Below are 288,358 nucleotides of genomic sequence, written 5' to 3'. Positions count from 1 at the left end.
AAAGTGCCTCCTTGCATTATTTTATGTTTTCTCTTTATCCTCATGCTAGTGGATAGGAACACCTTCCCCCCCCCCACCAGAAGACCCTGTTTCTGGAAGACAGTTGCAATATGTGGGTTGCAACTTTGTTTCTTTGAATCCTAAACACAAGCATATCAGCCTCAGTCAATGATTAAGACTTTATAAATGAAAAAAATTCAAAAAAATGAGTGTTGACAACTATCATGTTAAAGGTTTACTATAAACAATTAACTAAGAGTTATCAGTGTCTTTATTTTAAATACAAGAAGGGCTGAGGTGTGAGAAAAGTGAAGCTGAGCCAGAGTAAAAACAGTGAATGTTGTTGCATGCCTGAACTCTATCCCATATGGCCTTCCTGCAAAGTAGGTAAATGAATGGGCTGAGGTGGTGAGCAGAAAGTTAGAGACAGGGGAAAATGCTGTGTAAATAAGTTTCAGAATTCTGTGGTATGATGTGAGTGACTCTTGCTGGGTGGTGGTGGCGTACGCCTTTAATTCCAACACTCAGGAGGCAGAGGCAGGTAGATGTCTGTGAGTTGAGGCCAGCCTGTTTTACAGAACAAGTTCCAAGACAGCCAGGGCTACAGAGAGGGGCAGAGGGAGACGGAGATAGACAGGGAGAGGAAAATGGGGAGAGGGAGAGGGAGGGAGAGGGAGAGGGAGGGAGGGAGAGAGGGAGGGAGCGGGGGGGGGAGGAGTGAGTCTCATGTGGTACAATGGCTAACCTTAGATGCCCACTTAAACACCGCAGAAAAGATTGCCAATTGTAGAATGGCCTCAATCAGATTGGCTCATAGCGTGTCTGTTGGGCAGTCTTTTAAATTATTAATTGGTGTTATGAGGGCCAAGTCCGCCATGGTTGGTATCATACCTAGGTTGGTAGGCCTGGGTTGTTTAAGAAAAGGAGGTAAACATAAACTCAGGGTCAAGCTATAGTAAGCTGCACTCCTTGAGGTCCATGTCCTCACATCCCTCAGCGTTGCGGGGCAGCACATCCCTCTGCAATGGACTGTGACATGCAAGATGAGATAAGACTTTTGCTCCCCTCATTGCTTTGGGTCTTGGTGTTTTTTGCAGCAACAGGAAGCAAACTAGAACCTGTGGGCTTCGTGGTGAATCAGAAGTGAAACAGTACCTTTTCAAATCACTTATTCCACACAGAAGCTGAGCTCGTAGGATACCAAAGATTTATAATCTGGGCAATAGCACGGGGTCATCATCCTTGGCATACTCTTGGTGACTTAGAAGCAAGAATCAATCATAGTAAGTGCCACCGACTAAGGAATTTTCTGCATGGCAGGTACTGAGCTAAAAGCTTAACATATAGTATCTGTTTGAATCTTTATCACTTCTTAACATATTCATATTTCCCTGGTGTTAGAATAAGGACAGCCGGTGCCTGTACAGTGAAGTGTAATGTGGGGCCATTGGAACCAAATACTAGGCGTTTTGTTTGTTCTGTTTTCTGTGCTGGGGCAGATTTTCCGCAGTTCCGGCAGGAGATCAGAAGGACGGAGTGAATCAAATCAGTGTTTCCCCAAGGGCATTCATTCTTCAGGACGCTCAGTATAGATCGGTCTCTCACATGCTGAAAATAAGAGCCAATAACCCACCTTCGTCTGATAGTTATGGGAGCACTTACAGATCTTCACAAGTAAAAAAAAAGAATAAAGAACATTACTGCTGTTGACGTGGTCATTGCAATCATATACACATTTTTATTGATTCTTGTCTCTAGGTAAGCAGGTAATGAGCTTCCTGAATTATATTCGGGAAAACCCCCATCCACAGAGCTCAAGGAAAGCACCTGGGTTAGTTCCTTCTCCTTGCTTTGGTAAATAAATCATGAAGAAGAATGGATGTGTAATCACTCTACGGTAGAGGATCGAGTTCCTTTGATGTAAATCCAGGAGTGAAATAGCTTGGGTTCAATTCAGATGCTATCAGCAGATAAGTGGGTAATGAAAATGTGTTAGAGATGCAAAATTGAATATTATTCATCTCTAAAGAAAAGCAAAATCATGACACTCGCAGGGAAATTGGTGGACCTGAAAAACATAAAGTAAGGTCACCCAAACGCAGAAAAACCTCTCTCTCTCTCTCTCTCTCTCTCTCTCTCTCTCTCTCTCTCTCTCTCTGTCTCTCTCTCTCTCTCTCTCTCTCTCTCTCTCTCTCTCTCTCTCTCCCCTCTCCCTCCCTCTCCCCCTCCCTCCCTCCCTCTCTGTCTCTCTCTCTCCCTCCCTCCCCTCCCTCCCTCCCCCTCCCTCCCTCCCTCCCTCTCTCTCTCCCACTTCCTCTCCCTCCCTCCCTCCTTCCCTCTCTCTCTCCCTCTCCCTCCCCCCTCTCTGTCCCTCCCTCTCCCTTCCCCCCATTCTCTCTCATATGTTGATTCTAACCTATAACACAACATTTGTGCATGGGGTATATAGTTTCACATGTAGTAAGGAGACCAAGAAAGGTAATAATAGGCATGCGGAAGGATGGAACACAGGAAAACGGACACACAGGCTGTCCCAGGGTAAAAGGCTAATCGTTCCCCTAGTCTCAAGTCTGTCACTGTTTTGTTTATTTTTTCCTTTGTGTGATAGATAAGTGCATAAAATGTAACTGATTATAAAAATGTAAAATCCCCAGCAAAGCTCCACTGCTTAAGACTTGCTGTTCGAATTGTGTAAATGTTCACTGAGATATATAGATATGTAGGCTTTGGGACTGGGCAAACTTGAGAGACCCCATTAATCTAGCTCTGTGCTGTTTTTACTTTCATGAGTTCAGTACAATCAGAGATAGATAGATAGATAGATAGATAGATAGATAGATAGATATTAGATAAATAGATGATAGGAAGGTAGATATATGTGTGTGGTTTGAGTGTGTGAGTGTGTGTGAATATGTAACTGTGTGAAACTGAGTATGAGTGTGCATGCATGTGTGCGTGTGTGTGTGTGTGTGAGTGTGTGTGTGTGTGTGTGTGTGTGTGTGTGTGTGTGTGTGTGTGTGAATATAAGCAGACATACTTCTCCCAAATGGTATACTTACAAAGACAAAGGACCTCAGACCTGACCACTGTTCACAGTCCTTTCTGAGGCACATGGACAGGTCAACCACAGTCACTGTGCACTCTCAGGGGATTGGTCTCTGAGCTCTTCATAGATGCTAAAGGCCACATGTTCAAGTCTCATGCAGACACCACAGCAGTATTTCCACAGACCTTGTGAGTATTTTTTGAAGTACCTGTAATTCCTAGTAACATGTGAATGTTGGGCAAATAGTCTTTCCACTAAGTTATTTAGGAAGTAGGTCTGAGGAAACCTGCTGAGACACGTTCAGATGCAAGATTTTGCTTACAAATATTTTCAATCTCCAGATATGGAACCTGCAGCCATGAAAGGGCAGCTGTGTGATGAATCGAACTGTTCATGTTGAAGAATAAACAAGCAAAATACACTCTGTGACTATAGATAGTTCGTAAGCTTTTGTAATAACAAACACATATGTATCTATGTGCATCTCTATCTCTCAGTGCTGCAGCAAAATCTAATTAAAGAGCAAGAGCAATGCTTAATCAATATCCCCTCTTATTTTACAGAAATCTGCTGTTATATTTTTATTCTGACTGATTTGTGTATAAAGTGTTTCTCACGCAAAGTAGATGTAGACACTCCTCCAGAGGGTTCCCTGAGACCAGTGTGACTGCAATAATCTCTTTTTTAAAAAGAGTAAGCTGTGAAGGTGGATGTGAAGTGGTAACGATTACAGAAGGTCAGTATTTCTCTCTGACAGTCTAATCAATCTTACAAATCACCAAAGAAGCACTTTGCTATTTTCCAGGGCAATTTTGCCACCAGACTTAGCCTAAGATATGCAATATATATATCTTCTCGGCTTTCTCTACAGTTTAGCTGATTTTTCTATTCATTTTGTTTGTTTGTTTTGAAAAATGGACAAAAGTATGTTTTCAACTGCGGAATAAAATCAAGCAATAACCTTTAAAGAGTCTTTGTCTAAGTGCTTATTACAGAAGCAAGGAGACTACCCCTTCCTAGTCAGTCAGGGGCCTTGGTAGAGACTCCCAGTGGCCCATGCTTCCAGAATGACTATGGCAAGAAGTGTAGAAGCTGTTCACAGGCTCCTTAAGGAAGAGCAAGGCATTTCAATTCTTATTTTGGCAAAATCTGGTCATGTCCTACAAGGAGGCTTGGTGTGTAAGCCTCTTCTGTAGCTGGCCAGGAATGTGTGGAGTCCTGAAAGCCTGGCCCCATGGAGTCACCAGCATGCCTTTCCTTGGTGCATTTTGTAAAAATGTTTATATTAGCAAATATTACTTATACAGAATATCCCATCATGACATTTTCATACATTTACATAGTATTTACATAGTATGTTATCATATTTAACTCTTTCTTAGTTACCCTTTTCCTGATTCCTGCTAATCTGCTTCTTCTTTGCAACTTGACCCTTTCATTCTGTGACTGTCTCTGCCTGACTGGGTCTCTATCTGCGTGTTTGTCTCTCTCTTTCTCTTAATTCTCTCACTGAGTCTCTATCTATCTCTGTCTGTTTCTCTCTGTCTCTGTCTCTCTCTTCTCCTTTCCTTTCCTTTCCTCTCCTCTCCTCTCCTCTCCTCTCCTCTCCTCTCCTCGTCTCTTTTCCTCTCTTCTCTTCTCTTCTCTTCTCTTCTCTCTCTCTCTCTCTCTCTCTTTCTCTCTGACACATTACAGTTGCTTACAGGAGAATGGGCACTTACTGTGGCTATACCTCTGAGCAACATGTCTTTCCCTCCTCTATCAACTGTTATCTGTGTATGAATTGTTAGGTCAGAGACGCTTCTTTAGAAATGGGTCAGTTGTAACTTTAGACTCATAATTGGTCAAAGTACAGAGACTAAGTGATTACTGAAGGCCTGGTTGTAATGTGACATCAGTGATGCTCCCTTCTACGGCTCAAGAACCATCACAGAAGGTGTGTAAAAAATGTAAGGGCAGAAGGTGGACCTAGTGTGGAGCACTAGGTTGTGGTCTGGACATAGCTGTTGCACACTTAAATTACAGTAGCTGTAAATTTCTGTGCAAAATCTACCCAAGATTGGAGCCACCAATATGATATAGGAGAAGCTAGAATTTGTGGGGCTACTTGACCCCAGCAAAATAAGTTAAAGAGCTATGGCATCACATGCATACACAAAATTGTGTTTTAAAATTTCAAATTATGTTATTTATTTATCTATTGTATATATTGGAGAAAGAGAAGCCTGTGTCACAGCGCACATGTGGAAGTCAGAGGACAACTTGGAGAAGTCAGTTCTCTTCCACCATATAGGTCCTAGGGACCAAATTCAAGGAGTCAGTCTAGTCAGCAAGCTTTACCCACTGGGCTACCTCTCTAATCCATTTCTCAAGCCCACCCCTTAAAACTCTTCACTGAAAATATCTATGATTCATATCATTTATTTATTTAAGAGATGTCATTAAAATGTGACTAAAAGTGAAAGAGACTGAATCTCATTTTCTGAGGAGTCAAATGTTACAAGACATGGGAGCCAGGTCCAGTGGTTATTGTGGTACTCCCAGCATCTGTTCTGGTGGCGCCTACTCTCTCTCTCTCTCTCTCTCTCTTCTTATTTCTAATTGCTCCTAGGCATCTGTGGAAGTCAACATCATTTAAGGATCTTATATTATATCTATGGTTCAACAGACTATGGCTGAAAACAAGAGGGTTTCTGTATGCATCGATATTAATTGCTTCTTCATTTCCACTTTGTAGATGGCACATCTCAACTGGACTCTCTAGAGCTAGGCATGGCATCACATTCTTAGAATATTGACTCCATAGAGGCCAAGACAAGAAGATCCCACATTCAAAGTTGAAGGCAGCACTAGAGAGTGCATTCACGATCTGTCTACAAGAACTTGAATGCAGATTTGTGGGTAGTTGTGCAGATAATCAATGAATGCACTTGTGTTTGTTCAAAGACAGAATTATGGTGTTGCCTCTATCCTCCAACCTATTTTCTGAACAAATAAAATAACCAAGAAATCATTCAAGTACGTAACACATTGAGTTCCCCATTTACTACAGGCAAAAGATCTATTTCAAAAATTTGGAGCAAAGCAAATGCTCCAAAGGCTACGTTGTGTGGATGATTTTCCTTTCTAGGCAACAAGGCATCTCTCAGATTAAGAAGATGAAAGTCTTCAGCATTTGGGGCTGGCTTTTCCAACCAAGCCTGGTAGAAATGATACAGTTACCAATCTGCCTGCCTTCACCCCTGCAATCCACATGTAGGATGTGTGGGAAGAAGACTCTAGACATCCTGACTCTGTATTTCTCAAAAGGCAGAGGCTCAGAAGAAAACAAGTGAGTGTCCCCTCCCCCAACTCCCACCCCCAGCTCTGGTCACCTCTGGCCCTTCCTGCTGCTCCTGCTTCTTCTCAGCTGCACTGAAGGTGCCTGAGCTGCCCTACTGTGCACCTCCTTCTCCTGCTGTATCCTGGCCCCTCAAACCAAAGAAGGTAAACTGTGGAATAACAATTTAAAACAAAAGAAACAAACAGCAACAAAGCAGACTGTTAGAAAGGCATTGGATAAGAACCTAGAACAGTGGCCCCACTGTCCCCATTTCAGTGATTCATAAAATGGACTGAGGCGACCTTTCCAGCATCTCCCAGTGACCTTGGCACAAGCTGGGCTCTTCATCTCTTCAACACATGTTAAACAGTGGTAGAGAGGGGTTGGGATAATAGGAGAAAGAAAACTGACGGTATAACACCTTTAATGCTGACAGCTTCCCCTGCCTCTTACTTGGGTGTCCACAGTTGATCTTTACCTCTAATTCATTACCAATCAATTTTGTCGTACAAACTCCACTCTCATTTCCAGAAGTCGTCTGCTCATTGCAGCATGTTACAAGATTCAGATTCACAAGACAAACAAATAAATAAAATAACTAAGAAACGAATTTGCTAATATACTTAACACTTCCTTGGAGGTGGAAAAAAAATAGATATCCTCCAAGGCCACTTATGTTATTGTTTTATGATTTTTTAAGGAAAGCTTTTATTTTTTAGATAATTGCAGATTCAAGTACAATTGTAAAACATAATACATTTATGATTCGTTTGCAGCAGGAGGAACTCCCCTAGTGCACTCCCTAGTGAAACTGGTAAAAATGGATTTGAAAACAGCTACTTAAGAGCTCTGGAAATGGTCCTAAGGGTGAGCAACAAATAAAGAAATTTTTAAAAAACCTATAAAATGTATTTGAGAAAAGCAAAAGACTGCAGTATTTGAACTAAAAGCACCTTGGTGAAGCAAGGTCCCATATGAAAAGCTCAGAGCCAAACATAGGCCCTGTGTCCACCCAGCTCTGTCTGATATACTTAGAGGTTCCCTGCCCCAGAGAAAGAGGCCTGCCCACCTCACTCTACCACCTATTGTCCAGGTAGCAGGTAGAGAGCTTGGACTCTCTTTCTCCATCTAGCACTATTAGTGAAGTGCATGCTGGGAATGTGGGTAGCTGGAGAATGGTTGCCCAGCTTGGGATGGGATGGTTCCATGCCAGGAAGACAACTGAGTTACTCCAGATGCCTGTCTTCCCACGAAGTGTAGAGATGTCACTCAGAATGAAGCTTGTCATCTTCCCCACTCCCAGCCTCAGAACTATGTTCAGAGATGTTTCTTTTAGAACGAAACAGGCCAAAATACCAGACAGCTTCTAATCTTTCCCCAAAGGAAGTTACTTGATTTGCAAACAGTCTGTAGCCTTACCCAGGCGTGCTTGCCAGCACAGTAGAGGATACAGAGAGAGACTCAAGGGCTTAAAGCAAAGCACATCGACAGAACAGATGGACTGTTCTGTAGGAACTGTGAAGATACAAGGGTAGCCTTATATGTTCTGCATCCTTCAGAGAGGATAGAAGAACACACTGACTCTCTCAAGCTCTGTAAATGGAACCTAAGTTTTCCCAGGAGACTGCGTCTTCAGGACCTTCTACCCTGACTATTAAGGGACAGCATATGAACTTGAGTGGAAAATATTTAGACCACAGCAGAAAACGAATCAAAATAGAATATTTTCATCTAGCCTTACCATTTGAACTATTCAATCTCAACAAGATAATTTAAACATTTTGAACTGCAAAAATGAATACCAATAAATGGTATTTGAAAGGTAGATCAATCAGCAATATTTGGTACTGCTCGTTTTATTAGATTCAGGTTTGTTTCTCACACTCTTTGAACAATTGTTTAAGTAACTTCATTATAATTGTTTTGAAATTGTTCTTACCCTTCTAAATTATTTACATACAAGCTTAAAACAAATTAATTTTACTTAATTAGGTGTAAGAAATGATAAGACACTATTACAGTTGTGCCTTGGAGTTCAGAAGACACACACAGAGATGATGATTGAGCTTTCTATGTCTCAGAACAAAAACTGGACCAGAAACCAATTACTAAGAAAAAGAGTGGCACTGCTGAGTGTAGGAATAGGCCAGAGACCTGGAGCATGAGATGTTATCATGGCCATGGTGTGGCTAATCTTGATTGTTAACGACACATGGGAAGAGAGAATATATACAGAGCAATTGCCTCCATCAGACTGGTTTGTGGACATGTCTGTGGGGAATTGTCTTGATTGATTATTGGTGCAAGAGGACACAGTGTGGGACTCTGCTTGATAAGGTTGAAGTCTGACTTCTCTGCACAGCCGTTTTGCACAAAGTTTATGAAGGTAGACTCTCACTCCACCTGATCTGGTAACTCCAGATCTTGTAAGGAATGTCACATAACCCTCAAGGAAGATTACAGACTCTACACTTTTCCTGATAAGGAATTTCTTCAACAAGCACAGGGAATTCCTGAAAGTACCCCATCCTATGCAGAGCAGATAGTAGCCTCCAGCAAAAGACCTTTAATCGAACCTAGAAGTCATCCCTTCACACATAGGATAATTAAGTACTGTGTTTTCCTTCTTATGATGGGATCTTGGGTTACCGCATGTAAATGACATACTGTACCACTGCATGAAGATTAAGTATCCTGGCTCCCTTGGCCCTATCGAATCAGACACATTCTCCTTCAAAACACCTTCCCACTGCCCAAGGTTTGCTTATATATATATTTTTTTAAAGGCTGGCTTGCTTGGGTGCTTGCTCTCTTGCTGGCCGTTCATCCACCACGACAGTCCGAGACTCCGTTTATCCCCCTTTTGATTATAAAGGGTAGGGTAATGTAAGTCCTTTTCTTTCCAGAATGTTTTTTTACCATGGCGTTTGTAACAGCAGCAGGACCCACATTAGGACAGCATCCCCCTGCCCCCAGGCAGCATGATGAACTTCACAGATCTTGTGTAGCAACCTCTTCCTCAGTCTTAGCAGATGGTGGCCTTTCCTGTGCATGCTACTTTCTCCGCTGCTACTGTCCTCCTTCCCTGCTAGGTTCTCTTACAGCAACATTGCTTCTGCAAGGGAGAAATCAAGACCCCCTAGACCCGAGAGGCCCATTGCTATTACTATACAGAAATACCTGGGATCATGGTTTACAAAGAGAAGGGGGTTATTTTGGCTTATAGTCTTGGACATTCTGGTCTGAGGTTTGTCCTATCACTTCAGAAATCTAACGAGCATGCAGACGCCAGTGGCAGTAGCACACGGGAGAAACGCTCCCTTCATGGTCAGAAAGAAAAAATATATAAAAGGGACTTGCCAGGATCCCACAAACCTTTTTGAGTATGCCTTTAGCTACCTAAGGACCTTCTGCGGAGCCTCTTCTACCGATGGTCCATGGCTTTTCCCAGCGGCAACACACTGAGCACCTAATCCTTAGCTCACAGGGCTTTCTTTCAACTGCATCACCCCAGTGTAAGCTGTATCCCAATACGCTGTGAGTACCTCATTATGTCGTGTTAAGTTAATTTTTAACATTTTTATCATTAGATCATTACAGGAATGGAGAACGTCTTAAAGGATGGATCAGAATAATGATTTAAGAAACCTGAATATACTGCCCTCTAACTGTAACCATGATGCAGAAAAGCCCCAAAGAAAAGTTATCATTTGAGCCAAGATATTTCAGAATGTCTGTTTTTCTTGTATAATTAAAAAGGTACAGAAGGAAAATGTAAAGCACAGAGCATTTTGGAAGATCTTGTTTTCAGAGTGATGCCGTAGAATTCAGGAAATCCATTTTGAGATATTTGAAGTTGTTGGTATTGAATTGTGAAAAGCAGTGGGAAGGCCATTTTTATAAACACTGGGAAGAAACTGAGGATTTCCAGAAGAAAAGGTACTGGCCTAGTACTATCTGACAAAGCTCTTACAGCTATCAGCTTTCCCATAAAGGCACTAACAGTGATGCAATAAACTAAAAATATTAATAACATTTAAAGTACAGGAAAAGACATTAAGACTGATTATAATATCCAGCCCACAAACCTTTAATATTACTAAAAATAAGAATCTGGAAAAGCATTCACTCTTGTTATGAAAGATCTTCCATACAAAGATCCTCAATGCAAATTGAGGATGTGGGAAATCAGCTGAAGAGTACCTTCTCTTTTCTTTTTTCATATTTATCTCATTACGTGTGTGTGTGTGTGTGTGTGTGTGTGTGTGTGTGTGTGTGTGTGTGTGTGTATGTTTGAAGATTGAGTCATAAGATATAATTACAGCCGTCCTGGGACTCACACATATCCTAGGTTGGCCTTAAATTTTGACTACCCTCCTGCCACAGTCTTCCACGTGTTGGCATTCCAAGCACAAGCCACCATGAGCTGGCAACACCTATTTATAAAACCATGTTTGGGGTAGAGGATAGGAGAGGCCTGCATGATGACTTGAAGACACTTCCACAAATAAATAGTAGCAATGTACTTAAAGAGATAGAAAGCTACTCAAATAAGGACTATAGTAAGTAAGCTATATAAACAACAGATGAACAGAGCACAGAGATGATAAGCAAAACAACAAAACACTCTACCAATGGGAATCCAGAATGAGAAAATGATTGACCCTGAGCCTGCCTTTGTTTCTAAAATTCCCATGGCTATAAAAGCTATCTTACAAATTCATTGTGGAAGTTTGGCAAAATATAAATAGGTGTGAAGAAATTACCTCAGCAGCAAAAGTTCACAAATGCTCATATTTTGAAAAAAAAAAATATATATATGGGATCCAAGATGGCAGCACTGAACATACAGAGTATCTGCTCTGCAGGACGGAAACTAGGAACCCAGATGGGAACTACAGACTGCAAGACCTGGAGAGCCCTAGATGAGAGGGATCCACACAGTTCAGAGTACATGTGGGTCTGGCCTTGGGCCATCCAACTGGCCCATGGAGGATGGGTGCCCAGTCCCCAGAGTCTGGATCTGTACCTGCCTGCAAGCTGCAGTCATGCTCTCTATATTACAGACTCGGTATCTGGCACTGAACTGTTGGCTATGAAGCACCGCAGACTGGAGCTGCTGGCCTGGGGAGAACTCAGGAATATGGGTGGATCTGATCTCAGACTTCCCCACCAATCAACAGAAAGCTGCAGGGGCTGATGACCATGTGGGCACAGTATCCAAAGCCCCGCTCAGCCTACTTTGCCATACCTAGCAGCCACAACCCGGCAGGGGCTCCCACCCTCTCCAGTGGGACTGAACCAGCCTAAGCAGATCAGGCAGAAATCTACTAGCTGCCCCAACCCAGGGAACTGTTTTCTCACTCTCTGGAGGGACTGAACCATACTGAAGGGATCGGGCAGAAGCCTAGCCAACTACCACAAGCCAGAGGGCATTATCTGCTCTCTCAGGTGAGTCTGAACATAGGCCCCACACCCTGGAAAGATCAGGTAGGAATCTAGCCAAGCACCACAAGCCAGGGGGGTTCTAGCACACTAGGGAGGACTGAGCCTAGGCCCCCAAATCCTCAGTGCCTGAGGGCAGGGTTCTCAGTGCCCAGCCAAAGGAAGGATAACTGGGTGTACCTATACTATCTTGAACTAATCCTTGGGCTGCAGAGCACCAGCACAGGCCTCTGCTGACCCAGTGGGGAGCTTAGGGTATAGACCAAAGTCCCCTGGAACTGAAACCAGGTCATTTGCCTGATCCAGGGAAGGGTTTCCTGATCCCAAACAGGTGAGGGATCTCTACCTATAGATACTCACCAACAAACTGAACCCAATGAACAGTGAAGGATACCAGAAACTACCTCCCAACATCAGAGAGAGCAAGATGACTAAAGGCCAATGTAAAGAACACAAACGACAAAAACCAAAACAATATGGCATCTCCAGAACCCAGCTGTCCCAAAGAATTCAATCCTGGGAACTCTAACACAACTGAAGCACAAGAAAATGACCTCAAATCCTTAATAATGAAGATGATACTGGAGGAAGCAAAATCTGTAAACAAATACAGGAAGCTGCAGCCAAACAGATTGAGGACATTAGAGAAGCTTATAGACAGGAAATGAAGAAATCACTGGAAGAAATTCAGGAAAATACAAATAATCAGATGAAGGATATCAATAAACAGTTCAAGATCTGAAGACAAAAATTGAAACAATGATAAAAGCACAGACGGATGAAAGCCAGGAAAGAGAGAACTTAGAAAAGAAAGCAGGAAATGCAGAGGTAAGCTTCTCTGACAGAATTCAAGGGCTGGCAGAAAGAATCTCAGGGGTAGAAGATACAATAGAAGACCTTGATACAACCACCAAAGAAAATGTTAAATATGAAAAATTCCTGACACAAATAATCCAAGAAATCAAGGACACCATGGAAAGACAAAACCTAAGGATGATAGGAATTGAGGAAAGAGAAGACACCCAGATCCAAGGCCCAGGAAATATTTTCAACAAAATCATCAAAGAAAATTTTCTCAATTTAAAGAAGGAAATGCATATAAACATACAAGAGGACTACAGAACACCAAATCAAATAGACTAGAAAAGGCAATACTCCCGCCACATAATAATCAAAACACAAAATGTACAGAAAGAAGAAAAAATATTAAAAGAGACAAGGGGGAAAAGCCAAGTAACATATAATGGCAAACCTATCAGAATTACATCTGACTTCTCAACAGGGACCATAAAAGCCAGAAAAGCATATGCAGAGGACCTGCAAACCCTAAGAGGCCACAGATGCCAGTCCAGACTACTATACCCAGAAAAACTTTCAATAAACATTGATAGAGAAAACAAGATATTCCATGACAAAAACAAATTCAAACAGATCTATCTAGAAATCCAGCCTTACAGAAGTTACTAGAAGGAAAACTCCAACCCAAAGTGACAAACTACAACCAAAATAGCACAGGAAATAGATAACTTTACTGTTGCAAAACAACCACACATGCATACTCTATTACAACCAACATAAAATTCAAGGGATTTAACAGTTTCTGGTCATTAATATCTCTGAACATCAAAGGTCTCAATTCTTCAATAAAAAGACATAGACTAATCAAATGGATGCATAAACAAGACCCATAATTCTTCTGCATTCAAGAAACACATCACAGCCACAATGACAGATATTATCTCAGGGTAAAAGGCTGGAAAAAGTTATTTCAAGCAAATGGACAGAAGAAACAACTTGGTGTAGCCACTTTAATATATAATAAAATAGATTTTCAGCCAAAATTATTCAATAGAGATGAGGAAGGACACTTTATACTCATCAAAAGTAACTTCAACCAAGATGACATCACAATTCTGAACATCTATGCTCCAAATACAAAGGCACCTACATTTGTCAAAGAAATATCAAAAAAGCTTAAACAACACATTAATACCCACATATTAATAGTGGGAGACTTCAACACTCCACTTTCACCAAAGGATAGGTCAATAAACATAAATTAAGCCAAGAAATAATGATACTGATGGACATCATGAATCAAGTGGATCCAACAGATATCTACAGAATTTTTCACCCAAACACAAAAGATTATACCTTCTTCTCAGCACCTCATGGAACCTTCTCCAAAACTGATCATAGAGTAGGTCACAAGGCAAGCGTCAACACATACAAGAAGATTGAAATAATACCTTGTATCCTATCAGATCATCATGGACTAAAGCTAGACTTCAACAACAACAGAAATAACAAAAAGCCTACATGCACATGAAAACTAAACAGCTTTCTACTTAATGACAATTGGGTCATGGAAAAAAGTAAGGGTTTTCTAAAATTCAATGAAAATTAAGGTACAAAATACCCACTGAAAGCAGTGCTAAGAGGAAAATTCATACCACTAAGTGCCTTCATAAAGAAGTTGGAAGCATCATATAAAGGGAACTTAATGACATATCTGGAAGCCCTAGGAAAAAAAGAAGCAGAAACATCCAAGAGGAATAGACTGCTGGAAATAATCCAACTCAGGGCAGAAATCAATAAATTAGAAACAAAGAGAAAAATTCAAAGAATCAACAAAACCAGAAATGAGAAGGAAGACATAACAACAGACACTGAAGAATCACTAGGTCCTACTTCAAAGGCTTATATGCCACAAAATTTGAAAATGTAGAGGAAATGGACAATTTCTTTGATCAATTCCACTTGCCAAAGTTGAATCAAGATCAGATAAACAATAGTTCAAATTGTTCTATTTAACAGTTCTACTTCTCCTATAGAAATAGAGGTAGTCATTAAAAGTCTCCAAAACAAAATAAGCCCTGGGCTAGATGGTTTCAGCTCAGACCTTCAGAGATGAGATAATACCGACATTCTTCAAGCTACTCCACAAAATAGAAATTGATGGAACATTACAAAACTCATTCTTTGAGGCCACAGTCACTTTGATACCTAAATCTCACAAAGACCAAACAAAGAAAGAGAATTTAAAACCAATTTGTCTTATGAACATTGATGCAAAAATATTCAGTGAAATACTCGCAAACTGAATCCAAGAACACATCAAAGATATCATTCACCATGACCAAGTAGGCTTCATTTCAGGCATGCAGGGATGGTTCAATATATGGAAATATATCAGTGTAATCCACCATATAAACAAACTGAAAGAAAAAAACCACATGATCATCACCTAAGATGCTGAAAAAGCATTTGACTAAATCCAACACCCATTCATGTTTAAAGTTCTGGAGAGATCAGGGATACAAGGCACATACCTAAACATAATAAAGGCTATATACAGCAAGCCAATAGCCAACATCAAATTAAATGGAGAGAAACTCAAGGAAATTCCACTAAAGTCAGGGACTAGACAAGTCTGCCCACTTTCTCCATATCTCTTCAATATAGTTCTTGAAGTTCTAGCTAGAGCAATAAGAAAACAAACGGAGATCAAGGGGATCCAAATGGGAAAGGAGGAAGTCAAATTATCCCTATTCACAGATGATATGATAGTGTACATAAGTGACCCCCCAAAATTCCACCAGAGAACTCCTACAAATGATATACACCTTAAGCAAAACAGCTGGATACAAAATTAACTCAAAAACATCAGTAGCCTTCCTGTATACAAATGGCAATGGTGCTGAGAAAGAAATTACGGAAACTACACCCTTCACAATAGCCACAAGTAATATAAAGTATCTAGGAGTAACTCTAACCAAGCAAGTGAAAGACTTGTTTGAAAAAAACTTCAAATCTCTGAAGAAAGAGATTGAAGATGACATGAGAAGATGGAAAAATCTCCCTTGTTCATGGATCAGAATTAACATAGTAAAAATGGCCATCTTACCAAAAGTAATTTACAGATTCAGTGCAATTCCTATCAAAATACCTACACAAAAGACATTGAAAGATGAATTCTCAACTTCATATGGAAAAACAAAAAACTCAGATTAGCTAAAAACAATCCTATACAATAAAAGATCCTCCAGAGGAATGTCCATGCCTGATCTCAAACTGTACTATAGGCCATCAGTAATTAAAACAGCATGGTACTGGCAGAGCAATAGGCTGGTTGATCAATGGAATTGAACTGAAGACCAGAAATAAATCCACGCAAATATGGACACTTCATTTTTGACACAGAAGCCAAATCTATTCAATGGAAAAAGGATAGCATCTTTAACAAATTGTGCTGGTCTAACTCAATGTCTACATGTAGAAAAATGCAAATAGATTCATATTTATCATCATGAAAAAAATCTCAAGTCCAAGTGGATTAAAGACATGAATATAAAACCAGAGACACTAAGTTTGTTAGAAGAAAAAGTGGGGAAGAAACACATTAGCACAGGAGACAACTTCCTGAATAGAACACCAACAGCCCAGATTCTAAGGCCAACAATTAATAAATGGGACCTCATGAGGCTGAGAAGCTTCTGTAAGGCAGAAGACCCTGTCAACAGAACAAAGCAACAGCCTATAGACTGGGAAAAATCTTCACCAACCCTACATCTGAAAAAGAACTAATATCCAAAATATATAAAGAGCTCAAGAAATTAAACACCACCAAACCAAATAACACAATTAAGAAATGGGGTTCAGAATTAAACAGAGAATTCTCAACAGAGGAATATCGAATGGCTGAGAAACACTTAAAGAAATGCTCAATGTCCTTAGTCATCAGAGAAATGCAAATCAAAAGGACTCTGAGCCATTCCATCAGAATGGCTACAATCAAAAGCTCAAGTGACAGCACATCCTGGCAAGGATGTGGAGAAAGGGTGGGAGAGGAAACGTGTACAACCATCTTTGAAATCGCATTCCTTTATGGCTGGTGGGTGTGCAAATGTGTACAACCATTTTGGAAATCAATCTGGCGCTTTCTCAGAAAACTTGGAATAGGGAATACCGTAAGACCTAGCTATTCCACTCTTTGGCATATACCCAAAAGATGCTCCACCATACAACAAGGCCATTTGCTCAACCATGTTCATAGCAGTCTTCTTTTTAATAGCTAGAATCTGGAAACAACCTAGATGTCCCTCAGTCAAAAAATGGATAAAGAAACTGTGGTATGTTTACACTATGGAATACTACTCAGCTATTAAAAACAAGGAAATTTTAAAATTTGCAGGCAAATGGATGGAACTAGAAATGATCATCCTAAGTGAGGTAACCCAGACCCAGAAAGATACATATGGTATATACCCAGTTATTACTGGACATTAGTCCAACAGGGATGTCTCCTGTAAGTCTTCACTTAGCAGGAGATTGGGATAGATGCTGGGACTTCCTATTGGGACTCCATGTGAGAGGGATATGGCAGAATGGGGAAATAGAAGGATCCAGAGGGTTTTAGAAACCTACAAGAAGACCATGGAAGCTGTCAGATCTGGACCTAAGGGCTCTGCTCAAACTACTGTACCAACCAAGGACAATGCATGCAGTAAACCTAAAGCCCATATTCAGATATAGCCAATGGACAGCACATTCTCCACAGTTGTGTGGAGAGTGAGAACTGATTCTGACATGAACTCTTGTGTCCCCTATTTGACCACTTCCCCTTGGTAGGGAGATCTGGTGGCACTCAGAGGAAGGGTAAGCAGTATAAGACCCGATAGGTTGTGACCGTACGGTAGAGGAGGAGGTCCCCCTCTGTCACAGACCTTGGGGAGGGGGGAATAGGGTGAAAGAGGGATGGGAGGGGGAATGGGAAGATACTAGTGAGGGGATAACAATTGAGATGTAATCTGAATAAATTAATTAAATAAAATAAAGAGAAAAAATATATACACACCATTAGTTTCTTTCTGCTACTGTAAAAATATCCAACCATAAATTTAGTAGCTTTAGCTATTATGCTTTCACTCTAATGTTCTTGAAGTTAGATCTTAAATTAGTTTCATTCAGCCAAAGTCAAAGTCTCAACAAGGTATGATCCATCTGGGTGCTGAAGATGAACCCCCTCCCTGGCTTGTGTGTCTCAGCTTGTCCTCAGCCGGCCCCACCTCACAGCATAGGATGCCAGTTTCCGCTCCTACCAAACCCAATTCCTTCTGCTCTGACTCTGACCCTCTGAGTATTCTTCTTAGAAGGAGTCTTGTGATTACTGTGAGCCGCCCATCTGGATAACCCAGGATCATCCCTCATCTCCAAATCCCTCATCTGATCTCAGCTAGAAAGGCCCTGAAGTTATATGAGGTAAGATGCATAGGTCCTATGGATCCAGGCTGGTCATCCCTGGAGGACAGTGTTCAGCTGAAGGCACCTCTGTTGAAGTTCTATGCTCCCTGTGACAGCCTCTCAGGAATTATGGCTGTGAGAAGGCCTCCCTAACAATGTAACTCTAAGAATCTTTAATGTCCAAGGAATGAGGACATACCGATGTGGCAGGTATTCTGAAACACACAGGCCAACAATGGTGGTAAGAGCATCCGTTCTTGAAAGCATGCTCCCTTTCTGTCATTTCTCATGCCTCCCCCTCCTTGTTTGGTGGAATTTACTTGAAAGTTCTCTGTGAATTCGCCATAATTGATCCGGGGGAGTATAATTTGGTTTCCCATTTGCTTAAACATTTACAAAGCAGGTTTGATTGGGAATCATTTTCCAAATAGTAGTTTGTTCATAATGTCATCATACTCAAATAATTGGATTTATTCTGACATGTACAGTTTTAAAATCAATTCCTCCAAGAAAAAATATTAGAAAAAAATAGGAGCCGATTCTTACAGATTGTATTAGTTTGCATAACCAGTGCAAATGCCTTCACCTGTTCTATTTCCTTCTTTGCTTTTCTTTATATACAAATGAAACCAGTTTTTGCTGGTTGATTTTTTACAAATCCTCATAAATTCAATGCCAGGAACAGCACTTAAGATATGCTTCACCTCTGTCTGTTTATGGCAATGGTCCTCTAACCTGTTGGTTGTGATCACTTTGGGGATTGACTGGCCCTTTCACAGGGATCGCCTATGACCATCAGAAAACAGATGTTTACATTATGATTCAGAAAAGGAGCAAAATTACAGTTATGAAGTAGCAATGAAACTAATTTTATGGTTGCCGGGGGCGGGGGTCACCACAGGACAAGGAACTCTAGTAAAGGGTCTCAGCATTAGGAAGATGAGAATCACTGGTCTACGGTCTGGTCATCAAACAGAATGGTTGACATCGGGGTTGCTAGAATGTGGACTTAGAACCTCCCCCAAAAGCCTGTTAAGGTAAGGCCTTGATCCACAGCCTTCGATTATGTTGGAAGATGGCAGAACCATTAGCAGGTGGGCTCCCTGTAGAGGAAGTCAGATCATTGAAGATGTGTTTTTGAAAAGGACATTGGGATAAAGATCTCTTCTCCTCTCTCTCTCTCTCTCTCTTTGCTTAATGGCTGCCATGAGGTGCGTAGGATCCCTCTGCCGTATGTGCCTACCATAAAATATTGCACCACTGCAGACAACAAAGCAGCAGCAGGACCAAGTCACAAGTCAAAGTAAACTTCTTTCTTTCTTAAATTGATTTCCTTGGGTGTTTTGCCACAGCAACACTGACTAACAAAGAAAGTAAATCAAATGAAGGCAGAGGTCACATCTTCCTTGTTCAACAGTGTGACTTCAGTGCTGGAATTGTACCTAGTACTAAGGCAACAACTTTGTAACTCTTGGTAGAAATAATTCATAGCCACCTGCACAGGTAAGATCAGGAGTGATTCCAGGGATCTTCCATAGGACATTGTAAAGCATTGTTAATTTCTTTCCCATGCATAATCCTGAAGAAAAGCACTTGATGGTTTGTGTTGTATTGCCTTCCTTCTGGTTAACATACTATGTCAACCTCCAAGAAATGAAGACACCAACTTGTCCAGGGAAGGACTCAGCGGGCTCTTTAGGCCTCCATCTTCACTCTGTTACCTTCTAGGGTGAGTGTGGTGAGGACTGCTGAAGGGCTAGGCCTATGTGGCCTCCACTGATGCTGTGCAGCAGTCAGTGTTGGGGGAGGGGGGCCTCCTGACTCTACCTGGGAGGGCTCCATGTTCAGACCCCTAATTCCCCTGTGGTGAGAGAAGGAATGCAGAATGCCACGTCACAGGTACAGGACACGTCACTGCACAGCCTGGGCTGACACGGTGGCAGAGAGCAACAGGGTTTTTTTTTCCAGTGGTAAAACTCTGAAGTAGAGAATTACTGCCTAAGGCTTTGTGTGTCGCTGGGATGACTTTTGCTGGACCTGTATTTGGAAATAGCAGGCATTTTATGATGTGCCTTTTATCCTTCTGTGTTTGTTTGTCTTCATCTCTAAAGCTAGAATATATCACAGAAAGCCCTGAAGGATAGATAGCTATACGTTGTTCCTCACATCCTAGAGTCTCCAAAATCAGTTTCTGTGTATTTGTTTATATATAATATCTGTGCTCTTTTACTTCACTTTTGGTGGGAAAAATAGAGATAATTCCCAGAATAAGGGTTTCCTGATAAGCTTTTAGAAACAAACGTGGCATCTTTAGATTTCTGAACAATCCAGGACACTAGAAATGAGCCATCAGCAGAGAGAAGGAAGAAAGATCTCAAGGGACGAGGGAGAGGAGAACACAGGTGATCAGAAGGGAAAGGGGGAATAGCGGAGGAGGGGCGGGGCAGGAGAGGTATAGATGGAGAGAATATGAGGGTATGGTAGAGGAGGGGTAGGTAGAGGGATAGTGACAGTAAGGCCTGAAAAGCTGTGCGGCGGGCGGACCATGCCACCAGGGGAACTGGCATGGAATTGATGAGGTAGAGCGTGTTCAAACCCGGAAATCGGAAACTTGAGATTGGCAGGAGAAAGAACCGCTCCCTCCCTGTTCTGAGCCTGCAAGCCCTGGCCACCCCAAACTCTCCAGGCACTCACATTGCCAGCGCCTGGATGCAAATAGAGCATCACCAGCGTGCCAGCCACAACCAAAAGAAGGCATTCACCTCCAAACCCCTCGCTGCTCCCTAAGCCTCCTGTAGTACTTGTTCACCATGAAACAAACGGACAGAAGCTGCTTGACTATCAAACTGGCATGAGCTGCTTCACTAGAGACTGTCTAAAAGTTGCTGTTTCGTAACACTTGAAGGGTGGGTTTGAAGAGGGCCTTCTCTCTCCGGTCATTCACTGCTGCATCCTCAGACCTGCCCACCCGGTGGACTTGCTGGTGTGACCGAGCTGCCACCATTTGGTGAGATGCTTGTGCTGCCTGCCCCACTCTTCACACTGGCTCCTTCTCGTCCCTCTTGGCAAAGGGCTATAATCTCCAGAAAGGGCTGGAACACTTCTCAGAGAGGACCTTTCCCCTCCCCACGGGAGGGGAGCTGGACCCGGAATCTACAGACCCCACTCATTCTAGATTTGGCTTCATTCTTCCAGGCTCCTTACCTGCAACTCCCCATGCCCCGATACTCCAACGACAGAGCAGGACATGGAAACACACACACACACACACACACACACACACACACACACACACACATATGAAATCCACTACACACACACACAACCACATGAAATCCACTACACACACACACACACACACACACACACACACACACACATTCATAGAATAGAGTTCAGTTGGAATTACCCTACACAGGAAATAATGCTTCTCCAAGAAGTTAGTTTTTCAAATGAAAAACTCCAGTGCTGCGTGTGAGGTACCTTCCCTCAGGTGTTGGTCAGGGATGTCCCAGAGATGCCCAGAAGAATACAGACTATTGCCATTGATCTTGGTTGTCCACAAAAACTTTTAAGATGCTACTGCTGAAGACACCACACACTTTGGTCACAGGACATAAAGAAATAAAGTCGGTACTTACCATGATTTTCCTACTGCCTAGCTTCTGCAGTACTAGTGCTACGCAGGCTGATGATGAGAAAATTCAACAGCTGTGAATCTGTGAGCTACCATAATGACCAGTGAGGCAAGATATACCCATGGAGGCAATAGTGGTACAAATGTTATGGACATTACCAACCACTTTCTGATTGGATTTAAGACCCACAGAAAGAAACATATGCCTATAAATTGGCCAAGAACTCATGGCTAGGGATCCCACAGGCCCCACGAGTTAACTTACTGCTATTAGCTTGCTAAATGTGTACAGTATCAAACTCTTCTCTAGATTCCTGTCTTACTGTCCATAAATTTGTGTAGTCCTCAGACTTAAAAAAAAATTTTTAGAAATAAAACACTTAAGCTTTCCATATTGATACATTTTTGAAGGATGTTGTAAAAATAAAAGCACCATTATATTTTTATTTCTTTATGCATTTATAATCAACAGTGGGAGAATTTCTTTTAGCATCTTGACCACAATGCTTAAAAGTCAAGAGCATTGATAAAGTTTGCCATTTTATTAGGCAGAGAATTGGTCTACACACTAATATTTATCCCACAGAACTAAGCAAAGTGAAGATTTTTATGTAAACTACTTAAATATAATTTTCCTGGAATCAATTGGTCAAACAATTTGAATCCATATCATCTCCATGCATAGCTCTTATTTGAACAGTAATAAAAAAAATAGTAATTCTTTGTGATAATTATTCCCACTCAGATCAACCAACTTATAAGTTGATTTTAAGGACCCTGTAGGGGTAATGCTGGGTGATTCCGCCTAGTGCTGAACCTTTACTCTTCAAGTTTCTTGCATTTCCTTCACAACTTTTCTACTACTCTTTCAGAGATATGACTTGCAACACAAGTTTGCTATTGTCTGAAAAAAATCACCATGGGTCCTTATGCTTTATGAGACACCTCAGACCAAGTAGGAAGTATTAATCACTAAAACTCAGTTTAAAGTTGACAGCCTTCTGATGTGTTCTACCAATATGCAGCAAAACTAAAATGTCAGTTGCAACAAACTTGAGGCTCTCATTTCTTTATGTTCCTGTCTGTGTTGCAAAATTTAATTCTCCTCTCAGTGCATGACTTACTGCCTCCGGACAATGATCTACACCAAATATGTAACATTAATGAGTTCTCAAAGTTTTCAATGAAAATATTTTCTGGTTTCTCTGACACATTAAAGGATTAGTATCTACCCCAATATTTTAGGTTTAAAAAAAAAGTCTAACTGTATGACTAAATATATAGGGGTTGTGCTGGATAGTGTTATATCAACTTGGTACACGCTAGAGTTAGCTGAAAGGAGGAAGCTCAACTGAGAAAACAGCTCCCTGAGACCCAGCTGTAGGGCATTGTCTAAATTAGTGGTTAATGGGAGAGGCTCCAGGCCATTACGGGTGGTGTTATCCCTGGGCTGGTGGTCCTGGGTTCTATAGGAAAGCAGGCTGAGCAAGCCATGGGAAGCAAGCTAGTAAGCAGCATCGCTTTATGTCCTCTGCATCAGCTTCTACCCCATATTCCTGCCCTGCTGGAGTTCTTGCCTGATGTCTTTCAGTGATGGACTTTGGTGTGGTAGCATAAGCCAAGTAACTATTTCCTTCCCAATTTTCCTTTCAGTCATGATGTCTCATCAAAGCAATAGTAACTCGAAGACAGGAGTGAGAAACACAATAATTATTAATATTTTCTTCATCTGCTCCTATACTTTATTCATTCATAAATAATCGTTAATTCTGCAGAGAGTCCAAGGTAACAACTGAAGATTCATTGTACAGATGCAGGAATCAAACCATTGGAAGATAAGTCAACTGGTAGGAATCAGTCAGGTAGTTAAACAAAGTGACCTGATTCAAACACCAGCACAGCTTGATTTGAGTCCTAGGACTCAGCTGCCTGGCCAATTTACTATGATAAATTATATCTGGTGTCTGCTTTGTGTGGTTATGTTTTTATTTGCTAGAAATTAATATGGTTATTTGAGACAATAATCACTTTTCATTAATTATTCTCTCTCTCTCTCTCTCTCTCTCTCTCTCTCTCTCTCTCTCTCTCTCTCTCTCTGTCTCTCTCTCTCTCTCTCTCTCTCTGTGTGTGTGTGTGTGTGTGTGTGAATAAACATGACAGGGAGTGGGTGTGGTGATCAGAGGACAAGTTTTTAGGAGTTGGCTCTCACTTTCCACATTATTTTGAGGCAGGATCTATCTTGTCACTTCTGATACTGTGTCAGATTCGTTTGGGCTAGCTGGCCTGTAAGACTTCCAAGGATTCTTTCATCTGCTCTCTGGGTCCCATCTCACCAGAGGAGTGCTGAGATTACAGATGAGAGCCACATCAGACTTTGACATGGGTTCAGGTATCCAGGCTTGCACACAAATGCCTCTGCCTGATGGGCCATCCACTGAGTCTAATGATCACTTCTTAATAATAAAACAGCCATTTAGTGTGACAATTCGTCACAGTGGTCTAATCACAATTCTCATTTCCCTATGAGGAAGATTGTACACAGGGCCAGTTTGGCATCTTCAGTGAGCTCACTGGGGAGGTGACAGAGCTGGGACTTGGGCCAGGCTAATGACTGACACCAGCTGTAACCGCAGCTCTATTCCTAAAGCAGATGTTGTTTTACAGCTTCTTAGATGTTTCATGTTCTCCTAAAAACAAGAGGAATGATGTTTTTCCTTTAAGTGAAAATAGAGTATTTTTCTCACATAATATATCCTGATTGTGGTTTCCTCTCCTGCAACCCCCCCCCAGTAACTCTGCCCTCCCTCCAATTGGTATCCACCCCCATTCTGTCTCTCATTAGAAAACAAACAGGCTTCTAAGGGATAATAAGAAAATTAGATAAGATAAAACAAAAACTGACACATTGAAACAAAACAAAACAAACCAACGGAAGGAAAAGAGCCCAAGAAAAGGCACAAGAGTCATATACCTGCAAAGACCCACTAGTTTACACACTCAGGAGTCCCATAAAAAGCCCTAAAGTGGAAGCCATAAATGTATGTGCAAAGGACCTGTAGGGGAAAAAAAGAGAGAGCTGAAAATAATAAATAAATAAAATAAAAATAAGATAGATAGTTTAATTATTAATTTTTAAAAAAGCCGTGACATGGCATCCAAAGAAGCCAATGTCTTAGTTTTCTGTTGGCCGTCTACTGCTGGGCATGCAGCCTGCACTTAAGCATAGTTAAGCATCCTGGGAACTTGTGAACCACTCCAACCGGGGCAGCAGGTGGGCTAACTGTTAGAAATTGTGCACTTTCCCAGCCTGCCCTCAGAGAGTCAGCTCCAGAAGCTATGTCTTTACTAGTTGCCAACCCTTTCAAAGGTACCTACCATCACAGATCGCTCTTTTCCTCTTTCTCTCTATCTCTTAGTCTTTCTGTCTCCATCCCTCTCTGACCTCCCCATTCCAATACAGCCTTTAGCTCCCCCCTCCCAACAAATCTCCTATGTGAAATCTGTTGCAGGACGTTTTCTTTGCTGTGGCATTCCTTGCCTCTGATGTGCTGAGGTACTCTGCCACTAAATCCTAACACTAACCTCAGATCTTCACCTCTCCTTCAGCTCCTCCAAAAGCAGTCCCCCAGTCTTATCCCCAGCTCTGTAGCAGGCCACCTGCCCCGTACACTATTCAACTCATGGGACATTGTAACCCTCCACCTTCCATAGTCAGCATAAGCCCACATTTCATGTGTTTTTATGAATTTTAGAATTATTTTTTCTAATATGCTAATTTTTGAAGATTTATTTTTATTGTTTCCAACTGTGTGTTGTTGTGTGCATTTGTTGTGGGGATGGACATATGAGGACAGGAATCCATGGACACCAGAACCATCAGATTTTCCAGGAGCTGAAGTGATGGGTGGTTCTGCCCAATATGGGCACAGGAATCAGAACTTGGTTCCTGTGCAAGACTAGGACCTGCTCTTTACCGTTGCGCCATCTCTCCTGCCTCCCTAATATGGTACTTTTTTAAAGGACATGACAAATAGTAAATTATTCCAAAAAGTATGGCAGAAGAGCAATAGAAAACTCTTTATCAGATGAGCACAGATACACTCACAACACACACACACACACACACACACACACACACACACACACACACCGCCTCAAAAGTGTTAGTATAATAACACTGTCATTGTTTTTTTTTTTACCACATTAATGTGCTTTCATTACCTTTCCTTGCTAGAAAAGGTGAGGTTTTTCCTTGTCTTTTTGACATTATTTTGACAGTGATGGATATGGTGAAGATGCTAGAGGCAGATTTGAACTAGGCTCTCAGCATCACAACTTCTGACATAGTCAATCTGATGTCACAATGCCTCCCGCAGCCACTGTGGATTGTTGAGAAAACTAGGAGAAAAGCTGCATCTAGGTTCTCCCCTGCCACATAGGAAGTGCTGCCTAAGCATTTTCTGTGTTTATTTTTGTCTTTGTCACAAGCTCTTTCCTGTCTAAAGTCATTTCTGCATTACCCATTTCAAGACTTTCCTTTTTGTCTTATCTAGACTATTATTTAAAAAAAAAAACTCTTCGTACTTCCTTAGGATTACTTACATAGTACCTGCTTTGGTAACTTGTTAAGTTCTTAAGACAGGTGCAGTTAAAAAAAAAAGCTTGTAATGGAATGTCTAACAAAGGCATACAGACAGGTAGACAGGTAATTATCTCATTATGCTCTTGATAATGCATGCATACAGCTTTTGCCCTGGATATTCTTAATTGATAGTGAAAACAGATGAATTTCTAGATATGTAAAGGTTAAATCCTTTTGCAATGTGTTTCTGTATATGTGCATGTGTATGTGTGCATGTTCAAATGTGGGTGATCGTATGTGTGTGTGTGTGTGTGTGTGTGTGTGTGTGTGTATTAATGACGCTAGAAGTTAAAGACAGGTTGTCTGAGTTAGGTTACCACTGCTGTAATAAAAGACTGTGACCAAAGCAACTGAAAGAGAGAAGGGTTTATTTAACTTCCGCCTTCTCTGCCTGACCCCAGTCTATCCTGAAGGGCAGTCAGGGAGGAACCTGGAAGCGGGAACTGAAACAGAGGCCATGGAGGAAGGCTGCTTACTGGCTCACTCCCCACGGCTTGCTCAGCCTGCCCAAGAGTGTGGCCAGCACCCACAGAGGTGCTTGCCTACAGGATAGTCTTATGGACAAATTTTCTCAATTCACTTCCCTCTTTAGATGACCTAGCTATATCTGTCAAGTTGACGAAAAGCCAACCAGTACACAGATGTCACCCTCAACTGGGGCAAGGTCTAACCTCAAAGCTCAGCAGCTCGGCCAGTCTAGCTGGTCAATTTGCTCCACTAACACTCCTGCCTCATTTCCCCAAGCACTGTGGTTATAGGCAAGGTGTTCTACCCACGGGGCATTGACATTTGGGCTGGGCATCCAGACTTGGATGCCCAAGTGCTTTATCTCCTGAGCCCTTGGACCCAATCCCTGAGGGCTTTAATCTCTTTCATTGTCAGACTCTGTGCTGCCTCAGTTCCCCTCCTGCATTGGTGCTAGTAATGAGTGTGCAATGGGTTTATACCAACTGCACTTGGTTTTGTAGAAGCACGGCTTTCGGGTCACGTCTCTAGCTTTCCGCCTAGGCAAGAACTCCTACTTCCCTGTGGTACATCATGGGAGCCGAACGAGGTTTAATTATTTAACCACCTGGTGCCCACACAACACTGGACACTACTGACACATGGAACATTCAGTTGTGCAACTCATATTTTGTCCTGATGAACTCCTTCTGTCTTAGTAACAGCACACTGGGCTATCTATAAAACCTTAAGATTGAATAAACTCATAAAGTTCTGTTTTGTCTTCCTAGTGGGTGGCTGTGTGCCCTGCTTTCCTTTTCCTTTATATATCCTCACAGGGATATGGCTAAGCCTAGATGTCTTTCTTTTTATTAGATCACTCAAAATAATAAGATTACGAATTACTTTAAAATTGGATGTAATGGCTAGGGAGTAGCTTGGCCAGTCAAGTGCTTTCTGTGCAAGCCGGAGGAACCAAGTTTGGATCCCCAGGACTCACATCAAAGTTGGGCCACATGCTTCTGCACATCCAGGCCTGGGAGGGCAGAGGCCAGTAGATGTAAGGTGTGTTGGTCTAGCCAAGACGGCAATTTCCACTTCCACTGAAAACCCTTGTCCCCAAACAAAAGATGGGGAATGATACACACCTGGCTTCCACATGTACACAACTCCATACATACATACACTTGTGCACACGTGCACACACAACACCCACATAAATTGCATTCAGATCTATAGGGATGGAAAAGCCCCCCTCTCCCTTTAAAGAACAAATGTTTTATTGACACTTTTTTCTATGATAAATAGAAGTAGGGCAGAGAAGGCACTTGTGCCTCCATTTACATACCTTCATCACAGTCCCAAATTTATAATTCTATGCATATTGAATTAAATTAATAAGTAATTGATTATTAAAAATAAATAAAAATAAAAAAATAAAAAGCCAAAAAAAATTTTAATTCAATAAAGAATTTTCTTAGAAATACAAATAAAAAATAGTTTTAACTTATTCTTTGGTACTTCCTGTGAAGTTAAATTTTGCAACAAGGGTAAAGTAAAGCATGTTTGTGTTGCTGTTGCTGGAGCTAGCTTTTTTTTCCCCCAGTAGAGAAACCGCAGACGACAGCTATAACAGAGGTTGTGTTACCACCAGGGAAATGAAAGGCTGCACTGCAGAGCAGCACCTGCAGTGTTCCCGGAGCGTCACGGCATGATCCTGGCATGCAGGAGGAAGAAAGAAATCATAGAGCATCAATGCTGTCAGGCGAATACTCTGTGCTCAATAAAGAGGAAGAAGCAGGTGATGAGTGGCCAACTGAGCTTATCAGTGCTTCAGAGGGGATTGGATAACACGGAGAGTCCAGGACAGGACCACCTAGGCCCTGCGTGCTCTTCAGCAGCTTCCCATGATGGACGTGTTCACAGGCTCATTGTCTGATATCAGCAAGGGGGCGCCAATGAGAGTTTCACCTGAGAACGTGAAGCTGTAGGGTTGAACGGTGACAAGAAGAGAGGTAAAGCAAGACTTGGGAGGCATCTGCTTTGATAGATGGAACCTGCCATCCGCCCTAGGATGAAAATCTTGAGGGGCGAGCCTTCTGAAAATGCCGGGCCGTCCTGAAGCAAAGTCGACCAAAGCAGAAATTAACAAAGGACGAGAATCCCTTAGTTTCTGCTATTAATTTAGAATGGGTACTAATAACTTACCTTTCTCCGTTTTTCTGCTTTAAATATTCAATTTGTTTATCATATGATCATTCTCCAACCTGTGCCAGTCTTTGCTAGCCCAGTAGAAGTGCGTACACTAACTTCTTTAAAAAGTGTCACTGTGGTTTTATTGTTTAATAAACCTGCAGGGAAATTCACAGATTGTGCTGAACACAATACCATGTGCTTGGTTACTCTGTATATAATTGTGTTTTTAATTGAAGGTTAATTACCTTTTATAATTGGAAGAAGGTGACTTAAATGTGGCCTGTTCAGAATGAAATACTGTGGAAGGCCTCTGTAATGTTGTTCTGAGTGCTGTCAAGGAAGGGAAGTGTTAATTTAGCCTGGTAAAATGGAGGCTAGAGATTTTAAAGGGCCCCAGTGGGCTATGCATCTATAGTTCTGAAGCTTGTGGTGATCCCAAGACATTGACGCTGCCTGTGTGTCACTGCAGGCCATTTAGAGCCCACAGATGGGACTCATTGAAATTATCTAACAAAAGAATTTTCTTCTAATTCCTATTTACTTTGTCTGGAACTGTATTCTTTACAAATCACTATTCTCTCTCTCTCTCTCTCTCTCTCTCTCTCTCTCTCTCTCTCTCTCTCTCTCTTTCTTCTTCTTCTTCTTCTTCTTCTTCTTCTTCTTTTTTCTTTTTTCTTTTTCTTGACACAAGAGCAGGTTGTTGCTATTGAGCCTGTAAAGAGTATTCAGCTGTTTATTTATTTCAGCTCCCACTCCACACTTACAAAAACACACAGGGAGATTATCTGAGAGCCTACAGAATGGAGAATGTGTTCCGTTGAACTGAACAGGTAGATGAAGCCTATGCCTGTTACATGTTCAGAAAAACGGTTTGCAAGCAGGAGATAATTGAAACCTTGGTTTCTCTGATCTTTTCTTTTTATTCATCTCATAGAATGTCGCAACTGTTTGGAATGAGAAAATAATTATTCTTTAAAGCAGATAAAGGAAAAACAAGCCTGAATAAACTCATATGGCAGACAGTGTGCAGGTCCAGGAGAAACACGCAGTTAAGTAAAGGAGACCTGTTGTCAGGCTCAAGACCCAAAGTGAACATGGGTTTGGGTTGCTCAGGCATGAAACTCTGACTTGTCCACTCAGGTGCCTGTGGGTGCTCACCAGTTCTGTACTTTTATTAAGACTGCCCTTTTGGACTTATTAGTTGTAGGTTTGGAGAGAAATCACCTTAAGAATTCTGTGGCAAGGAGGATTGGTTTGTGACTCTTTCCTTTCACCTGCAAATTCTCTCAGTGGATATCTTCAAGAACAAGGGTCCTCAAGTCTGACTGCACATCTAGTCATAGCAACCAACCTAACTGGCAGTCAAGTCTTGACAGATTTACTTTCCCCTTCTTTCTCTGTCTCCTCTTCCTCCTCCAGCTCCTACTCTTCCTCCCCCTCTTCTGTTCCTCTTCCTCCTCCTCCCCTCCTCCTCTTCTTCTTCCTTCTCCTCCCCTTTTCTCTCTTACCCCTTCTTTTCCTATCCTTTCCGATTTCTTTCTTTTAAGTTGACGTTCATCATGTGAATTAAAGCACACTATGGATTGAGATACCGTCTTTTGTATGGAGGTCTTTCAGAGGGATGAACAGCAGCTTGTTGACGTTAATACATTGTCACTGAGTCTTTCTGGTCCCACGCTGTTCCCTGAACTCTCTGAGTCTCTATGTCTGAATCAGTTACATGCAAAGCAGAAAGGAACATCTACCTTGTGTGAGGTGCGACTAGGTAATACATACGTATGCTGTGGAAACCTCAGTAGGACCTACTGGGCCCTTCTAGCTAGACATGTCCTGAGGTGGATAAACAATACAACTTTGGGGAGAGAAATTACTTCTGGAAATGTGACTCATATTCCTAATCTACAAGTATCTTTTTGTCATGACATAAATTTGTCTAATAGTCTAGAACTGAAAAGCAAACTTGTATCATCTGATTTCCTGGATATTCAGGAAGACAGTAGTAATTCTTCCATATATAAAAGTTAATTATACTGTGATTACTTATTCACAGATTGCGAAGCCTTCATTCAATTAGATGTTAGGAGTTCTAAATTTTGTTATGAACAAATAATGTACTCTTGTGATATACAAATATACATTTTACTTTCCTCATCAAGGTTAATGACACATATTTTTCCTTCCTAGAGTTATATTTAATTATGTCTATGTATTGTTTGTTTATGTATTCACTCGCTGCATATACTATACACTAAGGGGAAAACAGAACATACTACCCTCTTATGACAGTTAGTGTTAACTGTGAACTTGACAGACTTTAGAACTGCCAGGAAGATGGGCCTCTGGGCTTGCTAGTGGAGTATTTGGGGGCGGTTGAAGCTCCTGCTTGAGGTTTAATTAAGACACAGAGGCATCTATATAATTTAAGGCTGCTGGCCTTCTGCTGGGGTGGTCTCTCAGCTAGCTTCTAACTTGACATCTCCGCCATTGCATCCCTCCGTGTGATTCTCACTGCCTGCACTCCACCTACAGTCCGGCCTCCTTTCTCTGTCCTTCCACTTCTGTCCTCTGCTCTATCTGCCTGCATACTCACCTGCCCAGACAGTCCACCAGTACTTCCTGCCCCAGCTTAGTCTGCCAACTCTTTTTTTATTGAGAAGCCACATTGCAGTCTGAACTGATCAGCAGCAGGACAAAGACTGGTCCATTTCCTTAGCTTGTCCTCTGGCATTGAGGACTGCATGACTTTTGCCATAGCAGCTTGCTTTGCAACGTGATAACCTCGGAGAATCATCTTTTGGGCAGGCGAGGAAGGACAAGCACTTATATATCCTGCTAGCTTGGACGCTGGCTCCAGTTAACAATTGATAACACAAGAACACACTTTTTTATAGGCAGAAAAGAATATATTTTTGGGTCATTCCAACATTAGGGCCTTTTTGTGGTTATAATAATTGATGTGGGAAGACGTGTCTTTTTAAAATTATTTATTTATTTATTACTATGTATATGTGTACACCTGCATGCCGGAAGAGGCCATCATATCACATTATAGGTGGTTGACAGCCACCATGTGGTTGCTGGGAATTGAACTCAGGACCTCTGAAAGAGCAGACAGTGCTCTTAACCTCTGAGCCATCTCTCCAGCCCCCGGGAAGACCTGTCTTAATTGTGAATGAGAAGCAGCATCTCCTTTGAAGGTGCTCCTAGATTGCTTCAAGTGGAGATAGTAAGAGCTGAGCAACGTCATGTGTTCATCTTTTGCCTTTTCCTGACTATGGATGCAATATGAGCAGCTTCCTGAAGCTCCGGTTTCCTTGACTTCCCCACCATGATGGACTGTGTGTCCACCAACTGTGAGCCAAACAAGCCCTTACCTCTGAAGCTGCTTTTGCCATTCAGTTTTATCACAACAGAAACAGAACAAAAACTAAGATACCTCTGCAGACAGAGAACTTAACAAAGTTGATTTAAGTAGTTATAGCAACAGGAAAGCCTTCCACAGTAATAGGAATAAAAATATATTGTGGAATAATTAACAGAAAGTGTTAATCCTGAGGTTCACTAGAGAAAAGCCAACTCCATCATTTTGAGCCAAATTTAAAGCAAGCATTATTAAATATTAATAATTGGCTAAGAGATGGACTTTGGTCAGGACCACTCCCTGAAATTTCACAGGTGATAATAGCCTTGAGCCACAAGTTGAAGGAGTTTAATAAAGGACAAACATTTAGGCCACTTTAGTTTCCCATAAAGGTTTTGTTGTTTTCCAATAACTACCAATCCCATAATTCCAGGAAGTTATCTGGTCTTTGGACAAGTGGGAATTACAGGTTAATATTGGGCAGTATATCTACCACCCTGCCAAATCTTTGACCCTATGATGGGCATTTGTTTATTTTTAGATCTAATAATCCTTAGATTTACTATTTAAAAGGAGCCTGGAAATGGACACGCATCAGTCATTTATTTTATCTCAAGTTTCCTTTTGTTATGTGTTTTGGGAGTATAGCCAGATTATAATCATGAGTGGTTCGTATAGAAATAATGATCTCTTAAAAAGCCATATGCCTTTTTGCTCTGCATAAAGCAGGTCAAGTGTCCTACCATATTGTAGAATTATATGAGTTAATGAATCTACCAGTTGACAAATCTGGTATGTCAATTGCCTTATAGGTGGCCATTTTTCCCTTATGCCAAGGAGTTTCCTTTTGACTTAGCATTTCAGCCTCTTAGGTGGGGCAAAGGAGACAAACTTTCCTCCATAACTACTTCCAGCTGGTGTAGGGTGGCGTTGTCACAGTCCAGGAAGGCTGAATGGCTAGTCAAAGGCTGGGCTATGGGGCATTTATCAGAAGCGTCTGATTAGCTGATCCAGCTGAAAAGACAGGGCGCACCAGCTGGACTGGCTATATCAGCTTTCAGCAGGTCCCGAACTCAGCATCTGCAGCTTTCAGTCTGCAGGTGATCCCTGGAGGGAGTTTGACAGCCAAGTGAAAATCTGCTGAGACGAATATAGACTAGGGACAGAAGTTACAACTTTCTAGTAACTGGGGGTGGGGGGTGGGGGTGGGAGGAGTCCCAAGACCAATGGAAAAACTTCATTCTCAGAAACAGACAGGTGTGGAAAGTTAGACTATACTTATCTGGAATCCGCTCAACTTGTGGCAGGTGGAGCCAAGCACTTTTTTGAGTCCCTAAAGCTTTTACAAATGTTTAATTTATAAAATGGGTGTATCAGCATACACACATACATAATCATTGTATTAAAATCCATATTGTAGAAAAGGCAGTTAACAGGCATCTGCAAGACAGCAGGAGTCATGCCTTTGAGTCTGAGCAAGAACTACAGCTGTAGGTTAAAAAGTATGAACATTTTCCCCTCTATCCAAAGAGCCAGGTACATAGGTTGGACAGAGAAGTTGTAGCCCAATGAAAAAGCATCTTTAAGTCTATATTTAGAAGACCACCAAAGAAAACTCAAAATCTTGAGTTTGTGATCAAGGGGCAAGCTATCAGTACTTAGCAAACTCTGAACCTTTGAATTCTCATAGCATAGATGAGGAAAGAAATATGAAACACTTTTAGACCCCACAGTTCGTTTAAGGTTTTATATCTTTACACCTTTACATATCTGAGAACACTTGTTTTACTTAATCATTCCCAGAGACATGAATAGTTGTTGTTGAGAGTAGTCATTGTAAAACATGTTCCTCTAGTGTAGAGTTATAGCTAAAACCTGTTTATCCTTCCATATGAAGCCTGTGAGTAAGACAAACCCGTTTCCCTTTTTAAAAATAAGAGACTTCATATCTTTAACTAACTAATGAACTGATTAATGAGCTAACGTGGCAGTTGATTACTTTGGGGTAAGGAGCTGGTTGACTGTGGTTTCATAGCTGAGAAAGCCACAGTTAGTTTGACCTTCACTGTGATCAGAGGCCTGAGAAGAATAAATCATAATCTACATGTCCTATGTGTCAATTAAAGTGACAGAGACCAGTTTATAGTTCATTACCTAGACAGTCTTCCCAGGCTTCTGTGATCTCCATGGCACTGGGAGCAGAGGCATCAGCTTTTGACTATCAGGCCCAGAGGTGAGAGGTTTTTCTGTGAAGGAAGAACATGGAAGAAACTGACCTTACTCTGTCTAGGCAAAGTGGGGGAATCAATTCTCCAGTATCCTTCTTGTCCAGTATCCTTCTTGGGCCTTAGCAGCAGGTGAGGCACTGATGCAGTCTACCCAGTGGTTAGCGTTGCCACAGTTCAGGCGGTCATTTGTTGCTGTGTTCATTACCTTCTTGGAGACCTTAGGGGTCACTGCTAGGATCTGGGAATCTCTGTCTGTCATAGTTAAGTTTAAACACCTTAAGTGCCATATTCAGCAGACCTCTGACAGGTTTGAGGGCTCCTATCTACCAAGCAAATATGAGTTAAACAATCCTCATCTGTTTTTAGTTATTTCTTTATGCTATACCTTTGAAAACATATACAGGAGGCTACATAAAGGCTTATTTCTGTAATTAATACATTAGTATTTAATATGACTAAATATAGTTCTGAACATATTAAAGAATTTCATCATTTATAAGGTGACTGACTATTAACTTGTATTTTCAAATTATCTTTAACAGTTCATAATACTTTTGGAGCTTTCATAAGATTAGGACTTTATGTTCCATCCCTGTTCGGTTTTAGGCTTAAAATAATGATTTTAAGTTGAAATTCTTTTAGTACAAAATTTTTAATTCATCATTATAGAACATAACAGGTTCCTGTGTGACTCAGTTTACAAAAATAGCTGTAGCTTAAAACCCTTAACTGAGTTTTTGTAATACCAAAATGAGGTATTTTTAAAGAGTGAAGACATAGAACATAACCATAATTATGAGAAAGCAAAACCAAGCTCCAACAGTGTAAACAGTTTAATGTCTCTAAAATCAATATCAAGTGGGCTTCTTGTATGTTATAAAGAATGGCTGTCAGCAAGGAATATTCTTATATATGAATGCATAGGCGTGCAGCATTAATATGTCATTGAAAAAGCATTGTTTTAAATCCTTTTATAAACCCGATTTTTAATACAGGACAGTAATTACATAAACCAAGTACTTGATCTTAGTCAAAATGGTGGTGAAGCACTCTGACTTCTTGTCTTCTCTAACCCAACAAATAGGCCTGCCAGCCATGTAGCTGCCCTTAGTTAAGATGGTAGTGAAGCCATACTACATCTTCAGCCCATAGTCAAGATGGCGACTAGCCACATGTTCATATCCCAGAATGGAATCATGCCATATGGTTTTAACATTATCGAAGTACAGACTTTGAATTATAAATCCTGAGTTATGAGTTTGAAGTTAACCTTTTGAATCAGATATTACAGTTTTAATCATATCCAAGAACTTATAAGCCAATAATTCTTTAGTGTTTGGAACCTGAACATAGACTGTAAAAGCATATCTGGGGAGCCGGAGAGATGGCTTAAAGGTTAAGGGCACTGACTGCTCTTCCAGAGGATCTGGGTTCAATTCCCAGCACCCACATGGCAGCTCACAGCTTTCTATAACTTCAAGATCTAACAGCTTTACACACACATACATGCAGGCAAAACATCAACGCACAGTACGCCTGGGTCTGAAAAAGGGGAAGCCATAACCCAATTTCAGAGCTAGCATTAAAGGAGAATAGCATAAAAACAACTTTAATATTAATCCGCACACAAATGGTATTCAAATCTCTATTACATTAGATCCAGTTGGGCAGAAAGCCTAGGCAGCTCACATATTCAAGACCAGTCAGAAACAAGCACACAGTGGCCACACACATTCATACACATAAGACAGACAGCAAAGCAAATTGGCATAGAAGTCACAGATTGATCCGTACATTGGAGTTACATTTGCAGCTGCGCAGAATTGCAGTTGGGGGCCAGCATAGGTCAGTGTTAGACTTGGGCAGGTGGTGGGGCAGCATGGGCAGCACAAGGCTGAAGGAGCTAAGGGTGCACAGTGCAATACAGCCTCCAGTCAAAACAGACACCAGACATAAGACGAGATAGGAAACCAAAAGGGAATGACATTTATTAATTCGTTCTTCTACAACCCATCAGGCAGAGTCATTCTGACTCTTGCTCAGCTCCCCAAATCCATGCTAGGCCTATCCAAAGCCTCCACGTTGGCTCGCAAAATCATTCAATACGCTGAATGGTCCCTAGGCTTGGGAATTCTGTTCCTTGCAAGGTGCCAGACTGTTCAGAGCATGAAATGGGTCCACAGGACTACGAACTCAATTATCCAGAAATACAAACAACCAGAAATAACCAGTGGGCTGTGAGATGCCTCCTTGTTCCCCAGATGAAGGATATGGGGGTTTTGCATCTAGCTCTCTTTGTCCCCAGATAGGGTACTCTATAACCAGATCTAGAAACCAACAGGAAAGTAGCTTTAAAATGCTGCTCCCCTCCAAGTGTGGCTGTTCACCTCAGGAGTCCACAGAGTAGAGAGCACTTCCTGGAGACCTCAGGTTAGTTGGGTCAGTCTTCACAAGATGTGTGTCCTCTTGAGTAGCCTACCTCTTGCATATCCTGGTGTGAAAAACAAACTTAGGGTGGGGTTATATCCCTGGGGCCTCCACATGTTAATCCTAAAATTCACCAGAGAAAAAGCAACTCCACCATTTTGGACCAAATTTGAAGCAGGCTTTATTAAGAATTACTGACTAAGAGATGAACTTTGATCTGGGCCATTCCCTGGAATTTCCCAGCTGAGAACGGCCTTTTGCGAGGAGTTGAAGAGGTTTATAAAGACAAGCCTATGGGACACTCTACTTTCCCAGAAGGCTTTGTTATCTTCTAAGAACTAGAATCCCCAGCATTTCCAGAAGTTACTTGGTTCCTAGGCAGGTGGGGCTTACAGGTTAATTTTGGGCATTACAAAAGATGGTCTTAAAATCAAGTAATAGACATGCCTTTTGATGAGTTTTCAGTTTTAGCTCCCAACTCATTTCAACATATTACTGTGATTCTGAGGGTCCTTTATTGCCTGGATAAACCTTCCCTCAGCAAAGTATTAAAATAATATAATAAAGGGGACTCACAATTAAGAAATTAAAATATTCATTTTCTTTTTCTTTCTTTCTTTTTTATATTTTTCTTTTTGCTAACCTGTACATTAGGCCATTCCTGTATTGCAGGTTGGGGTGGAACGTGGAATTACCTTTAAATCAACCTGTTCTGTCCTTTCCAGAAATTGTGAAGCTGCTGGGAGGACAGTGCGCAGGGAAGGGATGGCTTTCACCCTGTGAGAAGTGTGAGAGGTAATGTAACAATCTTGACTGCTGCTTTGCCCTATAACCACCCCCGACATCCCCGACCCCGCCGCCCCAAACAGGTGCCCTGCTAGGACATTGAAGACAGGATTTCTCAACTCAGAAGTGAATGACCAGCCAAGGGCTTTGATGGCAAGGTGCTGGTGCCACACATTGTCCTTGCTTTGCACCCTTCGCCCCTGCCTCCTGCCTCAGAATCAGAGAGCCTGGCTGCAGGCTCTTGCTTTAAAACTTTCCCATCCTCAAAAGACGGGGCTCCTACCTCTGCCACATGGGTCTAACTTTCCTCACAGAGCCCCTCCATGCTTCTTCTTTGTGATGACGGACATAAACTCCCGTTAGAGCCTCCACCACATTGTTGCCCCAGTACTCCACGTCAGCGGCCTCTTGAACCCCCCTGCTCTTCGGTTTTCCTCTTCACTCTTCAGCTTTCCTCATCTGTAAACAAATCTATTTCTCCATTCCACTCATGGTTTGTCATTTTCTCTTTACTCTTGGTGTGTGTGGTGTCAAGTCCAAAGGAAATTCCAACTCCCCAAACTCCAAAATTCAGTGCATATGTGCAGAAATGACAGTCTTGGCTCAGCTGAAGCTAAACTGAAGATGGATTGCTAGAAGCCTGGTGCCAGCATTTCCCAGGAACTCGCTAAATGGGTTTCTGCCTGCCAGAAAGGACTATGTTTTCTGGCATACGTCTCTGGTTGTATATCAGAGTCATGCTTGCTTTTTCAGGCCCTGTTCCCCTGAACTTCAGATCTACACTACCTCTCCCAACCCCCCCCCCCCCGACCTTTCTCATTTCCCTCCCCCATCCCTCACTATGCTAGCTCCTGGCTATTGCAGAGCCCAGGTTCCTTTCCTCCAGTTATCTGTTCATTTTCTATACAATGGCAAAGTTGCACAGCCTGCTCCTGCCCCCCCCCCCCCCCCCGCCTCCCGCCCATACAAGTCTTTCTTCTCTCACAGATAGCTTTTGCCATTTCCAATCTGATTCTTTTCTCTCTGCTCTGGACATATTCTCTGTCTCTGTCTCTCTGTCTCTCTGTGTGTGTATGTATCTGTCTGTCTCTGTCTGTCTCTGTCTGTCTCTGTCTGTCTCTGTCTCTCTCTCTCTCTCTCTCTCTCTCTCTCTCTCTCTCTCTCTCTCTCTCTGTGTGTGTGTGTGTGTGTGTGTGTGTGTGTGTGTGTGTGTGCCCTCACTTTCATGTGGGTAGGTGCCTAAATCATTTCTTCTAGACAGCAAACCCAGACCTTCAACCCTTGGCCTTGGCAAATGTAACTCAGCAGCAGACTATAGAAACCCATTTGCAATTACCCAACGTAGACGTTTTCTTACTTACCAAAATTCTGTCTAGCTTTGAGTGGTTCCCCCTTTTCCTGGTTGACAAGGAACACCTGAAAACCATGAGGCGGTGTGGAATACTCCGTCTGAGAACTCATCTGGAATGATTCCTTTCAGGGTCTCCTTAGCAGACTTTCTTAATCACAACCCCACCCCCACCTCCACCCCCCTCCTACCCCCTCCACTCCCCCATCCCCTGGCCTTATGCCTATTGATATTGCAACCTCAGATTAGCATGCGTGGTGGGCAGAAAGGGAAGTGCTACACACAAGAAGGGCAGTTGAATTTGGAATACGTGGGAAGGATTGTAAGCTTTGTTACAGGTGAAAGCAGTTTTGGCGGGCTTTGCCCTTGGACACACCAGGGATACTCCCTGAGATTAACCTGAGATAGACTGGGTGGAGCCATCCTGGGTCTGGAATTCAGGAAGTGGACCTGGGGACTCTACCTGGACTATTGTGTTTCTAACCGATCCTCAGTGGGAGACTGCCCTTTGCCCTTTGCGTGTGAGAGGCAGGCAAGCGGAGAGAGAGGAGCAGCAGATACAGACGGGGCTTGAGCGCACAGCACGTGGGTCGGGAAACGGATCAGCGAACAGGCCAGAAACACCTAGGGACTCGTCCCGTGGAACGTACCAGAAGGTCCACTCTTGTTTCCCTCTAACCTTTTTTCCCTTTTGTGTAAGTTAGTTGGGTTGTAGGAATAAGAGGTGTGCCATGGGAAGAAACTGTTAGGACCCTGTTCTGAGTCCGTTGTTCACCCCCCCCCCCCGCCACACACACACACACACACACACACACACACACACACACACACACACACACACACACACATTTGTCTTTTCAAGAGAGTTAAATAACAAAGCAAAACAATGCCCTGTTCTCAAAGGGTTGGAGCACATAAATAGGCTACCTAAGCCAGGGCAGAGGCTGCGCAGAGAAAACATGTGGCCACCTGCATGCTGCTTTATTGCAGTTATTAAACCATTAGCAGTGACATCAATATGACAGATAAAATTTTATTCCTAAATATCTGAGCTGCCGTGCAGTCTAGGCTTGTAAAATAGACTGATAGTTGAATTATTGTATACATCTACAGAGATACAGGACAAACACAGTCACTTTAGATACTGAAGCTAATAGAAACCTTTACAAAAAAAATTAATAAAATTGCAAACAATACATTAAAAAAATAACGAGAAGATTCATATTCTATGTTAAATGTCAACGATTTGGGAGGATCAGGATACAAAGAAGAATGGATAAAAAAAAAAACCCATGCTACCACGAGAACGTTAAATGTGGGTCTCCTGTGCTCATTTGGTAAAGGAGGCCAGATGACTGGATATGTAATCAGGACTAAAGTTATTCTGTAGACTTTGCAGGAGATAAGAGCCTTAGAATAATAGCAAAAGCCTATTAAGGAAAACCCTCCTGGTCTCTCTGGCCTGAGTAGAGACTTAATTCTCCAGGGTGGCAGGTCTGTCACTGTCAGGAAGGAGGGACTTCCCGTTAAGGTGGGCTCACCTTAAGATACAGTTTTTAAAAAGTAGGTGGAATAAATTATTCCTTTAATGAGGTACTGTAAAATTTTCTTTCCCAGAATTCCTGCCCCAAGGTACAAGAAGGGAGTCAGGAGGTTTGTAGTGTCTATATCTTTCTGCTGTTGTTTTCTTCTTTTCTGTTTCTTTTGGATGCTGTCGACAATCCAACTAAATTTTTTTTTTTTCTGATACTTTGTGCTTCCTTATGTAATGCTCAAAATTAATCTGGGAGCCCCACCTCCCCTGAGGACCAGGTAACTTCCTGAATGCTGGGAGCTGTAGTTCTTGGCAAATAACAAAGCCTCATGGGAAAGTATGGCTATGCCATTCTAGCTGGGAAATTCCAGGGAATGGAGCTGATCTAAATCCATGCCTAGGTCAGCGTTTAATATTTAATAAAGATTGCTTAAACCATGCCCCAAAATTGGTGGAACTGGTTTTCCTCCAGCGAATCTCAGGATTAACACTCTTTCTCTAAATACTCTAAAGCCTCCCTCATGCCTTGTCGGGAATTCAAACTGCTTTTTCTTCTCTCTCCCAATCTCCTCTTCTAGGCAGTGGTGGAGATTTATAGCTTGCCTGCCCTGGGGTGGTTTACTTTTAAAAGTGATAAAGTTGTCCTTGAGCTTCCTTTGAGTGTACCCTTAATAAATGAGAGTAAGAACATGAAAGGGGGACCCTGACTCCGCGGGCGTTATGCTGGGATTCTCCCAAATTCTGGTAACAAAAGGGGGTGGTGGTGGCACTGAGCCTTTGCATTTATTTGATAGGCTCCCACCCTCCCACTGAGTTATATACGTTCTCATTATGCTGCCCAGGCTGGCCTCGAGATCTTGCCGTAGCCCAGGCGGGTCTGGAACTTGCGATTTTCTTGTCTCAGCCTCTCCACAATATTCTTCCAGAGAGCAGAAGCCATCATGAGATCTGTCCTCCCCAGGACAGCTTCCTGCACTGAACCACCAAGCTATCGTGACTGTCAGGTCACATTTCAGCAAGCAAGGGAAACAGTAGACTGTGGGATAACAAAAATGTTATCTTGTAAGTAAAGACAGTATTGTTGAATAATTTGCCAGTGGCACTTTTTAATTACACAAAGTCAACTTTTGTCCCAGATCCATTCTAAAAGCTGATTGATGGAATGATTGATGGGATGCAGGAGGCGGGAGGCTGAGCAGGGAGGTAGAGGCATCTCAAAAGGAGCCTGAGGAGTGCATCACTCTCCTTTTGTTTTTCTTATTCTAATTTAAAATAAATTCTTGTTACAAAACCCTGAAAATCTGCCTTCCCTCTAGAGTGGTTCAGAATATCACAACGTTTCTGCCTATTTTGTGATCTGGTATTTCCCCCCAGTCATCCAGCAACTGAGGTTGTCACGTACGCCATGTGAGTTCCAATTCAGAATCTGTTCTCACTCTCCTTGCCTTTTGGAAGGTTGGCATCAGGGCCAACAAATCTTAAGACATGATTCTGGGTGAGCTGCTTCTTTTCAGTTTATCCTCTGTAAAATATAGAGGAGGAATTAAACCAATTCAGGCTTTTCCTACCTGATAAATTATTTTGAGTCAGTGATCTCCGCTCCCCCATCCCCCACTGCTTTGTCTGGACACAAATCCCCTTTCTGTACAGTTTCATCTACAGCCCAATGAGCCTTGCTGTGACACAACCCCAACCGCCATTGCCTCTCAGTAATAAGCCAAACATAGAAACAGAGTGCTTACTCCCAACAGCCTCTTTATAAGCAATGTCCATTTTAAAATGAAATAATACAATCCTAGAATAAAAATAACTAAATCGTTTTTTTTTTAAATAGAGATTTGTTTTCATTTTATGTTCGTGAGTGTTTGCCTACATGCACGTTTGTGCGCCGTGTGTGAAGTGGACTTTGATGTGCTTGTTCTGGTAGCTTAGTTTCTATCTATGAATTGCTCAGAACTGAGAAAGGAAGGTTCAGGTCCAGCAAGAAGAGGCCCTGAGAATGAGAAGAAGGGGATTCTGAGACTTGGTAGAAATGGAAGTGACAAACCTGTATGAAGTCATTAGCAAGCAGAGAGCTCACTGGCCGTCACGGCCTGGGTTCTGACCATGTCATGTTTACATCGGTTAGCTTCAGCCCTGGCTGCTGAGGGATGCTGGTTTTTTTTTTTTTCCACAGCACATGCTCTCTCTCTCTCTCTCTCTCTCTCTCTCTCTCTCTCTCTCTCTCTGTCTCTGTCTCTGTCTCTCTTTCTCTGTCTCTCTGTCTCTTACAAACACACACACACACACACTGACACACACACAGACACACACACCTTCCTTCCTCCCCTCTCTCTTTTTTTACACTGTACTCTGTAGTTTAGAAGGTTCCTTGAAGCAGGTTTAAACTGGATTCCTTTTATCTCTCAGGTTTAGATCCTTGAACTGTTATGCCCACCACTATCCTTACTCAGAATTCATTTTTTTTTTTTTAAGTTTACAAATCTTACTGCTGGGAAATAGACCTATTTAATCAAAGCGGACCTGGCCCCCAGAATCTCCCAGCATCCCTCAGTCTCTACCTGTTACAGGGCATGGCTGGCATACCCCTCCCTCTGCCCTGAACTTTCTGGTCCAAGTGGCAGGGGCTTCCTCTCCTCCTAAGGCTCTCACTATATAACCCAGACATTTTGCTTCCCTTCTCTCTCTGCACTTCCTCTCTCCTCCTTCTCCGAGTGTGTGTGTCGCTTTCTCTCTTTGCTCACCCATCTTTTCTATCTCCCTCTACATGGTGGCTTCCCTGGACCCATTTCTTTGTGACCAGTGAACCCACCTGAGAGCCGCCCCCCAATAAATGTGCCTTTATGTACTTTAATTTGGCTTGAATTGGCTCATTTCATCAACGAAGAATGCCTATTATTTACTACTATAGATCCTCGAATACAAATCATACGCTTTCCTCTTCCTCTGCAAATAAGAGTTAAGTTATAACCGGATGGGATGTAAGGTGCCTCATCTAAAGTGTGTATTTTATTACACCAGACATTGTATTAAAAGGGTTTTAAAGCAACAACACATGGTACGAAATGTCAAAATAAAACTTGACATGGAAAGGAAGTTCACATGTTTAAGTAAAATGTAATTTTACTTCAACATAAGATAGAGTGATAAGAAAAAAGGTATGAAATATTTCTCCATAGGCCATAAGACCATATCATTTACATATAAACAATTGTGTGATTGTATCATGGTATAGCTTTAAAATGGAGAAATCTGAAAGTTTCTAAGCAAGCGTGCTTAGAACACAGGGTTACCCGAGTTGGTCCATGTTAAGCGTGTAGGAATGATGTGTTGCTACCAAACGGGATTTCACAATTTACCTGCAGACATGAGCACACAGTAGAAAAGATGCTTTCCTTTGAAATTCAGAATATTCCAGCAACAAACATTGTCAGAAGTGCCCCAGGCAGAATCTGTGGATAGACTGAATTCTTCTTGAGAAGGGCTCAACTTCTCCTTCTGAGAAGGCAAACTGTTTAACTTGACTCTTGGATCTTGGCTGGCAGCAGGATGTAACCAGAAGTGGCTGAGGCTACCTTGTTAACAGTGAGCCTGAATTTCACTCAAGGCCCCTTGTCAACCAGCCTTCCACCTGACTGTAATAACTTTTACAAAGAGCAGAAAATGCATGGATTCAGCAAAAAGTGAAAAGAGATATTTAAGTTTTTGAGGAGTTTTGGGGATTCCACTCATTCACAGGGCTTGGGGTGAGCGGATTCTAGGATTTTACAAAGCAAGCCTCCCCATCTTCTGCTCTTTCCTCTTCCCTCATTGCTCCCTCCTCCTTTCCCCCTCTTCCTCTTCCTCTGCCTCAGCATTTTCTTCTACCCATGACCAATAACTTGTTACTGATGTGTTTTCTTCCAAATAAATATGAAGACTGGTACAATAAAAACAACTACACTGTCTCTGGGAAAAAGAAAAAAGCTATTTTGATTCATCCAGCACAGCCACAAAGAATCAAATAAATCTTTTATCTCATTTAAAATTCTATTCTTAAATTATAACTTTTCAAAGATATTGTTATTATGAAGAAAATCCCAATTGTTTGATTTTACCAATAAAGACTCAGGAGCCAGATATTGGGGTGAAAGCCTACTAGCTCAGAGAGGCAGGGAAAGCACCCAGCTCACCTTCCTACTCAGCCGAAGTCCAGAAGGAAAAAGCCAAAAGCCCCTTCGCCTTGTCCACACTGTCTTAAATACCCACTCAACTCAAAGTCCCTCCTTTCTGTTTAATCCCTTTCAGATGGTTTCCTGCTTTGCTTCTTGACTTAGAATTAACTTTATTTAATGCTGTGTATAGAAAGTTATTGGATTAAAGGTGTGTGTTAGGGCTGAGCCACACCAAACAAGAAACAAATCTGGGGGTTCACAATTGGATCAAATATCCTGCAACAAGGTATGCTAGTTTAAAAAATTCACACCCAAACTTTGTGTATATGTACACACACACACACACACGCACACGCACACACACACACACACACACACACACACACACACACACACGAAGACAAGGCCAATGGCTCACATGTGCAAGGCAGGAGAAAACATTCATAAATCTGTTCTCTCCTTCACCGTTTAATCCTGGAATTGAACCCAAGTTGTCAAATTTGAGCAGCAAGCACTTTTACCCACAGATCCACCTTGCCTGCCAAATCGTCATGTTTCATATTCTAGTTGATCAAAGCAGTTTTTCCTGATTTAATATGACGAGAAGTTGGATTTTACATCGTATGTATGGTTGCCATGTTTTTTATTATGGCATTTTGCCCTGAGATATCCTTTTTTTTTTTTAAATTGTGAGTTTTAGACTAAGAATTATACTTGCTACACCATTCTTTTACAACTTGAAGACTTGATATTCCAGGAGTAGTTAAAGACTCTCAATCTGCTGTTATTAAAGGTATTCAAAAAGGAATTTTTTAAAAATGCAGAAGAGGAGCATTTAGGATAGGGTTCTTGATAAAAATCGCAAGGTGCCCAGCTATCCTCATTTGCTGATGACCAAAGAATGTCCTGTGCCCATGCTCGCAGAAGTCTGAAGAAGTCCTTGATCCCCTGGAGCTGGAGCCATAGGCAATTATGAGCCGCCTGGCATCGGGGCTGGGAATAGAACTCAGGTCCTCGGCAAGCGCAGTGGATACTCTTAGGTGTGGCTTGCGTTACCGTCTCGCCAGCAAGAATGACGCTGCACACACACACAGGATCCTTCTGCAGTAAAGCTTTAATGCATGTTGAGAGGGAGAGCATAAGCTTACAGCAAGTAAAATGGAGACAGAGAGACCAAACAGCAGAAACCCATCCCTTATATAGGAAACTGTCCTCCGCCTAGGATGTGTCAGTCCCTGATTGGCTGTTGCTCATCGGGCGAGATGACGCCACGGGAGAGGCAGAGCACAACAAGTGGAAAATCCCTTCGCACATGCGCAGATTAGTTGTTTATTAGCATGGGACACAGGATGTCAGCGCCATCTTGTAATGGCGAATGTGAGCACGGCCTCTCACACTTAGGCAGTGAAGGCTCTCTGCAGGCTAAGGGATACAAAGTTTTGGGCTTTAAAATCAGGAAATGGTTAGGGAAACCCAGATGAGTTCATTACAGATGGGCGCCATCAAGCAGCACTTTGATCAATTCAAAAGAGAAAATGAAGTTTCATTGAGGTGAAAATGCCAAGAGGTGTGTGACACATTCAGGGTGCTGAGAAGACGCCCTCTTTTGAAGGATGCTTAATTGTCAAGGAGAAATTCTGTAGCTTTTGAATCAGAAGTAATAAATGGATTCCATTATGGGGAACATATTTTCCCCACACATTCAGACACATGTGATACGGGGGATAGGGGGGCACTTCAGTGACACTGTTAACAGTTAACTCTGATTTTTTTTTTTTACTTTAAATCATAGAAAAATATGTACACACTCCTTTTTGTAAATAGCTTGTTTCCTTCAGTGAAAGATCAACTCTGCTCATGGGCAAACAGTAGCATTTGGCTGTACAAATTACGGCTAGTGTCTTGTCCCTTTCTCAGATTGTTCCAGGCAAGTTTATATAACCATTTGCAAAAATGAACCCTCCAAGCCATTGAATAGTTAAAGCTCAGAGTCACCTTTATAAAAAAAAAAGGGGGGGGGTAAATTCAAATTTTGAACTTTCTATTCTAAATTCTATGGCACAAGCCTATGGACATTGCAGAGTATCAAAGACCTTAAAAGAAGGTGAAAAATCCTCGCAGGCCCAAGACCTCATGAAAGATAAGAGCCAGGTTTCTTTATTCTCAGGACAAGTGTGTGTGCAACTGTTGAAGCCTCAATCAACGTCAGTTTCTAGTGAATTAAGAACGGGGAGTTTCTCCTCCATCCCTTCCAGGACTTCCTCTGGTTTCACGCTGCTGGTTGCACAGTGGGAGTCACTCTCTCAGCACAGTTGAAAGAATACAGCACAGGGCTGAATTGCTTGGACAGCTTGGAGCTCTTTGAATTTGCTCAAATTCATAGGGAAAAATGGAAGCCCTCACTCTACTGTCCTGCACAGACATTTTGAAAAGACTCAATCAAAATCAATCTTAAAAATTTAAATAGCCTACATATTCGAATAACATTTTAAGGATATATCTTCACTCTCTGAAAAACCAGAAACTAAATACATACTGATATGAAAGCTTAAAAAGTCACGTGCTGTATATACATACTCAGGCTGGCTGGAACTATAGGATTGTACGCTCACCAGTTTGTATCTATTTGTACAATTTCTATACCAACCATATTAAAGAGGTATTCTATTTTAAAGTCAGAAATGAATGCACTGGGGCAGAAAGCTCATGAATTGTGTCCAAATGCATATATCCCAGTCAGTTGCAAGGATGTAATTCCAATCCAATCGACCTATAGTATGGCTGTCTCTACCACTGTGCTCTGCTGCCTATTCATTCACTTATAAGTCGTTTGAGGTGAGCTAGAGAGATGGCTCAGTGGATAAAAGCACATACAGCTCTTTTAGGGGACCCCAAGATTGATTTTTAAGCACCCACTTCAGGTAGCTCACACCACCAACTCCAGGGCTATTCTATTTTGAGGGCCTGTTCTGGAAATCACACTTATTTGCATTTACCCATAAACAATACACATAATTAAAAATAAATATTAAAAAGCCATTTGACCAGGTTATGAAACAAAACAGTAACCACTCATCATTATTTGGGAGTTTGTTACATCTTACTTACCTATCATTTTTATTTCTTGAAATATAAGGGTTTTTGTCTGGTTTGGTGGTTTTGTTGTTGTTGTTGCTGTTGTTTTTGTTTTTGTTTTGTTTTTGGTTAAACCCTGTTTAACACAAAGTACCATACCCATTGTCAGTAGTTTCTTTCCTTAGAAACTTGTAGTCTGAGTGATTGGGGAATTCAGAGGCTTTAGAACAATGTCAGGCTGCTGTTTAATTATGTTTTTAACCCTCAGGCTTGTGATGCCCCTGACCTGGGCCAGAGAAGCTTCTTTCGGCAATGGTTAAAGCACAGGCTCATAATTGGTCAAAGTGCTGAGAATAAGTGTCTTTTGGATGTTCAGCCCCAAACATCTATATAACCCATCATTATAACCCATCATCATCACCACCACCACCACCACTTCCACCATCACTTCCACTATCACCCACCACATCACCTACCACCATCACTTCCACTATCACCCACCACATCACCTACCACCACCACCACCACTGTCACCCACCACCACCACCACCACCACTTCCACCATCACCCACCACCATCACCCACCACCACCACGACCACCACCACCACCACTACCTCCACCATCACCCACCACCATCACCTACCGCCGCCACCACCACCACCACCACCACCACCACCACCACCACTGTCACCCACCACCATCACCCACCACCACCACCACCACTGTCACCCACCACCACCACCACCACAACTTCCACCATCACCCACCACCATCACCCACCACCACCACCACCACCACCACCACCACCACCACCACTGTCACCCACCACCATCACCCACCACCACCACCACCACTGTCACCCACCACCACCACCACCACAACTTCCACCATCACCCACCACCATCACCCACCACCACCACCACCACCACCACCACCACCACCACCACTGTCACCCACCACCATCACCCACCACCACCACCACCACCACCATCACCACTGCCGCCGCCCAACTTCAGGGAGCATCAGTTAAGGGGCAGCACAAAGAATGCCAGAGCCAGATGAGGTCGAGGAGAGCTGTGGGATGCTGTCTTCTGGACCTGACATAGCCATTGCATACATGAGCTCACCATGGTTGTGGTTATCTGCACAAGCCCTGTGCATCGGATGCATTAACATTCTGTAAGGAAGGGAGCTGCGCAGATAGTCCTAGAAACCTCTGAGGAGTTATTGGCCACCAGTGGTTGCTGGGGCAGAGGGAATAATTTTCTTTAATCGTGTAGCCACTGCTATGTTGCCAGTGTTCCAATAAATACCCTCCACCTATGCTCATGTAAGCAACACTCATGAAACTTGATAGGTCACAAAAGAAAACCACAGAAATTAAGGTAGAATTGAGCAGGAGTGGGCAGGTAATAAAAGAGGGTAATGGAGGGAGAAAAGAATCTGTATGTATTACATATTTCATGCCATCCAGGTTGGTTTCTGTCAACTTGGCACAAGCTAGAGTTGTCTGGCAACAGGAACCTCGATGGAGAAAACGTCTCTGTCAGATTTGCATGTAGACAAGTTTGTGGGGCATTTTGTTTGTTTGTTGTTGTTGTTTGTTTTGTTTTTTGTTTTATTAATGGTTAATCTGGGAGGACCCAACTCATTGTGTATTTGTAAAACTCCTGAGCAAGTGGCTCTGGGCTGTATAAGGAGGTAGGCTGAGGAAGCTGTGGGGAAAACTATAGTAAGCAGCATCCCTCCATGGCCTCTGCTTCAGATCCTGTCTCCCAGTTCCTGCCTTGAGTTCCTGCTCTGACTCAGGGACTGATAGTGACTAGAATGAGTAAGCCATGGTGTTTATTACAGTCACAGAAAACAAGCGCCCCCCCTCTCTCATACACACACACACACACACACACACACACACACACACACACACACACACACAGCCATTAAAGTATAAGTCAATTTTTAAATGAAAAAAATGTGAGCTGAGTACCAGAATTCATTTTTTTTCTCTCTGCTTCCTGACTGTGGACACACTGTGGCCATCCTCTCTCTCTCTCTCTCTCTCTCTCTCTCTCTCTCTCTCTCTCTCTCTCTCTCTCTCTCTCTCCTTCCTGACTGTGAACACAATGGGACCATCTACCTCTCATCAGAAAACTACTCCTGCCACCATATTCTCGTCCATGATTAACTGTACTCTTAAATCATGAACCAAAATTAACCTTTCACCCCTGAAAACAATTAACTTATCATTTTATTTCAAAAGTTTAAATTAATTGATTGGGATATAAACTTGGTTGTTATGCAAGAAGCCCTGGTTTTTATTCCCAATTCTCCTTCAATAAAGACATGAATACAGAATTAAACTGTTGGCATAAGTTGGTAAGGAGAATAATTTTCTTTAAACATTGATAGTTTTTTCTTTAAACAACTCAATTATGGTCTCATAATTAATTCAGGTTAAAAGTCCCAACCTAAAATATCATGTCTTAATAGCATATCTACAGTTTCTCTTCAATTTCTACAAATCTACATCAGAGAGAGGCTTCTTTAATATTATGATTTAATTAATTAACATCGGCAGGTTTCACCATTGCCCTATCAGAGAATGCAAGATGGTTTGTACAACAAAGCTACTCCACACCAGTGCATCCGTGTAGGGGCTGTGGGAGTGAGTGCTCCTGCCATCAGACAAGTCCTTGTTAAAGCCAGAGTGGTCCATCTCCACTACCATATACCCGACATCCTCAGAAATACCTCCCTTGGGTCCTTTCAACGTTGAATACATACTTCCATTCTCAGTCTAGGCAGATACTGCAATCTCTAGACCATAAGCAAGCAGGGGTTTGTGGAGAGGATAGGTAATAAGGGCGAACAGTAAGTCGGCATGTAGCTCCAGGTGGAGGGCGGAGCAGAACTGGCAAGGTGTTGGCACTGGAGATAGAATTCTTTACTATAACACAAGAGATGAATCAGGAGGCAGGCTGGGATAGGATGGCGAACAGTTATTCCCTTTGAGGATCTGCAGAGCTCATTCAAATAAATAAATATAGCAAAGCATTAATACATTAATGAATTAAGAGCTATCACTATGGAGCGGAGAAATAGCACCAAACTTCACTAAGTATTTCAAGTGAGTATAAATTCACAAACAGAGAACAAAGAATAAAATATTAAAATATAAGTCTGTTTTTAGTAATCAATGTGCTAAGTAGAAATGCATGTCCCCAAATGAGAAATCTATGAAAATAAATAAATAATAAATAAATAAAACAAAACAACAGGGAATATATTAAGTACATGTTCCTTAAGTTCCCCCCCCCCCAAACAAGCTTCCTGTAGGGTAGTCCTGCATGTTGAACCATGGCTCCTGAATAGGAATGCACCTGAAAAGTATAGTCAGACGTGCACACATACATACATCGTCCGGGCCTGGAGGGATGACACCGTGGGCATGAGCACTGGCTGCTCTTTCAGAGGATTCAAGTTTTGTTCCCAGAACCCATGGAGTGGCTCACAACTTTCTGTAATCCCAGTTCCAGGGGATTCAGTGCCCTCTGTGACTTTCTCAGGTACCAAGCACTCATGTGCTATAACATAGGCAAACATGAATGCTAACTTAAAGAAATAAATTGCCGGGGTCTTTTTGGACAACATTTTTTTAATAGAGAAAAAAATATCAAGACAATTCACTTTTCCATGACTTTAAAAAAAGTTTCTAAATACTTCATAGAATTGTATAATAATTTCTAAAAGTCGTGTTTATATATATGGTATATCATATATACTTATCATATATGTGTATATGATATACCATATACATTACAAATTTCCTTCCACAAATGATTTTTCAAGTGTATACACAAATACACACACACACACACACACACACACACACATATTCAGAGAAGTTGACTACACATGCACGGTAATGTCATTCTTCATGGATGCCTTGCTATCAGAGAAAATCAAGACAGTGGTCCTTGGCAGAAGTACATTTTTCCAAAATCCTGTGTCTGTGACTATGCCTCCTTCTTCCCCCTTTTGAAAGGAAGAACTGCACACACTGTAGCTCCTAAGGGAAAGCACAATCTTCAGAGGTTAAAGACTCTCACCTTGAACCATGACCCAATTTCATGATCCATTTTAACCGTGACAAGGTGCTACACGTGCCTGCCTTCGCATTGTCACTCTTGGGTCTGCTTTCTGTTGCCAATCTCAAAACAAGAGTGTTTTCTTCTTTTCTTGAATGGGGCACCAAAACTAAACTCCAAATAAACAAATCCATGCAAGTGAAAATTCCCTTGGCCTCCCTGACCTGCACTTTAAGGGCTTACAGGTTTCTCAGATGATGTCGCTCTATTTGTAACAGAACAATATCATCAGATTACTAATAATACTCACTTCACTATACTGTTTTAAATAGACTTTAGAGGGTTTTTTTTTTTTTGGTTATTGTTGTTTTTTTGTTTTTTGTTTTTGTTTTTGTATAATTGCCGATCATTTCGTGTATCATGAGCTCAGCTATCACAGTCAATAATCACACATGCTGAGGCTGAGGAGGTTTTGTGGTGGACAGCTCTTCCTTCTAGTGGACCACAGCCTGCTAAGAGCAAGTACCTATGTGCCTTTTGTAATCCTCAGTGCTTTTTTCCTCTTTTCCTTTTTTTTTTTCTTTTATTTTTATTGCAGACTCATAGCCACCTTTCTTCTGGGAAAATAACAAATTAAGGAAGACCATTAAAATACCTGCCTTTGACATTATGATAAAAATGATTTCTTCTGTAAAGAAGAGGCCTGAGAGAGGGTGTGTGCGTGATCTAAATTGTCCTTTATTGACTTTTTTTTTCAAGCATCTTTAAAGGTGTCATAAGGACCCACACACATGGCAGTCTGTACTCTAGCTCAAGCATTTCCTCAATCACTGTCAGCTCTGCTTTTGGTTCTTACCCATTTATTGATCATTAGGAAAACAGGATTACAAAAAATGTGTACAAAGTTTCACTTGCAGCACATAAAACAGATGTCTCTCTGTGTGTGTGTTTCCCTTTCCTTGTTCAGTCGAAAGAAAGTTCAGATGTCCTGACAAGTTCATTACCATGTCTACAGGTAGACATGTTTTGCATATTTTCCTCAGTGTTTAATGCTAAGAAAAGAAAACTGCCTTTGAAAACGTTGACAGGTGTTTGTGGGGAATGGTAAGAGAGATTCAGGGAAGGGAGGGAATCCTGTTCTGGGCAGGCTTGTTTAAGTGCGTTGTAAAGGCTTGAGTGTTTTGTGGGATGGACTGTGGGGTTGTGCTCCTTCAAAATCAGAGCAGGGGTCACGCTGACCCATGGAAAGAACTCTTAGCTAGCGAGAAGGGAATGACAATTAAAACAGCATTTTGAAAAGAAAAACAAAGAAAAACACCTGGTCCTTCACTCCAATGAGTAAGCCAACAAATCCTTCTTACTCTGTAATTACCCTTTCAAAACCAAAAACAAACAAAACAAAAAAAAACCCCCAAACCCCCCCAAAAAACACAAAACAAAAAAACAAAAACAAAAAACAAACAAACAAACCCCCCCCAAACCAAACCAAAACAACAACAAACCCGCAAAAACAAAAACTTAAATAAACAAATAATCCCTCGACTCATTTGAACTTTAGAAACGTGAAACAGGAGTAAATTAATTACTGCTGCTGGATGCCACAGGCAAGGGGGAAGGATGCTCACCACCTGTGTGCTTTGAAAAGGAAAGAACCTGGAGAGAAGACGGGTTGCAGGAGGCTGAGGCTGTTCAGGAGATGCACTGCCAAGTTTTTCCAGGTCTTGAGATCATGACCGGACTAAGGCTCCGGAGTGTGGCAAGCTACATGTAACTTTCCACCTCTGTACTGTGATCTTATTTTTGTGTATGAATAATACACAGGCTGACCAAGAGATAAGCTGTTGTCTTGAAATTTCAAGATAAGAGTTAAATGTGTTGAGTCTAGTGACAAGCACACGCACCTGCAGCCATTAGGACCTCCAGCTCACAGGTTGGCCCGTGATTTCGGATTAAATATATGGGAAACTTGGTTTCCTGCACTAGTTTTCAGAGGGAGCCAGGTAGGGTGAATGTGACGCTATAGTTTATCATTTATTTATCGCCAGTCTGGGTTGTTGACAATAGAGGCAAGCACATCCCCGAACTAGCAAGGGAAGTGTGACACCTTGAGGACAGGAGAGGGGGTGCCAGGTGTCCAGGGCAGCTACAAGAGTTGAGGGAGCTCGGTGGGGGGGGGGGGGCGGCGGCGCAGATAGACAATTTGTCCCATCAATTGACCAGCTGCATGGGTGTTTGCTTAACGGTAGGAGCAGGGATTTCCAGTGTTGAGTCCGGTTGCCAAGTGAAGTTCGGCATCCTTGCTGGGCCCCACCAAAGCGGATCTCTGTCTGCCAAGCCTCCAAAACCTCGGGGTTGGCCCTGACCACCGACTTAACAGGGGGCCTGCCAGCATGGGCATGTGGCGAGCCACCCGGCTCACTGGCTGACCTGGAGAGATGCTCCCTGGGTGGCATGCTGAGGCGCTTGTGGGTCCTTTCTACCGGTTCTTGGGGGAGGTGCGTGGGATGCGCATCTCCGGCTTTCGGGCCGACCCAGGGTGGGTGGGGGCGGTCCTCCAGGCTTCTCAGTGGCCACCTTTGGAACGCAACTTTTCCAGGGGGAGTGCCGCGAGGAGAGCATCGGAGCCGGGTGGGTGAGGCTGTCGTCCTGGGCACCCCGCCCCCTCTCGGGCCGCCCCTCCCCCGCGCCCCTGCTCCGGCTCAACAGCATCCTCACTCCGCCCAGTTCCGTGCCAGCTGCGTGGGCTCCGGCTTCGTGCGGGTTTTTTTCCCCGTGGAAGGCACCAAAACTCGGTAGCGACTACGGAAACCCCATCGGAACTGACCAGCTGCGCTAGCACCAGGCACAGCACTGGTGCCGCGCGCCTGCCAACCCAAGCGGTCACTTCAGCCACCAGATTGCAACTTTGCAGGTAAGAGAGGGTGCAGTCTGCGCGCTCCAGATGCTGGCCTCGCATTTTGAATACTGGTTAAGTTTCCTAAGCCGCCTAGGAAGCAGGCTTCCCCGCGGGAGGCGGGCGTCCCTGGGGTGGGGTGGGGGGGGCAGGTACGTGTCATCAGGGTGCAGCAGCTTTTTAAGGTTCTTTTTAAAGCTTGCCTTTTAAGGTTCGGGGAAAGGCTTTTGCGAAGCTTTCTGTTGAGTGACCCGGGCAGAGGGGGAGTTTGGGGGTCCTCCCAGGCTCTCTCTGAATCTCACTGTGAGTCAGGGGTGAGGGCAAGGAGCGAACCCCCTTGTGCGATTTACATGGTAAACAAAGGACCAGCCTTTACGCCCCGCGGTGCTGGGGAGCTTGGTGCTTGTGTTCAGCCTCCCATGTGTTCGGAGAGCGTAGAAAAGGCAAGGTCTTTGGGCACATATGGTGAGCCATAGGACTTTCCAACGGGCACCAAGGATGCGGGCACGAGGGGAGGGCAGCGATCGCTGTTCTGTGGGTCCATTCCCCTCTGCGTCATTTTCCTTCTGACAGAGCAGCCAAAGCACTTTTACGCCTATAGTTAACTGGACCAGGTTTGGTGGTTCCTAGTTCTCCTGGCAACCAAGATTCCAACTGAGCCAGGGACCCTGCTTGTTACTTGAGTAGATTGCTTGGACCCATGGAACAACTTGTTGTTTCCAGCTGCGAACTGAGCAGCAGCCTTTTGTGACTCCAGAAAGAGAGAGGACTTGGTAGAACTGGACAGAGGGACCAGAGACCTTGTCATTACGTTGAGTGTTCACTAGCCACTGTGGTGTGTCCCTGTTGTGGGAGATTTCTCAAGGGAGCCCTACCCGTTAAATTCTGGGGCTATAAAATGCTATCAAGTTAACTTACGGAGTACGTGAACAAGCCAAAAGAGTGGGAAGAGGGAAGAAAAGCCTTAGCTGCGCCTTTAAAATGAAATTTAGAACAGACTTGTAAAGCTGAGATAAAATAAACCACCGGAGCTCACAGAATTGCTGAATTTTCTGTCGTAGTTATCACAACGCAAAGCGCTTAAAAATTCTTTTAAGAGGTATAAAAGATTTAGCAGAGGATTTTTTTTTAAAAAGACTCAGACACTGGGAGTAGGAGTTGGCGGTTTTGTTAACCATGTTACGATTTGCTATTTAAAGTTCTATTTGTAACGCCTACTTCTGTTCATCTGCACAGTAAACCAGGAAACATCAAGTATTTGAGAGAAACAAAGTAGTAAGATACAGGGATAATTCTGTCCGAAATTTAGAATTAGGATCAAATTTGGGCTTGACATGGTTAAAGTAAATGAAGATCTTTAGAATCTCCATCGATGCTGGTGCTGGTTGTTTACAGACAGGGCCAGGGCCAGAGGGGGGAGGTAAATGGATACCAAAGGATATGTGGGTATCTTGGATTAATAAAGGTTAGGATAGGTGGCAGGAGAATGAACCGGCATGATTTCCCGTTAAGACAGTAGTGCAGCTTTGCCCTGCCTGAACTTTGATCGGAATCTTTACGCCAGCTGGCCAGAGGAGGGATGGTAGATTAATGCCAAGACAGGCAGAGAGACAGAAAACGGACAGCTTGCTGGAGAGGGATGCACTAGAGTTACCTCCTAGTCCTTTGAGATTTTCAAGTGCGAACTTAGGAAAGTTTATCAGTTAAATCTGGAAGGTACATGTACGTTCCATCAAAGAAGCATCAATTATCTGAGCTGGACAGAAAACGAGCCTCTCTTTAGTTAACCCTGCCAAGCATGGAGCCTTTCTGAGAATCTCCCATCTTAAGAAATGATGTACATCTCAGTTTTCCTCTTTACAGCCGTTCTCAAAGATAGGAGTGAGGCTAGATTGACAACTGTCAATGTTCAATACTCCTATGTTGTTTATTCTTGGGTTATATTTATTTCTAAGAGGCCGAGATAAAAAATGTATAAAGTGGCTATTTCAATGATCAAAACAGTCACAGGCCAAAGAGCTTAAAAAAAAAAAAAAAAAAAAAAAGAACCTGAGTCGGTTCGTACTTTAAAGAGACTTGGAACCACGAAGTGTCTGTTTCTTCCTTCTGTTTAGTGGATCTTTGAAGGTCTTTCTTGTTTAGAGTATACACTTCAAACCTTGAAGAGCTATATCCATCCAAAGAGCTAAAAACCTGCCTGGTCCAGCACCCACAACCAGAGGACCAAAACACATAAGCTTTCAGTAGCAGCTCACCATTCCTAAGCTGTTGTGTCATTTCAGGGTATGAGGGATGCACAAGGCAGAAGGCTGGTTTTCAGTGCTCAGTGGGTGCATCTACTGATATGTGCACGAAGCACATGGCATTAAAAACCTGACTTGCAGTGACCAGACTTAAACATCGATGTTTCTGAACTGATTATGACAGACAGAATCTCATATACACATCATATTTTAATAGTCACTGTTTTTTATGATAAAAATGATAAACATTTTTCGTCATCCAGGCACATGCTATCATCTTACTATATTTTCAGCTTGAGCCGATGAAGAGCTACAGTCCCTGTAAGAGTCTCTGCTTGTTATCTCTATGAATTAAAATAAAACCCCAAACTATGTTCATGGACATACTCTACTTGTATTCCCACTTCTATTTAAATTCCCATTTAATCTCCAGACTGATTTTTGGCAATTCAATAAATTAACATTGTATTTATTAGTTGCAGATTAAAATGAGGTCCCTACATAATGGATACACTGTGGCAAAGATAAAGATAGGCATGCATCCGTTCAATAACAAACTTACAGAGAACAGAGAAATCAGAGATTTTTATAAATGAAGATGAGCACATGAGAATGACAGAGGAGCCACTAGGACCACAAACCAGAGCTGAATGCTTTTTTTTAAAAAAATGTCATTGTTGGCTTTTTTTTTTTAAACAGGCTGAGTGAACGGAGAGTGGCAGGCTGTTACTTTTCTTCTAAAATCATCAGTACCAGACAGTTATGAGATCAGATTCGAGCCTATATCTTGACTTCCTAAATTGTGTTGTCTTGGCTAATTAGAAACTGGCCTCACAGACTTATTTAAGACCCATCGAATACCACAAGCTTTTATTAAAACGACTCTTCCTGATGTTGGAGTTGAGACAACCCAAAGTGAAAACTGTGGTTGCGCTCTATCCATTCTTGCCCCCACTGACGCTCGTGTGGACCCCACTGGACTTGGTCATTTATTCCAGTCTTGTTACAGTGTTGGCTCGCTCTAGGGTTGGTTAGCTTTAGTCTCCCCAAGTTTTCTGCTTCTCACCCTTCTCTTTGCACAGCTTCAGCATTTCAAGAGAGTTGAGAATACTTTTTTTTTTTTTTAAACCACAGACAGGCGCAACATGGCTATGTTTTTCAAATGAGCACGCATTTAGACTTGATTGTGGAGAACTTTCATGCGACAGCCACGACAACAACAAAGTGACCCAGGGGACAGAGAAGTCAGTGTAGGAAGAGAGAATGTCATCTGGAAAGCTAAAAGGTGAAGACGCTTTTACTGAAGATAGATCAATGTGAAGTTATCTCGTTCTACGAATTATTGGGCAAATGCAGTGAAGTATTTAAACTCTTTCAATAGCCCTGTGATGTTTCTGAAAGCTCAGCTTAAGAAAGGCAGGAAGGATGACAGTCCGACTATTTGACCTATTACTGTAGCCACGTTACACAGTATTCCTTCCAATGTTAGCTTGTGCACAACACTGCAATATCACACAGCGATGACTTCCTGAAATAGAATATGGGCACAGTTTTAGGCCCCAAGCTAGAATAAATTTAAAATTACTTTAGATACTATTATAAAAGTAGGCCTTTATCTGGCACAAAGCATTCTCTTTGAGAAGTAGTAACTGCAGTAAAATTAATGATAGGCCTTAATTAAATACTGCCTTTAGCCTGCTCATACCTTTTCAAAGAATTTGAAGAAGTCACCCTAATTAATTCTTTGGACAGGGAGAGTTGCAGAGGACAGGAGAGATGAAGAAGGGAGGGGCCCATATTTCTGGGCGCCTGTGCCAGCGCTCACTATCTTCCCTTCTGCTTTGAATTTGAAGTGTGGTCACTTTTGAGCAAGTTGGAAAAGAAGAACTGCCCAAGCATCACAGTTTGACTCTATGGTGACTCAGTGATGTGGAAGGAAAAAAATCCTATGCATACCTGTGATCTAAGCACTCAGGAGGCTGAAGCAGAAGGATTTTGAGTTCAGTAACAGCCTGGGCTATAGAATGATAGCTTGTTATAAACAAAACAAAACAAACAAACAAAAAAAAACCAACAAGCAAGCAAAGACCAAAACACCAGCCAACTGAACAAAAACCAAAGGAAGTAAGCAAATATCCCTGAAAAATAAAATTCTATTTTCACTTATTTCCTAAATACTAATTGTATTTTTCCAACTATTTATTTCTTTAGTATTTTGTAATGCTATAACATGGGAGTAGAACCCACATTCCTTTCACCAGGATACAACTGGAGACGACATCTTGAAGCGGAAGAGGAACTGAGCTGCTCAGCTCATGCAGGCTGCTGCCCTTTCTGTTTTCCCTGTGCTGGAGATTGAACCCAGGGCTTTGCATATGGTGCACGCACACTCCAGTGAAACCACAGGCCTCACTCGGGTTCTTGTTCTTCAATATAAGTATAAAACACATGGGATAAGTTCAAGATTACACATTTTTCATTAAATAAAAAGAGCACTTCCTCCTCCTCCTCTTCCTCCTGCTCCCCCTCCTTCTCCTCCTCCTCTTCCTCCTCTTCCTCTTCCTTCTTTTTTCTCTGTCCTGGACTCTTGTAGACCAGCCTGGCCTCGAACTCACAGTGATCCTTCTGCCTCTGCCTCTCCGAGGGCTGGGATTACAGTTGTGCAGCACTGCACCTGGCATAGAAAAGAGCTTCTTAGATGAGTTTTCACCCAAACCTCACTGTGTCTTAACTACTGGTAATATGCCTTCATGGAGAAACCAGTCAAGTTAAGACATGCTAGATTTATATTCCATTTACCACTGTTATATAGAGTGTTAAGACACCTGGCTTTGTCTCCATTTTTTTTTTCTGAAATTTTAACTAATTACTTTATGCCTTTTGGTATTTAATATCCTAGAAGATGCTTAAGAGTTGGTAGGATACATCTGGCAGTACATCTGGCATGGCATTTGTAAAAGGATATGTGCATTTGAAATGGAAAGATTATATACAAAATCTGTTGTCACACACAGAACGATAAATATGCCTTTGAATGCACATAATATTAAAATGAAATTTAACCCTAAAATGCCACCCATCCCCGTACATATTTACTGTCTGTCAGTAAATGAATAATTCAATAGGCAGATGAATGACATGTGGGTTTGTGAATTTTCTGGCAGAGTTCCCTATGTCTAGAATAACTTTTCTGTTCTGTTCCCCGTCAGACTTTTCTCACATCACTAACTAAAGGTTTGTTAGTGCCCAGAGCCCACATTACTGACTTTTGAAATTCTGTCCCCATGTCTCAACTATAAACATAGGCAAAGGCCTTGCTAGGTCTGCCTTTCAGGCATGTAAAGGCCTGCTTTGGAACAAGACAATAAACACCTTTAAGAAATGAAGATGTTTAGAAGTATGTGAGTTTGCAACAGAATTAATTTTTTTTTTGAGACAGGGTTTCTCTGTGTAGCCTTGGCTGTCCTGGACTCGCTTTGTAGACCAGGCTGGCCTCGAACTCACAGCGATCCGCCTACCTCTGTCTCCCATGTGCTGGGATTAAAGGCATGTACCACCACGCCTGGCTAGAATTAAATTTCTATAGATTTTTTTTTTTGCCTTTATAACTGAGTAGGGTTCATTTTTCATGTTTTCATAATGTCATACTTGTGACAGATGACTTTTAGCATAGTTATTTAATGAAGCCAACTTATAATAATATTCCCCTTACATACATGTGTGATGGATGCCACACAGTTCTTACACCGAAAAATACTTTTCCAGTGGCCATTCAACAGATAGAGCTTTAAGTCACCTAATTGCTGTGGGGCCCCTCCATCACAGGATTCCTGTAACTGATTGTGGGTGTGCTTTGATTTACATGTTGCTATGCCAGAATTCCTAAACTTTTCCTCTCCACCGAGCTATGAGGGGAGAAATTAGAAATGAAAGAGCCCAGGCACAGACGTTTCCCAGGAATGCATGCTGAACCAAAAGAAGCCATAGCCTCTGTCTGTGATTATATTTAGCAAATTAAGTTGAAAGTTCATGTCCTAAATTTGCTAGAACATGATGCTCCATTGTAGGAGGTATGGATGTTGTTTTTATTTTTGGTCTTTTTTTTTTTCTTTGAACTTTGGAAGTTACAAAACAAAGTTTATTGTCTTTAGAATCAGTGGATTGGGCTGCTCAATATTCATTCTTTTGAATAAGTTAAATAAATCAATATTTTCTCTGTTGCTCTGCTCAACAGGTTAAGAGTATTAAATGTATTTGTAATACTTAATCTGAATATTAAATTTTAATATTTGAATTAAATATTAAAATGTGTACTCTCAGTACATTTGTCTTTAGTAACTGGCCACATAACAGTATGAATCCTCAAAGTTAAATGGCAAGATGAGCACAGTGGCTTAGTGTGTGTTAGTCATGGGGTGAGGAACTCATTGAGTTTTAGGTATTGCCATTCTTCCTTGCTCCCTGTTAGGCAAAAGCATCGTTCATGCTGAAAAGAAGGGAAGATGGTGCCCTGAAGAGCACACTGAAAGCCACACATAGGGTGCTCTTCTGCAGCCATGGTAGTTGGCAAGTACACCTGATCATGTGGAATTTCACCTATATACAGGAACGTGTGTATATATATATATATATATACACACACACACACATCATATATTTATGTATTTGGGCATGTACACACACACACACATGTACGTGCGTGTGCGCACGCGCGCGCACACACACACACACACACACACAGACATTAAATAAAAAGTATGCTATCGAGACTGGCTCAGCAGGTAAGGGCACTGGCCACCAAGCCTGATGTCCTGAATTGTCTCCCTAGGACCCACATGGTATAAGGAGAGAGCTGAGTCCAGCAGTTGTCCTCTGGTGTCTGCATATGAGTTGTAGTAGTGTGTGTGCTAACAAACACATAAGCACACGCAATAAATAAATTTAACTAAAAAAAAAAGCCTATAGTGAACGAGTTTCTTTAAGGTGATTTTAAAAAGTATTATTTTTCTTGACCAGACTGCTCACCTGAAAGGAAGGCTCCAATGGCCTCTGAAATTAAGGAGAAGGAACATATATCATTAGACCTCTTTGTACACGCCCTGTAGAAATGAAAAAGCTGGCAGAGAGGAAGGGCTTGTTTGGCTCTCTGGCTCATTTTAACCTCACAGCTTAATGTTTTGATTTGCAGTGTGCAGGCGCTCGGAGAGCTGAGCTGCGTTTTCATTTAGCACTCCAGCACGTTCCCGGAACGGAGAGAACCAGCAAATGATTTTGCCCTTCTACGAATAAAGGATGCTTTAATGAAAAAGTATTTCATTATAATGGTTCTTATAATAAATATCTTTCCATCATGAGAAACATCAGTAGCTTCCACCTGAAAAGCAAGAGCTGCCTTGCGCTCCGTCTACTTTGCAGTGAACCACCAAGCCAGAGTTAAACACTAACTGGGAAGTGCTCTCCTTTGGGGCTTTGCACTTCCGTAGTTGAGAATTTTTACGATTATGTCAAAAGCTGCTCCTTTTAAGCTTAATAGTCATAATTGTTCACAAAATACCGAAGACCTGATTCAAGTCACAGTAGCTCAGTCTCTGATGAAGAAAAAAAAATATCTGCAAAGAAAACATATAACTCACTGAGAAAAACCTAAACAAACCAAGTGCTTGAGATGAGCCATTGTTGGGTACTATATATATATAATATAAAATATAACATAATATTATACATCTATTTGTTTATAATATGGAACCAGAGCAGGATTTATTTTAGCTTTTTTATACAGATCTAGAGGCAAGCTAAGATCCTCCCACTTATGGATATGATAGGATTGATTACGAGTCAAGTGTTGAAAGTGATTACTGAGTTCTCCTATTCCTTAAGCAGGTTGCATTCTTTTCCTTTTATAAGTGCTCTTGGGATTTGTGTGATTTAGCTGGATAAATTTAGTCATAGTGAAATAAGCATGCACTGAGCCAGAGACGGTGGCTGTCCTAAGGATGGCGTGTGCGATGGCTCATCTACAACGTTGCTAAGGTTTGTTGCATATTCTCTGTGTGCCCTCTGCTTGTTGATGGGCTTTTTGGTTTTTTAGTTGGTCCTGGGATTCAGATGCTTAGAGAAAAGCAGACAGGGTTGTCAAGCATAGCTGCGTGTTCCCTAGTACCTCACCCATGCCAAGCCTTTCTGTATGTAGTGATGGGATGGAGTTTTTACATGTATGAACTCTTGGAAAATTGTTGACAGATCATCCTGATAGATTATTGATGTTGAAATATTACTCATATTGATGTTATTGATTATAGGACATAATTTATTTTTACAAGTTTAAGAATTTAATTCCTACTTATACAATAAATGCATTCAACTTATTTCCTTGACACTTTTAACAACACTTTCAGTGTGAGGCAGTTATTTGAAATATAAATGCCAGATTAATCAGTACAGAATAAATATCGGCTTAGTGAGCCATTTTCTCTTTACCATCACCCTAGAATAGATAAAATAAATTGGAAGGATAGTATGCTTGTCTTTTGAGAATATATTTTCTGTGTTGAGCATCCCCACGTGTTTTGTATGGTGGAAGAAGCTTGAACTGGATAGATTTGTTCTGACATTTGAAAAACAGTTACTGGAGCTGACGAGATGGCTTGGTGCTCAAAAGTACTGCTGCTCTTGCAGTAGACCTGGGTTCAGATCCCAGCACCCACCTTGGCAGCTGAAAACTGTCTGTAGCTCCAGATCCAGGGGCCCTGCTGCCCTCTTCTGACCTCCATAGGCCCCTGAATGCATGTGATTCACAGACACACACTGAGGCATGCACATACACATAAAATAAATAAATGAGTGGTTAAAAAGGAAAGCAATCATTAATATCTGTTGTTTCCTTTTCTGCTTCATTTTTGGTTGCTGTGATCCCTTCACACACTCTCTCCAGACACTCCCATTCCCTCTGCGTTGCCTGCCCTTCTAAGGGGTTAAGAGGTCTCTTCTGTGTCTGTTAGTATATGCTGGCAATGAACTTTCTGGTTTTGATGATTGACTTTTAAGACATTTTCTCTCGTGTTTAAAATTCTTCTGATTGGGAGAGTGTCCTGGTCTAGAAACTCATTTCCTTTTCACACATTTACGGAATTCAATTCATACTTAATTCAGTTATTTCTGTTGACAAGTCAGATGTGATTTTGAATTGTTCATTTTTAGTTGTTTTTATCTTTAGTTTAGTTGTTTTAAATGTTTTCTGTAAGTATTTTATTTTGGTTTGTTTGTTTGTTTGTTTGTTTGTAGGTTTGTTTTTTGAGACAGGTTCTCACTCTACAGCTCTGGATTGTTTAACAACTCCCTGTGTAGACATGGCTGGCCTCAAACTCACAAAGAGCTGCCTGCCTCCACCTCTCAAGTGCTAGGATTAAAAGCTTGGCCACCATACCCAGCTCAGTTTTATTTCGTTTCTAAAATAGATTTTATGCACATGTACGACTGTGCACTGCATGTGTGTAGTGCCCTTGGAGGCCAGAAGGGGGCATTAGATGCCCCTGGAACTGGAAATACAAATGGCTGTGAGCAATGCATCCTGTAGGTGCTGAGACTAAACCCAGGTCCTTGCAAAAACACTAGTGTTTTTAATTGCTGAGCATTATCTCCAGTCCCCACTATTTTACTTCTCTCAGCTATAAAATAATACACCTTGTATTCCTCTTGCTTAGCTCATAGAACACTTAATAAAGTGATTTGATACATGTCTATGGGTTTTGAAAAATCAGGGCTATTGTATCTTCATACACAATTTTGTATCATTATTTCTTTCTCCATAAAAGTGACAAAATATACATGTCTAGATTATTTTTTACTCTATGACATGCTTTTAATATCCTTTAATTCTTCTTTTAATGCATTTTCTACTGGTTTCTGCTCTTTGTGTCTTTATCTGGACATTTTTATAGTCCTGTTTTTCCAAATGGCGTGTCCTCCATACTCTGCTCTGACTTCTGTTATACTACACTCTTGGATCTCGCATTTTATTACTGGTACTCATATTTTCTTCAGTCTTCATAAGTTTCTCCTTATGACCATTCTTGAGTCTTACTTGTATTTAAAAATGAGAAGGGATAACTCCAATAAGAAAGTTATGCGTTAGTATATTTTCATAGAATGTTTCTATCTTTTTTTGTTTTAAGATAAATTGGATATGGTAGGAGGCTGGAGAGAGGGTCCAGCTGCTCTGGTACAAAGGGGCCTCTACCCCCACCATATGACCACAGCTTATCAGGGCTCATCTGGATAGCCTGCTTCTCCTTCTTCTGTGTGCCTGCTGGGTCTGCCCACCAAGGTGAAGTCATCAAATAAAGGACAATTCACATCAGAAGCAGTCTTCACTCCCCTCACAATTGTGGAGAATGAGCTGTCCATTGGCTAGATCTGAACAGGGGCTATAGGTTTACTGCATGCATTGTCCTTGGTTGGTGCAATAGTTTGTGCAGGTACCACTGGGTCCAGATCAGCCTTGTGGGGGTCTCCTGAACCTTCTGGGTCCTTCTATCCCCCTACTCTTCCATATAATTCTCAGTGCTCTGCCCAGAGTCCAGCAAGGAGTCCCAGCATCTGTCCTGATCCCCTGCTGGGTGGAGTCTCTCAGAGGTCATCTGTGTTGGGCTAATATTCACTTATGAGTGAGTATATGCCATGCATGCCTTTCTGGGTCTGGGTTACTTTAGTCAGGATCATCTTTTCTAGTTCCATCCATTTGCTTGAAATTTTCAAGATTTCCTTGTTTTTAACAGCTGAGTAGTATTCCATTGTATAAATGTGCCACAGTTTCTTTATCCATTCTTCACTTGAGGGACATGTAGGTTGTTTCCAAATTCTGGTTGTTATGAATAAAGCTGCTATGAACATAATTGAGCAAATGTCCTTGTTGTATGGTGGAGCATCTTTTGATATATGCCCAGGAGTGATATGGCTGGGTCTTGTGGTAGAACTATTCCCAGTTTTCTAAGAAAGTGGCAGATTGATTTCCAAAGTGATTGTATAAGTTTACACTCCCACCAGCAATGGAAGAATATTCTCCTTTCTCCATATCCTTGCCAGCATGTGCTGTCACTTGAATTTTTGATCTTTGCCATTCTGGTAGGTGTAAGATGGAATCTCAGAGTCATTTTGATTTGCATTTCCCTGATGACTAAGGACCTTAAACATTTCTTTTAGTGTTTTTCAGCCATTTGATGTTCTTCTGTTGAGAATTCTCTGTTTAGCTCCATACTCCATTTTTTAATTGGATAATTGGTTTGGTGTTCTTTATATACTTTGAATCTTAGCCATTTCTTGGATTAGGGTTGGTGAAAACCTTTTCCCAGTCTGTAGACTGTCATTTTATATCAACTTGATACAAACAATAGTCATTGTGAAAGACAGAACCCCAATTGAGGGACTCCACTAGCCTAGCTTGTAGGTAAGCCTTTGGTGCATTTTCTTATTGATGATAGATGTGAGAGTCCTAGCTCAGTGTTGGGATACCACCCCTGGCCTGGTTGTCTTTGGTGTTACAGGAAACTGGATTGAACAAGCCATAGGAGGAAGCCAGAAAGCAGCATTCCTCTGCTTCAGTTCCTGCCGTGAGTTCTTGTCCTAATTTCCCGGGATGATGGACTGTGAGCTGTAAGATGAAACAAACCCTTTCTTCTACAAGTTGCTTTTGGCCATGGTGTTTCATCTAAGTAGTAGAAACCATACCGAAGACAATGGGTATCAGAAAAATTACAAAGCTTTGTCACCTTCCTCTGGAAAGGTTTATCTTCTATAACAGACCTTCTGTGAGAGAGAGTCATTGTAAGCCATGAATTTGGGCAAACTGGAAGCTCATGTTTGGATTTGTGGCCCTGTGCTTTCTAGAACACAGGTTGCCTGGGCATTTTGGTATAGTTTCATGAAGTCGGCTCCTCCATGCAGGTTTGTGTGACAAGCTTCCTCTTACTGTAGCAGATACCCAGGGTAATAAATGCAGAAATAAAAGTTAGCTTTGGTCATGATTTTCGTGCTTCCAACCCATTACTGATTATCCTGGTTTTTGGTCCTGTGTCAGAGCATCAGGGCAGAATCAGCTGGGAGTGACAGCTGCTTAGCTTACATCTCAGAAGAGAAACAAAGGGACAGAGGAAGAGACAGAGACTCCTTCGTGGCCCCAGTGATGTAAAGGCTCCTCAATAGGATTATCTCTTAAAGATTTCACTCCAAACAAATAATACCCTGGGGTGAGAGCCAAGCTTTTAACACATGGACCCTTGGAGGAGACTAGAATGATAAATTTGGCCTCCTCCTCTCATGGTGTAATCACTCAGACTGCTCTCCTGAAGTTTTGTAGTTTTCTCTCTTCTTTCCTTCACTTCATTTTAAATAAGCATCTTAAGCAAAACCCACCAAGTACAGCCCTCACTCCTGGTTATGGAGTGTCTCACCAAGACTTGACGGACTTTGGTAGGTTTCCTCCGTCTAGGATGTTGGACCTTCAAGCCCCAAGGGAGTCAGAAACTCACCTTGTTTTTAGTCATGTGGCTTTTCCTAATGTTTTCAGAAGAAATGAGCCCACCAGCACAGCCTAGTCAGAAGTGTGGTGTTTTTATTTGATACTTATTTCAAAACATTAAGTTAGAATGTCTATGAGAAAAACTATATCCATATGATGAAATAATTCATAATTCAACCCACAGAGATAACTACAGCAATGACATAGATAATTTTTGGATCATTAACCTGCTAGTTTTTGTCATTGCCACCAAAATTAATGCCCTGTGTAAGTGACATTGAGAACTTAAAACCATTTGTGCCTAGGTGGCATTAAATAAGTTCCATGTGCAGTCATATTAATCTAGCACAAATAACTTCTAAGTCATAGCTCTTCTATGGAAAGCAGGCACACCATTAACTGCACAAAAAAGTAGAGGCAATATAAAAAAAAAAGTAGTAATTTGATCTCTTTGTCATTGAGCTGTGGTTTACAGGCCTATTGTATTATGAGCAAGCTTCTTTTGAAATAAATACAAAAAGGGGGTGCTAGGAATCACTTCTTGTGGTGCACTGGTTAAGGCTTGATGCAATGGATTTCCTGAAAGAGTTCATACAGATAGACAAAAACACTGTATTGAATGCAGATGAAAGGTTCTTTATAAACCTGTCTATAGTCACCCACCCTGTTTCTATCAACAATATCATTATTAAAACATTCAATTAATATATGTACTATATATATATATATATATATATATATATATATATATATATATATATATATATATTCAATGTGACCTGAATGAATCAGACCCTATTTATACTGTGTGCAGTGTGGATTGTTGTTGATATGTTTGTTGACTGGTTTTAAGTATAAACTAAGAGATGTAATATTGTCTTCCTTAACCACAGCAGACCACAACTGCATTTTACACTGCAGGGCCTCAGCTCAGTGCTGATGCAGTTAGAGTCAGGTTGGGAGTTTCGGTGTTCTAGAACTGGGCATACTAAGGGACGCTCCCACTCCCCAGCATTGCTTCTTCCAATTTAGCGTATGTCAAATTCAGTGAAACACCTCTAGATGGTCTGCCTAGAAGACCATGTGGAGTTAGATCTTAGACTCATTGCTTGTTGCTCATGCCCATAACGTTCTTATCATCAGCTCACAACTGATTGATTGACATGGTCCTTAACCTTTTGAAGCCATGTGTGCCACCACACAAAGGAGCTCACTGCATGGTCAGCAGCCTAAACTCAGATAGCCCAAGACAGATACAGGCTTCCTTTCCAGAGGGACATCCTGGCTCTCAGCACTGAGATTTTCCAAGCTGTGTGCATTTATTGATCTGGACCTTCAGGCCATTTTCAGTGACTGGTTCCTGAGAGAGAGTGTGGACTGGGGATGAAAATATAAAGAAGATGGAAGGGTTGGGATCAGGAAGTCTTGTGCAAGCTGATGGCTCATGCAAGCAAGTATATTAAAAGCTATAGCATCAGCCAGGTGAGGTGGCGCACACCTGTAATCCCAGCACTTGGGGAGGTAGAGGCAGATGGATCTCTGTGAATTCAAGGCCAGCGTGGTCTACAAAGTGAGTTCAGGACAGCCAAAGCAACACAGAGAAACCCTGTCTCAAAACACAAAACACCTGGTGACACTCAGAGGACGAGGAAGCAGGCTACCAGGAAGAGACTTGATAGGCTGTGATCTTATCGTGGGGGACAGGGTCCCCTTCTGTCACAGACATAGGGGAGGGGAATGGGATGAAAGAAGGAGGGAGGGGTGAATGGGAAGATACAAGTGAGGGGATAACAATTGAGATGTAATCTGAATAAATTACTTAAATAAAAACGAAAAACCCCAAAACAAATAAGCAAACAAAAAAGCTACAGCATCTTATAATGTGGTTTGCAGGGGGTAATAGGATGGAGTCAACAGAACACTGTACTGTGGTGGGATGTAGTCACAACTGAGCAAATCAAACAATTCCAAAGAAACGCAGGGTATCTCAAGTGCCTTGCAGATCAAGCATACAGTGGGGCTGATGACTCTAGTCTCTTCAGTGCTTGGGGGGGGGGGGGCGGGGTCAGGTTTATATGAGCTGAAACTAACTCCTTCGAAGCCCTGACCTCAACCTCAGACTGGACCTTGCCAAGTCTGGCCCTGGCCAAGGACACGAAACTAGCATTCTCCTTGTCCTTTTCGTCAGTTCCTTTGAGTTGAGCCTTGGACCAGCCTGGTCCCCAACATATTATTGTTCAGTAGCAGTGTGGGAAAACTGTAGCTTCCATCTCAGTTGTGATAGCAACATAGGCTGGATGGAAGCCACGTTAATCCAAAAGCTCACTTTACCCCATCAGCATCCTGGATCTCCGCGGCTACACACACAGATTCCAGGGAATTTACAAGTTTCCTCTAGGTTCTGGCAATGCTCTGTGGTGACGTCTCAGCCAGCTTCCTGGTATATCCCGAGGAACATAAGCAAATTTTCCCAGAGGTAGTGGGGCGCCTTCTAGGAGCTAGGAAGCCAGCTTTTACCAGGCACCAACTTAGCAGACACCTTTATCTCAGCCTTCATTACAAGCAAGTAAGAAACAGGACCAAAGCCGGGCGTGGTGACGCATGCCTTTAATCCCAGCACTCGGGAGGCAGAGGCAGGCAGATCACTGTGAGTTCGAGGCCAGCCTGGTCTACAAAGCGAGTCCAGGACAGCTCAAGGCTACACAGAGAAACCCTGTCTCAAAAAACAAAAAAAAAAAAAACAAAAAAAAAAAAAAACAAAAACAAAAAAAAAAAAAAGAAAAGAAACAGGACCAAAAAAATTCTGTTGCTTACAAACCATCCACTTCGTGTGGGACCAATATTCAAATCTTTCTTTCCTTTCATTTTCCGATGCTTTAAACTTGATTCACAATAAGGTTTGCTTCCTGATTTAAATATTTTGCCTGGGTACCACACATAAAATTGAGAAATCACTCAGCAGGGTTTTCATGCTTATAGTTGTTTTTTTTTTCAGCTAATGATTATTGTATGAAGAAAATCATACAATATGTATCCTTTTGAGGCTCCTTTCTGTCCCTCAACACAGTGCCTGTGAGATTCCTCTCAGGGCGTTGTGGGTATCGACAGTTTGTGTCTATTTTACAATCAGTATGGATCAACCACTCACCCTTTGGGGAACATTGGCTTACCTCCAGGTTTTGGTTATGTTTTGTTTTGTTTTGTTTTCCTGTCACCAATAAAGTTGGTGTAGCCATCTGTGTGTGAGATATCTTCGTTTCTCTGGGCTACCTGCCCAGTGCGTAAATGTTGACTCGTCATGTTTATGTCTTTAATGAAGTGCTGTTTCTCAGAGTGTCTCCCCTCACAGTGTCCCTCTCCACAGTACCTCCCCTCTTCAGAGGTTCACCGGCCATGTCTGAAGGATCTAGGGTTTGCACCTCTTACCAGCAACCTTGGGTATTTAGTTTTTTGTTTTTTTGTTTTTTTTAATTTCAAACACTCTATTAGTGATCCTCCAGTGTGGTATTAATTTGCATTTCACCTGTGGTTAACTATGTTGAACACCTTTCTGTATTCCCTGTTGCCATATGGATTCCTTTTCAAGTTCCGTCCATCCTTTTGTCCTTGTCCATTTTCTAACTTTTTCATGTATGTGTATATGTGTACACACACACACACATACACACACACACACACACACACATATATATAATTTCCTGTACTAGATATTTACTGGATACTGGCAGGCAAATATTTTCAATTACATAGATTGCCATTTTTCATATTAATCCTAGGAAAATGTTTTAGTGTTGATGAAATCCAGCTTACCAGTTTTTCCACCTGTATCATCTTTTTTTCCTGCCCCTCCTGCCCCTTTCAGTGCTTGAGATTGAACCTAAAGCCTTCAGTTCACTAGGGGAGGCAAGCACTTTACCACTGAGACATATTTACTTTTGATGGCATACAGGTTTGTCATAAAATAATATATACACACTTCATTTTGCAATATATATCTGTTATATATGCACACACATATTGCACTATTGAGTACTATATGTTTACTATATATGTTTACAATCATTCTCTCTCTCTCTCTCTCTCTCTCTCTCTCTCTCACACACACACACACACACACACACACACACACACACACACACCCCAGGTACCTGAAAGTAATGATGAAGAAACAGCATTTAATAATTGATGGATTTCTTCTAGAAGCAGCCTGCATTTTATTCAATTTTTTATCATCCTGGAGTTTCTACTGACAAGACCATGGACAGAGTTGCAGAAGAAAACACAAACATCAAAACACGGGAAGGTGCATTTTATCTTCTGGTTGCAGAAATTCTGTGTAGGTAAAGTGTGTGTCTTAAAAGTCATCATTTAGACCTAACCAATAAAAATACCATATTTCAGACTCAAATGTAACTGGTTTGTACTAAATTTTCTGAGAGAATGGGAGATTGTGATTGGTAGAATTTGATTGTTTAGCAACACCTGAGAGCTGTGGTGGTGCCATTGACGCCTCACTGGCAGCTCTTCACCGCTAATTTGATTGAACTTAAGAGCCACCTGGTTTCCGTAGTTCGGGTATGTGTGTGAGGAAGTTCTCAGATGCTGTGAACTGAGGGAGGAAGACAGACCCAGTCTAACTGTACCATTCCTTGGGTGGGAATTCCAGATCACATTAGGAGGAAAGAGTGGAATGGTTGCCAGATCTCTGCTTCTTGATTCACTGAAATGTGAGGGGTTGCAGCTGCCATGCATTCCGCCATGTCCCCACCTTCCTGTGGCCTCTTCTGGCCTCTGCAGGTACCCCGTGCATGTGGTGTACAGCCATGCATGCAGACAGAACACCCACCCACATCAACTAAAGTTAAATATTAAATTTTTAAAAAGCCTGTCAGGGAGGGGGCCAGAGGTTAGGGGAAGAGTATTCAGAATGCATTATACACACATATGAAATTGTCATAGATAAACTGAAACCCTCCAAAAAAAGCTCTATCAAAAGGAAACAAAAACATTTATTTAAAAATATTTCTAGCCTTTCTCTCCCTTTCAGAGGCTTTAATTAAACTTGTATTTGAGTGATTGGATGTGTCCCCTAGCTCACTATTGGGTTTTTATTCTAAAATTAATTTTCTCTATGCTGATTTGTGCCATTTCTTTTAAAAATACTTATTTTCAGTGTGTGTGTGTATGTGTGTGTGTGTGTGTGTGTTGTGCATGTGTGTGGTATGTACATGTGTGTGGGTTGTATGTGTATGGTGTATGTGTCTCTGTGTGTGGTGTGTGCATGTGTGTGTGTATGTGTCTGTGTGTGGTGTGTGATGTGTGTGTGTGATGTGGTGTGTGTGTGTGTGTTATGCATGTGTGTGGTGTGTACATGTGTGTGGGTTGTATGTGTATGGTGTATGTGTCTGTGTGTGTGGTGTGTGCGTGTGTGTGTGTGTCTGTGTGTGGTGTGTGATGTGTGTGTGTGTGATGTGATGTGTGTGTGTGTGTGTGTGTGTGTGTGCTGGTGCCCATGGAGGCCAGAGGCATTGGGCCTCCTGGAGGTGGAGCTGCAGACAGTTATGGTTATGGGTGATGGGTGTGGACTTTAGTCCCCTGGGAGACAGTGTGCCCTAACTGCTGACTGTTCTCTCCCTCTCCCTGATCTGCATAAATTCTGTTACTCTGCATATAGATAATTTCTTTAAGCATCCACCTGCCATGAGTCCCATCCTCATGTATGCATTTTCTACCTCTAGGATGCCTGTTTCATCCTTCTGAGCCCTTCTATGATTCTGCTTAACTGCCCGGCCATCCCCACTGTCTGGGATAGAGCTATAACAATTTTGATACCCTTTTCTTATTTCTAAGTTTAATTAGACGATAACCATCACAATTGGTTGGATGCTGCACATTTTTATGTCCTCGTAAGTAACCTTGAATTTTGTTCTGCAGATTGGTTAAATTACAAAGGACAGACTAGATCTCACTGGAGCTTGATCACATGACATAGGCAAGGACCAACTGCATGCCTCTACCACACCAGAACCTTCTTTGTAGTTTACCTTTAGCCCAGCAAATTACTCTGGTTTTCCACTCTTGCAAGAAGGACCCATCCCTGGCCCTCTGTGAGTGCTCAATACTATTCCTTCAAATCCTTTCAGGAGATTCTACTCCTCGCCTGTGGTCATTCCTCACAGTTTATGTTGATGGTCTCTGCTCTGGTGAGAACCCTCTCCCCACTCTGTGTCTCTGTCTGCCATCAGGTGCAGCAGCCTGTGGCCTCTAGCCTATTTCTGGTTCTCTTTCTGCAAATGCTCTTTCTCATTCTCACTCTTAACTGACTAAAGGGGCCTGCCAACCTTGTGAAGAGATGGTTCTTCATTTTTGTTACTATAGACTTTTATAGGATCGCATTTTAGCTATGAATGGGGCAAGATATAATCTAGGTAGTGTGTGTTGTGTCTCGGCTACCCCACATAGTCACTTTTCCTGCAGTGCTGTGTCAGCGTTGTGGGGGTGTGCAGGAAATTAGTATGCTAGTATTTTTATAGCATATACATCAGTTACTTTTAAAAAGAAATCTCAAGAACTGTATCATGAATAAATCTTTTTGTTATTTCTCTGTATTCAGATACAATATCTAAAAGATCTGTTGTAAAATTATTGGAGTGGAAAGACAAGTAAATACATAACAATTAGAAAAAAAAGTAACACAAGGCAAGAGACTTAATCCTCTTTTAGCTGAGCTAAACAGTCTTACCACGTTTCGATTATTGTAACTTTGGTGTTTACGTAGGTTAAGAAGAGCTTACTCTGATTCTTCAGGGGCTGACTACCCATCCGATGTTGGCCCCTCTCTCTACACTGCTAACACGATTCTGTCAGCTCTTCGTCTCCAGTTACAGGAAGGTCAGTAGTCACATTTTTTTTTTCAGTAGTCAAATATTAAAATCCACACCAAGTCTTACTATCGTAGGTGTTTAAGTTTCCCCCAAACCTATTTTCTGGTAACAGAAAATTATATAAATGGCAAAATGTTAGTCAGCTCATTAAAAATGTCCACATGATATCCTGAGCCTCACATCACAAGAACGGCACTTGCAGGGAGAGTTGTCTGTGAGGGACTGAGAAGGAGGCCAGAGTGAGGTGCTGCTTACGGGGGCCTCTGATGTCTACAGGTGAAGAGAGGCAGGACTGGAAAAGGTCCGACAGAAACAATTAGCTGCGCCTTGGAGTGGATTGCAGTGTATCACATTAGGGTCCCTTGACTCAGAACGTAACTGGACGTGAAACTGTGGTGGGAACAGGCCACTGTGTGGATGGTTCTAACACAGCTAAGGCAGTGACTGCAAGGAGCTGACAGCTCGAGGCTGTCTCTGAGAAGCCACACTCTGAGAACTAAAGCAGTCAGTCTTTCATTGGTGTGCATCAGAGGCCCACCAAAATGTCTTCTCCAAACCCTTAGTGCCACTTATCCCAAGCTTAGCACTAGAATCGCCTTGTTCATGCATTGTATACCTTGGGCATTGGCTGCTGCAGGAGGCACCACACTCCCCACTTCTAATGAGTCTCACAGCATCTACCTGTGCGTCCGGAGACACACCTGCTAATGCTTTCCTTTTCAGTTTCACTGAAAGAATTTTTAAAGGGCCATGGTCTATTGTCATATCGGTGAATCATTTAAATCACACTCTGTGACTGTAATTTGGAGGCGAAGCTTTGAATATGTGGATTATTATATCCCTGGGAGCTGTCTTCCTTGTTTTCTTTCATTCTGAATAGAGAGATCCATCAGAGGAGAACAAAGTAGAGAGATGTGAGAAAACTATGACCTTACCACCTGACAGGGCTTAGGGGTCGGTGACCCAGATGTCAAAAGTGTCTTTTGAAAAGTATAAAAAAATTGAAATCAAGAGCTTTGAAAACTTAAATTAATTGACACCCTCTTAATATAATGCTTGAGATTTTAAAACTTTTCACTAATCACCTTGGACTGGGCACTTTTTTCTCCCATAAAACAATTTTCCACTTCTTTCAGAAAGAGAATTTACACAAATAAAAGCGATGAGGGCTCATGGCCCATGTGGGATGGAAGGAGAAAGGCTGACATCTGCTCATTTCCCCCTTGACATGGCAGAGCACTGAGGATCTACTGAGCTAGCCCAAGGAGCTGAGCCCCTTTGTGGGTTAGAACCACAGCCCTTTCCAGAGGGGAATGTTGATGACAGAGGGAAAACAAGTCTTCAGGAGGATTTGTAGGGTTCATGGTAGCAGATATTTTTGCTAGACAGGGTACTAAGTTTATGATTATGACTCAGGTATGATAGAAGTCTAATTATCTTGCTCATTGTTATTATTTCATTGAAGCTGAAAAATGAGTGTGACAGTGTGTTTGAGTGTGTGTGTGTATGTGTGCGTGTGTGTGTGTGTGTGTGTGTGTGTGTGTGTGTATGTGTGTGTGTGTGTATACCTCTACACATGTGTGTAAGCCAGAACAGGGCATTGCAGATCTTATCTATTACTCACCACCTTATTCCTTTGAAGCAAGTTCAGTCCCTGAACTTGGAGTTCGATTTGTTCAGCTAGGTTGTCTGCCATCAAACCCAGCCATCCTCCTGTCTCCACCATGCCTGTCTCCACCACACTCTCCGTCGTGCTGGAGTGCAGGCACAGGGGACCAGGTGGATGCTGGGGTACAACCTCAGGTCCTCATTCTTGTGAACCAAGTGTTCTCGACCAGCAAATATGTCTCTAGTCCCAGACATGATACTTTTGAGCATCTCTAGTTTAAGATGCTATTTGTTTTATTTTTTTAAATCTGGACTGTTTGAATAGAAATGAGTATTATTTACCCTGTAGATGCATCTCTAATTCTGAGCATAGCTGGTGGCCTGGAAGGATCTTGAAGCCCAAGTAGAGTTACTGTACCTGGTTAGCTTGAGTGTGGGGAAAGACAAGATGGTGTTTAGGTCATGAAGTTTTCATCAGCTACGGGAGGTACAGTGTAACCCTTGGCAGGTGGTTCTGTGTGCTAGAATTCTGGGAAGGCACTGGAGAATGAGCCAATGAGCAGCATTCCTTCATGGTCTCTGCTTCAGTTCCTGCCTGAAGGTTCCTGTCTGGAGTGACTTCCTCAGCTTTGCTTGCTTGATGATGAGCTATGGTGTGTCAGGCACATTAACCCTTTCCCTCCCAAGCTTGCCTTTGGTCAATGTTTTTATTACAGCAACAGAGAAACAAAGTAGGACAGTGCCTTGGAAGTCATTTTCTGTGTTGTTCTTGAAGCATGCTGCTATGTTTTTTGTGGATCTTACTGCTTTGTATTCTTCGGACCATTCTCTGAGATGTTCACCTCAGCCCCTTCTAAGAATGGGGTGTTAAGTCATCACACCCAGTGCCTCAGAGCCTAAGATGCTAAGAGAGAAGGGGTAGAGCTCCTGCAGCAGGGTAGGGAGAGGTGAGCCCGGATCTTTTTATACTTGGTACTTATAAAGCATTCTTTCTCCCCATTCCTCAGATTGCTTTGAGGAAAACAGTAGTTGTGAGTATCCTTTGACCACTTCTTTGAAGACAGCTCACCTCAAACTAACTCCTTTGTACACCACACACAAGGACTGCCTTCACACATTAGCAGCACTCACTAGATGCCTTACTAGAACCAAGGGGAGGAACATTTGAGACATGTTGGTTGTAGAATGGTTAAATGTCCCCAAAGCACTCGTGAGGAAAGCTTGGTCCCAGCCTGTGGCACTGCGTGAATGAGACAGAACTTTTACAAGGTTGGGCCTCATGGGCAGCAATTTGAGGTCATTTGAAGTGTGCCTTTGGGGTGCATAGTTGCACCTTAAACATCGGTTCCCTTCTCTTTACCTCTCTTGCCTGGCTGCCCTAGGTGAGATGGCTTCTCTGCCATGCGCATTCATGGCACTGAACCTCCCTAGACATCCCAGAGCATCTGGGCCCATGTACTGTGGACCAAAACCTATGAAATCAAAAGTCATAGCATTTCATACCTATAAGTTATTTGTCCTGGGAACTTTGCCACAGTGTCGAAAACTAACCCAGAGAAATTAGTTTCCTGCACTTTACCCACAGAGTTAATAATTCTGGTGTTTTCAGTTCCCTAGCATGTATGCTTGCTGTTGTATATCTTTGAGTTTTTCTCTCTACCCTTCCCCCTACCATTTTGAGGTAAGATCTCACTGAATATCCCTGTCCACCTTAGAACTTGCTGCATAGGTCAGGCTGGCCTTGAACTTGCAGACACCCACCTGCTTCTACCTCCTGACTTGGCTTGGGTGAAAGCCAGGACCTCCCTCCTCCAGTGGATTTGACTTTCTCTAGTAATGCTGATGACCTGAAGTCAGAAAGGACCTCTGGGCAACAGTGCCAAACAACAGAGCATCCTTCTTTTCTTTTACCCAAGATGCAGGATTATCTTGTTTTCTGTTGGAAGCTGCTTTGTGGCTTCCACTGACTTCGAAGTGATCAGATTGGAATCACCCTGTGTGAAGTACTGCCAATGCTAGCAGCAGGGCCATTCAAACCACAGTTGCAGTGGAGAGCAGGGGTGAAGTGTGCAGGGTGTGGAGCCTCACGACCTGGGTTCCAATCCCGTTCCATCTTTAGCATTTGTACGGCTTCGGGGGAAACACTTGGATCTAACAGTGTGTGTCTCTGCATCTGTGCGGTACTAAAACCCTTCTGACACACAGTGAGTAACACCAGATGAGCTATGTAAAGCACTGGCAGAGTGCCCAGCGCATACTAAGATCTATCGACGGTTTGCAGCCACTGTTGTGGGTCCCTCAAGAACTGATCCTGTTAGGGAGCTAGAAAGATAGCTTAGTGCTTCAGAGCACTGGTTGCTCTTCCACAGGACCTGAGTTCAGTTTCCAGAACCACATGGTAGCGCACAAGCATCTGAGACTATAAGGGAATCTGATGTCACTGCCTGCGTGTGATGATCAGACATACAGTTGCAGGCAAAACATTCATATGCATAAAAAAGGAAGAAGAAAAAGAACTAACCCTTTTCCTAAATGTGTTAAGTGTGTCTAAAACATCCTAGTCATCACAAATGCCATTGCCGGGGTTGACCTTTCTATACAGTTGGGATACTTTTGGCTTTTAGTTTTCATCCCTGAGAGTGACACTCAGCTAGGAGATGAAGTCCTTAGGTGTTTCTGCCAGGGCTTCTGTTAGCCCTGGAGCCTTCATTTGACCTGGTTGCTGTGGCTGAGTAGTGGTCCTGTTGAAGTCTCAACCTTTTCCTATATGACAGTCCAGTGAGCCCTTCCCTCATGCTGTATATAGCAGTGGGGTTCACTGGGGTCCTCTCAGATTTTTGTTACCGCCTCTTACCCTCACCATGAGGCAGGGGTTTCCTCAAAGCAGTTGACATGTCCGCTTAATCTCTTAATACGGTGTGTCAGAAATCTTTTAAGGCCAGATACCTGCTGCCTACTCAGTGTCAATTCACTGACTGGATATATGAAGACTTGTTAACTTCTAAGAGAAGGTTGACTGTCATTTATATTATACTATATTATATTAATATTTTACCTTTCGCTATTTGGTAACCACTCACCCTTATGGGGAAAAGTGGATTTTCTCTCCTTCATGCTCCTGTGGTGGGTGGCTCCCTCCCAAAGGCCCTTATCAAGTAAGGGTGACAAAATAGAATTTCTGAGAACGCCTGGATTCTCTTTTTGACAATCTCTTCATCAAATTGTGTTTATCCCCTTTAGTAGCTCATGCAGACCACTTGGAATGGTCACTTCCTCCTTTAGAAATATTTAATACAAACTGTAAAATACCAGTCTCAGGCCGCTGTGGTGAGTGGGGTGATGTCTCATTTATTCGTTTCGATAATAGTTTGGTGGTTTAACTCTTGATTTTTCCTCCTGAGTCCCCAAGAAGCAGCAGGAAATAGTTTAGGTGAGAGGGCCGCTGCTGAACAGCTGGAGTTGGCAGGCAAGATTGTGCAGTAGTGTAGGTCTTGGCATTTCCTCGTGTCTTAATTTAATGCCTGAAATAATGTGTGTCTACTTAGAGAAAAAATGGGGGGCTTTGGGTTTAAGGCAATTAGTTTGATTTGGCTAAAGTGCGAATGGGGATTTAACAGAAAATAAAGTATGTCACTTGAGTGGATAATCCTATCTGCTAAGTACTCGGAGCCCTGCGTCTCTTGGATTTAAAAGCGAATGTCATCCCACAAGCAGATAAGAAATGTTGTCCTAGGTGTATTCTGATTAGTTTAGTGTCAAGTTACTAAAGAAGTGAACTTGCGGTCCGTGTCTGAGAATCATATGACAACCATGAGAAACGATGATGTAGAGCTAAGGACCAGAGCATCACTCATCCACTAAAGCCGACGTCCACTTCTGTACTTGCCCAGTACCCTGTGAAAGCCGCCCCACCAAGTGTGTGTATAAGTCTTTCAAGTTTTAGGAAATACCAAAGTCCTTGTGCATAGTAAAACTTTATAAGAAAATTTCTACTACCGGGAATGAGACTTGGCTGATAGAGTGCAGGAAGCCGCGGGTTTCAATCTCTAGCGTGACAGAGACGAGGTATGGTGGCGTATACCTGTAATCCTAGCACTTGCTGGCAGAAGCAGGAGGATTAGAAGTTCAAGCACATCCTGTACTACATAGTGAGTTTGAGACCAGCCTGGGCTGCATGGCATGCTGTCTAAAATATGTGTGTGTTTAGAACATTCTGGTTTTAAAAGTGCTTTTGTCCTTCTCCAGCACCTGTAGGATCCACTCCCCCATCTCATCTTCCTCCAAGGTCCATAGCCTCCCTTTTAACGTATTTATTTTCAACCAACTGAGTCCAGTTAGTGTTGCCCATGTGCTCAGGGTTGTAGCACCAGTGTTTAGGAGTTGGAGACCCATCGGTAAGCATACTAGTGAACAAAAGGGACTCCTTTCCCAACCAGCATCAACTGCCAATAGCTCCTCAGCCAGGAGTGAGGCTTTGGGAGTTTACCCCCTCTGTGCTGAAGCTCTTAACTGGCTTGATATTCTGAGGGTTTGTGCAGGTAACTGCTGCCATGAATTCATGTGTGGCAGGCCATGTCTGGTGGACAGCATATGATAGCAGGCCTCCCTAGTCTCTGAACCAGATTCCTTCTGTCCCCTTCTTCCTCAGTGTTCCCTGATATAGGTTGAAGGGACATTTATTTGGCTATCCTATCCACAGCCTCAGTTGCTTTTCCCCAGCAACTGAGCAGTAAGAGGCTTCCCTTACCAAGCTCGGGAGCATAATGAATGTACGGTACAAACGTATTTAGAAGGCAGTTTGACAACATGACCATTTAGAAAGATGTCGCCACTTCTGCTGTAGCTCCCATGCCTTCCTTAGCCATGGGTTTTGACCATGTTTAAAGCGCCAGGCAGGACTAGGCTCTGGATATTACCTGCTCCTTCCTGTGGAACAGGCCTCAAATCCAACCAAGAGATAGATTGGTTACCACTGTAAACGATCACTCAACAATTATACTAGTAGAAACATCTTGCCTTGGCAGGTTGGTACTGTAGCATGGAGGGGTCCAAGGCAGGAGAATCCTATTGATGTCTTTTAACAACCTAGATAGAACCTTTTTAACCCTAGGAAAGCTAGCCAGCGTGGAGAGCATAGGGTGCTCCACAGGAGTGCTGAGCCTGGCTACATATAATAGTTCTATTCTGGTTTTTAAAGAAAACTCCAGACTGGTTTCCAACAACAGTGTGTAAGCATTTCTCTTTCCTGACATCCATGACAGCATTTGTTGCCAATTATATTCCCTTTGATGGCCTTTCTCACTAGGATGGGGTGGAAGCTTTTAACACAGTTTTAATCTGCATCTCCCAGATTGCTGAGGATGTTGCCTCTGTTTACCAACATTTTGTATTTCTTCTTTCGGGAATTTTCTTTTCCATTTTACACATCAGATTTCTCCCTCCCTCCCTCCCTCCCTTCGTCCCTCTCTCCCCCTTCTCTTCTCTGTGTGTTTAGCTTTTTGAAATCTTTGTATATTCTAGACATAATCTCTTGTCAGATGCATAGCTGGCAAGGAACTCCTGCACACTGTGGACTGCATCTCCACTGCACTGAACGTATTGGTGGTGCCCTTTTCTGTATAGAAGCTTTTAGTTGCATCAGGTCTCATCTGTGCATTGATGGTCGTATTTCCTGAGCACCAACGTCTCATCCAGTAAGCCCTTCCCTGTGCCTAGAAGTTGAAATGTACTCTATAATTTTTTTCCTCTAGAAGTGTCAGAGTATCAGGCCTTATGTTGAAGTCCCTGATCCATTTGGAGTTGAATTTTGTGTAAGGTGGAAGATGAGGATCTGTTTTCATTTTTTGTGGCATGAAACCCAGGTTTCCCAGCACTGTTCGTTGAAGACACTTATCTTTTCTCCTGTGTATATTTTTGGCGTTTTTGTTAAAGATCAGGTAGTTGCAATTAAATGGAATGTATCTGGGTCCTCTACTCTGTTTAATTAATCTGCATGTCTGTTTTTGTGCCAGTACCATGCTGTTTTTTTTTATTACTATAGCTCTGTGGTAGGATTGTAATCTAGGTAAAGTGATACTTTTTACAGTGTTCTTTTTCATCAAGATTGATTTGACTGCCCTTGAACTTTTGTGTTTCATCTTAATATTTGGAATTTTTTCAATGTCTGTGAATAAAGGTTCTGGTATTTCGATTGGGATTGCATTGAATCTTTTTTCTGTTTCACGTTGTTGAGTCTTCTGATCCATGAGCATGCAAGTTCTATCTGTGGTGTCTTCCTCAGTTTATTTCTTCCACATTGTATGTGGCTATAATAAATGGAATTATTCCTCTGATTTCTTTTTAGTTTATCATTGGCACATAAGAAGACTGTTGTTTGTGTATATTAATTTTGAACCCAGATTTTGCTTAAAGTATTTTTGGCTCTAAAAGTTTTTGGTGGAGTCTTTAATGTCTATTATATGTAGAATCACATCACTGACAAATAATTTGACTTCTCTTCCTATTTATACTTCTTTTATTTCCATTTCCTGTTCCTGCTTTGGCCGAGACTTCAAGCACTATGTTGACTGGATAGGGTGGACACCCTTGACTTACACCCAATTTTACTAGGAACACTTCAAGACTTTCTCCATTTAGCATGATGTGGGTTGGCTTGTCACACGTAGCAATGCAACATGGCTTTACTGTGTTGGGTTATGTTTCTCAACCCCTTGCCTCTCCATGGATTTTGCCAAAGAATATTTTTTACTTATAATGCTGTTATCATAATTTATGTCTTTGAGTCAGTTTGTGGCATGGATAATATTTACTGGTTTATTTCTCTTGAGCCATTCTCAAATCTCTAGAATGAAGACAGTTTGGCTATGATGATTGGTCTTTTTGATATGGTCTTGAATTTGGTTTGTTTGCATTTTGCTTTTGCGTCTTTATTCATCAGGAAGGTCACGATGCAATGTCTTCTTTCTGTATGTCTTTATCTGGTTTGAGTGTCAGAATAACAATTGGCTTCATAAAAATACCTGGAAGCCTCTTTAATTTTTAGAATAATTTAAATAGCATTAGTGTGAGTTCTTTGAAAGTTTGATATAACTCTGCAGTGAATTCTTCTGGTTCTGGGCTTTGTAGGGTTGGGAGATGTTTTAGTATAACTTCAATCTCATTGCTGGTTCTAGATTTGTTTAAATTATTAACTTATCTTGGTTTAATTTTGGAATATTTTGGGTACCCAGAAATTCATTTCTTTAAGGTTTCCCAGGTTAGCTAAACAGAAGTTAAAAAAAAATGTATTCTTAAGATATTCTGAATTTCATTGTTTTCTGTGGTCATTTCTACCTTCCCACTTCTAGTTTTATTAATTTGAGCTTCCTTTCTTTCTTTCTTTTTTTTTTTTTTTTGATTAATTTGGGTAAACATTTGTTGATCATGTTAATATTTTCAAAGAACCAAGTCTTCAGTTCATAGATGGATTCTTTGAAATGCTCATTTTTGTCTCACTGATTCCGATTACATCTTCCAGTCTCTCATGTTTTTTTGATGTTGTTGCTTTAAACTTTCCTGTTAGAACTGCCTTCATTGTGCCACATTGATTTGGCTATATTGTGTTTTGATTTTCACTCAATTCTAGAGATACTTAATTTTCTCCTTGATTTCTTGTTTGATCCAGTTATCCTTAAACAGGGTGTGTTTTAGTCTACAGGAGTTTTTGTACTTTCTGTGCTTTCTATTGCTGTTAATAAATGGAAAATGTTTATTTCTACTTCAATTTTAATAGACTTTTACTAATTATTTTCAATACTGTTTTTGTTTTTATTTAATTGGTTCACCTTTCATCTGATTGTAACCCCCTCCCTGGTCACCTCCCAGTCCCACCCTCCCTCCCTCCCTCTCCCCATCCCCTAGTCCTCAGAAAAGGGGAGCCCTCCTCCCCTAACACCCGACCTCAGCCTATCAAGTCTCATATGAACTGCCTGCGTCTTCTTCTTCTGTGGGCTGGCAAGGCAGCCCTTCCAGGGGGAGGTGATCAACGAGTGGGCACCAGAGTCCATGTCAGAAGTAGTCCCTACTCCCCGTATTATGGGATCCACAAGGAGACTGTGCTTCCTATCTACTGCATCTGAGCAGAGGGTCTGTGTCCTCACCATGCAATGGTCTTGGTTGGTGCATCAGTCTCTGCAGCACACTCTGCCCCCTGCCCCCCGGCATCCACCTTCTCCTCAGCCTGGATTTGTTGGCTCCATTGGTCTTCTTGTGGAGCTCTTGTCCCCTCCAGGTCCTTCCATCTCTCTAACTCTTTCATAAGACTCCCTGTGCACCACCCCAAAGTTTGGCTGTGAGTCTCAGCATCTGCTTGGATCCCCTGCTGGGTGGAGTCTTTCAGAGGACCTCTATGGTAGGCTCCTGTCTTTTCAACTGCTTTTGGTGTCTTTCTGTTGGCCTTTCTGCATGAGAATTAAGCATCCTCCCTAGGGTCCTCCTTGTTACTTAGCTTCTTTAGGTCTGTGGATTGTAGGGTGGCTATCTTATATTATGTGGCTAATATCCACTTATGAGTGCGTATATGCCATGCGTGTCTTTCTGGGTCTGGGTTGCCTCACTGAGGATGATCGTTTCTAGTTCCATCCATTTGCCCACAAATTCAAGATCTTCATGTTTTTAATAGCTGAGCAGTATTCCATTGTGTAAATAGTAATTTTAACAGTTTTGCTACATATCATAGTCCGAATTGACAACTGTGGAGTTTAAGAGTTTGGTAAACATCATTCAAGCCCTTCTAATTTTTCCTTAATGTTTTATGCTTCCTTCATTGCTTTAGATGTTTCAGTAGGCCGTTATTCGGATAGGCTGTCCTTTTAAGTGAGCTGTCCTTTCTCTTTGCTTCTTTTGCTGCATCTCCCTGTTTTGTAGCAAAGAATTCTTGGCTATACAATTGCAATGTACATTCGCCTGTGTGTAGCTTTTAATACCATGAAAAACAAGTCAAGTGCAAGAGTGCTGCTAAATATGAAACATAGATGAGTTTTGTTCAACAAAGCAGAATTCTGCGGCTAAAAACTATTTGTTTTACTGAAACATATTGAATTCCATTATAATATTTAACTATGAAAACCAATCACTTCTTACACACAGGTGAGTAATATTCTTAATTATTTATTAGCCACAGCCTTCTTAATACAGGGTTTTCTGTTGTCATGGATGGCTTTAAAATTTGGTTCACAATTACCATTTATCATGGTAGAATTTTTCCTGTGACAATAAATATACAACACACATTATTTTAATAGCTTAATGTTTTTAATGTTTATTTTTATGTTTAATTGTGTGCATGGGTGTGTGTCTTCATGTGGTGTATGTGCACAAGTGCAGGTGCCCTTGGAAAATGGCATCGGTTCTCTTGAGACTGACAGTTATGAGCCGTCCGATGAGGGTGCTCAGGATTTAACGTGGGGCCTCTGCAAGAGCGATGCACATGCATTCTTAACAACTGGGCACCTCTCCAGATCTTATTCGATGACATTTCATTAAATCCGTGTTCAATACATGGTTTGGCTAGCTGGTGATTTAGTACTTTCGAGTCTCTGGTTTTTTCCAAACAGTGAATACCATTCCCATTTATTTTAGTGCATCCACTGCCTGCCTTGTAAAATGTAACTCCCAAGTAGATTCGTGAAAGAAAAGTATTCTCGGTAAACAACTTAAACCTTTCAAAAGACCAATACACATATTTCTAATTCCTTTTCAGTGTCAAGCCCCACTAGTGGATTGTGGAGAAGTGTGCCCTCTTCATTGTCCGTGGCACTGGCTGCTTTTCCTTCATAATCTGAGCACACTTCATGTGCACTCTATTTTATCTTATTGATAAACATCTCGGATTTTGGAGATTAGCGAAGCTGAAAGACATTTCAAGCGCTATTTTCTATTTGAGTTACCTTTTCTCTGAGGGAGTCATTAATTTTGCTGCTTGAATCTTGGTGATCTTTTCCCCAGTGAGTAAGCGTGTCTGTCAAATTCACTTTAAATAATTCCTTATTTCAAAACTTCTAACTTTATGTGTTATAGTGTAATATAGCACTAAGAACTTTTTAATGGGCTGTATGCCTATCATGAGTGTCTTACGCTTATTTTCCTCCTGCTTTCCTGTAGAATGCCCTTCCGTAGCCATAGGAGAGACTGCTGCTTGCTTACCATATCACTTTGTCCCAGCATTTTACTCCAAGCCAATATAGAACACATTTTCAGTAAAGCTACAGATGAACAGTTTCCAAAGCTGCCAACCGGTGATTCCAACATCATGATTGTGTTTAAGTCATCAGGCTGATGTTTCCTCTCCCTGGCTCCGGCTTTTCCTCAGTCCCACACCACAGCTGCTGCCAGCAGCAATTTTGCCCCGTGACATCTTCTCCCCACCTCTCCAAGAGTCTCCTCAGTAGCACAAGTGTTGTAATTCTATGGAAGTACATATTCATACAGATGTGTGCAGGTGTGCCTCCAAACTCAAGCATTTTATGTAATTCTTCTCTTACTACAAGGACTTATTTCTTTTGGTTTTGGATAAAAGACTTACCGTGAGTTATAACCATGAAAACACACACACACACACACACACACACACACACACACACACACCCATACTGAGACCATTTAGAGTTGTTTCTATGCATTTAAGGCTGAGCACTTGGGGTCAACTAACGCTTCAGGCACTCCTCCCTGGAGAAGACCAATTCTCCCTGTCTCAGCAGCCATTGGTTTTCTGTATCTGTTGATCTATTGGTGGAGCCTTGTGAGATTTCCCGTGTCCACAGTGGCATGTCAACTGCTGTTGTAATCCTTCAGGTCTTGTTGAGTTGACTATATTGTTGAGATTTCATGGACGCAGCTTCTCTGTCATATACAGAAGCTACAGTCTCACAGCAAACACTCTTCTCTTATCATTGGGACTGTTTCCCTTGCTAAATTACACAAAAGTCTCCTGACTATTTAAATAACAGGAAACTGTTGTACCTTCCCACCTGCCATCCCCCTGAAGTGGGCTCCTCCTTTCTGTAGCCTTTGAGCAGAAGTGTTGACCAGTCTCCATATGCATGTGAATAATTTTTTCTTACCACAGTTCAATAGTTTTAATAAAATGGAAACTTGTAGTTAAAAAAAAAAAAGACAGGGTTTTTTTTTCCCCTCTTCATTTTTATGGAAAACCAAATTACAGCTTTGCTTCTAAAGTTGCTATTAAGAAGTCTGGTATTAACCTGAATGTTCAGCCTTTTCATGCTTGGGATTCCAAAAAACATTGACATCTAATCTCCTAATAAAGCAAAACTGCTAATTACACCTCAGGGAAGTAAGAGAGAACATGAGAGAGTGTAATAACCAAGGGGTTGTCAGAGCAAAGTCTGTACAGCAGTTCCTGCCTGGGTGTGTACGGTGTACGGCCGATCTTCGAAGGTGTGGACGGCAGTGCTCTTAATTATGTTGTCGTAATGAAACACGATGACCAAAAGCCACTTGGAAAGGAAAGGGTTTATTTTGCGTCCTGAGTTGTGGTTGACTGAAAAAAAGCTGAGGCAGGAACCTAGAAACAAGAACTAAAGCAGAGGCTGTGGCGCATGCTCCTCATGGCTTCAGTCGGCTCTCTAAGACGACCCAGGACCACCTTCCCAAACGTCGTGGCACCACCCAGAGGGTTCTGGTTCTCCCTACATCAGTCATTAATCAAGAAGTTACCCCACAGACTTGGCTACAGGCTGGCTTTATGGATGTATTTTCCTAATTGTGGTCCCCTCTTCTCAGATAACTACAAATTGTCTCAAATTGCTTTAAAAAAAAACAAAAAAACAAAAAACAAAAAACTACCTAGGACAAGAGTGATTTGGATTGGCAAATCTGTGACATGATGGTTTAGGATGGATTATTTAACAAGATGAAAATATTCAAAAGAGATTTGAAAGTAGATAGGTATTTAGCAGGGGAGCCATTTGCATGGGTGAGGAGAACTCTACCTTGGATATGCGAGGACTTATTTGTGTGAGCAATGAAACACTGATACTATTTATTGTTTTATAGTCTTTGTTTTCTGGGCAGTGTTTCTCTGAGCAAAGAGCTAATTCCTATCGGCATGTCTATTCCTAATCAAGCAGGTTGCTTTAGTTCTTACAGGAACCTGGTTCTCCTTTTAACTCCTCTGTCCACAGGGAGTTGTCCTTAAGTACTTGTTTGTAGATTCTTCCTTTATTAGGTCTTATTTTAGAAGGAATGACTTTTGTAATAATTATGAAATTGGCCCGTGTTACCCCAGATACCATCTTCTCCCCATTATTTCGGTTCTTCCTTCTGCATCCCCTCTGTACACGTTGTCATTCAATTTCTAGTCTCACTTCCTGTTGACCTCCATCTCCTACCAACTGGGAGGCTTTTAAGACCCAATCATTGATTTGCTGTGTTCTCACTCATGGTAGAATTAATCGTTTCTCAGTGTTTTCTTTTTCTTACATTTTTGTATTTTTTTTTTAATGAACACACACATTTTAGTTTTCTGTTATCTAGCAAATTAATTATATATTTATATAAGATATTCACATTGTTCTCTATGTTTTTTTTAAATCTTTCTCCTTCTGTTCTCATATTCCTCTCCAAGGTCCAACAAATAACAAAAATGTTATTCCCCCGAAGGTTTTAGGCCACGGAGATGAGAGGCATATTCCAGAGTTAGGGATTACACACATCTTAATTTATGTGTTACAATTGTAATTCTGAATATAACTAGCAAGAGCATGAAAGGAAGATATGCAGAGAAGAACAATACATTAAAAAAACAGTATTTTTGTGTCCAGGGCTTCCTAGTTGTTGACTGACAGTGCTAAACCAACTGTAGGCAAAGGATTAAAGTCATTTGACCACTTACTTACATTTCACTATTTAAAATTGCAGAGGTATAGCTTTAAAAACATACAGACGGGACAGTTCACCGAGTCAAGAAATGCTGGGCACTGATGCAAAGCTATCTGTGTGCCCATTTTAGGGACCGTCGTAAATCTCAGGGATCCCCAGTGCTTGTGAAACACACATTTTAAAAAAGAGGTCACATTGTCCTTGAAGAGAGAGAAAAGGAGACTTCTCAGAGGCTGAGGAGGTCCTCTGGTTAATGTTTTCTGACTTGGCAGGAGTTGCAAGAGGCTCAAGGGAGGAACGGTAGTCATGTAGGGAAAAGCGGCATGGGGCACGGTAGCTAAGTAGTTTGGCATTCTTGTCCGTGCAAGAACTGGGTTTGCTGTGGGTGATCTTCAAAACTGGCTTGAGGGAGACCATAATAAATGAGGGGTTTCCTGCTAATGAATTCTACGTTCCTGGGATTATTAGTGGCAGAGTGACTTAGACAGGCGTCTTAGACAAAGTAGGTATTGTGGGCCCCAGTGAGACTATTAATAAGATCCGTCTGAAAGGTGACAGTGAGATAAAGTAATACAGTAAGCTGGCGTTACAGCGAGGGAACGCTACTGACAACTGAAATATGACCATTAAGAACAAATGATTCTTAAAGCTCTTTTGAGTTAATTTATAAGCAGATGTCTACATGTGGCTGTCTACCAGAGACCCACTGGGCAACCCAGGCTCAGAAATTAGTGAACAGCATCTTATGGCTGTGTTGATGTTACAGTACATTTTGTAGCATAAGTTTTCATTTCATGAAAATTTTAAATGGATAATATGGAATGAAGATAAGGGTGTTGATAGAGGGAAATGTCGTCATGGTGATAGCAACATCTGGACAGTATACAAATGGGGGAGGGCAGTGGAAGAGGTCATGTCGATGAAGAAGATGGAGCACCAAGGAAACAAGCTCCAGAACCCAGGGCAGCATGGGTGAGGGGAAGGGGAGGATTTAGGAAAATGAAAATGGATGGAACCGGCAGGATTTATTGCTCGAGTAAGACAAGAGAGAACATTTTTGCAACTTGAGTAAAAATGGAAATTGATGAGTACGTTTTAACTCTCAGGGTGGATATGTAGCCTTTGTTATATATTTTTCTGAACTATATCCCTAAGTCTGTCAAGGTAAAAAGCCAGCTAAGTAACCATCATCTCCTCTGTGCATGGAATAAAATTGCATTCAAGTTTTGGCATCAAGTTAGGGCTCTATTAAATCCTAAGAGTCTTCAAGTTTAAAAATAAGTATAATCTTTATTTCTCTCTTTAAAATCCTCAAGTGTCATAATATTTTAGTTAGTAAAGTGTTTTTTTTTTATTGCTGTTCCTATTTCATAACAAATTCCTAAGCGTGTGTAGTAGTGTCCCGCGCCTATGGACCCAAGGCCTGCTTTCTCCTTGAGGCAAGGGATCACATATGTATGCATACATTTAAATGATGAATATTCATGTTGCCCTTTGCAATAATTGCTGAAAATGAAGATAACTATGCATTTCCTCAGTCTTATCTGAAACTCTCATTCACTGCTTATTCCAGCACAAAACGAAGACGACCCTTCAGGGAACAGGAATTCAGAACCATGACTATCTAAAGTTTGTTTCTTTGTGCATATTTATGCTGCTTACTTATGCTTGTAGGTTTTTTTTTTCATGTCGATGTAAAGTCACAATGCTCTCTGTTTTCCCCTTCAATCTCCTACCATACTTAAGAAAAATGAATTTTAGGTTATGTCAAAAGTCATATTTATTAGTCTCCATCTGCTACTACTTATTAGTCGCCGTTTTCTACTTAATCCTTTGAAACCCGATGTGATAAAGAATTGTTCCATTTATAAAGGGAAATAAGGGGGGGGGGGGAGAAAGGATTCCAAATTTCTGTAATCTAGATGGGGAGAGAATTTTCTTTTGCTCCAGAAAACTCATCTTGAGGATGTGAGACTCTACCAGGCTTTTATTCGACATTTTTGGTCCAGGTGTTTTCGGCTCTCAGAGCCTCATTCTTTTGCCGACTTCCCGTCGTTGAGTGGCAGGTCTGCAGTGGCTGATAAGTGTGTCTGCCCAGGAGCTCCATCAGCCTTATCTGCTCCTACCACTGCTCCTGCCTCCATACGCTGCATCCTGAGTAACAGCCAGGCCAAGGTGCTGTGCTGCACACTTACACAGTCTCCTTTTTCCTGAAGGTTTTCGCAGCAGAGCTAAACTTCCGTGTGCATCTTTCAGTATCCCAATATCCCACCTTAAGTATTTGAACTATATCGAGTCTATATAAAATTTAATTGTATTTCAAGCATGCCCAGCATTCTTCATGTAAGGTATCTTTTTATTTTTAATCCAAGAGCTTGAAAGATAAAAGACCACTCTAGCCCTCAGTTTGATTTTCACCCTCTCACTCAGTCTTTGTTCTGTGTTGATTTCCTCCTACTGTGGATATACAAACAGTTTTTCTTTATGTACCTTATGCTCACTTTATCTCTGAAGTAGAGTATCTTTCATGAGAGCATCACTTTAAAATGCACTCGAATGGGTTCTATTTGGGGAGCTAACTAGATCCAGTGAAACAAATTTTAATTAAGACTATTTCTCTTCTTCTGCTTCTTTCTCAGTTCACTAGTACCTACTGTTCCTTCCATTGGCATCTTATTTATGTTTTGTAAATGAGAAGTAAATGTAGGTCCTAATTATTTATTTGATGGCATAGTTAGTAGTAATAAGAAAAAGAAATTGCTTTCTGTTCTTTTTTTGACCAACTCCAAATCTTGATGAATTATTATTTCTACAAATTTTTCATATAATATATTTGTGTCTTATATCATATATAATATATGTGTAATTTATGTGTATCTTAATATTACTTGTGCTTACTTCTTCAACAAAAATATATGAGTTCATAAGAAACATCAAACCTAAGTATTATATATAAGAAAAATTAGATAAAAAGAAGTTTATACACTGTAAAAACAGAATAGAAATGCTGAATGTCACCAGTAGGAGACAGGCAGGCTATGGTCCATGCAGAATTAGCATGTGAGGTCCATGGCAGTGATCCCACACTCTTTAGGTGCTAACTCAAGCCCTGCCAAAGTGGGACACCTCCTCCTTTAAAGACAAAGATTTTGATAGTAACACACATGCATAAATGGGCTTCAAGATCAGATTCCTAAAAACTGACATCATAAAATCTTTTGATTTGTTGGTGTCTTCACTATACTTGAAGAATATTTAATCCTCCTTGGCCTTAGGTAATATACATTATTCTTTTCTTATCCCAGAATGAGTTAAAAAAAAACATCCTCAGAATAATTAAATTATACTTAGACTTGACTTAACTAATTTGTATGTCTAATATCAATAGATGTGATATACTCGTGCCTTCCTTAGCCTATGACAACACCTGAAAAATGTCAATTATAACATACTAAACAGCTGCATATTGTGAAACAATGACCTTAGTTACTATGTCTTCTGCCTAAACATTAGAGAATTCATGATGAATAATCTGGAGGCCGAGGGTTGAAACTTGATTACATGATTATTGAATCAGAAGTAACTATATGTACACAACTGAGTTTCTTGAACTGAAAATTGTTAAATGTGGTCATATCTGGAGCTGGAGAGATGGTTCAGCAGTTAAGATTGCTCCCTGCTCCTCCAGAGAACTGGAGTTCAGTTCCCAGGACCCAGGTTCGGGTGGTGCACAGACACCTGTAATTTAAGCTCCGTGCCTTCTTTTGACCTCTGTGGGCAACTGTACTCCTGTGCACATAAACACACATGACACACACATACACATAGAATTAAAAAATGAAAAATAAACATTTAAAATATGGTCATATTTGTTAGTGCAAAGTCTGTTTATTCTATAGCTAAAGCACTATACACATCCGGTTAATTTAGTCATACACATTGGGCCTTCAGATACCAATTAACAGGAGTATGCAAGTGGTTTAAATGGCCAATTTATTCCATTTTATACTATGTACAGAAACATGAATGTTTTCAGAAAATAGTTGAAATAACAGGTATGAGATGCAAAATAACTTCAGTAAAGAATTCACATGTGAAATATAATTTATTTTCCCGAAACCTTACAACACTAGGTTTTTGCTGGAACTATACTGCTTCCAGTGGCTTTTTCGTGTTCGATCATTTTAAATTTATTTTATCATCTTCAGCTATATCTTTCCCAAGACTTCCAAATAAAAATGTTTTCCAATGAATCCTTGCTTACTCCCGTCATCTCATAGAGGTGGCAGAACAGAAAAATACATTTTCATAGTTCATTCGTTCTCTGTTTTATCTTTTTTTCCAGGTTGAGTTGCACAGTCTCGTCTTGATAATTAATGTCACCAGTATACATTTTCTCTCCCTCATTGAATTCACTTACAAACAGAAAAAAAGAAACCCACAGCTGCATTCATTAGACTCAGTGTCATTTTGTTGACAGTAAGTAGTACCAGTAACTCACACTGACTTTGATGTGAATGCTTGTTAATGGTAAGAGCATACTACAGAACAAGCGAGAAGGCTTTTCCCTAACAAGGCAGTACTCTATAACCACAGTGCCAGCTTCATGGTCAGCAAAAGTTCCAGGAGTGGTGTGGTTGAACACTCCTGAGGGGACCCTAAATGCATGACTTCTAACTTTTAAAGTGTTCTACACAGGTGTATGCTCGCGCGCGCGTGCGCGTGCGTGTGTGTACGGGCACATGTATATATGCACTTATGTACATATGTGTGTATAAATATGTATATTTGCAAATAATTTCTCAGAGTCTCCAACTGAAGTCTCTGCTAAAAGTGACTTTAAAATGTTGAGATAACTTCCTGCTATTCGATTAGCTATTGTTGGGCCCGAGAGATAGATGGCTCAGTGGTTAAGAGCGCTGAGTGCTCTTGCAGAGAGCCCGAGTTCAGTTCCTAGCACCTACATGGTAGCTTATCACAGTTTCTAACTCCAGTTCCAGAGAAGCCAATGCCCTCTTCTGACCTCTGTGAGTACGTGCGCGCGCGTGTGTGTGTGATGCACATAAACCCTCACAGATAAACACATACATACATACAAACAGTTAAATATTTTAAAAAGAAAATTTAACTTCTGTGAAGTGAAAGATGGAAAAGCATCTTTCACTCATCAATAGAGACACTATTGTGGTCCATAGTGATTGTGCAGTTGATAGCATGTGTGATGCCTGGTTTAAAAGGCATGTGGATGCTCACACTTTGCTTTCTGCGTGTGCTTCCAGAGACGATGGACTAGCATGGCCTGAAGCATGGCTCAGTTCTATTACAAAAGAAATGTCAACGCCCCCTACAGAGATCGCATCCCGCTGAGGATTGTCAGAGCGGAATCTGAACTCTCACCATCAGAGAAGGCCTACTTGAACGCTGTGGAAAAGGGGGATTATGCAAGTGTCAAGAAGTCCCTTGAGGAAGCCGAGATTTATTTTAAAATCAACATTAACTGCATCGATCCCCTTGGAAGGACTGCTCTTCTCATCGCCATTGAAAACGAGAACCTGGAGCTTATTGAGCTGTTGCTGAGTTTCAACGTCTATGTAGGTGACGCGCTGCTTCATGCTATCCGAAAAGAGGTGGTTGGAGCTGTGGAGCTATTGCTGAACCACAAAAAGCCAAGCGGAGAGAAGCAGGTGCGTGTGAAAGCATTGCCTTTGGCTTATTTTGCCTATAGGAAGTTTCTTTAGATTTGTAAACACTGTGTGTGTGTGTGTGTGTGTGTGTGTGTGTGTGTGTGTGTGTGTACTTTGCTTTTTCGTTTCATTTTCAATATTCCGAGTTTCAAACTGTAATGTGTTGGATTGTTTATCTATTTCACTTCCTTGCATGTTGTGGGTTCCTGCATCTTCCTGTAAAAGTGAATGCCACCATCTAATTTCGATACTGTCTGTTAACGCACTCTCAAGGCTTCTTGTAAACTCATACTTAAAAGAAGCAGGAATGATTGCTAGCAAGAAGGTCAACTTCTCCTGTAGGAGGGTTACAATGTATTTGTCAATGGCAGAAGTGTGGCGATACTTTATCACTAAGAAAAGAAAATAAATGTAATTACGGTGCAGTGTGTTTCGCTTTCTCCCTGTGTGTTTACCACCATAGAAATGAAGCAACTGTAGATGGCAACAAACAAGGAATAGTTTCATCTGTCTGAATCTCCTGCATCGGCACTGTCCTCACCTGTGTTGGAGTGGCCTCTTTGATCGTTTCCTAAACATGGACACCTTCACTCCCCTGTATCAAGGCTAATGATTGGTTGATTGCAGAGCCATTGCAGATGCTACCATGGTTTCAAAAACCTACCCTTCAAAGAGGAATCACATAAAATGTGTCTATTTCAAGTCTAGAAACTTCTGCCCTATTTGACAACACACAGTTTTCTGTGTTTCAAAGTGATGACAACCGAGGAGTCAAATAGCCAAACTGTGCTGTGCCTACTGTATTGCCTTTGCTTCTCGGAAGGACTTTTTATCAAGATACTCAGTTAGTAGCTTGAAAACTCCGGCTGAGCATCTTTTCCAGGTTTGAGATGCCATGTGTCTCATGACTCACTCTCAAATCCCATCCCCCATTCACTCCTTCCTCTTCCCTGAACCAAGCATTAATAATAAACTAACACTCTAAGTGAATCCTCCTCCTCGGCTTATCAAGTTTACATTGACCCTTGGAAACTTGAGCCAACTGAGATTGGGGCATAAAATTATAGTAATAACTACAGACACACTTACTGTTAGATCCCAGTGTTCCACCACTAATGGGCATCAGTCACCCAGATGGAGAAAGTAGTTTAGTGAGTTTAGTGGGTAAAAGCTGAGGTTCTGCCCTCTTCATGTTAAAGTTACATCACTATGACTCAGCCTTGAAGAGTAACCAGCTTAGGGGGACAAAGGTAGGCTCTCATGGTGTAGAGGTTACAGTCCCGGGTTGTTCAGCTTTGTCATCACAGGGCCCATGTTGAGACAGAGCAGCATGGTGAAGAAGATATGACAGAGAACTGCTCCCCTCCTCACAGGGGCTAAGGAGCAAAGAGGAAGGACCACCCTCCAAGGGCATGGCTTTCACAATATCTTTTCTCCATTGGGCCCTACCGGCAAGCATCTCTGTCACTTCCCTGTAGCCCAAAGATCCAGGCATCCACTACTAAAATATTGCATCCCTGTGGAGAATGCCTCAATCACTTCCTGAAAGCTCTGCCTTTGAATACTGACACCCTGGAGCCAAAGCTTCCTTCAGTATAGGAGCTTCAAGGGAAACCCAAGCTGCTACCCTAGGTCACCTTTAGGCTTTACATTTGTATCTGTAATATTAGCACTAAAGCTCCTACATGTTTTACTAGCAACATGCTATACTGTATACCTCCTTGTAACTTTGCTAGGCAGCCATAAGTCAGGTGTCAAATCTTCCGTGTAGACCCTCATAGATGCCCAGAAGTCTATAGAACAAAGTCAGCATTGAATGTGTTTTTCATGTGTTACTGAAAGAACTCATCAGTTTTACTTTCTAGTAGATTCTTCAGTGTCTCTTTAGACAGTGACATTTGTGCCAACGGGAGAAAGCTGGTGTCTCGAGATGGTACCTGCTATTATGAGAGTGTTTGTTGGAAAATGTTCAGCTCCTGAGCTAAGTCCTCATTTCACAAGTAGGTCCTGGCTCCTTACAGGCACTTGGGCCCTGATTATTAATAGAAAGTAGTAAAGGCTTGTGGTCTGCCAAGACTCTGAAGCTCCCCAGGCCGTGTGCTTCTGGAAGATGTCTCTCGCATGAGGCTGCTGGCCAAGAATCCCTTTTCTATTTGTGCATTTTAGAATTTCACTTCGGTGAAGGACAATGAAGGGAAACTGTCCCTTTTGGTTTGAACTTGATAGTTTTTGAAGAATACTCTCAGGCTACCTTAGAGTTCCTGGTACGCTGCCCAGTGGAAATGAGGCTTTGGCAGCATGAATGTACAAAGCTTAGTCCATAAAAGTCCATAAAGGGTGTGATGAGAGCTGCGTTAAACAGCATTAGTGTTTGGCCGTGTCTGTGTTATTGCACCGGGTGGCACATCTTTTAGATATAGACAACACCAACTAGGACGCCAGTTTTCATACGTCATGTGATATTGGAAATAATTATATTTTTAACTGGGCCTTTTTCTTTTTCTCAGATAAAGTGTTAAGTTTTTAGGTAGTGGTTGCAAATGTTGAAATAATTTTCTGTATTGGGGTAATCCATGCAATTACAAATGTATAAATGCTTATTCATCCCCAAATATTCTGAGACACATCAACAATAATGCTGAGGCCACTGCAGGAAATTATAGCATGAAAACAGTAATACTCTCCTAGGTCTGATAACTGTAACTTCAAGGTAAGGCCAAGGACGAGGTTCTAATATAAAACCCATTAAAACCTGACTATTAGTAAATTACTAAGATTCTGAAATGTGCTGTGCACTATAGATATATTGTTATTTTATAAATCTGTCACACACCACATTTTTTTTCCGTCTGGAAAAGATGCATACTCCAGTCATGAGCGCTGGGGCACTTCTGATGAATTGGTGTGCTCACCAGAGAGTAATTTCTGCTGGCTGAGCTTGTTAGGCCTTGCGTTGCAGCCTAAAGAGAGGTCGCGTCCCTATTCTTAAGAGCTTTAAGGTCTAGTTATGAAGAAAGAAAGGGAAAAAAATCTCCCATGGAATTAGGAATAGAGGTGGTCACAATAGAAAAGATAAAAGGAAAACATCGTGTAAAATCTTTATGAAGTTAAAATAAGTGGATCTCATAAACGCACTCTATTATAGGGTAGAGGCTGTGAGAGGGCAGGAGACATGGAAAGGGGGAATATAGGGGTGGTGGTTGAATACCTTGGAAAATTATAAGAGCATTGGCTAACATAGACACCATGAGAAAAGGCCTAAGGGAGCAGAGTGGATGTATTTAGTTTTTAATGCTTATTGGTACTTCGGAGTTAATTAGAAATGTAGGTCTAGATGAGGACTGGATGAGTAGATAAATGAAAATAAGGACAGCAAAGTAAACAGAACGCCCGCATTCCTGTAGCGCCTAGTGTCGCTTTTTATGTCTTACCCTTAATCTTCATTGAAATCTTTGTGGGTTTTTAGCATAGCAAGTGACTTTTCTCAGTGTGGCTTTTAATGAAAAGGTTTAGGTTTCCTAGTTAAGTAGGAAACAATCACATAACTTCTTATGTAGCCCTTTATAAATCAGGGTTTAGCATGTCAAGGTTTTAAAAAATATTTAGATAATAATGAACAACAGTTAATTTTTATTTATTTATTTATTTATTTATTTATTTATTTATTTATTGGCTGTAGTGAGAGTACAGATAACCCATGGTTCTTGATACCTGAGGGAAGGTGGCATACAGTGAGAACTGTAAATTCCCAGTGGGACGGCTCTCTTGCTAGCATCATTACACCGGTGTCATCTGTTATGTTGTTTTTCTGAACTTTTCTGTAGCCCTCATAGTCCTCGCTTCCCTAGAGACAGTAGCCAAGGATGATTTCTCAGCCTCAGTTTAATCAGTTGATTCGTTACTTAACTTTAAGCTGTTTCCAGCTGACATTTTCCCTAGATGTCTTTTAGAGGCCAGATCAGTTACAATTACATTTGCCCCGGTAAGTGTTTATCTGGAGGGAGAATGGGCTTTCCCACTGTTCCTGTGCACAGTGGTTCTGTGCCTTTAGCATCCTCAGAATCACCGGACGCGCCTGATGAGCTGCTGGCCCCCACTTGTGGCACCTGACAACAGTAACTTTGAAACGACACCCTGAAAGTTATATAGAAATAATATGCAAGTTCCCAGAAGAGGGTGATACTGCTTTGGACTTAGCAGTAGAGAAAATGTGGCTTAGGGGGCGCTGAAGTTGATAGAGCACATGTACCTGTCTGTGGCAGATGTTAAACTCTATGCTGCAAACCCTGCTTTTAGAAGGTTCCAATGAACCTCATGAAATCCTGTTAGAATGTTGTCATTAATTAGTTCCACAGTGAGATCCTGGAGTATTTCAGTTGAGGATACATTGATTCTAAAACTACAAGCCATTCAGGGACTCTATAGGCAGGACAGATCATGAAACCACCTAATCCAGTCCTTCACCTCAAAAAGAAGAAAAGAGAAGGGGGTTCAGAGAGTCCCTGGGATTTGGCCCAGTTGAAGCATTTGTAACACAAAGTCACTTACCAGCCTTGACATAGTCATAGTGATGAGGGTGTTGATGATGTTAGCTAAGATGGTGGCCTCTGCTTTGCCAGTAGCTAAATTAAGAATTTTGCTGCTGTTAATTCTTTGAAATATTTACTCCATCTTATGAAGGTAGGCACTCTTGTTATCTCCTCTTTTTTGTTGTTGTTGTTGTTGTTATTTGTTTTTTGAGACAAGGTTTCTCTGTGTAGCTTTGGCTGTCCTTGAACTCTCTTTGAAGATCAAGCTGGTGTCAAACTCAGAGATTCATCTACTCTCCGCCTCCCTGAGTGTTGGGATTAAAGGCGTGCACCACTATGCCCTGCTGTTATCTCCTCTTAATAGGTGAGGGAATGAAAGGACAATACATTTTGAGTGACATTTCCCAGCTGGCAAAGCCAGAATCATCAGTCTTGAAACTTCTGGGCCCTTGAGAACAACTATTCAACCAGTTTGCATGTCTCTAGCCACAGCACCAATTTGAATAGGAGACATTTGGATTGTTAATTGTCCTAACTTAGGGTACAGACTAGACATAGTAGAAAGATGCTCTGGTCCTATGTATGTTTGTCCTAAGTATTACAATGTCATTTTAAGACTGGCTGCTCAATAAATGCTAATTGTGGCCCTTTGTCTATATGCTCTTTGCCGTAGCCATGGCATCTGAATAATAGTCACTAGAAGCTGTAAAGTGCTAGGAAAACACAAGAGTGGGCTGGTGGAAGGCTGGCCTCTGGCCTGCTTGCTTCTCCACATCTGACTTGAGATTTCCGCGTTGCCCTGGGCTGTGGTTCTGTGACCGCTAATCTGAACCCCACCAGCTTTTCAAAGTCCAGTGGTGCTTACAGTCCTCAGTCATTTCTATACATTTACATGTGAGACCAATATGATCATGCCATGCCATTACCTCTGCCCTTCCTGCAGATACATAGAGTCCAATACAATAACCCAGTATCTCCCACAAGCTGAGGTAAGCATCGTCAGCTTATCCCCCAAGGCCATGTGACTTCTCTGCTCATATTTGCAAATAGGAAACCAGCTCAGGGCGAGCACCGAAGAACTTAATTCTGTTTGCTTCTCTCTTTCCATGCCAGAGGATATAGGGATGGGTTTATAGTCTCAGAGGTCTCTCTAATACAATTCTGTGGCTTTAGGAACATTAACTATTGTGAAATCAGAAAAATCAAAGACTGTGAAATGGAATTACAGCATTAGCATGTTAATTCAAAAATATGTCCTAGCAAAAATACCAGTAACTGGAAATAGCTAACCCTTCTCACTGGCTGTGGGTGCTTAGTAAACACATCTCTGAGTGCTGGATGCAGACCTGTTCTCATACGGATAAAATATTTCATGTTGCCTCCATCTTCTTTCAGTTTCAAGAGTCAGATACTCTGAAATGTATATAGGACTTTCTTCACTAGGCTTTAGCTAAAGCCATTTGCCTTCCACACTTAGGACTTTTATGCAGGGATTACTAAATTTATATGGAGAGCGAGATATAGTCAATCTAGAAGTTTAGTTAGAGCATAGATTCATTGTTATAATGAAAACTCTGACCATTCTTCATGCATGGCCTAATGGCAGCTTCTCCCATTTATACTCAAGAAACCCTGCCTTAGGTCAAGTCTGGGATGTCAACAGTATGCACACAGTGTCAATCTGCCTGCTATCAGTTAAAGTAAATGAGCACAAAGAGCCAGGAACACATAATCAGCTACCATCAGAATTCACAGCAGGCAAGAGAACGAAAGAACACAAGAAAAACAAATACTGAGGGACACAGATGTTATTTCTTGAGCCAGGCATTGTAGTGGAATACCAAGGTAATCATTGTATTTGGGATGCCAAAGCAGGAGGGTCATTGTGAGCTAGCCTGGGCTATGGAGTGAGACCCTGTACCTAAAATACACAAAAGCTATTTCTCATCTCTTCCAAGTATTTATTCCACTTTGAGATGTAGTGACATCAGCGAACAATTCTGCTTTATTTAAACTCTGGTGTAAAGCGATCAATAAAAGTGCTGTACAATATTTTCTTAATCTGCCTCGAGAGTTAAATAGCTAATAATTTTCTCCAGATTGGATTATTTTTTTGTTTTATAATGCAATGTAGTCAATATTAGCAAGTGCTTTGAAGATCTGAGAAATAAATGGTGGTTTTATTATTCCACAGCAGGGAATTTGAAAGCTGTTGCAACACAGAGCTTAGATTATTTAGTCAGCTGGAGAACGGCAATCTTGAAAGAACTAAGTTATTCTAGATGAAATCATGTTAAAAGTGTGGCCTTTTGCAACACTGTTGATATGATATGGTAGCTTCAGCTGATTATCTGTTCTTGCTCCTATGCAGGTAACCTCCTTGTTCATGTGAAGGCCAGTGGTTGCATATAATCCCTTGGGAATGTGCTTCCTTGCTCCATCCTGTGGGCATATCGCAAGGTGGCTCACATTAAAGCAAAATGCACCAGATATGTCAGGAGGCCAAGAGTAAAGGATTTGACTCCTTTTAAAAAACATCAAATGAAAAGCAAACACAGGCTCCAGCAAGGGAGAGTCTTAAAGTGTGTAGACGCTTCTCTTTCCTAGTAGATCTCTTAGAGAAATAGCATCTGATTCTTGGCCCAGAAGCTGAGAAAGGCTTGCATGTAACTCCTGGCTTCAATGTCAGGAAAATCATAGACTTATTTGAGTCTTCACTTTCTCACAACAAAGAAAGGGTTGGCACGCCTACTGATCAAATCATTGTAGAGATTTGAACGTGAATGTGCAGTGTTCTAAGAGAACACAGTGGACGCCCTTTCACTTGATGCCATTTGCGATTTACTATACTCTCACAACTCAAAGCACTTCAGACTTACTTTATTTAATTTAATTTAAGTGTTCATCAAAGATGCTAAATGGTCCTCAGAGCATAGTCTTTCAAACATGGCCTCTGATGAAAAGCTTTTGGGGAGGCCATTTATTATTAAAGTTCTCCAACCTATTAAAAGCGTTGTGATTAGGGGCTGGAAAGATGGCTCAGTGATTAAGAGAACTTGCCAGTCCTAACAGGGTACAAGTTCCATTCCAAGCGACCCTACCTGCTGGCTGATAACTACCTGTACCTCCAGCTCATGTGTTCTCTAGCTGCCCTAGGCCTCTTCATGTACATTGGCAAACATGTATGCAGACACACACATTGAAATACATTCTAGAAGTCATCATTAAATCTACAAACATATTTCTGTGAGAGTTTACTGGTTGAATTTCTTCCCTAATTATAACTCCAACGACAAGCCATTGGATGTAATTGAATACATTTGGTAGAAGCAGAAGTAGGAATGAGAAAAAGTCCATATACTACAGCCAGAATGAGCAGCCACTGACTTGAACTCGTCCTTCCAACTTGCCTTGCTTCCGTTCCCTCTTCATGGGCAAAGTGAACATCACTGCTTTAATATTAGAACCACAAGCAGAGGGGGAATTAGAATTAGACTCGCTTTTCTAAGATTGCATGAAGTGTCCCCGTTTTCGTTGTCACCATTTGTCTTTTGTGGATTTATTTTTCTGCACCAAGTAAGGTCTAGGTGCACACATTACACATCAGTATTGTTTGTATCATTTATTAGAAGCACTGGACAAAGACTCCCAGACACAAGAGTTGAACGTGCAAGAGCATCAGGCTCAAACTCTCACTCAGGGAGTAGGTGGGTATTGGAGGCTGAGAAAAGTTGCTGTGTAATCTCTTCTCACCCTGTCTCGTGTGTAACCCTAGTTACACATTTCTTCTTGGCTTCTGGAATCTCTGAGGGGATGCACATGGATTTGTTTGACATGGTGATTAAGTTTTATCAGTAGGCAACACTAGTACAACCATATTTGTGCATAATAGCATCAGGAATAAGGGAATGAAATAGAAATGATTACGTTTAGGCTTTTAGCTTCTGAGTTTTATTTTCTGCGTGTGAATGTCTTGCCTGTACATATGCACAGGTATCCTTGGTGTCTGCAGAGGCCAGAAGGGGGGGGGTCACATTCCCCTAGAATTAGAGTTCTGGATGGTTATGAGCCACCACATCGGTTCTGGGAATTGAACCCAGATTCTCTGCAAAAGCAAGAAGCGCTCCTAACTGCTGTGCCATCTCTTGAGCTCATAACACATTTTAAGATAATACTGGAGCCCCACAGCATCTAGAACACGTTTGTAACCATATGAGATTGCTACCTTATGAAAAACCTCTGAGCAAGCTTTGTGGAAAGTTTTGTTTCTGCCATTTGATAAAGAGAGGTTAACTTGACTGAGTCAACATGAGCCGTTAGCTACAGTTATCTAAATGGGGATTCATGCCAGGATTCTTTCAGACATTGTGTCGCAGGGGTACTGAAGTTCCTTGTAGACAAAGGTCTGTACTTGCATGGGGGACTGTATGCAGCGAGTCACAATGCCTACTGTAACATCCCCAAGGCCCTGTGTGTTAAAGGTGTGGTTCTCTGCCTGTAGAGCTATCAGGATGTGGTGGGAAACGTGAGAGCTGGAGCTGAGTGGAAGGGCTTCAGGTTCCTGAGTGCATGCCCCTCCTCTTGCATGCTTTCCTTGGCTCTGTGTGAGGAGAATGGCTAACTCCGTTGCACATGCACACTCCTTGCGTGATGTCACAATGTGCCTGCCATCTCATCTCCATGCAGATGAGGGCAGCCGCTGGCTTGTCCCACTTACAAGCCCAAGGAAAGGTATTTCTTCACAAGTTTTGTGTGTCAGGCAAGTGTGACAGTAACAGTAAGCCAACACAATACTTCCTGTACTTTTATAAATCCTTATAAATCCTTATATATTCTTGTATTGCCTGAGAGAAATTTTTAAAAAACTATATTAGTTCAGAGACCATTTTTAATTTTTGTAACGGTTTTCCATCCACTGAGGTTAGCTAAATCTACTGACACAGAACGTAGCTGATCCCCTCTCCAGCTTCCTTAATGGCAGCATTGAATTAAAAGTTCATTTTTACTGGCTCTTACGGGAGCCTTACAAACTTCATGGAATACTTACCTAAGGCATTTGTATTAAGTAGTAAGGCACATCTGTTAAGTAACAGAACTGAACAAACCAGGAACAAACGCAGATACGTGGGTACTATGAGGAAGAAGCTCAGGGTTGGAGGTCAGTATATAACGGGTAGGGTAAACATCTTGAGGCTAAGAGGCTCAATATCTACCTCCAACAGAGGCCAGTGCAGGTCTGATTGTTTTCACGGGCTTTATAAGCTCCTTCTTTGGCCATTTTATAAACTGCCTCAGCAATCGAGAGCATGCCCACAGCCTGGGTTCTGGAGCCCGCAGCTCTGCAGAATTATCCTGAAATCCATTCAGCAAGAGGCTCCTGGTCTCTCTTAGTAATGCCAAGCTCACTGGATGTGCAGAACTGGCCTGCTTTCCTCCTGGGTAGCTGCAGGAAGAGATTGGCAGTAATAAAAGAGATGCTGCTGACACACTGAGAAATGCTGGGAAGGGGGAGGTGAGAACGGCACATTAGCAGGGAGTGTGGGAGGTGAATGTCAGGCCAAGCATACATCAGCGCTCTGGTGGAAGGCGGGACTCTGCCAGGAGTTTGTTCTGAGCTAATTCTTGACTCTGCAACTCTCTGCAGGGACAGGCACTGCCATCTTGCTGAAGGAGGTCCCACGGTCAACAGAAAGCTCTCCCCACATTTGCATTTTTAACTCCATCTGAGAAGGACTTAAAGCGCCCTGCCCTCTCTTTGGCCTTGTCCTGTTCTGTACACATCAAGTGTTTTGATAAAAAATACGAACCACTGTTGTCACTTTCCCATACTCCTCACATACCCCTTCATAATAAAAACAGCAGGAGGGAAAATACTTTCCCTAAAACCATAGATGGCTTAGTGAGTTTGGAATAGATCTTAAGGGCTAATGCTGTGTGCTTTATCAGTTTGCAAAGGTTTCCCAATTTTCAGGGTTTCCCTTTTAACTTCGGCCACAGCTGACCAACAGGAATGGAAATAATTATAGGTGGAGAGAGAACACAAAAGGGGTGAAATGTTCTGAGCGAGGCTGTGGTTTGGATCATAAGTATTGTCCCAGGGCCTGTGTCTGAGAGGCTTGGTCGTCAGCTCCTGGTTGTGTTGACAGCTGGGGCAGTTAGGGTGCTGGGTCAGTTGGAAGGAAGTTACGTCACTACAGATATGCCCTACCACTTTATCATTTACTCTCATTGCTTCCAGGGCACCATGAGGTGAACGGCTTTGTGTATTTGGAATAAAATCATAAGATAGAAAATACTTGGAAAAGGAAATTTACCAGGCACATGACAAAAGTGACCAAAGTGATTCTGTTTAGCACTGAGTGACAAGCATTAAAACACATTGGCTAACTACACACTTTTTATCAGAAAACACTCCACCAACATAGGAAAGACACACCTTTAATTCAGAAATTAATGTTTTTTGGGGAAAAAAAGCAAATTAGTTATACTTGGTAAGGGAAATACGAAAGGCAAACATTATCCTTATCTATGCATTAATTCTTTTGTACACAAGTTTATAATTTTGAATCTGGTTCAACATGTTGAAAGATACCATGTAATATTTGAGTATTTTATTTATATTTTACTAAGCAATGGTTCCAGTTACTTCCATGTTCCAGAAATGTGTTTATTTTGCTGTTCTTTGTGGCTGCAAGTTTATTGTGTGAATGTAACACATTTTCTTTGTTCACTCATATATCAATGGGTATTCAATCTTCTTCCATTTCCTGGTTTGCATAGAAAAGTAACCAGTGTGTGTATGCAGATATTTTTGTAGTGTGTTGACTTGAGGCCTTCTGGTATATAACCAAGAATAGTATACGGGAGAACTCTTTCCAATCATTTTATGAACTTCCACACAGAATTCCTTACTTGCTCCATAATTTTTACATGCCTACCAGCAGTTAATTAGTGTTCGTTATTTTTAACACCTTTGAGGCATTTTTTAAATCCTTTTTTTCCTTGATGAGATTGAATCTCAAAGCAGTCATAGTTTCAATTTACCCTAGAGCTAAGTGTGTTGAACACCTCTTCAGGTTTTTATTGACCATTTATATTTCTTGAATTTGAGAACTGCCTATATATGGTCATTTGTGGAATAATTGATTTGTCTATTGATTTTTGCTGCTTAACTTTTACAGTATATCCTAGCTATGCGTCCCTTGTCTGATATGTAGTTGGTAAAGATTTTTTTCCAGTTCTGTGTGCTTTTTCCCCTTTCATGATTGTCTCTTTTGCTGAAAAGAAGGCTCTTAAATTTCTCGTGATCTCATTGGCCAGTTCTTGAGGTAGGATTCTCCCCTGTGCTGTTGGAGTGTGTGTCAGAAACCCTCCTGTGTGCCAGCATCTTGAGCTTTTCCCCTTAGCATTTCCAGCACTTTAGGCCTCACGCTAAGGTCTTTGACCTCAGAACCATTTATTAAGAAGGCTATTGCATGTCCAGTGTATGTTTTTGACAAATTTGTCAAAAATTAAATAAATCCAACCATACAGTTCGGTTTCCGTGTCCTTTGTGCTCATCACTTGCGCTCTGTCTATGTTTTGCGCTGTATTATACAGTTGCCATGGGTTGTGACACAATTTCTTATCAAGTATTGAGATAGCCCCAGCATTTCACTTACACAAGTGTTGCTTCAGCTATCTGGGGTCTCTCTTGGTTTCATATAAACTTTCTAATTGTTTATTCTAGTTCTGTGGGGAGTAGAATTGGGATTTTAATGTTGATTATATTAGTCTGTAGATTAGCAAAACATAGCCATTTTCACAATATTCAGTCTGCCATTCCATGACTTTGGTAATTCTTCACATATTCTAGTCTCTTGTTTTGTCTTTTCTTTGTCTTACATATCCATAGTTAGCCTTATTCCTAGTTTTTTTTCTTACTATGAATGGAAGTTTCCATTTATTTGGTTTCATTATGTAATAGCAAAGCTACTAATTTTCTAAGTTGATCTTGTATCCTCTCACTTTATTGGAAGGTTAATTGGGTCTGAGAGTGTCCTGGTAGACCACTTAGGTCCTTCAATATATAAAGTCATGTCCTCTACAAATAAGAAACTGACTTTCTCCTTTCTTCTTTTTAGTTCACTTTACTTTATTCTCTTATTGCTTTAGCTAAGAATCTAAACACTACACTGAATATATAGATTATTACCCATCTCTCATACCAGGTTTTAGGTTTTAAGAGTTTAGAATAATAATTGGTCAACATTTTGCCATTTATAGCCTTTATTGTATTTAGGTATTTTTTATTCCCAATTTCTTTAGTATTTTTGTCATATAGGGGCATTGAATTTTGCTGAGTATCTTTTCTGCACTGATAAAAAGATCATTGATTTCTGTCATTAACTGTTTTTTGTCCTGAATTATTAGACTTGTTGATTTGTGTATATTGGGCCAACCTCATATTCATGGAATAGAAATTAAGTGGTAATGGTATGTGAGCTTCTCAATGTGTGTATTAAATTTTGAAGAATTGTGAAAATGTATACCTGTATTCATCAAGGAAACTTACATTATAGTTTTCTTTGTTTGGCCATTTCCATTTTTTATCTCAGGGTAATGTCAGCTTGTAGAATGAGCTTGGTAAAGTTCTTCATGTTCTTTCTTTTATGGGACAGTTTGAGGAACACTGTTGTCTTCCTTAAATGTTTCAACAATGCAATATTGAATCTGTCTGATCTAGAGTCATTCTGTATTGGGAAACTTTTTTTATCACTATTTTAATGTTTCTCACTGTTTATGTTATTAATGTATTCTTGATTTAATGGTGATAGGTCATATTTGTCTAGGAAGATACCTCTTTCTGCCCCCCTAGATTTTCTGTGGGTTGCAGAGAAGACTATATCTTGTTTCAGTTGAATGTGCTATTCTACAGATAACTGATGAGTTCATTTGGTCTATAGTGTTATGTAGCTCTGACAATTATTAGTTTATTTTTTTATTTAAGATGGTCCATTGAAAGAGGAGAACTAAAATCACTAAAGAGGACACTAAAATCACACATTCTTGTTGTATGGGGATGTATTTGAAATGTTATGTCTGTTATTGTTTTCATAATTGTTCTATCTTCTTGATGAACTGTCCCTTTTACTAATACATAGTTACCTTTGCTATATATTGAGAATAATTCTGGTTTTACATCTACAATACCAACCCTCAGAATAGCTAGAGTGGATTGAATTTGCTTCTGTCCATCTCAAAGACTGGCACCCATCTTTTGACTTTCAATCTATGGATATCTTTACCAGTGGGTACTTTTCTTAGAGACAACATATGATGGGATACAGTTTTCTAATCCAGTCAGACATTCTGGGTCTTTCTATCAGTAGATGGAGGCACTTACACTTAAGTTTCTTACTGACATGCTTATCAGTTCTTGTTGATGGGGGTGGGGGTGGTTAGACTACTGTTCTTGCCTTTTTTTTTAACTGTTAGTTTCAGACTTGGCTTGTTAGAGCTGATGGATTACTTCTTTTCTTTCATTTGTTCTAGATTTTTCTTGCCCGAGCTCTTGTGATTGGCACTCGTTCATTATTCCCTGTATATTAAGTTCATTTAAGTCTTTCCTGCATGCTGCTTTGTGGCTGTGTGCTTCCCTTGAACTTCTCTGTCAGTTTAAAGAAGATAGCTTTGTTGGATATACCCATATTAGTCAGCAGTTATTTACTTTCTGGGCTTGAATTTCAGCCTGTCAGCCAGAGATCTGACCTTATATTGATATTCCTGCCTATGTTAGTGAGTTGATATTTCCCCCTCTAGCCTTTGTGGTGCATGCGTGCTCATGTGTGTGCATAAATGTGTGTGTGTGTGTGTGTGTGTGTGTGTGTGTGTGTGTGTGTGTGTGTGTGTGTGTGTATTTGTATGCATGGTGTTTGTTTTCAGGTATATATTTATGTTGGTACATTATGTGGGTACCCATGCACAGTATATCCATATGTGTAGAAGCAAAAGTTTACCCTTGGATGCCATTCCTCAGTTACCTTCCTCTTTGTTTTCTGAGTCAAGATCTTTGATTGGCATGGTTTTCTACCATTAGGATATGTCAGTGAATTCCAGGGATGTGCTTCTCCCCATGTCCCCACTATGGGTATTACAAGTATGTGTCACCATACCTTTATTTATTTTTTTTACTGTGGATCTTGAGGACAACTGAGCTATTTCATCAACCCCCCCCTTGAAACTTTGAATAGTGGGTTTCTGTTTTTGTTTTTGTATTTTTATCCTCCTATGATGCCGCACAAGTTTCTCCTGTGTCTCATGAAGAGATTCTCAGGTCACGTGTCAGTTTCTAGATGTCTGTTGTGCTTAAACATCGGGTTCTTCCTATTAGTCAGGTAATTTCCTACCCCAACTTTATTTAATTTAGTGTTTATCTCAGCACTTTCCTCCAGCCTATGTGGATCTGGAGTTCTTGGATCTTTTTTTTTAACTTTTTTCATATTGTTTTTTGATGGCCGTGGCTCGTCTGAAGTCTGCGTCTCTCTTGCAGGCATCTGTCACTCATCACGTATGTTCTTTATCATCTCTCCCAGGTCACTTTGTCCATTTTTTCCTAAGTCTATGCCCTAGTTATAGTTTTTTTTGGGGGGGGTTGGATTTCTTGCATACTTTTTGTGTGCTTTAAGATTTCTGTCTCAGATTTACTGTTACACTCTTTAGAAATAGTTTGTCCAAATCTTCTGCTTGCACACACGGACACTCAGACTCTGGCTTCGCTTAACCTGCTTTGCTCTGCAAACACTATCTTGAACTCCACCACACCGCCATGTCCCTACACAGAGCTGGTGTTGATTATCCACAGAATTACTGGTAGGCTCACGATTTCACCCCTGCTCCTTTATTCTAGATTTCACACTCCAGCCTTCTGTGTTTCCGCTTGCTTGTGGCATCACAGATCCCGTTTTCCCTCATTGCTGCTTCCCATCTACACATGGGCTCTCCCTCATTCCTTGCTTTGGTTATATATCACCCTTTCATGCTGACAATGGGAATTATGGGACTTTTAATAGGCAGGGCCAGTGAAAGGTGCTATGTCATGGGTAGTACACCATGAGATTGATGAGACTCTGTGACTACCATGATGTGTCCCGCAGGCCCAAGCATCTAGGAAATCTGCCATGCACTGAATCCTCTAAAACCGAGCCCAGGCCAACCCTTTGTCTTTTTAAGCTGATTGTCACAAGTATTTGCTGCAGTAATGGATGCTTGACTGACACAATCCTTTTGTAATATACACTGGCAACCACCTCCTCTGTCTTGTAACCAGGAATCCAGAGGGGGCTTGAAGAAAGGCATGCAGCCGTCTGGACTAGTTTCATTCTAAAGGCATGCTGGTGCATTTTGAGTGAGCACAGGTGGCTCCCACTTGTCTTCATGACATGCAGCGAGACCGCGAGGCACGTTTCCTACTTCCTGGAGCAATTATTGTTTTCTTGCACTAATAGAATTGACTGTGAAGGAAAGCCCACTGGCCCATTTCACTGTACTGCCCTCAGCATCCTGCATCCCGCACTGTACAATTGTCTGCCTCACTGTCTCTGTTCTCAATACCCTTTACAGCTCCTTGCTCAGCGTCTCACAATCTAAATTTTGAAATGTCAGGGAGTTCAAATCTCTAGCTACTATTTTCTCCCTGAACTCACTCTTGCTTGTAAAATGACATTCAGTCTCATGGCTTTAAATACTGCTTGTACATTGATAACTGTCAAATACAGAGGTCCACGTTTCTAAGCTTAACACGAAAAGACTCTATCTTGTTCCCTCTTATGTCTCCAAACCTCTTCTCTGAGGATGTCCTCAAGAAGTGGCCTCTTGTTCTGCTCCAGCCTGAGTGTTCAGTCACCCTTGGCCTCTCTGTGTGACATTTCATCTTAGATCTATAATATTTTATTAACAAATCCCAATGGCTTCCATTTTGTAACCTACCCAGTATTTCCCCACCCACTGTGTTCTCCACCGTAATTTCTGTCTTCCTTTGATGCCTGCCATCTTCCTCCTTAATGTAGCCTCTGCCCCACTAGTTTGTTCTCAGTGCAAAGGCCAGACTGGTTCTGCTTTAGGTGGCCATGCCGCGTTGTCTCTCTGCTCATAATATCCCAATTCCTCTTCACTTCACTCTGGAGTAACAGCCACAGTGGTAGGAATGGGTCAAGTTGCAGGTGGTCGCCTCCTACTTTTATCTAATAGTGCCATTTGCACTCTTCCATCATGCACTGTCCCGCTAACTCCATTGTCCAAAGCTCCGGGCATGCCCGGCGTTGTTGTCTTTGCGCCCATCGTCTTTTCTTCCAAGAGTGCTCTGCCCTCAGTCACGAGCTTCACCCGCCCTTCTCATTCTTCCGTGTTTCAGTCTTGGTTCCCTTTGTCTATAGAGAGCTGTAATCTAATCTCTGTTCCATGCTTCCTTTCTTCCTACTCTACTGTGGCTTTCCTTGTGAATTCTACAGCTCTAATATATATATATATATATATATATATATATATATATATATATATATATATATTGGTTTTTTTGGAGACAAGGTTTCTCTGTATAGCCTTGGCCATCCTGGACTCATTTTGTAGACCAGTCTGGCCTCGAACTCACAGCGATCTGCCTGCCTCTGCCTCCCGAGTGCTGGGATTAAAGGCGTGCGCCACCATGCCCGGCTCAGCTCTAATATTTTTAATATACCCATCATCTTGTGTACGCAGGGTTGTGTCTTTATTACTTCTTTGGATGAAGACAAAGAAGTCATCTACAGGGCACATCTCTCTATTATTCCTGGAAGTGGACAGAATGAGTAGCAGGAGCTCCATCGGCACCAAGCAGTTATTGAATGTCTGGAAAGATAGACTTTCGCATTGACCAACCACAGTTACTGCAAGCAGAGCAGCGAGCACCGTGTAGGGAACAGTGAGGACACTGGGTTCATTGAGTCTCAGCAGTAACAGAGCTCAAGAGTCGCGTGGACACGTGTCATCTGGGGAGACTAAGAGAGGGCCACCATAGAGATGACAGTAAAGGTGGAGGCGCCAATTACACTAATCATAACAGATTATGCTTTGTGAAGTATCATATACAGAATGCTTTCATGTGTGACTTTGACCTTAGCCCTTAAGAGAATCTTAAGTCAAGACCATATGCAGCTGCTTTTGTTTGTTTGTTTGTTTTTTGTCTTTTGTTTTTGCTGATGAGAAAACTGAAGACGAACAGGCAGTGTCCTTCGATAGCATTGTAAAAACTGTAATTAATGCAGCCATTTCTACACCCATGCACTACCATCCCAAGAAAAACAGTTGTGGATGCTCAAGGAACAGAGAGTTAAAAAAAAAAAAAAAAAAAAAAAAAAGAGGGATAGATGGCAAAACACGGCCAAGATAAATGGAAATTCAAATACTGGGCCAGAGTTAGTGTATAATTGATAACTCCTGGGAAATTACACTTAAACTTAGCCAGTTAACACCTTTTAAAGGTCATTTTAATAGATTCTCCTTCCCTGTAACTTACAGCACCTATATATACTGAGACTTTTCAGTGATCACCAACTGGGGCATATGCACAGCAGTTCACAACAGAGACCTTCACATTCTAGGGAGACAGCTTAAAATTCTAGTGACAGACAAACTTCTGAACCTTGACATATGTGCTCACGAAGCTGCCCGCCAGGAAATGGCTGCTCTACCTCGCAGATGAATCAAGTACTATAATTGGGACGGTGTTTATGTGAGGAGACGCAAATGAATCTGGAGCAACTGAGCAAGACAGCTCTCTGCTCTTTCTCCAAACAGTCCCAGGGTTGTCATGCATTCCTCCTCTGTTTAGTGACTTATAGCGATCAACAGGTTCTCACCTTTCTTCTTTACCACAACCCTGTGGGAATAAACTTTGAGAAGTCTTCGATGTATGTTTCTCCAAATCTTAATCTATAAAGAGAAAGATCTGAAATAAATGTATACGTTGGAGAAGGGGAGAGCAGAAATAACAAGATATTGACTGGTTTTGTCATTTTCGTGCAGAAAAAAAAAAAAAAAAACTGGCTGAGGCAGGATTTAATGTGTGTTCTCTTATCTTGGTGGTACCTGAGCAGTTCTCAATCTATCCCAGATGCCTTACCCAGAAGATGCATAGTTTCAGCATTGGAGAGATGGCTCCTAGGTTAAGAGCACTTGCTGCATTTCCAAAGGATTGGAGTTTGGTTCCTAGCACCCATGCTTAGCAGTTCATAATTACTTGTAAACTCAAGCTGTGGTGGACCAGCACCCTCTTGGGCCTCCAGCAATACCTGCACTTTTGAGCATACATAAAAAACACATTTTAAGACAAAAATGTATACTATGTTGGAGAATTTAGAGTCTAGAGTCAGTCAACATAGGTTTTTGTGTGATCATGGACAAGGTACTTAATTTCACTAAGACTTGCCATTCTCATTTGTATGAAATAGAACATTTATCTAAAAATAAATACCTGAATAATGACCAAGGTGAGACACAGGCCATAGAGCATGGTATGTGTTAGTTGTTACTCATATCATTATCACCAGACTCCAGGCACATTGAGATGATGTTGTCACCTAACTGAGATATAATTGTCCATAACCTATTGAATTTCATGCAAGTATTCCTATCTCTAAAATTTGTCACCAAAGCTCTTAGTGTTGTATTTCACACATGCCCCTTGTCAATGGTTTTTCTCTTTTTGTCAGTATTTTAAATTTGAAGCAGGGCATTTTATAGGCCTACCATAAAACCATGTGTTTAATATAATTTAAAACAAATGTATTAATGATTAATAGTTAAAATTATTTGCAAAGGTGAAAATGCACATGGATATTGTCATTAATGTTTAAGTCTAGTCCATCACTTGCTTGAGAGGTCTACAGAACTTTATAAGAGCCTTTAAGGAGACAAGGAAAATGGAGTTGCACATAGTGTGCACTTCTACTCTCTCCAGTTTCTTAAGGAGCTTGTTTGTCTCCTCTCACAGATAATTAATAATTCCTCTGCTTCTGCCTGCCCTCATGGTGGTTGTCATTGCAGTGGGAATGTTTGGACTGTGTTCTGGGTGATTGATATATTTAGGTGAAGAGGAAGGAGAAGGAAAAATCAACAAGGGAACTGTGATGGGATTTGAGGTTGCAGTGACCTAGCCACTGAAGTGTGATGCAAAAAAAAAAAAGTGCTGACATGCCAGGTCCCCCTGATGAGTGGGTCTTGGCTCACCAAATGAGGCATTGTGGTCCAATGGGGTAAGACAAGGAGACAAGGGACAAGTCTGCATAGATGTTCAACAATGCTTAATGAATCTAAAGAAGGGAGCCTTTCCATAAGTAGCTGGATTAAAATTCTACAGTATTAAAAATGAGATGTTAGGCCATCCCTAGAGCAATGCAGACAGTATTTCTCCTCCTCCTCCTCCTCCTCCTCCTCTTCCTCTTCCTCCTCTTCCTCCTTCTTCAAATATCTGATGTTGTAATGTTTGATGAGGAAAAGCTGTGCTTTTCTCAAATATTTATATCTCTTGAAAAACGTGTATGTATTTGCCAAATTTCTATCATGGCAAACAGTGACACAGCCTCCTTTTGATATCCATGGGAGATTGGATTCTCCTAGCACGTGCAGCCGCTGGGGTGCTTTAGTCCTTTATATAAAAGGGTGAGTCACCTGCATACTAACTCCACACATGATCCTTCAAATTAATTCTGGACTCTTATAATACCTAATACAATGTAAATGATCCACAATTGCAATTTTTATGTTGAGGCAAGAAGAAAAAAAATAGTTTATACATATTCAATGCAGATCCTTTTTACAAAATATTTTGTTTATATATTACTTCTTATGTGCATAAATATTTTGCCTGTACATGTCTGTGTACATGTGCATCCAGGGCACACATGGGATAGAAAAGGATGTCAGATCCCTTGGAACTGGGGCTACAAATGCTTATAAGCCACCACGTGGATGCTGGGAGTTGAACCCAGGTCCTCTGCAAGAGCAGTAAGTGCTCTTAACCTTTCTCTGTCCCTAGTAAGAAACATCTTTAAAAGAACTTTTGATGTGTGCTTTGTTGAATCTGGGTGTAGAGCCTGGGAGTGAAGGAAGGTCATTGTGTGGAGAAGTGTGAGGTGTGATCGCCATGGCTGCTGGGGTGAGTGTTTTGGGGAGTGACACATGTGGGTCCCAGAACTCACAAAAACAGCAGGTCCTCTCCTACAAGGCTGCAGACACTCACATTCTGTCAGCAATGAAACGTATCCTCACAGTGCTTCAAAGTTGGCAATATGGTAGGAGCACAGTACATTTGGCTCTTGTTTTAATTTCCCTTTGTGTAACTGTCCATGAGAAAGATCCTGGCATTTCGGGTTTTGATGCTTTGACTTTCTCCTGGGAGGAAGATATATAGAAGCATCCACATGTCTCTTCTCTGCCACCGAACTTTCTTTTGGCTTCACTGATGCTCTGGGTAATGGGGACAGTCAATGTGTTTCCTTTGTTGCACGTGTCCTTTACTGTTGTTAATATTTGGTATTTTTTTCAACATTGCATGCAAGGACTGAATAATAAAATATTCAGGTTTCAATTCCATGTTTACATTTTTGCTGAGAGAGTTCTCCTTAACCCCAGGACCACATAACTATTTATTTTTTTCTAAAATTATGTTGCTTTTTGGTTTTAATATTTAAATATTTACTTCATATCAAATTTACTCTTATAAACTGAGTTAGAGGACTAATTTTGTTTGGGTGGAACATTGCTTAAGTGTCATTTAATAAATGATCTGCTTATCCACAGTTCTACAAACTCTGCTATTCACACAGAAAGGTATTTTATGTAATCCTCAGGGATCATTGTGGTAAAATAGCTGTCCGCGGGAATCATATTCTCACTATATCTGTGAAGCATATTCTGTACCACAGCTTTTAGTCATTTTTAGGTAATTCTTCCATATTAACTAACATTTAGCATTTCATCGACGTCTAATATAAAAGATTCCAACAAAATGGTATGAAATAAATATGTTTTTGTGGAACTTGACCTAATGATGGTTTTATGATTTTCTCCATATTTTATAGACTAGAAGTGTTTATAGTTTCCTTAGTTCTGTTGTTTAAACTCTCTTTTTTTTTTTTTTTTTTTTGGATTTTGGTACAATGTGTTTTGGTTGTATTTTAAGCGCCTCTCCCAATTCTCCCTGTGTCCCCTTTGCTACCCATACATTGTGCCTTAAAGCTTATCAAGATCAATGTGTGCTGCCCAGGTGCTCTTATATACGAGGCCTTCCACTGGACTGTGGTCCTCTTCCCCGAGGTGGACCCCTAGCGAGAACTAACTCTCCCCCTCTCTCAGCACTAAACAACTGCTAAGAGCTCCTTAGCTAGGGTGGGGCTTGGCTCCCACTTCTCTCCATACTGAGATTTGGCTTGGCTTGGACCTGTGTGAGGCATGTGCATACCATGTGCATGATGTCACAGCCGCTTCACGTTCATGTGTGCAGCCGCTGATACTGCTCCCTGTATTCATACAGTGCCTTTGGCGCTTCAGTCTTTCTGCCTCTTCTTCCTCGATGATCTCTGAACCTTGTTTTAGGGGGTGGGGTGCTTGGATGAATATGTCCCATTGAAGGCAAAGCATCCTGCTGCGTCTGCGCAGTGGCCAGTGGTTGCTCTCTCTGGTAGTCACCATCTAATGCCAATAGATTCCCCCCATACTTGGATCTTATTCCAGATTAATACAATTTTACTTTTTTCTACTAGGTTTTTAATTTTCTTTAACTCATTTATCACTGTTAAATATTTTGTCACTTGTAATTTCCATTTAAAAGAACTCTCTGCATAATATGTTCTGTTTTACATGTTGCTAATTTAGAGACGTGCCCTAACTTTTGCTATCTGAACATTGCATGGGACCTTGTGAATGTGTCTAATACAGGATTGGGTTATTTCACTGAGCACAGGGCCATGCAAGCCGTCAAAGTCAGACTTGCCTCATTTCCTTTTTTTTTTTTCTCCTCGAGACAGGATCTCTCTGTGTAGCCTTGGCTGGCCTCAACTCACTTTGTAGACCAGGCTGGCCTCGAACTCACAGCGATCCACCTGTCTCTGCCTCCTGAGTGCTGGGATTAAAGGCATGCGCCACCACTGCCTGGCCTCATTTCCTTCTTAACATGCAGTTTTGACATGTATCATGGTTTGGGTATAGGGAGTGGTGCACACCACACAACAAAGATTCAGTCACCACAGTGGGCAGGCCCCGCACCTGGCTCATTTGTGATTCCCTTGTAGTGAGAATACTCAAAATGTCCCTTCTTTTCTCACTTATTCCACAACGCTAGTGACTTTAAATGCATAGTTTTTTATACCTTGGATTTTAGCGGGAGTATCGAAGCCGGAACCATTGTTTTACATCATATCTGAGATCTGGTCAGCCCTCGCTAGACCAATCATGTCCTAGAGCAGGAACCGTCCTTGCTGCTTATTCTTCATTTAACTTTTGATTGCTCTTTAAGTTTCTTTTACTTCCATGAGGCATTTGCCAGATATTTTCTCTTATGAAGAAAACTGGCACATGTGTCTGCACCCTTGCTCATGTGTGCTGATGGCACATGTGTCTGCACCCTTGCTCGTGTGTGCTGATGGCACGTGTGTCTGCACCCTTGCTCGTGTGTGCTGATGGCACGTGTGTCTGCACCCTTGCTCGTGTGTGCTGAGTGTGTTATGCTCTGTGTTATCCACCTAATAGTCTGTAATCATCATAAGGCTAGAACACAAACACACACTCTCTCTCAGTAACAATAGCTGCATTGCTACAAAAATTAAATATGCTACTTTACTTTTCTGAACCTCCAAATTTTCAGTTTCTCCTCTAAATGGCGCCTCTTTGATCAGTGTGTTGCAATAAAAACCTTCTGTTGCGTCTTCTGCTTGCAATCCAGTGAGACTCAAGGCACTTCTTGTTGGTGGGGAATTTCCCTCATGTGTTTTGATGAAATCCACACACACTCCCTCCCTTCCATTTACTCCTGCCCCAAGCACCTGCGTCTCCCAGTTTCATGGGTTCTGTTTTAACCCCATTGAGTGTGGTTAGGCTCCACAGGCAGCCTAAGATTTCATTAGGTCATGCCACACCAGTGTTAAAGATCTCCACATTTAGAGCAGTAAGCATGCGAAAGTGCTCGGTTCACTTTCAGCTGCCTTTTATGACTATTCCCAGACCAAGGTTTCATCCTAGGTCAGATCAAACTGCTAATGCATTTAAAGTTGCAGCTACCCACATACACTCACCCAGTCATCTTCGCTCCATGGACTAACTGTGAGCATGCTGGTAAGTGTTTCACCTTATGTGGAGACCAGAGCTGTGTTGCTGTATGCTGGCAGTCTGTATACTGCTTAATCCTTTGGAGCAGCAGGTTAGCCCTAAAATGATAACGATTGAATTTGATCAGATAATAGTGTAATCTAAGTGACCGACCCATCCATCCATCCATCCATCCATCCATCCGTCTATCCACTTGCTCATTAATTGATTCATATAACTGCCACCTGTTTTTGTCTAAATCGCTCCTATATAAATATGTCTTTGTATAATTGGGTGTGTGTATGAATTTTCAAATTCTAAATGGCATCTATTCATTGGATTTTAAAATAAACTTGAAGTTGATTTGAATTAGAAAGTCAAATCTGCATGCACGAGGGATGAAAAGTGCTTATAATCTGAATTATAAAAAATAAGTTAGTATATTACATTAAAAGGTTATAATTGAGAACGAAATGAAACTGCAGAACCCAACTAGTTTTGACTAAGCAAATTGGAATAAGTGCCTCTTTTTATGAAGCTTCTGTTCTATGTAGTGTCTGCTACAGAGTGCAGAAGATTCTTGAGTCATGGAAACTACATATTATGAGGAAAACTATTCTACATGAAACAGAATTAGAACCTTGCTCACATGTTATATGCCAAACCAAGAAAAATGCCCATATTAGAATATGGACATAGATGGGCATCATGGCACATGTCTCTAACCGCCACACTCTGGAGGCAGAGGCAGGTGGATCTCTGTGAGTTCAGGCCAGCCTGTTTTACAGAGTGAGTTCCAGAATAGCCAGAGCCACACAATGAGATCATGTCTTGAAAATAAACAAAACAAGCCAAAAGGAATATGGATACTATTTTTAACATCTCTAGTATACAAAATAATGCTGTGGGCACATTTATTTTTCTGTCAGTATAATATTTTCAAAAAATTCTGAATATAAAAAGACGAAGACTCTTAGGTTGGATAGCTGTCGCTTTATGATAAATTTCACTCCTGAAATTGTTTCATTATTAGTATGAAATATATATTCTTTTCGTTTGTTTGATGATTGATTGTTTTTGTTTTGGGGGGGCCAGGGTTTCTCTGTGTAGCCTGGGTTGTCCTAGATTCTTTGTAGACCAGGCTGGCCTTGAACTCATAGAGATCCACCTGCCTCTACCTCCCGGAGTGCTGCGATTACAGGCGTGTGCCACTGTGCCCAGCTAAATTTGGGTACAGTATCATATTATAGATTTAAAAAAAAAATCTGTGTGCCTCAGATCAGAGCCAAATGGCTTCACCATAAAGTCCACGAATGACTCCTAAGAACAGCAGTTGGCCTATGAGGGAATAGAGCCTCCGTGTGTGTGCAGGTAACTCTAGGGTTGGATAATGTTACAACGACTCCATTAGAAAAATCACCATCTTTACAATAAGACTTAGGCAAACAGTCACACTCCGCCTGAGTGTTTGCCTCCAGGTATGGATTTCAGGGGGAAAAGTCATAATTTATTTTGCAAGAAGGATGTTTTATTAGAGATAATTTTTTAAAATATGTCATTTTGGGAGGCTCTGTTTTACAGGGAAACATGACAAATGATTTATGATCCTTGCTCCACACGGCTGCCCTGTGCTGTTTGAAATTCAGAAGCTGCAAGCAATGGGCATGCACCCACACCTCTGCTTTGTTCTTTCCCCAGGTGCCTCCCATTCTTCTCGATAAGCAGTTCTCCGAGTTCACTCCAGACATTACACCTATCATCTTGGCTGCACATACAAATAATTATGAGATCATCAAACTTTTGGTCCAGAAAGGTGTCTCGGTGCCCAGACCGCACGAGGTCCGCTGTAACTGTGTGGAGTGTGTCTCCAGCTCGGATGTGGACAGCCTCAGGCACTCACGGTCCAGGCTCAACATCTACAAGGCATTGGCCAGTCCCTCGCTCATCGCCCTGTCAAGCGAAGACCCTTTCCTCACAGCCTTCCAGTTAAGCTGGGAGCTGCAGGAACTAAGCAAAGTGGAGAATGAATTCAAGTCGGAGTATGAGGAGCTGTCTAGACAGTGCAAGCAATTTGCTAAAGACCTCCTAGATCAGACACGGAGTTCTCGAGAGCTGGAAATCATTCTTAATTATCGTGATGACAATAGTTTGATCGAAGAACAGAGTGGAAATGATCTTGCGAGGCTAAAATTAGCCATTAAGTACCGTCAAAAAGAGGTGAGTGCTGGCAGACGCAATCCATCAATGAGATAGAATCTCACTGCTGACAAACCAAGTGCTACTTAGAATTAGTGTTACACTTAACAGCATTTTTATTCTCTTGTAAGTAGGTGGCATTTAGTGTTGGCCAGATTCATAATTATCTCCACGCTGAAGGACAGTGATAAGTGGTTCAGTAATTGGAAGTTGCTTTTGGCATTTGTGTTAAAGCACGTACACTCACTTGTCATAAAATGGAAAGCTAACAAACTTTGGATTCCCCAGGCCAAGCAAAGAATTTTCAATTTTACCATTTATGACTCTTGTCAGTCTAGACTCTAAAGGGTCACACATAGCACTTGTTGAGTTTTCTTATTTACTTAATGAAACTGATTTTATACTGTTCTTATACATATATATATGTATATTTGAAATGCTTCCTTAAAATTCATAGGAAAACTAACACGTGTGGGTGGGTGTAATGACAATTAATTATAAGCTATTTTACCTGAATGTATCATTAGAAATTAATACAAGAAGAGTCTTTTGTTCAACAGTAATGAATCTGTTGGAGCTTTCTCATGTTTGCTTACCTTCTTGATCTGTAAGGAATAGGAGGCTAAAGAGTTAGTTGTGGTGAATAGCTTTTCAATGACATTTTGGTAGATTTTGATATTTTCAATGAAGGAAACTAAACCACTCACATCTGTGTCTAGACCACTCACATCTGTATCTAGACCACTCACATCTGTATCTAGACCACTCACATCTGTGTCTAGACCACTCACGTCTGCACCTAAACCACTCACATCTGCACCTAAACCACTCACATCTGCACCTAGGCCGCTCACATCTGCACCTAGGCCACTAATATTTGTATTAGGCCAATCACGTCTACAACTAGACCATCCACATCTGCACCTAGACCACTCAGTCCACACCTAGGCCACTAATATCTGTACTAGGCCACTCACATCTGCCCCTAGACCACTCAGTCCACACCTAGGCCACTAATATCTGTACTAGGCCACTCACATCTGCGCCTAGGCCACTCAGTCCACACCTAGGCCACTAATATCTGTACTAGGCCACTCATATCTGCCCCTAGACCACTCAGTCCACACCTAGGCCACTAATATCTGTACTAGGCCGCTCACATCTGCACCTAGACCACTCACATCTCTATCAGTTGCAATTTCTGTCTGTATCCAGTTCTCAAATATTCTTTTTTTTTTCTGTCACTTGTTTTTTTAGTATCCATAAAACATTAGTCCCTTTTCACTCTTGAAATCAAATAATTATGTATTCCTAAACAATATGGAGGAAAGACATAGTGTAGAAACGATGGATGTAGGGATGTAGGAAAAGAGACTATTCGATTTTATTTTATTTTTATTACTTTCTGTTTATGACTGCAGTGCCTGTCGAAGCCAAAAAGGGGAGTCAGATCCCTCAGAACTGGAGGTACAGGTGGTTGTGAGTGGCCATGTGGGTGCTGAGAGCTGAGGCCTCTTCAAGAGGAGCCAGTGCTCTTAACTGCTGAGCAATCTCTCTAGCCCTGAGATGACTTGGTTTTAAAATCATCTTTTTATACTGTTCTGAATCAGGCCTGCTGCTTTTCTAGTACTATCTTCTAAATTTTTCAAATTCAGGATACCTTAGGATGCTCTCCTGGGTTCGCCTATTGTCTCATTCTCGTGGCCCCGAGACTAACTGACGTCTCACCCTGAGAGGGATGGGGACGATGGCTCCTGCCATTTCCTCTCACTCTCAAGCCAGAGACCTGTGCTGACTTGGGCCTCGGGATCCTTATGTTTAAGAATCAAGGATCTATTGTCTAAAAGAAACTAAAACAATTTGAATATGCAGCAGACAGATGAAGTGATGAAAAAGTGACATGATTTTGAAATTTCTGAGCACCAGAGTGAAAATCCATTGTGCGCAGTACAGATGGAACTTAGACTTGGGCTCGGGTTTAGACGATCTCTTATTAGCACAGCATCATGGTTGCCTTTCTCTGCTTCTCCCCAGGGCTGGGGTGTTTACAAGACTGGCTAATGATTGTCAAGGTCACCTGTGCACTCTCGACTTTTCCCTTTATACTGTGGGTGTAATAAAATCACCCAGATGTTCAAACTACAAAACCAAAACCAAAAAAGAGACAGTCTGCTTGGCTCCTGTGTTCATCTTAGCAGCCCCAAATCAATGCAGCTTTACTTGTTTGTTTGTTTGCATATTACTATTTCTTTCTATGCTGATCTTGGTCCTTCTGTTTTAACACTGCCTTCAGCTACAGTGACTTTTTGAAAGCCCAGCAATAAACTTTTGACAAATTGCTTTACAGTATCGTCATGACAGAATGCCTTTAGTGAGAGTTAATCCTTTAAGCTACTGAATTTTTGTTTTAAAAATGTCTAAGACAACTATTTTAATGTGAACTTCTTACATATGCGTATGTCTGTTCATGTTGGCTCACAAACCAGTTTCATGCGGTTTAATCATTCATTCATTTCTCCATCATTAAACCTTTGACTATGTTTCACACAACAAATTCCAAGCAGAGCTCAGAGCATTTGTCCCTGCTTGATATCACAGCTCAGCCCTCCCACGCACCTTACAGTCAATCAGGAGAGATGGTAAACAAATTGAAACATTAAAAATATTTGTTCCTCCTGGATACCTGTTTGTTTACCTCAGTTCTTTGTATACTTCGTGATTTTACAAAGTGAGCACACCTTCAAAGTCTGGGCAACAAAAGTCACAATTTAAATCTCATGTTTGGCATGCAGACATCAAGGCATCAAGGGAAGGCAGGTGACCATTCCCAACACTCTTTTAAGATGCCTGTTATTCTGCTAATATGCGGCTGGAGGTAATAGGACCCACAAAAATACCAAGATGAAAGACGGACCAAATAGAATCTGTAATAAGAAAGTACAAATTAGTAATGGCCTTTTAGAGAGGTTTTTTTTTTTTTTACAAAAAAAAAAAAGCATCAATTTGCATTTTCTTCTTTCATCTTCTGAGAAGAAAGGTGACAATAATTCTTACAGGACTGTTTATTCTGTATCAAGGAGCAGATTTTTTTTTTTCTGAGGCCGACAGTTTTCAGGAAGCAAAGTGGCATTGCTTGACGGATAGCAGTATAAAAATATCCGTAATAAAATTTTACTCTTTGTGTATATCCTTTAAAATCAGAAATTGGGTTTTATGAGACGTATTTCTAGATTATCCAGAAGGTATGGACTTTAGAAATATTTGATTCTAAAATTTTGAGCAAGACCATGTGTCATAAATAAAATTCTGCTTTTAATGGAACACCTTGCCTTCTATGTTTTTATTTTGGGTTTTCCTTGGTTTAGTCTAAGCAAATTTGAGGCTTGCCTCAGGTGTATGTCTCATTCCTCCTGTTAATCTCCAGGATAGCTAAGTCCTTACTTATTCTTGAATGCTCACCTCACAGACCACTTCCCCTGGGATGCGTTTCTGTTTTGGATAAAGATCCTAATTGTATACAAGTAATGGGTTTTGCCTTAGGACAGTCATTACATTGAACGCTAACCTAAAATATGAATTTAAAGTCTTTCAGGGAGCTAATGCGTTGGTGATTTTAAAAGGAGTATCTTACTGTAAAAAAAAAAAAAAGTCAGTAGCTGCTCAGCAATGTATGCATCTTAGTGAAGTGGAGAAACCGCCCTCCCCCCCCAGTTCTGGACAGTTCTGTGCATGTTTTTGTATGTTTGCTTTTCCTGATTAAATGGCTCTGTGTACAGTTATCTCCGAAATAGCCACCCTGTGATGTCATGCAATGTTGTGGTTTATTTACTGTTGGCCAATGCAGCATGGTCAAGAAAGGGCACGTTTCATCTCACACTTCTAAGTCATCCTCCATCACTGAGGGAAGTGAGGCTGGAGCTCCAGGCAGGAACCAGAGGCTAGAACTGAAGTAGCCACCATGGAGGAATGCTGCTTACTGGCTTGGTTCCCTCTGGCTTACTCAGTTTGTTTCTGTTTCTTTGTTTTTGTTTTCATACATATCACCCAAGACCACCTGCCCTGTGGCGGCACCTCCCTCAGGATTAGGGATCTCTGACATCCATCATTATTCAGGAAATGGTGAATCAGACTTGACTCTAGGCCACCTACCAAGGTATTTTATTAACTGAGAGTCCCTGGGAGCAGTCACATGCGGGACTGGCAAACACAAGCAGGTGAGCTTCCTGGCGGCAGCCCACTTGTTTTTGTATGGCTGACAAATGGTATCCCTGGCTTAGGCAAAGCCCCAAGGATTTTGCCTCAAGGCTGATTATAGTTGCTGTATTGTCTTCCTATGCTTGTCCCATAGGCCTGCAGTTGAGCATGAGTAGACCCTCACTGCTTATAGCATAACGTTCCTCCATAGGAGTAATAATCTGCCCAAGTCTTTCTGTTGGGCAGATTTCTTACATATTATTTTGAAGATGTACCTTCATGACATGGTGCTGTTTAAGCAAGTTAATGACTTCATAATCCTTGATGATGATTTTATAGGATTTCTGATTTGATTCAAATAATTTAAAAACCCTCCTGTGGTATATCAAAACCTGCTAGGAGCTCTGTGAACTTCCATGTGAGTTACACCAAGGAGAGCAAGATGGAAACAAATTAATAATCAAGGAAATGCGCTCATTCTAGGTTCAGTCCAAGGATAAGGCTCAGGTGCACATTACAATAAGAAAGACCATATGAATATAGAAACAAAGAGTATATGGTTATCTGCATAAGACAAGATAGACAGCTGTTTCTTAGAAAAACTTTGACATAAAAACTCTAGCTTTGAACACATGACACACATTTGAAATCAGAAAAAGAGAAAACTTCTTTGGGCTCATAATGAGCATGTGGATAAAACCACTGCTTTAAATGTATAATAAGCAAAAGTATCTAGTCACATATAGTTCCAATGAAAGAACTTAGAATCAGTACTCCTACTTTAACTCCCTTTTTATGTAACAATTGTGTCTATTAATGACCGAGGTAATTTTGTTCATAGATAGTATAAAAACCCACAACAGAATTAAACATTTGTTGAAGCCCACTGGCATTCGCCTCATCTATCAGTTGTCTATGTCTGATTGTCTATGTTTTTATATATGTTTATATATGTTTATCTGTGGGCGCTCCCTGTGTGTGTGTGAATGTATGGTTTTCTCTTTCTTTCTTCTTACCATGACCAGCGGCCCCAAATAGCAAGGCTATCAGCCTGGAAGTTTAAGAGTTAAAGTATAGATAAGAGAGAGCTTCTGCCTTGACCAGCAGCCCCAAATAGCCTGAAAGTTTAAGAGCTAAAATGCAGAGAGAGAGGTAGGGAGGGGGAAAACAGGACTATACAAGTGAGGGGATAGCAATCAGGATATAATCTGAATAAAAATTTTAACAAATAAAAATTATAAAAAATAAAATTAAAAAAATTATAATAAAATGCAGAGAGAAACACTAGAAACAACCTCTCTAGCTCCACTCACCCCATAGGCCTCCAGCAAAAGCCTTTGGAGCCCCTTTCTCAACAGCCCTGCTGTGTCACCTCAGTCCCTGCTCCCCCTACCCCTTTCCCCCCCCCCCCACCCCTGTGATATAAATCCTGGATTTTTTTTTTTTACAGAGTCTCTATTCCCTGTTGATAACGGCTTGTATCAGCTTGGCAAAAAAACAAGTAACACATACATTAATAGCATTCGTGCTGGAATTGGATTGAAGATTTGTTCAAATATCTTTTTAAATCCCCAAAGAAATGCCAGTATCTTGCATGGCAGGAGTCTGCCCATTTCTGCGAGTTAAACTAAAGATGTCAGAGTTACGGGAATCGTGCTTTTGTAAAGCAGATGCTAGTCTGCACCAGTCCAGCAGTGCAGCACGTAGACTGGCTTAACCACAGTGGATGTTATACACAAATCTTGTGGCAAACATGCAGTGTGTACTATTTTTTTTTTTTTTACTGTATGGATTCTCAGCTACAGAGAATTAAATGGTGTCAAATGTTATCCTATTAAATGTTGGGCTCTGAGTGCAAATTCAGACCCCAATGGCAGAACAGATCTCTCCTTTTTACCTATTGTTGTATGCATCAAACGAAAAGGAATCCTGTTGGTCTCGCTCAGGGCTGTGACAGAGAAGAACCCAGCACTGTATCCCTGTGCCACTTAGAATGATGACTGAGGGAAAATCAGAACCATGGAGCCCACAGCCAGACTGGAACTGCTTCTGTGTGTACGGAGGGAGGCATGGCTGGGGACGTGTCTTAGGAAGCTTGTCACTGAGTCTGTGGCATGATCTTTGAGGATGTAGAATTTGTGAAGGATAAAATGATTTTTATGCTGTCACTGAGAGTGTGTGGAGAGCCTGACAGATGTCCTAAGTATTTCTATAGCCAAAATCTTGCTTTGGCTCAGTCATACATCATTGAGAGCATTGTGAAAAGCTAATCCAGCGACAGAGTAGCCTGGATAACAAATAACAGATAAATGCGTCCTATTGAGTTAAGTACAGCCAAACAGCACAGATTAACATCTTTATGACTTTGCAAATTCAGCTGAAAACCGATGTCTGCAGAGAGAATGGCACACACAGCCATTTTGGATTTACCTTTCCTTTGGCAGAAGTTGGTCAGCAACACAGTGGTGCTGGGTTTACCTTCGGCACTAATCTGGGCTTTGGTCTTGTGAGTTAATAGAGTTGGAGAGAAATCAGTGTTATATCAGCCCTTCTGCTAAGCTCTCCTTATTTTCCCTTTATCTGGCCCTGATTAAACTGAATGAGAAAATGTGCAGATTCACGTCAGTCAGAAACCCGCACTGTATGGGATCTGAGCTGCTGCCAGCTCTCCAGACCTTCTTTGCAGCATCCGTCTGACTTATGGTTTTATGTATCTGCATTTATCCAAACTTTCATGGTCAAGAAATAATATTGGTATGAAAGGAAACCCAAGGGACTGAGGAACACAAAGGGTGTAGCCCAAGACCACCCAAGGGGCACTGGATCAGCAAGGTGATGCTTACATACACACTTACATACTGAAAACACCCAGAGTTGGATGCAAGGCCTTCACTTATCATTTTATAAATTGTTTAGTGCTAATGATAGTTCAGTCCAAACTTCCTATAATGCAAACGAATAAACGTATTGAAAATAAGCCCCCAAATGCCACTAGTGTTCTGTAACTAAGACCAGCCTCACTGAGATCCCTGGCAAGGCCACTTGGTAGGGGTCCATGGCCACCTCTTTGGATGTCCCTGACTTGGTCTTTCTGCTTCTCTCTCCCTAGCTATCATCAATCTATCATCTGTCTATCATCTATGCATGTATGTGTATATATGTATGTATCTATCATCTATCTATTATCACACACACACACACACACACACACACACACACACACACACATACATATGGATGTGCTATTACCCAATTGTCACCTCCAAAATAAAATCGCAGAGAAATTGATGATCACCTCATTTCTTGGAGTTATATAATAACTGTTGGTGGCTAGGGGAACAATGACCAATGAGAGTGAACAAATAAACCAGGCAAGTGTTAGGGTGTCAGTTCATGAAGCCATGCTGGGTTTAAAAAACTTGAGTAGAAGAGCTCGGCCTTGCTGTAGACACACATTCTCTGCTGCTGCATCGGTAGCAGACACTCACGAACGGAGTGCAGGGCGTGCTTCTTTGCTTTACACGTTTGCACATACCTCCTATTGCTCTGGATCTCAAGTTCCCACGTGCTTATTCTCAGCTTCTTTCTGAGCATCACACATTTACACATTTATGTGCCTACCACTAAGTAATGGAGGGAGCAAATGCTTGTTCCGGACTTGTCAGCCAGCTCACAGAACTATGACAGGTCATTAGGCATTTAATTTAACACTAGGTTTTTAGAGCTTGAAACTCAGTCCCTGTGGGTTTCTTTGCAGCTAATTAAATGACATGTAACCACTTTCTCCTAATTCTTATCTGAACATAATTACTTTTTTATTCTTTCCACAGTTAAATTTGTGATTGTGTGTATCTGCAATGTTATATAAATGTTTATTTAGCCTTTTCAACTGCACTGATTAAGAAATCATGGTTCTACTTCCTAAAAAAAAAAACCATAAGGCAGCAAATCTTATCTTTAAATTAGACACAGTAGCTAGCCTATATTTAATATTACTTTATATAACTAGAAAGATAATGAAGGAGTTTATTTCCAAAGAGGTATATGTACATGTGAAAAAGTTTTCCATGCTAGGCTGATGACAATGACCTTGAAAGCCTGCATTGTGTATTGTTGCCTTCTGTTGGTCCTCAGATGAATTGCTTTCCAGTGTAACCTGGTACTTTGGGCTTCATGATGATTGACAAGCAAGAGCTAGCAGGTGGTTTTCATTATTCAGATATGGCTGTTTCATCTGTCAGTGATGGGGAACCATGGCATCTTTCTTCTGCACATGTGTGCACATTGAAATTTCAGCATTATTTTCTCTATATCCCATGTTTAGTGACCTGTATTTTCACCGTCACTTATCACTTCACCATGTGAAGTGAAGGGCTTGCTTTTTTCACAGTGAATTTATCTCATTCTGTGTCCCTGGGAAAAGAAGGAAATAGAGGTTTCCTTTGGAACTTATTAGAACACACATATAGCTCCCAGTAAGTTCTCTGTGGCTTGAATGTCCGAGCTTCCTCCCAGATTGTGCAGGTGAGAATTACTCCAGTGTATCCCTCTCCTCAGGCTCTTTTGATCACACTAGGAGAGTTCACTCTAAATAGAGTTTCTTTGTGTTTTAATTATTGGAGCACATTTTCCCAGGAAAAAAAGTCCCTAGGACTGATCATGCTCTTGTGATCGTTTGTGACTTCTCATTCTGACAACAGCTCCAAAGCTGTTACTCACAAGTGGATCTTAGGAGACACAGCGGGCGTGACAAGCTCCTGTTGTTTGTATTACGCTCTCTGTCAGCTACGGGAGGCATCCTCCACAGGAGCAGACAGTGGACTCTGCCTGACTCTGCTCCGGTGCCAGCTCCCAGGTGCTGACAAAAGGCAGCTTTTCATTTCTGCAGCTTCAGTGCTGGAGACTGTTGTCATTCCCCCATGGCCTTCTCAAAGCACGGTGACTTTTCCCATCAGCTCTGGGGGACAGCTAGCATGGATCCTCATCTCTCCTCCTTTTCCAGGTTCCCCTTGAAGTGAAGCTAGGAAGCGTCTTGGTGGCTGCTAAGGCAGAGAACATGGGAGGAAACAGTGGGAACTACTAGAGCTCAGGCCAGGAACTACTGGATGGTCAAAGGATGGTTCCTGTCTTTTTGTGCAGTCTCAAGATGTCTGAAGTGTCCGTCCTGTTCCGAAGTCCAGGAACAGAAAAGCAAGGCAGTACGCATGGGGATCAAGCTTCAATTTCTTCCAGAACATCCCTAGAATCTCCAGCCTTATTCTCACTAACATAATATGATGAAGTGTCCTGGTGATACCTCCTTGGGGCCCAGGCAAATGGTTCCTAACTTTGCCTACGGCTTTTATGGGAAGCTTCCCGAAGAAGCCTACATTGCAATTCAGTGGGGAAGATTATGAGGAGGAAGCACCTTTAAGCTCTGGGTGGGGACACCTTCTAGATTATTCGTTCCATTCTTGCTTTCACCTCCTGGCTCCCCAACAACTCTTCAGTATACAGCCCATCCAGACCATTCCCAAGGCTGTGTATCCATCCCTAACACCCATCTTCAGGGCCTCCCCTACTTCACCAGCTGAAAGCCCGGTGCTCTCTGCATGACATGGCCCCACCCACTTCTCCACCCTTCTCCCCAGCCTTCTCCAGCCCCATGCTCCCTCTACCTTACTATTGGGTTGTTGTTCAGTCATTTTGGGGCAAGTCCGGTGGAGCAGAAACAGTCCAGCCCAAACTTCTGCTCAACAAGATTAAGAGCTACCATGGATTCTGTTTTCCGGCACTAAATTTTGGAGCCCAGATAACTAAGTCCCACTTTTTCTTCTCTGGCAGTCTTTAGCTACTCTGGCTTCCATTTCAGGAGTAAGTAACACTGACCAAAATTTATGATAATGTGCCTCAGGTCTCTCTGCCTTGTGCGAATGTGGACCCTGTGACGACCAAAACTAGGGTTTTTGATGGGGCTATATTTAATAATTCCAATGTCCCTAATACTATTATGAGCTCAACATACATTTTCTGGGTGATTTTTTTCCCCTTTTCAAGTCAAAATCTATTTTTATAATGCCCGATTTCAACCATTACAGGCGTTTAATTACTGGACCATTGGAGAGAAAACAACAAAGTTTTTTGTGTCATTTTCTTGACTGCCCCTTCTGTCTACGACACTATCCCATGGACGGCTCCCATGGGATAAGGGCCAAGCAGTACTTACACACTGGTTAGGCATGTATATAAAAATATTGTCATTTTGTATGTTAATGTAAGTTGTGATGAACAATTCAGGTAACTAATTCCTGGGTGTAAACTTAAGTAAAATGCTTTAAACTCTAATGGTTGACATCTATCTTTTATCTATTCAGAGAAATACAGCTGAAGATGTTATTGACGGAGCATCGATCCTGTAATTAAAATTTAGGAGCCAGGAATCTGCACAAGCTATTTAAATATAACAGGTGTCAGAGTAAGCCTCTGTGGTTGTGGCCCAACTCAGATGTATTTTTTACTCTCTTTGGCTGTATATTGATGCTCACACTGGGACACCACAGGCAGCCTTCTCGTATTCCTAGTTGCTCCTGCTAATGAGGGATAATCAAGATCTAGACTGTACAGCTCAAGGCCCGTGTCCTGGCTTCTGGGTGTGGCTCTATGGACCCAGGGGCCCGCTGCTTTGGAGCCTGTGACAGTGGATATGAGAGTAAATAGGCCTGTTGTCTGGATCCTGGAGAAGGAGGAGACTGAAGAGGGGCACCAAGCATACTCTTAAAAAATCGGAATTTAAATGCTGATGTTTAAATGCTTATAATGTAATATTTTGGAGGACAATCATCAGGGGATGAAAACCTAAACACGTATATCACTGCCTTTTAAGCCCCAAATATTTCTTTTTCACTTAAGAAAAATTAGTAAAGTATTTTTGAAATAAAAATAATTTCATCGTAAATAATTTGCAGTTAGCTTAACCACTCAAACAAGCACTTGTTCAGACTCAAATTCTCTACATCTCAGTGAACTTAAATATAATACTATGTAAAATATATAAAAAATATAATACTATATAAAGCAAAATGGCTATGATGTAGTTAAGTTTTCTTTGCTAACTCAAAATTTCAAAATGGACAGAAACCTTACCCTCCATGGCCCTGTTACATTCAGAATCTTAGTGACTTGGTTTATCAAATTGATTAAATGATAGCAACACATATCCGGAAAAATGCCAAATCCTTAATCTTGCTCACTCAGGACTCAGCTGCCATAGGTGTGCCTGCCTGCTTTTTCTAGCCATGTGCTTTTTTTCTCATCAATTTTGGATTAAAGTATCCAATAATTACTGCAGATCAAAGAGTAGGAAAGCTAAAGTAAAAAAAAACTCTTTATAACCTAAAGACTCTTTTATGAATACACTGTATTTTAACATCTTAGAGACATCTTTGTTTCCTTTCTTTGACATTAGAAATAATTAACTTCACTAATAGATCTTTATTTAAAATGAATCTCTGTGTGTATAAATAGTTAAGGCCCCATGTGATAGAAAAAAATAGTTAGCTTTTTGTTAATCTAAACAACAGGGAATGGAGAGACAGCTTGGTGATTAAGAGCACTGGCTGCTCTCCTAGAGGACCCAGTTTGGTTCCCAGTGTCAACATGGCAACTCCCAACCCTTGTAATTCCAGTTCTAGGGTATCCGATGACCTCTTCTGGCCTCTATTGTCACTTCAGGAACATGATGCACAGACACACATGCAAGAGAAACACCCATATACACATAAATAAATATTTTTAAAAACCTAAACACTTTTTCTGAAGACCTTAAAAGAAATGCGAGGAATGTTTGTTAATGTAAACAATCATATGATGTAACTGGAAATTACCAACAAAGTAATGAATGGGAGGCCCATATCAAAGTTTAGAAGAAAACAATTATACGTAAAATAGAGTAAGAGGATTTATTCAAACCTTTAACAACACTTTCACAGTTTTACTCAGTAAGGTGATTCCACATCACCATTTTAGAAAAGAAAAAAAAAAGTCCTTTGCTTTCAGAGGTCTTTGGATGATAAGTTAGAATAGTAAATTAGAATGCCTGCAAACTATATTCCGCAGGGAGGTAGAGCTAAGGAATGATAAAATGTATTGAAATGAAATTAATTGGAAAAGTCTTTATTTTGAGCCATTTAGAAATCAACCTGTTAATAATAAAGTAAAGCAATCTGAACATTTACTTCCATTCCCAAAAGTTAAAATTAGCTCCAATCTCTACACTCAAACCTGTAAGAGCTTCCCACCCCAACCAAGTGCATAAATAACTATAAAAATAAAAATAATGGAGTGTAAACACTAAGCATTCCTCTGTGACAGCCCTTGCTTTCAGCACTAATATTGAAGAGTGTTTTAAATGCCACATGCCATTCAGTGTCTGTTTCATTTCTTTAAATATTAAAAAAGTATGTTCATGGCCACGTTTGCTGTTCAATTCTTCTTAAAATCTCAGAGAATATTTTGGTCAGCCATAAATGTTCCCCCAAAGGCTTGTGGGCTAAAGACTCGATCACTAGCCTGCACCACCATTGCATTTCTGCAAACTTTAGGAGATAGGGTCTGTGAAGGGAGTTGGACATGACTCAGGGTGTGCCTTTGAGAAAACTACTGAAGTAGACCCACCACTTTTGCAAGTCTGCCAGAATATTCCATGTTGTCTTAGATCCCAAAGCAACAGTGACTGACTGTGGACTGAGATATGAAATGATGAACCCAAATAAACCATCTTTCCTTTATGTCATCTTGCTACAGAGGACAGAGTAACACGGTGGTGAAAGTGTGGCCATCCCGGAGATGGCTTCCAGTCTTCTTGAGCCATAAGTAACTGCCCCCCATATTGACATGTGGAACTAGGAATGTGCAGTCTATATTTCCAACCATGCCCAAGCACTCTCCATCTGTCTCTTGGCAAGCTTCGTGTTTAGTCTGTGAAGTGTTACAAAGGCAGTTCTTTGTCTGGGAGACTCTTCTAATGGGTCGTTCTTCAAAATCTTCCAAATACTCACAATAAACATATGCCAGGCAGCAGCCAGCAGCTTTTTTACACTATCCCGAGTGTGTCTCTTTGTAAATCACCGACCAGTCCTTGTGTTTGGAGACCAGGTTCCACCAGTGACTGAGTTGACCCGAGTCTGTGTTTGGTTATGAAATTCCTAATCCCGAGGGCTGGAGAGATGGCACATAGGTTAAAAGCACCTTCTGCTCTTGCAGAGGACTTGGGTTTGAGTCCTAGCACCCACATGGAAGCTCACAACCATCTGTAACTCCAGTTCTCAGGGATCAGATGCCTGCTTCTGACATCCACAGACACCAGGCATGCGCTTGGTGCACATATATGGCATGTAGGCAAAAACTCACACAGAGATAAAAGTCTAAAACTAATGGATTGAAAATGGAATATATCAAGAGTATACCTGAGCGAAATTTTCCTTCGCAATATGGTAAATGCATTCAAAGAAAACTTGGAAAGTAACCCACGTCTGGGTTAAGATGTATGTAAAGCATTCATTTCAATAGCTCAGTAAACCTCTTAGAATCTGGGGTTTTGGTATGTACCAGCTATCCTTATTGAAAAATTGTTCACACTTTAGGCTACTTAGGTAAGATTTCTTACAAAGATGTTTAAAGCACAGTAGCATTTAAGTAAGTGCTCATTAAAAGGTTCAGAAAGTTATATCTGTATAGAAAAAAAAATGCAGTTCTATGGGGGGAAAAAACCCAAGCTGCTCATTTCTTCAAGCCTAGCTAAAGGGCAGTTGTGGGTTTTATGACTAGAAATAAGAAAGTGGCTGCTTGCTCTTCCGTCTTGAATGTCTGCAGCAAGCGGCTTACCTTTTTGCAGCGTGTTCTGATGGGTGCTTCCAGAGTGAAATGCAGCATCTGGGATGAGGCCAGAGCAAGGGCCACAGCTGAAACAGTGTGGTTTGCTGCCAGCACTGGGGGAATTCACAACATATACCTCTGGTGTTTATCCTGCGTGGTGAGTCAAAACAAAGTGGTTCTTTAATTTATGTTTAAGCATCCAAATATGGCATGACTTCATTGATTGAAAATTGCGCTGTTTAGGGAGCAACCATCTTGTGTCATGGCCATGGCTTCCCGGCCTTTCTGCAGGCTTCCTGTGTCCCCATATCCATGGCCTCTTCCCCATCTGCAAACAGTGCTGGAAGGCTGAGTGGCCAGTAGAACTGCAAGGCCTCCTGCTCTCTCTCCCTCACACTGCTGACAACACTGACCTTACAAGGAATCCAGGACTGCCATTTTCAGGTCAGGTGCCTAGCAAGACTCATTCTCGTTGGTCATGCAATGTGACGTATGCCCAAGGTTTTGGAATGAGTGGATGTATTTATTTGTGGAAAGGGCACAGAAAGATAGAATTGGTTGTATTTGTTTGTTTTTAGCCGTCTATAGATATTTGGAGTCACTCACTTCTGGCCTTAGTAGTCTGATGAACAGAGAAATCGTCCTGAAAAGTCGTTCTTCTCAGGCTAGTGTCAATATTCTCTCTTTATTCCTTGGTATTCAGAAATTTAGCTATCAAGTGTCCTGGCATAGTTTTCTTCAACTTAATTGTCTTATAAGTCTTTTGATTTTTCTAAAATATTGATTTTGTATCTATCACTATTTTAGAAGACTTTAAGATATTATTCAGATATTATTTTTCTGATTTTGCTCCCCTCCCTCCCCCCTCCATCCATTGTTCCCTCTCCCTCTCCCCCCCTTCCTCCCTCTCTGTCTCCCTCTGTCTCTGTCTCTCTGTCTCTCTCTCTCTCTCTCTCTCTCTCTCTCTCTCTCTCTCTCTCTCTCTCTCTTTGTCTCTCTCTCTCTGTCTGTCTCTGTCTCTCTGTCTCTGTCTGTCTGTCTGTCTGTCTCTCTCTCTCTCTCTCTCTCTCTCTCTCTCTCTCTCTCTCTCTCTCTCTCTCTCTTTCTCTCTCTCTCTCCCCACCTCCTCTCTCATTGATTTTGGTTTTGAGAAAAAGTTTTGTTATGTAGCCAGAACTATCCTAGAATTCCTGATCCTCCTGCCTTGGCCCTGAATGATGGGATCACAGGAATGTCCTACTGCACCCAGCAGTTTCTTTTTCTGAGTCGTCCAACATTGTCCCCCCACACCAGAGGTTCTACAATTTATTTGGTGTTTTCTTTCTTCTTCAGATGGGGCAATATCAGTTCATCTGTGTTTGCACTGCTTTATTCTTCCTGTCACACCCATCTGCTGCCAAGCTCATTAATAGTCTTAAAATTTAGATATTTTAGTTTTCAGTTTTAAACTTTCTACATGTCTTTTGTATCTGATGAAAACTATTAATTATGACATTTTTCTCCTTGTTAAGTCACAATTACTTCAATATTATTTAGAGTCCTCATCTGCTAAGTTCATTCTCCAGGCACCCAGGAACTGGTCAGTCAGAATGCCCTTGAATTTTCTCTTCTACTTGTTACAATCATCTGAAGTAATTTTGCTTTTCAATTTCAATTTCAACTCATGAAAACCTCAGCTCAGCTCCTCAAGTCTGCTTCAGCATCTATGTTTGCAGACTCTGCTCTGTACACACCCAATTCCAGATCCTATAAACTCTCTGCTCAAGTTCTCGCTATGAAATTCTCTTCTCACTTCCTAGCAGATCCAACTGCAGGAATGCTGGCCTCGGTTTCTGTAGGTCAGAATTTTTCTGGATTTCAAACTTCCTTCCTCTATGTTGTAGAACATCCATGACCTGTCCTTGAGCTGACAGCCATTTCAAACCTCACCACCACCACCAAAATTAATTACAGAAAGGAAACACATCATTCTAGTTGGTTTTCTAAGCTTTAATTTTTTATGATAATATTCCTGATTTTTATTAATTTGCAGAGTTATGGTTGTTTTTCATTTTGTTTTGTTCAGAGTTCCACTTCTCACTTTTCAGGAGCAGAGGGTGGTCTAATGTTCTAGTGTATAAATCCGCTATGGATTACATAGCAAGGTGGTATATACTAGGTATTCTAAAGAACAGTAATTATTCTCTTGAAGAGAGGTCAGAAGTCCAAGATCACAGTGTAGACTTTTTGTTTGTTTGTTTCTTGCTTTTGTCTTTTATTCCTCCTAAGATGCTCTTCTTGGCTAGGAGGCAATCCCTCCCCTTGAGGTCCCCACTCTTAGCTCTATGCTGTTGTCACACCCTTACCTCTGTAAAGGCCCTGTGTCTGCCTGACTTTTGATGTTCAGTTCAGAACTCACACTCCTGAAGCCATGAGGACCCACAGGGAAGTTCTTCACGATATCACAACAAGAAAAGACACTTGGCAGGATGGGACTTTCCCTTGGGTTCTACTTGAGTCTCCAGGGGCCACATTCAGTATATGTTCTGGGTATCAATGACAAATGAACTCATATTAATATGTAATAGAGATGTGTTCCCATCCCTATAAACTACCTCATCTATAGTATGAGCTGCGGAGCCAGTTGCCTACATTGAGTGTGTACAGGCCCTCTACCTGACAGAAAACACCAACACCACAGATATGGGTATCACTCTGAAAATATCTGCTTTATTCTTAATGACTGATGTCTGCTTCTGCTGAATTCATCTTCATTTCATCTCTGGGGCCTCTTGGGCACTGGGTCCCTGCCATGGTTTCTAGTGGCTCTGAGGATAGCCATAGTCTTACCAGTGCCTCCATAGCTCTCACTCTCTCTTATGTATATGACATACTGAGATGTTTATGCTGTTTTTTGTTATGTTTTCCTGCCCAGCTCCTACAGCTAGAAGGCACACTACACTGAGATGCTTTCCATGTTTTGCTCATTACAGGATCTGCAGTGTCGAGCACATAGCTGGACCCTAGCAGATGAGCAACACATATTTGTTGAATTAATCAAATCAAGTGACCAAGATTCTTTTTGTCATTTACTTGACTAAAATGATGTTGTTAAAAAATGAGTAACTCAGAAAAAACATCCCAACCAGTGCCGAGACAAGAATCATTCTTTTCATAGATCACAAATCATGTGTTTAGAAACATTTTTAAACAGGTACAGTTCTTTATATTAGTGGTGCTATTTGGGTTTTGTTATTCCAAACAGGATTTTAGACTGAAACTATTTGGACACCTTTTGATATACTTCAGTATTAAGGAATGAATAGCATTTGGGATACAGATTTGAATTCTATGTGCATATAAAACAAACATTAACTATGCATCTAATGCTACCTAACTCTTAAAAAGTGTTTTCTTGCATCTCCATTTAACGGCTGTTTGCTTTATTGGGTAAAAGCCTTTAACCTCCTAAATTCCTAAACTCAGATAACTCACTGCTAAGAAATAAATTATTATTGACTTGCAAAAATAGTTTTGAATCTATTTCTCTGTCTTATGACTACAAAAGATTACTGGGAAATAACTTCCAGGTGTCAACATCCCAAGTTTTGTTCTCTACCTATTGATATTGTCATACTGTCCCTGTGTCTCCAGTGCCTGTGTATGGTCACATGTTCAGTTAACCCTTTCTTTGTTCTCCTTGCCCTAGACTTAGTCTTTTGTATCAATCTGGGAAAAGAAAATATATACAAAACTTAGATGTACCCAAGAGAAGCAGCTGTGAGGAAAATAAACTCACAAAGGGCAATTTAAAAATAAAGATGTTTTTTTCCAGTTTCCTAGTTTAAAAATACCATCCTTGTAGAGACTTGTAATGATTAAAAATAGCTCATAAGCAGAGAGGTTCTGTTTTCTTAAGATCTGTTTATCAGACTTTTTTATGTCACAAACATTTAAGATTCAGTGTTCATATTTCAAAAGCAGTGTCTCTGTAGCCCTCAGGGTAACCCCTTGCCAGGAGTACCAGTCTCAACACTTCCTGAAGACTTCATGTGGCATTTCATCTTGAAGTATAATTACTGAAATAGTTTAAGTCTTTTGATGACGTGATCAGTCCCTGATCTTTCATGTACCATCCTGGTGTAAAACAAGTTGAAATGCAAACAAGTACTTGTAAGGTTGATACATTCATAACATTACATTCAAAGTTACATTCACAATTAATTTATATAAATAACAAGACTTCAAATTTTAGTAGTACAATGGCTATGCCTAAGAAATATTTCTGTCGCCCATCTCAACATATCCGAGGCACATTCCTCCCCACTCCTGAAGTTTGCTGATCTTGAATGAATGAGTTCATTTTCACATTTGGAATTCTGGTACGCTTTGGTCTTTAGAGCCCTGTTGGGTCCTTGGAGGGCAAAGTGTAGCCCAAGCATTAATCTATGTAAAACTATGCTGAAATCAATGCAGCTAACTACTCTCCCTTTAATATACAGCTACAAAAAAGTTGGAACACACACACACACACACACAGAGAGAGAGAGAGAGAGAGAGAGAGAGAGAGAGAGAGAGGGAGTGAGTGAGTGAGGGAGAGAGAAGGGAGAATACAAAGATGACACAGACAACCAAGGCTCTTGTGTAAGAGGGTTTCCTGAATACATGCCATGTTTCTCATACTTTTCTGTATGACGCAGATTGGAAGGTACCCTTCCTAGCCAGGAGCTCAGACATTTATAGGAGAGGACATAGGGGAAAGCTTCTGGGAGATGCCAATCTGTGTGGAAACTAGATGAAATTGCAGCCCGCAGAGTTCCCTTTATCTCAGCTGACAACTGGCCTTGTGTTGTCACAATCCAGTTTGTTGCAGCACTCCAGGAGTTAGTGCTGAGAGGAAGTGGCACCTGACTGAACTTAGTGAGCCAGCTTTTCAACAGGGTTGTGAGCCAAGACAGCACTACTCTCCAGCTAGCTGTTCTGTACTGTGTAGTGTCCCATTGGGCGTGTGCCTGCCAACAGAGCAAAGGGACTGGTGGATTTGCAGTTAGATATGATATTTTTTTTTTAAATTAAAGGCAGCTATATTTGGCATCTGCATTTCAAAGAGTGGCCTTTCCAGTTCTGGAGCCTGCACTCTTCAACATGGAGCCTCGTTATTTTTCACAGTCAAGCAGATGATGCTACTCATATGCTGGCGTCAGATGGCCAACTGAGGAAATGGAGGTAGAGAAGGAAGTGTTAGGGGTTGCAACCCAAATTATTATGTGTTACCTTGCAGGTTTTCTTTTTTTTTCTTTTTTCTTTTTTTCTTTTTTTCACCAGGGAAGGAAGGTTTTATTTTGGCTTATAGTTCAAGGAAGACAGTCCATCATGTCAGAGATATTTGGCTTCAGGGGCAGCAGGGTACATTATGTCCATAGTCAGATTTTCTTATAGATCTGTGTTTTGACACAGGAGATGTACCTGTCTAAAGTAGAAATGGAGTGTCACGTACAGCTCTGACACTGGTGTCTCATACTGTGCCTATCAGTTGCAGGAAAGCTTAGGTGTCAGAAGAAAAAATGCCAATACATTGCCAAAGGGAGCTTAGACCACAGGCATCTGCCGACTCTTTCAGGAACTGTCTTAGTCACTGCTCCCTTTGCTATGACAGAACACCAGATTAGAACAACTTAGGAAAGGAATGCTTTATTTTGGCTCACAGTTTGAGTGTACAGTCCAGCATGATGAGGACGGCATGGTTGCAGGAATAGGAGGCCATTAGCTGTATTGCCTCTTTAATCAGGAAGCAGAAGAAGATAAAAGTCGGTACTCAACTTGCTATCTCCTTTTTTTATTCAGTCCATGACCCACAGAAGATTGCCACCACATTTAGGATGACTCTTCCCAACCAATTAACCCAATCAAAAAAACCAAACAAACAAACAAACAAAAACCGCCATCACTGACATGCCCAAACACTTGTATCCTACATACTGCCAGGTGGACTGTGAGTGTGTTAACCATCCCAGGAACTGACATATTTTGGAAGAGGAGAAATAAGAATCATACCATTTCTGTTCATGTATCCGTTCTTGTATGTCTTTACTTGCTTATCTCTCACTGGAACAAAAAACTCTTTGTGGTTCTTTACTCCAGGTAATATAAGACATTGATAAACTAAAAAGTTGGCTTTTTGCAGGAGTCCAATAGGACTCATGTTTAATTGATTTTTAAATACTGCATTTTGAGCAGCAACAATGCCAAAACAAACCAGTCCCTCAGGTGGCCAACTGAGGAAATGGAGCTGAAGGAAATGTTGGGGACTAGAGAAGAGTTTGTAATGACAGGGCTACCGGGTGGAGGGACTGGACCAGGGGCCATGAAACCTAGTCACCAGGGCCAACAGCATAGGCTAGCCCTGGAGAGTGCCAGGCAGGGGGTAGGTCAGGGAGTGACCTTCTGGAGTATTTCAGCTGTCACTTTAAAAGCAACAAAAAAGCTTTTTAACTTTTTAGAGTTTTATTTAGATGAGGTGTATGAGTATTTTCCTGCCTGTTTGTACATGTGCCACATGTGTGCAGTGTCCACAGATGCCAGAAGAGGGCACTGAATCCCTTGTAACTGGAGTTACAAACAGTGTGATGCTTCCTAATCCCTCCCCATCCATGCTGTGATTTTGTCTGTCCTTGTGCATGCTGTCATAGCTGCTGTGAGCTCATGTGTGCAATGGCCCTGTCATGTCAAGCAAACACTTGGCATGCTCTTCTTTACTGAAAACTTCTATTATGTCTGGCTCTTAGAGGCTTTCCAGCCCTCTTCCATGATGGAAAGGAGTGGGGTACAGATGTACCATACCACTGAGAGTTGAGTCTTTTCTTCTCTGCACTTTGGACCGTTGTGGACCCTTGTTCTGATAGTCATCCACTGCAGAAAGAAGTTTCTGGAATGACCCCTGAAGAAGATGAGAAACTAGGGGAAGTTTATGAGAGTAGTGATGCTAGGTTCTCCCCTGTGGCCTAGCCAACAAAGGGATTCAGGTAGTCATGAGTTCCATCTCATAAAGCAGGCTTTTAACTCAATCATAAAATGGTTGTTTACTGCCAAGGAAACTGGGCAACAACTTCACCAGGTTACACCATGTCTGTACCAGCTTGTCTTTTCATATCCTATGGCTAAGTATGTGGTGTCTTCTGCAATGGGGTTTTAGCATCAAGTTCTAAGGGGTACAAAGACCAGTGCCTAATGGACCATGTCTACTAACTTCTCAAAAAATAGGCTTTATACCTGTCGATAAGATTTGTATTTACTAGCCTATTGTGCCTGAGGTATGTCTTATCCCCACATTATAGGCTAATTGCCTTTACACTCTTTTTATGTATGTGTATGTATATATTTTAGGAAGCCTCTTACAACAGTAGGTTTCCATGTGTCTTTTTCCATGATCACTAATGTTAGTTGTCCCTCCATGACCTTCAGTTACATTGACCCTCATACTTCTGACACTTCCTGTTCCAGTTCCCCCTTTATGCTCCCCTTTCCCTTGAAGCCTATCCCCATTGTCCCTTACTAGTTTCCTGACTCCTGTAGGAACTGCAGCTTGAACACCTGTATCAAAGCCCCACAAGCAGCGTCCACATATGAGAGAGGGCATGTAGCATCTGTTTGTATGAGCCTGGGTAACTTCACTCAGGATGATTATTTCTACCCATACCACCACTTCAAGGTTTTTTTTTTTTTGACAGATGAATAATTTTCCATATATGTGTTACATTTTTACTACGCATTCATCAGTGATGGACATCTAGGCTGGTTCTATTTTCTGGCTATTGAGACTAGAGCAGGAACAGCCATGAATGAGCAGGCATCTCTGTAGGAGATGTGGGCTTTTGGGTGTATGCCCAGTTGTAGTATAGCTGGATTGTATGGTAGATCTATTTCTAGATTTTTCTAGGAACTTAGACTCGATTTTCCCAGTGGCTGCACCAGTTCGCACACCCACCAGCAGTGAATAACTATTCCTTTTCCCCCCCAAACCCACACTAGCATGCATTTTCTTTTCTGTTGTGGGATGACGTATGATCTTAGCCATTTTGACTTGAGTAAGATAAAATTTCAAAAATTTCTAAAATGTATTTCTCAGACATTTGTATTTATTCTTTCGAGAACTTTCTGTTCAGTTCCATAACCTGTTTTTAATGGGGTTGCTTCATTTATCATATTCCTTTTGGGGTTTTTTTTTTAAATTCTAGACCCTAGCCATCTGTCAGATATGTAGCTGATAAAGACTATTTTCTCATTCTATTGGTTGCTTGTTCTCTTGAATGACCGTGTTCTTTGCTGCATAGAAGTTTTTTTTTTTTTTTTAGTTTCGTGAGGTCCCATGTGTTATTTGTTGGTCTTAATGCCTTTGCTCTTTGGGGGACTGTTTTCAGAAAGTTCTTTCCTGCGCCTATAAGTTGAAGTTTACCCTTTACTTCTAACAGGTTAAGGTATCAGGATTTATTTTGAGGCCCTTGATACGTTTGGAGATTATTTTGAACAGAGCAAGAGATGCTGTCTTTTCTCTAATGTGCATTTTTTTATCTCTGTCAAAAATCAGATGCCTGTAGTAGTGTGGGCTTGTGTCTGGGTAACTCAGTTCTATGATATCAATTAGTGTGACCATTTTCATGCTATTACCGTGCTGTTTTTATTACCATAGCTCTGTTGTAGAACTTGTAATAAGGGATGGCGATACTTCTGGCCATCTTTGGCTATTCAGGATTGTTTCGGTTATCCTAGGTCTTTTGTATTTTCATTTAACCTTTCCTCTTAGGCCTGCCTTCACTGAGTCCCATGGATTTTAGTATGGCAAGTGAGAGTCAAAACTACTCATTCGCAGTAGAAACCACCGCAGCCGCTATTATTGGGTGTATGACAATGCAAATGTCTATGATTTGGTTTCTTTTCCTATCATCTGTCTTTAAAGAGCATCTGAACCATGGAAGGCTGTGACCAGGAAACTCCATGCTGATGTCTTCCAGGTTCCCCCATCACTTACTCTTTTCTTAGCTCAGTAAGGAAGGGGGCTAGGCTCCTGCAGTGTGCAGCACTCGGGGTGGAGGGAAAGATGCAAGGATTATTAAAAGAAAGTGCGTACTCTGTCCTTCCCTAGAAGGAAGGAAGGACAGCCAGGGAAATGGACACACTCAACGTCTTTTAGAATGAGCTGTCTGTCAACACCAAACATCCTGTCCGTGTTCAGAACTGAGCTGCCCCACACAGAGTCCCCACTTTGAAAGTCCACACAACAGTCATCACTCTCTGACTTGGCAGACACAAACATTGGTACCTGGATGAGAGAGAGGCCTCCACTGTAAAGCCAGAAAGAGGCTGTCTGGGGAGGAGGAACCATTAGGACAAATACCACGGGTGCTTGATGTTCCTAGGGTACTGAGGCTTGGACCCTGTGCTCTGTGCACCTGACTGATCTGTGTTCTCAGCTCCCTCCCCTGGCTGGGCTCTGAGTCTGTACAGGAGAAAGAAGAAAGATTAACAGTGAAACCACATGATTTCCCACTGTCTTATTTTCACTATATTAAAGTTTGCTTTCCCCATTTAATTAGTAATTCTACAATTGGAACTGGCTGTCTAGAACCTCATTATCGAGTCTTAATTCCACACACCCCACAGGACATCACCATTGCTATCTTGTGCCTTGGCCCATTCCTCCAGTGAGATTAATAGACCAGTGCATATCAGGCTACAGTCTGGACTCTGACCGGAAGCTAATACCTCCTAGCTAAGGGCTGTTTCAAATCCTCTAGTCAAAAATGACTCTTCCTTGACATACAGCCTTTTAAGGCTCATCCTCCCCTGCACTGCGATGAGCCACCTTAGTTGTGACCCTTTCCGCTGTCCATACCTGATGTTTTGCTGCCTTCATGTCATCCTAGACTGGAAAAGTCCCTCCGGTTACTGGATGACATTCCCTTCCTTGGAAAGATTAACTTGTACCAACTGGGTGGGAGATCACTGTGGCAAAATTAAAATAGTAAGACTATGTCAGCCACGGGCATGATCCTCTTTCAGCCTGCTGAGGCAATCTTCCCCAAACATTCACTTCTACAGAAAGAAGGAGAACAGAGTTCCTTTGCCTCTCCAGGGATCACTGTCATTTTCACTTGCAGCTAATGAATACACAGTTTACTGGGAGTTAGGACTTAAAATTTAAATAGTAAGGGTAATATAGTGTTGTTAAGTTCTAGGACAAGGTATGAAAATACTTGCTGTGATGTTTGAATTGTCTTAGGATCAAGCAATGAGGTACCCACAAGAACCAGGGCTGTACATCGTAGTCCTACAGAATTTAGGAAAGGGGATACGTTCTATCTTCAGCTTTAAACAATATTTTTGGCAAAGTAAACTTATTCCACCAGGAACATAGGCAAATATTTTGACTTCACATCTCGTATGTATGATACACCAAAACCTGCATTGTAAATGTTTGGAGGGGTGAGATAGTCACTAAGAGTTGGCAATGACATCTGTGTGACTGGAAGCAGGGGGGTTCTGCTTGCTGTCAAGTGGACTTTTTACTGCCAGAGAATTTAGCAGGAAACGTTGGGCATTTCTGAACCCACTCAGGACTTTCATCTCCTTCTACTGAACATCCTGGCTTTGAGAGGAGAAAGATTCTGTACAAACACTGCCAGGGTTACACTTACTGCTGAGAGTAAATGCCCCTTTTAGTTTGTTTTAAGAGACAGACTCATATGTTGGGGGACAGTGGATGCTGTGACATGGACTGTAGGGTCATGACATCTGTTCTCATTTCCTCTTTCCTGTAGCAATAGATCCAGAGATTGGGGGTGGGGTGGGGGGAAGTTCAAGATAGCTTGACAGGAAAGCTTAACTTGTGAAAATCACAATTCCTTCCACTCTAAAACCTAGTTTGGGGGCATTTACTCATTTATTTTATTTTATTTTTAAAATTTTTTCATATTTACCCCTGACTCACTGATGAATGGGCTAGAACTGTGGATCTCCATATAAGCCCCGCCCCCTACACACAGCCAGCTGATTTTTTTTTTTTTTACCAAGAGTCCAGAATACACTAGAAGAGAAGATAGCATCTCTAACAATGGTGCTTGTCAAGCTGAATAATTGCAGGTAGAAAATGAATGAACTCCTTCTCTCACCCTAATGGGTCAAGGACTGCAGCATAGGACCTAATGCCCTGACACTGCTAAATAAAAGGAAAAAGAGAGAGAGCTCCAAGCCAAAGGTTATATATTTCTACTCTAATATATGGTATTATAGCCATATAACTCATTTATAATACAAGTTTTACTTCCAATACTTTGAAAGTGCTATTGCAGGCTGTTTAGGATAAGTAAGTTATACAAGTTAGTTGTTAGCTGATCATATCAATTATTAGTCTACTTTTATTACAAGAATGTACATCTTAGGTGCAACAGATGGATATGATTCTATAAAAAGATAAGGTAAAATAGTTATATAAGGTCTTCAAAATCCTCAGAGACATTCAGAATATGGCATTTAAAGATGTTTTTATTATTTTAATGATTCATTGACAATGAGACAGGTTAACTACTGGCAACACCCAGCCTACCTCAAAGAGGAGGATGAGCATCAAAGAACCTCCTTATGGAGACAGCTTCAAATTGGCAAACAAGCCACTGGGAAAAAATGTCCTTGTTTCTACCACAGACAGTGTTCTGCCAAAGAAAGGGCAATCTTGGATGCAGGGAGAGTTGACGACCAAACTCTGCCAAGAGAGGGTAAGCAAGTCCTCAATAGTTCCTGCCTCACAAATATGTCTGTCAGACATATTGGGCCAGAAAGCTAAAGATGATGCTCCAACATTATAGAGAATTTTGGTAGCAAACTGTCTCTGTCATCTTCTTATTTGGGAAGCTGATAACTTGTACCCCCTTTATATGCAGGTAATTAATTTTATTTTTTCTCAAGCCTCTGATGGGGTTGAAAACCAGATGGTTTCATTTTACAATTAAGCTTAGTTGTTTAGCAGTTAAGATGTTTTTAGCTCTAGATAGATGTTTTAAGTTGATAATGATGAGATATGATAGATATTGATTTTTATTCAGAATTTTAGAGGCACCAAGATAGGAAAGATGTTTTCTTCAAGGCTGGCAAATAGAATGAATGTCACATTTATATCATTTCTGATTGTTTCATAGTTCTTCTTGCTGTAGGTAGTTTATTGTTTATATGTGTAACAATATAAATGTATATGTAAATTTTTTAAAAATATTTTTTAAAAGAAAGGAAAAAGTTCTTCTGAACATGGTCTCAACAACACAGGCATTATAACCAACAATTAATAATTGCGACCTCATGAAACTAAAAAGCTTCTTACAGTAAAGGGTGCCATAATTCAAGTGAGAAGGCAATACACTGAGTGTGGAAAAAATCTGTAAAGTCTAAGATACAACAACAACAATACAGGCAAATAGTGGGAGTGAACAAAGCAAAGAATTCTTATGAGTTCTTCATTACAAACAATCAGCTGTAATTTGTACAAATTCTTCTGTCTAATAGTCAGGCCCTTCCCAGCTAGGCTAACCAGCTCTGGGGTGTTAGTCTGGACAGCTGAAGGATCAAGAGCCTTTGGCTTGCTTTCCACTAGGAAGGCATGGTCAGAAGAGAAGGTCTGGAGAAGACACAGTGCTGGCTCAGGGACATCGGCAGAAATTAAGCTCTTTCTGTATTTAGCCTTGCTTTAGGTTTTGCCTTGAGCTTTGTGGTCAGATTTTTGTATGTCTGACTCCTATACCTTCTGTTTGTGTTTTTGTGATATTTGTTTATTTCATTTATTGTAGCGTTGAGAACTGGCCTAAGAGCCCCGTGCGTGCTAGGTAACCACTTGACCACTTAGTGCTATTCCCACCCCTCAGTTTCATGAGACAGAGCCTTACCATGTAGCCAGTGGTAGACATGAGCTCACTGTGTACCCCAGGCTGACTTTGAACTTTTGATCCTCCTGCCTCTGCCTCCGCCTCCCAAGGGCTGGGATTATAGAAGTGTGCATCATGACGTTTTGTGTTTATGTAAAGGCAACCAGTATAAAGCCTATTGGGGACAGTTCCAAACGTGTGTTGCATTCTCCTGAAGTGATGATTAAGTTTGAGGACCTGTGTGCTGAGGACTGAATAATCTGTGGGAGAAAAACTGCTTAAATCGTCTGCATATATTCTGTAGTACTTATTTACAATAGCATGAAAGAGCAAAATGCCACTGAATTTGAAGTGTTTCGATTTTATGTGAGTAGCGAGGCTTACTCATCCCCTAGAGACAAAAAAAAATTATAAAAATACTTTCAGTTCTCATATATACACTGAACACCAATGTGTTCTGCACAAAATCCCAATATTCCTCTTTTTCTTGATGCATTAACGTTGGTAAGTCCTTTATAGTAAAATAAAAAGTGATTTATTCCCGATTTTTTTTCTAGTTATTTTTTCCATTACGTAGACATAGTTTTGTGTATGTCAAGCAAGAGGAGAGAGAAAAGAATGCTATTAATATGATGTGCTGAAGCAACTTCAGGGGGGTTAAAGAAGAATTTAGAAGCTAATAGGATTAGGTGTGAAATAACTAATTTTCTGGGCTTCGATCTCAAGTAATACCTGATGTCAAATTATGATGTTATCTCGAGATGAGGTGAACTAGAGTGTGCATCGAAGCGAAACAAGGAGACGAAAAGGAGAAGGCTAAGAGGTTGCTTTGGTGAATGCCCTTGAGTGTTCTCTGCTGCTCTGATAAGCACCATGACCAAAAGCAGGTGGGGAGGAAAGAAAAGTCAGGGACATAGCTGAAAGCATGAGCCTGGATGCAGGACATAAATCAGAGGCCACAGAGGATGCTGCGTACCGGCTTGCTCATCCTGCTTCGCTCAGCTTGCATTTTATACGACCCAGAGCCACCTGCCCAGTGGCCTGGGCCATCTCACATTAACCATTAGCCAAGAAAATGCCCCCTATAGGCCAGTCTGGTGGAGCATTTTATTAACTAAGTCACCTCTTTCCGGATGACCCTAGCTTGTGTCCGATCGAGAAAAACCTAACCAGCATGCTGTGCTTGATACCACGGTAGTTTTCCTCAGGCTACCTATGGCCCCGGCAGATAGGGACAAGCTTATTTTTAACAACAGTAAGTTGGCAACTGATAAACTGCACATATTTGAGTTGAACATTTGGTAAGTTTTGTAGTGTGTCATACACTACAAGAATATCACCATGGCTAAATGTGGACATAGCCGCTGTTCCAACAAACTTCCTTTTGTTCTTCAGTAATTGCACCACCCCTCGAGCACCTGCAGGTGCGCTCTCTCTAGTTACAGATTAGTTAGCATTTTCAGGAGTTTGTATAAACGGGAGTAGACAGCATGAGCTGGCTTTATCCTCCCTGTTCTTCCATTCAGCAGCACTTTTTCTTGAGACGGAGTCTCACTATGTAGTCCTGGCTGCCGTAGAACCTGCTGTGTAGAGCAAGCTGCCCTTCAACTCACAGAGCCCCACCTTCCTCTGCCCCCTTAGTGCTGAGATTAAAGACTTATGCAAGGACACACAACTAGCACAAATACTTTTAAGATCCAATTATATATATATGTATATATGCATATATGTACACACACATATATACATATATACATATATATGTAAATTATCAATTAAGTCACCTTTTCCCAGATGGCCTTAGTTTTTGTCCAATTGACAAAAACCTTACTAGCAGAGTAACAATGACTCCACAAGATAGAGGCAGGCTTATTTTAATAGCATATTATTATAATAAAATTCACACACACACACACACACACACACACACACACACACACACACTCAATTGTAACACTTCCTTTTTCCATTGAAGAGCAACCTAACAATTGTGGACATAACCTGCTTTGCTCACCTTTTCATGGGTCAGTGGGCACTCCATTGTTCTACTGTGGTGTTCTTATAAGTAAAACAACACACTATGTGTTTATGTAGATGTTTGTATGGGTTCACTCTTCATTTTTCTGTGGCTATGTGGTGAGAGTTAGAATGACTTCATTGCCAGTAATATATATATTTAATTAAAATGAATGCTCTTGACTATTCTCCAAGGTTGTTAACTATTCATATTTGGTGGTTAATGTGTGAAAAGTCTAGTTCCATTAAATCTCCCCTCATATTGTTAGTGTGTGTATCAGCTGCTTTTTTGTTCCTATGATAAAACATGACGATCAGGGCAACTTATTTATATATAATAAACTCTTCTAAAAGAGTTTATTTTGGCTTATGATTCTAGAGGGCTAGAGTCCACAAAGGTGGGAAAAGCAAGACAGCAGGCAGCAGGCATGGCAGCTGGAGCTGCCAGCTGAGAGCTCACGTTTCAAACAGGGGTATGAAACAGTGAGGAGTGAGGAGGGAGTGAGTGAGTGGTGACTGAGTGAGTGAGTGGTGACTGAGTGAGTGAGGAGTGAGTGTGTGAGGAGTGAGTGAGTGAGTGAGTGAGCAAGCGAGCGAGCGAGTCTGGGAGACTGGTAATGACAACAGGCTTTTGGAACTTCAGGGCCTGCCCCATTGCCATAGTTCCTCCAGTACCACCAACTGGAGACTGAATATTCAAATGCCAGAGCCTATGGGTGACATTTTCCATTCACCACTGAAGTTCATTCCATGTGGTTTAGCTTTGCATGTCTCTTGTGTCTCCTGAGGCTAAGCATCTTCTTCTCCTGTGCCACTTGCCCTCTGTGTGTCTTCTGATCGTGGCTGAGCAAAGCTTGAACCTGAGTCGGTTGGTTCCTGCTTTCTTGCTATTGTGTTTTGGTTGAATAGTACATAGCCGAGGCGAAGTTAGCTTCATGGTGATGCTTTTTGATGTTGTGTGAGGATATTAAAAGTTTGTGACTCATGTCTCATCTGTGTACATAGTTTACCAGTAACCAATGCAATGCACACATTTAGATAAGCAGTATGATGCTTAAAGGTGCAGTTCTGAACCAGACTACTGTTCCATACCCCACATTTCAAACCACAAAATATAAAGATTTTTTTTCTAATTCCATTGCATGATGACCCTGACTTCACCAATAAAAAATTGGTTGTCTGATAATTTCTTCTGTGGAAGCAATGAAATATTTCAGGTCAGTCAGAATAGGTAAATCTCTAGAAAGTCCTTAGAAAGATTTAATCACAGCTGCAGAGTGATGTAGGGGCAGCTTTAGATTTATGCCTGTTTTAGCCTTAACACTTGTCATTGTAGATTACAGTGGAATAACAAAACAGGAAATAATGGCGACAGGAAAGATGGGGGGGATTTAACATCTAGTAGAAGAGAAAGATCGGGAGCTGTAGTCTGCCTCTGAGGAGTCATCTCAGTTGATCAAAAACATGAGCTTTTAGAATCTCTAAGATGGCTCAGTGGTTAAGAGCACTGGCTGCTCTTGAAAAAAAAAATCAGTTCCTAGCACCCATATGGTGATTCACACCCACCTGTAACTCCAGCTCCAGGGCATCTGACACCCTCTTCTGGCCATCATGGCACTGGACGCATGTCTTGAACTTACATGATTCATACATAAAACATAGTAAGAGTCTTGTTTTAAGAGAATGTGGATTTAAGTTAGTAATCACAGTTAATTAAGTGTTCATAGAGTTATTGGGATTTTAAAAATGATTCGTGGAGTTGATATATATTGGCAGCATACGAAATGAAATAGCAGCTGCAATATAAACTACAATGTCAAAACTGTGTATTGGGCAACTTCAGAAAATATATAATTATGAACATTACAGCCTGGTATTTAACAACTTAGCTCTAGTGCTAAAGAACACATCCTTATTTGGAAGCAGGCTCAGTGTGCATAAGACGTCGGAAGATGAGGTCACTGGGCTCCTTGGCCCTGTGTGGCTACGACTGGTATCCTTATATGAGAGGGTAGTTGGTGCAAAGTGAGGCACCCAGGGAACTGTCTTGTGATGACACAAGCGGAGCCTGGAATGAGGCCCCTGTATGCCAAGGAATGCTAGGAATTGACAGCCATGTAGCAGACAGCAGGAGGAGGCCAGGGGAAGGTTGCTATCACTGGCATCTAGATGTTAGACCGTGAGTCTCTAGAGGCAGGAGACAGACTTGTGAGTCATTTCAGCTGCCCATTTTATGGACATTTATAGAACAGTATTTAAAAAATACAATCAAAAGTACACTTCAACAGATTACCAACAGCTTATGCTGATACAGTCTATGCACATTTTTATAAAAACAAATTTACCAGTACCTGAGCTCAGGGGGTTATCAGTGAAGTTCTCTTTTGTACCATCAATGCCCTGGTCCAGGTCCCTTGAAAAAGTCTTACTGATGACCATAGGACACAGTGGCCAGTGACTGTCTTTGCCTAGCTGGTTGTGATTGCCTTGGGATGCCCTGATGAAAGCTGTGCCAGGGCAGGGCTTGAGCAAGTGGAGTTTGTGGTCATTACAAATGGAAGTCCTGAAATGATTAAGCAAAAGGAAATCATGTCTTACTCATTTGAGGAACATGATTTGGATCATTATAAAGAAACCAAAAAGAGTAAAAGAAAGAGGCAAGCCTGTAGTCAATAATCCTAGTGAGAAACTGGTACCCGGCTACAGCAGGAAGCTGAAGATAAATGCTGAAAAGTACTGAGGAGAGCAGACAGAACTCTCTATGTGCCAGTTACTGTGTGAACCCTGCTGTCTCCAAAACACAGTAGTCATTCTGTGTTGCAGACAAGATGGTTTCATGCCAACTTCAGTGAGCAGACAACTGAGCAATGTAATCATTAGAATCTTTCCCAGGATGGCCAGGATAGTTTTCAAAGCTGTGCGTTGTCATCATCCAGGACTTCAGCGAAGGAAGAGTCATCCTAGAATGTATTAGTCAGGGTCCTCTGGAGGAACAGAGCAAGCAGCATGGTTATATATTAAAAGCAGATTTAATAGATTGTCTTACACAATCACAGTGGTCCAACAACAGCTGTCTCACACTGAAGAGGCCTAGAATCCTGTGGTTGTGCAATCCAAGAGGCTGGGTGCTTAGATAGTCCCAATCTCCTGCCAAAATATTTAAGATTCCTGGTCTTCAGACTATGTTTGTTTTATCCTGCTTTATTGTTTGTTTGTTTGTTTGAGGCAAGTTTTTTTATGTAGCCCTGGCTATCCTATAACTCACTCTGTAAACCAGGCTGCCCTTTAATTCAGAGATCCACCTATCTCTGCCTCCCGAGTACTGGGATTAATGGAGTGGACTACCACTGCCGGGCTGAAAAGGCTGTTCCTAATATTTGAGAAGGAATCATCAGTAATAGCTAGAATAAATTGACTCTCTGGGTGAAGTGAAGGCTAAGCCAGTGCAAAAGTTAATAGTTTGCCTTCTGCCAAGTCCTTTTATATGGGCCCCTATCCAAAGATGGCAGACATATTTGGGTTATTCTTCCCACACATATTAAAACATCCAAGATGACCCCCATAGTCATGCCTGCTTTCCCTGGGTAATTCCAGGTTTTGTCAAGTTGACAGCTAAAGTGAAGGGTCACCAGGAACTTGATCCTAAAAGTAAAGTCAGTGACTGTTTAGGCCAGGCATAGTAGTGTATGCCTTTAGTCTCAGCACTTGGGAGACAGAGGCAGGTAGATATCTGTGAGCTCAAGACCAGCCTGGTCCACATATCAAGGTCCAGACCAGTTACGGATAGATAGAGAGACCCTGTCTCAAAAGTCTGTTCATAAGCCCATTTAAAGTAAACACAGCCCATTGTCTATCTTACTGCCCTGTTTAGATTGGCTGAAAGGGACTTCTACCATGTGAACATGACTTTAATTGTGGGAGAAACAGTGGAATTGGTCCTCTGCTTTCCAAAGACTTGGCATAATTCATCTTCCTAGGCATAGGAAGTATACCATATGACCCAGCTATTTCACTCTGGGCAAACACCTAAATAACTCAATGTCTAACATACAGAGTTTTACATCCACATGTTTATTGCTGCTTTATTCACTATAACAAAGAATTGAAATAAACCTAGTTGTTAATCAACAGATGAATGGATAAGGAAACTCTGACGTGCATGTAATGATTATATGATTATATATTATATATATTTATATGAATGCTATTCAGCTCTAAGGAAAAATGTAATCACAAAGTCTGCAGAAAATGGATGTACTTAGAATATATGATGTTAAATGAGGTCACTCAATCTCTCTCTCTCTCCCCCTCTGTGTGTGTATGTGTCTGTGTATGTGTGTGTGTGTGTAAACAAATGTACATGTGGGTACAGTATATTATGTGGAAAGAGAACAATGAAAGTGAGGTAGTAGGAGATGAGGAAGGACTGAGAGATGGTGATAGACATGAGTTATAAAAGAAAATAGAAAGTTGTTTTTCTACTTCTAACCCTGCCCTATATTTCTCATTTTTTGGTGGTGGATAAGTGCATAAAATATATTAGATAACGAAAAGTATAAAGTCTATTGTGAAGCTACATAATTTCCACTGTGGATGGCTACTCTAACTGCATAGAAGTTCACTGAGGTGTATAGATATTGGTCTGTTTAATGTTAGTGTGTGATTTCTTTTTATTTTCACATTTTTCATAATAAAGTTTTTTTTTTAAGAATTAGGAAGCCTGGATGGTGTGTGGAAATATGAGGGGCAGAAAACAGAACAAACAGATCAGTGATTAGACCCTTTTATCTAGCTTAGCATACGTGCATGCCCATCTGCCCATCTGCCATGTCTGTTATGGATTCTTGCCTCTATGGAGATAGAAGCAAAGTTCAGTGTTTGACTTCAGTGGACACTCAAACACCCTTTCTGGATATGCCTCATCCCTGTGCAGGACTCCTGTTTACTCATCAGAGACTGGGGGCTGCAAGGTCAGCCCTGACTCTGGATCACACCTCACTCTATTTCCACCGAGTGCTGTCACAAGTTATTCAACACATGAGTAACCACTCAGGCATGGTTCCATCAATGGTTCCTCCCCATGTCTGTTGATTTTGAAGAAAACATTGACAGAATCCCAGAAATAGTTGCTATTTTCACAAATTATTGCAATTAATTACTTATGCCTCCAAATGGTTAATGGTGAACAGATATGATAAAACATTTGTTAATTTTTAAATTTTTTTGTTTCATTTTATTTTTGGTTTGTTTGGTTTTTGTTTTTGAACAGCTGTATTTGGTTTTATATAGATCCCAGGGCTATAGAATGTGATATTTATTTGGTCATTCTAGCAGTCCTGGGTATGAATTCTATCTTTTTTATTTTATTAATTTATTCAGATTACAACTCAATGGTTATCCCATCATTTGTAACGTACCGTTCCTCCCTCCCTCCTGCTTTCATCCTCTTTCCCTCCCCTAGGTCTATGACTGAGGGAGACCTCCTCCTCCACTCATGTTGTTAGCCTGTTTATTCTTTGAGTGCCACCAGGCCTCCCCACCAAGAGGAGGTGGTCAAATATCTGACACCAGAGTTCATGTCAAGAGTCAGTACCTGCTCTCCACATAACTGTGGAGAATGTCCTGTCCATTGGCTAGATGAGAGTAGGGGTTTGATGTTTACTACTTGCATTGTCCTTGGTTAGTGCAATAGTTTGAGCAGACCTTCATGGGCCCCTGTCCACCAATCACAATGTTTTTCTTGTAGGTTTCTACAACCCTCTGGGTCCTTCTATTTCCCCATCTCCTATACTTGTCTTACCTAGAGTCCCAGTAGGATGTCCTCACATCTGTCCCAATCTCCTGGTAAGTGAAGACTTTCATGGGACATGCCTTTTGGGCTAGTGCTCTATTATAAGTGAGTATATACAATGTGAGTGTTTCTGCTTCTGGGTTAACTCACTCAGTTCCATCTATTTGTCCACAAATTTCAGGATTTCTTTGTTTTTAATAGCAGAGTAGTTTTCCATAGTGCAAATGTACCACAGTTTCTTTATCCATTCTTCAACTGAGGAACATTTAGGCTGTTTCCAGGTTCTGGCCATTATGAATAAGGATGCTATGAACATGGTTGAGCATATGTCCTTGTTGTGTGCTGGAGCATTTTCTGGGTATTTTCCAAGGAGTGGAATAGCTGGGTCTTGAGGAAGCCCTATTCTCAGTTTTCTAAGAAAGTGCCAGATAGATTTCCAAAGTGGTTGGACAAGTTTACATTCCCACCAGCAATGAAGGTATGTTCCTCTTTCTCCACATCCTTGCCAGCATGTGGTATCACTTTAATTTTTGATCTTAACCATTCTGATGGGTGTAAGATGGAATCTCAGAGTTGTTTTGATTTGCATTTCTCTGATGACTAAAACGTTGAGCATTTCTTTAAGTGTTTCTCAGCCATTCAATATTGCTCTGTTGAGAATTCTCTGTTTAGATCTGAGCCCCATTTCTCAATTGGATTATTTGGTTTGGTGGTGTTTAATTTCTTGAGTTCTTTATATATTTTGGATAATAGACCTTTGTAGGGTCAGTGAAGATCTTTTCCCAGTCTGTATGCTGTCACTTTGTTCTGTTGCCAGTGTCTCCTGCATTACAGAAGCTTCTCAACCGCATGAGGTCCCATTTATTAATTGTTGACCTTTTTTTTTTTTTTTTTGGTTTTTTTGAGACAAGGTCTCTCTGTATAGCCTTGACTGTCCTGGACTCACTTTGTAGACCAGGCTGGCCTCAAACTCACAGCGATCCGCCTGCCTCTGCCTCCCGAGTGCTGGGATTAAAGGCGTGCGCCACCACGCCTGGCCTGGTGATTGTGACCTTAAGGCCTAGACTGTTGGCGTTCTGTTCAGGAAGTTGTCTCCTGTGCCAATGTGTTCCAGGCTCTTCCCCACTTTTCTTCTAACTGATTTAGTGTCTCTGGTTTTATGTTGAGGTCTTTAATATACTTGGACTTGAGTTTTGTACATGGTGACAAATATGGGTAGAATTGCATCTTTCTACATGTAGACATTCAAGTAGACTGGCACTATTTGTTGAAGAGGCTATCCTTTTTCCACTGAATAGATTTGGCTTCTTTGTCAAAAATCAAGTAACTATATGTGTGTGGATTCATTTCTGCATCTCCAATTGGAGTCCATTGATCAACCAGCCTATTGCTGTGCCAGTACCATGCTGTTTTAATTACAATTGCTCTATAGTACAGCTTGATATCAGGTATGGAGATTCCTCCTGAGGATCTTTTATTGTATAGGATTGTTTTAGCTATTCTGGGTTTTTTTTTGTTTTTCCATATGAAGTTGAGAATTGATCTTTCAACGTCTTTTAAAAATTGTGTAGGTATTTTGATAGGGATTGAATTGAATCTGTAAATTGCTTTTGGTAAAATGGCCATTTTTACTATGTCAATTCTCCTGATCCATGAACAAGGGAGATCCCTCCATCTTCTGATGTCATCTTCAATCTCTTTCTTCAGAGATTTGAAGTTTTTTTCAAACAAGTCCTTCACATGCTTGGTTACAGTTACTCCTAGATATTTTATATTGCTTGTGGCTATCATGAAGGGTATAGTTTTTCTAATTGCTTCCTCTGCATGTTTGTCTTTTGTATATAGGAAGGCTACTGACTTTTTGAGTTAATTTTGTATCGAGCCAATTTGCTGAAGGTGTTTATCAGCTGTAGGAGTTCTCTGGGGGAAGTTTAGGGATCACTTATGTACACTATCATATCATCTGCAAAAAGAGATGATTTGATGTCCTCCTTTCCCATTTGGATCTTCTTGATCTCCTTTTGATGTCTTATTGCTCTAGCTAGAACTTCAAGCACCATATTGAAGAGATATGGAGATAGTGGGCAGCCTTGTCTGGTCCCCAATTTTAGAGAAATTTCCTTGAGTATCTCTCCATTTAATTGGATGTTGGCTATTGGCTTGCTGTATATAGCCTTTATTATGTTGATGTATGTGCCTTGTATCCCTGATCTCTCCAACACTTTAGGGTGTTGGATTTTGTCAAATACTTTTTCTGTATCTAAGGAGATGATCATGTGGCTTTTTTCTTTCAATATGTTTATATGGTGGATTACATTGATGGATTTCTGTACATTAAACCATCCCTGCATGCCTGGAATGAAGCCTACCTGGTCATGTTGAATGATATCTTTGATATGTTCTTGTATTCATTTTGTGAGTATTTTATTGTGTATTTTTGCATCAATGTTCATAAGAGAAATTGGTCTGAATTCTCTTTTTTGGTTGAGTCTTTGTGGGGTTTAGGTATCAACATGACTGTGGCCTCATAGAATGAATTTGGTAATGTTCTATCCATTTCTATCTTTTGGAGTAGTTTGAAGAGTATTGATTATTAGCTCTTCTTTGAAGGTCTGGTAACCACCTGGCCCTGTTTTTTTGGGGGGGGGGATGGGGAGGAGGCTATCAATGATTGCTTCTATTTCTATAGAAGAAGTAGGACTATTTAATTTGTTTATCTGATCTTGATTCAATTTTCACAAGTGGAATCGATCAAGAAAATTTTCCATTTCCCTTAGATTTTCAAATTTTGTGTCATATATGCCTTTAAAGTAGGATATTACGATTTTTTTTTGTATTTCTCCAGTGTCTGTTGTTGTGTCTCCCTTTTCATTTCTGATTTTGTTGATTTGGTTAGTGTCTCTCTGCCTTTTAGTTAGTTTGGTTAACAGTTTGTCTATCTTGTTGATTTTCTCAAAGAACCAGCTCCTGGTTTTGTTGATTCTTTGAATTGCTCCCTTTGTTTCCATTTTATTGATATCAGCCCTGAGTTTGATTATTTCCAGATGTCTACTCTTCTTGGGTGTTTCTGCTTCTTTTTTTTTCTAGGGTTTCCAGATGGGTAGTTAAGTTCCTTAAGAGGGATGTTTCCAATTTCTTTATAAAGGCACTTAATTCTATGCAGTTTCCTTTTAGCACTGCTTTCAATGTGTCCTACAAATTTGGGTACGTTGTTCCTTCATTTTCACTGAATTTCAGGAAGTCCCTAATTTCTTTCTTTATTTCTTCCCTGACCCAGGTGTCATTAAGTAGAGGGTTGTTTAGTTTCTATGTATGTGTATGCTTTTTGTTATTTCTGTTGTTGTTGAAGTCCAGCCTTAGACCATGGTGATCTGATAGGATACAAGGTATTATCTCAATCTTCTTATATCTGTTGGTGCTTGCTTTGTGACCTACCATGTGATCAATTTTGGAGATGTCTCCATGGGGTGCTGAGAAGAAGGTCTAATCCTTTGTATTTGGATGAAAATTCTGTAAATATTTATTAGATCCATTTGATTCATGACGTTGGTTAATGATATTATTTCTCAGCTTAGTTTCTGTTTCAATGACCTATCTTTCAGTGAAACTGGGGTGTTGAAGTCTCCACACTATTAATGTGTGGAGATTGATGTGTGGTTTAAGCTTTGTTAATAGTTCTTTTACAAATGTGGGTGCCCTTGTATTTTGAGCATAGATGTTCAGAATTATGATACCATCTTGATTGATTTTACCTTTGATGAGTATGAAGTATCTTTTATCATCACTTTTGATTAATTTTGGTTGAAAGTCTGTTTTATTAGATATTAAAATGGCTATGCCAGCTTGCTTCTTGTGACCATTTGCTTGGAATATTTTTCCAGCCTATAACCTTGATGTCCCATCCAGCAGGACCAGTAATAACGGGGTCGTGAGGGGAGCCATACCTGAGAGATGGGATGGGAAAGAAAGAGGCGAGATCAAGTAGCGTTCCTATCAAGGTCTGTTTATTGAATCAAAAGCAAAAGCTTATATGGGGTGGAGGCAGGAACTAAGCAGTAGGAGGAGCCCGAGAATGTCTCCAGATGATACCATCAGGGGAACATCTTGTGGTTTATCTCGGAACAATTTCTATCTTATCTTAGCTAACTATCTCTCAGAAAGTCCCAAGCTAACCTGCTAAACAACATCTGCAGAGGCTGAAAGGAGGAAGTTATGCAGAGGCTGAAAGGAGGAAGTTAGCTTTGGAACAGGACATCAGTATCTTTCCATAGCCAGTAGACTCTTTTAGCCTTGAATGACCCCGGGCTGGCTCCGAACACGTTGAGATAATATCTGTCCTTGTAGGTGAGATGTTTTTCTTGAACGCAGAGGAATCTTGGATCTTGTTTATTCATCCATTCAGTTAGTCTATGTCTTTGTATTGGAGAGTTGATACCATTGATGTTGAGAGATATTAATGACAAGTGACTGTTAAGTCCCTTAATTTTTGATGTTGGTTACAGTGAGAGTTTGTGGGGTTGTTTTTTTGTGGTGACGTAGTTATCTATTTCCTGTGTAGTTTTGGTTGTGGCTTGTCCCTTTGGGGTAGAGTTTTCCATCAAGTAATTTCTGGAAATCCAGATTTGTGGAAAGGAACTGTTTCAATTTGTTTTTGTCAGGGAATATTTTGTTTTCTCCGTCAATGGTTATTGATAATTTTGCTGGGTATAGTAGTCTGGCCTGGCATCTGCAGTCTCTTTGGGTTTGCAGGACCTCTGTCCAGGCCCTTCTGTTTTTTATGGTCTCTGCTGAGAAGTTGGGTGCAATTCTGATAGGTTTGCCATATGTTACTCGGCCTTTTTCTCTTGCCACTTTTAAAATATTTTTCTTTGTTCTGTATAATTTGTGTTTTTCTTATTATGTGGTGAGAAGATTTGCTTTTCTGGTCTATTTTATTTGTTAGGCCTCTTGTATGTGTATATGCATCTCTTTCTTTAAATTGGGGAAATTTTCTTCTATGATTTTGTTGAAGATATTTTCTGGGCCTTCAGGTTGGGTTTCCTCTCTTTCCTCGATGCCTATTTATCTCAGGTTTCGTCTTTTTATGGTGTCCTTGATTTCTTGGATATTTTGTGTCAGGAATTTTCAGATTCAGCATTTTCTTGATGGTTACTTTGAGTTCTACAATTGTATCTTCTAGTCCTGAGATTTGTTCCTCCATTTCTTGTATTCTATTAGAGAAACTCACCACTAGGTTGCTTGCTTTCTTCTCTAAGGTCTCTCGTTCCTGTTTTTCTTCTGTCTGTGCTTTTATCACTATTTCTATTTTCATCCTCAGATCTGGAACTGTTTTATTAATTTCCTTCATCTGTTTGTTGTATTTTCCTGAAATTTTCCAGTGCTTCTCTATAGGCCTCTTTTATATCTTCCACCTGTTTGGCTGTGTCTTCCTGCATTTGATTATGGATTTTATTTGTTTCTTCCATTATCATATTCATTACTAAGGATCTGAAGTCATTTTCTTGTATTTCTATTGTGTTTTGAGTTCTTAGGGTTGCTTTCTTTGGGATTGCTGGGATCTGGGGATGCCAAGCTGTTTTGGTTTTTTGTTGTTTGCGTTCTTACACTGTCTTTTAGTCATATCGTTATTTCTGATGTTGGATGGTAGCTTCTGGTGTCCTTCACTGGTTGTTGAGAGTGGGTAGTTGGTGAGTGATTATAGGTCACATGCTCTTGCCTTTGGGGATTAGGGAATTCTTCTCTGGAACCAGCAGGTGACCTGGTTTCTGCTCCAGAAGACTTTGTTCTACACCTTAAGCTCCTGACTGGGTCAGCAGAGGTAGGCTTCTGCCTGAGTCCATTCACGCTGAGGGGATTCAGACCAGCTGTGTTGGGAGCCACTGTTTAATTTTCTGTCCTGACCCTGCTGGGCCTTGGAAATGTGACCAGCAGTCAGGGTCCTGCTCGGATCAGTCTAGATAGTGGACCAGTCTAGATTGTGCATCTTTGGCAGTTCAGTCTCACTGAGCTGTGGCCACAATTCAGACCCCCTTCTAGACCTTTCAGGGCAGTCTAGCTTCTCCCACGAATGTGGGAGTCCCACCTGAGCTGTGGGGACTTTGGCTTTATCTGCCCAATTGTGCTTTGTTTGTTTTGTTTTTGAGATAGGATTTCTCTTGTAGTCTTGGCTGTCATGGACTCACTTTATAGACCAGGCTGGGCTTGAACTAACAAAGATCCGCCTGCCTCTGCCTCCCCATTTTCAAATTAGTTATTCACAAACTAGTTGTTTTATGGCTAGTAACATAGTAACAATAGTAAACAATAGTAAACAATAATTACTATTATTATGGATGTGCTATTTCTCATAGAAATCTTTTTCTACTTATTGTTTTTATGATATATTAATTAAAATTAGGTTATAATTAGGTCTCTCTTGCTTGCTCACAGATTTAAGACTTGATATTTTTATAATCACTAGAATGTCTATTTACATTGAATTCTTACTAGTCTTAAAACATTAATTCTGTACATTAGAAGTATGCATAGCTTCACAAGGCATCTAATACATTAAACCAATGTTTACCAACAGTTAACATCCACAGGAGTTGTGCGATGCATAGCATTACTCACTGGGCTTAAGTTGAGTCTGATACTGGGCATCATTGACATGCTCCCAGCTGATGCCAGTGTCACTGACCTCAGCCAGCACTACAAATAGCAAGGGCATGGACTCAGGAGTTTCCAGAGGAAATTTTTTACATAGATGCTAAAAGATGGTGACAGCAGCCCTTTCCACTACATCTGCAGAAAATTCAGACTAGCCCAAGGATTTCTACTCAACATTTTCAGTATAGTCTTTCTTAAATGGAAGCCAAAGTATATTCACCATGCACCTTGTATCAGTCAAAAGCCTGTCTGTTATTTCAGGCTTAACTTGCTACCTTGAATTTCTGTTGATTATTTTACATTGAGCACCATCTCTGATGCTTTTTGGACCTTTCTGTTTCAGAAGCTTGAATCAAGTCATCCATAACATGCTCCATCTTCAACACGTGTTGATTTCCCAGAAATGGACTTACTAGTTCCAAGAGACTGTGGTCTCTCTCATCCCCACTTACTGGTCTGATAGACAGTGCCAACTCTAAATTAGGAAACAGCATGAGTAAATGCAGCTTTGATTAATGAAGTAAATAGATATAATCAGTTAACATGATCTGAATATACCCAGGGAGACTAGAGGAATTGTCTCTGTTGTGGACACAAGTATAGCTCTCTCTGGGAAACAGCAATAGTTGAAGGTCATGGGCAGCTTTGAAGGGATCTAAATGGATAAGGGAACAGAAGGGGTTTTCATCTATGGACTCTCTGTGTCCAGAGAGCCCTTAAACCCTGTTGTCAACATTATAAAATACATTTTGGAAAAACAACAACAGCAACAACAACAACAACAACAAAACAAAAACTTGTATGGAAACGCTCAAACCGGACAGGATAGTTGCCTCTAGAATATACATATTTTACTCTTTTGAGAATATAGCTGTAGTGTAAATTTTGAGTATGAGGTTTTAAGCTAGAGAAATATAATGAAAAGCTGAAAATATGAAGGAAGGGTAAAAACCTAAATAACTCACATCCGAACAAAACACTCTTTGTGTCGCTTTCACTGTCTGCTTCCTCTCAGTTTGTATTATCTATAGTTAGGGGTTCAGTTCCTGACTCTGCAGTGGGGGCTCATTCGGTTGATTGGAATATCTCTAAATATACTTTTCAGCTTTATTCTTTCTCATCATTTTTTTCTCAGTGTTTTGGGATTTTAGTATTTTGTGCAGTTGTTTTTAGTGCGTTCGTGTAGGGTCACAATTTATTTGTAGAAATGAGATTAGTTTCAGTTATTTTCACAGTGTCACCAGTGATTAGGATCCTATGACTCAGTGGCTCCATAAATAGTCAAAGGATCAGGCTTATGAAATACTTAAAGGGTATTGAATGCAAATTATCAAGAGCTTAAAAATACTTTCCAGGGCCCCTTTTATGAATGTATGGAGCCATTGTAAGTTTGAACACTGAGATTTCTCTTCCTGTTGGCTTGGCCAGAGGCTGAGGCACAGACCTGCAGTGAAAACCTTCTTCCCCCAGGCAGGGAGGGTGCAGAAGGTGGCGGTGTCTCAGGAAGATGGTAGAGGTGCCCTGGCTGCAGATATTCCACCAGGGGTTCCCTAGATGGATCAGTGGTTTAGTCAAAGAGAGCATCCGCTCTATGAAAGAGTCCTTCGGAGAAAGTTGGAAAGCTGAGCAAATTGACAAGAGGCAGAAAAGAACTCAGAGAAGGTCGGAAGGAAGGCGACAAAGAGGAGCAGGGAAAAAGAGGATGATATCATCTACTTTAACAATTAAAAGTTTTGTTTTTTAACTCTTATAATACTTGTCTTTTGGGTTCTGAGTTACCACACTCAGTTTGAGGTTTTTTTTTCCTAGTTCCATCCATTTCCTTGTAAATTTCATGATTTCATTTTCTTGACAGCTAACTAATATTCCATTGTGTAAATGTGCCACATTTCCATTATCCATTCTTTAGTTTATGAACATCTTGGCTGTTTTCTAACTTCTGGCTATTATAAATAGGGCAGCAATGTGCATGGATGAGCAAATTCTCTGTAATAGCATGTAGAGTCCTGAACCCCCCAAAGACAAATATGTTCTCTTTTATATGTGGGTGTCAGCTCCTGGCTCTTGATTTATGTGCTACAATCTAAGTAACTACAGAGGTTAGGTACTTAAGAATGGCATCAGAAGGACCGCCCCAAAAGAATGAATAGAATTGAGTGTTATGGCGAAATGGAGGGAATACTAGGATAAGAGGATTGACTAGGATGAGGGCATGGTAAGGGAAGGAATGTGAGGAGGGACCACTGAAACCAAGGCCTTCTTAAAAGCCATGTGAAACCTACTAATGCAGAAGCTTCTAAATCATATGCATATGCAAAGGGAATATAAATGGAATCACCAAAAAATAGGGGAGACAGTGCCCCAGTTAGTTACCATATGCCACCAAGTAAAACCTCCAGTGCTGGGAATGGGTTACATCTTATTTAGTCCCAGCACCCACATGGCAGCTCACAACCATCAGTAATTCCAGCTTTAGGGGCATCCAATATCCGTTTCTGGTTTCTGTATACATCAGGTCTGTACACATCATGTAGACATGTGGTGTACATATATGTAGGCATACACCTAAAATAAAAGGTAAATCTTAAGTAGATACTAGAGCTTGAATAGGGGCACTTGTGTTTAAGGCTCAGACCAAGCTTATTCCTGTTTGAAGGGGATTCTTAGGGCATCCATGAGGTCTCCCCATCTGATACCTCAGGGTATCGAAGTGGATGACGGAATATTCATTCTCATCCACTGTGGTGTAGAACTTTGTCATCAGTCCAAGGGAGGGTGGCCAGCTGATGGTAGTCTGAAAACTCTAAAGCTGTGAGCCAAAATGAAGGGAGGACCCTATCGCGTCGCAAAACCTGATCAGGAGCGAAGAGTTTCTAGCCCCAATTTTACTTAGACCATTGTGACCGATTTCTGAACCATTCTTTGGTTTTTCCTGAGTGAGTAAAATGTGTTATCTTCTGCGTACTCCCTTGATCAGTCTTTTTATATGTGAGAAGACAGCTTGTGTCTTTAAATTCTAATACTGCTTTACCAAAGGATATGTGGTTTGTTTAAATTTGACTTTAACATGAAATTAGGAAAACTGTTGAAGGTTGTCATTGTCTTTTTCCCCAGTGAACCGAGGTCATTACATATAACAGGGGCATTATTTTCATTCTTTTTTTTTTTTTCCCCTCCTAGTTTGTTGCCCAGCCCAACTGCCAGCAGCTACTCGCATCCCGATGGTACGATGAGTTCCCAGGCTGGAGGAGGAGACACTGGGCGGTGAAGATGGTGACGTGTTTCATAATAGGACTGCTTTTCCCCGTCTTCTCCGTGTGCTACCTGATAGCTCCTAAAAGCCCACTTGGACTGTTCATCAGAAAGCCATTTATCAAGTTTATCTGCCACACAGCCTCCTATTTGACCTTTTTGTTCCTGCTGCTGCTTGCCTCTCAGCACATCGACAGGTCAGACTTGAACAGGCAAGGTCCACCACCAACCATCGTGGAATGGATGATATTACCGTGGGTCCTGGGTAAATGTGTTACTATAGAAAATATAATAACAAACGTGTTTCTGCCGTGGAATTTTGTTGCTTAGAAAGACTGTTTGCTAATGTTTGGGGCAGAGGGAGAGACCGCACATAGGTTGTGCCCATGGTAGTTCTAAGGGCTTAAGCCCCTAAGACATACAAATGTTTTGACCACTGTGGTGTGCTTGCTCCCAAACACAGCCTCGGAAAGGTAATCTTAGGTGACTGGATTGCAGGTGCTGATGACTTTGTGTCCTACAAATGACTCAGGGTTTGTGCCTTGTTTGTCTTTTGAATATTTCTGATGTGTCTCGTTGGCCATACATAATTCCTTATTTTTGTCCTGTGCTGGCATCTGATCCCAGAGCCTTTACAGTGCTAAGCGGGAGGTCTGTCTGCCACTGACCAAGCTGCACCCGCAGCCCTAGTTTTCATATATGCCTTCCACTAGATAAGTATGTATGTCTTTCTCTCTCTAAAGAAATACTGATTTTACACACACACACACACACACACACACACACACACACACACACACACACACAAACTCTGTCCTCTTGCTTTCTTAGAAAATTTTATAGTTAGGAAAATAGGAAATTAAACAATAGAACAATTTTCAGCCATCATGTTACCAGAGATAAATAATTATTTTAGAACTGCTACAATCAGGGTACAAAACTGTGTTTTCCTTCCTTTCCGTTACTGCAGCCATGCTTAGAATTTGCATTTTAATTACCCTTTTCTGTATCCTGCTGTGGTTTGCTGAGAAATCACATTTTTCCCCCCAGTTTCACTTGAAATCCCCTTGGTCTCAGACCCAGCTCGTTAGAAAGCGACACATTTCATGATTCACAGTCTCTGGAGATATGCTTGGGTTATATTCAAATCTGCAAAGAGACTAATGGTGAGGATCAGGCAGGGAGAAAGAAGGCGGCCCACCTTCCCTCCTAATGCTTACGATTAGTCTTAAATGGTAGCTAGAAAAAGAATAGTGACGTGACTGGTGTTTTACATATTACTACTCGTTATAAATAGCATCCCAAGCGGACCCTTGAGTCAGCCCTAACTAATCTGATGTGAATACAATCTCTGCTCTATTTAAGCTAAAGGGAGAGTTTACACCTGTAAGTCCTCGAGACCACCGCAGCATTGAAGTTGATAGTAAGGTGAAACCATCCCTGCCCACCGGATTATCTCTCATATGTCTCTAGACTCTTACCAAAGCACTTGAGAGGCTACGTATTCATAACTCCACACTGGGTGCCTGAAGATCCTGACATCCTATCCAAATGGCATGCACAACTCTGTTAGGAGCGCAGCATGTTGTGTGCAGCATGTTGTAAGCAAATATAGCATTTCTAGTCTTTGTTCAATCAATAAGAAGACACTGAATATCTTCAAAGAGTCCCAGGGTATGATTAATACACAGCAACCTAGAGGCACCCAGCCCGATGGGGCTCCATTTCACTGCAGGGAATGGGTGACAAATTAATGGACAGAATTTTTTTTTAAACTGTAGCCAAATATACCTTGAAAGGGAGACAGAAGTGACATCAGAGACACAGCTCAGTGGTGAATGAGTAGACTTGGTTGAATGATAACAGTCTAAGGTATCTACTCGAGGCAACTTTTTCAGGATAATATGACTACAGGGAGCAAATTGACCTGAAAGCTTTTAGAGTGAGAAGATAACTTCCTAAAATTAAAAATATGTATGCGAATGATCATCTCACTTCAGAGAAGGGCATGTGATAAATGGTGTGTATGTAGCAGTAGATCTCTCAAAGAGCCTCGCTTTAGAGGACCCAGGGTTATCAGGGCTGTGAGCTGGGATGCTCCGGAGACACTGGCTCTGTGGACTGAAATATAAGCAGTCTCAAACCCTCAGGGCTTCCAGAACCTTCATCGGTAAAGGGAAAGGGTTTTCGTGGGATGGCCTTGGCTTCCGTTGAATCTGCTCAGCTGCCCTCATTAGGGAGAGAGAATTGCTGTTCTCACAAAGGAGCAGAAAAGGGCACTGAGGTAAGAGTGCTTAGACCTTCCTGCAACACATGACCTAGATAGAAGGGTGTGGACTGCTTTGATGGCTTCATCAGAACAGCATCTATATCTTCTTGCCCAGGGCGGATAGCTGATGAAGTAAGACATCACTAGATTCATTTCCTTAACCAAACACTTCCTAGTTTATGAACAGTAAAGTTCTGGCTTTATAACAATAAAGTAGAATGGCTTGGACCAGGGTTCCCTTCCCAGCACCAACATGTTCTCCTACAACCATCTGTAACTCCAGTCCAGGGGACCAACTCCCTATTATAGCATCTGTAGAAAATTATATATACTTTGGTACACACATACTCATGCAGGCAAACACTTAATGTACTTAAAATAATTAAAAAAAAAAAAAAGGAAAAATTTCTTTGGGATACTAGTTTCCAGCCTTTCCCAAAAGCCAGTTTGAATTTCTCCTCAGGATACATTATAACTAAAGAATACAGGTAAAAATATGCCATGGCTCTTTATACTGCACAAAAGTAAACATGCACGCACATATATACATGTACGTAGACATATGCATATATAACTTAGCAAAATCTTGCTTTTTTCATAAAAGTAGCACTTTGGTAATGGTTGTCGTATATTAAATAATGCTTTGCTCCCACGAGGAGGAAGAATGGCTGCTGAAGTGATTGGCGTTAAGTCATGCCTAAGAATATGCCGCAGTCAAACAGCATGCAAATCTATGCACTGTGAGCATGACGGGAAGGGTGAAGTGAGGAGACGACGGAGCAGAGAACAGAATTCCAGCTCTGTTAAAAATAGAGCCTGTTGAGTTGCTAGCCACAAAGCAAGGCGTGCTCATAATATCGACGTTGCCCAGCTCGTAGCGCAGGCTTCTTTAGCAACATTGGTTTCTCATTGCCGTCATTTACTGTGTATTTTGTGGCTTAAATTGCTGATATTGAGAAGTCTGAAAAATTTCAACTAAGTCTGCCAAATAGGCGATATGGAGTTAATAATGTTGACCTTATTCTCACCTTGACACTTATAGGAACCAGCAATCATCTTGTGACCATTATATATATACATATATACACATTCACATATATATATATATATATATATATATATATATATATTTTTTTTTATTCTTGTGACAATTTTCTGCTAAGGAGAGAACCTGGGGTGTGGTATCCTGCATGCTAAGTATATGTTCTATCTCTGAGTCACACCTCCATGACCCCTTTTTTTTCAAGTAGTCACTATGATCATAGGGCTCCAATGAATCTTCTCAATTTCTGCCTTACCTCTAAAACCCTGAGCCACTCGGTCAACTCCAAGTGGTGTTACAATTATAAGGAACCAGCCTGTAGCTTTCTTCCACTCCTCCCCCTTGGCACAATCCTCAAACAACCTCAACAAATGAGCTGCTATCACAGTCACGTACACATCCAAACACAGTGGCAGAACAACCACCTGATATTTTAAAGGACTATTGTAATATCAAAACAAACAAAAAACAGACAGCCATTACTGAATAAGATCATTTTTTTTCTTATATTCCTGTTTATCTGTATGCACTGGTGGGGTGATTTAAAAGCTATCAGGAGATACAATATTTAGAAATCTTTACATTGTTGTCAGTTCACCTACTGATTCACAGTAACTGAATTCTTTACTGAGGGAAAAATGACCTCGGTCAGGTTGGGGGAGCCTATGTCAAATTTAACACCCAAAGACTGCAACTGACAGGCCTTCTGAGAATGTTGGCACCTGGCGTAGGTGGGAAGGAGACTTATATGGAAAAGCAAGCTAAACCCCAAAACGTAAAAAAGGTCAAAGAGTTGGATGGAGCTTGAATTGGTTTTCTTTAATTCGAAATTACAATAATAGCTATAGTTGCACAATGACATTGAGGCTAACGAGGCTGAGCAATTTGAATGCACATTCTGTGGGTATCACCGCAACTCTGCACCATCTAGCTATGTTGAACAAAGGGAGTGGAAATGGCTCACTTTCCAGAGAGGAGACAGACTTTGAGAAGCTGGATTCCTTGTCCACCATCAAGAGGCCAGCAGGTGCACATTAGCACGACAAATCCCAGAGCCTCCAAGGAAGGAACCTTGAGTCGCTATGAGTATCTGTACCAGGAATGGGGAGACACAGGATTACAGAAAGCAGGATGTTTCTAGAACACCAACACTGCACACATGTGCACCATTTCCCCGCCACCTTATACCTTTACACAGGCACAATGAGACTGAGCAGTGTATAGGATTCATTAGAGGTATAGCACAATTCCAGCACATTCCAAGACACAATGGTTATGACAATATCAAATATAGCGTTTTAAATGCTAAATTCTTTGTACCAACCACACCACAACACTGCAGCTGCCATCTCCCTCGCTGTTCTCACTGGTCTAGAACATGGTCTGTGTTGTTCTCTTGTGCTACAATAAGCAATGTCTTAGAGGAAGAAAAGGAGAGAAGGAGGAAAGATGGAAAAGGAGTGGAAGGAAGGAGAGATGAAAGGGAGTAAAGAAAATAAACAAGGAGAGGAGGAAGAGAAGGGGGGGAGAGAGAACTTGTATATGTTCATGTTTCCTTTCTAGTTTTGAAGAATCAGTTTCTGGGACATAAAGTTAAGTTCCTTTGATTCTGAAAATATAAATATTTAAACCTCTATTGGGAGATATGCATGTGTAGAAAGTGTTTTAGTCCATTTTTTTTTAGAATATTAAGAATTTATCTTAAGTGGAATGCGGTAATCTTCATAGTGAAGATTCACACATTTTAACAACAGACGTTGTGAAGGGTCTAGCAGTCATTGACAAGGCAGCCGGAGCAAAGAGGCATTTGTTGTTTCCCCATCAACTTAAATAGTTTCCTGGACATGTTGGAATTAAAGAAGATCCTATGAAAATGCTACTACAGCACTCAAACTTCCCAACTGAGTATTAAATAATTATATTTAGAACTAAGTTCTACATTCTAACTTTCATCTGCAATTGAGGCGGCACCCCTTATTATTACACTGAAAATATGGGCTTCCTTAATTTTGTTTTCCTACATTTTTGTCTCTAATGCTAGAATAGTGGTCAAAACCACAGAGACTTGAGGGTTTTCAAATGTCTTCAAAATGCAGAATAATTATTCCCATTTGCATGACATCAGCCATTCTTGATGGTCTGATGACTACAGACAGAGCCACTGTGAGTTATCTTGAGTAAATTGAGATTTTTGAGCTGTCATCTCGCTTAGTTGATTCAGAAATTGCAGAAGTACTTAAACACACTTAAGACTGAGAAACAATTATGGGAAAAAATGCGTACAGATTTAGTTCTCATGTGACAGTTATGAGAAACTGTACTCCGCAGAATCTAGATGCAAAGTAGTTTTTACTTTTTCCAGACATACTACTCAGCCCCCCACCCCCCGCCATGAGAGAGGCTCTTTCTATTTTTGAATGAGACCACTCTTAGATATTGATTTCCTGAAACCTTGAGCTATTGAAATGTCAAACCGACTTGTTTTATTGTATCATTTTACTAAATCTTTGAGAAGTTCATATAGTGCGTTTTCATCATATTCTCCCCACTCCTCTTGGACACAGGTCCACCCACTGGAGCGTGGTCAACCTACCAGGAGCCACACCTTTTATAAAAAAGCGACTCTCCCTCCTCCAATAACCAACAACTATTCATAGCTCCCTAGTTAGGGGACAAGGGCTCTGGCTCGTTCCTCCTCCATGCCAGGATTGTGATGATGGGTGTCACCTCATCTTCTTGTCGCCATCTCATGCTGGCACCCACAGTTGCTGTGGTTTGTGAGTTACAGAAGTCCTGTCATGTCACAGAAGACACTGCTTTCTCTGGTTAGTCTTTCCTCCTCGCTTCCGTTTTGGTACTTGAGCTTTAGAAGAGGAGTGTCCCATAGCTGCCCCATTTGTGGGTAACGATACCACTGGCATTCTCTGTACTTAGACCAGGTGTAAGTTTCTGTGTAAAGCACTATGCGAAGGTGCTTCTCTGAGAAGGTCTGAGAGCTGAACCAATGTGTGGGGACAAAGATAGGAATTTGGACCTCAGCTGACATTATGTCCATTTATCAGAATGACTGTAGCAGATCCACCCTCAGGGCCTGGGAGCTCCCTAGCCTGGGTTCTTGGCTAGGTTTACAATACAGCTTTGTGTTTCCTCCTCAAGAGTGGGCCTTAAATCCAACCAGCAAAGGACTGGTCTACTTTTAAAACTCTAAACGTACAACCAGTTTAAAGGTTTTCTGTTCTCAGTGACAGATGGGCTGTGTCCTGAAGGACTGAGGTGTGCTCATTTACATATGGCACGCGCTTCAACTCCAGGCTCAGGGCACACAGACATCTTCTTTCTCCATCCCCACTACCTTAGGGAAGACAGACAGAAGCAGAAGTTAAGTCTTCATTCACCCAGGGCACCCAGGCCACTCCCCTTCCCCAGTGTCCTGTTCTCTGGGCATCACTGAGTGCCCGTGTCAGGCATGAACTTGCTGATACTCCAGGGATGTGCTGTGCTCCCTAAATGGCCCTGCTGTGTCTGCATGTTACAGGCCTCTCAGCAGTCCCTCAGTCACTGTACCCTGCAGTTAGTCTGTGTGGTCTTCTATGGTCCTTACAAGTCTCTCTTTAGTTTGGCAAGGAGAGTCACACACCGCCTTTTCCTGCACCGTGCACAGACTTAACAAGAGTGCTGCAAACCAAGACACATAGAGAACAACAAGAGTTCAGGCTGCCACTAACTACCCCCCTGGCAAACTGCCTTACTTCCCCTTTTTGGTGATGAACTAAACCAAAGGTGAGATACACCAGTTAGCTGTTGCAAAGATATGTGGGGGAGTGTGGGAGCCTAGTTTATCTTTGCTGTACTCCTTGGGTCTTGGGAGTTTTCTTGGCATCCCCTCACTTGAATTAAGGAAGTATTGAAGGGCAATCACACTTATGTCTGTCTGATATTTACTCCCTCATAGAGCAGTAACTGCACTGTCAGGACAGCGTGGCTTTCTTGTCCGCCCCACCTCCACCCCCCAAGTGCTTTCTCTTTGTGGATGATGGCACTGGAGGGGGCAGGTGTAGGATAGCAGAAAGTATCTTCAGATCTGTTAGTAATCTACCAAAAGGTGATTGTCTCTAATTTCCTGCAAGCTGCCTTCAGAAAGTGAATTTTGTAGGCCTTTATCCTCTACTCCACTGAGATTTTAAATATATTCGGAGACCCAAGGAGCTGCCCTTAATTTAGTATCTCTTAAGGGTCTGGTATGTCACTCTCCATTAAGTAAAATAACTTCTAGTACTGCAGTTATTTTTGTCAGAGACAGACTTCTGAGCCCAGAGACACGTTTCTATCCCCTGATTTGAAAAGCAAAGGAAAAATCCAACAGCGAGGAAGTCTTTGTGTTCTTTTTATTTTTTATGATTTGATGTCTCACCGTGGAACTCTGTCTTCAGTAAAGGGGTTGCAAAGGTCAGAGCCAGCAGCTTTGGGCCTTGAGCAACAACCCTCGGGGGTGAAAATACGTCTCAATCTTTTTATTTTGGGCTGTATAGCCAGGCTTTTGGGTTCTCTTTACTAACTCCCTATGCAACTCCTGTCCCTTCCAACCCATCCCGAACACTAGGTAGGAGAGAAAGAAGGTCAGAGGGGAGAGAAGATGTCGATATTGTGAGACTACTTCCTGCTGATTAGGGGCATCAAGTTCCTAAGGGCGAGTTTGATCTTTGTAGTCAGGGTGTCTCCAACCGGGAACCAGCCATCCAGCAAACAGCAACAAATAGCAACCAGCAACAGGAGCAAACCTCAAGCAGAAACAGCAGCAGGAGCAAACAGGGGTGGCAGCATCGGCAGCTGCAGCCCCTCTCTGGGCTCTCGCATTTATCAAGAGTCCTCAGGATTCCAAAATAAACTATCCTCAGCTGTCAAAATCGTACCCCTGACAAATCATAGTCAGCTGCTGTGGTCAATCTGAAGCAGCCCCACGTTGCACACCTGGGATTAAAACAAAAACACATTCCCATAGCATTTCCGTGTTTTTAAAGAAACCACCAATTCTCACTATAGGGCTGTCAATTACTATCTGTGTATATGGCCACAGCAAGAGAAGGCCAGGCCAGTGACCCCTCCTGGTGACACAGTTATACCCCAAAGCTTGAAATCTGGACTGATGAGAGTGAATTCAGAGACCACCTACTTACTTGCACCCTCAGAGCCATGTTCAGGATAAAGCACTCAGGTGCCGCTGAGAAGTTAAAAGCAAGCAAACAAACGAAGAGCAAACATTCAGATCCCCAGAGCATTTTTAAAAGGAACCTCTTAGACTCCTTTCCCTGGTGCTCTTTCTGTCCTGAGCCCATACACTTCAAGGCCTGTAGTAAGGCTTCTACCCCAGCTCTGAGAAGTTATGTCATCTGTTTATAAACAGGGAGAGGGAGAGAGGGAGAGATTGAAATGTTCCATTGTGGGAACAGGACAAACACATTGTGACAGAAGTTCCCCGAAGCTTTGTTCTCTCCCGTTTTCAGCTTCCACGAATAGTCAGCTCTCTGGGTGCATCTCTGTTTGTACTAGCACCCTCTCATCTTTCTAATGGCTTGTTTGTTCAAAAATGCGGAGGCTGTTGCCAGAAGAGATAAGACTCGGCATTTCACTAACATGATTACAGCAGACTAAAAATCAACAGCCGTCAAGCAGGTATGTGACGAGGAGAGCATTGTGAATGACGCCCTAACCTGGGGTTTGAAAAATAAAAAGGATTCTAGGGCTAGACAGATGCCTCAGTAGTTAAGAGCCCTGGCTGCTCTTGGAGAGGACCCAGGTTCATTTCCCAGCATCTACATGGTAGCTTATAATCACCTGTAACTCCAGTTGCAGGGGATCCAATTCCTTCTTCTGGCCTCTGTGGGCATGGCATACACACAGTGCGCGCTCCCTCCCTCTCCCTCTCCCTCTCCCTCTCCCTCTCCCTCTCCCTCTCCCTCTCCCTCTCCCTCTCCCTCTCCCTCTCCCTCTCCCTCTCCCTCTCCCTCTCCCTCTCCCTCTCTCTCTCTCTCTCTCTCTCTCTCTCTCTCTCTCTCTCACACACACACACACACACACACAGAGTTAAAACATTCATACAAATTAAAGAATGAATACATCTTTTAAAAATAAATATTATTTTAAATCCCAACTCATTAATCAACAAGTACCAGTTGGTAATGTTATCTACAACTAAAATTAAATTAGAATATTGATGTGAGTTCTTGAAGAGTGATGTCATGAGTTAATAGTTTTTTCTGGATCTTTATTTCCCCTCTGTTTTGTGTCAGAAGTGAGGTTAAGATGCTGTGTGGTCAGAAAGGTCATGTGAAATCTCTCTCTCTATGGACTCCACAGAAGACTGACTGGCTTCGGGATTGTTAGCCTTAGGAAACCTTGGGTAACACCCAGTGCTAACTTCCAGGTGAAGTTTCACTTCCTTGGACCCACCTTTTAAAGAACACTTAAGCTAAAATACTACCATATAGTGAGTTTACAGCTGCTCCTCTCAGTGCTTGTCCAGGGGCCTTCTCTGCTCTCCGACATCAACGTTCTGATTGCTTTGCAGGTACTTCCAGATTTGTTACATTTGATAACACATGCAAGTTCAATTGACTTCATCACAGATGTGTAAGGAGAGGATGGACGGGTTAGTGCTCCTCTATGGGCGGATACCTAGACTGGGTTTCCATACCCTGCCAGAATTCCTTCTTTTGAATGTGCACTGAAAGGCATTCTAGACGCTAGGGTAGAATGTCTGTCTCCATCAATTTTAGAGCAACACAGGTGCCAGAGAATTCTTCACACTTACCCGGAGGCTATCTTTTCATACTTTGCCTATCAAAGATCTGATGTATACTCTCTGGGAGCAGGCCAGATGAAGTCTGTGTCTACTTGCCAATGACAGATCTTAACCTCATGCCAACTGTTTTAATAATCAAACATTACAGTAGCATCAGTAGTAAGGTACAATGCTTAGGAATCCTTTGCAGTTGTGGTAGAATTTTTCTAACTGAAGGTCATACAACCCCAACCTTTACTTGAGTTGTGACAGGTGATGGGTTGGCTCTAGCTATAAAGCTGATTCTTTGAGAACTGCATGGCACCACCCTCATCTGACTGGCATGGGAGTTCTCATTCCTCCGTGTTCTGCTGAAAACTTGTTCTAACTGAAAACACACCTGGCCAGTCAATGGTTTCATATGCATATCTTCTGATCTCTGGGGATTGGCAAAAGTTTACATAAAACAAAATTAAGTAACGGGTGTGGAAGGATCTTCCCAGTTAGAAATTGTTGTCCTAGCACCGTAGTTGGAGTCTGAGACTGAATCTTAGTGTCTCCATTAACTAGTAGCCCAGCAGTAGTCGCACTGCCTCTTTGTGCCGTGGATTTCCGTCTAAGCTGGAAATCAAAACGTACCTGGGGTATCAGGAAAAAATACCTTTAGTGTCAAGAGGAGAGTGTTTTCAAAGTGGTCTTCCTTATTCTATGAAATAAATTCTTAACTTTCCCACCAGCTCTGAAATTCAGTACATGAATCATATTTTATTCAGTTCTGTGTTTGTCTTTTCTTCGAAGGTGTCAGCTACTCCTACAGGGAAGCTCAAGGGATCTGTTTATGAAGAAAGTCTAGAGTGTAGTTGGGTCAGGATGTAAGTGATGACACTGAGGGCAGAAGAGCCCTGTTGTTCCAATCCAAGGTCACATGGTTGCCTCTGTATGATCTCTAGGGATTGAGATCCGTGATGCTTCCTTTCACTCTAGCAGTCAGACTTTTCCAATGTAAATGGAACAGTCTTCTGCTCCCCTCCCAGCCATAGAATCCACTACATTCGGTATCCTTATAAACCTGAGGCCCTGGGCTATGTCTTGCCTCTTCCTCCTCTTAAGTAAGCATTTTGCTCCATATATGAGAGGTGCCTGGACTAGCCTGTGCCTTTTCCACACCAAGAACCCTTGCACTTCCACTATGGGTGTACGACTTACAGGCTTGGGTGTGGATTGGAGACATGGAGGAGAGCACAGAGCACGCCAGTTCCTGCCTTCCACCTTCTTTTTTGAGGCGGGTTCTCTCTCGTTGTTGATTGCCATGGGGCGTCATGCTCCAGATGAGCTGGCCTGTGAGCTGCTGAGGAATCAAATCTCTGACTCTCATCTTGCCATGAGTCTATGGGATTACAGATGCGTTCTACCACATCACAGCATTTATATGAAGTATGGGGGTTGAACTTAGGTCATCAAGCTCACAAGGCAAACACTTTTACCCACTAAGCCATCTTCCTAGCCCCTTGTTCTTGTTCACTGTAGGAGACTGGAAACATGGCATGCTTTTCAATGAATTTGACACCTCTTCATTTCTTACATTTCTTATGAGGATGTGACAAGTTATGATATTTATAGTTAATCTGACTTTTTCTTGCATTTAGTAAAAAGCAATTATAATCTTTTCAACTTCCTGTATTCTTAGCAGCTATCAAACTTGGTATTTTTACATGTGGCATTTCAGACTATCATTATTATACAGGAGTCTCATTTATTTTGATGAATGCAGTTATAATAAATGAATTTATATCTTGAATATTTCATAGTGCTAGATCATTTCAAAGTTCTCATTATGCTCTAAAAATAGTTGTTAATTATTTTAATAAGATTATGGAAATAAAATAATGACCTATATAAATACTTTATAAATATTCCAGAGAATTAGACAATGTAATATTTTCTGTTAGAAAAGGAAAGAGAAGGAGCTGGAGAGATGGGTCAAGAGTTAAGATCACTGACTGCTCTTCCAAGAGGACCTGAGTTCAATTCCCAGCACCAACATGGCAGCTCACGCCTGCCTGTAGCTCCAGTTCCAGTGTTTCTGACACCTTCACACAGGAATACATGCAAGTAAAACACCAATGGGCATAAAATAAAAATAAATTATATATTTAAAAAGAACTTGTATTTTAAAAGGGAGGAGAATTGATATTGATCCTGGTCATGGGACTAATGTTGTTGCTCTGTATATGGTACCCAAAAGATTGACATGATTGTTGTACACATCCCTTCCCCAAGACTGAAAGCAGACCTTTCAAAGCACCAGTTATCTAAAGAGTCAAAGTAAGAGACTTTGGTCACGTGACTAGAGGGAGCTCTTTGGTTTATTTTGTTTTCCTAGATAAACTAGTTTCCGTCAAATTTTAAAGTCATTTGCCTTAGAAAAAATACAATCCAAATCATGGTTATAAGAACATTGTATGACATTTTCTATGAAAAATATATAGTTATACAGAAATTTAAAACTTAAGCCTCTAATAGACTTTACTATTATTTGTATTTTATGTGGATGGACATTTTTGTCTGCATGCATAAGTGAACCAGGTGCCTGCAATGGCTTCAGAGTCCAGAAGAGGGTGATGGCTCCCCTGCAACTAGAGAAAGATATATGTGAGATTTTATGGGTGTAGCTTCTGACATTACCAGGAGACACCAACTCACAGCAAACTTCTTGATCCTTTGGACCTTGCAATCTCTCTGTCCCCTTTTCTTCAGTGTTACCTGTGTCTCCGGTGCCAGAGTGCTTTGTATCTGTATCCATTGGGACTTAGCTCCACACCTGTGCATTTTGATTGGTTGTCGGTTTCTGTAATGGGCCCCATGCACTGCAAAAAGAAATTCCCTTGATGAGGGGTAAAGACTAAAGTTATCTATAGGTATAAGGACAAATAAGCTAAACAAGGATGACATCATAGATACGTAAAAGTGGATGAGGAAAAGCACTTGAAGCTGTACATAGCTATGCACAACTAAGGCATGCTGCGAATGGAAGACGAATGCACTGATTGGTTCTCTAATACCAAATAATCAGCCCTGAAAACACACACAAGTAAGATTATAAGTCTGCTCGGGTTACATTTAGGAATATATTTGTATATGCATATACATATATTCATGTAACAATAATTAATGAATAAAGAGGTAATGAATTTGAAAGAGCAAAGGTGTATATGTGAAGGTTTGAGTAGAGGAGAAATGATGTATTTATATTATAACCTCAAATAGAAAAGAAAAGCATTGGGGGAGGGGCAGAGGGAGAGCGTTTTGAGCCACCAGGTGGATCCTCTTGCAAGAGCACCAAGTGCTCTTAACTGCTGATGTACCTTTACAGGCCAAATCATCACACCTTTTAAAGTTAATGCGTCAAATGAATAATGAGCTATCAAAATCTTCTAGAGCTAGCTTAGCGTTCTCTGTCTTAAAAGATGTTTGAGGCTCCATAGTATTACCTACAAAAGAGTTACTGGGTCTAACAATTACACAGTCGATGGCTTCAATATCTGATCGCTTCGTTGCATGTCTCTCTTGTTAGTGATTTGATTGAAAGTCACACTTACAGTGAATTTTTTTATACTTGCAGGTTTTATATGGGGAGAAATTAAGCAGATGTGGGATGGCGGACTTCAGGACTACATCCATGACTGGTGGAATCTGATGGACTTTGTGATGAACTCCTTGTATCTGGCGACAATCTCCTTGAAGATTGTCGCGTTTGTAAAGGTAATTGCTCTTCACTGTGTTGCTAATGCATGCATCTAACTCTTAAAGGTACATCTTCAGTTGCTGTTAATTTGATTAAGAGACCCTTGCATGTGGTGTTTACCACCTTCTTGTTTTATACATCGGGCTGAAGTACAGAAACAATGCCTGTCCTACAATTCCTGTAATAAGCACTTCAAAGCTGCTACCATTTTTGCCTTTCTGCTAATTTAAGATGATTACTTCAAAATGAAATGGCACTCCCAACTCTAGTTCTGTCTAATTCTAAAGAAATTCTTCTTCAAACATTGCTTACATTTTGTCAACCCAAACCTATTTTTACAAGATATAACAAAAAGATACATTTTTATGGGCAAATCAAAATATTACTCTTCAAAAGCACTGATATGATTATTTCAACTTTTACTAACAGTTTGGTGTGTTGGAACATAATAGAATTTCTTGTCTATTCAGGGTCTATGACACTGTCTGTCTGAAATCTCACACACCCTGCAGGGTGTACACCAGTCCCATGCAAAACTACATAGTTTACATAAAGCATTTAGTTCTGCAATGACAACTGAGATTTGTATACTTTGAGAGACTTGTTTCAAACTAAAGTATTTTGTTTTCCCTTTCCCTTTCCCTACTTGTACTTTGTCTCTTCCTTCTTGTCTCCTTTGAAACATAATTTGCCAAAATAATTAGCGAATTGGTTTATGGGAAAAAAAGAATAGATTCTGATTGAGTGCCACATGAATAATACATGCAGTTTATCATTTTAAAAACAGCATACTTGAGAGTTCTTATGCACTTAGTGTAGCGCTAAACAATGTTCCTGTTCTCTGTGAATATTCATGTATTGTAGGAACAAAACTGCCCAAATTGGGAAAGTTACAGTTTCTAGCTCTCGTTCAACTAAAATGTTGCCAACATTCACTAAAATACCAAAGAAACACAGTTTCTATTAGTTTTATGAAAAATAAGACTGACATCTTGTTGTAATTGTTTGGGATTTATTTCTTTTCTTTATCAACATCACACTTGTACATATTTATGAGATGCAGTATAATACTTTACCACATGTCTAGAAAATGTAGATCAGGGTAATTACTGTTTACATATCTTTATTATTTATGTGTGGAGCCCTCAAAGCCTTCTATTCAGACTCATATATATGTATATATATATATATACACACACACACATATATATTATGTGTGTATGCAGTGTATGTGTGTGCAGTGTGTGTGTGTGTGTGTGTGTGTGTGTGTGTGTGTGTGTGTGTTTATTTGGCATTACAATAGTTCTAAGAGTTGAGCTTTCAACACATGAACAAACAATTATCCTGTATTTTTGGAGCCTTGCCCCAGTTCTTCTTTTCTCTCTCTCTTTTCTTAATTTTAAATTTGAGGGTTTTTTGAGAATTTCCAACATAGTTACTGTATTTACATCATATTTATTTCCATTCTTCCCCTTCCAACTCCTCTTGTGCTCCCAACTCCTTGCAAATTCATGACCTCTTCTTTAATTACTATTGTTACTTATCTCAATTGTCCTCTACTGTTTTCTAGCCCCCTTTGATGACCTCTAGTGTCCAGTGTTTAATTTTCAGATTGATATTTGTCCTCTACATACGATAGAGAAGAGTGTGTTGCAAACCTGTCTGTTTCTGGCTTATTTCACTTAGCAGAAATTCCTGGTTCTATCATGTTTCTTTAAAGTGATGACTTCATTTCATTTCTGTTGCATATCCTGTTTTATGTGTGCTGCATTTTATTTATCCATTCTCCAATAAGTAAGTTGATTGATTGTCTCTACCATTCCCTGTTGTTATCGACACTGATGCCACAAGAGTACAGATATTTCTTTAACATTATTTCTCATTTGTGTTAGTTATTTGAGAATTTCACACAGTGTATCTTGATCGTATTCATCATTTTCCTCAGTGCCTTCCAGACCCACCCCACTTCCCTACCAACTCAACTTTATATCCCTGCTCTTTCCTAGTATGCACTGCCCATACACTCATAGGTGACTAGCCTTCCACCATAACACGACTGACCAATTAGAGACTACAGCTGTAAGGACAAGTGTCTGTCCCTTTCCCAGAGCTATCAATTGCTAAGGATGGGACTTTATGGCCACCTTCCTGTCTCCATAGTGGGATGCATGTGGCTTGAGCTTGTATAGGTCATCTACATGCAATCACAAACACCGTGAGTTCATAAGTACGAATTACCTGTTTTGTCTGGAGGACACTGTTTCACTGTAGTCACCCACCACTCCTTGTTCTCACAATCGCTCTGTGCTGGCTTCAACAACCATTCTTGAATCTTGGGGGGAGGGAGGAGTGTGATATAGGAGTTATAATTTAGGCCAAGAATTCCACGGTCACTGACTATAACTTGTGGATCTCTTGTTAATTTTTACCTACTATAGAATAGACATCTCTGATGAGGCCTGAGACATGCATTAATCTATGGTGCAATGACAATTATTAGGAGTCAATTTAACAAACATATTGGCTTGCTATTTTGACATAATTTCCTATTCTAATAATGGCTTTTCAGTATTCAGTTTTTAGTTTTGTAAGGATCCTTAGATATTGTTCTGCCTCATGGAGGTACTGGTTTATATCCCCACCAGCACTTTTAAGAGTCTCCTTTGGTCTTCATATGTACTGTGCGTAGTTATGTTTTGACCTATTTAACAATAACTATTCTGTCTTGGAAAAATGACATCTTATTTTGACTTTGATTTGCATTTTTGTGATGATTCATGACACTGGACTTTGTGTCATGTGCTCATTAGCCACTTGATTTTCATCTTCTGAAAAATATCTATTCAGACCACTGGCCAATTTTAAAAACTGAGTCACAGGCAGGCAGATCTCTGTGAGTTTGAGGCTATTATGGTCTACAAAATGAGTCCAGGCCAACCAAGACTACACAGAGAAACCCTGTCTCAAAACAACAACAAAAACAAAAACAAAAAACAAAAATAGCAAACAAACAAAACAAAAAGAAAGAAAGAAATTGAGTTACTTGGTTTTTCTTACTGTTTTGTAGTTGAAGGAAGACACTTTAAAGATTGAATCAACAAAAGAATTTAAATAAAATTACCATAAAAACATTTCAAATAAGATAATTTTCACTCACATTATTATGATGCCACTTCTGATGCAGGTGTTTCTCCTTTGTAAGAACTCAAGTGTTTATTATATACATTTATAAAGATGAGTTGAGTATTTATATGGGAGAAGGGGATAGGGAGACAGATAGACAGACAGGCAGACAGACAGACAGAGAGACAAAGAGACAGAGACAGAGGAACAGAGACAGAGGGAAGAGAGGACACTAATCCCATTGAGAACATGTTCCCAGTATAGACCTTGTACACCTTGTCTCACAGGGACTCTGCAACCTCCCCACCCCCATTGTTACCACAAGATGTCAGTCCTTTGAGGACATTGAAGATCCGGATGAAAGCACAGCCCTTGACACCAAGGCTGCACATGGTGTGACTATAGCTTATACCACTTCCTACTTGCACTGCTTGAAACAAATTACTTAATGTCCCAAATATATTTTCTTGAAAACAGTAATAGTCATTAATCTTAATAGAATGGTTTAAAAATGTGAGAAGTTAATATAAACGTTACCATTTTCTTTGACTTTGTATAATGTCCTAGTTTGGCTTCTGCCACTGTGATAAACACCAAGACAAAAGCAACTTGTGGAGGAGACGGCTTATTTCCTCTTGCAGCTTACAGTCCATCATGAATGGAACTTCAGGCAGGAACCTGGAGGCAGGAACTGAGGCAGAGTCCATGAAGGAGTGCTGCTTACTGGCTTGCTCTCCAAAATTTGCTCAGGTTGTTTCCTTATACAGTCCACCAGCACAGAAGTGGCACCACCCACAGGGCCGCACCATCCTATATCAGTCATTAATCAAGAATATGCCCCCACAGACTGCCCTCCAGGCCAGTCTAATGAAGGTCATGGTCTAACCAATGAAGCTTAGGAGGACATTCTGGATCATAGTATGGCCACAGCCACTTTCATATTACATCCACCTAAAAGATTTACTCATATTGATTGACAGGTTGGCTTTTAGGAGTATGCATAAACTCATAAAGGGCATGAAGATGAAGTAGCATATTTTCCTATAGTCTAGGAATTTATGATTTAGTGTTATAATTTGATTCATCATCTGCTTTTAACCCCCTGCCAAGGCCTTCCTGACTTCAGGCCCTTCTCCCTGTCTCCAAACCCTCAGCTATACCCAGAAGCCCACATTTCTACAAATAATTCACCTTGTGCATCTCTCATGTCCTTAAACATGTGTGATTTTAGAGTTCCACATGTAAAGACCTTCAGAAGACAGTGCTCCCTTCAGGAGACACTAGGAGCATCACAGCACATGACTGATTTCATGTCTACAAAAAGGAGAAGTTCTCTTAGAGAAATTGCTCTGAGTAGGAAGGAAGTCTACAGTGAAAGTTACATCATAGTACGAGTATAGTAAAATACAGTTACTTGATGGGGTGGGGACATGTACATGATAGTCTGAGAAAGGTAAAAGATGTTTACAATGCCCCCTCTTCTGGCCCTCACAGATTATTCTACAACGTTCGGCTCCCATCTTGAGCCTTGATGTCCACTTATCTCCTTTTGAGGGAAAAATGGGTGGTTCTTGACTAATGTCTGTCACATAATCGTCTAACTCTGTGGCTTTGTGGCTTCTTCTTTCATCATTAGTGGGTACCTTAAAGACAGAACTTAGCTATCTTTAGCTGTCCAATCTAGGTTTCATGGATGAGTAATGGATGAAAAAAATTACTAGAATTTGCCTTAATTCTCTAGAAAGGGCTAAACATTTATGGAATGGCATTTTAGTAAGAATGTAGCAAAACTGAAAATCTAGAAGAATCAAAAGCACTTGTACGTTTGAGTCAAGGAATTGAATGCAAGATACAGGTTTCATCTGTGAACTGTTAAAAAGTCAAAATGTCATTTCCAGGAAAATGCAGTCATGGAGAATATTGATACATGGAGTGGCCAGTGTTACCCTTTAAAAGATAATTTAGCCATGAATAAATGATATGTTACAAGACAGAGCAGTTAGGACAAGTCACATGTCCTTGTGATAATGGAGAAAAGAGGGGAACCTTCTGAGAAACAGTGAGAAATATGAACAGATGTTTTGCTTGGTCTTGGGTCTGGGAACGTGCATGCACGTCCCTCAGATCAGGAAGCCTAAATGGAGGGATTGAATGATAGTGTATTTTATATTCTGTCTGTAGGTTTGAGGTATCCAAATGGGAAAAGTCATCCTGTCAAGAGAGTGTAAAATGGCTCTAGAAGGCAGGAAGTCTGGACTAGAGATGGAGACTTGGGGTTCATCTTCAAAGCTAATAGTAAGGAAGGTATCTGGGAGAATTGGTGGATGGGAAGGAACTGAGCAAGCAAGCTTATCATTAAAGAGCAGGTGAGAGAGAGGAACTTGATGTGCTATTAATGCAACCCTGCATAGAGGTGGAGTTTCAAAGATGAAAATGGCTAATTTTATTTATTTATAAATTTTTGTTTGTATATTTATTTCATAGATTAGTACTTTATTCATATTATTTCTATCCTCCTCCCTACTCCACCTCCTCCTATGTTTCCCATACTCTCTCTCAAATTAATGACCTTTTCTTTAATATCTCTCTCTCTCTCTCTCTCTCTCTCTCTCTCTCTCTCTCTCTCTCTCTCTCTCTCTCTCTCACACACACACACACACACACACACACACACACACACACACACACACTCTTACTCACATGCACAGCCTGCTGAGTCCACTTAGTGTTACTCATATGTACATGTATGCAGGGCTTGCCCCTTGGGGTTATATAACCTATCTGGGGCTCCTCCCTGTAGAAGACTGCATCTCCCCATCTCAGCAGCCATTTATTGCCTATAGCTCTTCATCTCGGGGTGGGGCCTTGTGAAATTTTCCCCATTCACATTGGTAGGTCAATTGGTGTTGACATTGTGTGGGCCTTGTTTAGGTGACCATATTATTAAGATATCTGTGTGCAGCTAACCTGTCACTGTTTCACAGCAGCTCTTACAACCTTTCCACCCCCTCTTCCAAGATGTTTCCTGGGCCTTAGGTATAGGGGTACATTATAGATATATCAGCTGAAGCTTGGCACCCCACAGTCAGTTGTTCTCTACATTTTGACCAGTTGCAGATTTCTATAATGAAAAAAAAGTGACATTAAATTTTTTGATAATTGAGCAGAAGAAAAAAATAAATTTTTATATATTCATTTGTCCTTTCTTTGGTGAGTCTGTTTCTTTGTCGATTTCTTCTCATATCTTGAATTGTCTTCATTATTTTAGTTAACAGCTTGTATTATTACATTCTTTAATGAGGAATTTATTCATATCCTCTTTCAGATCCTTGAACATATTCATAGCTGCTGTTTTGATGTCCTTCTCTTGTGATTCAGCTAAACTGATTTTCTCGGTGAATGTTACAATAGGAGCACTGCCTTATGGTAGAAGCACACTGCCTTGCGTGGTGGTTGTATTTTTGTGCTGGGATCTAGGCATCTGGGGTTATGACATTTATACTGTTCTTGGTGTAGATACCTGCTCTCACCTTCATTGTGTGGGTGTTTGGTTCTTTGGTTTCTGTTACCCCACTCTCACAGATGTAGACCAGAAGAATGAAGGCTTGTTTTTCAGTGTTAGGGCCACTCTGAGTCTTGGGGTTCAGACTCTGATTGGTCCAAGATCTGAAGTCCTGGTTGGAACTCTGGTTTCTGACTCCAGGCTGTATTGATAAATGCAATGAATACAATGAGTAGAGTGTGTGGTAGGCTAGGGGACTGGCTCTGAAGGGCTCTTGAGTGACTTGGGTCCAGTCTTACTGTTCTATTGCTGTAAAAAGGCACCGTGACCGCAGCAACTCTTTTAAAGGAAGGCATTTAATTGAGGCCTTGCTTAGAGTTTCCGAGGTTTCGTTCTTTATCATCATGGTAGGAAGCATGGCAGCACACAGGTAGAAATGGTGCTGGAGAAGGCGCTGAGAACTACATCCTGATCTACTGGATGGCTGAGAGAGACAGCGTGGGACTTGATTGGGCGTTTTAAATCTCAGTGTCCACTCCAAGTGACACACCTCCTCCAACAAGGCCACACCCACACCTCATAGTCCTTTTAAATAGTGCTACTCCCTGGTGATCAAGCCTTCAAATCTGTGAGCCTATGGGGGCCATTCTTATTCAGACTGCCACAGGTCTACCTCCACACAGGGAAGCAGAGGCAGAACTAGGTTGCTGGGTAGTCACATAAGAATGGCGGGGAGCTCAGAGGAGTGGCTGAGGGGAGTGGCAAGGGCCCAGGCTCCAGACCAATAGGAAACTGAGGCTCAAGCTGCTGGAGGTAGGCTAGGAGGAGGAGCTGGAACCAAAAGTAAAATTTCAAATTAATGTGTCGATACCCAACAATATGCCCAAATATGGCCAAATACTTCATTCTTTATAGATTTAAAGAACATTGTGGGTTTCAAAGCTTTTTAATTGCTTCTTGGTACAGTTTACTCAGTTTATCAGTTTACCTTTTGTGTTTGGTTTTTGTTTTTCTGGGGTTTTTTGTTTGTTTGTTTGTTTTGTTTTTTGAGACAAGATTCTCTATGTAGCCTTGTCTGGCATGGACTCACTTTGTAATCCAGGCCAGCCTTGAACTCACAAAGATTTGTCTGCCTCTGCCACCCTGGGTGCATGTGCCACCACACCTGGCAACTGCTTTCTGTTTTTGAGATAGTCTCACTGTGCAGCCCAGGCTAAAACCTTGAACTCACCAAATAGTTCACACTGCCCTCCAACTTACAATCCACTCTTTTGAGTCTTGGGTGTGGGATTAAAGGTGTACAGTGCCTCGCCTATTTAAGAGCCTAAAAGATGTGTATGTGTATGGAAGAGGAGATTTTAAGGCAAAACGTGAAAGAATGAGTTCAAAGGCCGACTTCCCGTTTATGTTTATGCTTATGTTTACTGTTTATGTCTCTGACAGGAAGCAAGGGGTCTGTATCAGCAAAAACCCGGCAGATTATTGATTTACATTGTGATCTTAACATCCAATCCCATGTTCCAATTCCCCGGTGGGGGATGTAATGTGAGCCAGATGCGCCCAGTGCACAAGAGGATTATCCCACAGGAAAGGATATTGGAAATTATGAATCCCAGAGTTTACAGGATGCAGCTGAGCTAGCTGCCCATCTTTCCCCTGGGGAGAGAAAGACCTTAACTTTCTTAAGTAAATAAATATTCTCTGGAGAACATGGTCCTTGGGTTTATTAGCCAGAGAATGGAAGTCCATGGCTCCAGAGGAGATATTTGTAAGTCCCTCAGGAGCCCTTGTAACTTCTCCTGATGGTAGTCTGCCATTACAAAACCATTAAATCTGGATACCAGAAGTATTTGCTCAAAAAGCCCTGACTATGTGTAGCTGTGTAACTGTGCTGATGTTTGTAAAGCTTCATTCCCTAAGAGCGGGCAACCACATAAGACGCTGAATCCCGTGTGACATCTAATACTCAAGCAAAAGTAGAGTCTTGTGTTTTAGATGTTTCCCTTGCCACTCTTTCAGTCCTAGCCAGGATCACTCCCTAGGAACGGTTCTGTGCACACCAGGTCCTTAGAAGAAACAGATGCTGTTACAGTGTGATGTGTCGACGGCTTCTACCTCAGGTTGTCTCCACCTGGAGCAAAACTCCTAATGAGGCGTCGGCTCTCCTCCAGATGGAGACTCTGAAAGCCTTGACAACATACAGATCCTATCCATTTCTAACCTCTCCTTCCCTAGCTCCACAATATGGTGTGCTAGTCTCCTTAAGTGTTTCTCTTATGATTAGTTGTATCTGTCTGTGTCCTAGTCTAAGAGTACATTATGGGTAAGAATGTCCCTTAAGTACTCACTGTACACGGTGTGGCAGATTGAACATTTTGAACCACTTAAAAAAGTGCTTGCATTGTTACCAGTATACTTCCCCTTTCATACTGTATATAGCTTGTTATTCAAGAACACTGACTCAGATTTTTAAAAATAATCATCTATTTTTGTTCAGACTTGATTATTGTATAATGTCACTCAAGCCAAGAGTCTAAAAGTTGAACCTGATCAGTTGAGTAAGCCAAGAAGGTGGGTTCTTTGCAAGAAAATAGAATGACAAGGTAGCAGTCAAGAACTAATTGATAAGCATGTGAAAAATATAATACACTGACATAAATCAAAAGTAAGAAAGGCGGGCCTGTACAGCCAAGTGGATTAAAGCCCATGAGTCACAAGTTAACGGATTTCTGTCTTTGTATGGCTCACTCTAGCTGCCACCATCTTAAAGCGTACACCTTCTAAAGAGTGGCTGAGGTGGGCTGGAGAAAGCACCGCAGAACTTAACTCGACCCTGTCAGCCTGTTGTACTTATATGTCCCCTCTATTTCTGTTTCCTCAGTACAGTGCTCTGAACCCACGGGAATCATGGGACATGTGGCACCCCACCCTGGTGGCCGAGGCTTTGTTTGCTATTGCAAACATCTTCAGTTCCCTGCGCCTGATCTCACTGTTCACTGCCAATTCTCACCTGGGGCCTCTGCAGATATCTCTGGGAAGAATGCTTCTGGACATCCTGAAGTTCTTGTTCATATACTGCCTCGTGCTGCTAGCTTTCGCCAATGGCCTGAACCAACTGTACTTCTACTACGAAGAAACAAAGGGGTTGAGCTGCAAAGGCATACGGTGTGAGAAACAGAATAACGCGTTTTCCACGTAAGTTGGAAAGGCATTTCTCCTGGTAATGTTGGGCACAGTTAAGGCATATGACTTCACAAAATTTGAAAAAAAAAAAGCCCCCACAAGGATTACAAAGGAAATGCAGAATTAAAGCTGCGGGTAGTGTAGGAAATGGAGTGACCATGGCTCTGAATGAAAATGCATTCTTCTGGCCTTAAATATAATACTGAGTCCATTTATTTTACGTTTTAGTAAATGGCCTTTTCTTTTGAATGACCTCATAAAAAGGAAGAGGTATATATCCTGTTTGAAAATGTGGGATTCAAAAAGGAAACTTGTGTATTATTGACATCTTATAAGTATGCATGTGCGCTCAATCTTGTTGAAAAATCCAAGTGCTTTTCTGCATTTCCACATGGCCCTTCATATGTTTCTTTCAATTTTTAGTGCAGGATGAAAAAAACATAAGCATGTAAAAATTACCCAAAATGAATGCTCAAGCCTAGCCATTATTGTTGCCTAGGTTACATTTCCTGTAATCTTGCAGGAGGATGAGCAGCCATCAAAGGCCACTGTCAGCTTCAGGTGACTTTCATAAGCAGGATTGATGGCAGCCCACACTCAGGAGAGACCTGTCTGTGTGCCACATCCCCCAGGCTTTCTGCCTGTGTCCATTTCCTTTCCACTGTAAGAAACAGAAGGTTAGCAAGTTGAGGAGCTGGTAACTTCTCTGTGTACAACAATCACAGCTAACTGCACACTTGTTTTGTCAATTTAACAACCTCCTTCATGGGCCTTCATTGAGTTATACACACTGCAGAAGAGTAATTGTCTAACTAGAGGGAAAGCAGGCATTTCACATAATCTGAATCACTCGTAGCTAAAATGCTCTAGCTGGTTTAATCCTGCATCTGTTTGTTTTCATCCTGATATTCAAAACTCCATGTTAATTAACCAACATCTGTTTATTTGCAGAGAGGATTTTAATCTCTCGCTTTTAGATTTGATCCAAACTAGCAGTCATAAGAAAAACATTGCAATCCTGGTTCCCCCTGTCTCATCTCAGTCATCCTCAGGTCGACTCCTTGGCCCTGACAAGTTAACTTGCTCACTTCGTCAGCTCTCTTCTGACCTTGGGCTGCGGGGAGGTCATGGAACCTCTTTCAGTGACATCCTTGTTCACTAGGACTTTACATGGCATCTTGGCTTTGATGGTTGACATTATCTGACGGCCATGTATGTGGGTTTTTTTTTCTTGTGACTTGGCCAAAAGCATTGAGGACAAGGGATCCACAAGGACCAGACACCACCACCTTCTCTCTGTACCTCTCAGAATCTTTCCGGATGTCATCTGGTGACTGATTGTCTCTGTGGCTTTCTGACAGAGTGCACTATCCCAAGCTCCATCTCTCTTAAAATCTTTGCTCCTTTCTAGTGCTTATCCCATTACAAGCTCTTGGTCGAGCCCTCTCCCTATGTGGGTTCCTATATCCTTCCCATGTATTCCTGAAGGAGCTTCTACACAGCACCTACAATGGAGTCACCCCCATCCCTCACCTTTTTAATTTAATGGAAAAGATCTCTTTTATAACCCAGCCCTTCCCACCACCTGGTTCCTCTGACATTAACAAGGCTACTCTAACGGTGTCCTAGTTTGTGGTACGCTAGCATTTCCAGGCATCCCCTTGTTCTTAATATTACCCTATTAGTAAGTAAGTCAGTCCCAAACCATTATGGCTTAGATGTCCAATGTAAATTACATGATATAAGTTTAATTCAAAACTAAGCATGTTGGACTGTTTTAACATAAGAATGGTTTGAGTTTATCTGTAGCCATGATTTCCTTCATGAACTGAAGGGCAATAAATAATTGCATATGTAAGATATTGTAAAACTAAATCATTTGACACCCTTCCTCAAAGATCAGATGTTTCATCTAAATTATTTTTTCCTGCAAATGGAAATTATGTTTTTCTCAATGATACTAAAAGCTACTAAATAATACAAGTAACCCCGACTATTATTAAATAGGCAGTGTTAGGCTTAAGCTTATCCTTAGCTGACTTTGCTTTGATGTAGCAGATGTCTGTCACTGTAAAAGGGACATATGGTGACGGTTGGTGTCTCTTTTTGTCTATACTCAGTCTCTGCTTTCTTTCACCCTCAGCTTCTCTTTCACACAACCTTTCCCCTTTTTACTACCCAGTGTTTCAGAGATCACATTCCAAATGGCATTAAAAATCAGTTCATGTAAAATGCCTAGCACAGTGCCCATGTTTTCGTCACAGGTCCTCACAGTCAGTAGGAAATCCTAAGCAGTATTGTTTTGAGGAAAGTGTCACTTCTCATTTCTTTCATTAACTTCCTGCCCCTCCCTCCAGGACGGCAGTTAGCTATCTATCTCATGACGGCACCACTGTCATCTGTCTGTCTGTCTCTTCCTTTCACCTGTGTCACCCCACAGGGACAGCTTTTTCCACCTCTCAGTCAGTCTGCATTTAGTTCCTGCTTCTAAGACTTCAGCAATAATCATTTAGGAAGACACAGTGCAGAGAGTTCTCATCACTGGGGACAGTGGATGTGTGTCCTCTTCCATCGCACTCTCTGTGGCTCCTGAAGAAAAGTTTCAGTTGGGGACAGATGACCAATCACTTTCCAACGGTTCCCTTCCTCATTCCCAGCTCTCTCTCAGCCAGCGTTACCACAGTCCACCCACACGGGTGAAATGATTTGTGTTTAGCACTGTCCTTCCCTCCCCCTCCAGTCCACATTGGCGTTTGTGAAATCCTCAGCTTCAGCATGTCACGCTTGTGTCAGTATCTTCCCTTGTTCACTATCAAGGCCCAAGTCGGCTTCCTCTGGCCACTGAGTTTGTCCTGCCTGGCTGCCTGGCTGTCTGTCTGCCTGTCTGTCTACATCCTTCTCAGGAAAAGTCTTTCTAGACCAAGATTAGAGGCTCGACCATTTGAAGTGCCCAAGTGATTTCCTGTCTCTTGACAGATTCACCCCTGGCCTAAGCTGGACCATCATGGTCCTTCAGTGATCTGACCTTTGCCTCTTTTTCTAGTTTCTTTTCCCCTGCCAGGTTCCAAACATTATTTTACTCTTTCCTGACAAACTGCTTTTGAGTCCCCAGTATATTATTTTCTTTTTCCATCCTATTGTTCATTATTTTGCCTTCACACTTCCCAAAATGTTATTCTTCCAGGATATGGTTTTTTTTTCCCAGTGCACATTCCCAGGTTCCTACCTGCTGGGTGCTCTCAGTGAGTACAGGCTGTGTTTTGGATCTGCTAAGACTGCATTTCCCCACCAGCAAATGAATACAATTCCCGACTCTTTTCATGTTTTGTAGTTTTCTCATTGATACGAGGGAAAACTACCTGCATGTCACTAAAAGACACCACCTATTTGGTGACTGAAGTAATTCTATGCAGAAGTTTAGCTAACTGCCCCTGCACAGGGACTCTCCCGTGAAGTGGGGGTCATGGGCCTTATGACATTTGTGACTAAACAAGGCTCATTTGTGTATATTGGAGTTGGAGCCGAATTCCTAATGTCTTAGGCTGGCCAGTTAAGGTCATATTTTATGTGTTTTTAATATGACCTTTTTGGGGTGGAAAACAAAAATAAAATGTTGAGCTGGGTCTCAGCACGAATCTGTTTGCTCATCATTTTAGTCTCATGGGACAAAAGGGAATGTCCATCCAGAACACAGTACTTCTTCACTCATTCCGTTTCTCCAGCTGTCGATACTTAGCTGAGGAGGATCAGGGTCATTTAAAAAATAACAGCTGAAAAAATGCCTTCAAAGGGAGAATAAATAAAATGTCATTTTGATAAAAGCACTATCCTGACCCATATAAAGTTGGTCTTCAGTTTAGAGATCAAAACAAATTTTGTGTCATGTCAGTTAATTAGGTTGTGGCATTACCTTGGGAAATTAGTGGGCAATTCCCTGACCGCCCCCCCCCAAATCACTCATTTTTCACCCGTAGAACTTGGAAAATACCATCTACAAAAAGGCTTTCTGAGATATGATCCAGCTAATGCTTCCTCAATTTATGGACAGTGTGGGTCTCGGTGGATTTGAGAATCAGTGATGATTAAAATATTCCTGGAAGCAACGGCTTTGAAATATTAACCTACATAAAAGTCCAACAAAGGAACAACTCATTCAGAGAAACTGTAATACCAGGGGCTTAGTTTACTCAAGAAGCAGATCTTTTCTAGCTGGGTTGAACCTCTGATTCACCCACCAAACAAAAGAAAAGAAGAAGAAAAGAAAATTCTATAGTTGATCACAAAATGTCTTTTTTTGCATTTCCCATGCTAAACTTTAATTTTTAAATGTCTGCAGATATTTGCTAAATGATGAATGAACATCCTCTGAAAAATTAGTTCCTTTAGACAGAAGCCAATGGGGACTTTCAATCATGGCGGCTCTGTAATTTGCATGGTTGCTTTTATTAAAAATTCTTGAGGAGGAAGCCATAATAAAAGGCACTTGTAATGTCATTGATGTGTTAGTATTTCATATGATTTATTATATAATCTTTCCTGTACAATCCGTGATATTTTCTTTTCTTTCCTGTGTGGTACATATATGTATGTGGGCACATATGTGTGCGTGAGCATTTAGAGGACAGAGGTTTGAAGTCTGGTCTCTTTATCGTCTCTGCTTCACCAAGGCAGCTCTCTCACTGAGCCCAGAGCATGCTTATTTAGCTAGCATGGTCACTAGTCCCAGGAATCCTCTGTCTCCATCTCCTAAAGCCTGGGATTATGGGAAAGAGCCAGACCTGCCCAGCTTTCCTGAGGGTGCCAGGGTTCTCGGCTCCAGGCAGTGGCTCACACAGCACATGCTCTATCTACTGAGTCGAATCTCAGCCACTACATAATGTAAATGTTCCTGAGCTGCTCGCTCACGTCAGGACAAACACATCTGAAGTATATTCACACTCCTGCTAAGAGGCATCACCACTGAGGGACACAGTTAATCACATTAAATTCAAAGGGTGCCCAAGAGTTACTAGAGGTTAAGAAGGTAGAATCTTGCACCAAATTAAGATGTTGTATGAGCTTTTCTAGAGTCCGTGCATTCATTTACGTCTCCCTGACAGTTGGGAGGCCCAGCTGGGTGCTCCCATATGAACACATCTTTACCTTCTCACACAGCACCCTCCATTCTGACTAAATTGGCTCAGAGCAGCACCTTTGATATAATGATCCATTGCAGCATTTAACTCTTCTAAAATGTTAAATAAAAGATCCATTTTTGCCTCCTAGAATCAGCTTTTCAACTAAAAAATGGCAAGCTTTCATTTGTAAAAAGCCATAGATTTGTGGAAATAAGGTCTAAGTGGCAGTTTAGGCATATTTAGTTAAACTTCTTTGATCATGAGGGCCAGAAATAAATTGTGTCAGTAACAGCCATTCTGCTGTAAGAAAATGCACAGAACTGCAGCCCTCGGGTCCTCTGAGGAAGGAGGATGAGCCCAGCTTGAGGAAAATGGAGAGCTCACGAGGCTGGGCCAGGAGGGATCCCTCCGCATCGGCCCCAGTGTGATCCAGTGTCTCCCTGGGTCTTCCCCTTTCTTATCCAGTGGTTGATTCCTTCTTTGTTTCCACGTCTTGGTATATATTGTGGCACACCTCTGGCATAACTTTTTTCCAATGAGCCTCACATACTCTTATCTCAGGCTCTTCAGCCAACTACCTCATCTTAGTATTTCCTCCAGAGAGGAAGTCTGGCCATGTTCTCCTTAGGCCAGGCAATTTGGTCTCATACGTTGAGTTGTTTGGCCATAGCTGACCTGACATTCATGGGGTGGGCAGCTCAGCAAAGGATCAGCGAGCCATGTCGCTGGGATGTGATTGACCTGTTCTCCAAGTGGGATTCCAGTCCAGTTCTGGTCTCTCTAAAGCCAGAAAATCCACCTCTTCACTCTCCATGCCATATACTCTTAGGTTTTTGTCCTAGTTTTTCTTATGTAATGTAAAAATAGTCCTAATTTAATCATTTCTGAGAGTCTAAAAGCTCAAAGCTCTACAATCATCTTACTGCACCATATTAATGTGTTACACATGTTGGGAAAAAAAAGTCTTAATTTGAGTGTAGGTGATTGTAAGATAGTTATGTTTTCTCATGTTTAAACAAAGGAAATTTCTCTTTTAATAAAACCACCAAAATTCACTTAGTGCCCTGAGTGACTAAATTGTGCCTTGCAATTAAAATTTAAATAAAATTATAGTATCCAAGCATTCTGAGACTATCTGTTGCCCAGTGCAGCGTGCTGTATGCAGGTTCAGTTACAGATGTAAAAATCTAAGACACAGATATGATTTGTTCTAATCCTTCCATAGCTAAGAATGAACCAGAGAAAGCATGCGGATGTTTATGAACTAGTAAGATTTAGAATGAACTATCCCTCAAAGACAGGAAACGGGAGACAACAAACTCTCTGTGAGCTGGAACAAACAGTAAACATTTTAGGCATTGGGAGTCAGTTGTTCTCTGATGCAGTTGTTTACCTCTGCCAACATGGCCAGCACAGAACAAGCCATAGACAGTACAGAAGTAAGCAAGGGGGACTGCGTCTCATAAAGTTTGATTTACAGTTGTTAAGATACAAACTTTATATAACTTCCATGTTTCCTGAGTTTTATATTGTGATCTCTGTATTTTCCTCCATTTGAGGAATTAAAAACCACTCTTAACACAACAATCACGTTTTTTCCCAGGGTCTGAGTCCTCCTTTGGCCATTTGCTTCAACAAACAAAATGTAGCTTTCAATGCCCTTTGGTTAGTAAAGTAAACAGGAAAAAAGGTATAATTTTATATCAGTTTAATAAAAAAAAACCTTTAAATTATTATTTTATTAAGTTTAATCTTGTACCTTTTGCCTTAGACTAACATCATATATATGTACATATGTATAATATATATTATAATATTGCATTGCTACTTTTGTATTTTATTTCAGGTTATTTGAGACACTACAATCGCTGTTTTGGTCAATATTTGGACTCATCAATCTATATGTTACCAATGTCAAAGCCAAGCATGAGTTCACTGAGTTTGTTGGGGCCACCATGTTTGGGACATACAATGTCATCTCTCTGGTTGTCCTGCTGAACATGTTAATCGCTATGATGAATAATTCTTACCAACTCATTGCCGTAAGTTGACTTTATTTTTAACTCAATATCCTTCCTGCAGAATGTCGGTCTCACCCATAATCCACCAAAGGAAATAAAGTCTACGATTTGCCATTGATGAGAGAGATCAGAATTGTAAATGGCTAATCGGTGATATATATGAACAGTGGTGTAGCATAGATGGCTGTATATTAATCTATATTTATACACAGAGAAACAGGGAAAATTCAGTCAGCCTGTTGCCAGGGAGCTGCCACCATGAAATAGTTCAGAAAGAGGCACCTCTTCCCCAGTAATCTGCTGGCTCAGCATAAACAAACTCATGCCAGGTTGGAAAGCTGAAAAGAAAAACTAGAGATAAATCTGCTAAAGAGAATGCCAAAGATGAATATGGCACAGGAGGGAAGCTTTCTCCTAAAGCTTAGTTAGGGTCTGGAGAGATAGCTAAGCATTTAAGAGCACTGGCTACTCTTCTAAAGTTCCCAGGTTCAATTCCCAGTATATACATGGAGCTGTCAATAGTGTGTAACTCTACTCTCAGGGGACCCAATACCCTCTTCTGGCCTCAGCTAGGATTAGGCACACATGTGGTGCACAGACCCATGAAATAAAATTTCTAAAAGCTTAGTAAAAGCAACAGATATAGAAATTATCTTGAATACTCCAGACTAATGTGTAACATGGTATATATTATTTAAAATTCTGGCTTCCAAACAATGTGGTATAATTTACTCAAAATTTCACAAATCTGCTTAGGCATGGTTGCTTATGTCTGTAATCCCAGCATTTGGAAGGCTGAGGTGAGTAGGTCATTTTGAATTCAAGGCTAGCCTGACCTACATAATATGTTCCAGACCAACTTGGGCTGAAACATGAAGTTCTGTGCTAAAAAGCACAAAATCAAAAACAAAGAATGTCTTACCAACTGACTGATTATGACTGAGTAAATGCTTTTTACTAAGAACTGGTATGGACGCACTGTCAAGAAGTGAGATGTAATCTTTGTCCACTTAAAACTTTGAGTCTTTGAGTTTACAAACTATTAATCTAAGTCTGAAGAGAACAGTGATACTAAAAAAAACAAAAACAAAAACAAAAACAAAAACAAAAACCACACACACAACAACAAAGCTCACCATGGCACAAAACCTGCATAGGAAGTCTTTCACAGTCTCAGAGTCTCAGTCTCACCTTAGTATACATGAAAATTACAGACTTCCTGCTTTTTCACATGTAACAGCAGTTCTGTTGTCCTTGAATCTATAGCTAAACTTCTGAACTATTACCTTGATTGTTGTTAAGCAGCATACTGCATTTTAGTTCAATTTTCTTCACAGATGTAAATTTTTCTCATACCTGTCACTGATGAAAATTTGTGGAAGGCATTAGAATGCAGCATTTGTGTTGTTGATTCACAGACTGTGTGTAGGAATTCTGCTGGCTCTACTGGTCTGGGGATGAGCATCAGAATTCGTGGCTATACAGAATCTCATATAACATCCCAGAGCCTGAAGGGTTTTTTTGTTGTTGTTGTTGTTGTTTTGTTTTGTTTTATTTTGGTTTTTTTATAGATTCCATATATATCCAGAGCAACAGAAAACAAAAACAAAAATAAACAAAAACAAAAAAAGCAAAACAAAGCGAAACCCAGAAGCCTGTTGCCATCAAGCCAGGTACCCAGACAGTGCCAACATTTTATGAAGCATTAGATGCCCCAGCTTTGTCCCGAAGAAAACTTTAATCAAGAGTGGCATGACACTGTCTCTCTACGTTTTTTATGGATCCTGTTTTTCTAGGAAACGGATGGGAAACAGCCTTCAAATCTCCCTTTTTACTTAGCCAAATGCTGGAACTGTTATAAGACAAGCAGGCATCAGGACAGACTTAGTCATGGGAAGGAAACTCCTTGGGATGTTTGCACGTCGAGCATCTAACTCTATATCTTCCAGAATCACAGCACTAACGCTGCAAGATCTCTTCTTGGGTCTTGGTAACCACACCTCAGAGCCACGGGGTAAACGGAAGAAAGGAGGGAAGTTAACAACTCCCAAACTGAATCAACAACACACGCCATAACTAAGGCCTTCTCAGACTTTTACATTGATGATAAATTTCTTATGCATCTACTGTGTGTCATTCATATACTTGATTTCTTCATAGTCCTTTGTCTCACAACATATAATAGGAACAAAATAAATTAGCGAATAGTTTTATTATCGAGAAGAGAGAGTAGAAAGTACTGCGAACGTGCCTCTGCTCTTCTAGGTTTCCCTGGAGTGTGCAGCTTGAATTGAGGAATGGTTTATGAGGCATGGCAGTTTGTGCTGGACTAGCAGATGATATTTGGCCACCATCCTGGGACATAAATATCCTGTTTAATAGCTCTTGTACAATTGCAACAAGACTCAGTGCTGTGATGGCGGCACTATTCTGCATTGTGTGTTGGGATTTCTCTCTAAATGTTCACCCGTTGTCGGAAGGCGAGTGAGGGTTATCCATGTGGAAATGTTTCCACTAAGACATTCCCTGGAGCACCAAAGGCTTGTCTGTGAGTGTCTGTGCAGGTGGCCTTCGCCTGAGCACTGTACAAGACCGGGAATGAGAGCAAAGCCATGCCTCTGGCTAGCACCTAATGAAACTGAACTGTGCTGTCTTCGTGGCTAGAACTGCAACGTTGCCTCCCAGTCATAATTAACTGCCACAGTCTCTTTAATGCACTGTAGATCTCTGTTTCCCTGAAGGAAAGGGGAACAGAATGACAGTGATGTGAGTCCTGATGGGTAAGCCATTGTCACTGGAAGTTAGTGGTGTTTTTTTTATAAACCATCTAATTAACGTTCTAAGAACCAGTCCGTGTCAGCTTCTGGCTCCGTCTATGAGGTTTATGTCACCTTGTTAATTAGGAAAGCCGTCTACAGTTGTCATCTTCTCTCATTCAGGACCATGCAGATATAGAGTGGAAATTCGCCCGAACAAAGCTTTGGATGAGCTACTTTGAAGAAGGAGGTACCCTGCCTACTCCTTTCAATGTCATCCCAAGCCCCAAGTCCTTGTGGTACCTGGTCAAGTGGATATGGACACACCTGTGTAAGAAAAAGATGAGAAGGAAGCCAGAGAGCTTTGGAACAATTGGGGTAAGGACACGTCCTGTTAGCACTGCACGCACTGCCGATCTTAACGACTTTCTGCTCTGCCTGATTGCACACAGCGAAGCTTAATGTACATTGCCCATGTTTAACTCTCTGTCAGAGTAGCTAGGACTCTTCACCAGCCCATTTCCTGAATGAATGACATCACTCCTGTCTGATGGGGATCCACCCTCTTCAAAGAGACCTCCTCGTCCAGTTAGCCTTGGCTTGGGGACGCAGCCCTCTCCCTGTACCCTGATTTGTAGCAATAGCAACTTATCTGTGGCGTAGCTAACACCTGGCTATTTCCCCCTCTGATGAGGATCAATGCAGACTATAGTGTCTTCAAGCCCTGGTGTCTAACACTGAATCCATCATGTTAGGATGATGTTGGCTGTTGGTATGTCAGGTATAGCCTTTATTTTGCTAATACCTGTTCCCTCCAGTCCTACCACTCCAGCACTTTTGTCAACAGCATTTCTACATCTATTGAGATGGTCATGTGAAAAAAAATTTAGGATTTTTATTTAATTTCTTTCTTTTATTGATATACATATATATACATACATACATACATACATACATACATACATACATACATACTGAAATATCCCTATTTATCCAGGATAAGTTCAACTTTATCATGGTGGATGATCTTTTGGATAGATGCCTGAATTTGGCATGCAATTTTTGTTTGTTTGTCTTTTTTTTTTTTTTTTTGAGAATTTTTGTATCTGTGTTCACTGGGGATACTGGCCTGCAGTTTCTTGTTATGCCTTTGCCTGATTTTGTATTAAAATAATACAGGCTTAATATAAAGAGTTTGAAAGTGTGTTTTCTGTTCCTTTTTTATGATTAAAGACTAGATCTTTGAAAATCTGTAGAATTCTACTATGAGTCCATCTAGTCCTGGGCTTTTTTTTTTTTTTTTTTTTAAATCTGGAAGGCTTTTATTACTGTCCCTATCCCTTTGGATTTTTTTTTTTAAAGAACCTAGAAAAGTTATCATTTTCCTTTAGATTTTTTTAACCTTCATAACTTTATTTTTAAAATGCATAGGATTTTATAAATAAAATAAATATAATAAGATGAAAGAAAAGATAATATATTGGAATTATACAAACGAAACAAACATAAAACAGAAGGAAAAGTGCCCAGGAAAAGGCACAAGAAACAGACACTCACTCACTCTCACACTCAGGAATCCCATAAAAACGAAGGGGATGGAAACATACACACAAAAGGCCTGCTGCAGCCCTGGGCACCCCTGTGCATGCTGCCTCAGTCTCTGTGAGTTCTTACGGTCTCTAGTCACATTGATTTAGAGGGCCTTGTTTTCCTGGTGTCCTCTATCTCCTCTGGCTCTTACATCCTTCCTGCCTCATCTTCTGCAGGGTTCTCTGAGCTCTGAGGAAAGGGTTTTGATGGGGATGTTCTGTTAGGGCTGCGGTCTCTTCCTCACTGCATCATGTCTGGCTGTAGTTCTCTGTTTTTGTTTCCATCTGCTCAGGAGGAAGCTTCTTTGGTGATGGCTGAGCAAGGCACTGATCTATGAGTATAAGAGCATTAGGAGTCATTTTATTGGAATTAAAAAAAAAAAAAAGAATAGTAGTATTCGTTTTACCCTAGGCCCCTGAGATAATCTCAGGCTCTTGGTCACCCAAGCAGTGTTGGGTATGGATTCCATCTCGTGGAGTGGGGCATAAGTCAAATCAGTTATTATTGATTGCTTACTCCCACAAGCTTTGTGCCACTGGCATATCTTAAAGGTTGGACACCATTGTAGATCAAAGAGTTTCTGGCTGGCTTTGCCATCTACATGTGTCTTCTGATGGCATGCTGAGTACCTCCCTGTACCAAAGACAATAGAACATAAGGGTAAAGCCTCTATATAGGCACCAGCTCAACCTCTCCGTGTTCAGCGAGTTGTGTGGGTATTGTCCTCAGCAATGGGGTCTTGTTGTCAGGTTTTGGAGAACAACCTGTCGTCTTGACAACAGCATGGGTTGTTGAAGGTTTCCATCTGATCCCTTTGGCCAGCTCATTGAGGCATAACCCAGTGGAACAATGGTTCACATTACATATGCTTTAATACAATCCCTCATGTTATAGTGACCCCCCCAACCATGAAAGTATTTCATTGCTACTTCATAACTGTAATTTTGCTACTGTTATGAATCTTAATGTAATAGCTAATATGCAACCCCAAAGGGGTCATGACCCATGGGTTGAGAACCACTGCAATACAAGCTTCATTTGGGTGACAAGACATGGTAAATTGGGGCTCCATCTCCCCCATTATTTGGCGTTTCATTTAGATTGCCTTCATACACACACATACACACATATGTACTATATGTTAGATATATATATATATATATATATATATATATATATATATATATAGTGTGTGTGTGTGTGTGTGTGTGTGTGTGTGTGTGTGTTCATACTACCCCTCAAGTGGCACTTAATTTTGGCTCTTTTTCTCCATATTTCCTCCCCCATCCTCTTCATGTCTCCCCTTCTCTATTTGCTCTTCCAAATCCATCCTCAACCCATCTATAACTATTCTATTTCCCTTTCCTAACATGAACTATGTGCCCCCATAGTTCCTTACTCTATACCTAGCTCTAGTTCTACAGATTATAGCATGGTTATTATTAACTTAACAGCTAATATCCACATGTAAGTGAATAAAGACCATATTTGTCTTTCTGTGTCTGAGTTACCTGACTCAGAATGAATTTTTTTCTAGCTCTATCTATTTAACTGCACATTTTATGATCTCATTATTTTTTAACAGTTGAGTAATAATGGAGTATTGATTTTTTAAAGTATTCTCTTAATAATATTCTCAATTTCATTACTATCTGTTCTAATGTTTAACTGCTGGTCTCTCTTTGTCCCCTTTTTCCTATTTGGGCTAAGAGTCTGCCAATCTTGTTGAACAAATATCAAAGAACTTACTCTTAAAAAAAAAAAAAACCAGCTTTTAGAAACAAAACAATACAAAGGATCGATGAATCTATTGGTTGATTTCTGCTCTGATTTTTAGTGTTTCTTCCCAGGTACTGGATTTGGTTCTTGCATGTCTAAATTTTTGAATTTAATTATTAAGTAATTTATTTGTACTCTTTCTGTTTTTCTTAGAGCTGTAAATTTCCCTCTTAGGAGTGATTTTTCATTAATTAATTGATTAATTTTTTAAGATCTCAAATGCAGCTTCCCTCCCTCCCCTCCCTCAGTCAACCCTTCCACCTCCCCTTCCCCCCCACCCTCGCCTCTCTTTCATTCAGAGAGCTTTTAATGTGTCTCAGAGGTTTTCTTGTATTTTCATTTTTTTTTATTTTGGGAATTATTTTATTTCTTTTTCAGCTCATGTATTATTCATCCATATGTTGTTTTATCTTCATGAGTTGATGTATTTACTAGAGGTTTATTTATTTATTGTAGAAAGAGAGGATAAGTGAAATGATTTTAACTTTTCTGAAAATTTTAGCATTTGTTTTGTGTTCTAGGACATGGTCTGAATTAGAGAAGCTTCCGTGGGCTGCAAAATAGAATGATTGTTCATTGGTGTTTAGGGGACATGTTCTATAGTCCATTTGATGTAAGCTGTTATTTAATTCTGAGTTACCCTGTTTGTTTTCTATCATGATGACCTGTCCATTGGGGAAAGGGAAGTATTGAGACCAAAGCCCAACCACGATGGCAAGCTTCCTCCAACAAGGCCACACCCACTCCCAACAGGCCACACCTCCTAACCCCTGTCAGATAGTGCCATTCCTTAATGACTAAGCATTCAAATATATGAGCCTATGTGGGTCCTTCTCACTTATATTACCAAATTTCAGTCCCTTGACTCCACAGGCTTATAACCATATCATAATACAAAAAAAAAGTGCATTTAGACTAAATTCAAAAGTCTGCATAGGCTGTCACAGTCTCAACCCTGTTTAAAAGTCCATAGTCCCTTCTGGTACTCAAACCATTCTCTTAACTGTAAACTCCTGTAAAATCAAAATTAAAAAAACAGATCACATACTTCCAATAGACAATGGCACAGAATATGCATTATTATCCCTAAAGGAAGGAAAGGGAGCACAGTAAGGAAATACTGGACCAAAGTAAGACCTAAAACTAGCTAGGCAAATTCCAAATTCTGTATCTTCATGTCTGATGTCAGAGTACTCTTTAGATCTCCACATCCTTTCAGCTTTGTTGCCTCCAATGTACTTCTCTCTTGGGCTGGCTGGTTCCTCAACTTGGTCTGAAGCTTTTCTCAGAAAGGATCCCACAGCTGTACCTCACCAACATCTCAAGGTCTCTAAGAAAATACCGGCTTCACTTCACAGCTTCACCCCTGATATATGCCTGGCCTCAGTGGCTCTCCTTAGTCAAGAAGGGAGACTCCATTGCCCCTTTCCTGGATGCAGAGCTACCACGTTGTGCTGCTTTCTGGGGCTGGAACTTGGATCTCCCATTCAGATAACATTTTTTAATCGGTTTTCTGTTTTTGGTGGTTACCTTCACAGCTTAAGCTTCTCTTTAATTACTTTTCACAAGTTGGAAGCTTATGTGGGGGTCTTGCCCTGAGTTCACCACCCCATTTATTCAACTTAGGATCAAGCTCTGCCTTTTTAATCTCCTTTTATCTGCCTTTTTATCTCCTTGCATACTGAAGTTATCTCCATTACAGTTCCTGGTGCTTCCTTTCTCCTCAAACTGTACTTTTTTTTTTCTTGTTCAGTTTCTCCTTGTCATTATATATCTGCATAAGAGTGGCCACTAATAGCCATGAGACACAGTCACTACTAGGCTACTTTGAAATCTCCTGCCAATGTCATTAATCCAAAACTCTTTAGTTTTTGGATATGGACAAAGAGCAGCCACATTCTTTGCCAAAATATCACAAGAATGATTGATCTTTAGGCCATTTACTAATATTCTTCTTCTCTGAAACGTTTTTTTTTATGCTGTCCTAATCTACATTGCTATCAATACCATTGCCTTTTGTGCTCCTGCCAGTTTGGCCCATGAAGCCCTGCTTAGAGCATTCAACTGCTTTTCCAATATAAAATCCCGACGTCCACATTCCACCATGAAGAAACATGGTCACAGTGATACTCCAGTCCCTAGTACCAACTTCTGTTTTAATACCTAAAGATCAAGCATTCAGATACATGAGCATATGGGCCTATTGCCATTCAAAGCACCACAGGTCCTGATATTCTGAAAGCTTCTACTCTTGGCCCATTGTGCTACTAAAGGCTTTGGGTTGGGTTTTCCAGTGTCAGCTTTTTTTCAACTTGAGTAGTCCTTAATATTTCCATCTATTTACAGAATATAGTTTTCGAATCCTGGATTGACTTTGTTATTTCACTCAGCTGTATGTCAGTGTTTTCTTCAACATCACTCAGGCATTGCTGTCCTCTTTAAAGTTCGTTGGGGTGTTTGGTCTTGCCTTTTAAAACTTCTTTAGTTCTTTAAAGTTTATGGTTGTTCTTTTAAATCTATGTCTTGGAGGTCATCCAGATCATTCTCATTGGACACCATTTCTATAGGAGTCCTTGGTTGGAGGCAGGGACATATATTCTCACTGGAGATCATTTCTGTAGGAGACCTTGATTGGGGCATGCATATAATTTCTTGGCCTTTCCTAATACTTTTGTTTTGCTATGTGACCTAGGCACATGGACTTCTTTCATGTGTCTGGCCAGAATCTTGCCTGTGTCAGGTTGGACCAACATGAGAGCTGCATATCTCAAAGTGGCCTTGGGATTGTGGACATGGCATGGGCAAGCTTAGGTTAGGGGTAACTCACCAGGAAAAGTATACAGATACTGTGAAACTAAAACAATGGCTTAGATTAGGACTGGTGCTGGCAAGTGAGGTTCTTTCTTCTTGTCCTTGACTTCATACTCACACAGCTTGTGATTAACTCTCACAGGCTCTCTCCTTCTGAGAGTGTCATGGGTTGTCCACTCAACCCAGGATCGATTCTAATTCTAACAAGAAACTGACTGGCATGGGAGAATTGCTGCTCAGGGGTGGTGATTATGTTCGCTCCTATATACTATGGCTTCTGAGCTTGAGCAAGCAGAGTTGGAGAATAAACTTGAACTTAAAAAATCACAGCTGGATTTGGAGAATATCATAGAAAACCTCCTACTAACATTCTGTCTTTAGCAATGACTTTAGGAAAGAGCAGAAATCTTTAACTGATTTTTGATTTGTTCATTAGGCCATATTAAATTCTAATAATTTTTAAAATGTTATAGAATCAATGAGTTGAACAGAAAAAGTCATAGGATCAGTAAGCAACAATGGCATATGCTCCACAGGTGAGGAACGCAGCTAGAATTTGAGATATAGAGAGTGAACAAAGGTGGGGCCTCCATCCTTGCATCTTTGGGAAAAATACAGCAGTGAGGACATTACAATAATATCTGTTAAACTAGTAAGTATGCTAATGTGGCAATACACAAGATGCTATACAAACAATGGATGCGCAATAACTGATGTTATATGTCAGCTATGTACACAATAGTTTCAGGCATGCAGACATCAGCTCACTCTCTCAGGATCAAAGTGTACTTATTGTATTTTATTCTAAGAATGTTTTGAAGATAGGGTCTCTTTGTGTAGCCCAGGCTGGCCTGGAACTCATAAAGATACAGCTGTCTTTGCCTCCCCAGTGTTGAGGTTGAAGGGCTGCACTACCATACCTGATTAAATTTCTAAGATTGTTTTAAATGAATCTTCAAGGAAAAAGGAAATCAATGACTCTTGTTACCTTAGTTACTACAACTTAGTACATTATCTCACACAAAAAGTGTTTTTACTTTGAAAAAGGAAAGCCAACTCATGGAAATGTCTTTCATATTTCAATTTTAGGCAAATCAGGGAGGCTTTTAGGTTTCAGTGTACCCATGAAACTTGTAGCAATCTACCACACTCTCCTGTAATTGTACATCCTCCTGTTCTGTCCACACGAAGGCTGGAGGGCCACTCTTAGAACTGCCTATCAGCTGTCGCCCAAGCCCCTCACTGACAATCTTGATCTATGGCACCTCCAGTTCTTAGATGCAAGGAGTGTCTCGAAATTCATTTGGGCTTCCTCCAATCTAAGCACCAAGGATCGCAAACCCTGGTTTGCTTCTGAAGTCAGAAAAGCTTAGTTTGCTCAGGGTGCATGGTCACAGATGCATGGCCACAGATGATGCGTGGCCACAGATGAAATTCAGTTTTCTATTAAAGGAACAATTCTCATTTTTCAGAACAAGACCTTAAGTGATGTGAGCTACAGAGTTTTCTTGACTACAGATTACTGTTCTCGAAACACAAAATTCTTCTGATTGCCTCTATTTTTAAGTTTGCATCGCTAGCTTCAATCTGATGCACACCAAGTTAACTTAGGCTAATAGACTGTGAACCATAGCAAACATTTTGAGTCATGCCTGCCTCCCCCACCCTCTTTTTAACATCAAACAGCTTTTATTTGCTCACCTAAGTGGTCTTGGGTAAGCTGTCCCAACCCAACTCAACACTGTTGGAATTTAGTCTTTTTCTACTCTCTAAAGAAGTAATCATTGTCTTGTGAACTCTTAGTTGCGATGTGTGTGTGTGTGTGTGTGTGTGTGTGTGTGTGTGTGTGTGATGTGTTATATAGATGCTTTTATCTATTAAAAAAAAGAATATAAATTGATCATTGTGAAACTGGCCCAGAAAAGCGGTTCACTGGTGAAAGGTGCGTTCTGCCTCCCCTAAAGACCTGGATCCATATGGTAGAAGGAGAGAACCAACTCCTAAAAGTTGTCCTCTGACCTCCATACATATGAGTATGTGTATACACACACACACACACACACACACACATACACACACACACACACACACACACACACTAAATGCATGTAATCTAATTTTTTTAAAGATAGTTGTGAGTCTGTAGAAGACTTAATGAAGGAAAAGGTGAAAATCATTGACATTGCTATGAGGTCACTCACTTTGTGACAGTTTGTTGCATTAGCACTTGGTGGTAAAGATTTACACACACACACACACACACACACACACACACACACACACACACACACAATTATGAGAAGGCCACATCAGAAGACCAATGACATGCATTTTGCAAAACCAAATCAAGTCTTAAAATAGGTTCTCATCACCCTCCAAAGGGAACTAACTTCGAGATCAGCCAGCACCTCTTTCTTTGAAAAAGAACTTGTTGGGCTGGAGAGATGGCTTAGAGGTTAAGAGCACTGGCTGTTCTTCCGAAGGTCCTGAGTTCAATTCCCAACAACCACATGGTGGCTCACAACCATCTACAATAAGATCTGGTACTTTCTTCTGTTCTGATGGCTCACATGCAGGGAGAATACTGTATAAATAGTAAATAAATAAATCTTAAAAAAGAAAAGAATTTGTTTACTTTATCCAGTTTTACAAGATCCCTCAGGGACAAAGATTCTTGGGGACAGGAGCAGGGAACATATAGATCTTTTGTTTCTCCATGCAGTTGGCTCCCCACCACCTTCCTCTACTTCCTGAAAAGTCTAGGAGTACAACACAGTGTTTCCCCTGTTGCATATGCAGATTTGGGGTGGTTTGTTTTTTTTTTTATGAGGCTTTTTGGGAGATCTTGGTTGACTATATCGCAGTGCCCTGATTTAAACGTGCTGTTTTGAATTCTGCTCTGACCTGCGATGTGTGGAAATTTATGCCATGCTTTTAAAACAGAAAATTGAAAATTCAACCAAAGGTGATTATATTCTTCACGGCGTTCTCTCTAACCTTCCTGCTGTGGTTCACTTAGAGATTCTTTTCACCCATAAATCATGTGAATTCACACTGCTGGGCGTTCAAACACATTCTCAGAGAGCACCTAGAACCACAACTCTTCTTGGGGTGCCTGCCCTGCACTCTCCAGGGCCCAGTATTGCCAACCTCATCTTCTTGTTCGTGCTTCCTGGCAACAGTGATTCAATAGCCCTGAAAGCTCATTAACTCATGTTTGCCTTATCCTCAGACTTCCTGGGATGGATGATTGATACTTTCAGGCAAATCAGCCTTCCATCTGACTATTTTACATAGGAAAACATAAATGAAGTAGAAATGTTTTATTGTTGAGCAAAACATTTATAATGGAAGTAAACCCATTATTGACAGATGGCTTTTCAACCTAGGCCATCTTGAAAATCCCACTGAAGGGCCAATTACTGAGAGTATCCTAATAAAATAACATTTAAAATCATCAGAGTTTTTTTTTTTAATTTAATGTCTATGATTTTTCAGAGGTCACAACGTTTCAGGTCCCATGGAATAAAGTTACAGATGGTTGTGAGTTGCTATGCGGGTGTTAGGAACCAAACCTGGGTCCTCTATAAGATCAGTCAGTACTCTTAACCACGGAGCTGTCTCTATAGCCTCTGATCGAACGTTCTGTCACTGCCTTCAATGACACTAAAGCAATCATCTAGAACTCTTTTTCAGATTAAAACCTTAATGAGAAATCCCTATTCAAAGAAAGCATTAGGATCTATCTCAGCTTTATAAATGAAAATTTAACCTCTGTGCTTATTCTAGGAATGGTGCAAATACATACAATTATAGTCCAAGGAAGCTAAAATAATACCAGTCCCAAAGGACTTAGTTCATGTGAAACATTCTTAATGCCACAGACAGGGTGGGTTGCTAATTGAAGTGCTTAAGTTAATAGGCAAAATACTAACTCCCCTACCAGATCTTTGATAAAAATCATAACATTTCTTGAGTTTTGTATTTTCCACTGTATACTTTTTCTCTTAAGTGCATAGTAAAGCAGGAAGCATAGTGTCAGGGTCATCGAATGTCACTCAGTCTTGGAGTGTAGATGAGCTATTAAAGACCAGGCAGTTGCCACAGAAATACAATCCATTAAGCCGATGGTAAGGGGATTAGAACCTGTGAATTTCTCCCCTGCAGCAGTTGTAAAAGAAGAAAGACAGTGGTCCATGCCTGCACCTCATCTTTAGTGGTAATCTGTCAACATGGGCAGCTCAAGCTTTTTACCCCTCTCAGTGGGCTTGACTGTAACCCTTACAGGAAAAAAAAATGGCAGCCATCCATGAAAAGCCTAGTTCCCGAGTTACTGCTATAAGCTTTGTTGGGCAGAATTTACTCCACGTGCTTTTTCAAATGGGAGGTGGTGTAGGGCCTGCCTGATGCTCTTGGAACGAGGTCTGACAATGTATCTGGGCATCCTGCGTCTTTATTTTATATACTTAGAAAAGGAATTCACAACTGCATCCTGTAATGAGGACACAGTGTGTTATAGAGGGACACTAAGTAGTAAATTCATCTCAGAGTCAAACTGCAATTTTTGGAGTAAAGATTCTACCCTGCATTAGCCTCCTGCGGTTTTACAGTTCTGAAGGAGAACGCAGCAGGTTGCATCCTTAAAGGGCTTCCGTGAGCAGAAGAAAGTCTAAAGGGCATAATTCATGGGCTGGGAACTCGATGACAGACAGAAACCAGAGCAGAAATGAAAGAAAATGACCCTGAACGTTGACTGCAGGGTATCAGCTTTTGTAGAAAGCCTGACATTCCACATAGTAGACCTGGAAAGAATAGAAGGTAAAAAAAAAAAAGCCAGCAAATGTCACAATGCATTCCCGGAGCCCCTGGCCTATTGCAGCCCTCTCTCTCAGCTTGAGAGAGCCCAATGCAGCTGTTGAAACCTCAGCTCCCCTTCCAGCAGCCAAGGCTTCTCACTAAAAATTTTTTTCTTTCCATTAGTTCTATGATTCGAGTGTCATGGTCAAGCCTAACACATCGGGTGGAGCCTGCTTCTGCTGATGTGACATACGGCTATACCTTCAGCCCCTATCTTGAATGCCATCCTACCCGGGAGCATTCCACATGCAAAGCAAACCAGCCACATATGGAATATGTGACAAAGAGAATGACAACATTATGTGTGTTATGTTCCAAAACGCTCTCCCTAGACTCAGGCTAAATTGAGTCTTTGATCTCAGCCCATTTTCCTGCCAGGCAGAACTGACAACCAATCTAATTAAAAATAAACTCTACAAAACGCCACTCTCAACACTGCAAAAGCTTCACAGAAACCTGATTGTTCTTATTCACTTAGCGCTTTTAAATTAAATATCCCCTGATGACATTACCGTTGTAGACACACCTCTGTCAGTTCGAGTTTTGGTCTGTTCCGGTGACAATTACGCTGCAATTCCTTTCCCAATGATAATAAAAGGTCAGCTGATCTTTACCCAATAGTAAGGTTAAAAAAAATATCCCAAGGATCATTGATGGTAGATTTGTTATATGACATTTAACAGCATCGCTAATTGGCAACGATTTATTACGTGTATTGTAAAAGGTATGCGTGAGTTTAACTATCTTTGCTCTCATTACCTCCAGGTTTTAAGATAGAAGCCCTAAGCCCCTAGTGGCATGTGAGCTTATGATAGCTGTGTGTAGGTTGAGACCGTGAGGGCTGAGAGTCCAGCCATGTGCAGACACAGGCACTGTGTGAATCTGGACACAGAGATCTTGAGTGACATAATTTCTGGGCCAAGAATGACGAGGATCTGTGACGATGGCTGGAAGCTACAAAGATTTTTTCCTACCTGGTGCTTGACAACGGTCAAAGAAGTCACAGTTCCTTCCCAGGACACTTGGTTAATTAAATATCCAGGTGCCAAGACCCACTGATGGCTGCACTGTGCCGTCAAAGTTTTATCACGAAGAACCCAGACTGACTTTCCCAATAATTTTCCTCAGGAATTCTTGTATATCTCAACTTGTCAAAACCCTGGTGCCTCATGTTCATTCTGAAACCCCACTCCTGGTTACTGCCTCTCGCCACAGTACAATATTACCTCTTCCTCTGCCATGATCAAAGGACACTGACAGTCTTCAGCACCGTGTTTAATGATGTATTTTCCATCATCTTCGTCTTGCTCACTTCATCACCTTACAAACCACAAGCCATTCAAATGTGTTTTATTCAACTTACTACTTAGAGGCTTCTTGCCTTGGAAAAAATATTGTGTATATAAACACGTAGTCACCTAATAATGTATTTTAAATTGGCTTACAAGAAAATAGCTATTGTATAGAAATGAAAGAAATTTCATTGAGACTGTACCCAGATATCATGCAGAGCTATTCATAAATATCCACAAAAGGTGATTGACTTCTGAGTTTGACCATATTGCCCCTCACATTATTACTTAAAAGCCAATTTCCCATTCCCACCTCTCTTCCCTTCCAGGGCAACAGTAGCTCATGATCTAGCTTAACAAAGTACTTTGACAATCACAAAACACATGAAAGTCCCCCAGAGAGTGGCAAATGCATTCAAAGTCTGTTTACTCGGAAGCATTCCAGAGGTTGGTCAACTTATGAAGTCTGAGGATTGCAGATTTTTTAAAATTTGTGTCAATCATTAACCAGTGAAGAAATGGAAAGATGAAGGAAGCTAAACCCCAGTGAGAGATGCTCTGAATCATATCTCTCATTTATTATTCAGTGAGCTCATTGTTACCATGCGACTTTAAAGTCCCTCTGAGATATAATCAGTCTATATCCGCATCTAACCTTAACTCCATGTCCTTCATATTGCAACACCATCATCCTCTTCAAATGCAGAGAGCAGAGACAGATAGGCAGAAGCAGAGAATGAAACAAGGATGTATCCTGAGATCTGAGAGAAGGCTGTAGACAAGGCGAGGTGTGCAGCCTTCATGCCCATCAATGGCTGTGTTGGATCCAGATTTACTCTTGACTTTAGGACGGTGGTAATTTCATCTCTAGCAGAGATGTCGACATTAAACAACTGATATAACATCTCAAGACCCAGAGATAATATGAAATCACCGAGGAGATGGAGAAAACAAATCAGTTGACAAAAAGTTAGCCGTAAACCCAACCTGCGGAATTTACCCCCAGTTAGCTAAGTAAGCTTATCCTATGCCCTTACTTTTTTTCTGACGAGCTTTTTCTTTCTTTCTTTCTTTCTTTTCATTTTTCCCAAGCCAAATATATTAAGATTCACATTAAACTCTGCTTTTTATTCATTTTTATATTTGAATTTAAAATGTTGACTATACAGATTGGAGATGGTTCTAGAACACTAAAGAAACTGTGTCTGTTTTAATATTTAAATGCAGCATATCTTTGCTTATCACTCCTCTTAGTCTATCAGCCTTAATCTTAGTTTTATGCCCAGTAAAGTTCAACCGTACCTCAGACTTCTTTGACATTATCTCACTAAATTAAAAAAGATTTTAAAACCAGTGAAGGTGAGCCACCTGAGTTGCTTTTATATCAGATTAAGGGTCTATATTCCTAAAGTATTCTGCATGTCATTTGCTCAATAGTTTTAAAGTGTTAAAGATATTGGCATACAACTAATTTAGTACTTTTCTTCACTTAATCAACTCCACAGGGGTCTGGAAGGCCACTGCTTTTTTTTTTCCCCCTTCCTGGAAATGCTTTTTCTCTCAGAATTTATCTTGAGTTTTGTCTCAACTGGAGGCAGTCACCACCCCCATCTGGTGGCCCAGCCATGAAACTCCTGTGCTACACTCTTCACAATGGTCTAATTTCCTAGTTTTTCAGCAAATACCTTAATCATAGAGAGAGCTCAGCTCCCAGGCAGAGAATGCTGTTTTTAGTTATCAGTGGCTTTAGGAATCAAAGCGCCAACTTCTCCTCCTGTCATTTATTGCTTGTCTTGAAACTGGCTTAGGCCCAGTCGAATAAAATTTTGACTTTTTGAATATATTTTCAAAAGATCATTTTATATTCATGCACCGCTCTCTCTAAAATTCTATTTTATCAGTCTATGGTTAAATATTTACTGGGAAATAAGATGAAAAGCCTTATTAGAAACCAAGAACTATTATTCCCTTTGCTTCTCAAAATATACCAAATTAATTCCTTTATTACAGAAATTTTTTTACTTAGATTGATTTTCCCAGTGTTCTTCCTTAAGAATCAATGCTACTGCTTATTAAAATGCATTATGTGGGGTCACTGTAGGCAGGTTTTTTACTAATGTGTTTAGAATACTTGTGACAGGTGAAAATATAAAATTTTAATCTCATTTGTTGTATAACTCAGTTTTTAATGGACTTTTCCCACCATCTTTTCTGTTTAACAGTGTGGCTGAATAGGTCTTTATCCACTGATATTATTAAATCTCATCTAATTAAAACGGGAATCACCTTCCATGGAGGTGTGCCTGCAACGGCTGCAAGTTTAAGGCCCTCTAAGATTTCCGATTGTGTATTGCTACCTGCCATGGCTGATTTCTCTCTCTCTCTCTCTCTCTCTCTCTCTCTCTCTCTCTCTCTCTCTCTCTCTCTCTCTCTCTTTTTTTCTGTGTCAGTATTTATGATAACAGTAATCCCACTCACTGTTGCCTTCCCTGGTTATTTCCTATCTCTGCCTTGCAGCATGTCCAAGGACACAGGGTGTGTGTACCAAGTATGATTAGCTCTCTCATGGCCCAGCGGCCTATCTACCACTACTAATTTATTCTGTTTTAAGAGCCCTGTAGGTTATGGACTTGTGCTTTCTCACTTTTGTTCATTGGTTCTTTGGGTGGGTGTGTGAAGCCCCTCTGTGACTGTGGCTCATTGCCCTGCCCCCGCTTTGGTGATAAAAGACAACAACAGCCTTATCTACAAAAGCTCTGACTTTTTGGATAATGACGTACCTCCGTAACCACCCAGGAATGTCCTTTCCGTTTCAGCGGCGCGCTGCTGATAACTTGAGAAGACACCACCAATACCAAGTAAGTAATGCTTTGCGTTTGGTTCTGAAATTGTCACTAAAATGAAATGCAGACCGGACTCGGGACAGGGACGCAAGGTGAACCCCTGCACTGAATGTCAATCCCGTTGTTCAGGAGGTGATGAGGAACCTGGTGAAGCGGTATGTGGCGGCCATGATCAGAGAGGCAAAAACCGAAGAAGGCCTGACCGAGGAGAACGTTAAGGTAATACTTCGCCTTCATCAAACAGGCAGCCACCCGCCCGCCTGTGGAGGCAGCTTTTAAAACCAGAGTTCCTCATTTTCGGGGCCGGGGGGGGGGGGGAGCGGGGGGAGGGTAAGGGGCAAGGACTGCCTCTGATATGAACTCTGGGACCTGTTATTTGATCACTTCTTGGCAGGGTGGCCTTGAGGGAACACTGATGTGGCCTGGGGGGAAAGCAGGCTATCCTGATGAGACCTGATTGGCTGTCATCAGTTGGTGGGGGAGAAGCCTGTAGGGGAGGAAAGTAGAGCAGAAGATGGAGGGAGGGTGGCAGTGGGAAGAAGATACAAGCGAGGGGATAACAAGCGGCATGTAATATGAATACATTATAATAAATAAAAATGAACCCCCACCCAAAAAAGGCAGAGTTACAAACTCAGCCTTACGTGTTCTAGCAGACATCCATGTCGGGCCCATGTGTTTTATGTTAAACTTCCACGGAATTTAGGGAGAAGGCAGACAGACAAACAGAAAGACAATAGTAAAGTAGAGAAATTCCCCCAAATTGCTTTGAAACATACTCAACAGAAACTGTCAAGCCGGTTTAATTTAGTGGCAAGGAAAATCCTAGCCTGTGGTAGCATTTTGACCCATGACCCACCTCCTGCTGTGCCAAGTGAACTGCACGCACATTTGTCAGTGGATTTCTAAGCCAGAAGCATGTAATAACCCACGCGCTATTTTATTTTTTTCCCTTCTAAGAGAATGTCGTTTAATGAGAAGGGGCCAAGACCTTTTATAAACCCACACACTATTAATGGCACAAGCTTCCTAGGTCTCTGTAGCTCTCAAGGTGGCATGGAAGGGCAGGTATTTAAGGTTTGCTTTAACTCCAACTAACAAGCTTAGTCCCCTGGAGGGGGAGACCTGGTGGCAATCAGAGGAAGGACAGCAGGTTACCAAGAAGAGACTTGATACCCTATGAGCATATACAGGGGGAGATAATCCCCCTCAGGAACAGTCATAGGGGAGGGGAATAAGGCGAAAATGGGAGGGAGGGAAGAATGGGAGGATACAAGGGATGGGATAACCATTGAGATATAACAAGAATAAATTAATAAAGGAAGAAAAAAACAAGCTTAGTTTTTGTACTTGGTTTTCTATTTTTAAAGTTACGTGAGAGGAAATAAGTGAATGTAGGAAAATGGTATGTTAAAAATTAAATGTAAATTGATTCTTTTATTTTACATGGCTGTTTAGAAATTTTGAAGGAATGTTTTAATGTTAATACAATTTTACAGACAAAATTTAAAAAAATAGAATAGTAAAAATGAGTAACAAAAAGCATGAAAGACCTTTATAGAAACAGCACCTAAAGTCAGTCAGTTAGGTAAGCAAGCAAGCTGTCTGTGCCAAACAGACAGCACAGATTGTCAATTAATTAAATTCCAAAATATTTTTCTGCAACTGTAAATCTCAATTATGAGGCTAAATGGTTCTCTTTGCGCTGGGCCTGGGGGGGGTTGGAGGAAAGGCTGAGGAAGAGGTTTCCCCAAAAAAGCAAACTGTAACTATCTAGGACCCTTGTGGAAATCAGAGCCAGGGCATAGGGACCCAATGGTTGCTATAAGGCCCTCTCAAAGGTCCTGAGAACTGGGAGTTTCCCAGAAGCCCATGGTTTGTGTTAATTTGCTTCTTCCGACATCACATAGAAAAATGTTCTGTATCAAAACCATGTGACCCCAGGAGCGTGAAGTGGCTTGACAGCTAGGATGCACACTCCAGAGAGGAACTATTTAAAACCACCATCTCAAAGGAAGTAGAAACCCCACAGAACAGTGACAGAGTGTAATCCCTTCTGCTTCTTTTGGTGTCACCCTTTGAAGATTTCTCAGTGTGCCCCGTCTGTCTTTCTCATTCTTGTTGAAAAACCCTAAAGAGAAGCAACTTAAAAGAGAAAGTACTTGTTTTGACTCCGGGTCCCAGAAGCCTTGGTCCACTGTAACGGAGATGGCAGAGTGGAGCAGTTCACACCATGGCTGCCCCGAGTAGAAAGAGGCTGGAGTGAGATGTGTAGGCTTGTGGGCATGCTCGTCCTAAACTCCTTCCTCCCAGAAGGTCTCGCCTGAGCGGGCCTGAGTCTTTTCCGTAGCATCACTGACCCACCCAGGAGCATGTTGTAGGGACCGCTCTGCTCGGTCATGTTACTAGTGAATAACCATAATACTAGGATATAAAATGCCAGCAGGGCAATTAGTGATGCAGGATGTTAGAGAGAATCTGAAATTCTAAGGAGAATCCCAGGAGGACAGAGCCCTGGATCTTCAGGAGATGCGGGGGCGCCATCTCAGACTGAGCTAGGAAACTAGGGAATGATGGGTCCGTAAGTCATACCTAACATGCCATTTGAATTCCATTCAGGAACTAAAACAAGACATTTCTAGCTTCCGCTTCGAAGTTCTGGGATTGCTCAGAGGAAGCAAGCTCTCCACAATACAGTCAGCCAACGCAGCGACTTCAGCCGACTCCGACGAAAAGAGCCATAGCGAAGGTAATAGCAAGGACAAGAAAAAGAATCTCAGCCTCTTTGATTTAACCACTCTGATCCACCCGAGGTCGGCAGCCATTGCCTCCGAGAGACATAACATAAGCAATGGTTCTGCCCTGGTGGTGCAGGAGCCGCCCAGGGAGAAGCCGAGAAAAGTGAATTTTGTGGCTGATATCAAAAACTTCGGGTTATTTCATAGACGGTCAAAACAAAATGCTGCTGAGCAAAACGCAAACCAAATCTTCTCTGTTTCAGAAGAAATTACTCGTCAACAGGCGGCAGGACCACTTGAGAGAAATATCCAACTGGAATCGCAAGGATTAGCTTCCCGGGGTGACCGCAGCATTCCTGGTCTCAATGAACAGTGTGTGCTAGTAGACCATAGAGAAAGGAATACGGACACTTTGGGTTTACAGGTAGGCAAGAGAGTGTGCTCCTCTTTCAAGTCGGAGAAAGTGGTGGTGGAAGACACCGTCCCTATGATACCAAAGGAGAAACACGCCCAGGAGGAGGACTCAAGCATAGACTATGATTTAAGCCCCACGGACACATCCGCCCATGAAGATTATGTGACCACAAGATTGTGACACTTGGAGGAATGTTTACCATACCTATACATATTTTTCCATAGTGCTCTGGGTGGGCACAAGGTTTGAAATTACATGATCAAATGCTAATTTACACTTTCTAGTGTTTATCCATTGTGGCATATTAACCTGTAACATGATTGAACAAAGCAGAGGCAACGTGAACTCTTCTCTTTTGTAGCCTGCTTTTGCTTCCACGGTTTATTTTACAAGTGTCTCTGTTAAATAAACGCACCTTTTATCCTTGTACTGTTTCAATAACCCACGGAAAATTTTTAGCTATCTTTTTCAATTAAAACCAATGCAATTGATTTCATGTGGTAAGTGACTCCTACAATAGATATTTTTATATGCAAAAAACAGCGTATGTTGAATAATAAATATTAGACATTTTCATAACTTGGGGGAAATTACTAGAGATGATTGTTCAGTGAAGAATCCCATCCAGCCTTATGTTTAGTTATTTCTTCTGAATGTATGGATAATTATTGGACACAATTAAAACAAGAAACCATCCGGCCATGGGCCTACATTCCAACCCTCTGCTACACAGGAAGTCCCTCGCTTAAGCTGTACTTTCAATAGTAAAAGAAAAGTTTTGTCTTGATGATTGACAATTTGTGTTGGTGTTTTGACATCAAATTCACACCTCTAAGTTAAAAAAAATATGAACATTAGGTTCAACTGCTTACCAAGATAAATATGACTCTTTGGCCACATTTTGGAAATCCAGCTCTTTGTAAGGCTCTCAGTAATAAAATAATAATAAATTCCAATTGTTCAAGTATTTGGGTAATGTGCACACCCAGGTGGGAAAAAAAAAAAACAAAAAACAAAAAACCTCAAGCCAGAATCTAAATACAACAAAATTACTTTCTGATGCTCTGGCCATTTGGTGTCGCTTAGGAGGGGAACAAAGTCTCCTGCTTCCCCTAAACAATGGAAATATATTTCTTTAAAACTGAGATGAATTGAAAACATTATCATTAGTAGAATTGATACAGTGTAGTTTTTCTTATGGAAAGTTTTAAGTTCCTGTTTTTTGTTTTGTTTTGTTTTGTTTTGTCATAAGATAATTTCCTTAGATTTCATTCATTTCCCAGACTTTTGAAAGAAAAATACTCATGCATGTTCTAAAAATGGTGTTGGCAGTTTCGTAAAGTTTAAGTTGAGCCACCATAGAAAGTCTCCTCACCACGTGCTATTAATGTTTACTTCAAATCAGTCAAAATTGCCAAGTATATTTTACTTAAGGCTCTGTCCCCCTGGACTACAGAAATTACGTAGGTTAACACTGATCAAAGCTGTATAATATGACCAAAAGTAAAAAATTGTAGCAGTGTCAGCCACGTTTCTATGTGTGTGGTACAGATGGAGATATTTAAAGAGCTGCCCTTCCATCTCAGGTAGAAATAAGGAAACTGGGTCAATTTATAGCCTACGGTGTGTGGTGGAGCTTTTCCATATCCTTGGGAGCTCCCCAAACATAAAAGCCAGGAAAACAATATCTGCATAAAAGGGTTTCAATTGTGAAACCTAGTTTATTTCAACAGTGAGTTAGGTAAAGCTCCATAAATACGTGTGTCCATTCATGCAAAGCAAGAATCGTGCATACAATTAAAGCCTTTAGGCCAAATCACATCACAGGAGTTAGAAGACCCTGCACTATGTAGCGTGGGATCTCGGCTCTGGACTTGAAATATTAGAAAATCCAAGACTTTTATGGGAGGATTTAAGAGTAGGCTGGGGGCATCTGGAGAAGCACGAATCTAGTGAGTGTGGGTGATGTTTCAAGTACACCTTTATGTCTAGTGTCTCAGCACACAGAGCACCACCACACTGCTACCAAAGGATCCCAATGACTCAGTCATAGAAACCCTGAAGGCTTATTTTAATGTTGGGGATTTTTTTTTTATTGATAGATCTTGCCTCTTGGGTGTTTTTAAAATAATGACCCTGTATATCACTTAGTCTACCTGGCTTATCAGAACTGAGTTTCAAATCTTCTCTGCCCTTCAAACAACACCAAAGGTAATAAAACCAACAAAACTTTTTTTCTTTGTCTTCTTTCCTTCCTTCCTTCATTCTTTTATTTTATTTTATTTATTTATTTTGTTGCTGCTGCTTTTATCCAGTAGCTTTCTGTATTGGGTGGGGCACTGACATTTTCCTGGAAGCCTGGTGCCATACAGTATTTGTGTGGTCCAGGGAACATCTGCTTCTCAGTGTCCTGGAAATGATTGCTTGCAGGGCTCTGGATGTCACTGAGAGGCACCTTTATGAGCAGGAATGCAGTACTGTCGTTAGTGTCAAACTCCTTAAAATATTTTACATTCTGATAATTGTGTAGCATTAAAAAGAGGAACAGACAGTACAGTACAGAATGAGAAAGTGGAAATAACAGTGGGTTTTCAGACAAAGGGAACCAGCCTCAAGTCCTTTTGAGTAAGCAGCTAGAGTTTTTCGTTATTATTCTTGTTCCTATACATAAAAATTCCCAATACTCAAGAGAAATTTAAAATCACCTTCTATTTATGTTAATAGCGTTTTCTTTGTTTTATTCCTTCTTGATCTTAACAGAAAATACACATTTCAGGAGAGGATTTATGGAAAGTCCAACTGAGCATTAGCAGATTGGAGGCTAAATGATAGGGTTACCTTCTCGTTTATAAGAAAATGTGGCATAAAGACTCCTTGTGTGTCAGTAGTGAAATCCTGGCATTCTCTGTGGAAATAAATCTGTATTAGCTTTAGTAAGAAAACTGACTATTTAAAAAGTGGTAGTGAATTTTTTTGTAAAATAATGAATTATTTTATAAAGTGTTTATCATCCTGAAAAAAAATGTATGTTTCATGAGTTGCCTATGTGTACATCAAATTTTCTTAAATTTTATTTTATTTACTGGCTGGTGATTAAAACAGTGCAAAAAAAATCTCTTGCCATGACATGAACAGCAACCTGACACACCTCAGTAATCAAGTTCATGGATCCAAGCCATCACATTGGAAGAGTAAAATCAGGGGACTGATAAAATGATCCAGTGAAAATTCAAAGGTAGCAAAATACTTTTCTCAAAAGTCAAAGTCAGTTTTCTGGTAAATTTAGAGGCAATCTAGAGGCAACGATGGCATGAAATGCATTGTCATACATGTACTAGACCGTGATAGACATAGAATTCAGCTGAGTGAATAGTTCGGTCCCATGACCCCTCTGGCCAAGCAAGTCACTCCTCGGCAGGCACCACACTGTTATCAGCAAGCCAGGCTGCCTTCCACCCTCAGCACCCTTCAAAGCCAGCCTGACAAAAGCCACTTCAAAATCTGCATGCATATGTTTACAGTGGCTCAAATTTCAGAAGGACCGTATCTCTGAATATAGGTCATTATTCTGAAAATAAGTTCTTTTTTTAAAGTTTTAAGTGCAGAGCTGCTAGTAAGTTCAAAAGTGCGATGTACTTCTCTGACATTTCCCTTAGATTTTTTACAAATCCTAGTAATTTTACAGTGTCTTGTGCTGCATTTAGCTCAGGTGGTTTGACACGTGTTATTTATTTGAATTCTACACATAAGCATTTAAACTGTCTTAAGTAAATTCTCCATAGATAACTGAAGAAATGAAAGCTGGGGAGGTTTATGGAAATGTTCTATGTTTGTCTTGATGCTCGGTGGCTGAGTTGAGTTGAAGTTTGAACCAACATTTAAGCAACAACAAAGCCTTCGCCTCTCTACTGGATCTTTGGATGGAGGTGTCAGATTCTTTATGCTGTCAGCAGGTAGACTCTCCATCAGGAAAAAGGGTGTTAACTTATTTACAGTCCCTTTATTGGAAGGAAGACACCCACTGGTATCCAAGCTTTCCACAACCGAAGGCAACACTAGATCAGTTTACATTTCACCTCTGCACAAAATTGTGCTAACAGATTTTAAAGGCCCCTTTCTTAATGTTTTCTGAAAGTACTTAGATCGTTTCACTTCAAATGTAGATTGTTGTAATACACCTGCATGTACCTCTCGTGTCAATAAAGGTCAGTATGAAAACCTCTCTGATGGAAAACGATAAGGCTGGGCATGACAAGCCGGGCCAACATGAGGTCATGATATCATGGCAGGGTACAGGCATGCATCTCTAGCCTAGCCACATGGATGGTGTCAGAGTGAGGATGGCTCAAAACCTTTAATAGCGTAGGGCTGCACATGTGAATAAAGAAGTCTACATGGGACTTCAGGTACCCGGGCTGAGCTGGAGTTGCCATGGATGAAGACAGTCCCTAAGGTTAGATACTCTCAGGTTAGGGATGCTCAGTGAGGTGATGATGTAAATCACCTTGGCAACATCTGAAAATAGTTTGCTTCAAGTGACTTAATATTAACTGAATGAGTTTTATATTGATTTATTTTTTTTATAAAAGTAAACATGTGGCTGCTAGAGAGTTGAAAACACATATATGGCAAGCATTTGTAACAATACATTTATATTTGTTTACTTGACTCACCTCAGTTCTAGCACCTGCATTACATGGGTAAGGTTTATATATTTGAACTACTCAAAAAAAAAAAAAAAAAAAAAAAGCAAAAAGACATTGTGTTCAGCTGAAACCTGTAGTTTCTCATAGATTCCCAACCTTGTGGAAAAAACTGGCTGGAGATTTCTCTAGTTTTCCAAGTCTCTGCTTTGACTTTAAGAAGTGCACATACATAAATATGTTTCTCTGGTGATACACATATGTGGCTTATGGTTGGCTGCTTTGTTAAGAATGGGTTACCCTTGTACTCACAACTTACCTAACCGTATCACCAAAACCTTCTGTGGTTCTTTATGATATGGCAGAAAATTGAATGAAGTTCACACACATCTCTTCACTGTTTTCCCTACTGCAACGTATCTACATACAGTTTCTGACACCACTGTGACGAAGCCTCTCATTGGTGAAGAGGACACAGATGCAGGGCAGCTTCACAAAGGCAAATGTGTTCATTTCTGTCCTGTTTCCAGCCCACTGGGGTCACCACCTCCTCAGTGATGAGTGTTAGCACTGTAACATGGGACTCCAAGTTGCCTGATTGTGGTAGGAGCATCTTTATCTCTCATTCTAATCTTGGGCAATTCCTAAATTCTGTTTAGCTACTTTAGACCTTATAGTGCTCTTTCCTCATCATCTTCAAACCCCCCCCCCCAGCCTTGAGTAAAAGTGCTATCTCAATGCTACACTTAAATTTTCTTTAATGTAGTAGTTTAGTCATTACAATGGACTTATTCTCCTTCAGGCCCAATTGTTTTAAACACTTTTACCCCTAAAGTTTATCTGGGCCTGTCAGTAATAAAAGTTTCCCTGCTTCCTGGGAATAAGAGGCACTCTGCACTGAGGTACTCTGAGAGATTTAATTTTCTCCCAGGAAATAACTTACTGGGCTGACTCAGCAGTGGGAAGGCAGCCTGCCCTGAGGATCAGGAGGAAGTGAGAAGCCCTCCACAGCTGCAAGCAGGGCGCTTCTGTCTTTTGAGCTCAGTTGCTGACATTTACATTTTCTAGCTGAAAAAAATGTCCCATCCACCTTGACAACATGGAACAAGAGCAAATCAACAGCCTAAAAGTTCAGTCGTGCCAACTGACTAGGTAAGTGAAGTCAAAACAGCATAAGGTGTATCTTCTGCTATTTCCTCTTAATTACCTCAAGGTCACTATGCATGCATCCACATGCAGCGAAAAATAAATCAGAAACGTCTGTGGAGCGTTTACCTGTTTCCCCTTTCCCCTTATGGATGTATCTTGTTAATATAAAATCACAGTGACCCTTCCTTATTCCATTGTCACATCTTTATTCCCGCCATGGTGCAGAGCAGAAGGTGCTTGGTTCTGTACACTGGATAAAAATGTATGCGTGTCAATCCAGAACTACAGGCAAGCGGCAGAAAATTTGGCTCATGAAGATTTCCTGGTAACATTCACATCATTTTTAGTTTTTTAATCCCCAACCCCTACCCCACTTGACCGCGGCTGTTAGTGGAGCTGCAGCGAGCATACATGTGAGTGTGAGATTTGTCTTTCTGAGGTAAACACGCAGGACTAGAATAACCTAGAGGGTGTGTTAGTTGAGTACATACATGTTTTTAATTTTGTGGGAGAAATAGGTATTCTAGTGTTCTCTACCTTACGTACAACATTTGAGTGACTCAGCTTTTCTGCTTTTTGTTAGTCTCAGGTTGATGATAGCTGTGGGTTTGATTTGTGTGCTTTTGGTGGATAATGATTTAAACGCCACTTTGGAGGTTGCCTATTACCTACCTGCTTCATGGGAAAATGTCTGTGCGTGTGTCTGTGTTTTTTACTAGACTCCTTGTGTGCTTACTTTATAATACTGTTAAGGCATGGCTGCTGCTCTGAAGAGGTCCAGGGTGGGGTCTCTGGTGCTGGGTGCAGATGCCCTTCCAGTTCGCTTCATCTCTTGGGTCACCAGAGCTGATGGCTCAGGCAACTGATCAGGATCAAAAAAAGAAAGAGGAAAAGGGAAGCCTAGGGTTTCTTCTCTAAGACCTGCTGTACTGTGGCCGAGGAGGAAAACTTAAACTGACTGCAGTAAATTCTCCTATAGCTGAGGTTGTAAAAGCAGCTTCTGGCTAGAGATTGCACAGGGGTCATAAAAAGAGACTCTTTGATCTGTAGATAGGCCTCTTTGTGGAGGCCTGTTAATCCTAAAAGGCTGATGGTAAAGCCCTGAGCCTGCTAACTTATTTGTGAATCTACAGGGAAATAGGAAATAAGAGAGAGATAGAAAATAGACCACTCACACACACATACATTCAAGAGAAAAGGTGGATGAAGTCAGGCATCTTAACTTCAACTAAAGTTAAACTCCCCAAATTCGACACATATATTCAAGAATATACAATATCAGTTAGGACTGACCTAACTATACATTATCCAGCTATCTCTTAGTTTATAAGGAGTTTAGTACAATAATTTTATCTGTATTTCATTCTAAGAAGCAGAGTAAATTCAGACATCTCTTTGTAGCCCTATTCCCTCTTGGGTTCATGGGAAATTTAAACCAACTTACGTATATTTGTGGTGAAATGCCAGGATTTGTGGTGCCATCTGGAGTGGAGATTTATCTGAAGCCACAAATCTGCCACAAGGCTATCCCTAGTGAGGCACCTGGAGGTCCACAAGGTATTTACTGCAGCCATAAACTCTCTAAATTTGTTTTAGAAGATCTAAAACAGTTTAACTTTTAAAAACTATTTGAATCAAATCAGAAATTCCACAATCAGGGATTAATTTATCTGAACAACAAACAGTACATCCTCCTGTAGGAAGTCTGCTCGATCAGAGCTGATCAATACCCAGAAAGTAATAGTTCACATCAATGGCAGATTTTTTTCTCTTTTGATTTTTGGAGACATGGTTTCTCTGTGCAATCTTGGCTGTCCTGGACTCACTTTGTAGACCAGGCTGACCTTGAATGTAGTCTTGGCTGTCCTGGACTCACTTTGTAGACAAAGCTGGCCTTAGACTCACAGTGATTCACCTGTCTCTACCTCCCTGGGTGCTGGGATTAAAAGCATGCACCACCATCCCCAGCTTTAATGCTAGATTTTAAAGAGATGCAGCAGTGCACAATTGACAGAGTATTCAGAGGTTGGAAGCAATTCTGGGGTGCATCATGGGACAGACCTTGCAAAATCCAGGATGCCTTCCAGAGATCTCTCATGCCTACTGAACTTCCTGAAATCAATGGCTCCTGACAGCATGTCAGAGGCTGGAAGCAGTTCTGGGGGGTAAGTCACAGTACAGACCTTGTGAATCACCTCCTAGACAGCCCACATGCCTAGTGAGCTCCCATAACAGGGTGGCTCTTGGCATAATACCAGCTTTTGAGAGGTATCTTCTATGCTCGCTTTGTATGTGGATTCCAAACACCATCTAGTTCATAACTTTTCTTTTCATTCTCTTTCACAAAGTAAGAGTATTAAATTTTATTTAAGCCTAATTTTTTTTGCTCTTTTTAAAAATGTTTATTATTGGATATGGAGAGATGATTTGTTACTATGCCCAAGAATCAGTGTTACAGTCCTAGCAACCACATCAAGCAGCTCACAATACCTGTAACTCCAGCTGCAGAGGATCTGATACCCTCCTCTGGACCCCAAGAGCACCTGCGCTCACATGCATAGACATACAATAAATCTTTAAGGAATTTCTTAAGTGTAATACTATCTTCTGTGTATGCTTGTTTGATATGAGTGTGTGCATACTGCTGTGTGCCTATGGATATCAAAGGACACTTTATGGAGTCAGTTCTTTCCTTCCATCTTTGTGTGGCTTCTGGAGATCAAACTCAGGCCATGGGGCTTCTTCGGAGAGGACATTTCACCAGCAGAGCCATCTCACTGGTTCCAATCATGCATTGTGTGGAAACTCTTAGCATTCTTCATCTGGGCCCCGAATAGAAGCATTTTCACTGTGATTGCTTTTCTCTGTAAGGGTTCACTTTTAGGCTTTATAGCTCATCCTATGCTGTTGCTTTTTCTTCCAAATGCTTTATGTGCCATATAAGCATATTAACAGAAGAAACCTTGGCCTTGGAAAGAGGACCACCTGCACGGGAGAAATAATAAGAGTATTGGCAAGTAAATATGACAGTAGTGATGTCAAATGACAAGAAAAAGGAATGCATCCAATGAAGTAAAATTGAGCCAATTAGATTTTCTTGTTTTTAATAGCTGAGTAGTATTCCATTGTGTAAATGTACCACAGCTTCTTTATCCATTCTTCGGTTGAGGGATATCTAGGTTGTTTCCAGATTCTGGCTATTAAGAATAAAGCTGCTACGAACATAGTTGAGCCAATGTCCTTGTTGTACAGTGGAGCATCTTTCAGGTATGTGACCGAGAGTGGCATGGCTGGGTCTTGTGGTAGCACTACTCCCAATTTTTTGAGAAAGCACCAAATTGATAAAATTTTCAGGCAACTGGATGGAACTAGAAATGGTCTTCCTGCGTGAGCTAACCTAGACCCAGAAAGTCACACATGGTATATACCCACTTATAAGTGGATATTAGCCAAACATAGATGTCCTCTGAGAGATTCCACCCAATGGAGTATTGGGACAGATTCTGGGACTCACTGACTCAGGTTGGAGTGCTGAGAGTGATATGGAAGAATGGGGGCCATGGAAGGACCCAGATGGTTCAGGAGCCTTGTGAGCAAGGAGACCATCAAGGCTGGCAGATCTGGATCAGAGGGGCCTGCACAAAATGTTGCACCATCTGTCACACCAACCAAGGACAATGCATGCAGTAAACCTAGACTCCCTGTCCAGATCTAGCCAATGGACAGCTCATTCTCCACTGTTGTCGGGAGAGCAGGGACTGCCTCTGCCATGAACTCTGGTGCTTCGTGATCACTTCCCCTTCGTGGAGCGGTCGAATGGACAAACAGATGAGGGGGAAGCAGGCTATCCTGATGAGACCTGATAGGCTATGGTCATATGGTAGGGGAGGAGATCCTCTTCTGTCAGAGGTCTCGGGGAGGAAAATAGGACAGAAGAGGGTGGGAATGAGAAGATACAAGCAAGGGCATAATAATCGGAATGTAATCTGAATAAATTATAATAAATTAAAATTTTAAAAAATTGAGCAAGTACAATCAGACAGCTGAAATTACAAAATGAAAAATCTCAAAGTAATTGTCCTTTTTATCCCAGTTCTTCCTAAAGCAGAGAATTAATAACGATGAGAAAAACCATTCCCATGATATTGAAAATGTAAGAATAAAAATAGATATACACCCCCAAGTGCAACTGTTATGATTTACATCTTGTATGTCATCAGAAGGCCTAAGGTCTTACAGGGTCACTAGCCTGTAGTGATTAGCCTTCAAGAGGTAGGGCTGGAGAAGAGTTGGGTAATGGGGGAATGCTCCTGAAGGAGAGGCTGGGATCCTGTTTCCTGTCCCTCTTGAGGTCAGCAGCCTCTTGTGCCTTGTTCCCCCTTCCATGCATTCTGCCTCACCAAAGGCCCCATACAGCAACGCCTATGAACATGGAGTGAAACTGTGGGCCCAACGCCCTTTTCCTTTAACTTAGTCTCAGGTATTTTGTTACAGCCAAGGACAGCTAGCTGTGACAACAGCCCTCTTCACAAAATTCAGTTGGCATTTGAAAAGTTCCAGAAGTCCTGAAATATTACATGGCCCCTGCATTTTTTTAAGCACAATTTTTTTTTCTGGCTTTGAAGTTGGTGCCAGCATTTCCTGGAAATGACCAATCACTTGTTTAAAAACACCTCTCTTTGGCTTTGACAGTATACATACATAACAAAAAAAATAGATCAAGAAAGAACAATAGTGTGGTTCATTGTATAAGCTTGATCAAACTAGAATAACAGAAGTATAATCATAGGAATGAATCATAAAATTAAACAATTTAGTGCAGAATAAAATAGAACTGCACCGTGGCAGTGTATGAAGTTCTCATGTAGTTTCGACCACTTCTGAGCCATCAGTAGAGAGGAGAACCATAGTAAACTATAGACAGATTTAGAGCAGTTCATTAAAAGACATTGTATCACAATATATTATTACCCTGATAGAAATATAGATGGAGTTGTCTAAAAGGAAATTTGTTAAGTACAATGTTGTAAGTAATAAGTCAATTTGTAAAGATGTTCTTGGTCTCTAATTTTTCTTCCACTTTGTATCATGCCCCACTTTCTCTGTAGCAACATAACCTTTGCTCCAGGGCACAACATGACAATGTAATCCCTTTGCAATCCCAGAGCAGAGGTAACCGTGATCTGTAGTCATGGCAACAAAAAAGTAAAACACCATAGTGATGACTTGAGCTACAAGACTATTAAAAATCCCTTGTGGAAAGAAGGGAAGGTCACAAGACTCTCACCTGAGAGTCCAGCCCTTACTCCTCTCCTGCGCACCTCCCCTGCCCTACACATGTTCTTGAGAGATGGTAGATAACAGACAAAAGGTTAGCCGAAGCTGGAGCTCTGTGGAGCAGCTTTTGTGATATCATTATCCATCATGGGAGGATAGGATTTTCAGATACAGCTGTTCTGTAATTCAATGACACATGCTCCTGTAAGTCAGTCCAATAAACTCATTGGTTCCCCAATCCATTTGTGTGGAATCAATTCTTTGATCTGTCCTTTGCCCCACTATCTGGGGCAGACAGGCATTTTTTCATATGTCCCGGGACAAAGCTGTGCAACATCCCTGAATTAGTATACTCTGTGTGGTGAACAGTAGAGGTAGAAAGTGGAAGAGTTCTTTCTAGAGAGGTCATGAGTTCAACTCTGGAAAACATCTCACATGTAGTGGACCAGATTATAAATGTGGTATTATTCTTCATACGGCTGGGGCCTCACCGAGCACTAAGAGAGCCTCTGTTTTCTTCACTACATATCAAGTCATGTAAAATAAAAGTGTTTTGTTAAACAAGGTATTGACTTTTCCCTTTCTCAACCTTTTACTCACGACCATTGACTAAGCATGTCCTTACAAATATGTTATTACATTCACTTATTTTGTGTTTGTGCAGGGAGGCCGTAGCACATGTGGGGAGCTCAGAGGCTATGCGGAGTCACTTCTCACTTCCCACCGTATAAATCCTAAGGATAGAACTCAGATCATCTCTCTGGCTCTTAGGCAAGCGCCTTAACTACCAAGCCATGCCACCAGCCCTACGCATGCATTTTGACAGGCATTGTAATTCAAGTTGAGAATAAAATAAATAACATGTCATTTATCTAAAATGAGGTTAATAATCTCTGGAAATAATTACAGTAATGTATCCTAAGCAAGCTGTCCCCGGGGGGGGGGGGGGGAGTAAGAGGGGGAATCTTAGCCTAGGATTAAATAAGAGAAGCTAACGTATAGCTTGTGTATAGGGAGTGTTAATGATGAGTTACTCAGTAGTTGTTCTTTTTCACAGATATAAGTTCTGGCATTAAAGAATTTTATATAGGAGATTGTCATAGCAAAACCCACTGAAAGACCAGAGGGAAGGAGACAGAGAAACAGTCATCACATTTGTGTATGACCTTAAAAGAGAAGTTCTTTTCATTCTAATATTCTTTCATGTGACTATGCGCACGGATATATAAATATTTAGGATGCTTATAAAATAGGTTTCCATGTGGCTTTTAAACACCCTTGATGTTATTTATCCCTCTGCTCTCCTGTCCTCTATTCTAACCTCTCACCCTTCTCCCTATTTAAATCTCCACTACCATTGTTCCCCCTTCAGCCATCATAGCACCTATGCTGTACTGTCTCCTCCCTCCATCTCTTTCTCTCCCTCCCAAACCCCTTTATAGTTTCCTGGCTTCTACAGGTGCTCCAAGTTAAATACAGAAGCCTAAAGTTACAAGGTCCACATGAGTGAAAATATTGACACTGTTCTTTTCTAGGTCTATATATTAAGTTACTCGGTATTAATATTGCCAATTCCATCAATTTACCTGCAAATTTTATGATTTTTTTTTTTAGAGCTCAAAAAATTCCATTGTGTACAAGCACCTTGCTGTCTTTATCCATCTGTTGGCTGATAGGCATTGGGCTGTTTCTATGTCCTAGCTACTGTGAACAGAGACGCCTTGAACATGAATGAGCAAGTGTACCTATAGGAGAATATAGAACATATTGGGAAGATGTTCACACGTGGTCTAGCTGGAGCATAGTTATCCTAACAGGAGATAATGTTCCACCCAGAACCAATAAGTTGCCAAATAAAAGCCCAGCATCAGGTGCAGGATAACTCCTGTCTTAGTCACTGCTCTATTGGTATAAACAGGTACCGTGACCAACTCCTTTAAAAAAGAAAGCATTCCATTAGGGGCTTACAGTTTCGAAGGTGTAGTCCATTTTCATCATGGCTAAGAGTATAGTGGCACTCATGGCACTGGACTAGTAGCTGAGAAGGAAGTGAGAGTACATTCTGGTAGTTAGGCAGAGAGACTCTGAGCTTGGCCTAGACTTTTGGAACTTCAAAGCCCAACTCCAGTGACATATTTCCTCCAACAAGGGCACACCCCTTAACCCTGCTAATCCTTTCAGATAGTGCGACTCCCTAGCTACTAAGCATTCAAATATATGAGCCTTTGGGGGGGGGTCATTCTTATTCAAATCATCAAACGTCCCCCCAAGATATTGGTAAGGCATGTCTCAGAAGCCTCGCTAAGTCGAGACAGACTATTGCCATGGCTCAGTGTTGTGCATAGGCTTGATTCTAGTCACCCTAGTGGATGCGAAGTAACAGCTAGTATGCTTTTGATGGACATTTCACTGATAATAGAAATCTAGCATGTTTTTATTGGCCATTTGTATAGTTTCTCTATAAAAATAAACCTCCAGATCTTATGTTAAATAACCTTAACCATCCCTTCTTTTGCCTTCATTACTGAATTTTAAGAGTTTTCTATACATCACAGAGCCAAGTCCCTCCTGAGAGCTCATCGGTGAATTGTGTGGAATACGTATTGACTTTGGAGGGGTCTGCTGGTGACTTGTCGTCTTAGTCAAAGTGCTATTGCTGTGAAGAGATGCCATGGCCATAGTAACGCTTATAAAGAAAATAATTTAACTGGGCCTGTCTTACAGTTCAGAGGTTTAGTTCATTATTGTCATCGTGGGAAGCGTGGCTACACACAGGCAGACACAGTGCTGGAGAGGGAGCTGAGAGTTCTACATCTGCATCTATAGGCAGCAGGAAGAGAGACACTGGCATGAGTGGAGCACTTGAAACTTCAAAGCGCAACCCCAGTGACACAGTTCCTCTATCAACGCCACACCTCTTCCAACAAGGCCACACCCCCTAATAGTGCCATTCCCTGCACAACACCTATGAAGCTCAGAAACTTTTAAAATTATTTACCGAGTCCAGTTTTCCCATTTTAACACTGTTGCTCATGAGCTACAAAAGCCATGAGCATATTTACCTAAATAAATTTTCCTTAAATTTTATGGCTTTATAGTATTTGCTCTTACATTTCCATCTTTTAGCTGTAGCCAGTTAATCCCTCAGTACACTATACGGAAAGAATGAGGCTCAGTCTCCTGTGTGTGCTGTCTAGTTACCCCAGAACCATTTGTATAAAAGACTATTATTTACCTATTGAATGGTCTTGGCATGCTTCTCAAAAGTCAGTTGATCCTACCAAATGGTGTGAAACATCAGTAAGGAAGAGTAATTTCAAGAAATCTAAGCAAATGATGATTTTAGTGATGATAGATTTATTTTAAAAAATGGGCTTTGTTTTTAAGCCCCTCCTCCGTGTGTGTGTGTGTGTGTGTGTGTGTGTGTGTGTGTGTGTGTATGTATGTGTGTGTGTGTGTGTTTACATCCAAGTACATACATGTGCACTATGTACGCAGGTACCCATAGAGGCCAGAAGAAGGCTTCACACACCTATGATGTGTGGTGATTATAGGTGGATGTTCTTGTAGAGGACTGGAATTTGGTTCCTATAACCCACATGACAGCCCACAACCATCTGTAACTACAGCTCCAAGGGGATGTGATGCCTTCTTCTTGCCTCCAAGGGCACCTGTATGCATGGGATGCACATACATACAAGCAGACAAACCTGATACATATGAAACAAAAATAATCTTTTTAAAAGTGTATATTAACCTCTTATCTACAAACATGACATTTTTGTTTATTTAGATCTTTGTAAATTTTATCATTTTCATGGTATTGTGAATGGAATGCCAATTATATATATATATATATATATTTTTGCCAATTATATTTTAAGAGCCCTCAGAATTCTAAATTATATAGATATACACATATAAATAAATTCACCAATGCTATTATTATATCAGTTAAAATTAAATAAAATATATTTTTGTCACATGTTACCTTATACTTATTTATTGTTGATGTGTGTGCATATGTGGGCACATCTCGCCATATGTACTTGTGAGCAGTAGAGGAAAACTATCAGGAATTAGTTCTTTCCTTCTACCATGTAATTCTAGAGTGGTCATCTGTGTGGGCCACAAGCACATTTATCTCCCAAGTAGTCTATTTATCCCTCTTTTCAGATTTCTAATTAATAGGTTCAAATTAATGTACATATATAGTATTTGTATAAAACTTGTCAATGAAAATTTGTGATTTTGATTCTGTGATTGAGTGTTGAAATAAGTTACCATGAAGAAGAAGAGCCCACACCACCCTCACACCATCTCTGAACATGAAGCTTTCATGATTCCCTTAGAAGAAGGAACTTTCAATTAGTGCTTTTTATGCACAGCTTTTTAATGGTGTTATATGTTATGTAACCCCCAGATGGTACTTCACATGAACATCAAATTATAGTCTTACTGTTCAGTGAGGAGTAAGGGACAGACAAATGAATTCAAATGCTGTTTGCAATTTTCACAGTTTAAATTTTACTCTATTTAGTAATGGGTTTTTAACTGATATGCAAAGTATGCCTGTGGGTAATTTGTGAATTTACCAGCTTTTAGAATTAAATTATTCCAGCTTATTATATTGGACAGGAAAAGGATAAATCTTGCCATTTTGGAGGACGGGTGTTCAAATTACTTCTTTACAAAAAGTCATTATCAGACTAATTGGTTATTTTAGCTGAAAAGTGAAATTAAAAGGAGAAAGTGGGGTGGGCTGTATAAGACCACAAGGTCCATGCCATCTGAAGATGAGGAAGCTACTATGAATTAGAGAAAAAAAAATCACGAAGGGTAATGGTGACAAGTAAGTTGTACACATCTCTCAGAGGAACAAGGATTGGCCTACTGACAGTGTCTCCCTGATTTTCTCTTTCTAGGTCATAGCCACAACAATTCAAAGATAAAACAGTGTTTACTTGCCATTGAGGACATCAGCCCAATTGATCATGAGTGTACAAACATCCTGGAGCCTAACTGTCAGCATCTGTAGCATCTTCATATGCAACCACAGACTCAAGTCAGTTAGGTTCTGAAGCTTGGTACCTACAGTCTAGATGCTTACTTCCTGTTTCCATGGTGGTGACCCAGCTATAAAGCAGAATGCCTGATTTCACATTACTAAACCGAGGCAAAGTCTCACATAATCATGCTCAATGGATGATAATAACTAAAGATGCCTACCTAAAGCTTGTGTCAGAACTTTCTTCTTTAACTACCAGACTTGGAAGTAAGAGATCCAATTTATGGTTTTATACTAATACATTATTGATTCATTTATTACACTACTCTGGACCAAGCCACTCAGGTTTCAGCATGACCAAAAGGTGAAAAAGTCAATTAGAAGTAGTTTTTTTTTTTCAAAAAGTCTAGCCGATGTATCATGACATCTTTTCCCCAATATTTGAGGATAAATGTGATAAAGCCCAAAGAGATAAGGATTAAGTGTTAAATAAGTTTTCTCTCAAACAACTTGAATCAGATAAAGCTGTAATTCACCCTAAGAAAGAAGAATGAGCCACAGGCTCAAACTGATCCTACTGCACCAACCTAGATAGGAAAAAAATGTCTGTCAGAATGAGGTGACAGCCAGGCTCTGGAGAAACATCAGAAAACAAAGGGAAGAGTTTTAGATGGGCTGGTTTTAACGTGTTTTTATTCTCTCTGAGGAAGAAGAATTTTCCTGGCTAGACTTTTTGATTAAGTGCTCCTGTGGGCAGAGGTGACCTACCTGTGTGGATAGATGAATGGAGGCAGATGGACTTGGTGTCTCTACCAAACACTACCTAAACCTAGTAACTTCCATGATGGCCTCACTCATCAAACACGTGTGTTAGGAACATTGAATTAGACTGGTGTTTGTGTGGTGGCTGTGATCATGGAAACAGGAAGAAGGCTTCTTGATGGGGAATCCAAAGCTACGAGGTCCATGCAAGGATGGAAACATGTGGATAAAGTTGAATTTTAGAGTCTTCATGAAAAGAAAAGAAGAAGAATCATTGAGTTAAGACCTATTTATCCAAGTGAGGCCAGCCTGAGGATAAGAATGAGAAAAAACCCAGGAATTAAGACTAAGTGGTATAGCCGGGCAGTGGTGGTGCACACCTTTAATCCCAGCTCTCTGGGAGACAGAGGCAAGTGGATCGCTGTGAATTCGAGGCCAGGCTGATGTACAAAACAAACCCAGGACAGCCAAGGATACACAGAGAAACCCTGTTTCAGGAAAAAAAAAACCTGAAAAATTAAATAAATAAACAAAAAAGACTAAATGGTATGTAAATTTCCTCTCAGCGCAACTTGAATAAAATGAAACTATAATTAACCTTAGGGCAGCAGAAGGAACCTGCAAGATTTCATAAATCATCAATTTCTTTGCTTTTTCAGATACTAGCTGCCATTGCCAAATACCATGTTTAAAAGATACTTTCATTCACTATGTGTCTGAGGTTTGCCTGGGTGACGTTTATGTGCACCACATGCATGAGGCCCCCTGGTGGTCAGAAGAAGGCACTGAATACCCTGGTGCTGGAGTTCAGCCTGAGTCACACTGTGGGTGCTGGACGACACATCTCAGCACTTGGCAAGAGTAGTAAGGCTGTTTGTCCCAACAGAAACTCTCCAGTCCCAGCCAAATCTCATACTTGCCTAAACAGAGAAAGTTTTTTAAAAAAAATCACAAATACATCTGCTTGGGCTCAGGCTGTGTTCCGAAATCTACAGAATCAGAACAAGGCATATATGCTAATAAAACTTACAGATAGTGTTAAAGATCGACTCAAGAAAATGGATGCGAATAACGGAGATGCCGAGGATTCCTAGATCTCTTTCCTGGCTGGATGAGTGGATAAGTAGTGACTAGAGACTAGGGGTGGGTGGTATTCCAAAAACATGAGAAAATGGAACAGATTTGGCTTCAGAAATCCCTACTTTTCAGCAGCCTAGAGAATAGGAAAAGAGAATTTTACCAACTCCACATCTGATAGAAGGCTAATATCCAAATATACAGAAAAACTAAAACTAAAAATTCTGGATATCAAGAAGACGACAAATAAGCCAATTTAAAAATCAGTTACAGATCTAAGCAGAATTATCAAAAGAGGAAATTCAAATGACTGAGGAAACACTTAAAGAAATGTTCAACATCCTCAGTCATCAAGGAAATGCAAATCAAACCAACTTTAAGATCAAAAACTCAAGTGACAGCACATGCTGGCAAGGATGTGGAGAAAGGGGAACACTCCTCCATTGTGGGTAGGTGTGCAAACTTGTACGACCTCTTTGGAAATCAATCTGATGCTTTCTCAGAAAATTGGGGATAGTGCTATTTCAAGACCCAGCTGTACCACTCCTGGGCATATACCTGAAAGATGCTCCACCATACAAGGACATTTGCTCAACTGTGTTCATAAGAGTTTTATTCATCATAACTAGAATCTAGAAAAAAAAGGACCTAGATGTCCCTCAACTGAAGAATGGATAAAGGAACTGTGGTTGCACTTACACAGCGGAATACTACTTAGTTATTAAAAACAAGGAAGTCTTGAAATTTGCAAGCAAATGGATGGAACTGGAAAAGATCGTCCTGGGTGATGTAACCCAGACTGAGATCCGGAAAGACTTGCATGGTATATACTCAGTTACATAGATGTCTTCTGAGAGACTCCATTCATTCGGGTACTGGGACAGACACTGGGACTTGAAGCAGTGCAAGTTGTACGGAAGAGCTGAGGGATGGAAAGAGAAGAGAGGGATGGCGGGGTTGTCAGGAGATCCACAAAGAGACCATCAAGGCTGACATATCTGGACCCAGGGAGGCCTGCACAAACTGATGCACCAACCAAAGACATTGCAAATAGAGAGCATAGACACCCCCCCCCCAGTACAGACAGTATTTTCTTTTTAAATTTTATTTGTATGAGCATGTTTGTCTGCATGTGTGTATAGCACATGCATGCAGTACCTAGAGATGCCAAAAGAGGTCATCAGATAACCTGGAGTTACAGATGATTATGAGACCTCATCTAAGTGCTGGGGATTGAACCCAGGCCCTCCGGCAGTACAGCCAAGAAAGACTGAAGTCCAAGAGAATTTTTTAAAAACATAAATTCTTTACCATAAAAATAAGTGAGAAAATAATTATTTCATATTTTAAAATGTGTGTAGATTTCTTTATGGAAGAAATATCAGGGAAGAAGAGATGACTGTGGGTGCAGAGAGATGGTTCAGAGGGTGTGTTTGCTGTGCAAGATGGGACCAGAGTTCAGGTGTAGGGAGCAGAGACAGGCAGATGTCAGGGCCCAATAGGCAGCCAGTTGAGCCAAATCTGCAAAACTCCAGATTTGCTGTGAGCCTGGGTCAAAAACTGAGATGAAGAAGTGACCCAGAAAAACATCCCTAGGCCAGCCACTGGCCTCTACATGGTATGTGTTCATATGAGTACACACACACACACACACACACACACACACACACACACACACACACACTTTCACATGCACACACATGCACATTAGATGACTAAAAAACAAATACCTGAGGGTAATTATATAACAAAGATACAAAACTGATTGGCTCTGGTATGTTACAAGACTTACTAAGATAATTACTTTCCCAAGATCCTTGTGGACTTCTGTGGGCGCTGAAGCATCTGTATTACTTTCCTGTCTGACAAAAAGAATCAGCTTCAGTCTTGATTAATCAGGTTTCTGAGGGAATCCTTGTCCAGGTGGGCAGGCATGGTACAGGTTAATTACAGAGTGATCTTCTAGGTCTAAGACACCCTAGACTGCAGCAGACTGGAGTGTTGTATTTTGTTTTTTGTTTTTTTCTTAATTGGAAGTAAAATCTGAAATCAATCGTTTCTAGAGAATTATTGCTGAAGACAAGGAAAGAGAATAATTAAGGTTATCTACAAAAACTTTACAATTTACTTTCAATAGGGGGATAAAGAGGCTAGGGATGCCACACAGCTATAGGCCACAACCAAAACACTGGGCTCTGTCACCAGCATGCAATATTTTTAATTAAAAAATCAAAACCAATAGAAACTGCCACCCCAACAATAAATAATATGGAGTGAAAAGCTGACCCAGATAAATTCCTATAGCCATTTGGATGAGTAAATTTCATATTTAGGATGGCTTTCAGGGGTCACCACTGGCTAATTTCCCCCGAGAGACTTGCCGCTGATACTTACTTTTGCTCACATTTCCACAGTGTCTCCTCTACACTGCTGAGGTGTTTTCAGCAGCCAGGACCCTTGGGGTTTAGGTAATAGAAATGTTCTATCATTCTACCTGTCACAAACCAAACCACAGTATTAGGAGCACTGCTGTGAGTACAAGTCCACAGACATCTAGAGCATGTGTGTTTTATTTAGTGGAATCCATTGTTATCGAAGAAGGAAGAAACTGAGGAAATTTCCATTGTGCTCAATGGCCGTTGGCACAGTTATGAGTAAGGTGTGTGTTAGCACATGCATCTCACTTCAAAGAAGTGTAAAGAAGAGCAGAGGGGAGGGTGGCCGAGGAAGGCAGGAAAAACAAAGCAGGAGCTTCTCTGTTTTCATTTACATGCTGTCATCATAAGAAAATAAAGTTATAGCTGTGAGCACAAGCTATTGTCACATAGCATACAACTACAGTTAACTGTTTCCTCTCACAGCCAAGAGCCTGCCAAAAGTCCACACTATAAGGGCAAAGTAAAAGGAATATCTCAGCCGGGCGTGGTGGCACACGCTTGTAATTTCAGCATTTGGGGAAGCAGAGGCAGAGGCGGGAGTATCTCTGTGATCTACAAATGGAGTCCAGGACAGCCAGGGCTATTACACAGAGAAACCCTGTCTCGGGGTCAGGAGAGGGGGAGAATGCCTTGTCCCCTTCTTTTTGTTCTCCACAGAACACTTAAATGCAGAATCGCCATTTAACCCTAAAGAAATCACCCTGCACCACCCAAGAGAGATCTGTGCCAGGAACAGGAGGATAGTGTGAGAATAAGTGCAGTTTTCTTTTGTAATCTGTTTGAATTCTTGTATTTTCACTTGATTATAGAGAAATGATTTTATCAGGCTGTGCCTCGTGAAACTGTTCTCATCTGTGACCCCCTTGATTCATGTCACTACCAACAGTAATCATTGCAGACAAGGATAAAGATTTCTATCATTTGATTATTGGCTTAGCGATGCATATAATTGAAGCAAATGGAAAAGCCAAAAGCTACAGCAACCAAAATTAGTTCTGTGTGCAGCATAGCGGAGAGGTGGGGAGAGAAGAGGGAGGGTTGAGGGGAGGAAGTGGGAGGGAGAAGAAAGCTGTGGGGGGAGGGGTTTGCAGCAGTGTGGAGTCAAGGCGTGTTCTGCTGTCATAACAGACATAACAGTCATAACCTTTACAAAGGTTAACTGAATACACTTAATCTGAAAACAAACTTACACGATCATTTTTAGAGTATCACATTTTAGAGGACTTCTGTTGTGAAAAATTTTTGTGCAGTTTTTGCCTGTCTGACACATGATAATAGATAGTCTCATATATCGGTTATTGAACAGATATTGCTATTATCAGAGCAAGAACAAAAAAGGACACACCACATTTTGTTGTTTTTTTGTTGTTGTTGTTGTTGATTCCCCTTTGTCAATGTCTTCTTTCTACTTTCTTTGTTTCTTTGTTTGCTTTTAGGTTTTTAGTTTGTTTGTCTGTTTCAAGACTGGGTTTCTCTGTGTAGCCGTGGCTGTCCTGGAGTCACTTCGTAGGCCAGGCTGGCCTTAAATTTACAAAGATCTACTTGTCTCTGCTTACCCAAGTCTGCACCACTGCGTTCGTTCTTTCTACTTTTCTATGTGGGCCACTAGTTCTGTGGAAGAGCGATGGCATTTTCTTCTTACTAGAAGGCTCTTTGCCTATGTGACTCCAGCAGAAAAGTTATTGCAACTTCCACAACACTGGAACACTTTGTTCCAGAAACAAAACAAAACAAAACCCTGTGCCCCTGGTCATGTCTTCCTACCTTTCACTTTTTGAAGTGGCAACTGTCGCCTGTGTGGAAATTTTTCTACAGATGACACCAGGAGCCTTGAAAAGTGTGCCAAGTCTAACCCTTTGCTTATGAGGAAAGGAGGGTGAATTATGTTCCTCCTCGGTAGGGAACAGAGAGCCCTGGGGATGGCTTCACACTGACTTTGACCTTTGAAAACATCTCTCTGCATAGTCTATGCGCAGATTCACTGATGTGCATGTCACAGCTAGAGGAAAACACAGTCGCCTTCAAACAGACACTTGTCACATCAATATTAATTCTTGCCAGGTCGTTTTTCCCACTGGAGAAAACTCATCAATAGCTATAAACTTAGTTGCTTAGGTAAAGCATATTATAATGTGATTAGGATTTTTCTCTGCTTTCTGTTTATCCCAACTAGGAAATTCCTTAGGGGAGCTCACTCTAGTTACAGTGAGGAAAGGGACAGCACTTAAAGTCAATGAAAGCCTGGAATATCACACCCTCGGATATGAATAATAAACCCTGCCATTTCCCATATAGCCCATGCATGCTTTCCCATCGCATCTTCACTCTTGCCCTCTTCTGTTCACATTTTCCCATAGGAATCTAGAGTTTAAAAAGGACAATAATCCCAATTCAGTGCATTGCAAGTCCCATATTTTGCGTATGATCCCTCCTCCTCTGTGGGTTCAGTAGAGACCTTTCTGGGTCCTCAGACACATTCAGGAATACAGCTCAACATTTGTCAGAGCAGTCACCATCAATCACCAATGCCCCTCCCCACCAAGTAGCATAGCTACCTACAGTATGTGGGCTTGTTACGTTATAAAATGTTCACTGCCCATGCAATTTTTCATCAGCTCTTTGGGAATTTTGTGCCGTGTATTTTGATCATATTCACCTTTGCTCCAACTCCTCCCATATCCAACTCCCTTCCCTACTCACCAAATGTTGTGTCCTTAAAAAAAAAAAAAAAAAAGCAAACAAACAAAATCGCTATAAAGTTCAATTTGTGCTGCTTGTGTATTCATAGATATGTGGTCTCCCACTGGAACACGGCTGATTTACGGGCATGGGGATGGCGGGTGGGGGAGCACTTCACTGTCACTCTGCCAGCAGCCAATAGCACCTCAGCGAGGGGCGGGACTTGTGCCCACCTCTTGTCTCCACGCTGGGATTTACTGCTGCTTGAGCATTGGCGAGCCTTTGCACGCTCTAACAGCAGTACGTTGTTCACCATCGCTCTGCTGTATCTGAAAAATGCTGGATGCTGTGTCCTTGTAGTCATCTAGCACTCCTGGCTCTTGGCGATCTTTCCACCCCCACTTCCATGATGATCGCCAAGCCTTGGGAGGAGCATGTATGATATAGAAGGCCAACATGCGATGTCACTTGCTCTCCTCACCTTGACTAGTTGTGTGCGCCATTCAGTGACCACTAGAAAATGTTTCTGTAACTAATGAAGGCAACCTGTCAACAACTCTAAAATGAGCATCTTATCTAGTACTAATACATATTGCTCTATGATACTTTAATTGATATAAATTAATCCAAAGGCGTTATTATTTATAAACGTTATTTACCAAAGCATTAGGCACAAAATAAATAATCATTGTTACTTCTCACATGAAGATGCACGCTTTTTAAAAAACCTTAGATATTTTAAAGTTATTACCCCCATTTAAGTTACTAGCGTACTATAATCGGAGAACCTCAGACTGAAAGAAATCTCAAAATAATTTATTCCAGTGATTTAAATTCAACTACCAGTTAGTGAAATAAACTTACTCAGCAAAGTTACCCTACACATTAAGAACATAAGGAACACAGGAATAGAAGTTTCTATCTTCCCACGTGGCATCACAAGTTCCATATTCAAGACTAGTCTGAAGGGACTACCATATTGAATGCTGTTATCTCTGAGGTTTCCTGTCATTGGACAGGCTGTCCGCTTCAGATTGCCCATGCTTGTTGTACTGAGACCTAATCCACGCTACACAGAGACTTAGAGACAGGGTGAAGCAAGACAGGATCCATTCTTATGCCAAGTCAAATTCAGGAACACACTGCAACCATGGATGACTCTGTCTTCAACTGCCACTGAGTCTGGCTCCATCAACTACACTCAAAAGTCTGCCACAGTTCTTTGGCCCCGTTATCACAACTTCTTGATAGGCACTGGCTTTAATTAACCCATGCTATTCACAAACTTCAGTATCTACCTAATCTACCAGTGAGGACTTATTCTAGTTTATCTTTACCAAAGCTTTCATCACTAAGGCAGAAAGGAAGGCAATCATGGCATCTGGCTCACCAACTTGTAAGAGTAGACTACAATTAGTGTGTAAAAAGATTTTGAGAAACAAATAGTATGTTGACTACACATGCTATAGGCTGTCTTTAACTTACAGGTGTACACATAGACATATAGAAAAGGAATCCTTACCCCAAGGATTTGGGAACACCATGATAGCCCAGGACATCTATGATGACCAAGCATGATTGCCAACTTGAGTGTGGAATCGACTGAGTTAAGCCTCTGGGTGCACCTCTAAGTGGTTTTTTTCTTAATGTAGTTCTTTGGAGAGATGGCCTTCCCTCAGCGTGGGCAGCAGGTCACAGGCTCTGGGGAGAATGCTTCACTCTTGGCTTCAGTGCCTTTGTGCTGCCTTCTTCCACACTGCCAAGTTCATCTATGCTATCGGCAGCTTTCTGCTGCCACAGCTGCAGTCGGTCTTGCTTGACTGATATCGGAACACAGTTTTCTCAGCCTTCCACTGCAGACAGAAGACCAGTGTCTCTTCAGGAATCCATCAGGTCTTCTGCTCTCAAGTGTCCAGGCTCGTGAACTGAGTGGTTACTGGCTTCCCAACTTCTCCATCACTGTGGTAGTCATTGAACTATCAAACTATTATCTGCAAAGCCAATCTAATAAAGCCTCTGTGCGACATACACATATAATTGGCAGATGCACAACACTTAAAAGGGATGGGTGGAATCTACACATAGCCACTCAGATAGATGTTCAGACTGGTACTGAGCGTATATGTGTGCCGATACCAAAATCCTATGTGTGTCAATTCATAATGTGTTCACACAGAAGCACAGCATAATGCAGTTTCAACCACATACGTGAAATTTACTGTTAAATGAGTTTGTATGAGAAGAAGAAGATGGCTATGCTGCGTGAGTTTTGTTCAGAAAGAAATTAACAACATCATAGGACAAGGAAGGATCTCTAACCTTCCATTTGTTGGTTGTCCTGTGGGCTAAGGAGTATCATCACCTCTGACATACAAGTCCCATAGGAAAAATAATAAGAAGGAAGGCAGGACAGGGAAACAGAGAACAGTAAGTAGTGAGAGAGGAAATGCTTCTGGAATAGGCTCTTTAGAGGGCTGAGAAGTATCGTTCTTCCACTGTGTGGTAACGATCCAAATAATTCAGTCATAATTCAGTCATTAGCAGCCACAAATGACATTTTCTTTGATTGGCATAAATATTCACATGTACCATATTTATCACAAATAAATATATAATTCATTAAATATCTCATTTCACATATTTACAGTATCTGCTTAGATGAGAAAAATATGACGAAAACACAAGTATACACAGTTTGACTCCATCATCAGTGCACAACCACTAACAAACTTAAGCCTCTCATCGCCCCTGCTCCTTCACATCTGGACCTACCAGTCAGGAAGCTCACAGGATCCGAACCGAGCGTACCCACACCTCTTGCAAGAGCATTGGCTGTGGTCCACAGCTCTAATTCCTCCAATAAAATCCAAGCCAGCCCCTATATTCCTACTCTGCTAAGCTACTACTGTTTAACCTCCTTGGAAGGCTCCCTGCTCTGCAGAGAAGCCATGGTGTGTCCGTCATAAATTTCTATCCTTCTTGAGGTGCGTACGGCTTCACATGCTTTGGCATCAGACCAAATGCTGATGAGGTGGAGTTTATCTCATCCCCATCCCCATATAACCACACATGGGAAAGAAAACAGAGAAAGACTCATTTCCAATCTTGCCCGTTCTAACAACACTACAAATCCCAAGGAGCCAGAGCACGGAAGAGGCTCTAAAAGGTGATGTGCATTGCTTATCTCGGTCCTTCTGTCTGGCATTGTCATTGAATCTGTAAATACTGCATTTTGATCTCGGCTTCACTTTGAAATAAATAAAAATAGCACTTGAGCAAAAGAAGGCTTTTCTAAGCCACAGGAGATGTATTACTATGGCAACATGATCAACAAAAATAGCAACACTGATTTTTTGACCCAGGATTTCTTCTTGATACGCCAGTATGGCATACAGACAAGACCTGTGAAGACATTAAGGGCAGAACCTCACTGTGGCTTAGCACAAACACATCATGAGGCTGTGTGACGCTTGACCTGGAAAGTACCCAGGCAGAGAAATCAGGCTCTGCTGTTTGGCTACGTTTCACTGTTTGTTGATAAGCACAGCTGCGTTTTGGGACACCCTGAAGAACAGACTGTTGAACCCTTGTTCTTTCAAGCAAGGAGCACATATCTAAGTCTCTTGGTAGACAAACACAAAACATCAAAAAGATAAATAAATAAAAATAAACAAGAAATAAACCATCTATATCCAATACTTTATATAGAAAATACTAGAAAGGTAACTCTAAAAATTGCATGGTGTGTGTGTGTGTGTGTGTGTGTGTGTGTGTGTGTGTGTGTTGTGCATCCACGTGTGTGGATGTCCATATAGGCTAGAAACGATGTTAATTGCCCTGCTGGTGGTTGTGAGCCACCTAATGATGGTGCTGGGAACCAAACTCAGACCCTCTGCAAACGCAACCAGTGCTTTTAACCACTGAGTCATCTCTCCAGGCCCTAAAATTTTAATTTTCATGTATTTACAAATACACTGGGAAAATTACTGCCTAGTATATTGATACATTTGCATAACAGTCATATCAGCATGGAGGCCTTTTCTCTTAAATTACACGCATGAAAATGATTTAATCGTTATCCTTTTGAGTAAAATGATTTAGCAAGCATTTTGTCTATTTTTCCATTCAACCTGAATTGTTCTAGAACTGTGTTCTTGGATAGCTTTAGTGGTGCCTCTCTAACTTCTTCTTTAGACAGCTGCTCTAACCCAATAGCTAAACTATTACCTATCTGCTTCCCAGTTTAAGACAAACTTTTATACACAGCTCACTCCATCTTTAACAAGAGATAACTCAAGACATTGTAACTGTTAATTTTGGTGCTTTTACGTGAAGGCTGCTTCGTGCCGGCCACAGTGCATGACAAAGCTGACAAGCAGACACTGTCCAGTCAGCACTGTGCTGTCACCTGGCTCGAGTTCATGGTTGATAGACTGAGTGTGATGGCCTCTTCTCTCAAACACAACACAGAAGAATTATTTGGGACTGTACTTAAAACCTGTGTCCTGCTTCAGAAATAGCTCACGGCATCTCGAGGGACTTGAAAGGGCAGATATTATTAGCTGATTATTTAGCTTAAGAAATTGAGGCCGAGGGATAAGTTGTTATCCCAATGAGCACGCAGTTAATGGCTGGAAAATTTAGGGGCCCTCCCAGGTCACTGACTTTCAGAATCACAGCCTCTTTCAAGTATATAGTGCTGTCTCCTCCTTTACCTTGGTTCTTAGGTTTCATGTGTTTTTTCTAAGGCTTTTTGGCTTCCATTAGTATTCAGATACCTTCTCCAGTATTAAAGTGGGGTGTATGTTTTTGAGAAAGAAGAGAAGTAGAGTGGATGATCCTTGTTTGGGGAGACACAGGGTGCTAATCTTTTTGTGATACGATTTGCTTAGGATTTACCCTTAGCTGTGCTAGCAGACCCTGATCTCAAATTTAAAAAAAAAAAAAAAAGAGCACCTTGAAATTCTGCAAAGCCCCAGATTTAATCTTCAGCATGGAAGGAAGCAGAGGAAATCTATCTGAAACGATCCAAGTGGTGCCCATGATATTCCAGAAAGGCGTTTATGTCCTAAGCCAGTTTGCCCTTGCTATAACAAAACCCTGAGATAAATAAGCTCACTCTTGGCTCAGTGGCTAAGAGACTTCAGCCCATGGAGAGGTAAGATCACCATGTAGAATCCCCCAGCAGGTGAGCTGGATGGCAACAGGGAAAGAGTGAGCATCCAGACAGGTTATCTGATGCCCAGGAACCAGAAGTGAATGACTTCTCCCTCACCAGAGGCCAGAGACCTCTGGAGCTGCTCTTTGCTACTTTGTGGTTCCTTCTTTTTCCCACCCTTGGTACCCCTCCCCCAACACTAACTAGGAGAGAAACAAGGGTAGAGGGAAAAGAGGAATTTGGAGAATCCCTGAATCTAATTTCTTTCCTTTAGTTTCTTCTTTGACCACAGCTACTAACAAACTGCACAAGCCTCCTTAAAAGACTGACTGACCAACTTACCATCCCTAGACACCCACCGACCCCCAGCCCCACCCCCACCCCCGGCCCCTGCCTCTGCCTCTGCCTCTTGGGGTCCTCTCAATTATATAATCTTTGTAAATTTCCCAGAATTCCAAATGTCACACAGTCACAGAAACTATTTGCAGCTGGCAAAAACACGCTTCTTCTAGAGCGTGAAGCAAATCATAGGCAGCTGCTCCCAACAGTCTGAAGCAGCTTCACATCCCTACACCTGAGATTAAAATGAAAGCATGTTCTTATAATATTTCTGTTTTTCAAAGAACCCCAGATTTCAGAATTCTTGCTACGGACCTACCATTAAGCCTCATACTCAAAGGCCTGGCCCTCTCTTACTAGTGCTATGATAGGCATAGTCCTTTCGTCAGCCAGGGGGGCCATTCCATGTTCAGTTGTAGCAGTGGACACTAGGCGAAATGCTTTTAAAAAGCAACTGCTCTGTACAGTAGAAATCCAGTCATCAAAAAGTTGGGTAACCAAAGGTTTGACAGATACCCTGATAAACAGAGATTGACAGTCCCTTTCCACAGGAAAAAAAAGTCCACATTTTCAGAAGCCCCAAATACTACAGGGTTCCCAGGAAGACAGTAGCTTCTCCTGTGTGCTGAGTCAGCCATGGAGAAGGGGCTGTTGTGATAGGGCATCCTGACCAAAAGCAACTTAGGGGAGGTCAGGGTTTCCTTTTCCTTGCCTTACAATGCCAGGTCAGAGTACACCAAAATAAAGGCAGGCACTCAAACAACTTAATCACATAAGATCCACAGTCAAGACCAGATACACCCATGCACAGAGGCAGCCATTCTGCCTACTTGCAAGGTTGCATATGCTCAGGTAGCTTTCTTTAAGCAGTCCAGGACGACCCGACCAGGGAATGGTGCCTCGCATAGTGGATTTGGTCTTCCCTCATCAATCAACAATCAATCAGTTCAGACCATCCCACACAAAAATGCTTACAGGCCCTAGCTGATTTGGACAATTCCTATATTGAGACCACCACCCTCACCCCCAGCCCCCAGTCCCCCACTTCCAGCTGATCCTAGGTCATGAGCAATTGACACTTAAGGTCCTTTTTTTTTTTTTTAATTTTTTTCTCTGTTTGGAGGAGGAAGCTCTGTGGTCAGAGGCTTTCTTGAACAGAAGTCTATAATTTAAGACTGAGCCATCCTAGAAACATGAAAAACCGAATAATCAGAAGCCAGAGCAATGTGGGTGATTTTGCCACAACTCCAGAGTGAGGACAGTGTGGAGGTGGTCATGAAGAGGGCAGACATGGGCACTCCGTGATGTCCAGGTGGCAGGAGGCCTGACTGGGACAAGTACAAGTAGGTAGTCCATTTCCTAGTCTTGTATGACTCATAACTGAGCCTATCACCTAAGACCTGTGGGGTCTGCAAACCTGACCTTGAGCTCAGTAGGTAATCCTACCTAAGTTCCCTGCCACAGGGACTGCGAATTCTGGCACCCTGGCAGAGTATGCAACTTCTGCAGCCTCGTCTCTGCAGCGTGGAATTTACTGATGAATGAGTTTTTAAACCACAGAGACTCTTCCTCCTGTCCAAACCTTGTCTTTATTTAACTCTTCTTCTTTTTTTTTCTACTCCTCTACCCCTTTCCATTGATTAACTTGCCATTTGTAATTTGATCCTAAATATTTTTAACTTGATAGCATTCTCTGTTTGCTTATTTCATCCCTTAGGACATCTTTCAGGCTAGAACATTTGCCTTATTAAGTTGTACAAATGGGAAGTCTGAGAGCTGGAGGCGCCGGCCTTAGCCCATAGACTGCAGAGCCATGAGTGGCCAGCAGAGGGTGCTGGCATGAAAGGAAAGAGAGCTTCCTAAAAGCCGGTTTGGAAGACCTCTGATCTTCACTGTGCTATTTCAACAGCGGCCTGAAAGACAAGAAAGAAAAGATTACAGCTTCGAGTGCACATCACTCCCGCTTCAGAAGGATACTAAACATTTAGGCACCCAGCTTCACAAAAGAATTGCTACTGGACATAGAAGGGCAAAAGGTCGAAGATAATTTTGTGTGACTTCAGTATACCATTCTCATGAGTACGTAAATTGCCCTGACAGAAACCAGCAAATAAATTTCAGAATTAAACTGAACTATACATGCCCAAAGCGTATCCCATAAAAACCAAGGAACAGGCAGGTTTCTCAGAAACCTATGGGACTATCTGTATCATACTTTAAGCCATTAGTAAGTCTATAAAGGTGCAAACTTTATCAGATGATAGTGAAAACGAAGTTAGAAGACACTAGCTGAAGTAATTAAAGACGCTGTACAACTGCTTGTATATTGAGCAATATGCTCTTGACTGACCCGCCCATCACTGAAGGAATAAAGGATGAATTGGAATGGTTTTGGAGTCAAATGGAAAAAGTAACGGAAACTTCCGAGAATTGTTGAAATCCAGCAAAGGCGGGGCTAAGCTTGCTAGAACTATACCTGTTCGGTGTTTGTTTAAAAAAAAAAAAAGCCAAAGAGCTACCAAATGATTTAATTAACATGTCTCTTAAAATTCTTAGAATTAAAAGAGCAAGCTAACCTGGGACACAGCCAACAGAAGGAAACTCTGAGGATCAAGGTAGAACGTAATGAACTGGAGACTAAGTATGAAGAACACAAGAACGAATAAAAGGAAGATGAGTCTCTGAAAAACAAACGGGATTGGCAAGATGAACTAAGCGTGGGGCGGGAGGTGGGGTGGGGGGTGGGGGGCGGGGGGAGATGCTTAGAAGAATAAACAGGAACTATTGAAACGAAATCAAATGGGAGCCGAGACCTCAAACAGGTATGGAAACAAGATCATCACATTATTACTCAGGATGATACTCTGTCTGTCTTAGATCAATAATCTACAAGGAAGAAATAAAAGAGGTAGAAAAGAAAGAAGTAAAATTGTCCCTGATGCTAGGTGACATCATCTTGTATTTAAATAACTATAAAGATGTGAATAGATAAGTCACCGAACCTGGGTGTATACACAGTGGGTTTTATTTAGGCATAAAGAAAAGCAAAATTACATAATTCATAAGAGAATTGCTGAAACTGGAGATTGTGGTGGTTAAAAACAAAAAAAGCCAGATTGAAGCAGCTTAAAATCACATATTTTTTTTTCAAGTCTTGGAGGTATATGTCACATACACGCCATGGGCCGGTGTCACAGATATATGATTGACATTAATTTTTCAACAGATAAACACAGATAAAGCATTCGTCCAGAGGTAGACGTGTGAGAAGGGACCTTAGAACACACCCATGTCAAAGAGAAAGTTCCCAGCGAAAGAGAAAATACAACCCACATTGTGGGTGCATCTTAATTCTGACCATGATTCAAGCAGGCCAAATGTGCCAAAGCAGAGGGTGGTGTTCTAGTAAGTTCTTTTTAACTGTAGCAACCATCCTCCCTTCACCTTGGTGTCTGCTGAAGGAGTCCCAGAAGTCACTGTGGACTAGAGAAAGTGACCAGTCTCTTGTCTTTGAAGACAGATGGCTTGATATGGACAAGATCAAGAGTGCCAAAGAGGACAGGGAATGTGACAGTCACAGGCAAGCAATGTGGGAACCAAGTTGTTTAATAAAAATCTAGTCATGGCCTGGAGAGATGTTCATCGGGAAAAGTACAGGCTGTAAAGTAAGTTGTCTTTAAGAATGGGAGCCGGAGTTTGAGCTCCAGTACAATGTAGAAGGCCAGCATGGTGCTACACGTTTAGAACCCTAGCAGGAAGTTATCATAACGCATTGGCAGCCAGGATTGATAAACAGCATGCTCTGGGCTCAGGGGGAGATCTTACCCCATAAATAATGTAGGTGGACATAGAAATAGTTACACTGAACAAAGTAACCCAGAGCCAGAAAGACAAAGATTGCATTTACCTCATGGGTGGATCCAAGCTTTAACTTGTTTAACTGAAAATACCTGCAGAAGTCAGGAAATTTAAAAAGATCCATGGTGACGGGGTTGCTGTGCTGGAAGAAAAGTAGCAAATATTAGAAGGAGGGAAAGAGAATACTGAGCAGGGAGGTACAAACGGATGGGGGATAGAAGCATAGCATAGAGAAGGGCTTGGGGAGGAAAAAATAATACCAAGGATGTCTGAAAAAGACGTGTGTGTGTGTGTGTGTGTGTGTGTGTGTGTGTGTGTGTGTGTGTGTGTATACTATAATAAGTATAACACATATTATAGACTATTCCATACACACACATATATGTATGTTTATATATACACATACATAGAGAGGCGGGTGGGGAGGAGAGTTTAGTGCAGTTACTATACATGGGACCTAACACTCCTCTCAGAAGCAACAGTTTACCAAACAAAAAGCCCAATTTCAGGTGTGGGATACGTCCCTTCAAGGTGTTGGTAAGAGGTTCTTCCACCCCAAGCAACCCAGGCTTTTGCCATTCCTCTTGTTTGCCAAGCAGGACTTGAAAGTAAGATCCTATTGGTGAAGACAACTCTTTGTTCATAAAAACATGAAGGAAAATAAGCTGGTATTGGTCTAGAAGCTTTCTCCGTGCTTGTAGCCTTCATAGTCTGGGGAGGTGCTGTGCAGGCTGCTGGGAGAGAAAAGCCGCCAACAAGATTAGCCAGATGTGGACCATATGAGCTCCAATTGGCCTGGCAAGATGTGTCCATGGGAGCAATAGCTGACCATACTCCAAAGAATGGATTCACACACATGCACACTTAGCAGTAATTTGGGATTCTATGGTTTTCAACCAACCAATTAGTCAGTCAATAAATAAATAAATAAATAAATAAATAAATAGTAGGACATGATGTTGAGAGTGGCCATGGGGGAGTCTGGGAAGAAGTGGAGAATAGTAAGGTATGTGATCAAAGTGCACTGTATAGATGTGTGAAATTCTCAAAGAATAAAGTAAGATGGGGAGTGGTAGAGGAAGACACTCAAATCAACCCTTGGCTTCCACGCATCGGCACACACATGTGCATCAGCATGTATGTGTGCACACATATAGTCATACTTTCTTTTTCATGTGTCAGCCAGTGTAGAAAAAACCAACCCAGTAAGTGAAGCAATTTATGTCCAACCCCTTCCTCCATTTCTGCTCTTCATCCAGGTTTGACATCGCTCATTGTTCCTGCACTAGCCTGAAAAGGTTTCTTGGAAGAGTTTATTAATTCCCACTTGGTTGGCATTTTGAAATTAAGTTGTTTCCTAATGAATTTCAATTTATCAGTTTAATCAAAATATAATAGATTTTTGCCAGCATTTCTAAACACACTTGCATACTGTACTTTCTCCACTAGATGTCTCCAGAGAAATACAAAGTAGACCATGCTAGCACAAAATGCATTCAGGTTTAAATGTATGAATGCATCCTATTCAGTGAGGAAGAAGCTTACATGGCTGACTACTTAATAGGAGAATGAATACATTGCTCCAATGGCTTTTAAAGGCAGAGTTCAAGGAGGGGCAGAAGACAGCGTCTCATCCTCCATTAACCCAAAGACTTCTGGCCTGCTTCTATAACAGTTAACAGCCAGGAGTCTGTGGTTCTTACTCTGATGTGCACTGAGCCATCTTTCCAAGAACAGTGTTTCATTGTCTTCTCTGTGTCACAGCAGACTGTGTGGGGGTCGCTGGCGGAAATCCGTGGAAACACCACACTGAAAAGAAGGCTTCAGGAGCCCCACTTCACATAGGCAGCCTTCACAACATGTCGCCCGTGACTATCCAAGCCTACCGCTTGCCTTACTGACCTCTTTACGCTGGCTGCTCCCGCTCAATTTCATTTCATTTATGCACATTGTTTTACCGATGGAAAATTAACACAAGATTCTTGCTTAATTTAAATTCTTTCAGTCTAATAATTAAAAAAAAAATTGGCCTCACTCAAACTGCCAAAGAGCACCGAGTCTTGCACAGAATTTCTATTGGCAGGGCTATAGCCCAGGCACCAGAGAAGGCAGTAGTCTCCACAAAGCAGGTACTGAGGGGTGCGGAGGAACTAAAAGGTGCAGGCTTAACCTCAAGCTGTGGCTGGGCCCTAAGGGTGGGCTGTGTTGTGTGATCTATACGAAAGCCACTTTGAACTCACCTGCCATGGCAACCCATGAACCACATGTTGAGGCAGAAGAACTTAAATTCATGATACAATCGCGGGCACACTGCTCTACTTTGCACACACAGGCTTACTGAGTACAGGGTCCGTGAGGAGTCCTGGGGAGTGCAGGAGTTTGAGGTTGGTTTCACACTGGTGAGTAAGCAGGGCAGTGCAATGACCTCATGGTCTCCAGAGGCCAGATAACAGAGAACTGCCTATAAATCAGCATCCCACGGCTACAGACAAACGGCCCTGTCTCTCCGACACACTATCTCTCTTCAGTTACATAAAGAGCCATTTCTTTCTCATTAATGACTTACATCTCTGGGTCAGACTTTGCAGCCTTGAGAAGTCAGACTTCATTTTCATGATTATCATCATCTTCCCAACTAGTAGGAAAATTGCAAGGTCTGGTAGGGTCAGAAACGTTGCACGGAGTGGAAGAGAAAGGGCCCTGTGTTGACAGAGTGACTTAGGATGAGAGGCCCAGAGAAGAACATGCCCTTCCATGGATTTTTCCAGTCTCTTCCACAGCTTGGGCTAGCTTCCCTTCTCAGTTTCAGAATTGCCTTCCCTCCTTCAAGGCCCCTCAAACTGTCAGCCATGGTGCAGATCCAGCCTTTAGCCTTGGACTTCCTCCCAACGGCTACCATACAGCATCACTCTTTGTCCTGGCCTCAGTTTCTCAAGTATTTTGCTTTCTTCATCTTTAGCTAAACTCTTCACTCTCCTCGCTCTCTGGATTTGTGGGTGGTCCATGTGTCATCCGGATCTTGTTTGCAAGACCCTCCCTGATGTCATCCTGATCCTAATTGGTAAATATTTGTGGAGGGTTGGCATCTGTTGACTTCTGTGGGAGTTTTGTAAGTCTCAAACATGATACTCAGGGTGGAAAGCTTTCACATTTCTACCATTAGAAACCTTAAGAACGGGGCTTCAGAATGCCTTTTTGTTATATTGAGAATATGTTTCGCATGTGCAAAACAGAAAATATGCCTTGCTTGTCATAATATCACAGTAAGCTCTTAAATACATGATGTTGCAAAAAAACCCAAAAAACAAAACCAGAAACAAAACCAAACAAAACAAAAACAAACAAACAAACAAACAAAAAATTCTAACAGCCAGATAACTGATATTAGATAGACCTTACATGCATGAGATAGGGCTGCCTATTTATTGACAGCCCACCATTTGTACGATCTAAGAATGACAAAAAGCTATTTATAAGACAAACAAGAAAAAAAATCAGATAAAGTTAGAATGGTTTCATTAAGATAAATATAAATAAGAGATTCGTGATATTTATCACACAGATACCACAGATCATGGTTTACTTTCCATGCTATATTCTCTCCCAGCTCTTGAGAGATCGTTTTGTACATTTTTAATCCTTTAATACCAATATTTCAGAAGTGAGAGAGGCCTCTGACTCATATTCAAACTGTGTTGCTTGTGTACTTACTTAATAAATCAGCTGTTAGTTGCAGGATTCTTTTAACAGTGGAAGGCAGTTCCCACAGGAAACTCACATGTCTCTCCAGATAAGAAATTCTCTTGGGCCTCATGTAGACTCCCCTTAAACTTTTCCAACTGTAAAACATAAAGAGCCCAGGCATGGTGTCTCTCCCTTGCCTGTGGGAAAACAATACTGATACTCGTAACGGCGGGGGGAACTTCATAACACAGCACAGAAAACGCCTCCTTTCTCTAGAATGCTTTACAACTTGTCCATTCGCAGAGACTGGCAGCAGTGCCAATTCCCAGCCTAACGAAGCTCCAGATTTTCATAGCTTCATCCTCAGAAGAATTCTCCACACCTGACACTTCGTGTGAGAAGAGGTAAAAACTGTGCCTTCCTCAGCTGGGGCCCATCAAGAGAGTGAAGTCGTTCTTTTCAAAAACCAGAAGGATATTCTTGGCAACAGCCTCGTCTCTTAATATGCATTTAATTACCACATTACTTCTGGATTAGTAATACTTGTTTCCAGAGTTTATCAGCACATGCAGGCTGTGTGTAATAAAAAGCAATAAATAGGAAACTTTTATAATATAGATTTTAAAAGTTAAAGAAACTCTCCCAAAGTAGATCTTTTTAAATTAACCCTCTACACTCACTAAGAATAGGAAAGGCATAGCCCAAGTTTCATAGGACTGTACATATTTCATACGTGTTGTAAATCTATCCAGGATTTTTATGAAATCAGGTGGAAAAATAACCTCAGTGTTCTGTTGTGGAATGGTGAAGTGTGATGAGACCAAACCAGGAAAATAACTGAGCTATGAGACGTAAAAGTGGCAGAGGCAGATGGCAGTGTCCCCTTAACTCAGATACAACTGTTTTCATAAAGTAAACCTATAGAAACAAAAGGCAGGCGGGCAATGATGGAAAACAAATAGGAGGAGTGCAGTCTGCTCAGAACCTAGACTTCACTGCAGCACAGGGCTGCTGGTGCCTCTGCGAGGCAGCTGAAAGTCTCAGGTTGGCTGAGCGCCCCCCTCCCACAGCCGGAGCTCCCGCCCACAGCCTAGAGCTATATAAGTTCAGCTCTCCAGAGCAGAGGCCAGTTCTTTTCCTGGACAGAGATCAGGATGAAGATGGTTCCTCTCCTGCCCTTATCTGCTCTGCTGCTCCTGCTGCTGCTGTGCGAAGTTAACCCTGCCAACGCCAACAATTACTATGACAAAGTCCTGGCTCACAGCCGCATCAGGGGTCGGGATCAGGGGTAAGTCCTTGGCTTGTTTTACCTTATTTTTTCCATTTAGCTTGTTCTGGAAATATGTGTGAAGGTCCTTATAAATGCCACTCAGGGTAGTTGTTGGGTTGTTGCTGTTGTTGTTTTACTTATTGCAAGCTAACAGGAAAAGAAAAAATAATGAATATTATGTAAATATATACACACATAGATATACAGTTACTATGATACATATGTCTTATGCTCATGAGAATTTCTATCAACATAACAAGTATTATTACTTGATCTGGATTATTAATTGTAATGCAATTAGCAAAACACAATAGGGTAATCCTTTATAATTCAGCTCACTTGGGTTTTTACTTCCTCCCAAAACTGCAGAATATGGTTTTCAAAGTTAAGGCATCTGCTCCCAGATGGTATCATGTTAAAGCTCTGAGGCAGCGCACAGGATATCAGCACAGAGTTCCTTTGTATATGAAAATCACATTCTGGGCTGAATAGCCAACCACTTCTCTGAATTCCTTGAAGTGTTTTTATCTTTTAGGATAAGTGCAGGATTTGAAAAGTTATTAGAAACAGCTAAGTAACTGGAACAAACATCTGTGCTTTTTACATGTGGCTCTTCTTGGCATTCCTCCCTAAGCCTGTGTGTGTGGGGGGGGGGGGTTTCCTTAAGTCTCCCCAGTCTTCCTCACAATGGAATTGAATTCCCATCCCTCTGAGAGAAAGCAAACTTCAGACTGCAGTAGAGGGCTGTGCTTTTGTTTGTTCTATTTAAAGAAGCAAGTTTCCTTTGCATGAAGGCATTGCTCAAAAGTTACTTTTAACACTAACAGACGTCTGCAAGCACCTAGGGAACCCAGAGCAAAGTGTGTAGTGGACCTGTGTCCTTGCAGGTGAGCCCTGAAGCTGCCTGTCCTCCATGTGAGAACATGCTGTACACACTCAGGGGCTTTCTTCTCCCACTAGCAGTAGTAAGTACATAACATCCAGCCTCTGATGAGCCTAATTCTGTTTGAATATTTCTGCCAGCTTAAAATTTCAAAATCCTGGTATTATCCTCACCTTGTCTCCTCACCTCCTTTCTCCTTCCTTATCCCTTCCTTCTTCCCTTTCCTCTCCACCTCCCCTCCCTACACCCCTTCCTCCCTCCTCTTCCCAGCTCCCTTAGACTTCTGCTTTTCCAGGGATTCAGTAGGACTGGATCAGGGGTGAGATTTGTACAAAGTTAAAATCCCATCTTGGAAAGTCAACTCTGCATCGCAACATTACCCTCAGCCACCTGACCTGTAACTGGGAAGAGGCAGTCGTCACCATATAGATTAACTCTTTTCTCCTCCCCTCTATTCTCCAGCCCAAATGTCTGTGCCCTCCAGCAGATTCTGGGCACCAAAAAGAAATACTTCAGCTCCTGTAAGAACTGGTATCAAGGTGCTATCTGCGGGAAGAAAACGTGAGTCTTGCCCTTTTCTCCATTTATAGTTTGAAGATATGACAGGATAGTACTTGCCTCTTCTTGGGCACATGGCCCAGTCTGAAAATACTGTGATTTTAAAGAAAGGCTCATGCACAGGTAGAAAAGCCCTCATCACCACTGTTATGAGTGTATTTCTCTCTAAGCCCATAAGCTGGAGAGGCCAAAACAGGCCTCGTGACAGTGTGATATGGCCTCATAAGTGAACAAATATGGTCTCTATTCGTTTTACACTCTTTGTTGTTTGGTCCTCTTTTGTTTTATTGGTTAACTGTGTTTCATTTGTTTTTCTCACATCTAGACACACACACACACACACACACACACACACACACACACACAGAGAGAGAGAGAGAGAGAGAGAGAGAGAGAGAGAGAGAGAGAGAGAGAGAGAACAAATTGATCTGAAATGAAAAAAAAAAATCAAATAAAAGCCCAATCAATGTTTCTCCAATCATTGAGACATTATTGAAAGATATTCCACTTCACCCCTGAATTTTCACTGAAGCATAAAATTAAGAAGAAATTGCACTTTCCACTTCTTACCCCACAATGCCTTGTACAAGTTGCCTGATCCCCAGGGAACCATGACAGTGATAGGGAAAGCTCATCACTCAGTCAATTATCTCCACGGCTAACAGGGAGATTCTTCTATGGCTTTGGTGTATATTTCACTGATCAACTTGAATCTGGGAAGTGTTATTGCCTATGTGGTAGACAAGTTTATTGATTTATTTTACATAACGATTGGTAGGGGAAAAAAACCTGAGACCAATAAAGGTTAGGCATCACTTACTCAAATCATCATTTACAAGGAGGGAATTTTTTCAAAAGTAGGGTAGCTTAATAAATTAGAAAGGGTTTACATGTCATTCCCACTGGCGAAAATAATGGGAAGGCCCTTCACTGCCATCAACCTGAACTGTATCTTCTATGGGATAGCCTTGAGGACTGCAGGATCTAAAGACCTGGTTAGTTCACCATGGTGAGCTTCAGGTACCCTCCAAAGATGCTTCAAAGTGGGAGAACTGCCCCAACCTCTAGGATACTTTGAGCTCCAAAGTGAGGCACCCTAAAACACATACACACACACACACCCCACATATATATACACATATACATACATATATATGTGTGTGTATATTTATGTACATACATACATATATAGCTTATTTCTATCCTTGTGCTATTGGGAAAAAACATTCAACAGAACTATTTAACCTTGAGAAGTCAGTGACCTTCTCACACTGACTGTTTAAGGAAAGTGTTTTTATGTTCTTCCTGGAAGTTAAGGACATATTTTCACAATGTAATTATATTAGAGATGCCAAAGTTTTCACAAAACAAAAATCAAGGCTCTTTTTTTTTCCCATTAAACAGAAGTCCCATTTGTACTCAGGCTTGTTACCAAAACTGTAACAATGTCTGCTTAGCAAAATTTCCTCCAGTACCTTCTGCTTTGAAATCACACTTGTAGCTCTTCATTAAAACACATGCAAATGCTAATCCCAAATAAGCAAAGAGACCAATAATATGGACAGTGAGGAAGCCCGGCTTGCCCTTGGCTTCCTTCTGCTCAAGCTGCCAGCATCTTCTGAGTAATGCCATTTTTGAAGCTGGCTTCTGGTTAAGCAGCTAATTTGGGAATTTACTGGAAGGAAACAAGCCAGCTCTAAAGAAAAGCACTAAGCATCCCGAGGCCTGAGGCTTAAGGTTCTGTCTACAATAACATGGAACCCCTTCCATAAAGCGTTCTGCAGGCTCCCTGTTGATGCCAGTGACATTTTCAGTTGACTTTCTATGACATTTTTGTTACTACTCAAGATAATAAGAACAGATTCTCCATGTGCTAAGCTGTGCAGGGCAACTATTGTGACTTCTTGCTTTTATTTGACTTCCTGGCCATATAGGAAAATGGATTTGTGTGTAGCATACTTGCTCCCTGGGAACAAAATGAAAACACGTCAGTTGTATTTGAAACATTCACTTAGATAAACATTTTGTCCACTTATCAGTTGAGGTTACAGGACACCACTCTACAAACTCAGCCTTTTGCTGTGTGACTTCTCTACTTCAGAGCTGATTATCAGATTATATAATTTGTTTGGAATAGCCGTATGCATATACTTTAGCAACAGTGTTCTGTTCTTATCACTGTGTACCTCAGGTTGCTAACTATAGATACATCTCATTTTTATTGTTTATAATGTTCAGAAATCAAACTCAAAAGGACATTTAATTAATTCCCACATAGTCTACTTATTTCCATGGAGACCTATGTAAGTATAATTGTCACTGGTGGAAAATTAAGATTTGCATCTGAGTCACATGCAGTTCCCTTGTTTCAGGTCCAGCCAACTCTTGAAACTCCATAGAAAGTTAAAACAAAATAGGAAAACTTAAACTTGTATAACACGATTAAATTAATAATGATTATTATCATTAATTATTAATAACTACTGATAATTTAAAAACAAAAGTAGCCCTGTGTCTTAGTTTAAAAATGAAACTTACTTGGTTGACTTCTTTCCTTGAACACACAAAGCCGTGGATTCAATCCCCAACATAAAGCCATCATAATGGTGTTCATCCTAGAGAGTCAGAGTTCAGAGTCATCCTCAACTTCAAAGGGAGTTCAAAGCCAGTTATCTCATGGGGGGGGGGCGGAATGAAATAATAATACAAGAAAGGGTAAAAAGCAAGTAAATTTGATGAAAATATATCATGTATATGTATGAAAATATCAATGAAAGATTTTAATTTGTATAATTAAATCTAATGATTTTACATGAGCTAGGATTGCATTCATTAGAATGCATTAATGTATTTCTGTTATTTCAAGGTGGCAGTGCACTAATGAGCATATGCTTGCTGCTTATAGCTAAAACAGTTACTCTAAAACCATTCTTTTGAGATTCACAACTATTTGTATTTTGATGGCATCACTGCACTTCGCATGGTCAACTGTTTGGAAGGCTGAAACCTAATGCATCAAGTGGCTTGTTTAAGGGCCTCTGTCTAGCGCACAGCAAACATACAGAACAAACTCCATTCTTCAGGAGACAGATCTGGGAGCCTTCCACCAGTGCCATGAGGGTGCAGAGAAGAACCAAATGTGCATGAGTATCTGGTATCTGAAGGGTGGCTTTGACGATCTTAGCACATCCTGGGAATAAGTAATACGCTCTGTTCAGTTTATGTAAAAGTACATCTTTTCGCAGTTCTCTGTTTTAATACTGAGATTTCCCCTCTGTGCAGCACTGTGTTATATGAATGTTGTCCTGGCTATATGAGAATGGAAGGGATGAAAGGCTGCCCTGCAGGTAAAATCTACATTTCTGGACTACATGAGGAGCTTTTATTTCTATAAGGAACAAGTTCAGATAGCTTGTGAGAAGCCAACAGTATGAGTGTGCATGTGTTTATGGGTGTGTGCATGTTCACACTTAGAACAGTCTTAAGTTCAACACATTCTCCCTGTTTTGGTGTTAATCGTATGCTTACCATAGTGGTGAACTATTAGACCTCCCTCACATGCACTGGAAGCTGATGGTACTAGATTCATGATCCCCCACCCCTGCCTGGCAGGAAGTCTGTTTTGTTGAGCTTGTACAGAAGCACGGCATCTAGTAAGGAAGGCAACATCTCTAGCTCACCAGCTCTGAGTTTTTAATGGTCCTCGCTTTGAAATCTGGCTGCCCATAGTTCTGCCAACAAAAGAATCTGCTTTTCGTTTCCTCTGAATACCCAATACCAACCATCACCCTTCCCTAGGCTCCGGCTCCTCAACAGAAGGGTCTCCTCCCAGGCACAGGTCCTCCAGGACTTGAACATAAGCCCCAGGGCACTCGCTGTCATGGACTGTCCCCGGCATGGTATTATATTCAGAATGAGCTGCTTAGCTGGTGTCAGCAATGCTGCACCCAGGTCTGAGCAGCTGAGAGACTACCAAGTGCCTCACTTGCTGAGACCTGGTGTCTGGTTAATGCTGTTAATGATGTTGTAATGTGACTAGCCCATATCACATCTGTAATCAATTTCGCTATAGGCTTTCTCACATGGAAATTGCGCTTGGCTTTGGGGTGGGTTGTGTTTTGTCCAATCTAGGCATGCATGGGTTTGCCATGAAACCCTGTTAAATTTAACCTTATTCATGGTTTGATTGTTTTGCAGTGTTTTTTATTTGGGGGGGGGTTGTTTTTGTTTTGTTTTTGTTTTGGTTTTTTTTGCAAAATTTAAAGTCTAGTTTAACAATTGTCTTGGGGAATTCACTGAAGCTGCCATTTGCTTTATGACAATGTCCAAATGACACCAATTTTCAAGCCAGCAGGGTCAGAAGAATAAGCAGTCTGCAGAGTGCTCGATCTGTCTTTTCAGGTTGACGTTAGGCATTCCAAGGAAACCTTCTGAGAGTGTTATATATGCTTTCCTTAACTCAAGTTGGAGAGAACAACGTCCATATGTTGCTTTAGGGACCAAGGACCACGACACTTATAGATGTAACCATAATATGCTGCTCACAGATTCGGCCCAGCACTGCGGCTCACATTATCCTTGCCAGCCTCTATGAGGGCGGCTCGTCTTTAGGGAAAAGCATCAGACGTAGTCTCTGGAAATTCTGACTGAACGATTAGTGATGTGACAGCATTTATTAAATGTTACTTCCATTTGATATATTAAAACTCACTTCCAGCCAGGCGTGGTGGCACACGCCTTTAGTCCCAACACGCGGGAGGAAGAAGCAGGTGGATCGCTGTGAGTTCGAGGCCAGCCTGGTCTACAAAGTGAATCCAGGACAGCCAGGGCTACACAGAGAAACCCTGTCTCAAAAAAAAAAAAAAAAAAAAAAAACCAAACCAAACAAAACAAAACAAAAACAAAAACAAAAAAACCCAAAAACCAAAACACAAAACCTCACTTCCTTAACACCAAGAATATAAAAAATACTACACTGAGTGGTATTTTGTTATATAATGCTCAAAATGCAAATGTTGTGTAAAGTGCACCCACTTTCATGGGGTATTTTTTGCTTTAGCTGATTAGTTCAATGTATTGGGGAATAGGGAAGGTTTGAATGACTGTGAAAGCATGTTCTAGAAGTCAAGTTCTAAGTGTCTGCTCATTTCTGACTATTTCAGTGATGCCTATTGACCATGTTTATGGCACGCTGGGCATTGTGGGAGCCACCACCACTCAGCACTATTCTGACGTCTCAAAGCTGAGAGAAGAGATTGAAGGAAAGGGGTCGTACACGTACTTTGCACCGAGTAACGAGGCTTGGGAAAACCTGGACTCTGTAAGGCAGCCTTTGCATTATCTGAGACATTTCTTGTGTGACAGTGCCATTTTCATTTTAATTGGTCAACTCATATTTAATCCAAAAACCTTTCATATTTCTCTATCATACACATGAGAATATTTAAAAATGAGTTATTGGGGCAGTGGTGGTGTGTGTTCATGCTGTCATAGTGCACCTCCCCAGAAGAGACAATCTCTTTAAAGAGAAGAATGAGCTGAAATAATAATAATAATAATAATAATAATAATAATAATAATAGTTATTATTATTATATTTTATTCTTCTTCTCTTACCTTCTTGGTTGTAAAAATACATGTAATTTCAGATAACATATCTATTATAAAGGTAATTTAAAATGCCTAGTAATATTTAAAAATCTATTTATTATAAGCTATATCACATAACCATATATTATAGTTTATAAACAACATAGCTACAGTTGCAAAGAAAGAAAGCTCTAACAAATAGTTTATACTTGTTTATATATGAATAACTACATGCTATATAGGTTGCTATTCCAAGGCTGGCAGAATAGTAAATATGTATGGATATTTGAACCAAGTGCTATAAACAATATTTGATTTTACGAACAGACTAATTCATGACAGATTAAGTCATAAAACATTCCTCAACTTGCCTTTAATCCCAACACTCGGGAGGCAGAGGCAGGTGGATTGCTGTGTGTTCAAGGCCAGCCTGGTCTACAAAACAAGTCCATGACAGCCAAGGCTACACAGAGAAACCCTGTCTCAAAAAAATTATGTAACTAATAGAGAAATACATTCCTACATTCTGCTCATGTGGAGACAATTTCTAGAGTGGCTCAAGGTGACTCCTCAGGCAGAATGTGCTCCTGTAGCTCTGTGTTAGTTATGCTGAGTCATGACTTTGTCTTTCCCGCCTCCTGATCACACCTGGGCATCCTCACCCTAGTAGTAAAAGTTAGATGTTTCCTCCCGGAACTGCACCCTGTCCTTTGCTTGCATCTTGATGGCTCTGACTTTCACTTTACCGTGTGCAGCTATGAAATCTGTGGGGTTTGTGCTGATTTCTCTTGGAACCCCAGCAACTCTATTCTCCACATTAATATAATATAGGTACATAAATAAAGTATACTGAGAATGTAAGCCATTTCTTACCTCGGTAAATAATTGATTTATTTCAACCCTTTCTCACATAATAGGCAGAATCCATATCAACATTCAGACTTAATCACTGTAAATGACCTGGCTCCCTCATCTTAGTTTCTTAAAAACATCAGTCTAATATCATGTTCTTCTGTGACACTCCTCCTGAATAATTTTACCCTTTGGTTGGTTTTCCAGATGCCAAGCCTGATCACTGAATCCCAGCCTTGCACACTCTTCAGTTTAATTGCTGGTTTAACTTACTCCTTACTCCATTTTCACAGCGCTGTGCCTTTCAGAACACATTTCAAACATTACTCGAGGAATTAACAAAAAAAAGAGCAATAATGGAATAGATATGAGTTGCTTGCCCAACAGTCACTCTGCGTTAGCATGCAGAATGACATCACGCAATCCCCGCCTCTTCTAGTCTTATCTGCTCCCGCACGTGGACCTCTCTCTGACTCACTCTAATAAGAGCAGCTGCATCCATCAATGGACCTCTTAAAGCATGATGCCCTTCTACCCTCATCTCTGTGCCTTGTCTGCTGTGACACGACAAGTACCGTGAAGTTCTCCTTGCTCTTCATTGCACTCACAGTAGCATGTGTACAGGCTGATGTGAAGCACAGCCTTGGGAAGGTACAGGATGAGGAACGCTTAGACTAGTGTAGTGTCAAGAGTAAATCCTTATATCTCCAGTGCTAGCCAAGAGTGGTAGTATATGCAGATGATTAAATCTAACATTCAGGAAGCTGAGTCAGGAGCGTTGCCATGAGTTTGGGGCCAGGCTGTGCTGCATGCTAAGACGCTGCCTCCAAAAAATCAAGCATAGAAAACACAAAAACCCTCAAGTGTTGTATACAAATATAACAGCATATTGAGTGCCCGATGTCACTACTTACTTGCCATATTGTATCTGATGATGTCACACCCCTAGTTATTAACTACATGAAGACCATCTCTTCATCAATATATTTTAAAAGTTTTTGTCCATAAAAATATCCAAGCATCCTATCAGATTTAGGACCCTTCACTGACTACTTGAAATCCCAAAATTCATCAATCAGTTGAAATAATATAATTCTGTTATTTTTGTCAGTTTGCTATGATCACTTGATAATGCAATGAGGTCACAAAGAGTAGAAACAGGGGTCTGGATAGCTACCACAACAGTTAAGAAGACCTGCCAAAGAGCCGAGTTTGGTCTCCAACACCCACATCAACAGTCCACAAGCATCTATAACTCCAGATTCAGACACTTTTAGGGATTCTCATACACATGGGGGACACAGACACACACACACACACACACACATGCACACACTAAAATAAACCATTTTAAAGGGTAGGAGAGAAAACAAACAAACCAAGTGCATAAAAGAACTTCAGTAACAAACCACAACAAACTAACTTTAATTTGGTTCTTCCTAGGACATTCGCAGAGGACTGGAGAACAATGTCAATGTCGAGTTACTGAACGCTTTACATAGCCACATGGTTAACAAGAGGATGTTAACCAAGGACTTGAAACACGGCATGGTTATTCCTTCAATGTACAACAATCTGGGGCTTTTTATTAACCATTATCCCAACGGGGTAAGTTTTATTTATAAAAGTTTTATTTATTTATTTACATATAAGATTTACATTTCTGAGTCGTGCTTTTCTTAATTGGTTCTGTTCCTTTGATAGAATGTTCACAGAAATGCTAAAAATGTTTGACAGTATAATGCAAGTGCTTGTATTATGATTAAAAAAAATTTTAGCCACATAACATCTCAATCTAGTTGAATTCTTCCTAAAGACTGAATGATTGGCAGTTAGAGTCAATGTGTATTAAGTCGTTTCTTACAGATGGTGACGTGTAGAACTAAGAGGGTGATGTCTACCCTCTTGGCTACTCTCTGGACACTATGTTGGCTGAGGTTCTTGAGTTTTGTATTAGTTAGACTATGGCAAGTTGCTGATATGGCCTCAGGGGTCATTTTCAACCTTGAAATTTCCAGAGGTGAGGAAATCCCAGCAATGAGGCAATACTTTTTATTGTTCAGTAGACGTCATGACAGTTTTGCAATGGTGATTTTTATTCCTCTCTCAGAATTCATTTCAGAGATAGTTAGAATTCTTTACATTATTCTTTGGCCTAGATCAGAAATAGTTTGTAACTATTTATATTAAAGAATAAAAACAAAGTTAGTAACTAAAAAAAAAAAGAAGGAAAGAAATTATTTGCTTTGGAGCTCAAGAAATGCTTAGGTTACTTGGGTTTCTAAACTGTTCTGCTTTCTCTTTGACAATAGCCAAGTCTTAATCCACAGCATAGGCACTCGGCATGTAGGCTTGTTACATTATACCTATTGGATTATTAGCACAGGCACTCCCAGCATGGAGGCTCCTTACATCAAACCCACCAGTACAAATGGGAATGTGGAAATCACCCTGCTGTCTTAGCAGTCAATGGCAAATTGTGATTTTTTTTTCATATGATTGCAGGTTGTCACTGTGAACTGTGCTCGAGTCATACATGGGAACCAGATTGCCACAAATGGTGTTGTTCATGTCATTGACCGTGTCCTGACACAAATTGGTACCTCCATCCAAGACTTCATTGAAGCAGAAGATGAGCTCTCATCATTCAGAGTAAGACCCAGGGCAGATTCCCCCGGGCCACTGAAAACCATCCTTCCCTGACAAGATCTGTAGACTGCAAGAAATGCTATTCAACAAATATGGCAAACTGCAACAATGTACTCCATGAAATAGCCATTTCCACTTCACAAAGGCGATACCATCCCATATAAAGTAATAATACATGTTTGACCATGAATGATATAGGCCCATGGTGTGGCTACAGAGTGCTTGGAGTCTTTAGAACATGTCGATTTGGTTGCCTTAGATGTTGGATTTAACACTGGCAGACTTTTCATTCTAGGCAACAGTATGAGGAAAATTGGGAAAATCTTGGTTGGTTGGGCCAAAAAGTACTATTTTAACAATTTAACGTGAGCAAATGTCTCTGGTGAAGCTGTGAATGCTCTCCTGACACTCTAGGACAAATGTATGACAAGTGTTCTCAGGACTTCATGCCATCCTCTGAAAGTCCTCTGTGTTTCAGGCGGCTGCCATCACCTCTGACCTTCTGGAGTCCCTTGGAAGAGATGGACACTTCACACTCTTTGCTCCCACCAATGAAGCTTTTGAGAAACTCCCACGAGGAGTCCTAGAAAGGATCATGGGAGACAAAGTGGCTTCGGAAGGTAGGAAAATGTGTTCTTCTCCCAGAGGCCTAGGATGAAGGCAATGAAAAAAAGACCAGTCATTGCCAATACTGGCAGCTGAGTTCGGAAAGACCCACAATGTTTAACATGAGGTACTCTGGAAAACATCCTTTGAAAGGCTGAAAGAATAGGCAAATATTCTTAATTAAAAACAGCTGTGAGGTTGCAGCCATTTGTGTTGTTTCCAAACAAGTAAGTTAAAGAAGTTATGAAAGTTTAGTAAGAGGCTGATGGGAGGGCTCAGCAGTTAAGAGTGCTGGCTGCCTCGCAGAGGACCTGTGATCGATTCCCAACACACCACAGGCTTCCAGGGAATGTGATTTCTTTTTCTGGCTTCTGTAAGCACCAGGCTTGCATGTGGTGCATGAACACACATTCAGGCAAACACTCATACTCATAAAACAAGACAAATAAATCTTTTGAAAGCTGAAAAAAATTAATCCAATGTGGGAGAATAATTTTAGGTCTGATTTTAATATGGATTGCGTATTACACCATATTTCCAACACTAAATTTTTACTACAAGTTATAACTAAACTGAGAAGTTATATGGTTCTCTCTGATTCACAAATTCATTTGGGTCCTTTCCAACCTCCCTTTCAACAGCCAGTCTTTGCCTTGCGCTTCCAAATTTTATATATTCAATCTCCAAATATGTTCATCCAAATTAATCTGACCAACTTTGAGGATGTAAGCCTTGATATAACATCAAGGGTAAGACAGACCCCTTCCCTAGGCCCCAGATGCTCTTCATGAAAGTCTGGAAAGAACGTCTCACCCAGCCCTTAGGCTCTAGAGCTGTGTTACAAATCAGGAATAGTCTTTTGGAAGGGGTAATGTAGCATTCTGAGTGTTTTTAGAATAGTCATAGCTAACGAACAACTTCACAAACTGCCAAAAGACTTTTTCTTTTCCTCTTTTCATTCTTTTTTAAATTCCTGGTGCTATACAAATAATTTGGAGAGTTTTTAATTCTCTTTCTTTTCTTTCTACCAAGCTAAACTATTTCTAAAAGCACTGATTTAAAGTACCCACTTTTCAGGACATGCATAGTTAAGATTTTAGCATCTCAATGCTTACATCCGTGTCATATTTCCTTGGTGAATTCAGTTCCACAATGCAGTGCATAACTTAAGGGTCAAATGTCATTTCCCTTGCCGTGAAGTTTGATTTTCCCCTTCATTTCTCTGCCTAGCTCTCATGAAGTACCACATCCTAAACACCCTCCAGTGCTCTGAGGCTATTACAGGAGGAGCCGTGTTCGAGACCATGGAAGGAAACACAATTGAGATAGGGTGTGAGGGGGATAGCATCTCCATTAATGGAATCAAGATGGTGAAACAGAAAGACATCGTGACTAAGAACGGTGTCATCCACCTGATTGACGAAGTCCTCATTCCTGATTCAGGTGAGCAGGGCCCCACCACCACTTCACTTACCCTTGAGGTATATGGAGAGCAAGTCCATGAGGAGCTATTGTGTAGTCTGAAGAAACACAAACACCGAACTGGCTGTATGCTCGCCGAGTGCCGACTCTGAAGCCTGTGCAGTCATGGGCAGCCCGCTCAGGGCCTTCACCCAGCATCTAGCATTTATAAAGGGTTTTCACACTGCTACTGTGTTTCTCAGCAACCGGAGGATAGATCTTGATGGTAAACTTTCAGTTAAAAAAAAAAAAAAAAAAAAGAGGCGGTTCACCCATAGTATAGAAAGAGCTGAAAGGCAAGTAATGTTCAAACAGTACTTGGAAGACAGAGGGAATATTCCCTCTAAGATTATTTGTACTGATGAAGCCGCTGACAGGGAAAGTAGAGCTTGCATACTAAGGAAGGGAGGGATGTTTTACTAGATTGACACTCAAGTCAATAGCGTACAGGAGCAGAACAGGGCGAGGCATTGACTTAGGAACGCTGGGATGGGAACTGTAACAATGATGACATCACTGAGATGGCAATGCTTCGTCTTACAGCCAAACAAGTCATCGAGCTGGCTGGGAAGCAGCAGACCACTTTCACAGATCTGGTAGCCCAGTTAGGCTTGGCATCTTCTCTGAAGCCGGATGGGGAGTACACCTTGTTAGCGCCTGTGAACAATGCATTCTCTGGTATGTGCTGGTGTCTGTCCCCGCTTTCTTGCTCCCTTCTTTCTTCACGGTGATTATTCTCAATAAGAAATAATAGATATTATAGAAAATAGTGGTTAGAATTTACAGTCGGGAAGATGTCGGTGTTAAATTCTAAATGTATAAAGAGAAGAGAGAGTTACTTCGGATCATGATATGAAGTATTTGTGTTTCATCTAGTGATGGCTACCCACTGGCAGCATTTAAAATATGTGCTGAGGCCTATTTGTAAAACTTATTTCACATGGAAGGATGGATATACATAAATTGTAAAGAAAAGTTTAGTGAACAAAAATCATATTTTTAATGTTTTCTAGATATTGAGTTCTAATATATGAAATTATTAGGTAGAGAAATTAGAATTTCTAGAAATAACAGCATCTCCCTTATAATAATACCGTGCATATGTCCTGGTACTATGCCTCATTCTGGAGTCTGTGTGTTTTGATCCCTTGACCAGTAACAAGCACGAACTTACAAATAACTCATCAACAGTCACTGATGTGACTAATGGGAACATCTAATTGTCAGGGGGAAAAATGGCTACTGTAAAGATTTAGATTTTGGTGATGACTGTCATGAAAGTAAACAGTCCCTATGTAGATGTAGCCATTGTTTCCCCAGTAAGAACTTCATGGACATAGCCTGGCACGATGGGTCAGTTCTGGCAGATGGCCTTGCTGGCCTTGGGCATTTAACCAACTCCCTTAGGATGTGAGTGAGGTGTTGGTTCACATGAACAGATTGAGAAGTTTTTCATGTTTCTCCTCCTGCCATGTTACCCACACACGATAACTCTCCTCTCTAACGAATTTATTCACAGACGACACACTGAGCATGGACCAGCGCCTTCTTAAACTAATTCTGCAAAATCACATATTGAAAGTAAAAGTCGGCCTCAGCGACCTCTACAATGGACAGATCCTGGAGACCATCGGAGGCAAACAACTCCGCGTGTTTGTGTATCGGACGGTAGGTGAATGAGACCTGGGTCCAATACGTGTGTCCACAGTGGCCTGAATGTCACCCGGCACATGCTGGCCGAAGACTTGCCACAGCTAATGTTCCTCACACGCATGTAAATGTGACTGTGAAGTTTGATGTCCATAGGATCAGAGATAAGAAAAGCTCTGAGAAAGGCACTTAGGATACTGTACCAATGTGCTGCGAATGGCGGATAAACTAGCATTTGCTCCGGTAAACAGAAGATTCCCCCATAAGATAACTGTTTGCCTTGTAGAATACCTCATAGATAATAGGACAGGTTTTATGACGAGTCAAACACATAGAGGGTGTCACTGTGGTGTCCTTTTCCCCACCCCCCATTCAGCAACAGAATTTCTTTTGAGTGATTTTCAAGGTGATTTGTAAAGACCCACACACATTTCTGGATCCTATCAAGTGAATCTAGAGTATTATTTCCTGCAGGAAAATTCCTCAACACGTTGATTGGTAGAATTGCAATGCAGTGAAAAAAAAAAAAAGTCTTCCTGGGGAGGGAGGCGTTACACAGGACAGATGGCAGTGGCACGTGGACGCTTTTTACTAAGGCTTCACAAGGGCAGGGCATACATTTCGAATACTTCAGGAAGTTAGCTTAACTTTTAATTATAAATGTATATATATTAAATTACACATGTACATACACTGAATTATGCATATGAATACAGTAACATATACATGTACCCACATTAAATTATATATCTGAATTTATTAAGTTATACATGTGCATATATTAAATAAAATATGCATATGTCTTTTTAAAAAAAACAACAAATGAAGTTAAGGATTATACATATAATTGGTTGGTCTTGCAGTCAAGAGAATGTAGTAAATGTGAATCATTGATTTCTGGAATATTTATGGCTCATGTGAACATAAAGAATCACTAAACCTGGGACAGGTTGACTGAAAAAGACAGAATGAAAATCCTGTGCAAAGTCTGCAGTCTGCTGACAGAATGCAGGGGCCTGATGCAAAAGGTGGCTTGGTTGGTGGCAGCCCTGGATGAGAAGTACACAGCCAAATGTGCAAGACGCTACAGACAGGACAAGACAAGACGCTACCGACAGGAGGGAAGAAGCTGCTTTCCCAGGCTGCATCAGTCTAGTGCCCCCTTGGAAGGGCTCACTCATCTCCCACACCGAAGGGCATCATGGGTCTTTCTTCCCACCCCTAGGCTATCTGCATTGAAAACTCATGCATGGTGAAAGGAAGCAAGCAGGGAAGGAACGGTGCCATTCACATATTCCGAGAGATCATCCAACCAGCAGAGAAATCCCTGCACGACAAACTGAGGCAAGACAAGCGCTTTAGGTAAGTCTACCACCTGTGCCTGCTGCAGCGGTGCCGCCCGAGAGAAGCATCCGGTGTGGTGTTGCTAACCCCAAAGACATGATGCACTAACAACACAACCCGACACCCAAGGCTCGGGGAACATCCTGGGAGAGTTCAGGAAGGACTGTAAGAGGCTGTGAGGCAATGGCTTCTATCTGTGGCAGGGAAGCACACTCATAACAACAATGAGGTCACCTGATTAAGACCTTCACAATGACAGTGCCAGGTGACACATCAGTGTGAATGAAGGAAATGTCACAAGACAGCACCCTAAATTGGGAATTACAGGCAAGTAATGGCTGCTCAAAGAGAGGAAGAGTCCACCTTCCCAAGTGAGGAGCCCCCTAGCAGTCTGTCTAACCACATGCTGGCCCTAAACACACGTACATATCAGCAACACTAAATGGACTCATCAGGCTGCATTTATATATACGTGTGTGTGTGTGTGTGTGTGTGTGTGTGTGTGTTACGGTAATTAAAGAACAGTGAAGAGTAGTGGGTGTGGCAACACATGAGGAGTTAGAAGAATGGAAGATGGAGGAATGATGCAAATGAAATTCTAAAAAGAAATATTAAAAAATTAAATTAAAATACTCATACAAATATTTTTGAATCAATGCATGTTTTAAGTGCTATTTGGTCCGTTCCTGGGGTATTGTAGTATTATTTGGTAGGTGGAAAACAATCTAATAGTTTGATTTATTCCTTGAGATTTTACTTATAATTATTTCTTTTAAATGATAATATAAAAAAGACTCATCAATAAAATATCAAATGAAACAGAAGTTTGTTGTCACATAAATTGTGACTTTATACTTTCATAAGAAAAATAGAGATGGAGAAATTTATAAGTTATATATTTCAGTCATTTCCCCATTATAAGCCTTTGTTAACAGGGAAATTGCATTTATATGAAAATGTGTGAAATGATTTCTCACTGTTTCGACAATACATGAATTTCACTCTGCTCTGTATCTGAGTGAGCCTCAGTCTAACTCTTATATCAAATTAAATGCACATTCTCTGTGTTTAGCATCTTCCTCAGCCTCCTTGAAGCTGCAGATTTGAAAGATCTCCTGACACAGCCTGGAGACTGGACCTTGTTTGCACCAACCAATGACGCCTTCAAAGGAATGACAAATGAGGAAAGAGAGATTCTGATTGGTGAGTGATGGAGAATGGCAGCCATTTACCCATCAAATCAAGAGACTTTCATCTTCCTTTTCTGCCTGTATTTCAGGGGGGAAAAAGCCCCCACATGGTTTCCTTAACAAGCTTTGGTTTCCTTTATCCAACTTGGGAATGTGAGGAGAGTCATTCATTAATGTTTATTAGTAAACTGATTACTGTCATACTAATTTATTGAAGTCACACAATTGCATGGTATAAAAGGAAGCTGTCATGATTTCAAGACTAATTGGCATCGTTCAAACAGAACGAAATGACTAATGTTTTGATAAGGCGTTGACATGGATGAGAAAGTGTTGACATTGTAGAAAAAGACAACAAGAAAAACTGAGACAATTAAATGTTTTATTCCTTAGTTCTTGTTTCAAATTGTCAGAAAAGCAACTTATTATTAAAGCTGCATCTTTCTCTTCCACAGGTGATAAAAATGCTCTCCAAAACATCATTCTTTATCACCTGACCCCAGGGGTGTATATTGGAAAGGGCTTTGAACCCGGAGTCACTAACATCCTGAAGACCACACAGGGAAGCAAAATCTATCTGAAAGGAGTAAGTTACTGGAAGAAATCTATAAAGTGCCTATGACCATTACATGGTCTTCACGCACTTTCTCCTCACCATCACTTTTTTTTTTTAAAGGTAAATGAGACGCTTCTGGTGAATGAGCTGAAGTCCAGAGAATCTGACATCATGACGACCAATGGTGTCATTCACGTCGTAGATAAGCTCCTCTATCCAGCAGGTGTGTAGGAGTTGAGCGTGTGGGTGGATTAACACTGCTTGTTACGACCTTAGGTTTTGACACCCGTTTTCTCACCATGTCCGCTGAATATTTCTCTCCACAGACATTCCAGTTGGAAACGATCAGCTCTTGGAAATACTGAACAAACTGATAAAATACATCCAAATCAAGGTACAGAATACTATTGGGTTTTATTTATAGCATGCTGAGCAGAAGTTCTAGGGTTACTAAAAAAGGCTAGCAGTATAGTATATTATTAGTATAGCATTAGTATAATATAAAAAACAGGAAAAATATAGCATAGCATATATACTTAATAGTGTATTCATTATTTTATAATACTAAAAGTGTTAGTAACAAACCTGGTGGTTTTTATAGCACCTGGCCTGACTTCACTTCTATCGAGTCACCTTAGAGGCTTTTATTTTAGTTGGAATTACAGTGTTCTTGGAATGCAATAAACTTTTTGTTACTAAGCATAAACATTTATTTTCAGTTTGTTCGTGGCAGCACCTTCAAAGAAATCCCCATGACTGTCTACAGTAAGTATAAGAACAGTTTTGGCGACAAGTAGAGATGATATGCAAATACTTCTCCTTGTGTATCCAAAGACTGCTGATAATCTGGTATTTAGAATTCCAAATCGGCTGAAACTCCTTGCCCTTCAAACAGGGCTGGCGATCTGGCAGAAGCCTCATAGGCTCACTCACATCCTCCGAGACTATTGAACCACTTCTTTCTAATTGGAAACAAAGTGGCTCACTATTGGAGAGTAAAAACAAGCACTAGAGTGAGGGAAAATAAGTGAAAAGGACATCCAAGAGGACGGATTACTAGAAGACACTCCCAAGCTATCTGGGAATGTTGATGAGTGGGCACAAGGACAGAGCGTAGCAGAGGGTTGTCACTCACCCTGCCTTGGGCCTGAGCTGTGCATGGGAAGATGTGGAGGATAGCCCTAATTCTTAGGAGATGCTGGTTCAAAATCGACCACATTCAAAAACCGGGCAAGGGAACTGCAAGTCTGCTAAGTTATGGTTTTAACCTCCTACAGTACCAGATTATCAAGATCAAAGCCCAACTGCTTAGCAATCTCAATGCACATTTCACTCTCATCGTAAATGCTTCTGTCAATCATCATTAGCTTCTACGTTATGGGCGTTCTTTCCTACTTCTCCTTGCCCCTCCCCCGCCCCCCCCCCGACTTCTTTCCCTGTAGCTTTTAAGCTGAAGTTCTTCTCATTTTGTTTTGCCTCTACCATAAAACGGTCAAATAGGCTAAAGCACTACTTTACTTGTCTTATTCTGACTAGAAAAGTGTTCTTCCTTGTATCATGAACATTCACTTATCTACTTGTGGACATTTTCCTTAAAAATTAATGCTAGACATAAAAAGGAGAAAAGCCAATGTCTGGAGCAAAACAAAATGTCTACTTCCCCACTTGCTATGACCGCTGTAATCCCAGGCCCAGGCCCCTAGAGCTGCCTTAGAGATTCCACTGGAACCGTGATGATTTAGCATTCACTAAATTCCAGCCACGGAAAAACAGATCTTACAATAAATGAAAGTGTCCTCACCACCTTAATTCATCAGATATGTGACATCATCTTTCTCTCCCATGACATGCGTCTCTACAAAAATATTTATCTCTCCCACTTCCTGTACATCAGTTCTACTATTAGTTGTACATGGCAACACAGTATTTTGATTATAATGAACCAAAATACTATTATAGTATTATCTGAATTATGTTTGCAAAATTATGCAAATGTAGCAACTCATCAGCCCACTTGAGAGACCTTAAGTAGCTCTGGGGTTTAAATCGCTGGCTGTTTCAAATAGAAGTGTGGACCAATTAAGCAAAAATTCATTTCCAGAACCATTTGTCAACTTGTCTCAAATATTTCTTCTGAGTTTTTTTTTGTGCTTATTTTTTTGTCCCCCCCTCACACCCCCCAAAAAACACACACACATTTTAATTTTTTATTGAAGAGCACACTTTGTTATAAGTTGTCAGATACAAATTATTTTACATAGAAAATAAAAGTTGGGAAATCTTGAGAGCTGTCCAAATGACTTAAGCCTTCAGAGAAGCAAAAGTGCCGATCAAGATCGGAAAGTTTGAATTCCTCAGCATGTGAAACCTTCAAAGTGATTCATTATGGCACTTGCACAATCGCAACAGGGTTCCTGTGTGCTCCAGGTGAAGGGTCCTCTGTGACAGAACTGTTTGTGGGATCAAGAATTGAAAACACAGATCTGATACATTTTAGAGCTTCATAATTTGAATTTTCAAGAGATGACCTATGGTTGAGAAGTAGTTCCCATAAAGGCCCCCACACACCAATTCAAAAGGTCGACACACCTAACATGTAAGAGCAGAAGCTGAGAAGGGCAGAAACCCACACTGCACCACTGACTGTGTCACACTTGTGCTGTGACTGAAATTGACACTACTGGGACCATCTCTTAAGGCTTCTACTTAGGAATGAGGAGACTTGTAGATCTGAGGACCTGCTCATACAGTAAACAAACAAACAAACAAACAAACAACCAAACAAAACCACTGCACAACTAAAAGCCATGATAACCTCACCTAACATGGAAACAACTTAAAATTATTATAACAAAGCTGAATATTAAATGTTGACCAGATCATGTTTGTTGCAGAAAGCTCATGACTTCCTGGCTGAAATTTAATCTTATCTAGAATTATTTTATATATATATATTTTTTTTTTCTTTTCTATACCAAATGCATGGGAGTATTCCAAGGGTCTTTTTTCTTCCCATATCCTTCTTTTAATTGAGAAATAATCTGACAATGCAATTTAAGATGTTGTGCGTTATGTGAAATTAATCATGTTTATTTGTCTTCTGCTGCTGCACAGCCAGTATTCTCAAGAAGCACAAAGGGAAGTCAGAGTGGTAGACTTCTAGGTAGGGTGCAGCATTTAGTTAGCGGCCCCTGCCCCACCCCTGCTCCCAGGACACAGTCAGGTCGCTGGCCTGCAGGATTCAGCAGCTGGACACACGAGAAGACACTAGCGTGCTGCGACTATTTCCTGTGACTGCCCGAACTAGGCACCACATCTGATAAGTTAACACCCTACAGCGACTAAAAAGGACAACTTCATTGGAGTTGTTTCTAGTTAAACTTCGTTCATGCTCCACTTTCTATATTTTCAGCAACTAAAATTATAACCAAACTCGTGGAACCAAAAATTAAAGTCATTCAAGGCAGTCTTCAGCCTATTATCAAAACTGAAGGTAAAAACCAACAATCTCCATTGGTACCTTTCATTCTGGAAAAACGCCATGTAATCAACTCATCTCTGCAAATATACTACATTCTTCTTGAAACTAACATGCTAAATGTTCCTTTACAAAGGGCATGCTTGGGTAATTGCAGACTGTTGGGTGCAGTATTTTTTAAAGCAAAGTAGATGGTGCATCCCTAGTATTTTCAGTACATTTGCTTGTATTTATTTTAGTTTAAATGAGGTTGGGTCAACACTAGTACCCAGATAATCACTTGACAAATTAATCTTGGACATTTTTGCTGTAAGTTCCTTCAGAAAATACACTCTTTCTGCAGCTTTATTTTCAACCTCACCATATCACTCACACATTCTCTTTTATGCCATTGAAAGAAAATTGTTTGAAAAAATATAGAGGCATTTTTCCAGTAAGCAATCTAAAAAGGTATAGAAGGTGTTCACTAATTAAAGCTTCAAAAGTTACAAACAGACATGATATACTTTAAAACTTAGATCGCCAAAACAGAAAAGGAAATAGTGCCGTTTAGTAGGTCAGACCCTGGATCTACATTTCAACTCTGAACATATATTATATATAAACATATTAAATATATACCTCTCCTATTAGAAAGAACACTGTTTTTTCTATACTGTGTTAGCTGATGTCAACGTCTTGGATATTACCTTGATTTCATGCATTTTTACTATCTCTAAGATCAAACTGAAGCAATAGTGTCCATTTTAATGCTTGTTGCAGTGATAATTTGCCACAAAGAATATGCTCGCTGTCATCTTTCTTCCATGAGAAAGACACAGTCTTTCAAAAGAGGAACAGATTACGCCTTTAATTGAATCTTGGGAACACTGTTGTTCTAATTATGCTTGGATTTGGGTTTGTTTAGGTTTGTGTTCCATTCTCTGGCATGACAACTCAAAAATACATGTGTCTCTTTCCTTTGCACGAGCCTGACTTAAATGCATTGAAAACACAAAATTGATTCTGTGCCTGGTTGGCCATGGATGTTCCCTCATTCTTGACTCCACGGTTGAGTTAACCTTTAACATCTGTGCTTAGCTTTTTTAAAAGGAAATTTTCTATTATTTGATCGCTTTTTATTTGTTAATGAAGAAAGGTTGGGGTTTTAAGAAGAAATTAAACTTAAGGTATTTTGCTGATAATATATTGATCATGTGAAACCAAGTGATTTTAGGCAAAAACATTGGATTTTTTTGAAACCATAGTCAATAAAATTTGCTATAACTGAAGCACAGCTTCCAAAACTAAAGCCATTCACATATGCCGTGTTCCCATTTTCAAAGGCTTTTCTCCTTCCTCCCTTCTTTATTCAATTCATGTAACCTCCTAGTCTTTGTCATCAGGGCTCTGTATGTTACTCTTCAGTTGGAATCATCCTTGAGCACAAGCCTACATGGGTTATTCCTCACAGTGATCTGGAGGGAGATGAGATCATCTCATCCTTAAATATTCCTCAGTGTGGGGCTGGAAAGTGTTACTTCTAGCTAGCATAACAGAAGAAAGAGATACCCATCCTGGCAAACATCCACAGTTTCCATTCCCTTCTCAGGGTCTGAACTTTGTGAATTCATTAATGCTTTTTGAGTTGTTACTAAATGCATCAGAGTCCAAGATATAATTTTACAATATTTTTGTCAAAAAAGAGAATAAACCAAAACTCAGAATTAAGAATAAGTCAGCTAAAATGTAACCCTGATAGATGTTTTCAAAGCTACTTTATATATGTATATATATATATATATATATATATATATATATATATATATATACACATATGACATATTCTTTCTTCTGTAATAGTTAATAATAAAAGGTACTTCCAGAATTTCAACTTGACTTTTCTAAAGAAAAAAAATGCCTTACACATAGCGCTAACCCATTTCCTTATCTTGAGCCATTGGGCACACTTCCTTTTGAGGGTTACACATCTGAAAAGCTAACCCTACCCTTTATGTTAATCACTCCTACTGGGCTCACATATAAAATATCATGGCTTGAAAGACTTATGGGTTGAAAGAACAGTTTTCTGTCTTACATTATTTATTACTTAGTTCTGGGTAATGGTGTGCTTTGATGATTTCTCAACAAACAAATTAATCCTCTCAAAGATAATTATAACTCCACTCAGCTATTGAAAAGTACAAGTTAAATGTACTGAACTGAATAATTCTCACTCCTCCTTAAATTCTTCCTGATCAACTAATGTAGCAGTAAGCTTTCTAACATTCCAATTGATTTTCTCTGGGAATAAAATCATTTTGCAAGTCAAATGCAACCACTGTGCACTGAAGGGCTGAGTACTGTTAGTGAGTTCATGGTGCTGGTGACACCCTTCTCTTAGTCAAGGTGAGTACTCAAGTCAGTTTCCCTCTAATGCCTAAAGTGCAGCATCTTCAAGGTAAGTATAAGAGATTTCTTTGTGTGCAGACCTATGCTCCTGGACAAAAATGTGAGGTCATGAGGGATACGAGGTATTAAATAAAATATTCCAGTAAAGATTGGCAGATGACGTCCTATGGCCAAGTGTGATTTGAACGAGTTGCCGCTCAAGCACCTGCAGTCAGGACGTGTTGTTTGATTCCCAGAGAAAGCCACACAAATACTCTGTGTGATCATACCTTACACCCACTAACCAGGGATGATGGACGGTGTGCACAGTGTGCACAGCTTGCTCGTGCATCATTGTAAATGCTAAGGCAGGGGGGTGGAGCTGCAGCGTAACGGACTGGATCATTTGTTTTCCCAAATATCACCTAACCTATGAACAACAGGAAATGTTTAAAACTGGTTTCATAAAATCAAAACACTGAAGTCTGAATACCAAAAAAAAAAAAAAAAAAAAAACGTGGAAATAAATTTCTTGTTTGGGCAAATGTAAGGGGCTATTTTAATGGACTAATCTGTCTCCTAAAATAACGTCTCAGGACCTGCAATGACAAAGATCCAAATTGAAGGTGAACCTGACTTCAGACTGATTAAAGAAGGTGAAATGGTGACAGAAGTGATCCATGGAGGTAACAGCTTGTGCCTTTTCTATTGCCCAGGGAGCATCCCTGTGACATTTTAAAATAGTGCTAATTTAGAAGTATGAAATGGCCGATTTTCTCTTGACTTGCATTTTACACACGTTTGAGAGATTATGTTTATGAGGTATGAGTGCTTGCTAGCTAGTCAGGAATGTAGTGTAGCTTGTTTTTAAATGTGTTCGACCGTAATTTAAGGATCAAGCTCCTGCATTACTTTCTATGAATATGCAAAAATGGTAATCATGAGGTGTAATTACTACAATAATGTCAACACAAAAAAAATACAGAAGTGGGTTGAGGTTTTTTTGTGTAAGACTCTGGCGGGTGAGATGGTCAGTAGGGAAAGACACCTTCTTCCAAGCCCAATAGGCAGGGGTAGATCCATGGGTCCCACATAGTAAAAGATCAAGTTGTCTTCTTACCTCTCTAGGCACACCATAGCTTACATACACATACACACTTACTCACACTCTCACAACACACATACATACATTCACACACATACACACACAGACACCGATACTCACACACATGTACGCATATACACATACACTTAAATACATATACACACACATGTACATACACTTACACATGCACACATACATACACTCACATACACGTACCTATAACACTCACCAACACTCACACACATTTACACATACATACACTCACACACACATGCACACATTCACACACACACACACACACACATGTACCCCTCCCCCCACACACACCCAAGTAACATAAAATTGCAGTAAACCTTTTAGAGACAGCACTGGCAAGCCAGCACTAGGTATTATTGGAAGATCTCCTTTACCATGCCAGCTCAGCTTGCCAGCTAATCCTCCTGCTCACCTGATATGTAAAAATTATGCAGACTGGTCCGAATTTCTTCATAGTCAGTTCCAACAACAACTACAGTTGACTCTTAACCAAGAGTACTGTGAGAAACACGTCCGTGATCAAAATCTCTAGCTCTGGAAGTATAAACACCAAAAAAGAGGGTAAATCACACTTGGCATTCTTTCTCTGCCTTCAGAGCCAGTCATTAAAAAGTACACCAAAATCATTGATGGGGTTCCTGTTGAAATCACTGAAAAACAGACCCGGGAAGAACGAATCATTACAGGTAATTTTAAATTCCATGCCTGAGCTGTCCTCAGATTATAAACACAAGTTATACTAACCCTAAACTATGTGCATTACACAAACCTAGTCTTTGTCATGGGACTATTATGGTTACTCCATTTCTCATTTTGTTTTTTTTTTTTAAATAATATTCTAAATGTGCTGTCTATGTCTTACTCTAAGACCACTTCATAGGTATGACTGTAAACATGGACTTTTATTCATGTATTCTACATGCTTTTTTTCTCCTTTATTAATTTATTCTTGTTGCATCTCAATGGTTATCCCATCCCTTGTATCCTCCCATTCTTCCCTCCCTCCCATTTTCCCCTTATTCCCCTCCCCTATGACTGTTCCTGAGGAGGATTACCTCCCCCTGTATATGTTCATAGGGTATCAAGTCTCTTCTTGGTAACCTGCTGTCCTTCCTCTGAGTGCCACCAGGTCTCCCCCTCCAGGGGACATGGTCAAAGGTGAGGCACCAGAGTATGTGAGAAAGTAATATCCCACTCTCCACTCTACTGTGGAGAATGTTCTGACCATTGGCTAGATCTGGGTAGGGGTTTAAGGTTTACTGCCTTTATTGTCCTTGGCTGGTGCCTTAGTTTGAGCGGGACCCCTGAGCCCAAATCTGCCTATCATAATGTTCTACTTGTAGGCTTCTAGGACCCTCTGGATCCTTCTACTTTGCCATTCTCCCATGATCCTCTCATCTAGAGCCCCACTAGAATGTCTTCCCCTCTGTCTCAGTTTCCTGGTAATTGAAGGTTTTCATGGGGCATGCCCCTTGGGCTAATATGCAGATATAAGTGAGTATATACCATTTGAGTCTTTCTGCTTTTGGGTTAACTCATTATGATCATTTCTAGCTCAATCCATTTATCCACAAATTTCGGGAATTCCTTGTTTTTAATAGCTGAATAGTATTCCATAGTGTATATGTACCACAGTTTCTTTATCCATTCTTCTACTGAGGGACACTTAGGTTGTTTCCATGTTCTGGCTATTATGAATAAGGCTGCTATGAACATGGTTGAGCAAATTTTCTTGTTGTGTGCTGGAGCATCTTCTGGGTATATTCCAAGGAGTGGAATAGCTGGGTCTTGAGGAAGCCCTATTCCCATTTTTCTGAGATAGCACCAGATAGATTTCCAAAGTGGCTGTACTAGTTTGCATTCCCACCAGCAATGAAGGAGTGTTCCTCTCTCCCCACATCCTCGCCAGCATGTGGTGTCGCTTGAATTTTTGATCTTAGCCATTCTGATGGGTGTAAGATGGAATCTCAGAGTTGTTTTGATTTGCATTTCCCTGATGATTAAGGAGGTTGAGCATTTCTTTAAGTGTTTCTCAGCCATTTGATATTCCTCTGTTGAGAATTCTCTGTTTAGTTCCAAGCCCCATTTCTCAATTGGGTATTTGGTTTGGTGGTGTTTAATTCTTTATATATTTTGGATATTAGACCTTTGTCAGACGTAGGGTTGGTGAAGATCTTTTCCCAGTCTGTAGGCTGTCACTTTGTTCTCTTGACAGTGTCTCCTGCCTTACAGAAGCTTCTCAGCCTCATGAGGTCCCATTTATTAATTGTTGACATTAATGCCTGGGCTGTTGGTGTTCTGTTCAGGAAGTTGTCTCCTATGCCAATATGTTCCAGGCTCTTCCCCACGTTTTCTTCTAAGTGACTTAGTGTCTCTGGTTTTATGTTGAGGTCTTTAATCCACTTGGATTTGAGTTTTGTACAAGGTGACAAATATGGGTCCAGTTGCATTTTTTTTACACATAGACATCCTGCTTTTAGTTTACATTTTGTTACTGAGTTACTGACTGCTAAGAGAAACTTCCTTTGGGGTTCATTAATGTTAAAATCTGCCCCTCTACCTAGCAAAGTGTACATGAATCTGTCTGAAACAGCAAGCTTTCTATGAGACTCACATCTATGAATTAGCCTAAAACTCTAAACTCACTATTCTATATATTTTGTTTAAACAAGCCCACCACTAATAAAGTGTGGGCTTCGTGTTTTACAGTAAGCCTTTCTGGGACACAGCCCTGTCCATCACTGGTGTGGTGCCCATGGCCACAACTTACTCTAGAGAGCTGAGTGGATTTAGAATGGACCATGTGGCCCACACAGTCCAAAACCCTCTTTCCTTTAGGTCCTGAGATAAAGTACACCAGGATTTCCACGGGAGGTGTAGAAGCAGGAGAGACCTTGGAGAAATTCTTGCAAAAAGGTCAGTATGTCTAGAAAAGCAAGAGCGTGGTGTTGAGCCACCTGTCCCACATCTGAAGTCAGCTTGAAGGCCTAGAACACTCTGTTTATGCCACCTTGCTCCAGTGTTCATACTCCACACCAGCATAAGGGACATCCAAAAATAGGGTCAAGGTCAAAAGTGGTAGCTGCATGGATTCTTTGCTGGTCTACTGATAGCAGGTGGACAGGTTGGCTTTTCTAGTATGCTAACGGTAGCCAGTGTCCACATTGCTGACATGTTGATTCAGCACCCATGAAAACATTGTACCAGGCATCAACACCAAACAAAAACTCAGGAGGAGCTGAGAAGTGTCCGGAAGTCTTTACTGAGCTGGTGGCATATGTATTGTGTCAAATTCCTTTCTATTGTGTGACCCAATTTCTGCTGTGAACATGTATCCTCTCAGAGGTCTCCAAGGTCACAAAGTTCATTGAAGGTGGCGATGGTCACTTTTTTGAAGATGAGGATATTAAAAGACTGCTTCAGGGAGGTTAGTAAAACCCTGGCAACTAACCCCTTTAACAGGTGGTGGACGAGTGCTTCAGCTTTTTAAAGACTGCTTGGGTAGGCTGTTCCTTTGATTACATTAAAAAGACTGCACCATCGGCTATCTTCAACAAATTGACTGGTGTGTGTAAGTGGTCAGTCCACAGTGTAATTACTGGTTCAAGAGTCTTTAAAAAGTTTTATGCTGTAAAACTGGGGAGCAATGAATACTTTTTTGCCTTGACACAGGAAATTGAGCAGCTCTTTAGACTATGTGGCAGAGTAATGATTCGCTGGCTAGCAGATAAGTCTAAATTTGAAAAAGCTTTTTATGTTTCCAAAAATGTATTCACTGTCCCCATAACAAAAATGGGCATGTTTGGGGGTTTGTAGGTGCCTAGTTAAGCATTAAAAATTGCTTTTAGCAACTTGCATTTCCAAAACTACATTCTTGCAAGTGAATATGTGCTCCTGCTTACTGTTTGAGTGATAATTTATGCTCAGGATTACAAAGTCTTTAGCATATAAAATTAATCTTTGAAGTATGGAATGTTCTCTGTCTATGGCATTAAACTGACTTATTTTCAAAAGAAAAAAAAGGATTCAAAATATACAAACTCTCAGCGATAGTGATTCAAACAAATAGAAAATGTTTTAAAAAATCATTTGGATCATTGGCAGCTAAATAAATGCACTTTAGTTCAATTTACTATCAGCAAAACATCAGAGTACAAGTAAATAGAAGTCTACAATGAATACATTCTTATAGAATATTATGGATCAAGAAAGACAACTGAATCTGATTTTATCTAAAATCCAGTTCCCAGGGCTTTCTCCTCATAATTAAAAAAATTGTATAACTATGTCTCTATGTAATTATTTAAAAAAAATAACTCCTTAAGATCCTGTATATTTCTGGAGGTCTGGATTTGTGAAGTGATTTTTTTTATCTAACCAACAATGTATTTTTTAAAGCATGTATTCACATATGTCTTAAAAACTACAAGACTTCCTTTCTGACTGCAGGGGCCTACGGCATATCTTAAGCCATAATGAAACCAATGGTTCCTTGATAATGCAGTAAAAAGCTCACTAAGTAACTCTCTACCATAAAAACATATAAGATCTTAAAGGGAGAACGAACACATTGTGGAATTTAAATTGAATTCTTTGTTTTTCTTCTTAACCCTTGCCATAGTCAGCAGCTTTGTGGAATGGCAGTGCTTTTTAGAGGATTTATTAGAACCTGTCCCTGTTTATACTGTTTCATTTTTGTAGGCTTAAGCTATGGGTAAGTATGCCCCTTCCCTTTAACTAATAAGACTCTGAAAGTCTTCTTTGAAATGGCACTTAAATATTACGGAATTGATCTCCCCCCCTTCTAGCATATATGTACTATATTTCAAGAAAATGTCTTTTCTCTTTAATTAATGGAGTTATTTCTATTTCTGTCTTCTCAGTTTCCTTTACTTCTCTAGGATGTGAAGTGCCCCTGGCCTAAGGAATTGGTTTCAAGGGTGCCACTTTGGAAGGTTTAGCAAAATATCGCTAGGGATTTTTCTTTTCTTAAAAAGGAGGGTGTGGTCCTGGAGAGATGGCTCTGAGGTTAAGAACACTTACTGCTCTCTCTCAAACTACTAGGATTTGGCTCTCAGCACTCACATAGCAGCCTTCAACTGCCTGTGGCTCCAGTTGCAGGGCCTCTGACACCCTTTTCTGGTCTTTGCTAGACTTGCACACACTTGATGCATATAAACTCACACATGTGCACATACACATAAATAAAAAAATAAGTTGATCTTTTTAAAGATTTACAGTATGCAATGTAGTTAATAGGATCTGGGCCTTAACTAGACCGATTAGCTCTCTCTCTCTAGCTCTCTAAACAGCAAGCTTTCCCTGAGAAACAAATCTCACCTCAGGCATCTGTTTTTTTCTCCCCCATCCAACTAAGACTCACTTCCTGAAGCTCTTGTCATTTTAAGATATTTGAGAGCCAAGAAAGCAAACTCAGGTTCTCGATTTTATTATAATTTCCTTCTCACATGTTTTGAGCTTCATTGAACATTTCTCATTTGGATGCTGTCATAGCAAAATATTAATATTTGGCAAAAACCCCATTGTCAGGCACTATCAAGTTTACGTGAGGAAATCTGAAAGCAGTCATCCATTTGACTAGGGGAATCTATAAGATTCTTCTTGAACTTGATATCAATTTTACAATTAAATAGACTAAGCTCACTATAAACCACACCACTGACCAATATTTAAGGTTATATCCATCTTATTGTGGTGATACTTTATAAACCATTACTCTATTATCAGATAAACCTGTAGCTAAAGAAAGTGACTATTTGTTATGTTATGACTTAGAATTATTTTATTGAAGTACATTTCCCTCTTATTATTGAATATTGAAAAGGTTTCTATGGTTTGTGTTTAATTATTGCCTTATGGATGATTGACATGTTGGAAATGTGCTAAAACTGGAACAAAGATCATAAATCCATTAAGATGTAACTTATGCTATTATTTGCTTGCTATTGTACATCTTACACTATGCTTAGGTTTTTAATTTCACGAAATTGAAAAACACAATAAAAATTGGCTTTATTGTTTAGTGTTGATGATATATAGAAAACAAGTAAAGTTTTAGAGAAAAAAAATGAAGGCAATCAGAAAATGAAACCGCCACAGGAACCATTCAGTCTTTAATCCTAAATACCCTCAAAGTGAAGATAAAATGTTACCTTAGGCTTCTAAGATAGTGACATCACGAGCCATATTAAAAGGATTAGAGAATTAGTTTTCCAACTATAAAAATACAAATCACATGACCACTTGCAACTCTTAAGTATTAAAAAAAATTCTGATATGGAGAGATGGCTTAGTAGTTAAAAACACTGACTGCTCTTCCAGGCGACCTGTGTTTGAGTCTGAGCACCCACATGAAAGCTCACAACTGTCTGTAACTCGAGATCAATGGGCTAAGCTCTCTGCTGTGCTCTTCAGACACTAGACAAACACGAAGCACACAGACATATATGCAGGTAAAACACCTCTACACATAGAGAAGTTTTAAAGAAAAAGGTGAAAAGCTTTATTATTTATGGCTAGTTAATTTGTCAGTGATTTCATAGAATGGACAGTGGAGTCAGGGGGAGTGGACATTGGCACATTTCTAAATTGCTTATTAGTCTATACTGAGGATTTTACAGAGGCACACATAACACACACAATAACTGAAATGTGGGTATCTCTCTTTGAAAGTAGTGTCACATTTGACTAAAATGTCAGCAATATGAAAGCCACTTATTCCATATGGAAATGGCACAAGTTAAAGGGCTCCAAAGGACACAATAAAGCATTATATTTTGATGTACTTTCACTACAATGTGTGGGAAGTGGAAGTTTACAATTCTAAGGACCAGTAAGTTTACTACTCAAGCAACTACACATTGAAGCAATGGTTACTTATACTCCATACTTTTGTCCTTGGCAATGGCCTCCTGAATCTACCTGAATCCCAAAGCATTTCTAACTATACATCTTTAATTTTAGACACACCTGCAAAGAAGATACAAGCCAACAAAAGGGTTCAAGGTAGGTGTATCAACTACACTAATGCATGCTTGATATATTTTGCTATAAGTTAAAGAAGAGTACTTAATGCAGGTTATTGGACTTTGGCTTTGTACAGACACAAACTTTAGTGAGTTTTGATGCAAAGTTTGTAGTGATGTGTCAAGAAATAAGCTCTCTATGTGCTTTATTACTTGACTCTAAGTAGGACAAACCTTGAAAATGGCAAACTGACTTATATAAATGGTTAAGTGTACTGAAGCACCGAATTAAGTCAGAAAGAAATGTTGGGTCTGAAGAGATGGCTCAGCAGATAAGAACACTCCTGTTCTCGCAGAAGACATGGGTTTGGTTCCCGGCACCCATGTGATGGCTGACAACCATCTTAAGTCCAGTTCCTGGGATCTGGTACCCTCTTCTGGCCTCTGTGGGCATTGCACATACATAGTGCACAAACACACAGAGACAAACACTCAAATACATAAAAGATAAACAAACATCTTTTTTAAAAAAAAGAAATGCTTTCATATCAGAGCTGAGAACAGGCAGACTGAAATCCTTGTAAATATTACTTAGGTGTAAGGCATAAGTCAATTAGTAGTCAAATAAGTACGTACATAGCTTAATTATCTATTGTATATATCATAATCACAATACAATTTCCTCATTTATGCCTATTCTTATAATATCTTCTCTTAAATTAGTAAATATTTCAGTGTATTAAAAGAGCAAAGATTTTCTTCATAGGGCTTACACACCTGGAATTGAAAGTTTCTAATACTTGAGATAATTACACACTAATAATAAAAAGAACTCACAAGACTCATAAATACTGCGTATAAAAACCTGACCTTCTGCCAACCCAGTATATAGAATGTTGACATTAAGTAGTCAATTGCATATGTTCTTAATTAAAAGATTTATCAAGAATTTCTTATATGCATGCAAAACCACTTCAAATTCCTAGAGACTTAAAGTCATCAAACTTTATGTTTTCATACACCTTTGACTGAGGCATAAAGTCTTTCTCACCATAAAGTGGAGACTGTATTCAGACAACATGGTCTAAATGAATCCTATTACAAGGAACAGTGATTGCTATTGACAGACACATTTGTGCACAGGCCACCCATGGGATTTTGTCCTATTCACATCTAAGTACTCTCATTTCCTTCTACCCAGGATCTAGAAGACGATCAAGAGAAGGCCGTTCTCAGTGAAAACCCAAAGGCCAGACAACAGAGTTTATACAGTCCGAAATCAACAATCTGGTTTTAAGGGAAACAGTAACTGCCACATTGACTTCAGAATCTGAAATGCCAGCACACAGAAACCAATCTTCAAGCGAGTCTGAACACAGATTTAATTTCTTTTGTTTCTGAATGAGAAACATAGGAAAACAGTAGTTAGTCTCCTGTGGGGAAAGAACTGAAGGAAATGAAGGGCAATTCAGGGCTTTCATTATCTCAATGGGAAAAGATCTAATCAGCTTAGGAAGGCACCAAAGATCATCCTTGTGATGGGATCTGAAGATAGAGAGAGGCTCAATGTACTCTATGGAAAAACCCAAAGCATTCCTTTCCAGGAGAAGCTAAGCTGTCAAAGGGGCGTTCAGAACATAACCGACAAATGAAGCCACCAAGTTACAGCCAGTGTGTGCTATCTATTTCTTATGCAATGTGGGTTTCCTGCTAAATTTTGGTATTTTTTACACTTGATTTATATTCTCAAGATGATTGTCATATGCTTCTTGCAATACACATGTTTTCTCTCAAACATTGCAATAAATCCATTCTTCAGGCATAAAGAGAATTACTTCAGACCGGGTAATTCAGAAAACTCAAGGCTTAAGTTAAAAGTGAGTTTAGACTTTGGAATACGACTTCTTACCTTTTTTTTTTATTGTTAACAAGTACTCAATAAAGAAAACTGAATAAAATAATGTTGTTCAAAATTTTCAAACAATTATGTGAGTTTTTTAAAAAGATAATCAGAATTGCCAATGTGTCTAATATAAGCCTGGAACTGTGTTAAGCTGTTAAAATTGAGAAAGTTACTCTCCCCAAAGGGCAAAAAGCCAACCAGCCATTATTCATAATGTACCATGAGTTGCCATGAAAGAAACAGGTCATAGTACACACGATATCAATTAATTATTCTTGGGCTCGGTGTAGTGTGACTCACAGATGCCCTTCAACAAGACTTAATGTAGCCAGAGTGCTTACTGTATGTCACAGAGGAGGAACCAATGGGTTTGTGCAGAACGTTGGATTGGCTTTTTGCCTCAGATACTAATGAGTAGCACCTTCAGGTTGGACTGGCTGAAATAAACAAGTACAATCAGCAATGCAACAGGCACAGAGCCGGCAGTAGCGGGCTAAAATCAAACATTGTCCTATAGAGTGGTCACTGGAGACACAAAAACTGAGGTGGGTGGAGTGAAGACTCTAGACTGTATCCTAA

The 288,358-nt window shown here is 41.0% G+C and overlaps 2 protein-coding genes across 9 annotated transcripts; both read left to right on the top strand.

The window, feature by feature from the left end:
- Window positions 1–54,174: 54,174 nt before the first annotated feature.
- TRPC4 (transient receptor potential cation channel subfamily C member 4) lies at window positions 54,175–217,662 on the top strand. 5 transcript variants are annotated; one of them, XM_084768323.1, is made up of 12 exons: window positions 54,176–54,888; window positions 94,277–94,681; window positions 120,226–120,744; window positions 165,289–165,625; window positions 179,072–179,211; window positions 188,701–189,014; window positions 195,966–196,161; window positions 199,080–199,274; window positions 214,042–214,083; window positions 214,198–214,287; window positions 216,688–216,817; window positions 217,070–217,662. In XM_084768323.1, exons 2-12 carry the CDS (start codon window positions 94,304–94,306, stop codon window positions 217,399–217,401), a joined length of 2,673 nt encoding a protein of 890 aa, XP_084624449.1. In that variant the 5' UTR covers window positions 54,176–54,888; window positions 94,277–94,303; the 3' UTR covers window positions 217,402–217,662. The 5 variants fall into 5 exon arrangements, with proteins under 5 accessions (XP_084624447.1, XP_084624449.1, XP_084624448.1 ...); XM_084768321.1 differs by having other exon boundaries at window positions 54,175–54,888; window positions 216,688–217,662; XM_084768322.1 differs by lacking the exon at window positions 54,176–54,888 and adding an exon at window positions 71,868–71,966 and having other exon boundaries at window positions 216,688–217,662.
- Window positions 217,663–254,413: 36,751 nt separating this feature from the next.
- On the top strand, window positions 254,414–287,860 carry POSTN (periostin). Of its 4 annotated transcripts, XM_084769027.1 has the most exons (23): window positions 254,414–254,581; window positions 255,909–256,007; window positions 259,287–259,351; window positions 261,167–261,324; window positions 263,889–264,053; window positions 264,951–265,097; window positions 265,573–265,714; window positions 266,931–267,143; window positions 267,705–267,839; window positions 268,681–268,829; window positions 270,037–270,173; window positions 271,228–271,358; window positions 271,801–271,931; window positions 272,022–272,124; window positions 272,228–272,295; window positions 272,621–272,666; window positions 275,314–275,394; window positions 278,346–278,435; window positions 279,487–279,576; window positions 281,729–281,806; window positions 282,234–282,317; window positions 285,875–285,916; window positions 287,078–287,860. In XM_084769027.1, exons 1-23 carry the CDS (start codon window positions 254,448–254,450, stop codon window positions 287,113–287,115), a joined length of 2,526 nt encoding a protein of 841 aa, XP_084625153.1. In that variant the 5' UTR covers window positions 254,414–254,447; the 3' UTR covers window positions 287,116–287,860. The 4 variants fall into 4 exon arrangements, with proteins under 4 accessions (XP_084625153.1, XP_084625154.1, XP_084625155.1 ...); XM_084769028.1 differs by lacking the exon at window positions 275,314–275,394; XM_084769029.1 differs by lacking the exon at window positions 282,234–282,317.
- The last annotated feature ends 498 nt before the right edge of the window (window positions 287,861–288,358 follow it).

This window comes from Acomys minous (assembly GCF_964271855.1).
Source record: "Acomys minous genome assembly, chromosome: 19".
NCBI classification, from domain to species: domain Eukaryota; kingdom Metazoa; phylum Chordata; class Mammalia; order Rodentia; family Muridae; genus Acomys; species Acomys minous.
The sequence above is the reverse complement of the archived record's forward strand: the minus strand, read 5'-3'. Positions and strand labels throughout refer to the sequence as shown.

What these genes read in the sequence shown, in the direction of transcription:
- TRPC4 (XM_084768321.1), top strand. Translation starts at nt 94,304, where the DNA reads ATGGCTCAGTTCTATTACAAAAGAAATGTCAACGCCCCCTACAGAGAT. An exon ending in CAGAATAACGCGTTTTCCAC is followed by an intron (nt 189,015 to 195,965) that starts GTAAGTTGGAAA and finishes ATTTTATTTCAG; the next exon opens with GTTATTTGAGACACTACAAT. An exon ending in ATTCTTACCAACTCATTGCC is followed by an intron (nt 196,162 to 199,079) that starts GTAAGTTGACTT and finishes TCTCTCATTCAG; the next exon opens with GACCATGCAGATATAGAGTG.
- POSTN (XM_084769027.1), top strand. Translation starts at nt 254,448, where the DNA reads ATGAAGATGGTTCCTCTCCTGCCCTTATCTGCTCTGCTGCTCCTGCTG. An exon ending in TAAGCTCCTCTATCCAGCAG is followed by an intron (nt 272,125 to 272,227) that starts GTGTGTAGGAGT and finishes TTCTCTCCACAG; the next exon opens with ACATTCCAGTTGGAAACGAT. An exon ending in GGAGAAATTCTTGCAAAAAG is followed by an intron (nt 281,807 to 282,233) that starts GTCAGTATGTCT and finishes GTATCCTCTCAG; the next exon opens with AGGTCTCCAAGGTCACAAAG.